The 272,702-nt window shown below is 48.1% G+C and overlaps 2 protein-coding genes across 3 annotated transcripts; one reads left to right on the top strand and one right to left on the bottom strand.

Annotated features, from left to right (window-relative positions):
- Positions 1-64,401: 64,401 nt before the first annotated feature.
- On the top strand, positions 64,402-248,555 carry DRD2 (dopamine receptor D2). Of its 2 annotated transcripts, XM_047071723.1 has the most exons (8): positions 64,402-64,562; positions 236,572-236,887; positions 241,048-241,157; positions 242,148-242,284; positions 243,506-243,696; positions 244,610-244,696; positions 246,243-246,570; positions 248,362-248,555. In XM_047071723.1, exons 1-8 carry the CDS (start codon positions 64,402-64,404, stop codon positions 248,553-248,555), a joined length of 1,524 nt encoding a protein of 507 aa, XP_046927679.1. The 2 variants fall into 2 exon arrangements, with proteins under 2 accessions (XP_046927679.1, XP_046927680.1); XM_047071724.1 differs by lacking the exons at positions 64,402-64,562; positions 244,610-244,696 and having other exon boundaries at positions 236,603-236,887.
- An 8,410-nt stretch (positions 248,556-256,965) lies between these two features.
- On the bottom strand, positions 256,966-268,907 carry ANKK1 (ankyrin repeat and kinase domain containing 1). Its single transcript, XM_047070191.1, has 8 exons — positions 268,726-268,907; positions 263,161-263,455; positions 261,844-261,995; positions 261,578-261,627; positions 260,811-260,966; positions 260,001-260,119; positions 259,402-259,438; positions 256,966-258,269 (listed from the first exon to the last, which is right to left on the bottom strand). Exons 1-8 carry the CDS (start codon positions 268,905-268,907, stop codon positions 256,966-256,968), a joined length of 2,295 nt encoding a protein of 764 aa, XP_046926147.1.
- Positions 268,908-272,702: the final 3,795 nt, after the last annotated feature.

The following is a 272,702-nucleotide window of genomic DNA, read 5'->3' as shown; positions in this document are numbered from 1 at the left end:
GCACTGCCAATGAGGACCCCAAAAGAAAGGGCCCCAGGCTGCGCTCATTTGTATTCATGGCCCTGGTAATGGGCACAATCAAGAAGTGACATTAGTCGTGGCCTAGCCTGGCCTGGGGCTGGGACCTGGAACCTTTCAGCTGAGAGTGACCTTGGACGGGGTCCAGTGTCACCTCTGCATGCACGTCCAAGACAGTACAGCATCGTAGTGTCCTGGGGCCAACAAAAGACGGACCACTTTTTGTACACTCAATCCTAATGGGTCAAAGCTGGTGGTGGGAGGTAGCAGAAAAGAGGAGAGTCTGAGGGACTGGTAGCGGCTTCTGGGAAGTGATAGGATCCATACTGTGTGTGTGTCTATGTATCTGTGTGTCTGCCTGTGTATGTGTATCTTTGTGTGTCTGTGTCTGCATATGTCTGTGTGTGTGTGTGTGTGTGTGTGTGTGTGTGTGTGTGTGTGTGGTCTCTGTGTGTTTTTGGGCGCATGTCTGTGTGTATACTGGTATGTATATTCTATGAAACTTGAAGGTCTGGAGGGAAGAGGAGACATAAAGGGAGTCTGGGATAAGGCTCTACAGAATTTCTCCCCTAACCTTGAAGAGGCAGATTGAACTCTGGCCAGTTTCCATGTACAGGGCTCCCCCCACCTTTAGCTTCTCCCTCCCCATGACACACACACACACACACACACACACACACACACACACACCACCTCAACACTTTACCCTGGCAGATGTGATCATAAATAATTAGGAAGAATCACAGTGGTCACATATAAGAAACACAGACCTCTGGTACTAGCTTGTTTGTATATATGCGCATGTGCACGTGTGCATATGTGTGTGTGTGCACGTATGTGTGGTCATGTCCCCATGGGAGCTTCTGAATCTTAAGTCAGCCTCTCAAGACTGCTTCCCCCAGGTCCACTTGAACATTTGTGGGGCTTGGGCAGGAGCATGGATGGAATATACCATATGTCTAAAGAGTTAAAAGTAACACATCAAACTAGCAGATCATTCAATTGAAAATGTCTTGCCATGACAAATATACCTCCTTAAAGATGTGGAATACCAGGTTCAAATTTAGAATCCTAGAATCCTTGGATTCTTTCCTGGGGCATGGCAGGATGGGGAGAACTGGTGTGTGGCTACCTTTTCTTCCCACCTCCTGATCCCTGCCCTCCTGCACAGGGCCTCGTAGGCAGCCAGGAGGGCATTCCTCCTGCCTAGGGCTGTGCCCACCAGTGGGGTCTGCCCTCAGGGAAAGAGGCGAATGCAGCCTCGGGGCCACTTGAATTCCAGGGTCTAGAAGGGGGCACATGGGCTCTGGGTGGGCATGTGACCTCAGCCCTGCGAGCTTCTCCTTTGAGGGAGGGTACGATCAAAAAGGTCCAGGCCAGCAGGGTCAGGCCTAGGGTGAGGTTAAGTGAGGCATGGCTCTCAGGATCTCACAGGGTGGGCTGGCTCCTGCCTCATCCTGGTCCTGGCCCTATTGGACAGGGTCTTATTAAGTAAGAAGCCCAGAACGAGGCTGGCTTCTCTTTCTGGTCTCTGTGGGGGCTGATATTTACTGCAGCCCATCATGTGAGACAGAGGTGAGATGACAAAAGTAGACCCCCACCCCCTCTTCCAGATGCTATAAGGTGCCTCTGGCTGCATTTCAGGGGGCTCCACTTTACATCAGCCACCCTCCCCCCCCCCCCGCCCCTCATGGCAGTCCCCAGACTCATGCTCAGTGGAAAAATAGAGTGATTCATGATTCCCACTCACTGGCCCTCAGAAATTAACTGAGATAAACACAGGGACAAAACTCTAGTGAACAAATGAACTATATTCCAGAACTCTCTCACAGACAGAATTCGCTAAAACAAAGGCAAGCCAAAGCTAATTAGAAAAATGGATGTGTAGGGTCAGGGGAGGTCTGTGGGAGAGGAGCCAGGATACAATCTGTATGCATTTTGGAGAAATCTGGATTGAACTTGTTATGGACAGAATTATGTCTTCCCCAAATGCATGTGTCGAAACCCCAACCCCCAATGTGACTGTATCTGGAGATAGGACCTTTGGGAGGTAATTAAGATTGAATGAGGTCTTCACTGGTGTCCTTATAAGAAAAGGAAGAGACACCAGCACTCTCTCTTTCCTCACAAGCACAGAGAAGAGGCTATATAGGAGGACACAGTCAGAAGGTGGTCATCAGCAAGCCAAGAGGGGAATTCTCACGAGAACCTGACCGTGATGGCATCTTGATCTTGGACTTCCAGGCTCCAGAACTGTGAGAAATAGATTCCTGTTCTTTAAACCATGCAGTCTGTAGTATTCTGTTAGGGCAGCCCACAGCAATTAATATAAAATTAAATCACTGTAGGGATGCCTGGGTGGCTCAGTCGGTTAAGCCTCTGACTCTTGATTTCGGCTCAGGTCACGATCTCATTGTGAGATCGAGCCCCAAGACGGGCTCTGCACTAGCAGTGTGGAGCCTGCTTGGGATTCTCTCTCTCTCCCTCTCTCTCTGCCCCTTCCCGTCCTTGCACACATGTACATGTGTGCTGTCCCTCACTCTCAAAATAAACAAACTTAAAAAAATAAAAGAGAATCACTGTAGAAGATGCTCATAAAACAGGAGAATAAATAGAAGAGGACGTCCAGGGTGTTGCAGCCTGATGCTGGAGCCCGTGGTTTGGGTTTCCATCACATGATGCATGGGAGGCATTTAGGGGAGGCCAGGTCCAGGACCCCTGGAGCTTGGGTTCCGAACTGGCCTTCATCCCTTGTGATTGAGCCCAGCTGTCTCTGGACTTTGCCAAGTTCCTATTTTCTCCTCTATGTAACGGGACTAATAACATATGTTCTACATGACTCACAGAGTAGATGGGGAGACCAAGTCAAATGAAATAACCAGAAGGCCTCGGAGATTGTGTGGAGCTAGGCAAAAGTAACAAGGTTATTGCTTCTAGTCTGTATTGGTACATCTGCCACTTGTCACATTTATTGTCACCATTTATTGAATGTCTCCTTGCTATCATGCCCCATCTTGAGCCTGGAATACCCAGAACTGAATAGAAGAATAGCACTGTCTTCGAGGGGTTCATGGGCTAGTTGCAGGCAAACACTAAAACACGGCTATTATTATTTGCTGAAAGAGCACAAATATGAAATATTTTGAAAGAGTTTGCTACAATTACTGTACAACCATTTACAGATAGTTGCTTGTTGCCAAGAAAGAACTGATGTGGCAAATGTAGAAATTTCCCACCTACTATCAGCATGTAAGGTTTTAAGAAAACCAATGGAGGCAAATGGTGTTTCGATCATAACCTCAGAAATGTGGTTTCCATACCAACGTATTTGTGCAGAATAAAAAGCCCAAAACAAAATGCTGCCTCTGATTCACAATAAGGCGAGCCTTAGTTGAATCATGTTTTTAGTAGAAAAGACTAAGCCCCCAGCCCCCACAGTGCCTTGCCAAATTGTCTGTGCTCCCGTACACATACGTGCAAGCACACAATGGGAGGTAAACTGGGGCCCTTAGAGGGATCAGATCAGGCTCTCTGTGGAATCCTGGGTTCTAACCCTGGCCTATCACTTTACATGTCTGGGTCTCAGTTTCCTTGTCTGTATAGGAGGAGTGATTCTGTCTCATTACTTTTATTGTCATGGAACTGAAATTACACCAAAGGTACTAGTATCTTGAAAGAGCAAGTAACAGAGTAGTCACATAGGTAGTCCAGCCATAGCTTAATCTGGAAGGTCTTTTATGTTCCTAGGAGGTGAGCAGTGTGGCATGAGAAGCCGTGTTTAGTTTTGTGAGGATGATCACTGTGGAGGATCGGGTCCTCCCCAATCTGTCCTGCTAACCTCTGACCATCCCTTCCTCCCTCCCTCTGTCCTCCCTTTTCCTGTCTCCTCTTTCCTCCTTCCCTCCCTTTCCCCTCCATACTCATTCCCTTCATTTTTATTGAATGCTTGTCATGTACCAGAATGTGGAGATAAGTATCTCACTATTGCAGCAGAAACTCATAATCACGTGGGGGAGATTAGAGATGTGCACCAATCATTTCAATAAGGGCCAGGTGCAAGGTGCTTCATTCTGGAGCATGGATAAGGTGTGTGGCTGGGTAAGGAGACTGCTTGAACTGGGCCTTGACTGATGAATGTCAGCAATGAGCTGGGGCAGGGGCGTGGATATGGCCAGGAGGGGAAGAGAGAACAAGGCCATTTGGGACCAAGGGAACAGCATGAAACACCTGATATTTCCTGGGAAGCAAGTAGTTTTGTGATTGTGGACCTAGAACAGGGTCTGACATCTGTGAATAAGTGGCAGCCAAGCCAAGAAGTCCTCCTTTGTCTGATGAGAAGTGTGGGGGGAGCTTCTGAGACCGTTAAAGCAGGAGAGAGTCACAGTCGTGTGTAATGGAGAGATTACCCTGGAGGAGATATGCAGGTGGGCTTTGAGGGGAACTGCGGCATACTAATATAACCGTTAGTGTAGGGTCTCAAACTCCTTTTAAAGATAAAATCTTTATTTGGAGCCCTTAAATATTTGAGACAAAGCAGTGTTTTATTAGCATGCGTTCATTTTATAATTCCACATTGCCGATACCTATGTAGGATAAAATCAGTCAGTGTGAACAGTGATGCCATTTTGATGAGCATCAGAAGTTGAAGTCAGGAACCATGCATCAAATTACAGAGTTATATTCATTTCACGACCCAGCTTAATTCCAGATTTTGGTTTCAGTTGCATAGCACCAAGGAATCCTGACTTAACACAGTTAAGTCGTTGCTAATAGCAATGGGGTTTGCACAGCTTGACTTTTAGTCTCAGGGCATGCTTTAATTAAAAGAGGAAAACTTCATTCAGAGGTCTGTATAAAAATGAGTTAATCTCGTATCCTAAGTTAATGGGGTGGTGGTCTCCAAGTACCAAAATTGGGCATGTTACACATTTTCGTAATGGTCTAGATGGCTAAAATATGTTTTAAACGAAATGTAAATCAAATATTTGAGAACCCCCATGCCACTTGCAGAAGGTGAAGACATGAGTGAAGGGTATTATGTGGTTTGTTTGTGTTGATCCTGCCATGGCCGAAGTTGGGCAATTAGGGTTACGTTAATACATGCTTCTTCAGTTGGATGTTGATGGGGACTTCTCTCAAAACTGGCAGGAGCAGTGCAGTGGGGTAGCTACATTGGGTTCATCTTCCCTATAGAGAGCGTGTGGCCCTTCTATAATCTTGGTACCTTTGTGACCTATGATTTGTGGGAGTTGGGAGAACCCAAGCAAAACATCAGGATATTGAGAGACCTTATATTCATTTGCAAACTTCTACCTGTGTATGCTCAGGGAACTCACCAAGTACAAAAGCACCCCCCTCTACCCTCCAAGAGGAGACTGATAACAAATCCTTTTACTGAACACCTGCTATGTGCTGTGCACTGTTTTATGCAGTTTATATGTACCAACACTGTTAACCTTTGCAGCAGTCCTATGAGATGATTGCTCTTATTTTCTCCATTTTAAAGACGAGGCAATTGAGGCACAAAGAGGTTAAGCGTCTTGCCCAAGATCACACAGCTAGGAAGTGACAGAGCTGGGATTTCAATCCATAGACTGGAGCCTGCGTACCTAATCACTATGCTGTCTTGTGCCTCTTCAAGGTAAGAATTTACATTAGACCTCTGAGGTCACATATCTTTTCATTGGAATGAGCATTGCATTTGTCCCTTAATTTTCCCCAGGAATATCCTCAGTGCCGGTCATAGCACGTAGGTTCTTCTGCTGATGTTGAGGATGGGCTTTCAGTGGAAATTGTGCAATGGGCAGTGTAGGTGGGGAAAGGGACTTCACACACATGTGAACTTTTTGGAAAAGTATTCTTTGGAGGTGGGCTTGGGCCCTCCATGGTCTGGATTCATGATGCTAATATGAAGCATCAGGTATCGTGAAGTCAGGAAATAATGCTAGGGGGTCTGTGAGTCACACAGCCTCTGTTTCTCTGTCAACTGCAGGATCCAAGGTACCAAGAGGGTGGGACAGACCCAGTACAGAGAGGGTGGTGGGAAGCTGAGGCTTGGGGTGACCTGTGTTCCCGGCTCCCAGGTCTGCCTCAGATCCACCCTTTTCTGGCATTGGTCCTTCCAAGTGAAGAGAAGCAGCCGGTTAAGCCTGCACTGAATGTAGGAGGTTGAAAAGCTTAAGAGGAGACTGTAATGAGAGTAAGTTGGCAAAGCAGCTAAACTGATAGGAAACAGCAGGGTGGGATCAGCCATTGCAAAACCAGTCTATTAAGAGAAGGTCCCAAGAGGCCAGGATGGCTTTTTCTCCAGAATAAATGCCGAGCTGAGCAGACTGAATAAATGAAGGCACATCAGTCAGGGCTGCACGGATGGGCAGGAGCAGCACCCTCTAGAGTCAGGTCATGGTCAGGGTGGCCTCTGACCTGTTTGCCGGATCTCAAAGTTGAAGTTGGAAAGAGTTTATTTCAGCATCAACAAAAGGAATCTCCTGTTGGGAGAGCTTGTAATCTGTGGTGTGAGCACCAGGGAATGGATATACCATCAAGGAAGGATCTAATGAGTTCTTGGAGTGTGCAGAGCAGAAGGCCTGGGGAGGGGTATAGAGAGGTTCAGGGAAGCTGCTTGACCTTGTGGAATGGCCACCGGGAAGTTCAGCCTCCCCGGGCTCCTGGTGGCACTGTGCAGCCAAGTGAACACAGGCCATGATTGCCACCTGACCTTCGAGGGCCTCTGCTCAGGTATCCGTGGGCTGTCCCCACCCCCGGGTTAGTCTGAGCACCGTGCTCAGAGATCTCACAGCCCTGCTCACAGCCCACAAACCTCAGGGTGTCAACTCCTGGGGATCACACCGAGCTCAGGTCTCTCCGTGAGCAGGGAGCTGGTTCCAACGCAACCACAGCTCTGAGAATGAGCGTGTGGTCTCTTTCCATGTGGCCAAACCACTGCTCCTGGCTGAAAAGAGCAGGGAGGGAACCGTTGCTTGTGGGACACCGCCTTTGTATCAAGTACTGAGCCATGCTAAGTACCTTGGTTCACAGAATCTGTACAAAACTGCTTCGAGGAGGTAGCCTGTTCTTTGTGTAAACAAAACTGAGGCTCAGCTATGTTAACACACACAAGTTCACACACCTGGAGAAGGTGGGGATGGGGTTCAACTACACATTTTTTTGGGTTCCAAAAATCTGTGGTCTTTGCACTAGCCCTGCCTCCTGAGCAAAAGACAAGAAACTCACCGCTTTCAGTGACGCCCAGGAGTGGCCGCCATGGTGTCTCCCGGCAGGGCTTGAGCCAAAATGTTCCCCATGGGACTCACAGGCTCTCAGCTTTTGCCCTTGGGCAAGTTATTTGACTTTTTTGAGCCTCAGTGTCCAACTCGGGTACGACAGAAATAATATGCTCCCCTTCCCCTTGGAGGGTTGTGAAATAGATGAAAGCAAGTATGCAGAAGCCATCGTCACGGTCAAGGACACATTTGGTGACAGAACAATCAGCACTGAAGTGTCCAGTGAGTTCACTCTCCTCTTCCCCATTATGTGCCCCTGGGGATCTCTGGCACAGCACTGATCTCCAAACATTCTGGGCTTGAACGGATGAAGATCTCACTGTTCAGCCAAGAAGTCATTTATAATTCCTCTCGGGGTCTGGTCACTGTGGGGCAGAATGGGGGGAAAATCCATCTAAAGGCAAAACTTTCTTTTGTGCTGGCACCAGAAAGGAAGTAAGTCATCTTTTGATTCGAGGCCTGGGTAGCCAGCCAAGTCCAGGGAAGGGTGGAAGATGCCCAGGACGGAGGGGAGGGCAGGCCCGGAGTCGTTACCTGGGATGAGGATGGTGGCCCCTGCCAGAACCCCAGGCGCTTCAGGTCCTTTAAGACTTGGGTGGGAGCAGAAGGGCAGTGCTGGTAAATGCAAGAGGGCACTTCCGGGAAGGCCTGCGGGGCTCGGCTTAGCCCTGCAATGGAGGCCGGGTGGTTTTGGGGCCCTGGCTCCCCAGCTGTCCCATTTCTGTCCTCCTCGCAGGACCCCGCTGACATTGCCCCTCTCTTCAAACACTTCCTGCTCTGAAGAGCCCTCATGCATCCTTAGAACATCCCTCTCCTGCCACCTGTCTCTCAGGCCTGTTCCTCACTGCCTGTCAGGGATAGGACACCATCCGATCAGGCCCTCCCACACCCACCTTGGGTGCCTTCAGAGACAGAAATGCTTCTCCTATGCTGCTTGTCTCTTCCGTGAGCATCCACTGAACATCTGCTGTGTGCCAGGCACATGGGAGCGGGCTACATGAATTGGCACTTGTGCTAATCATACCTTTTTATTTTCTGATGCTTTGATGCCTTAGGCCTCAGTGACTCTGGAGGGACTGGCCCTCCCAGGGCTTGCTAATTCTTATGGAGAGTAAAGGACTCCCCTGCAAGGGCACCTTCCGTATGCAGACCAACCAATCCAGAGCCCAGACTCCCAGCCACCTGCTTTATTGGGCTCTCAGGGGGCCACTAATCACCCCTGGGTGGGGCACCAGGCAGCTAGGGCAGCCCCTATACCCAGCTCAGTGAATGGAATCATCCTGCAGCCAGCGCCTAAGCCAGAAACCCAGGGTTATCCCTGGTCCTCCCTCATCAATCCGCACAGAGTTCTGTGAACCCGGCCTCCTCCACATCGTCTTCCTCTTCCTCCTCCTCCATGGCCCCTTCCTTCACACTCTCAGCATCTCCCCTCAGGCTTTCGGCTCCAGTCCTCCACACCTGGTCCTCCCACTGCATCACCACCACACTGTGACTTTTCCAGACGTACACGGTGCCATATCAGGTCTGTCTGCGGCTGTCCAGCGTCCTTAGGATGGTGTCGGAACCCCTGGGTCGTGCACACACACCCTCTAACAGAATGCAGGTCCACCTTCTTCCCTCACTCCATCTCTTGACCCTTTGAGATTCCCAGCACCCCAGGGTGCTCCTTCTATGGGGCAGGAGGATGGAATTCACAAGGAAACTGCAGTCATCACTGGTTCTCCACACTGGATGTGTGTTAGAGTTGCCGTGGCAATCACCCTAAAAATAACAACCCATTCCAGAAATTCTGATTCAGTTGCTCCCAGGCTCAGGGTCAGACTTAAAAAAAATTTTTTTGAAAGTTCTCTCATTGATTCTAATGTTGAGGACCAATAAACTCTGTGGTCAAATTTGCTGAAGGCTGAGGAATGAGCTGGCTTTGCACCAAGGCATACCATTGAGGTAGGAGTACAGGTAGAACCATCTCAGAATTGACCAAGTCAGTCCTGAACATTCTAGTCCCAGATTAAGGGGATAAGAGACATAACCTGGGGGAGGACGATCACTCTTCTACTTCTACAATATTGAGTTTATGTTGAAGTCAGCACAGTGTAGCTCTAATCAGCTGGAAAACTAAAGTGGGAACCTAAAATAATGCTAAGATAAGTCTGGATCTAGGATATTGTGGATTCCTCCAGTCACTGAAGTGGCTCAAGTTTACTGCCCTTAGCACATGCAATACTCCCCTCTGTCTCCTTCCTCCACACTTCCACCCCAAACCAGTGATGGGGATGCAGATTCCTGTGACCAGAAGTGAGGCCTCCTCAGTCCTGGCCACATGCAGGGCTCATGAAACGTGAATGTTTCTCTTCTTCAAGTTCTGTGTACATGTGTTTCTCTAATTCTACTTGGGCTTCTCCTTCCTGGGTCCATAGACCTCTCTCAGCTCACAGACCTGTAGTTCTTTAGCATGTATCCGAATCACCTGGAGGGATTGTTAAATGCAGACTGTTAGGCCCCACCACCACAGTTTCTGATTCTGTAGGATTAGGGTGGGGCTTGAGAACTTGTATTTCTAGAAAATTCCTGCGTGGTGCTGGTGCTGCTGGTCCTGGCAGCACGTTTTGAGAATTTCTGCTTGAAAAGACAGGCCCTTTTTGGTCTGGATTCTCTGGGTGTTAACCCAACTTAGGGAGAACCAAACCCTGGAATACTCCTGGAAATCCAAGATATAAAGCTGTGCACTGCCCTCTCCTCATGGAAACTCTAGCAGACATTTTCCAGGTTCCTTTAGCATCAACTTTAACCACCACAAAATGCAATCCTTGTCCTCCTGACTGTTTCTTTTCTCCTGCTTCTCAGCCTTTTCCTCTTTTCTGGCTCTCATTTTCATCTTTTCAAACATTCCAGGCTGTTTTATGACTTGGCTGTGCCATCACATATGCTGAGTTCTGAGCCCGGAATTTCCTTCCTTTCTCTCTGTCTGCCTGTTTTATTTGCCTCTTTTGGTTCGAAGGAACAGGTACTCTCTCGAATTACTTCATTTTATAGGAACTTTATTTTAAAGATCCCAAGAGAGGCAGACCAGATCTCAGAAAGAGCAGGAACAGATGGGCGGTTCTGATTTCAAGGTGTCTGAAGGGATATCAACCACAGAAATTTGTGTGCATTTCCTCTAATGTTTGGCCACTAAGTGACTCAGCAACTCTGGGCATCTGCTCTTCACTCTGCTCTCTTCTAACTAATATATGCTTCCCCAATATGTTTTGGCTTTTTTTCCATCCAGTTTATAGCTTCTGCTTGCTCTTCCTCATCTTATGTAGTTTCTGTTTCCTTATAACTTTGGCTTGAGCCATGGCTCAAATTCTGCCTCATTGACAATCTTTCACACAGGGCTACTGGGAGGGTGTTCAGGGCCCTTGTGTATGTAAACAATTTAAAGCACTTATAACAATGGTGGAAGAGGGTCCTCCAAAAATCTTCTTCATTAAAGCAATGAAAACACTGGCAAAAATAGTCAAAATCAACTTTCCTAGAATGCTGGAATTTGACCACAATATACAACAACTTGAGGATCATTCACTCAAGAAATGGCCAAATGTCAGCAAGAACATCATGTTCTCATAGTATTTTAGCTTGCCCTATTCCCATTCCCTCTCCCTTGCTCCACAGCAACCTTGGAAATGAGCAGCCTCACAACTATGGTTTAGGTGAAAATTAGCAGCTTAATAGCTGCCAGAAAGGGAAGAATGGCCTTGGACTCTCCAAAAAAACCGTATACTCAGAGAAGAGCTTTATTTGAGTTGTATGGATGCTCCCTGGAAGAGAGCCATTCTCAAGGCTTGCCTTTGTTTGACCCAACTCAGAGCTCAGACATGTAGGACACCATCAAGTTACCAACATATAAATAATGGGAGTCCCAGAAGGAAAGGAGTTAGAGAAAAGGACAGAGAGAAAATCTGAAGGAATAATGGCTAAAAACTTAACAAATTTGATTAAAAACACTAATCTATACATATAAAAGCTTGACAAACTCCAAGGAAGACAAACTCAAAGAGATTCACTCCAAGACACATTATAGTCAAAATAACAAAAGCCAAAGGCAGAGAATTTTGAAAGCAGCAAGAGAGAAGTAACTCATCATTTACAAAGGATCCTCCAATAAAAAAAAGAATAAATAAATAAAAATACAAAGGATCCTCCACGAGGTTAACAGCTGACTTCTCATGAGAACCCATGGAGGCCAGGAGGAAGTGGGATTACATGTTCAAAGTTCTGATAGAAAGACTGTCAACCAAGAAGTTTATATCCAGCAAAAGTATCCTTAAAAAAAAATGAAGGTGAATTTAAGACATTCCTAATTAAGTCTTGTTTTGACATTTTCGGACACTTTAGAATATGATTTCTTTCAATGTTGACTCCACTGTAGTACTCTATACACTGCCATCTGCAGGGAGGATAGATGAAGGACACACAGGTGGAGGAAGAAGGAAAGTCCCTTGTTTTAGACAGTTAAAGACTAACCTGGAAGAATATGATGTCATCACATCTATCAGAATCAAGAGAAGACATTGATCATAAGGGCCTATTGGCATTGTGGAACCATGATCTCTAAAGCCCTTGGAGGAGATGGCCTGACCATCCCCAGAGGATCATCTGACATGTGGCATGGAGCCCACAGAAAGCAGAAGTACTACAGATGGTGAGGGAGCGTGGGTGTCTCCACTGTCCTTGGGTGCTGTAGACTGAAGGGAGCACCATGGATGAACACCTGATACATGAGCCCAAAGATTGATAGTGAACCTTTGGTAGCCCAAAGTCCTGAATTCATCTTGTGTCTGACATGAGTGAGTGTCACCAAAAGAAATGTGATAATACCATCCTGGTTTCCTGACCTTGTGTAATCCCTTGAAAGAAATACTTTGCATTGGCCAGCAGAAGCAATCCTCTTGCCAAGCTGCCCTCCTAGAATCAGGACCCACCTATGAGGGCCTGTGACAACCACATTGCTGTGAGCCCCAGGGCTCTCAGGGAATCTGGTTAATCCCACATATGAGGTAGAGGGTCTGTGAGCTCCCCAAAGGAAAGAAATAAAACAGGGCCTTTGCAGGTCCTCATCCAGGCTTGGGGTGCCCCTTCTAGATGATACTGATAGTCTCCTTCGTCTGATGCTACTAGGCATCAGAGAGAAAGTACTAGCCTCCCCTGAGGTGGGAGGCCAATCCAGGACAGGGGCCCTGCTGGTTCTGATCTAAGGGTGCTACCTTCTCAAGTTCACTTTTCCCTACTAGCCACCTTGTTGGATGTTTCTTGGTTTAGAAAATTTCTGAGAGGGAATCTGATTCCCTAGCTGATCAGTTTTGCTCTAGGCCAGTAGTACTCAGGGTATTGTCTGAGGACCCCTGGGGTCTGAGACTCCTTCAGGATATCTGTATGGTTAAAACTCTTTTCATGATAATACTAAGATTTCATTTGCCCCTTTCTTAGTGTTGACACTTCGAAAACGATGGTGGGCAAAACTGCTGGTGCCTTGGCACAGATGAAGGCAATGCCACCAAACTGTTCTAGTGGTTTTCCACCATATTTTTCACTACCACACACATTTAAAATAATCCAGTTTCACTAAAGAGTATATTTGATGAAGCAATAGAGTACTAGTTTTATTAAATCTTGGCTTTTGATACAAGACATGCATGTTTTTTTTTTAAGTCTGTGTGGAGCCCCCCTACAGCCCTTCTGCTGCATACTGAAATACAGAGGATGTCTTTAGGAAAAGCACTCATATGACCGAGTTGCAAGCTGAACTAGCCGCTTTTTCCCTAGAATGTCATTTTACTTGTGAGATATATTGATAGAAAAACTATGATTATTCAGATTTGATATTTTGCAGACATTTAAAAATGAACAGAGGGAGTCTGCCAGTTCAAGGAAAACAACTGATGGGTTGACAACGATGGCATTTGAAGTTTCAAGTGAACAGTAGGGTTTTGGAAAGCTTGTACCCACCAGGATCTGGACAGCTTCCCACTTTTTCAAGACTTTCTGATACTGGTGGTGATATTAATGAATGTGTGCAGATAGAGGGGAAGATCAAACATTCTGATTCCGGCTTGCTAGGTATGAGGTGCTTTCATTATAGAAAGCAGCCTCAGGGAAGGGGCTGGAAGTCAGACTCTGAGAGCCCCAATAGGTAGGGCTCTGGGGTGGACATTGCCTGAGTTGACACTGGTGGTCTGTATCCTTTGTGGGAGCATGTGGCCCACTTCCTCATGTGGACTGAGAGTTTCTCTAGAAGTTTACTTGCATCATCGAACAACTCTAGAGCTCCTATGGCAAAGGCTTAGGAGAGGGTGGCACTTGAGGCTGGGCTCAACTCCCTCCCTTAAGCTTACTACGCTTGTCTTGAAGGCTCTAGGCATCCTGGGAAGTGACCTCTGAGACCCAAAGGGGAGAAGGGGGTTTGGATGGGCCCACTTAACCCTGACCATAACAATGCTAAAAATAAATGGCTCAGTATCTCAAGCTCTGCCTAGAAGTGGGCTAGACAGCCCCAGTCTTCTATAGCATATCAGATACTGTGTTTTTCAGAAATCCCAACTGAATCCTGAGTATTGCTGCACAAACACTTTGAGCCAAAATGCAAGGGAAGACAAACAAGTCTGAAGCCCTTGCAGAGTGACTGAAACCAATGGAGCAAGAGGGAGAGAGCTGGAAAAACATCAAAGCAAAGCCAGTTTTCTTCCAGAGACTCCAGGCTAGTTACAAATGCAGTAATCAAATATCTGGAGGAGCAGAGGATTTGTCCTGGGCTAGGGTTGTGGTGAAAGTTCCCCTCTGATAGAGATGCTCATGTTTAGCACTTTTCTACATGTTTCTGCCACTAAGGAGGTGATGCATAGCGTAGGCTGGTGGTCACAACCCCCATACCCACACTAGTCCCACAGAGGTGGCTGTGGTGTATGTGGAGGCGGGTGGGGAGATTGGAGTTTGGCATGGAGGGATTTTAGCTGAAACAGAGATGCTGGTCCTGGGTGCTCTGAAATCTTTCATGAAAATCTTTCACTTGTAAATAGGTTTTATTTGTCTCTGTATATTCAGTCTAGTGCTGGCCAGCACAGACAGCTGGTGCTTGGTAAATACTTGGGGCATTGTACTGTGAATTGCTTTGTAGGAATAATGTACATGGGATAAAACAGTCATCAGGGGGCCAGCAGCAGAGGAGGCTGGAATTTCCCCAGTGGGCTTATAGAGGAAGGTGAAGCTGTTGGAGGAAAAAAGGTGGGGGCTGGCAGAATGGGAGCATGAGGGCTGACAAAGGAGAGCAGGGAGAGGGCTGGAAGATCCCTGATGGAGGTAAAAATGCAGGGGTGGATGGATGTCTTGGCAAATCTTCTGTTGGCTGGAAGGAGAAGTAGAGAGACCAGTTTCCAGGCCTAGGCTCCCTTGCCTGCTAAGCCCCTGGTCAGAGGCATTAGAAACTAGAGTGGAGATTGCACACTAAGATGGCAATTTTGCCAGCAGGGCCCTTCGGCAAACCACGGTTCTACAGACCTTTCTCAGCAAACATCCCCAGATATTTCCCATGTCCTAACATTCACCAACCGTATGGCCCCCCAGTACTCATAGCTGTAGTTCTCTCACCTTTATCCATTCATATGATACTTACTGATTAATTAATCAATTAAAAAAATATTTATTGGGGCACCTGGATGGATCAGTCATTTGAACATTGGACTGGCTCAGGTTATGATCTCACAGTTCGTGAGTTTGCACCCTGCATTGGGCTCATTGCTGTTGGCACAGAGCCCCTTTGGATCCTCTGTTCCCCCCACCCCACCCCACCCTGTATCCTACTTGCATTCTCTCTCTTGCTCAAAAATAAACATAAAAAAAAACCACATTTATTAAGTGCATCCTGTGTGCCAGGCACATGCTAGGTACAAAGGTTAAAATAGCACAGCCATTCTCTAAGTGTGGTCTCTGGGCCAGCCGCATCCGCACCATCTGGTGTGTTAGTTACCTATGGATGCCTAACAAATGTTTCCAAAACTTAGTGGCCTAAACCAATAATAACCATCTCTTATCCCTCCTAGTTTCTGGAGCTTCTGGCTTAGGATCTATCATGGAGCTGCTGGGAGTGCAGTCAGGAGGCTTGAAGTAGGACTGGAGGACCTGCCTCCGAGGTGGCCCATTCACATCGCTGGCACGTTGGTGTTGGTTGCTGGCTGGAGGCTTCAGTTCCAACCCCTGTGCACCTCTCCTCAGCGTTGCTTGAGTGTCCTCACAACATGGTGGCTGGAGCAGCCTAAGAGAAAAAGCGACAAGCTGCAATTTCTTTTGTAATCTCATCTCAGAAGCCACACACCTTCACTCCCACAATAGCCCATTGGTCCCACAAATCAGATCTACTCAGTGTGGGAGGAAAGCCCACAGGGGACTGACCAGGAAGCAAGCATCAGGAGGGCCATTTGTGAGACTGGGAACTTGTTTGAATAACCCCTTCCGGTGCCTCAGATGCATGCTACAGTCTGGGAACCACTGCAGTGAGATACGAAACCTTCTCTGCTCTTAAGCTGCTCATGGCTTAGCTGATGTTACTGAACAATCATGACGCGGTGTTGTAACAAGGCCATGGGGAAGTCAGGGATGTGTTCCCAGCCCAGCATGCCAGGTCCTCCTTAACCTGAGCTCCTTTGCCCCCACCTCTCATTCCTTATTCATTCCCCTCCTACTTGGGCCCTCTGCTGTAGTCTGGTCTCTTCCCATCCCCGTTCCCTCATGTTGTGCTTACTCTCTCTTCTGTGGAATGAGCTGTTAATGGATGTGATGGCATCTGGCATGGTGCCAGACACATAACAATCGCTCCATAAATGCATCCTTGCTTTCCTTTCCCTGTTCTGGATTTCACATTGGGAAGACCCAGCTCCTGTACCCTTCACTTAAGCAGATTCTAAGCTTTCTTAAGGCCCTCCACTTCCATGAAGCGTCTCAGACGCTGTTTACCCTAGTTTCTCCCTTCCCTGAGTCTCTGAGCACTTAGCATGTGACTCATACAGCCCAGTCCTTGAGTCCACTGATGCATTTGGTCCTGTATTTTTCCCCTAAAATTCCCCATTTGTGACCATCTTTGCAGCTCTTGTGACTATCTGAGATTGCTTTATTATTCTGTGTTCTTGCCCCTTCCTATCATCACCACCTATGTGGCAGCGCCTACCTCCACCACTAGGCTTAGGTCACCTCCCCCCTCCCCCCCACCCCCCCAAGCAGGCTCCTGTGAGAGAATAGCCTCCAAGTTTGGTTTGTCTTAGCTAATGAGCTCTGGCAACGTGCATGGCCCCAAGGTAGGTCCTGGGCTGGGGGCGCGGGGGGGGGGGGGTTGTCTTTTAAATGCTAATACCTGTGGAACAACTCTGGGCAGACAAGGCTCCTCACGTGGCAGAAAGAGTACAGGGCGCAAGGCCTACTGGCTTCCCGGCTTCTCTGGCTACCTGGTAATCCTGGGCAGGTCCTCCTCACTCGCTCAAACTCCAGTTTTCCATCTGTGAAATGGTGCTCATAGCCACCTACATCTGAAAGGTAATAAACACCTAAGTGAAGGACGGATATGATAGAATGAAACTATAATGTTGTGAGGAAATGAATGCTGACGCTTGAAGGTTATCGGTTATTTAACACTTATTTAATACGTGCTTACTGCACACCAGGACCTGTATCAGGCTCTGGATATAAAATGATGAGGGTCCCTCACTTGTCACTTGAGACTTTGCAGTGGTTATCAGGGAGAACGAGGCAGAGTGAAGAAGGAGTGGACTGTGTGTGAGGGCAGGGGAGGGAACGGGACCCTGAGTGGGTGGGCAGGCAGGGGCTGGGTCCACAGGTAGCTCCCAGGCCCTTCAACGTCCTTTTCTCCATGGCCCCCACCCTGTCCACTTCCACTGATGCTCATTGCTCTCCTGTGTCTTCCTGGTGGACCAGGGCTGGGAAGAGAGGGCAGATGGGGTCTCCGAGGATTTTCCTGAGTTTGGTTTCATGTGGAAGAGGGCCTTTGAAGAGCCTGGCCCAGCAGCCATTATCCCTACCTTAGGGCCATCCCTCAGGCTCATCCTGCTTTTTCTCCCCCCCAAATGTGACAACTGAACTGTGACTAACTTAAATATCCTCAGATTGTTTTCGTTATTAAAAGCAGGTGTCCGTTAAGGGGCGCCTGGGTGGCGCAGTCGGTTAAGCGTCCGACTTCAGCCAGGTCACGATCTCGCGGTCCGGAAGTTCGAGCCCCGTGTCAGGCTCTGGGCTGATGGCTCAGAGCCTGGAGCCTGTTTCCCTCTGTGTCTCCCTCTCTCTCTGCCCCTCCCCCGTTCATGCTCTGTCTCTCTCTGTCCCAAAAATAAATAAACGTTGAAAAAAAAAAATTTAAAAGCAGGTGTCCGTTCTAATTGTGTCTAGGATGAAGTCCCCTGAACAGCTGGCTTAGTAGCAGATGTAAACTTGCTTACCAACATCCGTCTCTTCAAAAGCAGGGTAGAGGGTGGTCGTTGGGGGGCAAAGAAGAACCGGGATCCGTTTGAGCATGGCTACATCACCACATTGCCTTCTTTCTTATCAAGAACTGTGTTTGGCTCTCTTGCTAAGTGATGCTCTTGTGGTCCCTCTGGCCTGCTTGGGAAGGAAAGCAGTCATCTGCTTGTCTCTGATGATTTCTTGTTCAGGGAACATGACAGACAGGTGTAGTGGGAAGATCATCGAAGTGGAGTCAGGAGACTACACTTTGTCCCAGCCCTGTCACTAGGTGGCCAGTGGCCTTGGCCAACTCTTGGAGCCACCTGGGACCATCTGTCAGATGAGCAGGAAGAATGAGGGTGATTTCTTAAGTTCCTTCTGCCCTCTTGGTCTTGTATTATGGGAGGAGTTTCCAGATTTGTGTCATGCCCTATGATTTTATGAATTCTGCCTGGACCCCCTCAAACCTCTCTCTCCCTCTTCACAAACTAAAATTGCTTTGCATATTAGCATCACTGATGGGAGGAAGGGTTAAATATTACACAAAACATAAGAGATGAATGTTGTAATGCTAATTCCTGGCAGCCTATATGTAATGTTTTATGTCCTATTTCTTTAAGAAAAATTCAAATGAAACATCATGAAGGCAAACTCTGGAGACTGTTCAGGCCTAGATTTCATGACTGGTCTAAATTTGGGTCTGTGTCATTGCCCCAACTTAAATGGCCACCTCTCCAGCCCAATGGTCCTATATGAGGTAATAATATTCTCTATGACAAGCCGCTGAAATGGTTCATCCTTGGTCATTAAGGAATTTAACTCCATTTATCAAATAGCTTCTGAATTCCTATTATGTGTAAAACCTTATCAGGCATGCAGTAGGCAATGAAAAGGACAGAATACTCTTTTCCTTAGGGATGTAATTTTATATAGTGTATTTTATGCACTGATTTTCCAAGGAGATAATCATGTGTTGAACATCTCAGGGCGTTAGCATATTGCCTTCATAATAACAGCAATGACTAATTTTTTTAGTTCACACAAAACTATGTGCCTGCCATCACGTTAAGCACTTTGTGGGTACTGCCTCATTAACCTTCACAACAATCCTGTTCTAGAGATGTAGGAACTGAGGCCCAGGGACTTCAGTAACTTACCAGTGTCTTAAAGCCAGTAACGACAGAACAGAGACTCAACCCAGGTCTGTCTGCCCCTAAAACCTGTGACATTATTCATATGAATAGTCTGCTCTGTGTAAAGTTGTCAGTCCAGAAATATTAGTTGAGTAATTGAGTAAGCAAAGAGTGAGAACTTGAAAGAATAAATAAATGGAAAGACTTTGGGGTAGACCCTGAGGGGCTTCAGGGAGTCACAGGCCACCTCCTTCACCTCACTGAATGGGCCCCAGATCCTGTAGTTGGGAACTGTCTTCTGGGGTTCCTTTCCATTCTAGTCTGTGCTCTCACCTCATAAATGCCCAGCACACATTCACCCGTATCTACTTTTTTGAGTGAAGCATCTGCTTTGAGTGAACCGGGTTTTTTTGTGTTTTTTTGTTTGTTTTTTTGGTTTCGTTTTGTCTTCACTCTACCTCTTCCCCAAGCCTACTTCCAGGTAGGCTACTATGCATCCATTTTCTGGACTCAGATTCTGAGATACCCTGGGATGCGTCCTCAGAGTTATTCACTTATCTCCTTTCCAGATGCCCAGAGTGGAGACCAGTCAGAGGAGCACGGGACAGCCTGATTTATTGCCCTCAGCCCCATCCTGGCACCCTCATCCACACTCAGAGGCTCTGCCAAGCTAAGGAGAGACCCAGGAACTGAGAGGCTCCAGCCAGGGACAGCTCTGCCATTGAGTCCTCCAAATTCATGAGGAAGGGAGAAGCCTGGCTAGATGCCTCCAGGCATCAGCCTCTGAAGATTCAATGAGGGGGGCATGCCTCTGAGGGCTGACCAGGAAGTCTGTGAACTCACCACAGACCATGCTAGAAAATCGAGGGCCTGGTCTTGGTCTTCACAGCCCTGCTTCAAGAAAGGCTGCCTTGTGCTACCTTTGTGTTCATATCAGGAGCCCAGTTTCTTCCACCCTCCTCAGCCTCTGCAATCTCAGCCCTGCCTCAAGAAAGGCTGAAAGACCCATTCCCCCTGAAATGCTGAGGCTGTCCTAGAGATGTTGATGGGTTTTGGAGTCGTGGGGGTCCAGAGCTGTCGGCCAAGAAAGAATTCTTGAGATGGTGATTTTATTGAAATGGTGATTTTATTGAAGCACAGCGATAGAATGCATGGGCAGAAAGAGCTGCACTGGGGTTGTGAAGAGTGACTGGTTATGTACTGTGGAGTTGGGGGAGGTAAAGGCAAAAGGGAGGCCTCCAGAAGGATTTTCATGTGCTAAAGAGGACTCATAAGATGCCTGGGGCCTTGCTATTGTCAAGCTAAGGCTGTTTTCCCTCTAGTAAGGCATTAATATTAGGACAGCAGGGGGTTCCTGGAGACCTGTTATACTCTGTATTTGCCTCAAGTATTTGTCAATGGGCTGCAGGTTATAAGGAAATTTAATTTTACTTGCCATTTCCTTCTCACCTTTGTTTCCCTTATCACTATTGAGGGATGATGTTGGGGCTCCAGGAAACTGAGTCTATGGGTTTCTGGAGATTAGGCTGTGGACAAGATTGCCTTTTTCTTATAATTTACTAAGATACTTGTAAACTGACAGAGACTCCTGTCCTGCAGGACTTTGATCTCTATCAGTTAACCATTTGTTTTCTTTTCCTTTCCTTTGTTCTTGTTCCCACAGGAGTGCCTGAGGGATGTCACACAAGTCCCACCTGGTGGGAGGCAGGGGGGCTGTATTTGCTGGCTATCAGCTTGCCCTATGCTCCCTCATCAATGGGAAGGGCAGGAATGGGCCCAGTGCAAGCTGGAGAGCAGTGAGGAATCAGGGCACCTCTCAGAGGGTGAGTGCCTCCTGGACCTCTATAATTGTGAGTTGACCCCGCAAGCCTGACCTTCATTGCCAACTGAGGGGAGAAGGGCAAGAGGGAATGTGATTTGTTGAGAGCTTGCTACCATGTCCAGGGCTGAACGGGGACCTCCATACATGGTTCCTTTGACTATTACAATTATCTTCTGAGTTGGGTTTGACTGCTCCCATCTTACAGATGAGGAAGCTGAGGCTCAGGAAGGTAAAATAATTCAACTATATTCTCACAGCAAGTGGTGGAGCTTGAATTTGAACCCAGATGTGTCTGATTTCAAAGCCCATGCTGCTCATCCCTGGGTGCTTCCCACCTGGCTCCATTCCTCATGTGGACTCCATGGTTTCCCTCCTGCTTCCTGGCAGCTTCCTGCAGCTGGCTCAGACTGGTGCTTCTAGGGTTAGAAGGTGAATCCTATGCTGTGTGTGCGCTTGTGTATGTGTGTGCTCATGTACAGCATACATGTACATTGTAGGAAGTATGGACAGGAGGAGGAAGGTCTGGGGTCTGCAGAGATGCTTCCTCCCCACCACACCTGCCCCACTTCAGGCTGTCCCCAGGCTGCCCTGGGGCTTTGGGGTGGGGGTTTGTTATTGTGTTGTAGGCTCTTGTATCTTTCCCCAAGGTGGGTAATTGCAGATGACTCACCTGTGGAACAGGATCAAAACCAACTTTATTTTACTGAATTCCCCCTTCCTCTATGTGCTAAGAAGCCTTAGGGGTGGGGGTGCGAAGGCTTTCCCAGAAAATTACACCCTGCATTTCCCTTTCTGCTGCTTCTAGGACGTCATTTAAGATGGAAATTAGAGCCCATTATTGCACATTTAATTACCCACCAAATGAATGGCATATTTAATGGAAATGGCAAAATCTTCCAACTTGTGTAAGATTTCTAGTTCATGCATCTCCAGACGTGTTGCAAAATAATTCATTAACTAGAGATGTGAGCTGTTGGGGCTGCCTCAGGGGAAAAGCAGGGCCAAGGAATGGGGCAAAGGATGTGTGAACTAATTAGCTGACATCCCTGCCCTCGGGAACTGAGGTAATGGAGAATTTGCTTCTACTGTGCTTGAAGGTGCAGCCCCCACCCCTTACTAGGGGTGGGGCAGGGAGGCCAGCACTGGGGCCTCTGGGGCTGAGTGGGGAGAAGGTTGGGGTGGCCCATCTCTTGTCATCTCCCCAGCCCCAGGTTCCCATAGCAACACACTGCAGCCCTAGGCAATATATACAAGTAGCTGTGGGACGGGGGAGAGCTTCAGGGATGGCAGGCACAAGGGAACAATCTCTGAGGCAGTTAGCGGGGGGCAGCCTCTATCACCCCTCTCCCCCTCCAATGTTCTAGCTGTGGCCTCTCTGGCTTTGGCTCGAGGCTGTTGTTATATTTTAGGGATATTTGTTCATTCACTCAACCAGCCAACATTTATGGAACATCTGCTATTTGTGGAAAATCTGTTTGTTAATTCAACCATGCAAACAGCCAACCTTCTTATTAAATACCTATTATTCATTCATTTCCTTGTTCATTCATTTGTTTTAAGCAGTGAACTAACCAGCCAACATGTATTGAATAGCTACTGATTTACTTACTCATGCAACCAATCAGTAACAAAGTGCCTACTCTTTGACCACCCATCCCTCCATCCATCCATCCATCCATCCATCCATCCATCCATCCAATCAACCAACCAACCAACCCACCAACTAACCAACAACCAACCAGCAATCAATAAATTAATTCAGTATTTATTGAATAGTAAAGGCGTATTCATTCATGCAGCTCACAAACATATTGAGCACCCACTATATACCAGGCATTGTGTAGACACTAGGGAAACAAAGATCAAGACACAAGTCCTGTGTTCAAGGGGCTCAGAGTGAAGTAATGATATTAAGCTAAAATTTATTCAGCACTGAATATATATGTCCAGCAATGTGCTAAATCAGCGCTTTACATATATTAACTCATTTGCTATGAAAGCTGCCGTGAAGAAACAGGCATAGAGAGGTTAAATAAATTCCTCAGTGTTACACAGTTTTTGAGTTGATAGAGTTTTGGGGTTTGAACTCAGATTTGAAAGTGTGTGCTCCTAACTATGGTGTTGTCTCCCTAGGTGGGGTAGGGGGCCAAGTCTACAGTGCACAGAGGATATGTGGGGTTAGCATTTAATGGTACCTTAAAGAAGGCATAGGGGCCTGTGAGCTAGGGGAAGGAAGGAGAGACACCTTGAGCAGGACAATGTTGAGAACGAGGGAATGTAGACATACAAGATATGGTTTCTACCCTCCAGGAGCTTTTAATCAAACAGGGGAAGTGGTAGACACAGATAACTTCACTACAAGGAATAGTGAGGATGGATGACAGGTGTAGGTGTAGGATGTGCTGAATCATACAAAAGGCACAAATGAAATTCGTAGTAATAGAAGGAAAGAAGAATCCTTTCAGCTGGAGGTGATCAGAGATATCATGATGGAAGGGACAGAGCTCAAGACCCACTCTAAATTAAGGCTGAGTGGAATCTCCTAAAACAGAGGGGGCTGGGCAGAACATTCCAGCAGGTGGACTAGCTTGAGAAGATGGGCTAGAAAACAAGTGGTGCTGGCTGATTTTCATTTCAGACTCAAGTATGTGAGCGGTGAGTGGAAGAAGAGTCTTTCCAGACTCTTTCTGTAGGTATGAAGGGACTGGGGTGTTCAGTTAGGGAGATGAGGCTTAGTTTAGTAGGGAGTAGGCAGCCACTGAAGGTTTTGAGAAGGGGAGAGTGTGAATTATTCTGTGTTTGTACCCTTGTTTGTATGTGCTAGGAGAAAGACTCCCACAAGCTGCCTTACCCACCCCCCATGATGGCCAGCTTCTGGCAAGATTCAGTCAACAAGAGCCCTGGAAGTACCTCCAACCTGTCAAGAAACATGTTCCCTGCTCTGCCCTTGCTAGTCAGAGCTGTGTCCCTCCAGAAACTGTATTTTTAGCCTTTATTGTAGGTAATTTTAGTACTCAGGTAGGCCTGGGAATCATTGACCTGTATGCTGTTTACCAATCGCTTTTTCCGTTAATCTTAGAATCCAAACCAATATTCTTAAACATATTTTACAGTTGAGAAAACTATGGTTCAGGAAGGTTGTGATGTGTCCAATGTCACCAACTTTTAAGCAGAGTAGCTGGGCTTAAAATCCACATTTCTGAGTCCAATTTAAGCTTCTTGGGAGAACCAGAACCAAGATAGAAGATCTTCGCAATAACTGAGTCCTCATATATTTTCCTCAAACTTGTTTCCTCCAGTCTTTGCATTGCTAAATATTGCCCATCTGAACTAGTATTTGCTACACAAAGTCCTCTATGGTCCCCCAGCTGATAATAACCTCATAATCTTGTGGCTGCACCTGGTTTGTATTTGCATGTCTTCTTTCTCCAGTTGTCTCTAAACTTTTAAAGACAGGTGGTATGAAATAGCATGGCTTTTGGAATCTTTGATCTCTTGTACTCCATAATCTCACTCACCCCATCACTCAACCCTTGTATCTCATTCTCTATGAGATGATGAATGGCTTCATTTATGAAATTCTAGGACAGCATTCCCTGATCACTCCCCCCATCCTTCCAGGTTTATCACTCACCATTTATGGATTCTTTGTTAGTAATTGCTCAATAAATACTAGCCATTTTCTTATTAGGGTGAGTAGGAGGGAGATGAGCTAGCCAGCTAGACAGAGATAATTTCTAGGGCAAGGAAGGAGCCCCGAGGGCAGGGTATATTATATTTTATGTCACAGGGAGCCCAGGAAAGACCATTATTGCATACCTATTCTGTGCCAGGTACTTAAAGACACTATCTGATTTAATCTTCCCAATAGTCTTATGCTTTGTGCATCTATTTTTATTTTACTGAAATAAACTAAAGTTCAGGGAGATGAAGTTAAATTCTCTATTTCCCTCTACTTTCAGTGGCAAAGCCAGGACTTGAATTCACACACATCTGTGTGACTCAGGAGTCCAAGCCCTATCTGCCACGGCCATGGCCTCTGAATTAGGGGTGCTGAGATGAATAACCCAGGCAGAGGACCACAACTAGATGACAGGGTCTCAGGCCACAAGCTATGTCCAAGGATCTCAGCTCTGTTTTCAGGTTGCTTGTGATTCCCTCTGTCCCATCGGCTCCTACCCCCCACCCTACCCCACCCCCCCACCCCCCTACCAATTTCACCAGAGAGGCCCTGGGTATTGACTCAGCTGGGAGCTGTCCAGCTTCATCTTCCAGACCTATTGGGAAAGACTTCTGAAGTCGATAATGGCTTTCAAAATGTAATTTAACTTAATACACTGCTGTATTGTTACTAATGTAAGTCCCAATGTGTGTGTCTCTGAGGCAGCCAATTATAGAAACTTTGATAAAGAATATGTCTAAGCCAAGGCAACTGTTACTTTTCTGAACAAATGGGATGAGATTTAAGCCATCTGTCTAGGACTGGCATTTGAGGCCTCACTATAGTTGGGATTCCAGGCTTCCAAGAAAATGTAAGCAAGAAGGTCCTTATTATCCCCTCAAGAGTAGCACTGGAATCTGTGCTGGGCGATCCCTCTGTTCTCATGTTTTATCCCCAGCCTTTCAGCACAGCATGGTGGAAGAAGGCCACCAACATCAGCTTGGGGATTTCTGTGTGCCCATGGGCTGAATTCTTCATGTTAATAAAAAGACATCTCAGAAGACAGAAAAAAAGGACTTGTAAGAAGTATTCTTCAGTTTCAGTGATTAGAGTGGGTCTTATAACAGATTGCTGGCATCTGGGGACACTGAGTCAAGTCACAATTCAACCCTCATCTGACTGGTATACGGAGAAAGTGCTTAAAATACACACAAGTAGGGGCTCCACTTACCTTCTTTCCAGTTTCTGACATTAATCTCCCCTCCTCTTCCCTCCTACACCAAAGCTGTCACCAAGGGGTTCCACTAGGTTCCCTGCAGAGAGCCACCCTCCCTCCTCCTCTCTGTCACTCAAGCCACACTTCAACAGGCCCTGCACTCTGGAGACGAGTGTGTGATCCACTTCCTAGGAAAGTGTCCGCCTTGTCCATCTGGCTGTAGAGCCAGGCACCTCTGAGATTTCTGAGGATCATCCACTGAACCTCATAGCAACTTGCTTGAAATTCTCATTTTTTTAATATGATGACAAAAAAAAAATCAATCTGTGTATCTGGTATTAAATTCTCTGTTTAAGAATGTCGGCTCAGGGGCACCTGGATGGCTCAGTCGGTCATGCGTCCGACTTCGGCTCGGGTCATGATCTCACAGCTTGTGAGTTTGAGCCCCGCATCGAGCTCTGTGCTGACAGCTCAGAGCCTGGAGCCTGCTTTGGATTCTCTGTCTCCCTCTCTCTCTGCCCCTAACCCATTCATATTCTGTCTCTGTCTCTCTCAAAAATAAACAAACATTAAAAAAAAAAAAAAAAAGAATGTCGGCTCGGAGGGGTCCTTCCTCTGGGACTTGGAGGTCAAGGGACTTTAGTGCTGTTGGGTGGGGGCACTTGGGGTGTGTGTGTGTGTGTGTGTGTGTGTGTGTGTGTGTGTTTACATGAAGTGACTAGAGTAGGTGAGGAGTATTGGGTGGATGACACAACCTTCTCTATGTCGTCAAGATGAGCACACAGAGGGGAGAGAGCACTGGGCCTAATGGTGTAGCCTTTGCTTTGCCACTGGCCTTGTAGGATTAGGCGACCAGAAGAAGAATGAAACACCTCAGCCTTGATGGAGCCCAGCTGTGCTTTAGGCTTGGCTGTGATATCCAAGATCTTCCCATCTGCCATCACTCCATCAGTCCATCCATTTGTCCATCTTTTCATCCTTGAGGCCAAATTAGTCAGAAACATTATCTTCAGGAGGGTCCAAACTTTAATGAAGGTTCCAAGGCTCTTCAGCCCAGCCTGTCTCCTCTCCAGCCTTTCTCTCTTGACCCTCTCCTTCATGCTCTACACCCCGTTGAAATGGCCACACTCTCACCTCCCAGCTGTGGTGCAGGTTGTCTCCCCTACATCACACCCTGTCTACTCTGACTCCTCTACCGGGTTCATCTTCCACTCAGCCTTCAGGCTTGAACTGAGATGTCATTTCCTCCAGGAAGCCTGTTCTCACATCCTCCCCATTGCCTGTTGGTGCTCCTTATCTGTGCTTCTTTAGCTTTTGAATTTACTCCATGAAGACATCTGTCACCCTATAGGGGAAGACATGAGTGTCATCTCGCATTGGCTGGGTTGTTCATGGTCTGTGCCCCTGGTGGCTGTGGCTCAAGCTGGTTCTCTGCCTCCCTCTTGGGGCCATCCAGGTGGCTGAAATCTCTCCCAGTCATCCTGGTTAGTGGACCTCCCTAAAGGGGCAGTTTCTACCCATGAATGAAATCTCACATAATTGATCTGTGGTTGGTTTGGGGCATCACAGGGGTTAGGAGGTCAGGGGTTAGGGGATGTGTGATGATTGATTTTATATGGCAACTTGACTGGGCTAAGGAATGCCCAGACAGCTGGTTAAACATTTTTTTCTGGGTGTGTCTGTGAGGATGCCTACCGAAGAGATTAGCATTTGAATTGGTAGACTGAGCGAGGAAAATTACCCTCACCGATGTGGGTGGACATCATCCCATCTGTTGAGGGCTCGAATAGAACATAAAAGGTGGAGGAAGGGTAGATTCACTCTCTTTACTTGAACTAAGACGTGAATCTTCTCCTGCCCTTGGGCATCAAGGCTCCTGGTTCTCAGGCTTTCAGACTCAGACCAGGACTTTAACTTTCAGCTCCTGATGCACAGGCCCTCAGATCTGCCCTGAATGACACCATTGGCTTTCCTACTTCTCCAGGTTGTAGGAGACTGTGGGACTTCAGGGTCTCCGTAACCACATTAACTAATTCCTAGAATAAACCTCCTCTTAAATATGTCTCTGTAGATCCTACTGGTACTGTTCCTCTGGGGAACACTGACTAATATGGGGGAGGGGGGATATATATTCTAACTTTTGTGCATTTCTAGGGACTGGTATCATGGCCAGTCTAGCCCTCTCTGAGCTCTGCATTCAGCCAGGGGAGGGAGAGTTGTCAGAGAGCGCATATTTAGATGTTCTGAAAGTCTAGTCTTCCCTGCTGGGGAAGAGTGTGAAAATGGGAAATCCCAGAGAGGAATTTGGGGTATTTATGATTGTGTGGAGGGAGGCAACCTCACTGCTCAATGGCCCATGTTTGTTGGTAAATGTACTGTCTCATTACGTGTTTCCTGGGTCCTGGAGCTTATCTCTCCCGTCCAGGTGGAATTTCAAAGCCCATTGCAACAGAGACTCCTGGGAAAGAAGCAGCACCATGTACAGGTTTTTATGGCAGAGTCATCCCTGGAATTTTAATTACCTATCTTCACACTATTATGTATTTACATATCCTAATGACGAGATTACACATTTCAATTAGCATGTAATTATGAGTTCTATTACTTAAAGAAAAAATACTTGGGGATAATCACACAATTACGAAGTACAATTAGAAAATGACATATAATTAAATTTAGAAAAGCTTTTGAAACACTCCTCCTACCCTCCCATCCCGCCGCCTGTACAAGAGGTTTCTTGTATTTATTCTTTCTCTCTTTTTCTTCTTCTAGTACAAGCGCAGTCCAGTCTAGTGTGAACAAAGGGTCCAGGGACACTGTAACTTGGGGATGTAAGCCCTCATGACCTCTTGGGGGTTTCGAGGCATCTCTTGACTTTGGAAGCTCTACCTGAGGTTTTGGAATCATGCGGGCATTTTTTTGGGGGGCCGTAGGGAGTAGTTGTCCAAACCTTCCTGGCTATTCCATCTGCTGGGAGTGCAGAAAGTCAGGGAGCAGGGTGGGACTGCTGGGAATGTTGCAGACCGGCTGGGCTCCTGATGGTGGTAGGAAACCGATAGGGTATCCGAAGTGACATCTTCCATGGCTGCCACAGCTCACCATTTTCTTTTTCTTTTTAATTTTTTTTAACGTTTATTTATTTTTGAGACAGAGAGAGACAGAGCATGAACGGGGGAGGGTCAGAGAGAGGGAGACACAGAATCTGAAACAGGCTCCAGGCTCTGAGCTGTCAGCACAGAGCCCGACGCAGGGCTCGAACTCACGGACTGCGAGATCATGACCTGAGCCGAAGCCGGCTGCTCGACCGACTGCACAACTCACCATTTTCAACGCACTTCATTTCCCCAGCTCATTCAACCCTCCACACCATCTGATGAGGAAAAAAGACAGGTTAAGTGTTCTCATTTCCCTTGTTGGGATGCCTTTCTTTGAGCTCAGTGTGTCCACATTTCTGGTTTTTGTCTTCAGTCCTTGGATTTCCATTCTTAGTTTTCTTCATTTGCTTCTTTTTCTACTTGGCTCACAGATGACATGTTCTTTTCCTCCAGTGTTCTGTCCCATCTTCTGTTCCTTTCTGTCTCTTTGGCAATTGCAATGGGGTGAGGGGAGCAGCTGGGGGAAGGTTGGATGGAAGCAGGGAACGTAGCCAGGGAATGCTAAGAACCTCTGTGGCACAGACTGGCTACTGTTTACACACGCATTTCCCCTCTCTCTGGGGCGTGTGGTTGGAACATCTTCCCCAGACTTCCCTGAAGTTATGTTGTGTGTGTGTGGCATGTAACCGTGGATGGGGGTAAGGTACCTCACTTCCAGGCGTGGCCCATAGAACTTCCCTCTTGATCCTTTACTTCTCTTCCACCGTTTTCTGGCTGAATGCAGATGTCCAGGATTACCTTCGAAGCCCCTTTGAAGGAGGCAGGGACCCCGCCATCTCTAGAGCAGAGCACTCCTATCATTGTTGCCACTAATTAGAGTTTGGACAAGAAAAACTTTTACTTGGATGCCTGGGTAGCTCAGTCAGTTAAGTATCTGACTTCAGCTCAGGTCATGATCTCACCATTTGTGAGTTTGAGCCTCATGTCGGGCTCTGTGCTGACAGCTCAGAGCCTGGAGCCTGCTTCAGATTCTGTGTCTCCCTCTCTCTCTGCCCCTCCTCTGTTCATGCTCTGTCTGTCTCTCAAAAATAAATAAACATTAAAAAAATTTTTAAAAAGGAAGAGAAACTTTTACTATATGGAACCATTGAGATCTCTGGGTTTATCTGTTGAAAGCGAAATGGCTTGAAAATGAAAACAACCTTACTAATATGAAATACAGCTTGGGCCCGGATATTTGCATGGGCAGTGTCTTTTTTCTCTCCTCAGGTAGGTCTGAATGGGAAGCCAGCTTGTATTCAGTGTTGGTGAAGTTGGTTAGTCTAGCGGATGTCTCAGGCCCCTCCCTGAAACCCATTTCCCTTACCTGTGGCAGCTGTCTCAGTTTTGTTCAGGTCCCCTGCCCTTGTCTGCCCCCACCCTCAGCTCCAAGGTTTGGCCTGTTGGGCTTAAGAATAACTACGTTTTCTTGGCATTAGGGATCCAGGCCGCTGTGAATCAGTCATGGCCTCAGGATTCTTTCAGGGAAGGTTGTGACCCACTTGGTCCAGTGAGACGGGGGGCCAGGTTTACTGGGGTCTGTTTGGAAAGATCCTTCTTCACTCTTTTTTTTTTTTAATTAGAAAACCATATAGAGAATACTTTATTACCTTGGTGTAAAAAGTAGTTTTTAGACAAAATACAAAAAAATCACAAAGGAAAATATTGGCAATTTAAAATTGGTAATTAAAGTTGTGAACTTTTTTTTTGCTTCATCACTGCAAACCCATATAAACTCCTTTTTTAAATTTCTAGTAGGTCCTAGTTTTCTTTTTTTTCTTTTTTTTAAATTTTTTTTATTTTTAAAAATTTGCATCCAAATTAGTATGTAGTGCAACAATGATTTCAAGAGTAGATTCCTTAGTGCCCCTCACTCATTTAGGCCATCCCCCCTCCCACAACCCTTCTAGTAACCTTCTGTTTGTTCTCCATATTTATGAGTCTCTTCTGTTTTGTCCTCCTCCCTGTTTTTATATTATTTTTATTTCCTTTCCCTTAGGTTCATCTGTTTTGTCTCTTAAAGTCCTCACATGAGTGAAGTCATATGATATTTGTCTTTCTCTGACTAATTTCACTTAGCATAATACCCTGTAGTTCCATCCATGTAGTTGCAAATGGCAAGATTTCATTCTTTTTGATTGCCGAGTAATACTCCATTGTATCTATATATCACATCTTCTGTATCCATTCATCCATCGATGGACATTTGGGCTCTTTCCATACTTTGGCTATTGTCGATAGTGCTGCTATAAACATGGGGGTGCATGTGTCCCTTCAAAACAGCACACCTGTATCCCTTGGATAAATGCCTCGTAGTGCAGTTGCTGGGTCATAGGGTAGTACTATTTTTAGTTTTTTGAGGAACCTCCATCCTGTTTTCCAGAGTGGCTGCACCAGCTTGCATTCCCAGATGCTTCTTCACTCTTAAGAGCCACAGAGGGCCGCCTGGGTGGCTCAGTCGGCTGAGCATCTGACTTCAGGTCGGGACATGATCTTGTGGTCTGTGAGTTTGAGCCCTGCGTCAGGCTCTGTGCCGACAGTTCGGTGCCTAGAGCCTGCTTCGGATTCTGTGTCTCTCTTTCTCTCTCTTCCCCTCCCCTGCTTGTGCTCTGTCTCTCTCTGTCTCAAAAATAAATAAGCGTTAAACAAATTTTGTTTTAAGAAAGAGCCACAGAAATTGTATCCCTGATGACTTTGGAGTTCTGAAAACAGGGAGCCAGGATCCAGACCCCATGCAAGCAGTGATCCTGGGAAGCGTGGTCCGTCCCTTAGACTTGAGTCCCCTGGTTCCCAGACAGCTGTGTCCTACTGGGACTCATTCATTACCTCCTCTTGCCATGCTTCCAGGCTCACTGGGGATACCAGCTTGGGATGCTTTTTTTTTTTTTTTTTTAAATTTATTTTTGAGAGAGAGAGAGAGAGGGCAGGGGAGGGGCAGAGAGAGGTGGGGACAGAAGATCTGAAGCAGGCTCTGTGCAGACCGCAGAGAGCCTGACTCAGTACTCAAACTCATGAACTGTGAAATCATGACCTGAGCCGAAGTCAGACACTTAACTGACTGAGTCACCCAGGCGCCCCCAGGTTAGGATGCTTTTAACCGAAAGTATCAGGAAACACAATTCAAATAAGCCAAAAGCGGTAAAAGAGATTGGTTGTATCATGTAACTGAAAAAGGCCAGGCATGGAGCATGGTTCAAACATGGCTCATGCTCGCTTTCTTTGAGATGCTCTTGGCACACTGAGCTTTCTTCAGGCACCAAGCCCAGGCCTCACAGCTATAAACGAGGTCCAAGCAAAGGAGGTTACACCAGGTTGTTCTGATTGGTGTTTTAGGCCTTTTCAATTCATGGGACCCTTGGCTACAGACACCTTGGTTGACTCCCACCGTTAGCTCCTCACATCCGCTGTTTATTACTGTTTCATTCTTAGAAGAGTGTCTGTATTTCCTCATCTCCAAGTTCTTAGGCAGAACGAGCGTGTGGCCGTGGCTCCCAGGCATGGCCAGTGCAGGTTACCTCCTGTCCCATGGCTGAGCCGTTGCCTGTCCACTGACAACCCCAAGCCTACAGCTCCAGGGTGGACTTCCCTGCAGACTCTTCACAGACTCTTCTGGTTCTGGGCACCCACTGCACAGCTCTGTACACACTGGGCGAGCATGTAGATGGGAAACCCTCCTGTGCTCTCAGGCCGGTGTCCTCTAACTCAGTGAGTGGTGCCTCGATTTACTCAGTCACTCAAGTTTGAGACATCACCACCATCGCTGCCTCCTTCTTCCCTGGTGCATCCAAGGGATCCAACCTGATGTTGGGATCCAACCTTAGTTGAGACCCTTCTTCTCTTTTTCCTGGAGTGTGAAGGGAGTTTTCCTGACTAGTCCCCTCTGCTTCTGGTCTCACGCCTTTCAAGTCCATCCTGCCTACGATCCCTAGAGCAGCCTTTCTGTAATACAAACATTCACTTATTGGCTTCAAAGAGGAGCCTTCACTGGCTCTCCGTGATTGCTCGACAACAAGATCCAAATTCCTTAGCCTGGCATTCGAAGCTCTTCGTGTCTGGCTCTGATCCTCGGCTCTACCAACATCTTCTACCATGATTTCCCTCACACTCTACCTTCCAGTCGTACTGAATTGTTTGTTCTTCTCCCTCTTCCTTGAAACCCTACCTTGTGGGTCACCTCCTCAGGGCACCATCCCTCACCCTTCTGCCCACAGCCAGCAGCTCCGTCTCGCACTCCCCGCCACCACACGCTCATCATGCCTTCCATGGCACTCATCAGTGCATTTGCCATCGTGTGTATATATGTCTGTCTCCTTCACTGGACGATGAAGGCCTTTCAGTCATGCCCTCAGCCTTTATGGAGTGTTCGGCACGTGTCAGACCCTGTGCTGGGAGTTGGGGACAGAGAGATAAACGATAGCGGCTAACATACCTATACGAGTTGCTGCAGACCAGGCTCTCCTCAAAGCACTTGGCGCACATTAACTGAGAGAGCAGTAATCTATTGGGAGCCATGGAGAGAATGTGAGCTGTGTTGGCCATGCATTGCATGGGGGCAGCAGTGAGGTGCCCGTCCCCTCCCCAGGAACATGGAAATAAGAGAAATGCAGCCATTTTTGTAAGAGTTAATCCACAAACACAGTTATTATTGCAGCTTTTGTTGGTGGAGAGGCAGGGCTTGGATCCCGATTTTTCAGGCCCAGAGCTCACGTCCTTTCTGCCACGCCTGTTTCGCTTCACCTCCTTGCAGCGTCCTCATCTGTCAAGTGGTGAATATACCTTCCTTTTCTACTTCGTCTGATTTGTGAGAAAGATCCAATATGATGGTGGTAGAATTTTGCAAACTCTAAAGCTCTATTACAAATGTGAGTTCTCACTGCATCTATACGTGTGTCTCAGGGACTGTACTGAGCATCCATTGCACCTAAAATAAGGTATCTCTTAAAGCTGTCGTCTTCTAGCATCTCTGAGTTGCACAAGAAAACACTGTTGCCCTGATGGGGTCACGGATCTCTGGTCGCTTCTGGATCCTCCTTGGCACCTGACAACAGGTCGTTTCTAAGTAAGTGGCCCATCTGCCTTCGTTGGAAGAGTTTTAATCCACTCTACTCTTCCCTCACTACCGTATGCACCTCCAAACTCTTCTGTCTCTCCTTCAGGCTACACGATCCCAAACCCCCCACTTCCAGGTTCTCGCCTTGAGAGTGGGAAACCCTGCCAGAACTGAGAGCTGGTGCAGGTTGCCCAGAAGGTCCTGTCCTGGAGTGGCGTTCTCACAGTGTCCACTTATAGTCAGCCTCAGGGTAGAAACCCCTCTGGGTTCAGAGGCGGGACTCTGCCTTCCCCGGTTAGCAGAGCAAGCAGCAGGCAGGCCCCTCGGGAAAGGCATCCACTGCGCTGACAGCCGCTCAGTGTTCAGGCCACTTGCTCCCCAGGGATGTCCTAGAGCACCCCCAGCAGCCTCACTCGGGAAATGTGCTGACTGTGGGCAGGAGAGAGGGGCTGGTCTCTTGGGGTTGTGGTGATGGCCTCAGAAGCATCTGAGTGTGAGTGTGGAGGGGGTCTCTGGGCATCTTTTATAAACACAGACTCAGCCTGATGTGATGGGGCGCAGTTGGCTAAAAGGCAATGGAGAGCTTACCGAAGACCCCGTCTGTGTGCAGGGAAGGCTGGGGCACCTGTCCTGTCCCGGGCATTGGAGGGACCTGGGGCATTCCCTTCAGATGTGGGTTCAAGAGAGCCTTGGACCTTGCAGGCTTATGCTGGTTCTGTAAGGGGATTATTAAGGGACTCCTCCCATCTTCTGTCTCCTATCTTCTGCCTTTTTTTTTTAACTTTTATTTTTTTTTTTTTTACCAATTGCTGTGACACCAGTGCTGAGCATGTCAAAGATAACAAAGAGCCCAAGGTCAAGGTGCTGCTTCTAAGAGAAACGATTCTAAATTGCAGATCTAATTATGTCATTTGCTCCCCATCTGCGTGCTGTCCCTCTCCCCTACTCACTTAAGACTATCCAGATACGCTTAGGACAATGTCCAGAGTCCTTAAAGCGCCTATAATCCACTACCCAGGCTCGCCTCCCACCAACGAGCCTCCCCCTTCCTTTCTGCTCCAGCTACACTGATCTTTCTGAGGCATAGAACTTGGCTGCTCTCTCTGTCCGCAGCAACTTGTCTTCCCTTCCTCCTTGTAAAGTCCTCAGGTTAGACACGACTTCCTCTAGGACTCCCTCCTGCCTTGGGCTTTAGACTTTCCTCCTCTGTGCCCCTCAACACCTCAATTTGCATGCCTCCGAGAAAACAGATCAGATGTTTTATAATCACAAATACTATTTTCTCTTCCCATGGAAAGAATTCTTTTTTTTTTTTTAAGATTTAAAAAATATATTTATTTATTGGGCGAGCACAAGTGGGGGAGGGGAGAGAGAGGGGGACAGAGGATCTGAAGCGGGCTCTGCATTGACTTGCTGACAGCAGCAAGCCCGAACTCACAAACCGCGAGATCATGATGGGAGCTGAAGTTGCTGCTTAACCGACTGTACCACCTGGGCGCCCCGCTTGAAAACAGTTCTAGTAGGACAAGGACTGCTGTGACCCCTAACACTTGTTAGGTCCTTAGTGAATGAATGAACGAATGAATGAGTGGCAACCTGTCCAGTCTGGAGCTATCTGGGTTTTTGAGAGACACAAACAGTGATGTCTACTGACATCTGTCCTTCCCCTGGGGTGGTTCCTACATTTCACGTCCCTTGCTTCTGCCAGTGGCCTCAGACCTCTCCTCATGCACAGAACCACCGTGCGGCTGCAGGGGGCCCCGGCCTCATCAGGGGTTCCTCGAAGCTCTGAAACTGGGTGTTTTTGTCTGGCCTCTCAGTATCTGTGAGAGCAGGGCACCCCTGGGGAAGGCATTGCCTCTAGGCTTCAGAATAATGGCTTGTAGAGACTCCTCAGGGCAGGCTTATCACAGAATAACTCACTGGATTTTACCCCCCTTATTTGATATTTTTCTGCTTCCTACAGTTGGTGAAACCTTTTGAATCCTAGCTGCCAGCTCTTGCGGTAGAGTGGCCCGGGGCCTCCCCAGGGTTGCCCTGCTGGCCGGGTTTTGAGCAGGGAGGATGACTCTGGGCTGGCTCTGCAGCTCACAGGCCTGGATGAGAAGGGGTGGGTCACCCACTCCCCTGAGCAGGGCTGGAAGATAAAACTCTGTTGATGCTCTGGTGAAGGCTAAGGTGATAAAATTTCAAAGCCAGCCCAAGAGGGAGGTAGGGAAGGTAGTCATAGGATGACAGCTATTTAAAGCAATTGATCCCTGGAATCCACAGTGCTGGCCTTGCCCCTGGACTTGTTCTTGAGGGTATCACACTGGCTCTGTTTTGGCCCCAGGCCCCTGCAGGCAGTGGGATTACCGTGTGCTTGGTTTTGAACTAAACCCTCTAGTGTTTGAGCTTGATGTCTGCTGGAAAAAATACCGCACGCAGGTTTCTCTCTCTCTCTCTCTCTCTCTTTTGTTTTTTTCAAATCCATTATGGATTTTATTGTGGCATGATGTGATTTGAATGCACACGAGCCAGTGCCTTTGAATGAAAAATATAAGCTATAGTAGTGAAGGCTGTTGATTTGCGCTCTGACTCTGTTCTTTCGGTTTGGTGTGCACACTGTACGTATATATATATATTTTTAATCAAGCATGATTAAGTATTTATTTTTGGTTGGGAACAATCTGCCACCTCTAACAGGGAAGGCATAGAAACCCACAGAAAGTTCTTTCTCATCATACTCACTTTCTGGCTGGTAATGGGATGTGATGGGTAAATAACAACATTTGCAGGCTTTTGTGGGGCTTTGCTAAGAATACTGCAGTATTCTGTGTGCCTTCGTGAAACGATCAGAAGGTTACTTACTGGTGAGGAAGTAGGAGCTGGATTAAGGAGTTGAGAATTCTGCTCTGATTCCTTCAGAGGGGAGGGGAGAACTCAGGGGTGGACTCAAGCCTAGCCTTTCGAGGGTCCTTTCAGGGCAGGAGAACAGGACGAGCGGGCTTGGGGTGAGAGGAGAAGCTGAGATGTCCCTGAGCAGGACAGTGAGGCTGAATGGGGGTCTTGCAAGAGAGACGGTGGTTTCTGGGCTGAACAACTTCAACTCTGTGGTTCGAATGTAGAGACCTTCAAGATCAAACTGTCTGCCTTTGCCCCCTTCATACCGAGGAGAAAACGGGACTGGAGAGTGGAAGTGAGAAGCAGGAAGTCATGCAGCTATGTAGTGAAGGGCAACAGGAAGCTGACCGAATCTCTGCGTGGTTGTGAGAGGGGTGGATGAGGGGTGGTTTCAAGGAAGCCTCAAAGAGCAACATGGGTTTGGGGGAGAACAGCCAGGCAGGCGGAGGGGAGTAAAGCTTTCAGGATGAGGAAGTGTGTTGCTTCCTGTCAATATCTGAGCTTCTTAAGTTCTGAGATTCTCTAGAAACGATAAAGACGCCTTTCTGCTGGTGGTAACATGGAAAGTTAAGGAACTTTGCAGGGAAGAATAAAATGACTTCTCAAGATGGGCTCAAAGGGATACATTTAGAGCTAGGTTTATACAGATGACAGAAGGGGCGTCTCTTATTTTCATAATGTATGTCAGGAGGCTTAGGCAGTCGAATGGTGCCCCCCTCCCACCAAATACATCCATGTTCTAATCCCTGGAAACTGTCAGTTTGACCTTAGTTGGAAAAATGGCCTTTGCGGGTATGATTAAGTTGCCCCTGCTTTTCCACTGGTCTTTTTCTCTCCAAGAAGTGCTCAGAGAGCTCCGAGTGTGGGAAGGTAAGTACCTGTTGATGGCTCCTCCAGGCCCCAGATCCCTTTTCAAAATGAATGTAAAAAGACTCTGATAAATTTAACTTTAAGGTTTCATTTTAACATGCCAAAATTTTGATTCTGACAGGGAGTGACTCACTGAATTCTTCAAAGTGTTTGAGCCGTTTTCCATATTCAGTGGGTCCAGATGCTGGATGGCTGTTTCAGTAAAACGAGCTGACATCCTAAGAGCAAAGGCCCATGGGTCCCTACCTTCCTTGTCGAAGCCCCCTTACAACAACCGCTGGGAAATGCAGTGATTTTGCAAAATGGAGCTTATTCAACATGCTGAGAAAGGGGATTATCATTCAACATGCTGAGAAAGGGGATTATCATGTTGGCACCATCTCAGTAGTAGCTGAAAAGGGGGAAGTTCCTGAGCTCTTGTGATAGGGTGGTTTTAGGGGAGAAGTTAGTAAGTGAGGTCTGGACAAAGATTGGTCAGAATTTGCAAACGGGTGAACGGTCGGTGGTCTTGTCTCTAGAACCTGAGTTCATATGGAATTACTGTTAAATCATTTTCATCATGGAGCCCATGGGTGTGTAGGAGCTGGCGGTTACATTATTTTGATCTTAGGTTGTATAGCAAAGCGTGGTTTCATACAATTGATCTCTTTTGCAAATTCTAGTACAGTTTTGCTATTCATGGATTCAGTTTTATTTTTGCCCTCTGAAGACAGGAGAATATGATTTCTTAAGAGCTGCTACTTCTTTGATTCAGTCCAGGAGGAGATCCCTGATGGAGGCTAGAAGGGATACATGTTCCCAATGGAAGCTTCCCATTTTCTGCCTCCTCAGGCTCTACCTGAGATCGTCTGAATCTTCTTGCTGAATTAGGAACCTCCAAGGACCTGGCTCCCACCACTCACCAGCCACTGCCATCACTCCCCTCTTCCAGGGCCACCACCCACCCTCTCTCACCATCACCCATCACCCCCCCCACCCCCACTCCCCTCCCACCTACATCACCATCTCACCATCACAACCAGAGCCACTTTTTAAGCAAACACTGGATTCCAGGACCTGGGCTGCATGGGGTTGGTAACATCATTCTGTTCAATCGCCACTGCGGCTTTTATTATGGATTCGTGGTTCTTGAGCAGAAAGATATTGATGGATCCCAGCCTAGAAGTACTGAGACGGAAGCTCTTGGATGAGAGCTCAGGAATCTGTATTTTAAAAATATTCCATAGATGATTTTGTTGCATACACAGCATTCAAGAACCACAGTTGTAAACAATATTTTCCCTGGGCCGATGGACAGGGGATGAAGAAACGATTTCCCCTGTGATCCCAGGAATTGCTATATCTGAGATGAGTTTGGGAAGTAGTCTTACAGGTCAAAGAAAAAGAATGGCTTCTGTTTAGCCACCTATTGTTTATCTCATTTTATGGAGGAGGAAACTCAAGTCCAGAAAGGTTAAGTAAATTGCCTAAACTCACACAGCTCTCAAGGGCTGAGCTAGGATTCAGAGACCGATCTGCCTGATGCCAGGTGCTGGGCTCTTTCCTGAACACTTTCCATTTGTCTTCAGGAAGCTTCTCTCAGCCTGGCCTAGGCACTCGTCTAACAGACAAGCCCCTCACGTTCCCGCTTCTCCACCAGTGGAAACGTAGCTTCCCAACCCAAAACGACCTCTCTGCTGCCCTACCCTTTATGAACAAAGCATCTCACCATCGACACCTTGCTTCCTCTTCTGCGGCCCCTTGCAATACTCTGTCCTTCTCCCTGGAACCCAGGTTTGAGACTTTAATATTTTGTCTCCTTGTTTACCTCTCTCCAGCTATCACTTCCTGTCTATCTTTCTTCCAACATATTTCTTGCCTGTCTTTCTTTAATTCCACGGCTATTGTACTTGTCCTCATGCTGTCTGAAACCTTGTACATCTCTGAAAGTGGCCTTAGTGACACCTCTAGTTTCTTTTCCACGCCATCTACTGTAAGATCATAGAAAATATACATGTTCATCTCTGCCTCTGGTTCCTGATATAGAGCCCCCCAAACCATGTAAATTCCTATGTGATAAGAGAAATAGGAACATCTTTTGCTGTAATGAGGTGGCTTTGGGAGGCTGCTGGATGACTCCTGATCCTAAAATGCATCCAGCCCAAACTGCTCATCCCAGGCCCTCGTGAAGGGGGCTCGACTGAGTCTGCACGTTTATTAAAAAATCACAAATGATAACAAACCTGTTTTTGTTTTAAAATTACTGTACAAACAGGGGCGCCTGGGCGGCTCAGTTGGTTAAGCATCTGACTTCAGCCAGGTCACGATCTCGCGGTCCATGAGTTCGAGCCCCACGTCAGGCTCCGGGCTGATGGCTCGGAGCCTGGAGCCTGTCTCCGATTCTGTGTCTCCCTCTCTCTCTGCCCCTCCCCCGTTCATGCTCTGTCTCTCTCTGTCCCAAAAATAAATAAACATTGAAAAAAAAAATTAAAAAAAAAATAAAATTACTGTACAAACAGGGGCGCCTGGGCGGCTCAGTTGGTTAAGCATCTGACTTCGGCTCGGGTCATGATCTAGTGGTTTGTGAGTTTGAGCCCTGCATCAGCCCCTGTGCTGGCAGCTTGGAGCCTGGAGCCTGCTTCAGATTCTGTAACTCCCTCTCTCTCTGACCCTCCCCCACTCGTGCTCTCTCTCTCCCCCTCTCAAAACTAAATAAACATTAAAAAATTTTTTTAATTATTGTACAAACAGCTAAACAATTTTGACATCCACTTAATTTTACTCTTACTGAAACGTTAACAGATTGCCTTCAACATAATGCCAGTGTTGATAAAAATCAAGTGAATTTGGACGCAAACACTGGCTCTAATTTCATATAACATGAACATTTCTAATATTTATTTAGTTTCCTTTCTTAGAAATAAATTTCTTTCTACATAATTATGATTTTTGTAATGTTCAATATCCAACTCTCAAAAGTATCCTTTTATTTGCGCTTTCTGCAATTTCAAAAGTGGTTGCTTTTTACTTTATATTCCACCTGAGATAAGATTTCTAACTTAGCACAATCATCTCCAGTTAAGTATATAAAATAGGCCCATTAATTCTAGCAACAAATGTATAATCAGCTTTTAGGAAAAAAAGAATCTTTGGCTGTTTCAGGAAGCATATTACTACCCTCCCCCCAACCCTCGCAAATAATAACTTGTGTTACATTGACAATTCGGTAAATTTAGATGTGATTTTCATCTCCACTATAATTCAGAACTTTAATTTGCCAGTAGTGAAACTAGTTTATACACACAGTACGACTTTAAATACTATTTTCTGGCAAAAGGCCATTCTGTGTGTTAGAGTAACCCTGACTAACGTATAAGCAATTACTTTTACTTACTCTTGTCTCAGATGTTCGGAAAATCTCGCCTTTTTGGCTTCTTGGGCTGGATCCCAGATGGCGTGATAGGTTAGTAGCACTCTCTAGCCACCCTAAGTAACGCTAGCCATTATATCAACCCTCAAATATCAGTGGCCCATCAACATAAAATTTTATGTTGATGGGGTTGGGTTATGCTGTCGGATGTCTCCTTCCAAGTGGTGACTCAGGGGCCCAGCCAGGCTCCTTCTCTTTTGTGGTTCTGCCAGGCTCTCCGATGGAATTTGGTGTGGGATTTGCTGGGGGCCTGGAAGTGGCACACATCACTTTCTCCCACACCCTATTGACCAGAACTCCATCACTTGGCCAGTCTATGACAAGGGGTCTGGGAAATGGTGAGGCACACACAGATTTGGGTGAGGTCCACCAGCTTCTAAAATGGGGCTGCCACACACTATCAACAGTAGCTAAAGTATGGAAAGAACCCAAGTGTCCCATCAACTGATGATAAAGAAGATGTGGTACATATATACAGTGGAATATTACTCAGCAATTAAAAAGAAAGAAACCTTGCCCTTCTCTTATCGGAGAAAGACAAATATCACATGATTTCACTCATATGTGGAACTTAAGATACAAAACAGATGAGCATAGGGGAAGGGAAGCAAAAATAAGATGAAAACAGGGAGACAAACCATAAGAGACTGTTAAATACAGAGGTTGCTGGAGGAGTTATGGGTTGGGGGATGGGCTAAATGGGTGATGGGCATTAAGGAGGACGCTTGTTGGGATGAGCACTGGGTGTTATATTTAAGTGATGAATCACTAAATTCTATTCCTGAAATCATTATCACACTATATGTTAACTAACTTGGATATAAATTTTTAAAAACGTGAAAAAAATAAAAATGGGGCTGCTACATTCACCCTCATAGAATCTGGATGCCTTGGGAACTAGGGTGGGAAGGTTTCACTTTCTCAGTCTTCATTAGAATATAGAACTCCCTGGAGATTCAAATAGGAGTCAGGAACCCTGAATTGCCTCTCTGGTCTGCAGCCCATGGTCCCAGATGAGGTCTACCTATAGGTTTAAAACCTTAAAACCTTAGGTTACCTATAGGTTTAAAACCTTAAAACCTTAGCTACCTATAGGTTTAAAACCTTAAAAACATTTTAATTACCTAACGCAAAACTCATGAACAGAAAGAATGGGAAGAACCGTAGGGCAAACATTTATGCTAAGAGACTTGGATCAATTAATAAATTTACATTTAGTTGTTTACAGTTGACTGAATCAGTTATGTCATTTTGAACTCTTCAGGTTTAAACGCACTGAAGCTGTTCTCCAACTTCAGTGTGCGTAAGACTCACCTGTGTACCTTGTCCAAGTGTGGATCCCAGTTTAGTCGGGTTGAGATCCTGTGTTTTTAGCAAGCTTCTAGGTCGTGCCCATGGTGCTGGTCTGAGGGGAACCCTGAGCAGTGAGGCACCGAAGTAGCACATAAAACAGGGCATTATCCCGACTCACTTTTGTGTCATGTTCAATATTAGTCCGTATGTGTGTGCTAACAGATACAACATAACCTAACATAAAAATAAGTGCTCTGGAGTTAGTAAGACATGGGTGCGAATCATGCCACTGTCATCTGTTGGCTTTGTGAACTTGAGTGAATGATTGAAGGCTCCAAGTCTTTAATTCCTCCTCTATGAAGAGCCGTGAACAATACCTGCATCCAGTGATGCGAGGTTTAAAGGGAAGTCTTGGGTGAGTCTCTGGCACAGAGCTGGCAGTGAATGAGAGGAGGTTATTACTCTCCCCTCCCTTTTGGTATCAGCGAAGCAATCATGTGGCTGGCTTGCAGAAGAATTTCTGGTCCTGGCCCCAGATTAAAAAATAAAAACCCATCACGTTGCCGAGCCCGGTGTGGCCTGGTCCTTTCAGACTTAGGCAACTGACTCGACTTCTCCCATCACCAGAACCCAGGATTCTGTCTTGAGTTCTGGGACTGATTTCAGTTGAAGCATCCAGAACCTTTGTGCTTTGTCTCTTTCAGTCTGGGAGTCACATTTATCTTTCATGCACTGTATTTGATTGACCTCTGTGTCTCTGGGCACAGTCACTGGAGTCCCCAGTCTCTGGGACCACGTGAAATAAGCTTACTGCTTTGTTTGCCAGATTCCACATGCTAACCCTGTGGGTTTATAATCTACTTGTCCAACTTTTTAAAAAGTCATTTTAAAATTTTTATTTATTTCATTTTTTATTAAAATATTTTTTTAGTGTTTATTTTTGAGACAGAGACAGAGTGTGAGCAGGGGAGGGGCAGAGAGAGAGGGAGACACAGAATCTGAAGCAGGCTCCAGGCTCTGAGCTGTCAGCACAGAGCCTGACGTGGGGCTCCAGCCCACGAACCACAAGACCATGACCTGAGCTGAAGTCGGACACTTAACTGACTGAGCTGTCCAGGTGCCCCTATTTAATTTTTTTTAGCTTACTTATTTATTTTTAGAGCATGAGCAGGGGAAGGGTAGAGAGAGGGGGGAGAGAGAGAATCCCAAGTAGGCTCCACTCTGTCAGCATAGAAGCCAATGCAGAGCTTGTTCTCATGAAGTGAGATCGTGACCTGAACTGAAATCAAGTGTTGGACACTTAACTAACTGAGCCACCCAGGTGCCCGTGATTTTCCACTTTTAATAATGAATACTATTACACATAACGCATTCCATTTATATTTACTATGGGAAATTTCAAACACGTACAAAAGTGCAAGAGTGTAACAAGTAGCCACGTCCTCATCATCCTGCTTTACCAACAATTTACTTACAGCCCATCTCGTTTCATACCATCCCCACTCTTATCTCTCCATCCCTACGTTGTTTCCATGCAAATCCTAGAGATCCTACCATGTTATTCATAAATATTCTGTTTGCATCTTTAAATGATGAGCGACCTATAAAAATAACTGTAATACCATTACCTAAATTATGAATAATTCCTTAATATGACCAGGTATCCAGTTAGTGTTCAAATCAATCCTATTGTATCCTAATTTATTTATTTATTTTTATGGTTCTTTCAAATCAAGATCCAAATAAGGTCCATACCTCACAACTAGTTGATGTTTTTAAATCTCTCTTCATTGCTAGCTTTCTTCTTCCTGTTTTTCCCTTCTTTGCAATTTATCTGTTGTACTAGCAGGGTGATTTGTTTGTGGAATTAGTTTCCTATTTTCAAGATTTTGCTCATTGTGTGCTCATGGTATCATTTACCTTATCTCTTCCACCTGTATCTACTGAATTTAGTAGCTAAATATAAAGTATCAGATTTTATATATGTGTATACACACACACACACACACACACACACACACACACACACATATTTTAAAGTAGGTTCCACACCCACTGTGGGGCTTGAACTCATGACCCTGAGGTCAAGAGTCCCATGATCTACTGACTGAGCCAGCCATGTGCCCCCAGTGTCGATATTTTAAGAAAAAATCCATCCTAGGCAATGTTGTATACTTTTATCGAGAGGCATATAACATTTGTTAGCTGTTGTCTTGTATTGTTAGTGCTTATTGTCTTGGTGGGTATTGCTTCGATCTGTCCTACAAAATAGAAGCATAATTCAAGCCATATAAGTAATTTAAAATTTTCTAGTAGTTATATTTAGAAAAAGTAAAAAGAAACAGGTAATATTAATCTTAATAATATATTTTATTTAGTCTAATATGTTTCAAATATTATCATTTCAACATGAAATCAACAGAAACATTACTAATGGATTATTTTACATTCTTTTTTTTTATATGAAGTCTTTGAAATTCAGTGTGGATCTTACACTTAAAGCACATCTCAATTCGAACTTGCCACATTTCAAGTGTTCGGTAGCCACATGTGGCTACTGGCTACCATACTGGACAGAACTACTATGGGCTGGATCCGTTCTCCACTGGAGGATGCATATTCATGATATTCTAATTCTAGCATGCTGCCTTCATTTTTTAGCTGCCAGACAGCTGAAAAAGAAAGTTACTCTCATCAATTATTTGCTTTTCTTGAGATAGTTCACAAAAAAAGGGGCAAGATAGATCTTGATTTTTTTGTTGTCATTATTTGCCAGTTTTCAGGTAATGGTTCCCTAGAATTCTCCAAAGATAACCATCCAATGAAGTTTTTAAAAAAATGTAACATTACAAACTCATGGATTTAAACATAATTTGATGTGTTTAAATAATTGTATTTATTCTTACTGATGCTCAAAGTGTTCCATCTTTCACCCATAGGAGCCTCTTCAAGTTGGCTCCTGCATGTCCTAGACATGGCCTTGGTTGTCTTTGATAGGTCTCTGGTAAGATAAGATCTTCTAAGCTCCTATTGCAAATTTCCTGTCTAAGACCTAGAATCAGCCATTTCTCCTTAGAGCCCTGGTTCATTTTAGGGGGAAATGACTATAAAGGTCATAGTCTAGTGCTAGGATTTGCTCTTTGCTCTAGGTTTAGCCATTGCTTTTGGTCTTTTCAATGGTCAAAGCTAGAAAATACATATAAAAAAATATCATTAGTTAATACTGATACTTCCATTACAAATTCAGGACTGCAGGGGTTTTAATCTTTTTAAGACTTCGTGTTGTTTTTTTTTTTTAGAGCAGTTTTAGGTTCACAGCAAAATCGAGGGCAAGGTGTAGAGATTTCCCATATACCACTTACCCCACACATGCATAGCCTCCCCCGTTATCAATATCCCTGACCAGAGAGTCACTTTGTTATAGTTGATTAACCTACAGTGATATATCAAAATTGGTGTTGTACCTTCTGTGGATTTGGACAAATGTATAATGGCATATATCCATTATTATAGTATCATGTGGAGCATTTTCACTGCCCTGAAAAGTCTTCTGTACTCTGTCCCCGTCCCAACTTCTGGGTACCAGTGATTTTTTTTTTTAACCATATCCATAGTTTTGTCTTTTCCAGAACGTCCTATAGTTGGAATCACACAGTATGTAACCTTGAGAATGGAGACTCCATCTGATTTTTGAACTTCTTTTCTAGACTTCTTTCCTTTCCCTACACTGTTGCCAGTTTCTGGACTAAGAAACAAGAGCCAGCTTTCTGGTATAGAGCTAATGTCTCTGTTTATTCCTGCTACTCTAATTTTACTGTGAGGATCCTGGCTTTGGAAGCATCTTGCTTTGGCCCCTGGCCATTATCTGCTGAGGTCACCTGAGAGGCCAGTGCTGTCATCACGGCCACCAGTCTATAAGGGTCTATCCTGGGGCTCGTCCAAGCCTCAGCTCCAGGAGGCAAACTGCAGATGGTTCTTCTATTTTTAGATCCTGGGATGTTGCCCATGAATGAGCCAGTGACCTGGAAGAGCCAATTCTCCCTCCAGTCTATGTTTCTGACTCCCTCATTTCCCTTATTGTTTTACTAGAATTTCCTTCTGTCTGTGGGACTGGGATGAAATGACCCAGAGTTAACTGAGCTGCACCTTAGTGCGGGGACACACACCTTAAAATCCCAGGCACCTGCCAAGACTGTTCCTACCAAGACTGGTTTTAAGTATAACAGATCACACTTCTTGTTACATCAGGGATCCACGATTTTTGATCATGTTTTCCTTTGAGCACACACTCCAGTTTTTGCTTATGTATTTATTCATAAGTTCTCTACGTGTACATTTGTACTAATGTATATGTTATAAAGCCTATGGGAAATTTATAGGCTGAGAAAGTTGTGAAGCATGAGAAGGTCTCATATTCTTTTCTGATACTTCATAGATCTTCTGGCGTATCCCATGGTGGAAATCACTGCTGCATGGGGAAAGTCACCACATAGTGGAATGAGGGAATGTTCTAGGGAGACTTTGTTTTGAGCTGTAATGCCAGCTATTGTTGGCATTATGAGGAATAATGGAAACGTTTTTGCTGGCCAAAGTATTTTCTCTTCCCCAGTAGATAGCAATATCTTAAAACCCTCTATTAGAGAAGTGATAACCTTTGGGTTAAGCATTGCCTTCTCTCTGAGGGCTCTTAAAACACAAATCCTCATGAGAGAAGTTGGCAGAAGGAGCATTTTACATCTCCAGGTCTTTGGGTTGGTGCCTAAATCCTTGCTTTCCTCAGAGTCCTGGATGCCAGACATTGTGCCTGGCACATAGGAAGAGCTCAAGAAGTATTTGTTGTGCGAGTGAATGAGTGAGGAAAGGGCACAGCAAGGAAAGACCAAAAAGGGCAAGAAGGAAAAAGGGTACTGGGAGATAGAGCACAGTTGAGTTTCCTCCTCTTCCTAATTTTGCTCCGGCTGGAGCCGTCATTCAGCACAGAGTGGTTCCTCTCAGTACAGGGCTTCTCTTTCCCCAAGATTCTGTTTATCAGGGTGGCAGGGGAGCCTGGGTCCCTTCAGGTTTGAGAATGGACCCTCCACCGTACAGACATCTCTGGAAAGAGGTCCCTCCTGCCTTTCCAATAAGCTTAGCAAAGTCTCTGTTCCATTTCTTACCACTTCAGTCTGTTCTGAGAGCATCTGTCTGTCTACAGACTCAGGGGGTATCTGTGGAACCAAAGAGGGATCTGCCCACTTTGGTATCTCGAGAACATTTCTTTTGGGTAAAAGAAGGAGGCTTCTTTCTCCAGAGAAGAGATGCATGGTGAAATGACTTCTACTCATCTAGTTAGCCTTTTGTTTGTTTCTTTTTTCACTCCTTCCCCCCAAACCAGAAGAGGCTTTTGACAGATTGGATTAAGATGATAGAGGGGAGCCTGGGTGGCTCAGTCGGTTAAGTGTCCGACTTCAACTCAGGTCATGAGCTCACGGTCCGTGAGTTTGAGCCCCGGGTTGGACTCTGTGCTGACAGCTCTGAAGCAGGAGCCTGCTCCAGATTCTGTGTCTCCGTCTCTTTCTGCCCCTCCCTGCTCATGCTCATGCTCTGTCTCTCTCTCTCTCAAAAATAAACATTATAAAAAATTTAAAAAATGACAGACTGAGCCAGAGTATCTTTTCCCTTTGTTCTCTAGAGTTTCAGTGCACACCTAGTTTCAAAGGTGCATGTGATGTGTAAGTACAGGTATACATGAGTGCGTCTCCAGAAACAGCACAATTTTTGAACTTCGATAAATTTATAGATCTACTTGGCAAAAATGGACATATTTGCCATATCGAACTTCCACATTCAGGAAAATGGTATGGTCTTCTTTAACATCTTCCAGCCATGTTGTACACTTATCATCATGTAGACCAGCTGAATTTTTATTTGTCTAATCCTAGGGATTTTATATTTTCTTTTACTGTTGTGTATTGGTTATTTTTTCTGCTGTATTTTTTATGGTAGTAAAATATACATAATGTAAAATTTACCATTTTAACAATTTTTAAGTGTACAATTCGGTGGCATGAAGTCCATTCGTAAGGCTGTGTAATCATGGCCACTGTCCATTTCCAGAAACTTTTCATCATCCCAAACAGGCACTGTGTACCTGTTAAACAGTAATTCCCCAACCCCTCCTCCCCCTCACCCCTGATAACCTCTAGTCTACTTTCTCTCTCTCTCTGTTTGCCTATTTCAGGAACCTCCTATGAGTGGAATCATACAGTATTTGTCGTTTTGTGACTGACTTATTTAAGCATAATGCCTTCAGGATTCATCCATGCTGTAGCATGTTTCAGGATTTCCTTCCATTTTATGGCTGGGCAATATTCCATTGTATGTATGTATCATATTTATTTAGTCATTTGTGATATATGTTTGGGTTGTTTTACCTTTTTTTTTTTTTTAAAAAAAAAGCTTATTTATTTATTTTGAGATAGAAAGAGAACATAAGCAGGGGAGGGGCAGAGGGAGAGGGAGAGAGGGAGAATCCCAAGCAGGCTCTACACTGTCAGTAAAGATCCCAATGCAGGGCTCGAACCCACGAACTGTGAGATCATGACTTGAGCCAAAATCAAGAGTCAGACACTCGACCAACTGAACTACCCAGGAACATGTGATTGTTTCTACCTCTTGACTGTTGTGAATAATTCTGCAGTAAACATGGGTGTACAAGCATCTGTTCACTCAGTTCTCTTGGGTAAATACCTAGAAGTGGAATGGTTGGATCAGATGGTAATACTATATTTTACTTTTTTGAAGAAGTGCCAAAACGTTTTCCACAGTGGCTGCACCATTTTACATTTCCAACAGCAATGCATCAGGGCTCCAGTCCTCCACATTCCTGCCAACACACCTTGTTTTCTGGTGTTTCTATGATAGACATCCTAGTAGGTGACAAGTGACATCTCTTTGTGGTTTTGTTTGCTCTTCCCTAATGACCAGTGGTTTGGAGTACTGTATTTTTAAGTTGATTTTTGCTAGTTGACATCCTTATTTTTCCAAATAAATTGTAGAAGTATTTGTCAAGTTCCTCCAAAAATTCAGCTTACGTTCTAATTGGATTGCATTGATTTTATAGATTAATTTGGGGGGGAAAAAGAGCTCTCCATTTAGTTGTCTTCTTTATATCTTTTAAACAAGCTTTAAACACTAATAGTGTTTTAAATTTATGCCTTTAGAAGAATGTGCATTCTTTATTAGCTTATTTCCTGATTATGTTATCGATTTTGTCACTGTTGTGAATCATGTCTTTTTTTGTTTCTATTTCTAGATAGTTATTATAGATCCGCAGAAATGCTTCTGATCTTTGGAGACTGTTTTTGTATCCAGCCTCCTTGCTGAATTTTACAGTTTGGCATTCCTCATAGATGAGCATATAATTTGCAAATGATAGCAGTTTCATCACTTCCCATTGGGTTCTTACAACTTCTTTTTTTTTAATTAAAAAAATTTTTCATGTTTATTTATTTTTGAGAGAGGGAGAGAGGCAGAGAGGGAGGGAGACACAGAATCCGAAGCAGGCTCCAGTCTTTGAGCTGTCAGCACAGAGCCTGATGCAGCTCTCGAACTCACAAACTGTGAGATCATGACCTGAGCCAAAGTCAGACACTTAACCGACTGAGTCACTCAGGCACCCCTGAATTCTTACTACTTCTTGTTGTTGTGCTGTTGTTATTAGTATGACAAGTCTTGGCCAGGATACCCAGAAATGGTGATAATGAACACCATGTCTAATCTAATCTTCTCTATTCAGTATGATATGTGCTGTATATTTGGGGCATAATTCCTTTATTAAGTTAAGGGAATTCCCTTTTATTTATTCTGAGGGTTTCTATCATAAGTATATGTGGAATTCTAATAAAATTAAAAATTTTGAAGTCATTTAGTGTTTTTCCTTTAGTCTAGGATATGGATCATATCCAGTGATTTCTGGTGTCAAATGATCTTTACATTACTGGGATAAACCTAATTTAATTATGACTTACTACTTTTTTATATTTTGTTGACTTTGGTTGGCTTATATTATATTTAAGATCTGGGGGATCTGTAAGTGAAAAAGAGCCATTCTCTTTATTTCTTCCTTTTTTATTAGGGTTTGGAATTAATCTAATACTAATAGAACGAGCTGGGTAGCTTTTTCTTTTTCTCTACTTTCTGAAGCAAATTGTTCCAGATGTTTTTTGAGCTCTCATCTGTAAAACCAACTGCCTGAGGCCATGGGGTATGTGTCCCTTTTTTGTTGTTATTAATCATTTCAGTTTCTTTTCTTTTCTTTCTTTTTTTTTTTTTAATGTTTATTCAGTTTTGAGAGACAGAGAGCAAGCAGGTGTGGGGCAGAGAGAGAGAGGGAGACACACAATCCGAAGCAGGCCCCAGGCTCTGAGCTGTCAGCACAGAGCCTGACACGGGGCTCGAACTCATAAGCTGTGAGATCATGACCTGAGCCGAAGACACCTAACTGACTGAGCCACCCAGGCACCCCAATCATTTCAATTTCTTTATTGGTTGCCAATTTGTTCAAATTTCCTAATTTTTCTTGGGTCAGTTTTATATTTTATACTTTTTCTATAAATTTTAAATATTTTAATGTTTTAAATATATTTTATCTTTGCTTTTATTTTACTAGTGAATAGCTATCTGTAATGCTCTTTTATATGATTATTTTGATCTCTTTGGTTTCTATAAGTATTTTCCCTTTTTTGATTCTGAATTTTGTATATCTGCATCTTTTTTCACGTTTAGTTCTTGATGACGATTAGTACATCTTAGCAATCTTTCCAAAAGTCCAGATTCTGGCTTGGTTTTTACTTACTTTGTAGTTGCTGCTGCTTTGGTCCAGTTGTTTATTGAATTCTGCCCTTACTTTTTCTCTTTCTTCTTCTTTTTTTTTATATTTGTTCTATTGTTCATTCCCTAAATTCTTGAGTTAAAACCTTAGCTCCTTAGAGCGCTGGGTGTCATATGTAAGTGATTAATAACTAAATTTTACTCCTGAAACCAATACTACACCATATGTTAATTAATCTTGGAAGGAAAAAAGCCTACAACCTTAGCTCATTTTTAATTTTTATTTTTTTCTGATAAATACGTTCAGGGCCATAAATTTTATTCTTCAGGCTGTTTTAGCTGTCTCTTAAATTCTGTCATGTACTTTTCCCATTATCATTCATTTCCAAGTATTTTATAATTTCCTCTATATTTTCTTATTAACCCAAGGGTTATTGAGTATCATGCCATTTACTCTCCAGATGTAAAGGCCTTAAAGGTATTAAAGTGATAGCTTATCACTTTAATCCATTGTGCTCAGATAATAATGTGTATAATGTTGATTTTTGGTACCTGTGTTGAGTCTCTCTTTCTGATCTGCTAAATGGTAAATTGTTTAAATGTTCAGTGTGTGCTCAAAAAAATGTGTTTTTCCCACTTGTTAGTCAGTTTTGTTAAGTTATTCTCCCTTCCCATATAATTATTATTTCAAGTGTGTGAATCATGTCATTTGAATATCCTCTGTCATCCCTTATTATTTGTCTGCTCATTTTCTTAGTTTCTTAGATGGTTGTACAAAAGTTTCTAATACAGGGGTGCCCGAGTGACTCAGTAGGTTGAGCACCCGACTTTGGCTCAGGTCATGATCTCACAGTTTGTGAGTTCGAGCTGTGCACTGGGCTGGACACTGTCAGCATGGAGCCTGCTTGGGATCCTCTGTAGCTCTCTCTGCCCCTCCCCCACTGACGATCTCTGTCTTTCTCAAAAATAAATAAACATTTTTAAAAGTTTCTGAAATAATTTCTATATGTTTCTCTCTGTAGTTACACTATTGCGTCTTATATCTTGAAGCTGTTCTTTAAAGGCATGTATGTTCAAAATTGTTACAGCTTTCTGATTTTGTTTTCCTTAAAAAACATCCCTCTTTATGACTTATTTTTGCTTTGAATTCAGTTTTATTTGACACTCAATTCACTCTCCTGCTTTATTTGGCTCAAAATTACTGCATATCCCCTTTCCATCCTTTTATTTGTAGCTTTCCTGTCACCTTGTATTTTATGAATATTCCTTTGAGAAAACATTGCCGATTATTATTTTTCAAAAGAGAAAAACCTTCCAGTCTGTGAATCTCTGTCTTCTGATTGGCGAGTTTCATCCATTACAAATTGTATTCGTTTCCTAAGGTTGCCATTTACAAAGTACCACAAACTGGGTTCTTAAAACAACAGAAATCCGGGTGCGAGGGTGGCTCAGTCAGTTAAGCCTCGACTCTTGGTTTTGGCTCAGGTCATGATCTCTTGGTTTCCTGAGTTCAAGCCCCGCACCGGGCTCTGCTCTGAGACTGTGGAGACTGCTTGGGATTCTCTGTCTCCCTCTCTCTCTCTGCCCCTCCCCAACTCACACTCTCACTGTCTCTCTCAAAATAAATAAATAACCTTAAAAAAAAAAAACACTTTATAAAAAGAAATGTACTGTTTTGTGGTTCTGGTGGCCAGAGGCCTGGAATCAAGGTGTCAGGAGAGCCATGCTCCCTCTGAAAACTGCAGGAGAATCCTTTTCCATCTCTTCCTAGGCATTTCTTGACTTGCTGCTGGATAATTCCAATCTCTGCCTTTGTTGTCACATGGCCTTCTCCCTGCGTCTCTGTCTTCTTGTGGCCATCTTTTTCTTAGGACACCAGTTATATTGAGTTAGGGTCCCACCCTGCTCCAGTATGACCTCATCTTAATTTGGCTGATTACATCTGTGACAACCCTATTTCCAAATAAGGTTACATTCTGAGGTACTGGGGTTTAAAAGTCCAATGTGTCTTTTTTGTGGGGACACAATTCAATCCAGAACACAAATTATGTAGTTGATTTTATATTAGTGTTTATTTCACTCCTCTTATTTCTAATTTATACTTACTGTATTTTACTTTTCTTTGCTTTTTTTCCCTTTCATGTCTTTCCTCAGATATAGTTTTCTTCTGCCTGTTCGAAAACCTTGACTTCTATTTTTACTCATTTTGATGGTTATATTAAGCTTATTAAGAATCATATATGTGTTTATTTTTTCTCATAGGTTCTCTATCAGTGTTTATATGTTTCTCTATAACAAAATAAGTATATGCTCACTTTGCACTTGGCTCCCTTTGCAAAGAACTATTTTTCATCCACTGCTCATTTGTTGTGTTAGTGTTGCCCAGAGTTTATTTCTGGGTGGTTATGAATACTTTTGATATTCTCTCTTTCTCTCTCAGTCTCACTCTTTTTCTCTCTCCATCTCTTTATTTTTAGCTCTAGCTCTCCTTCTCCCTCTACTTTTTAATAAAGAATTAACTTTTTTAAGTTATTTATTGATTCTCATTTCATTTTTATCTCATAGTAGTGTCATGGATTCATTTCTTTTCCAATTAGAACACATTCGCTAAGAGAGAATTTTGTTTGAAAGAGACTTTCATGTATTAGCTTATTTGGGCCTTTTATGCCCGAGATTATTTTTATGGCATATTTAAATGTTTGTTTTTGTTCAAGGTAGATCCTTGGTTTGAGGTTCATTAACACTTTGAAAAGAATACATGTCTGTCTTTTGGCCTGTGTTGTAACTATTGAACAGAAATTGGATGTCTATCAGATTCTCATTCCTTCGTGAAGGACCATCTCCTTTTCTTTGGCAGCCTTTAGAGTTTTGCCTTTGTCTCCATGTTTTTAAATGTTCTTGTAATGTGTCTTGGCGTGAGTTTTCTCATGTCTTTCTGATTAGACACCCCATGAGCCCATGTAGCTTTTCATCTTTTTTTTAATCTTGGAAAATGCTTAGCTATTTTTTTTCTTTGACACATTCCTTTTTAAAATTTCTTTCTTTCTTTTCTTCAAGACTTCCTAGCATACAGGTGATAACACCTACATTTTATTAGCTTATTTTTCTATTTATTAGCTTCTAATTCTATATATTTCTTTTTTTAAAATTATTTTTAATGTTTATTCTTGACAGAGAGAGAACCAGAGCATGAGCAGGGGAGAGGCAGAGAGAGAGAGGGAGACACAGAATCCAAAGCAGGCTCCAGGCTCCAAGCTGTCAGCACAGAGCCCACCGCAGGGCTTGAACCCATGGACCGTGAGATCATGACCTGAGCCGAAGTCGGCTTAACCGAATCAGCCACCCAGGCGCCCCTCTGTTATATCTTTCTTATTCCCAGTGTTATTCTGGAGAAGACATCAACCTGATCACCTTGCTCACTTGTCTATGTTCCAGTGGAATCCATTTTTATTATTTATATCATCTATTGAATGCTTTGTTTCAATGATTAAATTTTTTGTATCTGGTGTTTCTATTTGATTCTTTTTAATAACTGCTTTGTTTTGCTTCATCTTACCATTGCCTTCTCTTATTTATTATACCTATTTTGCATTATTGATCAGTTTGTGCCATTGGTTCTAATTTATCCTGTATTGATTGTGCAGTTTGTTGTCTTTCTTTTTACAGTGATGCTTCTCAGGTGGCTGGTGGATTTTGCCTGTGAGTTCATTTTCCCCTGGGATGTCAGAATCTTGGCTTGAATTGTGACAGGGGAGGAGACCAAGACCCACACGTCACTGTGAGCTGCTCCATTCTGAGTGAAGAAGGGAGCCGGACAACGAGAGGCGCACACAGCCTGGGCTTGCTCTCCCCACATTTGCCTCTAGACATAGCAATCCTGCCTGAGTTTCTAGCTGGCCTGTCCTATGGTTTTGGGACTTGAGACTACAACATCACCTCTTAGCTGAATTTCCACCCTGCCAGCTTTTGGCTGCTCCAGAGTTTGGACTCACCCGCCCCCATAATTCCTTGAGCCAATTTACAAAAAATAAATCAATCTCTCTCTCTCTCTCTCTTTCTCTATTTCATTGTATAAAATATAATGTTATACATGTATATATTTGGTTCTGTTTCCCTGGAGAACCCTGACTGATACTGTGATCTTATTTGGAAATAGAGTTTTGCACATGTAACCAAGTTAAGACAAAGTCATTAATGTGCCTCCTAATCCAATATGCTTGGTGTCCTTATAAAAAGAGGAAACTGCCACAGCCTGTGAAGACAGAGACACACAGGGAGATGTCACACACAGTGACGGTGGAAGCAGAGAGTAGAGATATGGGGCTGCCGGCCAAGGACACCAAGGTGGCCATTCACCAACATAAGCTGGAAGAGGCAAGGAAGGATTCCACCCAGAGTCTCAGAGGGAGCTTGGCCTTGCTGACACCTTCATTTTGGACTTCTGTCTTCCAGAACTGTGAGAGAATGCATATTGGTTCTTTTAAGCCACCCAGTTTGTGGTACTCATCCCAGCGTCCTAAGGAAACGACCACCACCCCACACATAAACATTCATTCCAGAGGAATTAAACAGATAACCCATACACTTATTTTAACGACAGAGACTAATATCTAAAATGTAGATTACTGTCTAGATGCAGGCTAACTGGCTCACTTGGCAGATATCATCACTGTCTCTGTGTTGCATGGAGCCAGCCAGAGTCAGAGTCAAGATGTAAACCCATGAAGTCAACAGGAGAAAGAAAATGTTGGCAAAGGGAGGGGCTCTTCGCTGAAAGATACAAACCCAAGAGCCAAAAGCAAGAGAGGTCTGTTGCTTAACTACATGAAGACTCAACAGTTCAGTATGTCCAAGGCATCATAAACAAAGTTAGGACAAAGGACAGGTAAAAAGTACTTTCAGTATGTTTAATAGACAAAGCTGCTCTTTGTTTTGTTAACGAGGTGACTTTTGAAAGGCACCCAAAGCGGGGTATGGGGGTGTATGGGGGGGGGAGAGGGGGTAGGAGATGGAGGGGCTTGCTGCCAGGAGAACCAACCATGTGATTAGAGGGAAGGAACTTTAAATTCCACCTCCTGACCTCCGGGAGCGGAGGGAGGGGGGAGCAGCTGGAGGTTGACTCAGTTGCCAATGGCCAAAGATTTAACCAATTTTGCCTGTGTAATAAAGCCTCCATTGAAAACCTGAAAGGACAGGGTTCAGAGAGCTTCTGGATGGTGAAAAGGCAGAGATTCAGGGAGAAGAGTGCACTCAGAGAGCATGGAAGCTCCACCCCCTTTCCCCATGCCTTTCCCTAAGCATCTCTTCCGTCTGGCTGTTCCTGAGTTATACCCTTTTATAATAAACTGGTAATCTAGTAAGTAAACTGTTTCTCTCAGTTTGTGAGCTGCTCTAAAAGTTAATTGAATCCTAGAAGGGGGTCATGGGGACCTCTGATTTATAGCCGATTGATCAGAAGCACAGGCGACAGACAGCCTGCACTTGCAGATGATGTCTGAAGTTGGGGTGTGTGTGTGCAGCCTTGTAGGACTGAGCCCTTAGCCTATAAACCAAGAAGGGGGTTGTTAGAACCTCTGTTTTGTAGCCTGCTGATCACCTGCAGCAGAGGGCTGACCTGTGGGACCGAGCTCTTAACCTATGAGACCTGATGCCATCTCTGGGTAGATCGTATCAGAATTGAGTTGAAAGGTAGGGAGCCCCACTGGGGTCAGAGAAATTGCCAGGTGTCTGGGGTGCTCCTCAATTCAGAATTAATTAACAGAATTTACTGAATGCATATATTTTGTTTTCTGGAAAGCTGGTGTTAAAAAATTTGCCAGCACATTTTAGGACAGCATGCCTATCGATTTAATTATAATGTTAACTACCAACAGGGCATTACTATGAATGAATCTTTCTCAATATAAGTGAAAGACTTAAATCCCAAAAGATTAGATACAAGATGATAGTCTTTTTATAAAATTAAAAGTAACTTTAGGGGCGCCTGAGTGACTCAGTCAGTTGGGCGTGCGACTTCGGCTCAGGTCATGATCTCATGGTTCATGACTTTGAGACGCGCGACAGGCTCTGTGCTGACAGCTCAGAGCCTGGAGCCTGCTTCGAATTCTGGCTCTCCCTCTCTCTCTGCTTTTCCCTCACTCATGCTCTGTCTCTCTCTAAAAATAAATAAACATTAAAATTTTTTTTTAATTAAAAGTAATTTTCTTTTCTTTCTTTTTCTTTTAATTTAATTTAATTTTTAAAATTTACGTAAATATCCAAGTTAGTTAGCATATAGTGCAACAATGATTTCAGGAGTAGATTCCTTAACGCTGCTTACCCATTTAGCCCAACCCCCACCCACAACCCCTCCAGTAACCCTCTGTTTGTTCTCCATAGTTAAGAGTCTCTTATGTTTTGTCCCCCTTCCTGTTTTTATATTATTTTTGCTTCCCTTCCCTTGTGTTCATCTCTTCTGTGTCTTAAAGTCCTCATGAGTGAAGTCCTATGATATTTGTCTTTCTCTGACTAATTCTGCTTAGTATAATACCCTTCTGTTCCATCCATGTAGTTGCAAATGGCAAGATTTCATTCTTTTTGATTGCTGAGTAATACTCCATTGTATATATATACCACATCTTCCTTATCCGTTCATCCATCGATGGACATTTGGGCTCTTTCCATACTTTGGCTATTGTCTATAGTGCTGCTATAAACATTGGGGTACATGTGCCCCTTCGAAACAGCATACGTGCATACCTTGGATAAATACCTAGTAGTGCAATTGCTGGGTCATAGGGTAGTTCTATTTTTAATTTTTTCAAGAACCTCCATACTGTTTTCTAGAGTGGATGCACCAGTTTACATTCCCATCAACAGTGCAGAAGTGTTCCCCTTTCTCCACATCCTCATCAACATCTGTTGCCTGAGTTGTTAATGTTAGCCATTCTGACAGGTGTGAGGAGTTACCTAATTGTGATTGTGGTTTGTATTTCTCTGATGATGAGTGATGTTGAACATGTTTTCATGTGTTGGTTGGCCATCTGGATGTCTTCTTTGGAGAAGCGTCTATTCATGTCTTTTGCCCATTTCTTCACTGGATTATTTGTTTTTTGGGTGTTGAATTTGATAAGTTCCGTATAGATTTTGGATACTAACCCTTTATCTAATATGGTGTTTGCAAATATCTTCTCACATTGTGTTGGTTGCCTTTTAGTTTTGCTGATTGTTTCCTTCACTGTGCAGAAGCTCTTTATTTTGATGAGGTTCCAACAGTTCATTTCTGCTTTTGTTTCCCTTGCTTCTGGAGACATGTTGAGTAAGAAGTTGCTGCGGCCAAGGTCAAAGAGGATTTTGCCTGCTTTCTCCTCAAGGATTTTGATGGCTTCCTGTCTTACATTGAGGTCTTCCATCCATTTTGAGTTTATTTTTTGTGTATGGTGTAAGAAAGTGGTCCAGGTTCATTCTTCTGCATGTTGCTGTCCAGTTTTCCCAGCACAATTTGCTGAAGAGACTGTCTTTATTCCATTGAATATCCCTTCTTGCTTTGTCAAAGATAAGTTGGCCATACGTTTGTGGGTCCATTTCTGGGTTCTCTATTCTGTTCCATTGCTCTGAGTGTCTGTTCTTCTGCTAGTACCATACTGTCTTTATGATTATAGCTTTGGAATATAGCTTGAAGTCCAGGATTGTGATGCCTCCTGCTTTGGTTTTCTTTTTCAAGATTCCTTTGGCTATTTGGGGACTTTTCTGGTTCCATACAAATTGTAGGACTGTTTGTTCTAGCACTGTGGAGAATGCTGGTGTTATTTTGATAGGTATTGCATTGAATATGTGGATTACTTTGGGTAGTATTGACATTTTAACAATATTTGTTCTTCCTATCCAGGAGCATGGAATATTTTTCCAATTTTGTGTCTTCTTCAATTTCTTTCATAAGCTTTCTATAGTTTTCAGTGTATAGATTTTTCACCTCTTTGGTTAAATTTATTCCTGGGTATTTTATGGTTTTTGGTGCAATTGTAAATGGGATCACTTCCTTGATTTCTCTTTCTGTTGCTTCATTGTTGGTGTATAGGAATGCAACTGATTTAGGTGCTTTGATTTTATATCCTGCAACTTTGCTGAATTCATGAATCAGTTCTAGCAGTTTTGTGGTGGAATCTTTTGGGTTTTCCATATAGAGTATCATGTCATCTGTGAAGAGTGAAAGTTTGACCTCCTCCTGGCTGATTTGGATGCCTTTATTTCTTTGTGTTGTCTCATTGCTGAGGCTAAGACTTCCAATACTGTGTTGAATAACAGTGGCGAGAGTGGACATCCCTGTCTTGTTCTTGACCTTAGGGGGAAGCTCTCAGTTTTTCTCCATTGAGAATTATATTAGTGTTGGGTCTTTCATATATGGCTTTTATCATCTCAAGGTATGATCCTTCTGTCCCTACTTTCTTGAGGGTTTGTTATCAATAAAGGATGCTGTATTTTCTTAAATCCTTTCTCTGCATCTCTTGAGAAGATCATGTAGTTCTTGTCCTTTGTTTTGTTGATGTGATGGATCACATTGATTGTTTTGTGGATATTGAACCAGCCCTGCATCCCAGGTATAAATCCCACTTGGTCGTGGTGAATAATTTTTTTAATGTATTGTTGGATCCGGTTGGCTAATATCTTGTTGAGGATTTTTGCATACATGTTCATCAGGGAAATTGGCTATAGTTCTCCTTTTTAGTGGGGTCTCTGTTTTTGGAATCAAGGTAATGCTGCTTCATAGAAAAAGTGGGAGTTTTCCTTCTATTTCTCTTTTTTGGGACAGCTTCAAGAGAATAGGTGTTAACTCTTCCTTAAATGTTTGGTAGAATTCTCCTGGAATGCCATCTGGCCCTGGACTCTTGTTTTTTGGGAGATATTTAAAAAAATTTTTTTAAATGTTTATTTATTTTTGAGAGAGACAGAGACAGAGCTTGAGCGGGGGTTGGGGCAGAGAGAGAGGGAGACACAGAATCCGAAGCAGGCTCCAGGCTCTAAGCTGTCAGCACAGACGGGGCTCAACACGGAGCTCAAACCCACAGACCGTGAGATTGTGACCTGAGCCTAAGTTGGACGCCCAACCGACTGAGCCACCCTGGCACCCCTTTTTGGGAGATTTTTGATTTCTAATTCAATTTCTTTACTGGTTATGGGTTTGTTCAAATTTTCTGTTTCTTCATGCTTCAGTTTTGGTAGTGTATATGTTTCTAGGAATTTGTCCCTTTCTTCCAGATTGCCCATTTTGTTGGCATATAATTGCTCATAATATTCTCCTATTATTGTTTGTGTTTCTGCTGTGTTGGTTGTGATCTCTCCTCTTTCATTCTTGATTTTATTTATTTGGGTCCTTTCCTTTTTCTTTTTGATCCAACTGGCTAGTGGTTTATCAATTTTGTTAACTCTTTCAAAGAACCAGCTTCTGGTTTCATTGATCTGTTTTACTGTTTTTGTTTTTGTTTTTGGTTATAATAGCATTGATTTCTGCTCTAATCTTTATTATTTCCTGTCTTCTGCTGGTTTTGTGTTTTAGCTGCTGTTCTTTTTTTTTTTTTTTTCAACGTTTATTTATTTTTGGGACAGAGAGAGACAGAGCATGAACGGGGGAGGGGCAGAGAGAGAAGGAGACACAGAATCGGAAACAGGCTCCAGGCTCTGAGCCATCAGCCCAGAGCCTGACACGGGGCTCGAACTCACAGACCGCGAGATCGTGACCTGGCTGAAGTCGGACGCTTAACCGACTGCGCCACCCAGGCGCCCCTTTTTTTTTTTTTTTTTTTTTTTTTTGCTGCTGTTCTTTTTTCAGCTTTTAAAGGTGTAACATTAGGTTGTGTATCGGAGACGTTTCTTCCTTCTATAGGAAGACCTGGATGGCTGTGTCCAGCAGCAATGGACTACCTTTGCTGAGTCCCAGAGGTTTTAGACTGTGGTGTTATCATTTTCATTGGCTTCCAAGTACTTTTTAATTTCCTCTTTAACTTCTTGGTTAGCCCATTCATTCTTTACTAGGATGGTCTTTAGTCTCCAGGTATTTGTTACCTTTCCAAATTTTTTCTTGTGGTTGATTTTGAGTTTCATACTGTTGTGGTCTGAAAATATGCACGGTATGGTCTCGATCTTTTTGTACTTCTTGAGAGCTGATTTGTGTCCCAGCGTGTGGCCAATTCTGGAGAACGTTCCATGTGCACTGGAGAAGAATGTATATTCTGCTGCTTTAGGATGAAATGTTCTGAATATATCTGTTAAGTCAATCTGGTCTGGTGTGTCATTCAAAGCCATTGTTTCCTTGTTGATTTTCTGTTTAGATAATCTGTGCATTGTTGTAAGTGGGGTGTTGAAGTCCCCTACTAACATGGTATTATTATCAATGAGTTTCTTTATGTCTGTGATTAATTGACTTATATATTTGGGTGCTCTCACATTTGGAACATAAATGTTTACAATTGTTAGGTGTTCTTGGTGGATAGACCCCTTAATTATGATATAATGCCCTTCTTCATCTCTTGTTACAGACTTTATTTTAAAGTCTAGATTTTCTGATTTAAGTATGGCTACTCCAGCTTTCTTTTGGTGACCATTAGCATGACAGAAGGTTCTCCATCCCCTTACTTTCAGTCAGAAGGTGTCCTTAGGTCTAAAGTGGGTCTCTTGTAAACAGCATATAGATGGATCTTGTTTTCTTTTAATTTTTAAATATTTGTATTTATTTTTGAGACAGAGACAGACAGAGCATGAGCAGTGGAGGGGTAGAGAGAGAGAGAGACAAAGAATCTGAAGCAGGCTCCAGGCTCTGAGCTGTCAGCACAGAGCCCGACGTGGGGCTTGAACTCACGGACTGTGAGATCATGACCTGAGTGAAGTTGGATGCTTAACCGACTGAGCCACCCAGGCGCCCCAGATGGATCTTTTTTTCTTATCCATTCTGTTACCCTATGGCTTTTGATTAGAGTATTTAGTCCATTGACATTTAGAGTGAGTACTGAAAGATAATGAATTTATTGCCAACTCTGCTTGTAGAGTTGGAGTTTCTGGTGGTGTTCTCTGGTCCTTTCTAGTCTTTGCTGCTTTTGGAATTCATTCATTCATTCATTCATTCATTCATTCATTCATTCTTTTCTCCCCTTAGAGAGTCCCCCTTAAAATTTCTTGCAGGGCTGGTTTAGTTGGTCACAAACTCCTTTAATTTTTATCTGGGAAACATTTAATCTTTCCTTCTATTTTGAATGACACCTTGCTGGATAAAGAATTCTTGGCTGCATATTTTTCAGATTCAGCACATTGAATATATACTGCTCCTCCTTTCTGGCCTGCCAAGTTTCTGTGGATAGTTCTGCTGCAAGCCTGATCTGTCTTCCCTTGTAGGTTAAGGACTTTTTTTCCCTTGTTGCTTTCATGATTCTCTCATTGCCTGAGTATTTTGTGAATTTGACTATGATATGCCTTGTTGATGTCGGTTTTTGTTGAATCTAATGGGAGTCCTCTGTGCTTCCTGGATTTTGATGTCTGTGTCTTTGCTCAGGTTAGGGAAGTTTTCTGCTATGATATGTTGACATAACTGTTCTACCCCTTTTTCTCTCTTCATCTTCTGGGACCCCATGATTCTGATGTTCCTTTTTAATGAGTCACTGATTTCTCCAATTGTTAAATTGTACTCTTTTGCCTTAGTCTCCCTCTTTTTTTTCTGCTTCATTATTCTCCAGAAGTCTGTCCTCTGTATCACTGTTTCTCTGCTCTGCCTCATCCTTCCTTGCTGCCATGGCATGCATTTGAGATTGCAGCTCAGTTATGGCATTTTTTAATTTCATCCTGTCTAGATTGTATTTCTTTTATCTCCACATGGAGGGATTTTAATCCATTTTCAACTCCAGCTATTATTCTTATTATCTTGATTCTAAAGTCTGGTTCAGACATCTTGCTTGTATCTATGTTGGTTAAGTCTCTAGCTGTCATTTCTTTTTTTTTTTTTTTTTTTTTTATTTTTTTAAAAATTTTTTTTTTCAACGTTTATTTATTTTTGGGACAGAGAGAGACAGAGCATGAACGGGGGAGGGGCAGAGAGAGAGGGAGACACAGAATCGGAAACAGGCTCCAGGCTCTGAGCCATCAGCCCAGAGCCTGACGCGGGGCTCGAACTCACGGACCGTGAGATCGTGACCTGGCTGAAGTCGGACGCTTAACCGACTGCGCCACCCAGTCGCCCCTCTAGCTGTCATTTCTTCCTGCTCTTTCTTTTGGGGTGAATTCCTTCGTTTCATCATTTTGAAGGGAGAAAAGGAATTAATAAGGTAAAAAAAAAAAAAGAAATTAAAGTGAAAAAAATTAAAATTAAAAAATTAAAAACAACATACACACACACAAATCAAATAAATGATGGTAGATTCTAGGTGTATTTTGGTCTGGGTGTTGAAAGGGTCTTGATTATAGAAAATAGGGGAAAGAAAAAAAAAGGAAATCATTTGAAAATTTGGAAAAATGAATACATTGAAATAAAATAAAGTGAAATGATGGAAGTAAAATAGAATTTGAAATAATTTACACAAAAGTAAAATATATACTAGAAAATGATTAAAAATATTTTTAATAAAAATAATTTTTTTATCTTTCTGTATTCAAGAAAAATGAAAAAGAGAGGAAAAAAATAAAATTGAATAGATGGGCCACTGAACAGACTGAAATAAGATTGAAATTTCTTCGTTTTCCCCTAGAAGTCAAAGTCTGTAAACTAAGCAGGCAGAGAGATTTATGTTCCTGAAGAGTGAGGTTGGCCCAGTTAGGCTGGGCTTTGTGTAATGGCTCCGTTCTCCACTAGATGGCGCTGCTTAGAGTACTGGGGCGGATTGTTGCTGCTCGCGTAGGTGCGTATGCGTATGCGCATGCGCCGGATCGGTGAAAATGGCGTCACCCAGCTACCCCTTTTTGAGTACCAGAATTCTGTTCTCTCTGATCAGCCATCGCACGCCCGTACTTTGTCTCCGGCTTCCGTCCACTCCCCACTTTTACAATGTCTGTGACCAAGCCGTCAGGTTGTCAGCTGGCACCTCCCTCCTGGGTTTTATCTCAGATGCGGCTGTGTGTCCCGACCTCTCACCTCTGAGGGACTGCGGCTTTGACCCGTTCTGTCCCTCTGCAGGAGGGTCTCACCGAGCAATGGCTGGGTGCCGCCTGCACCCAGGAGCCTTCGCGGACTGTGCTTCTGGTGATGCCCAGAGATTGGGGCCGGGTGCTAACCAGCCCCAGAAAGAGTTCACGTGATCGTGTAGCAGCAGCATTTCAGGGATTATGGAAAATCACAACACATACCTGGCACCAGGCTTCAGTCCCAACAACCTTGTTTCAGTGAATGTGGTTGTTCTCCCGGGTCCACTGGGGCCTTTGCCTGCGGGCACACAGCCTCTACCCGATGTCCTCCGAGCAGGGAAACCACCTTTCCCCATGTGGCCTGAAGACCCCGGACTTCACTCTGCTCCTGGGGATTCGCCCTTCTCACCAGAGCACCACCAGGTATGGAGCTTCCGAGGCTCACACTCTGCGCTCCTTATTTATAGCGTCTTCATGGAACTCAGACCCTCTCCTTTCTCTCTTTTTAGTTCAGTCCCTGCAGCTGTTTCCACGTTTCTACTTTCTCTCCAGCTGCTTTGAGGGGGAGGGGGGGCGCTGCTTTTCCCGTCCTCTCTCCGCAAGCAAAAACAGCTCCCTGCCCTCCGCCGCTTCTGTTTCCCCCAGCTCACCTCTTCAAGCCGCGTACTTGCTGAATTCTGTGGTTCACGTTGTGCAGATTGTTGTGTTCATCCTCAGGTCAGTTTTCTAGGTGTGCAGGATGGTTTAGTGTTGATCTGGCTGCATTTCATGGACGTGAGACACACAAAAAAACTTCCATGCTGTTCTACCATCTTGGCTCCTCCCCTAAATTAAAAGTAATTTTACAACACTTCTTAAATTTAAAAAACATTTTTAATAATGATTATTTATTTTTGAGAGAGACAGAGCAAGAGAGGGAGAGGGGCAGAGAGAGAGGGAGACACAGAATCTGAAACAATCTCCAGGCTCTGAGCTGTCAGCATAGAGTCTGATGTGGGGTTCGAACTCATAAACTATGAGATAATGACTGAGCCAAAGTCGGCCACTCAACTGACTGAGACTCCCAGGCACCCCTTATAACACTTTCTAAAGAAAACATGTACTAATGTCTATTTACATTCTTTCCTCATTAAAAAAAATTTTTTTTTTAATTGTTGAGTTGTAAGAGTTCTTTATATGTTCAGGATACTAACCTTTTAACAGATTCGCAAATATCTTCTCCCAACCGGGACCGCCTTTTTACTTTTTTGACTCCTTGACATTTTGTCTTGTCCTCTTTGAAGCTTTAACTAGGAGTCTCCCTGGGAGGAGATTTACTCTTTAGTCCTAGTTTCAGGGCTCAGGGGAAGCTAAGAGTCTCAGAAAGGGAAACAGTTAATCACTTGGTCTGAGGAAAGCAGTAGTTTTCAGATGAAGGATAATTAATTAAAAATTCTGAATTCAATCGGGAGCCACTTTGGGCATCTGCGGAGATTGGGTTAGCGACGCTTACAGCAAGAGACTGGAAATGTGGGGCCGTCAGGCACCTGTGCCCCCTACACATTAGGGCCCAAGTGCAGCGCCGGAGCACCTGATGTGGGCAGGGGCCTTTCCAGAAGTGGCACTGTCTGTCCCAGGAGCAGCAGACGCCCCAGTGCCACAGCAGGGATGCTGGAGGCTGTATTTCAACCCTGGAAAGGGGGCCCCTTTCCTCTGCCTAAGCCTAGATAAGTCTCTGAAAGATCTGTGGCCAAGGTCGTTTCTCCTGTTAAGAGGAGTCATTGTACTTCCCTTTGGCAGATGGGGCATTTCAGTGCCTGCCGGCTTCTGAACAGGCAGGAGTGTCTGCAGGGCCTCCTCCTACGGGATTATCTTGAAAACACCCGGAAAGGGCAGGGCCGAGCTGGAGGAGGGTGGAATGCTGGAGCCGACAGCCCTGAGCGGGGTGCCGGAGGGCCTTTTTCCTGGCTGTGCTTCTGTTTGTTAAACATGCATCAAGCATCACGTGCCCTGGAATCTCATAGAATAGACACACTTTGGTTAAACACAGGACCAACTCCTGGGGTGGACATCGGTATAGCCCCTGTTTTATACATGAGGATGCTGAGGCTCGGAAAGGTTAAAATCACATAAGCACTAAGCAGAGGAACTAGGACAGGGTGACTTTTGATCCCAAGCCTTTTCCATAAAAAAGTCTCAATTGAGAATAAGGTTAGTGAGTTTGTGAGGCTCAAATGGGAAGCACAAAACTGCTCGCCAAAAATTAGTCCCCTTCCCTCTTGCGTGCTCTCCCTGAGAGTCCAGTCCAGACTCAATCTTCTGTAAGTGAAGGCAACCTTCTCACTTAACCTGGAACAGTTTTTCTCCTTACCTCTTACCTGCTACCCATCAGCTCATCTCCCTCACCCTGCCCCCCTTCAAGGCTTTCAGGAGCACCTGGGTGACTCCTTCTGTTAAGCGTCAGACTCTTGATCTCTGCTCAGGACGTGATCTCACATCTAGTCCTCCATTGGGCTCAGCACTGACATTGTGGATCCTTCTTGAGATTTTGTCTCCCTCTCTCTCTGTCCCTCCCCTGTTCTCTCTCGAAATAAATAAATAAATAAACACGTAAACAAGCAAACAAAAAACAAGACTGTTAAATGCAGCTCAAAAGTTGCCTCTTCCAGGTAGTCTTCCAAGACTGAGCCTGCCAAACTCCCCTGTGCCCCAGCAGCTGTCAGTCCTACTGTTCCTGTGGCAGGGCTGGAATCTAGGCATTATGGTCTCTGTCGTATGTGCTCCTCTGTATACCAAAACTCGAATGTTCGTCGTGGTGTTATAGAATAGGCAAAAGGTGGGAATAACCCAAATATCCATTAGTTGGTGAATGGATAAACAAAATGTGGAATATCTATACAATGGGATGCTATTCAGCCCAAAATAAAAGGAATGAAATACTGATTCACGTGTGGGAATCTTGTGCTCTGTCCCTCCAGTGGGTGCCCCGAGAGCAGGGCCTGGCACCTCTTCATCTGGGTTTCCCTTCTGTTATCAGCTCTGCTGCCCTAGGGGTCTGGGGGACAAGAGCCAACCACCACGGAGGTCTTTCCTGATGCAGCCACCTGCAATGTTCACCACAACATGGTGGATAAACAAGAGAGGGCTTCCCCCTAAAACAGAACCTACATCCCCAAAGAGGTCTAGCATTTGTGCCCACAAAGTAAGTCGGCAAGGGGAAGCCCTGGACCAGCTTGTGTGGGAAAACTTCCCACCATTGCCTCGTCACAGATAAAAGTCAAGACAGCATGCGTTCACTTCATCCTCTTCCTGTCTTCCTACCTTTTGCCTCCTGGTCAACATCCAGTTCAGATGCAGCTCCTGAAACCTGGCCATCTAAAGAGGCAACTGTGTGGGGAGGGGATACCAGACAAGGCTCTGCTTCCCACTCTGTCGCTTCCCATCTGTGTGCCCTTGGGCAAGGGACTTCTGCTCCTTCATCTACAAAGTACTAGAGTGTCAGATCCTTCAGGGCCCATCTCACATCCCTCCCGAACCCCAACACGTAACACGGTGCCTGAACATAGCAGGCGGCCAGCATGTCGTCATGCGTTTCAGTGGTGCCTAAAACCTACCTCACCTATAACCAGCACACCAGGATTGTGTTGAATATCTAATGAGCTCATGCAGGTGAAAGACCTTAAGAAATTTAAAGCCTCAAACACACCATCCCTGCCCTGGCCAAACAGTAGTCAAAGATGGGCTTGCTTTTATACACTCTGGTGCATATTCGTAGCAGCGTGATGGTGGATTTTCAGAGTTGCCCCATGGTGAAAACAACCCAGATGGACATTGGTAGGTGAATGGATAAGCACATTGTGGTATATCCATACAGTGGAACGCTTCTCAGTGATACCGGGACCAAGCTACTGTTGCAGAGTATGGACTGTATCATCCCATTCCTATAAAATTCTAGGAAAAGCAAACTAATCTCTAGAGACAGAAAGTACATGAGTGGTTGCCTGAAGATGGGGTGAAGGGAAGGATGGATTACACAGGGGCACAAGGAAACCTTCGGGTGTGATGGAAGTGTTTGTTGTCTTGATAATGGGGTGTTGAAATGTATCCACTTGTGCACTTGATGTATGTGCAGGTTGTCATACTTCCACTGGACCCCAACAAAGCTGTTAAAAAGAAAGATTAGCCTGGGATGGTCGTCCTCTTAGACTCTTTCCCCTGCCTCTCTCTCGTTCCAGAGAAAAGGCTCTGGGAGGTGGGCATGTGATTATTCTTTGGTGTGGAAGGGGCGGGCAAAGTCGAGTTTGACTGTTTCTTCCTGAAGTTCTCCCCTTGTCTGACAGCAAGGAAACAAGCTTCTTCCTAGTTTCCTGTTCTCCCTGTGCCTTCTCCTTTCCAAAGGGTTTGCTTGATGGCCTTGGTGGATTTTTGGATGGAGAACAGAATTGTACGGTGCCTGCCTCTCAAGCTGGTCTCGGACCAGGCTTTAGGACCGTAAATTCTCCAACACCCAACACTCCACTCTTCCTGCACACCAGCCTGACATTACTCCATCACCTCTATCCCATCCAAAGGGGACATCACTGAGAACATGGTGTCTTGATGACAATTTTCCCTAAAAACACAGTGCCAAAATGATTGTTTTCACCAGAGACTAGTCCAGATAAAACCTCTGGCTTCGCCAAAAACTCTGGGCTGCTTGGAGATGGGAGCCAGGGAGGAGCAGATGGCTATAAAATCTCTTGGCTCTGTAGACCCCCTCCACCCACCCAGAGTCAGTCCCCAGGCCCTGGCCACCAACTTTAACTTCATTTAATGCCTGCCCAGTCTCTCTAGGCCACAAGTCCCTGCGTCCTTTCTCTGCTTGCTGCTTGGTTTTGCTATCGTTCTTCTGGTTTTCTGACCACGTATTCCTGCAGAGAGCGATAACAGTTTCCACAATCTTTAGCAACCCGGAGACCTTGGGAGCTCTCTGGATGCAATTGCAGAGATAAGATCATGCTTACCCTCACACCATGCTGAGAAGGCAGGGATGAGTACCTTATTTAGTAGATAAGAACAGAGGGTCAGGGGACTCCATCGTATCATATCATATAGAAGAGACCAGACAAGCATTCGGATCATCTGCCTTCCCAATGTGGAGGTTTTTGCTCTAGTCTCCCCACTTTTGTGGTGCATGGGGGCTGGGAGAGGAGGGAGCAGACAGTAATAAGACCTCTGCTCCGAGACCCTAGTTGGTCTGAGCAAGATAAGACAGGCTGGAGGCCACCCTTCTCTGATCAGCCTCATTGGATGTCTGGTGCCTCAGGATGGACAACCCGTCTGCTGCAGTACTGTTTCAGTTCCTAGGAGCTGACCCTGCACGTCCCTTATCTATGAGATGCCGATCGATCTCCTGTGTTCGGTTTTCCACAGTCGTCTCTCCACCCGATACAACTCCCTCAGGAGCCCTGGAGCTTTCTGTGTAAAGGGCAGGGCAAGATAAGTAAAGGGGGAGGGGGCTCATAATAGCAAGCGGGCTGGTGTCTCAACCACACCAGGCCTTCCACAAGTCATTCTCTTTACAAGCTCACTGCTCTTGTCTGCTGGGGCAGCTGTAACAAAGCACCACAGACTCCGGGGCTTAAACAACAGACGTTTATCTTACAGCTCTGGAGGCTGGAAGTCCAAAGTCAAGTTGTTGGCAGTGTTAGTTTCTCCTGGGGCCTCCCTCTTTGGCTTGCAGGTGGCTGCCTTCTCGCCGTGCCTTCACGTGGTGGACTCTATGTGCGTGCGCATGTCCGGTGGCTCTGTGTGCTAATCTCATAAGGACACCAGCCATGTTGGATTAAGGCCCACCCTTATGACCCCATCTTAACTTACTTGTCACTTTAGAGGACTATCTCCAAATATAGTCACATTCTGAGGTACCCAGGGTTAGGGTTTCTACATATGAGTTTGGGAGGGACACATTCCAGCCTGTGCCAGGCACAAAGTCCCAGCAGGGTGCATGAGGGTCTGGCTGCCTGCACTGGACTTCCTGCTGCCCTCAGTGAGATCACCGCCTCCAGACTGTGGCCCTAGGCTCAGTGGATGTGATGGTAGGCTGGTGAGCACAAGCCGGCTGTCCCATTGGGGCCACTCTTGCTCAGAGAGCTTCTGGTCCAGTGTTGCACATAGGCCCTACCTCTAAACACTTGCCCATTTTCCTCTTCTCTAAGATTGGCTCCCACATAATAAAATGATAATATAATTGCTAACATTTATTGAAGCTTACTATGTGTTAGATCCTATGGCTATACATATTATTGATGTGTATTATACCCATTACACAGATGAAGAAACTGGACTTGGAGAGTCACTTGTCCACAGCTGGGGGAAGGGACCTTAGAAATCATGTCCTTCACTGTACAGATGAGGACATGTGGGGCTCAGAGGGCCTGTGCGGAGGATCCTGGATGCTGATGGAAGGGACTCCAGAGGAGTGTTGTACTTGAAGATCTGTGGTTTCTCAGCATGTCCGTCGAGCTTACCCACAGAGGGACTAGATCTAGGGCTCAGGGCTCCCAGGGGCAGAGAGCATGTGTGAGATTAATGGCCAGCTCTCCCAGACAGAGAGTCTAATTGGAATTCAGGCCACTGCATCCTAAAAAAGTATCCCAGAGATAGCAAGGAGGCAGAGGAAGACCTCCAAGATATTCAGAGATAGGAGGGTCTTATGTCAGAATGGAGCCTGAGACGGTAGAGATTTGATCAAAGGCCTTGAAGGCGCACTTTGAAGCTCAACGAAGAGACAGCAGAAAAAATGCTGTTTTACACAGAGGCTCAAAACAGGGGGGACTGGTCATTGTGCTTTTGTGCAGACTGAAAATAGTCAAAGCCTCACAATCTCAGGCCTGGATAGACCTTCTGGACTTAATAAGAGGTCAGGTGAATTGTTCTGGGGGAGCGATGTTATCAAAGGAAGAGAGGTCTGAATGGGGTGGCAGGGGAGTGACCCCATTTATTCAAAAAAAAATGGCCAGATCCAGGTACCAAATCCTGCTCCAGCTTTAACCAACTGTGTGATCTTGGATAAGTAGCCTAAACCTCTCTGAGCCTCTGTTTTATTCTACGCAAACTGAGGATGTTAACTGCATAATGTGTAAGGGCTGCCCCAGCTCTCACACTCCCAGATTCTGTGGTCCGTGGACTTGAAGAGATCGGAATGGCTGATGAGTGGTGGGTGGAGCCACAATGGCCTCCATGCATTTTACTTAGAGAATACCTTTCCTGAGAGTACTTTCCCCAGAGAATAGCCATTGGGGTGGTCATCAGAGACCTGAAACCATTTGGGAAGGACCTGGGAGCAACCCATTATGTTATTCTGCCATAGGCCTATTTAGTGGTACAGATTAGAAGGCAAAATGGAGTAAATGAACTTGGAATGAGGCAAACCTGGGTTTGAAGCCACCTCTGCCATTTACTCATGATGTATCTTTGGGAAAATTATGTAATCTTTCTGTGCTCAGATTCCTCACCAGTAAAATTGGGATAATAACACATTCCTCCCAGAGTTGATGCAAGAAATAAATTAAATCATGTATATAAAGCACTCAGCATAGCTCCTGGTAAGTTGTGAACCCTCATTACATGGTTATTTTATATTATGATTGCTATTTGTTCATAGCAGGTATGGTGGAAAGAGGAGACAGTCCAGTTCAGCCGGGACAGGATTGTAATGCTCTGTCTCTGGGCCTGGCCTGTCTTCCCAGAAGTTGAAAGTTTCCTTGAAACTAGAATTTGAAGCCTGTCAAGTATTAAGATGGTTATTTGGCTAATTAATGGTCTAAGAAAGAGCTGAGAAGCTGAGCATAGGAGAACTTCCTGACTCATGCAAATACATCCACAGAGCAGTTGAAGTATAATTACATTTTTTACTGCAATATTTATGGAGATCTTTTATTCTTCAATGGAGTCACATTTGAGCTCAAATGACTTCAAAGGAACAGTTGGAGGAATATTCAGTGTTCTAATTGATTAATTAATGCAGCCAATTCTAATTATGCATTTGACATCCACTGAGCTACAGAAGACGTGGCTTGCAGAAAAAAAAAACACAGCCCAACAATTAATGTGGTTAAGTGCTGATGCTGTTTTTGATTTCCTTAATAGAGCTGGACCATTTGTAAAAAGTAAGTGAATGTCAATAATAAATGATCTTGTCTGAGTGAAAGCTAGCTCTGAAAAATGTTGAAAGATACTGCATTTGTACATCCTGAAGGTTTTGTTTGTGTCTCTGGAAAGAAGAGTTTCATTGCTAAGCCACTACATAAGAATTTAACACTCACCTGTGCCAGCGGGCCCCTGACCCCTCCCAGTTCTCCTGGCTCCTGGTCTCCCTTTCTGCCTCAGGCTGTCCTTTTGTTATCTTTTAAACTCTCTGAGCTGATTTTGGAAATCTTTTTTTTTTTTCCAAAAAATTTTAAACGTTTATTCGTTTTTGAGAGATAGGGAGAGACAGAGCGTGAGGGAGGGAGGGGCAGAGAGAAAGGGAGACACAGAGTCCGATGCAGGCTCCAGGCTCTGAGCTGTCAGCACAGAGCCCGACACGGGGCTTGAACCCACAGACTGCAAGATCATGACCTGAGCCACCTGGGTGCCCCTGACTTTGCAAATCTTTTAAGCTTTGGGAGATAGAAGGACGGGAGTAGACATGAGGTCAGGTAGTGCCCACTTTCCCACACAGGCATCCCTTTCTGCACAAAGCATGCATCTGGTGAGACTGAGTGACCCTTGGCTCCAGGAGCCTGCAGTGCAGGAATTCCCCTACTCCCCGGGAGGGGGGCTGTGATCTGGAATTGACTTCCAGTAAACCCCGATGACCTGTATGTCTAGAGGGGCAGAAGAAAGCCTCCAGGAGGCTGCAGTCATCAGCAGCCCGCCAACCTGAGATTTTTGGAGGCTGTGACCTGTAACTCGTATATTGGTGATCTGCCGTATGGATAAGAACACAGGTTTGGTTCACATTCTACCTGAGTTTGAATCCTGCTGGTCAAATGACTTAAATTCTCTAAGGCTCTGTGTCTTCATGTGTAAGACGGAGATAGCACCTCCTTCCAGGATTGTGGGAGGAGGTAATGGGATGATCTGTATGCAGGGCCTGGCTCCTAAGAAGCGCTCTGCATCTGGTACCGATCGCTACTAGCATTCATCCAACCTGCCTGCACAGTACTTTGCATGGGGATCCAGAGTGGATCATGGCCAGAAGGACGGTGGGGGAGGGGTGGGCTCCCTCTGAACCGTTAAAGGGTTCATCCCTGCCCGCAGCTGTTGGCTACATGGAGCTAGCAGTCCTAATGGATCTGGATGGAACCTTCACTGAGAAAAGAGAACATCATAGCTGGAAGGGAGTTTGTCAGTATCCTCATTTTGCAATTGACAAAATGAAGGCTCTGGGAGGTCCCTTAGTGGGGACACATAGCAAGTAAATGATGATTTCAGATCCAGGTTCCCGCTCAGCCCAGGGCCCACAGTGATGTGCCTCATTAAGACGTCCAGCAGCCCTTGAACCTGACTGAGGTCTGATGGCTCCAGTCTGGACAAGCCACGTCCCTAATCTGGACAAGCCAGATTGAGGCTGGCTGTGATTGAGCCATGTGAGGCTGGCTGCCTTCGTCCCGAAGGCGTCCGGAGAAGGGCTCTCTGGCAATTCTTCCCAGCATCATTCCAGAACTTGCCAAACCCTGTGAGTGAGGCACATGGCCTTCCTTAGCTCTGACAGAACCTTTCATGCTACAGTAGACCCCACAGGAGTACCCGTCTACCCTGGGCCCTGTGTATGCCTTCCTGGGATGTGCTCGCTTGCCCTTCCTCAGCCCCCCCGGTTTGGGCTGTTCCGGCATGTCTGGCTCAGAGTATGAGGCGCCGCTGAGGCTTCGATGCGAGTTCTTTAAAGTTCACTTTTGAAACAAGGACAAAAAGTTGCCTGGAACTTGGGCTCCCAGCTTGCTGAGCTCTGCAGCTCTCTGGGGGACTGCCTGCTGCCATCAAAAAGAATAGAGCCGTCATTCTGCGGGAGGTTTTATATGATAATAGGCTTTTTGCCTCCCAGTAATTGGAAAGGTGCTAATCTAGTGACTCATGAGCTACATATAAGAAAAAAAAAAAAAGAAAGAAAGAAAGAAAACCCACCCTGGAAATGAAACTGTGTCTGTCTGTTGAGCACTTTATCTCATTTCAGAGGGGAGGGCGAATTGGGGGTTTGCAGTTTGGGGCAGAGCTCTGTCGTCCTGGCAACGCTGCCAGAGTGACCACATCCCCTGCCCCGCCTCTAAGTGGCCAGTGATACAGAAAGCAGGGAAGGATGGACATCAGCCATGTTTGGGGAAGCAAACCCAGTCCCAGGCCATTGGAAAGAGGGGCTGGCGTGTGGATGGGTTTGCAAAGGAGATGGTTATCACCGAGTTAGTGTTAGAACCTCCCACGGTCGGGTGAGAGCCCAAGTGTGAGTGCACATGCATGCGTCTGTGCATTTGGGTCTGTGTCACATGTGGGTTGGTGACCATGTGAGCTTACAGTGCGCATGTGTGAGGTCGTGCCCCCACCTGAATGCCCGTTCTCTTTCTGTTGGCTTGGGCTGTACTTATTTTTCATTTTCTCCATCCGTGTTGTGACTTCTGACCTTAGGGACTGGAACTGAGTCCCCAGACCTCACCCTCTGTGGATATGGACCTGGGCAGACCAATGACTGGGTCTCGCTACTAGGGAGCAGGTGGAGATTTAGTCGGTCCCCCTTTGGAGAAACACAGCCCTCTCTCTACCCCTACAGGAGCGGACAACTGGGCTTTGACTCTGCCTGGAGGGCGCCTGGGGCTGCTCAGTACATGGACCCCTCGTCCCTGAGCTCAGGGGTGAAGCACGGCCATACCCACGCTTGCATCCCTGCTGTCTCTCTGCTGTGCTCCCTTTGCTTGGCGAAAACCCTCCCCCCTGTCCCAACTCCTGTCTTCTCATAGGATCCTGCTTCCCACAGAACCCCCAACCTTGGTGCAACCCCAGGACCCTGGAGCCCGGACAAGCAGAGTTTTACTGCCTCCCCAGCCTGGTCCTGCCGCAGCACCCAGGTTGAGTCACTGTCCCCCTGAGGCCCTCCCCTCTTCCCTCCTCCCCTACTCCTTTCATTAACTTCATTGAAGCTAATAATCCTGTGGCAATTCCATTGTCTCCTCTTAATTCCAATTTCCTTTTGTCTCCAGGGGCAAATCAGCAGAGTACCCTGTGAAGTGGCAGGCTGGCAGGCTCGCGCATTAATGGGGGGGAGGGGAGCATTGGTGAGGTGGTTCAGACGCACCTGCAGCATCAGGGTGCCGCTTCAGCCGCCCTCTCCTTTACCTTCGCCCTTCTTCTTCCTTTCCCAAGTTCCAGCCACACCTGGGAGATGCCCCAGGGCTGGAAACCTGCCATTTGTCCCACCTCCACTCACTACAAATCAGTCACCGAGTCACATAATTCACCTCCTGAGTGTGCCTAACATCCTTCCACAGGCCTTCTCTCCCCTAGGTCACTACCTTGGGGCACACCACCATCGGCTTCCACCCAGGTGGTGGCGGCAGCCTCCTAGCTGGCCTCTCTGCCTCCAGATTGCCCTTGTCAGATCCTTTCTCCATCCTACAGCCAGACGCAGCACATGCCGCTCTTTCCAGGTACCCTTCCTGAGTGGGTACTGCACAGCCATCCCATGTCCCAGGCACATCCTCATTATCATGGGCTGCACTCCTGCTCCCACTCTGGTTTTTTGGGCATCTTTTCCTCCAGGAAGCCTTCCCTGGCCTGCAGGACTGGGCTGGGTGAGCCTTCTGATGATTCCCAAGCAGTGCATGCATGCATAGATACGTGCAGGCTGGTCCCTAACATCGCACTGACCATGCTGGATGATATCACCATGGCTGGTCTGGCTTTCCCACCAGCCTGGGTTCCTGGAGAATGAAGGCTTTGCGACATGGGGGTGGGGGAGGGAGGAGGGACTGGAAAGGGAGTGCCAACAATTCCTGCCCTCTAGCTGTGAGTTTTGAATTAGGAAATAAGCACAAGAGTCAGATGGGCTCTTTATTATTATTAGTCTTTTCATGATTGCTAATAAAGCTGGATTGCAGAGAGTGACTTGGCCGGAAGACAAAACAAGTTCCCTATGCCTTCCTTCAAAGGCTGAGTTTGCCCCCCACTCCCAGCAGCACGACAGGCCGCCACTGATGTCAAGGGCAAGGGGGTGGCTGCAGAGATCTTACTCAGTGCAAGGAGGGGTGGTCACACATCCACTTGGCCCTTAGCCCAATCTCAACACATAGTCACTGTTTCTTCCGAGAGCAAGTGGGAGGGAAGCAGCTGTTTCTGCCCGGTATTAAAAGATAAACTGAGGCATATTAAACATTGTAAGAGTTTATATGAACCATAATTGATTGGAATTGGGTGGCACCCAGTGGGAAGTGGTTAGGAGGGCTCCTGAGCTGGGGCAAGACTTTTATAAAGAAGAGGCAGAAGCCGAGCAAGGACATTGTTTGACTGGCTGTAGCTTCAGTGGCTGCATTATTTGGGGAAGTCTAGGTGGCTGTTTGCGGCTGACTGTCCATGGGTTTCCATTCCTCACCCTTGAGGCATACGTTTGGGTTTGCTTGTGTAGGCCACTAAGGCATTAAAGCCACATCACTCGAATGGCTTTCTCGTTTAAGTAATTTAACACCAGTACCAGAAGTGTGGGTACATTTTTCTGGGGAGAGGTAAAGGATGTTTCTCCCCCATTGAACAGTCTGGTTTGCTATCCAATCCCAGCACCCAGTCCACACGACATATGATCAATGATAATTTGTCAGGTGGAGGAAGGGTCTTCTACTGATTGGTTTCAGCAAAACTTAGAGCTTGAAAGCATCTTATTATGAGGAAACAGAGTCCCAAGGGCCAGGGTGACTCACCGAAGGTCAAGGTTCAGCCTTCTTGCTGTGTGTCACGTCTCCTGACCCCCCAGCTTTCCCCAAGGGTGGAGGTCCCTAGGCGGGTTGGCCATGGAAGTTTGTACACAGAGGGAACTAGGACTGTAGCAGGTGACTTCTCGGGATGATGAGGCACGAACAGCCCGTTGCCAACTTGTGAGCCTCCCAAGCACAAAGAGGACAGCTCTGGAGATGACCTTTGCTGCTCTCCTCTCTTAAAACCCAGTTGTAGCCCACTTGGTGTGCCAACATCCTAATAATGTTTTCCTGACAGTTTGAATCCTGCCTTCTTCCATCTGATCTCCTCTTGCTCTCTAAATTCTCTGATGGTCCATTTCTGTCTTCATGACCCTGCTCTGTTCTGATCTTCTCTCGTGAGGGATTGCCATCCAAGACCCATTCTTCTCTGGGGACCAGGAAGCCAGAAGCTAGCATACCCGCCTCTGAGATTCTGGAATTCAGAGAGAAAAAGGGTGCTCTTGCCTTCCAGATACCAAAGGCCAGGAGCCTTGATGACAGACCTGCCCCATCCCCCGCTGACCTGGCCTGCCCTGGCCCTAACCCACACACCCACCCAGACTGAATACCTTCTTGAATTCCCTGGGCTACACTATCACTGACCTCCAATCCTTTGCTGAGATGGATGAAAAGAAGCACACTATAATTGCCACCCATTGGTGGTATTCTGTAGTTAATATGCTTTCAAATGCATTTTTCCCTAGTGATTTTTTTTTGTAGGTTTTCCTTCCTTTCCTTTTTTTATTAAAAAAATTTTTTTAATGTTTATTTGTTTTTGAGAGAGAAACAGAGCAAGAGCTGGGGAGGGGCAGAGAGAGAGAGAGAGAGAGAATCTGAAGTCAACTCCAGGCTCTGAGCTGTCAGCACAGAGCCCAATGTGAGGCTCGAACTCATGAGCCGTGAGATCATGACCTGATCTGAAGCCAGACACTTAACTGACTGAGCCACCCAGGTGCCCCTATTTCTTTTCCTTTTTAAAAAAAGTTTATTTATTTTGAGAGAGAGAGAGAGAGAGCGAGTGAGCAAGCATAAGCCGGGGAGGGGCAAAGAGAGAGGAAGATACAGAATCCCAAACAGGCTCTCTGCTGTCAACGCAGAGCCTGACATGGGGCTCGATCCCACAAACCGTGAGATCATGATCTGAACCGAAACAAAGAGAGGGATGCTTACCCGACTGAGCCACCCAGGCGCCCCTTCCCCCAGTGATTTTAACAACTTCTAAGTAAGAAAAGGAAGTTCTATTTTTCCCTTTTACAGACGAATAAACTGAGGCTCCTTGAGTTTCTTGACTGAGAAGCCACTCAGACACTTAAATCCAGATCTGAATGCTTCAAGGAAAGTTTCAGTCTAATTCAACCATTTTAAACTCTACAGTTTATATTTTAGTCCCTTGCCTTATTTTTTTTAGAGTATCAGCTAATTTATATAGCTGTTCTAGAAGGGCCCATTTGAGAAGATCCCAGGTTTGGTGGTTAAAAGAAATGACCACACAAAAACCCACATGTGGATGTTTATAGCATCTTTATTCATAATTGCTCAAACTTGGAAGCAACCAAGATACCCTTCAGTAGGTGAATGGATAACTAAACTGTAGTCCGTCCAGACAATGAAATATTTATTTTTCAGTGCTAAATAGAAATGAGCTACCAAGCCATGAAAAGATAGGAAGGAACCCTAATTGCATATTACTATGTGCAAGAAGCCAATCTGAAAAGGCCACATACCGTGTGATTCCAATTATACGACATTCTGGAAAAAGCATAGCTGTGGAGATAGTAGAAAGATCAGTGGTTGCCAGGGGAGAGGGGCAGGGGTGGGATGAATAGGTGGAGCATGGGGGAAAAACACTCTGTATGATACTGTCATGGTGGGTGCATGTCATTGTACGTCTGCACAGACCCAGGGTATATACAACACCCAGTGAGCCCTTGTAAACTACGGACTTTGGTGATTATGGTGTGTCTGTGCAGGTTCATCCTTGGTCACGGATGCGCCATCCTGGTGGGGGATGTTTTTAATGGGGAGACTAAGCATGTGAGGGGCAGAGTATATATGGGAAATCTCTGAATCTTCCAACGGTGATGTCTCTGTCCCCTCCCCTTGAATCTGTGTGGGGTTGTGACTGCTTGGGCCCATTGAATACAGAGGGAGAGATCCTCTGAGGCTTCTGAGACTAGGTCACAAGAGGGCACACAGCTTCTGCCTGGTTCTCTTGGAACATTCAGTCTCTGGATACTCCCATAGGGACATCCCTCTTGGATCCCAGCTAGCACGCTGTGGGAAGCCTGTGTCAGATGAAGGAGCCCCACACGGGCACCCGGTTGGTAATCCTAGCTCAGCCCAGGTACCAGACACGAAAGTGAAGAAGCCTCCAGTGATTTCCCCTCCAGCTGTTCCTGTCAACCATACCTGGCTGAGTTTCTTCCACACGGCCCCCTGTCCAGATTCTTCACCCATGGAATCTGTGAGGGGAATGAAATAGTGTTTGCTTTACGCCACTTAGTTTGGACTGGTTTGTTATGTGGCAACAGATAACTGGGACATCGTGCCAGACCCAGATGCTACAGGAACTCACTTTCTCAGACCCCCAGTGTTAGGTTTCTCGTCACTCACAGGCAGGCGCGATGTGGGCTGCTGGGGAATGGGCACAGATTTGTGCATGGGATCGATTGCCAGGCCTGGATGTGATGGCTGGGCCACTTTACCTTTCCTACCGACCAGTCGCTTCGCTCAAAGGGGAAGCGAATGGTGACGTTAATCACCTGTTACCCTCCTTCCATCTGCAGGGGGCTGCTCACAGGCTTCAGAGCTCAGCCCTGGAGCCGCAGGGGGGAGGGCCCTGGCCCCAGGGGTCTAATCAATATCTGCCTCTGAGCCGGCTCTTAGGGGCTGTTAGTGCGTCATTTACAAAATGACTATTGACCACAGGAGCGGATAATTGCAAGTGACAAATGCCCACTTTGACACACAGCTTTCTCTACGGCTCCGGCAGGGCCTGACTGAGCCTCCCATGGGGTGTGTTTGGTGTGGGGTGCGGCCAGTAAAACCATAGTCTGAGACTGGTCGAGGGCAGAGGGTGGGATGTTCAGAGGGGTGGGTGTGTGTGTGAGTGAGTGAAAGAGAGAGAGAGAGAGAGAGAGAGAGAGAGACAGAGGATGGGTTTGGAAAGGGCTCTGACCTATCTGGCCATCCCACCTCTGAGTCCTACATGGGTGTCAGACAAGCTTGTGAAAAATGGACAAGGTCAGGGCTGGTTTGGGCTGCTGTTTCTTTTTTAAAAATTTGTTGTGTTGCTTTTTCCCACGGGGCCTAGGGATGATGGAGAAACTGCCTTCCAGTTCCTGTCTTTAACCATCTCCTCCAGGAGCTGAGTAAGATGAAAATGAATGGTCATTGCTGACCATGATCGCCAGGGATTGAGAAGGAGGAAAAATACTGACCTAACTGGGACAAGAGGAGACTCCGGGTGACCAATTAGGTCACCATTTAGGTTGTAGCTGCACAATACATTTTAAAATAATTTTTCCCATACAAATGGTAGCATAGAACACTGCTTTTCTGTCCCATGTACCACCGCCCCCCCACCATTTTACAGTGTATGTTATAGACTGCTCTCTCTCAGCACTTCGTAAGAGAGGTCCCATATTTTCAAACAATTGTGTATAAAATTTCATTTTATGGATGTGCTATATAGTTTATCCAATCAGCTTCCTGTTGACGGATGTTCAGACAAGTGTTTCTCAAACTTTAAATTGTCTGGTGATCTTGTTGAAATGCAGATTCTGACTCAGTAGTTCTGGGTTGAGACCTGACATTCTGCGTTAAAAATAGATATATTTATTTATTTTTGAGGGAGAGAGAGAGACGACAAGCTGGGAAGTGGCAGAGAGCGAGAGGGAGACACAGAATCCAAAGCAGGCTCCAGGCTCTGAGCTGTCAGCACAGAGCCCGACGCAGGGCTCGAACTCAGAAACCGTGAGATTATGACCTGAGCTGAAGTCGGACGTTTAACCGACTGAGCCACCCAGGCGCCCCGAGATTCTACATTTTTGACAAGCTCCCAGGTAATACTGATACTTCTCGTCCATTGACCACCATTTGAGCCGACAGGATTCAGATTATTTTCAGTATTTTGTCATTATAAACAGGCTCCCCTAGATTAAAAAAATTTTTTTAACGTTTATTCATTTTTTTTTTTAAATTTTTTTTTTCAACATTTATTTATTTTTGGGACAGAGAGAGACAGAGCATGAACGGGGGAGGGGCAGAGAGAGAGGGAGACACAGAATCGGAAACAGGCTCCAGGCTCTGAGCCATCAGCCCAGAGCCCGACGCGGGGCTCGAACTCACGGACCGCGAGATCGTGACCTGGCTGAAGTCGGACGCTTAACCGACTGCGCCACCCAGGCGCCCCAGACGTTTATTCATTTTTAAGAGACAGAGTGCAAGTGGGGGTGGGGCAGAGAGAGAGGGAGACACAGATTCTGAAGCAGGCTCCAGGCTCTGAGCTGTCAGCACAGAGCCTGACACGGGGCTCGGACCCACAAACCGTGAGATCATAACCTGAGCCGAAGTTGGACGCTTAACCGACTGAGCCACCCAGATGCCCCTGCCATAGATGTTTTTAAAGGTGCCTCTCATAATGTGCAATTCTATCTGTAGGGTAAATTTATAGAAATAGCATTCCTGGACCAAAGATACGTCGGTGCCCTGGTAACCTGATACATTTTGCGGATCTTCACAGATGTCCACTCTATCAGTGCTGTGTCACACCCTTGCCTATTAATAGGGGGTATTATTAAACAGACGTGTTTCCATTTCTCCTTCATATTTTTAGTTTTTATTTTATGAATTTAGACATCCTATTGTCGGGGTGCAGATATTCAGGGCTGTTAGACCTCTGTGGTGAATTGTACTCTTTTTGTAAGAGACCTTGTTTTGTTTTAGCACTTTTTCCCCCTGCATTTCACTTCAAATATACGTTTGCCTCAAAAGCCTTTGCCCATGCTTTTCTTCATATTCTTGTACATTTTCATTTAGGATTTTTCAAACTTAATTTATCAGTTAGTTCGCTTGCATATGCGTGTTTACTCATATATTTAAAAAATTGTAAGTTTATTTAGTTTTGAGAGAGACAGAGATAGAGCACAAGTAGGGGAGGAACAGAGAGAGAGGGAGACACGGAATCCAAAGTAGGCCCCAGGCTTTGAGCTGTCAGCACAGAGCCCGTTTTGGGGCTCGAACTCACAAAGTGTGGGGATCATGACCTGGGCCGAAGTCAGCCGCCCAACTGACTGAGCCACCCAGGTGCCCCTAAACTCATATATTAAATTAAATTTTAATTTAGAAATGCAGTTTCCAGGGCATCTGGGTGACTTTGTCAGTTGAGCGTCTGACTCTTGATTTTAGCTCAGGTCATGATCCCAGGTTGTGGGATCAAGCCCCATATCGGGCTTGGTGCTGAGTGTGGAGCCTGCTTAAGATCCTCTGTCTCTCTCTCTCTCTCTCTCTCTCTCTGCCCCTCTCCCTCACTAGCACTCTGTCTCTCTCTCTCTCTCTCTGAAAAAAAAAAAAATTCAGTTTCCTCCACCTTCATTATTTTATGAAATCATTTCGTTCAAACCCTTTGCATGCGTTTTCAGGATTACGGTTTTCTTCTCCATCATTAGAGATAATGTTCTGATTCATTTATCCCAATTTTTCCAGAGCACATCATCTTTATCTCCTTCTAAAAGCTGAGAGGCCACAATTTTTGTATCCATGTGTACTAATACCACTGCCAAAGCTATCCCAAGCTACAAATACTTTAACATTCTTGAACATTCTGTTGTTTGGTCCATTTGTAGGTGTCTATTTAGGAGATGCTCAATGAAGCTACTTATTGTATTGCTTTTTCCCTTTCATTTAATTTGTGTTTTTTATAAGGAACACATGGGAATACATAGGAATCTAAAGACATAAATGGCAAACATTCATGGGTCTTATATTTGAAAATATGTATTTACAAAACTCCCCAGTACTTTTCATCCACAGCTTCTGTACTCAGGCAAGGCAATCACTTTGAATCCTTTTAGTTTTTCCAGCATTTTCTCTATATTTCTGAATAACACGGTTATGTTGCCCCCCCCCCTTTTAACTTCTTTAAGTTTTAGCTACAATCTATTGACTTCCCACAATGGAAAATGTGGATTAGTTTCTTTCATTCTGTTCTTCCCCACTTCCCCTCTTAATTCTCCTAATACAGCTATATTACAACTTTAGGGACTAAATATATCAGTAAATGTGTATGTTATTGTGATTGTATGAATATTAGCTAGAGTTGAGCCATGCATTGAATCATAGCTACATATCCTTTCTTGTACAACCTTGTGTTTTCCCCCCCACAGTTACTATTGACTTTCTTTTTGCGTAGTTTTCTCCGTATTTGTCATTAGTTTACTCCATACTCTGTGACAGGAGTATAATTCTTGTCTCAGTGTGTTCAAAACTCCAGTAGTATCTTCCTGGAGGCCCTGGCCTCTTGTTCCAATCAAGAATAATCACCCTCTTAGCCTGCTGCCCAGACTGTCATTTTGAGGGCTCTGTCCACCACCCTCCGGGGATCCCCTTCATTCTCTTCTCTGTTGGATCACCTGTCTGCTGGCTTTGTCTTTGGTTATTCTCATTTTGGTAGAGCCATTTTTCAGTGGTGCTCTGAGAAGATTTTTATCTCTGAAAATGTTCTTATTCTGTCTCCATGGTTGATTAATAGTTTGGCTAGATAGAGAATCCTACCTTCGATACAATTTTCCCTTAGAATTTGAAGGGCCATTATATTCTAGCTTCCAGTATTATTGAGAAGTTTTTCTGATTCTGGATCCTTTGGGTGTGACCCCAACTTCCCCACCTCCCTTCCTGTCAACACGTCACCTCTCTGGATGCCTCTAGATCACCTCTTCACACCTGGGAGTCTGAGGTTTTATGATAACATGCTTGGATATCCATTTTCTTGCAATGTGCTGGGTTCTTTATTTTTATTGTTTTATTTTTATTTTTTATTTTAATTCCAGTATAGTTACCAGACAGAATTATATTCATTTCAGGTGTACAATATAGTAATTCAACACTTCTATACATCACCCAGTGCTCATCATGACAATTTGTGCTGCGTTCTTGATGATTGGACCTTCCTATGTGGAAACACCTCCTTCAGGTCTAAGAGATTAATTTGCACAATATTGTATTTTTGAACAGCTTCCTTCCTTTTGTTCTCTCTTCTCTCTTTCCAAAACTCATATTATCAGATACTTGACCTCCAGGACAAATCCTCTAACTTTTCTCTCTTTCCTATTCTCAATCTCTTTATCTCATTACTCTATCTAAAAAAAGTTTTTACCTTTATCTTCTAATCCTTCTATTAATTTTTAAACTCAGGCTATTATATATATTCTTGTTTCCTGAGTCTCCTCGTCACAACACTTTTTATTTAAGTTTATTTATTTTGAGAGAGAGCATGCGAGCATGGGAGGGGCAGAGAGAGAGAGAGAGAGAGAGAGAGAGAGAGAGAGAATGAATGCCAAGCAGACTCTGTGCTGTCAGCACAGAGACCAACACAGGGCTTGAACTCATGAACCATAAGATCGTGACCTGAGCCAAGATCAAGCATTGGACACTTAACTAACTGAGCCACCCAGGTGCGTCTCCACCCCTCCCCCCCAACACTTAAATAAAATTTTTTTCTGCATCCTGTTCTAATTTCCATGGATGCCACAACTTCCTTTTATCTTTCTGAGGATATTAACTACAATATTGAGGGAGTTTTCTCTGCTTCCTACCTCGATTCACTTTCTTTTAAGCTGTTTTTCTATTGGTTTGGTGTTTGTGTTTTATATTAGAGACTTTCTTAAATCTGTTGGTCTTTGTCTAGTTGCTAAGAGTGAGGCATTACAATGCAGACTGGAAGTTCAGGCGCGTGGGGCAGATACTCCAGTGGTGGGTTTTACCACGAGATCACTGGGCAGGGGGCACGTGGCTTCCTGAGGACACCCCATCCCTCTGCCATGACACTATCTTTTCTCTTGACCAGTTAGTTTCTGCAGAGGGGAATGTGTCCATCTCCTGTCCTCTGCCCTGGGTGGTGGGGTGGGGGGTGGGGAAATATATATAGATGCCCACTTCTGGGAGCTCGGTGGGGAAGGAGGGCCAGGGAAGGAGGGGGGAGTCTCATCACTAAACATGAAGACCTCGTTTACCCTCAAGGTCTCTCTGGGTCTCCCTCTCCTAAACCTCCTTTCTGCCTGGCGATGGCAGGGCTGGGGGCCTGACTGCTGGTTCCACAGACTTTGGGCCAATGCTATGGTTTTCAGTCCCAGCCACATCCTGCCTCGGAGCTCCTGGGTGCCTCCCCTTCCTGAGCCTTTCTGGGATCCTGTGCACGAAAGCGGCTTTGCATCCACCTCCCCGTCTGTGGCCCTCCGTGCTGGAAGTTAGACCAGGCTCCTTTTCATCAGCTAAGTTTCTCTGTGCTGCTTCCAATTCCCCTCCATCCAAAGTCCAAATTCTGTTTACATCTCTTACCTGCTTTCATCTTTCTGTTCTCTTCCTTGTGGTTTTATGCCTGTTTTCATCTGTTTACTGTCACCTTTTTAGTCACATCAGGGAAGAAACAGAAAAATGTTCAGGGCCCCACATTTCACTTTCATTTCCATCCTCTCTGAACTGTTCTGTTTGAGGTGTTTCAGAGTGATCTTTTCAAACAGTGAGCCTGGCCTTCTCTGTCTTTGGCTTAGAATCAGGGTTCCTGATGTTTTCTGAGGGTATGAGCCCCAAATCTTCAGCCTGGCTTACAGGCCTGCGTGACCTGCCTTCTGCCTCCCCTCCCCTCTTCACTTACTCTCTTCCAGCTGTGCTGGACTTTTGGAACATGCCGTTCCTTCTGCCCGACCTCTCTTCCCTCGCCTGTCCTTCACCTGGTTGATTTTTATCACCCTTCAGTGTTCACCTCTAATCTTCCTTATTCAAGGGAACCTCGTCTACTTCCAGACCAGGTCAGGTCCCTGGTTGCATGCTCCCACAGCCCCCTGTGTGTACATTGAAATACCTAAGGAGTCACCCAATGTCTGTGTCCTTCACGAGGTACAGCTTTTGGCTTTAGTAGTGAGTTCAGCTTAGGGGTAGGGGGTTGAGCTGGGTTCTGTGAGGCCAGAGACCACATCTGTCTTCATCAGTTTTGTGTCCCCGTGCCCAGTACGGTGATTGGATGGAAAGACTGCTCAAAGCATAGATTTTGGATGGATGGATGAATGGATGGATGGATGAATAGATGGGTTTGCACCTGGCTCAATATCTACTTGTTACAACTGAAGGCACTGAGGCTCTACTGACATAAGGGGACATGCCTCCAAACCCACATGCACACATTTTTCACATGTAATGCTAATAACAGTCCTCTGAGAGGGTTTCTGCCAGTCTCATTTTACAGAGGAAGAAGTTGAGGTTCAGAGAGTCAGAGTCATTTGGTTAACATCATACAGCTAAGCGACAGAGCCAGAATTTGCACTCAGGTCTGTCTGCTTTCAAAGCCCATCAGTTTCTCCACTTTATGATGCCCTGAATAATGCCATTCAGGTCACATTTGGATGGGAGCTCCCAAGAATCAGGGAAGTGACTTGATGCATCAGCTTTTGCTCTTATAACAACCTTTAAACCTCAAGGCTTACAACCATGAACATTTTGTTCACACTTATGGGTCCACAGTTCAGCTGTGGCTCTGCTGGCCCTGGCTGGGCTTGGCTCTGGGCTGAAGGCCACATTCAAGTCTGTTCCATGTAGTATTTCCTCATTCCAGGACTAGGCTCAAGGAGTCTCCAAACTGTGGGGAATTTTATTCTCATGGTTGAGAATAGAAGCTCAAAAAGGCTGCCATAAATGCACAGTCTTCCTAGAAGCTTTGGACCTAGATGCCACATCCATTCAGATTCCATTGACCACGGCAAGTCGCGTGGCCAAGCCCAACAGCCAAGGTGTGGGTGGTGTCAGGACGTCTGGAAGGAACATTTGCTGGACAATAATACAGTCTAGCACAGTGGGACACGTAATAACCTCCATGGACAGTGACAACATTGGAACCCATTTTCTAGGGCCTTGCCAGCCTGTGACTTCTGAGAAGATCCGTCGTTGTAGTGCACATATTAAACACCTACTCTGTCTACATGCATGCTTGTTGTTCCAGATACCCAGATCTCACTGGTGAGAAGGTATTGAATGCTAGAGGGGGCATCTGATTGGTTTGGTGCCCATGCAGGTGTTAAGTATTTTCAGCACCAACCCTGAATATATGTAAATGCAAGTTACATATTTAACCCTTTTTCCAACATGACACCTCATCCCTTCTCCAGGACTTAGGTCAGTAACCAGGGTCTGCAATATCCACTGATAACTAAGGAGAATGTGTTGAAATAAAAGTGTAGAGCTCAGTTAGACACACAGAAGTTTCAGTCTGCCCAGGTCACAGATTTAAAAAGGGAAGTTCCGGGGCGCCTGGGTGGTGCAGTCGGTTAAGCGTCCGACTTCAGCCAGGTCACGATCTCGCACTCCGTGAGTTCGAGCCCCGCGTCAGGCTCTGGGCTGATGGCTCGGAGCCTGGAGCCTGCTTCCGATTCTGTGTCTCCCTCTCTCTCTGCCCCTCCCCCGTTCATGCTCTGTCTCTCTCTGTCCCAAAAATAAATAAACGTTGAAAAAAAAATAAAATAAAATAAAAAGGGAAGTTCCTTTATTTATTAATTTAACACACGTTGGTAAGATGCCTTTAAATGCTGGGCACTCTGTAGGTACCTGGCAGGGAGGGGGCAGGGAACATGACATTGCAGAGCCCATGGCAGCGTTTGAGAGAAGCCTGCTTCCCGTCTGAGGCAATGTCACAGCTGGATCAGCCCTCAGGAGCCTCACAGACCCACACTTTGAGAGGGAGCAAGCATCATTTCACCCATTTGGTGGAATGTCAGAGCTGGGACCGGGTTCCTGGTGAGGTGTTTCTTTCCTGTCTTCAGAGAATACAGAAAATCTATTTAGAGAGGACCCCTGGGCTGTGAGGACACAGGGTCGGTGGCTGCTCTGGAGGGTGGTGTGATGGATCCCTCGTCAAGCGTGTGTGAGCTGGGCCCCCCAGGGGCTCAGAGGTGGCCCAGGATCCAAGCCCCTGTGCAGAGGCTGGCCCCCTTCCAGCCCCACGGATGGCTCGAGCCTGGGAGCCCAGGGGCGGGGTGGTGAGGCCGGCCCCTTTGTGGCTGAGTTAATCACACCAAAGTGTGTGTGGGAGCCCGGGTTCCTTCTCTGCTTAATCCAAACCATATTAAAAACAAGCCTCTCTAGGGGCCTCTGTTCATAATAAGTGGTTTATGCTGCTGCTTCCAGTGGGGGGATTTGTTCGCCTTTCATTCATTCCTCCTCATCCTTCTCCCTCATTCCCTCCCCCTGCGCCTGTGGAGGGCAGGAGGAAGAAATGGAAAAATGGTTACCATGCATGCAAATGGATGATTAAAACAAGGATTTCGTTTCTAAGAGGTCATTGCTTGAGTTTCTCTCTCTGACCCTCAACCTGGCCTCTCAGCCCCCCTGGCCTGCCAGGCTTCCCGTGGGTGGGAGCGGGGGCAGGAGGGCTTGCAGGCCTGGGCAGCCGTTAGGGGTGTGAAGCTGAGACTGCCTGGGTGGGAGAGTCCAGTGTGCTGGGGCCCCGGGGCCTGGGTGGCCAATCCTCCCACCGCATGGCATAGCTCTGGAGGCTTGGTCCAAAGAGCCCTGGAGAAGGACTCCCATCACTGTCGGTTTCTGCTGTTTGAGCTTAGGCAAGTCACATCACCACCGGGCCCCATTTTCTTAGCTTCACAGCAGGCATGTGGATCTGTCCTCACAGGGCAGTAATGACAATTAGCAGTGGTAAGGGCTCGGAAAAAGCAGGGAACTTGTGTTGGGGATGGGGGTTATTATTATTATTGCAAGCCCTGCTCCACTACAGATGGGGGTGGGACAGAGGACAGGGAAGGGGCCCCCTCCTCATCCCCACATGGTGGTGGGGGTAATGTGGAGACCAGGGGATGGACTGGAAGAGAGCAGGACCCCAGCGCCCTGTGTCCCACAGGAGGGGATGTTCTGCCACTCACTGTATCTGGGAGCCAAGGGGCTCCACACGGGGCTGGAGCCCTGAGTCCCCTGTCTGCTGGCCTCTCTAGCCAGAGCACATTAGCAAAACCTCCAGGTGGCCTTGGCTGCCCCTGCAGGGCCTTTGATTAGGGACCGGAATGCAAAAGGGTAACACTAAGAGCTGAGTGTTGGCTCTTGGCCCAGTGAGGCTAGCCTCCCCCCACACACGTGCCACAGTCAGATAGGTCCCCACCTGTGCCTCAGCCTTGCTGGGCCCCCGGGCCCTCCGCTCCAAATCCCCTTCTTCACATGGAATGTAAGACATGTCCCCTCCCACCTCCACCCCTACAAATGGGTCCTTCCACTCTGGCCCCTTCTTGGGTCTGCTCTGGACATGAGGAAGAAGACTCAGATGCTGAGTGGCTTTCCTCAGCTTCTTGGGTCCCTGCCCTGCTCTGCACGTTTGGTTTTGAATTCCAGGGGAGGAGGTGGACTCACCAGGTCGGCCAGCCCAGCCCAGCCCAGCCGGGTCCGGTCCCGCCCTCACCGTGCCCCCAGCTCCCCTTGTAAAGCTTTTCAACCAGGCTGAGTGCTTGGGAAGGAGAAGCTCAAGGACTCCGGAACAGAAACACAGATTCAAGTGGGTTAAACTCCAGCCCTGACATTTAATTAGCATCTTCTTCAGCTCCCACACTTGAAGAGTACCTGTTATTTCTTTTCTTTTACTCACAATACACCGTGAGCCAGGAGCGTTTTCCTGAGCTGTCGCACCTCTCCGTAGAAGTCAATCACTTTGGAGCATGAGAAACACTTCTGCAAGCTCGCCTGCTGCGGATGCGGGGCTTGGGAAGCGGGGGGCTGCCTGGGGGGCAGCGAGGCATCTGCGGGGAGGGCAGGTATCCCCCACACGCTCCCAGCTTTTAGTCTGCCTGCCCTCCCCACCACCTCCCCCCAAGACACGGCACTTCTCAGAGTGGTACGGGTGTCCAGTGAACCCCAAACCACTTGCCTCTGAAAGCAGCAAGGGGGGAACCCCAACAGAACTTTGGTGTCACAGCCCCAGGGGAGCCCACTGCCTGCCTGGCTGGGGGTGGCTGGGCACAGGTCATGGCTGGAGGGATGGCCCCACTTACACAGCCTCACCCATAAGTAGCAAACAAAGTAAAAGGAAGGTGTGAAGTGGGGGCCTGGACTGGTCTTGGAGGTTTGGGGAACCACTTAGAGGCAGAGATCCTGATGGGTGGGACAAGGAATGGTGAGGCATGCATGGAAGGTTCCAAGCAGAGAAAAATGTCTGTGCTGATTGATACTCTAAGGCAGGAGGGAGCTGGGAACCTCGCAGGAATGGAACAGGTATCTGTCACATCCATTCCTTTTTCTGTGTGTTGCTGCCACCTCAGGTCTGGCCACTTCATAAGCCTCTTATCGAGCCTCTGGGCTCCTTCCCTTCCAACCCAACCTATTGGTTGCCACCAGGTTGATCTCTAGAAAATATAGCTTTGATCGTCACACCCGCTTATCCAGAAGCAGCTAGGGTCTCCCATGGCCTACTGAGATAAGGCCTTGAGCACTGTGGCCCCCACTGTTCCCTAATTTTCCTCTCGTGGCCTTAATTTAGCTGCATGGGGCCACTTACCCTCCTGTATATATGCCCGTGCATGCCCTTGCCTGAAATTGTCTCCTTGCATTTCCATCAAGGCCTGTAAACATCCTACCTAAGCTTCGGGATCCTCCCCAGATGCTTCTGCTCTATGAAACCCCCAACTCTATCAGCGTGTGGACCCACCTGAGGCACTGGCCAATGTGTAGCTGTAACCAATGTACTGAAGCCAAAAATCACTTGGGCTGGAGGCCAGGGGAATCTAGATGAAGTCCAAGGGCAGGCCCCTTCCAGGGAGGTCTAAGGAGACTAGTGTATTTACTTTGCCCTTGCCTCTCACTGTGCCAGTCCTGGAGATCTTCCCTCTACCCCATCCTGACCCGCGTCCCTTGCCCCTGAGTGAGGTCTAAGGATTTCTCTCGCTTTGCTGAGCTGAGCATCTGCGGTGTCTTAGTGCCCAGCCTGCTGCCACGTTTACCTCTTTATCCCTGAACTGCCTGAAAGGTGGGGCCACATGTGCAATGTGAAATTAGGGGATGACCGTGGACTTGGGTTCAGAGACACCTGAGTTTGAATCCAGCTCTGCAATCCATTACTGTCTTATTGTTAGGCATATTATTTAACCTTCCTGACCTTCTATTTCCAGAGAGACAATAAGACCTCCCTTTTAGGGATGTTGTAAAGGCTGAGTGAGATAAATGAGATCATGTAATGGGCTAGAAACATAGTAATTACTTTAGAAGCTGCCAAGATAGTGGTGACTTTCCTATCTGGAATAAACCTTAATTTGATTCTTTTAATCACACTGGGGCAGAGGCTTGGGATCCTGAGACAGAAGCCCTTGCATTTAAAATCTTCTCCTCCCCTTCTTCTTCTTCTTTTTTTTTTTAATGTTTTTATTTATTTTTGAGACAGAGAGAGACAGAGCATGAACAGGGGAGGGGCAGAGAGAGAGGGAGACACAGAATCCGAAACAGGCTCCAGGCTCTGAGCTGTCAGCACAGAGCCCGACGCGGGGCTCGAACTCACGGACCGCGAGATCATGACCTGAGCTGAAGTCGGACTCTCAACCAACTGAGCCACCCAGGCGCCCCTCCTCCCCTACTTCTTGATCCCTCATCCAACACAGCTGAACCATGTTTAGACATTACACTGTTATTCCTCTGGTGAAGGTGGGGTTCTACCATGTTTGACCCACCCCTGGACCATGATGTAGCTCACCTATTGAAGGGATAGACCCAAAGGGCCACGTCCACCCACAGTCAGCCTCCTCAGACACACCTTGGAGAGGAGAGACCCTCGGTCCCTTTAATTATGCACCTGGGGCAAAGCTGTGGGCACTGGGTCACATCCCTCACCAAGGTGTGTGAAATTTCTGAGGAAGGTCTCATTCTGTTCAGGAATTATGTTTGCTATTTGATGTTCTGGAGTTAAACAGGCCTATATGCAAATTCTGACCCTATGACTTATTAAATGTGAAACCCTCGGCCAGCTACTTAATTTCTGAGTCTCAGTGTTCTCTTCAAGAAAACAGGGACGGTTATTAAATACAAAAATGTACCTAAAACACTTAGGACGTTCCTCGCCCACTGAAATACCTGTTGACTCACCCAGCATATATGTTGTGGGGCCCCCTGCGTTGGAAGGATGCTTCTCTGTGCACAGAAGTGTGGACCACAATTTCTGCCCGTGGAGCTTATGTTCCAGTGTGAGTGGGAGACAGACTCCAGCAACGGTGGAGGAGGGTGTGCTGGCAGGGGTGAGGGCTGCTATTGAAATGGAGCAAAAAGAAGGTGACATTTAAGCAAGGGGAGTGGAGAGGGAGTGGAGAGCTTGGGCCCGGTTCATGCAGGGCAGAGCCTTCCCGGCAGAGGGACCAGCACCAGTGCAAAGTCTCTGAGGCAGGAGCATGAATCTGAGGGACGACAAGGAACCTGTAGGGCGGGAACTGAGTGGGAAAATGGCAGAAAAGCGGGAGGTTGGGACAACAGGAAATAGAAGGTGGGTACAGACTGGGTGGGGCCCTGGAGGCCATTGTGAAGAATCAGCCCCTTCTAAAATAGGGGCCATTTGGAAGGCTTTGAGCAGAAGGGTGAAAGAGTCTGACTGACATTTAAGAGGACTGCTCCAGGTGCTCTGCTGAGAATATTCTCTACAGGAGTATGGGGGGGAACAGTGACACCCATTGGAAGCATCTGCAATAATCCAAGTGAGAGGTGATGGGGGTGTGGGCCAGGTACCAGCAATGGAATTGGTGACGAGTGGTTGCATTCTGGATACATTGTGCAGCCAGAATTTAAAGGATTTCCTGACAGGTTGGGGAGTGGAAGAATGAGGGTCAGGGTGGTACCAAAGTTTTTGGCCTGAGTAATTGGAAGACTAAGATATGGAAGACTGTGGGCCCAGTGTAGGTTTGTGGGGTGAGAGCAGAATTCCTGTTTTGGATGTGTTACCCTCGAAGGTCTGCTAGACACTCAAGTGGAGGTGTTGGAAGGTGGCTGGCTATGAGTCCGGAGCTCGGAAGAGTGGGCTGCACTGCACTGAGAGGGGGTTTAAAGTTGGGAGGACAGGAGAGATGGCCAGGGGATTCAGTGTGGATTGAGTTGAGATGGGAGTTCAAGCCAGAGCCCTGGATCCTCCAGCCGTAACTCAAGTAAATGTTAAATAACATAACAGATATTGATGTTTTTGTCTCTCAATGTCAAGCTCCCTCTTTATTCTTCTGAATGAATAGTAAGATCCTCTTTCTTTTCAAATCATTTGTCAATTTATCATCTATCTATCTAATCTATTATTGATTTATTAACTACCTGCCTCTTATCTACCTATTATCTATCTATTGACTATCATCTTATTTCTCTCTCTCTATCATCTATCTATCTACCAACCATCTATCCACCTCTGAATCTTCTTTCAGTCATATACTTTGTATGCTAAGATTCTGTCTCATCTCAAAAATGCTGATTTGAGTCTCTTTTCAAATACGTATGTTGCCTTGTTAGCCATCACACCAGATGTATCAAATGTATATTAGCACTCGCTTGGAGTTTGTTTACTTGGAGTGCCAAATACAGCTCCCCTGTTATTCCCAATTCCTGGAAAAGTGCACCTGTAGAGAATCTTAGGTGGTCCTTGTGGATGAAAGGGGACTCAGGCAATTGAGGGCTTAAGAACTGAGGCCTCTTCCCTGGCATCAGGCTGGTGGTCAGCCTCACTCATTTCTTTACACACGCAGATCTTGAGTAAATGTAAAAACACAAATACAGACAAACAAAAAACCATCAACGACAAAAGACACTCTGAGTTCTGAGTCAGATCAGCCAGGACTCTGGGGAACAACCCCCTCCCAGGTCCCAGAGCTCACCCACCGCTGTGCCCTCTTCCCACCACTCCCTGGGGACAGCCAGCAGAGAAGTCACTTGATTCCTCTGTATGCAAAAAAACCTTGTATTTGGGTAAAAATGTGTTTTAGGAAGCTAGTTCTGTGAAAGGGACATGTTCCTCTGAAGCGGCTATAGTCGTTATCAGAGACTGGGCTGTCAAGAGGTGCTGTGGCTTCTAGAGTTAATGAATAAATTTAAATGTTAGATGCAAATTAGACATACTATCAACTCTAGCTGCAAAGAGCAAAGAGCAAAAAAGGTAGTTAAATAGCCATGAGGCCTTCTTCAGAATAGACAAGCCGATTGCTGGTATGCAGACACAACGTGATGGCTTTTCCATGGCTTCTGCCAAGCCACAGCGAAAACACAGTGGCGTGACGAGAAAGGGGCTCTTCACACAGAATGTGTCTCTCCGAAAGCTCACCCGCTCTTTGCAGCCCTCCCCTGTCCTTAGGTTGGGCCAGACAGTGCATGGTTTAGGGGGCGGCCAGTGTGCAGTCCTGCAGGGCAGGTCAGGAGGGGCCGCTGGCGCTCAGCTCCCACCTGCCTGCAATAATGCCACCATCAGACGGCACTCAGCCTACTCTGGAGGTGCCAAATTCTATTAGCAGGAGAGAGTCCTATTTCCATACCTACCTCTCTAATCACCACCACCAGCAAGTGGATTAATTAAAATGCACATGCAAATACATCAGTTACAAACACAGCAACCCTCTTCACATGCAAATGCAATCAATAGGTACCAAGATGATTTGCATGATGGCAAAAGAAGAAGGAATTTTTTATAATGTGGCTTTTGGGGTGAAAATTTAAAAACTTCACGTGCGTCATATGTAATCTGAGCTTGTCTGGCGCAGAGTGTTCTTTGTTCTGCTCCTCTGCGACCCAGGGCGTTCCCTCCAGGAAGCCCTCCCTGGCAATACCACCCACACTCTCTGCTCCCTTAGCCCCTCCCCTCAGTACACACACCCCATATCAGGGTTGGGTCACCGCTCTGTGCTTGCCCACACTCTGCTTTGAGAGTGCTTTCCCTGTGGGCTTGAGACTGGAAAAGAACCCTGTCCTCCTCATGCCCACCCGTGCACAGCTGATGAGGAGCTCAACACGGTAAGGATGTCTGAAGCCGTGTAACGACACTTCCTCACCATGCAGTCGGGAGACTGAGACCCTGAGCAGAGAGATGAGCTGGGCAAGGTAACCCCGTTATTAGGTGGTGGCACAGCTGGACCCAGACGTAGGCCAGCCCTGAGAAGGTGTGCAGTGAGGCGGCAAGGTGGTCAGTGGGCGATGTTCCCTTCCCTCGGGCCATGTGATGTTACCCTATATCACTTGGCCTCCAGACGCTGTGAGTCTCTTGAGAGACTCTTGGTCTTAAACAACTCTCGGAACAAAACCCAGCTGCTATTTTCCAGGTGAAGGCTGGAGACTTCCAGAACCCAGAGAAGGCACGTCTCCTGCTTTCAAGGATTTGGAGATTGCTAATGTTTTTGCTTGTGAGAACTATTTTTACATTGGAAAAAAATATTTAGGGTATTCTCTTCACACAACAGAACTGGTGTGAAAGTATATGTTAATCGAGAAGGTAAAGGATAGCAGAGAGTACACTGAATCTAGCAGAGCACATATATTTCCAAAATAGCTTATCTATGTGATAACATCGTTTTTCAGCCCATGGGCAATGCTTGCTATGCCTTTGGATCTGTGGATGTGTCAGTGGCTTTTCTGTCCCCAGGGGAGTACAGCTTAGAGTTACTGGGGTGGAGAGATCTTCTTAGAGGCTATATATAGTTCCTGGAAAGGGACCCCCTGTCTGGTTTCTTCAGGAGGCTCCGACAGGTGGGAACCAGCCCTGATAGTCTCTCCTCCAATCATCCTGAAACAGACTTTCTATAGGTGAGCCTGGAGGGGGTTAGGGACTGGAGAGATGAGGGGATGGGAGATTTCCAGAATCTCGGGTCATTTCTCAGAAGGATGTGGATGTTGGGCCCAGAGCATATGGCCGGTGGCTAATAATAACAATTATACAATACCATTTACGAAGTAGCAGAAATTGCAGAAGGAGATGAGGTAGATACACAGGTGGACATGCCATGGATGTGGATGGGTCTCTCGTACATAAAACCCAGGGCTTCATGTTCTCCAGTCTCTGCATTGAGTCGTGCTGTCAGAAGCAAATTCTAGCAGACAGAAGTAATTAAGCAGGAATTCCAATCTTTGCTGGCATCTCTCAAAGAGCACTAAATGATGGAATTCGAGCCACAGCAAAATCTGTCAATGTTCCCTTTCCTTCTCCCACACTCTGTGGCCTCCCTCAGAAGCTCTCGTTTGGCAACTATTCCAGAATGTTCCCCGATACTTCAGTGTTTTTGCTGCTGCTTTCCCCTCCCTTGCCTCTCCTCGGCCTGAGATCTTTACCGGGCAGGTAGATTTAACCTCTCTCACATCAGGCCTATGGCTGACCCAACGGGCCAGAACCTGTCGCCCTGCCTTCTGCCTCTCTGGTACGGTCTCTCTCTCTCTCCCTCCATTCGTCCTAAGTGCTCTGCAAAAAGCCAGGCAATGGTTAGGCAGAACTCTTCTGAAAGACCAGGGCCGAGGAATAGCTGAGCAAAATTCCCCAAGGCAGGTGGGGTGGGATGGGGGCCAAGGAGATGAAGAAGGATGGAGCCTGGGAATGTTGGCACATTTCCACGCTGATACATCTTATCATTTAATCTTCACCAAACGCTATGGGGGAGGTGGAACTAACCTCATGTTACACAGGAGGAAATGAGGCTCAGGTCAACCAGGTGGTAAGACCTTATTAGGAAGCAAAAGTCCCGATGTGCTGCACTAATGCTCAGGGAAGCCCCCCCCCCCCCCGCCCCCGCCATGGTCCTCTCAAGCTTTGGCAGCAGTTTGACCCCCAGAGTCCTAATCCAAACAGTTGCATGGTTCCCCTGTATGGTCTCAGGTGCTTTAAGATCATCCCTTGACCATTTTCTTAGTTCAAGTTAAGCACATCAGGCGTTTGGTTTGCTTAGACAGGGATTTTCATACTATAGATCCGTGCTCTCCTATGGGCTGTTCTGAGAGAAAATACCATTTTTCTTCAGGTATTTTATATACACTCTGGCCACACCAGCCCACTCTCTCACTTCCAAACATGGCTTTGTCTTGCTGTCTTCTGCCTTTGAAAGGGCTTCACAGCCCAGCACCTGCCTTCCAGCCTGGCTCTGCTGGGCAGGCTACAGCCAGTTAAAGATAGCCATGTTACGGGTTCCACAGAGGAGGGAAGAGAAAAGCAGTGTCTATTAGAGGCTGGGTTTTACCACCAAATTCCTGTGTTGAAATCCCAACCCGCAGAATATGACTGTATTTGAAGATAGGGTCTTTAAAGAGGTAAGTAAATTAAGATGAGGTCACTAGTGTGGGCCCTCCTGCAATATAACTGGTGCCCTTATCTGAAGAGATCAGGACCCAGACAGGTACAAAGGGAAGACCACGTGAGGACACAGAAAACAGCCATCTGCAGGCCAAGGAGAGAGGCCTCAGAAGAAACCAGGCCTGCAGGCACTTTGATCCTGGACGAACAGCCTGCAGAACTGTAAGGAAATACATTTCTGTTGTTTAAGCCGCCCGGTCTGTGGTGCTCAGTTGCTGCAGCTCTAGCAAATGCATACAGCGCTCTTCTTTGGATTTGACAGAGGCCCTGTCCTAGAATTGACTCCACGGAGGTCTGGAATCGCTAAGCAGAGCCCTAGGGCCTGCCTATGCCCCTCAGAGTGGCATTATTCTCATTATTTGGGAGCACCTGGGTGGCTCAGTCGGTTAAGCATCTGGCTTTTGGTTTCGGCTCAGGTCATGATCTCTCATGAGTTAAAAGCCCGAGTCAGGCTCTGTGCTGGCGGTGTAGAGCCTGCGTGGGATTCTCTCCCCGCCACCCCTCCTCTGCCCTTCGCTGGCTCATGCTTGCTCTCTCTCTCTCTCAAATAAATAAAAATCTCATTATTTGGAGGTGGCTCTCCTGCAGATCACAACAGTTCCGTGAGAAAGTTGAGCTCCGAGGCGGCTGCCAAGCATCTGAAGAGTGTAAGGAAGGGGTCTCAGCAAGTTCCCATAGACCAGCTAATGTATGGTTCCCACACGGCAGCAGTGTCACCTGGGAGCATGTTAGAAATGCAGACTCCCAGGCCCTCCCCCCGTCGATTGAATCAGACTATTTTAACAAGAGCCTCAGGTGATTAGAATGCACATTAAGGTTTGAGAAGCACTGCCTCTGATCCATAGACCCTTGGATCTGATGACAACTCGTCATTACCTACCCGTGTACCTCCCCTGTGTCCTTCACACACCTGGAGAGTCCACCTGGCCTACATCCAGGTGGCCCAGGCCAGAGGAACTAGGGCAGTGATGCTCGAGCTGAGCCCCACATTGACGTTGCTTGGGGAGCATTTGAGACGCTTGATGCTGGGGTTAACTCTGAATGAGAAGCTCTGTGGGGAATAGTGGAAGATCCAGGCACTAGTATTTTTTAAAGCTCTTCAGATGATTCCAATTTGTGGACCTGTTTGAAATTGTATCAATTCTCTATTGCCTCGTAACGAACGGCCCCAAAATTCATGGCTGAAAGCAGTAATCATTTATTCAGTTGAGGCTTATATAGGTTAGCACTTTGGGCTGGGATCTGCTAGGCAGTTCCTCTGGTTGCCGCTGGGCCCACTCACGTGTCTCCAGGCAGCCAAGGACCAGGAGTGGGGCTCTGCCTCTGGGGGATGTCAGCAGGGGCAAGGAAGGAGGTGTGGGTGGGACTGCGCCTTATTTCTTTGGCCATCCATAAGTCCCCCCTAGGCTTGTTCACGTGGCATCTTGGTAGAGGAGAGAGAAAGGTCTAGCCTCCAAACTGGCATCATGTGGCTTCCATAGTTTTCTATTGGCTAAAGCCGGTCCCAAGGCCAGCCCAGATTCAAAGGAGAGGGCACCTGATACTATGACTTTAAGGAAATCACTGCAGAGTCCCATTACAAAAGGCCCAGACCCAAGAAGTGATGGAGAAGTGTGGCCATTTTTGCGAGATGCCACACTGGACTGACAAAGGCTTGCTCCTCAACCAAGCTTTAGCCAGGCTCTCCTGAGCCTCTTCTCAGCTAGGCCTTGGTTGGGGCTCTACCCTTGGCCTGCTGAGCACAGTTTTTAGTAAGAACACTGACAAGCCAGTTCAGGGAGAATCAGCACCCCCCCACCCCCCGACATGTGTCCAAGTTCCTCCCCACCACCTCCACCTTGGATACCTCACCAAGTTCCTGTTAGGAATTTCCCAGCCTTGCTCTCACCCTGCCCATAGGCCACAAGTCCCCAGCAGGTCCTGCTGTATTTGCAACTGAGTTCAGTCCCTCCCCTCTAGTGCAGGCATCTCATTAAAGTCTTTCTTGCCATGTTTGGAGAGTGTTCAATGTGATTTCTCTTTAACAGGACCCCCGAGGTCTTCCTCTTTGGTCCCTCACTTGGCTGCTTTGAACCAGCCTGAGCTCATCCCAGCTCTTACCAGTGCTTTGCAGGTTGAAGTTGTACTAAGACAGTGCTGCATGGAGCGTCATGGCGGCTTGTGTTGAAATCCCAGAAGTCCACTTATGATCTCAAACAAAGAGTGTTCCATGGACCTCTCTTGAGCTGAAATGTCTCCTCTTATAAAAGAGGATTATGATACCTGCCTAGCAGGCTTGTGAAGCTTGAGTAAAATAGCTGTCAAAGCTTCTGGCTTGCAGGTGGTAAGTCAGTTGGGTTTCTTTCCTTGTAGACAAATCTCACTAATTAGGATTCACTAGGGCAAAGGCTAGTGTAAATGAACATAAAGTCTAACTGTAGAATTTTCCCTCAATGGTAGTTGTATTCTCCCAACCATAGAGCAACTGACTAAATATTCTCTGCAAGACGGAGTTCCTTAGAGGTCCACAGAACAAATAGCATCACAACAATTGGTAGTAAATGGAGATTCTAATTGTCTGAAAATGGTCTCTTCTCCTTTCAATCCTACATGCATCTTATTGCCTATTGCCTCTACACACAGTAGGCTTTTAACACACGTTTGGTGAAATGGCCATATTGGTGCAATCCCTTTTCCTGTGGGTAATATTAATAACTGCAATAATACCAGTGAATAATGCCATTCACTGAGGGCTTACTAGATTGTAGGTAATGTATGTTTTAGGTATATTACTTCATTTAATACTCAACACAACCCCAAGAGATGGGGATTATCCAGCTGTAATGGATGAGGAAACTTGGACTCAGAAAGACTAAGTGACTTTCCGAGGCCTATAAAGGAAGCAGTAGAAGCTAGATGCCGATGCAGGCATCTGTCTGATTTCAGACACCTCTCCTGGGCAGTTCTGGGGGACCCTTCAGCAGGACCCCTCTCTGAACTCACAGTGTGGCTAACAGGAGGCTCCAAGTGAATGGGATTCACTGTGGTCGTGGCAAGAGATGGTAAGAGCCTGTCTTGAGCCCCTGTGTGTGGAAGGGACATGGACCTTACCGTTAAAAGTTGGGGAGGGAGGAGCACTGGCTCATGAACAGGGTTCCCAGACCAGCCCATTGGGGTCTTTGCAATTTTGTCAAGGGACCTGTAGTTGCGAGCTCCTGGATGTGTCCCTGCCAGCTTCAGTGTCTCCTGCCTCTGACTCAGCTTTGTCCCTTTGGTGCTATTAATGCCTCTTAACTGAGAAAGATTTCCTATAAACTGAGCCTGACAATTTGAAAGTCTGAGGTTGGTAATTGGGCCTTTGTTCTTCCAGACTCAGGCTGTGCTGAGGTACATTTCTCCTCTGCTTGATTATTTCTGCCCAAACCCCAGTCTCCTCCAGATCCCTGTGCTTGCCAAAAACTTGTATTTGAAGTCACTCCAGGGTGGCAGGCCCCTTTCAGAAACCAGAGTCTACCAGAAAGGGTTGTTTCTGGGGGAACTGCCCACAAGTTTGTTGAGGGGCGGGCAGTAAGGGAATTCTCAAACCTGAGGTTTCCAGCTGCGGCCCATGAACTTTCTGGGGGGCATGCGGATGGGCTTCAAAAGTTTCCTGAATTTCTTGAAATTGTGGCAAATTTTTGGTGGAGAGGGTCTGAAATTTTTATGAGATTGTCAATAACGCTAAGAACCATAAAGAGCTTAAGAATCACTCGTTCGAAAGACAGGGATTAGAGAACTGGGAACAGTGACAGGCATCAGGGGAGTGGATTCCAGAGAAGAACAAGCGAATAAAGTGGATTTTAGTAACTCTGAAGTTTTGTTTTAGTAATAAAACTATTTCTTAACAATACCATTTCTTGAGACCTACCATATGCCCTGTGCTTTCCATGCACAGATTCACTTAGCCATTGTAATGGCCCTTTGAGGAAGCTATCACATCCTCATTTTACAGATAAGGAAGTGGGTGCTCAGAGACATTAGATGACTTATCTAAGGTCACACAGCTCCTGATGGTGGCACCAGGATTTGAATATGTTTTTTTCTGCTTCCAGAAGACAAATAAGAGGCACTAATTAGGACTAAGGATAAACATTCTCCTCATGGTTGGCTATATGTTGACATAATAATGAAGGGAGTCTAAGGGTTTACTACTCCTAGAGATGTTCACTTGTTTCATTTTGTGACGTTCAAGACTTTTTAAAAATTACTGGTGTGTAGAATGGGAAAAGATATTTGCAAATGACATATTGGATAAAGGGCTAGTATCTAAAATCTATAAAGAACTCACCAAACTCTACACCCGAAAAACAAATAATCCAGTGAAGAAATGGGCAGAAGACGTGAATAGACACTTTTCCAAAGATTAGACATCCAGATGGCCAACTGACACATGAAAAGATGCTCAATGTCACTCCTCATCAGGGGAATACAAATCAAAACCACACTGAGACACCACCTCACGCCAGTCAGAGTGGCTAAAATGAACAAATCAGGAGACTATAGATGCTGGAGAGGATGTGAAGAAAAGGGAACCCTCTTGCACTGTTGGTGGGAACGCAAACTGGTGCGGCCGCTCTGGAAAACAATGTGGAGGTGGCTCAAAAAATTAAAAATAGAGCTACCTTATGACCCAGCAATAGCACTGCTAGGAATTTACCCAAGGGATACAGGAGTGCCGATGCATAGGGGCACTTGTACCCCAATGTTTATAGCAGCACTTTCAACAATAGCCAAATTATGGAAAGAGTCTAAATGTCCATCAACTGAAGAATGGATAAAGAAGATATGGTTTATATATACAATGGAATACTACTTGGCAGTGAGGAAGAATGAAATCTGGCCATTTGCAGCAATGTGGATGGACCTGGAGGGTATTATGCTAAGTGAAATAAGTCAGGCAGAGAAAGACAGATACCATATGTTTTCACTCATATGTGGATCTTGAGAAACTTAACAGAAGACCCTGGGGGAGGAGAAGGGGAAAAAAAAAGTTACAGAGAGAGAGGAAGGCAAACCATAAGAGAGTCTTCAGGACTGAGAACCAACTAAGGATAGATGGGGGCAGTGGGGCAGAAGGGGAAGTGGGTGATGGGCAGGGAGGAGGGCACTTGTTGGGATGAGCACTGGATGCTGTATGGAAACCAATTTGATGATAAATTATATTAAAAAATAAATTTTTTCCAAATAAAAAAAATTACTTTGTAAATCACTTTTTTTAAGTCTTCCCAGCCTGTAAAGTACACAGGGTAGATATTAGTTCCTGCATGTTAGGGTGGCACAGACTTGCCCATATTGTGCGATGAGTGAGCAGCGGCCCTGGGCCGTCTGGCTCTGTCTGCCAGGCTTCTTTTGCTCAGCCTGGGGATGGCACTCTGCGGTCATGACTGGCTGGAGGCTGGCGGCTGGACTAGGGGACCCCTGGGAATCTCTCCTGGATTAAGAGCTCCATAACTAAAAAACTGGCTACAGCCATTGAGGGGGAACCGTTTTCAGCAACCAGAGATGTCTGTTGTTTTTTGTTTTCCTCTGAAAGTTCTTTTCTTTCTGACAGAAGAATGAAAAAGAGACCATTTCATGAAAAAGAAAAAAAAGAGAGAAAACAGTTTTGTTATAACCCAAGGTATCGTAAAAACTGGTACATGAGGGGCGTCTGGGTGGCTCAGTCGGTTAAGCGTCTGACTTCCGCTCAGGTTGTGATCTCGTGGTTTGTGAGTCCGAGCCCCGCCTTGGGCTCTGTGCTGACAGCTCAGAGCCTGGATCCTGCTTTGGATTCTGTGTCTCCCTCTTTCTGACGCTCCCCCATTCATGCTCTGTCTCTCTCTGTCTCAAAAATAAATAAAGGTTAAAAAAAACAAAACAAAACAGGCACATGAGACCCAACATCAGAGACGCAGATGGGTGTGACCAGCAGGAGCAGACACAAGTCGAGCAGCGCACTGCCCGTTGACACAAACCACTGTTGCAGGTCCCGCAAGTTCAGTTCAGGCCTGGTTTGGGGGGTTCTAGAAGCTAGTAGATGACATGCAGTGTTTCCTAACAGCTGACTTATGGCAAGGTTGAGTTGTTGTGGGTGTGTGCATGGACGTGTGTATATGTGTGTACATGTGCGTGGGTATGTGTGTGTGCACATGTGAACACGCGCTCTCATGCAGTGTGATGAAAGCTACGAGGCAGGTAGATGCAAAATGGAAGGGGGCCCCTACCTCTAGGATCGTGCATGTGCCTGGTGGACCCCGTGGGTGGGGGCCTCCTTCCCTCACTTGCCTCTCCCTGGGCCTCCACCTGGACCTGTGCAAGGGAGCCGGGCACGCTCATTAAAGGCATTGAAGGCCCCGGTGTCCATTTCTGACTCATAACAGTCAACGAACAGAATGATTATTTAAACATCCTTTTCCTTCCAGAAGGAACAGTTGGAGCACAGGGTGCATATGGAGTGAACATATGCAGCAGTCTGTCCTTGAGCTAAACACCGCTCACTGCTCGGGTGGGCGCGAGTGCTCCCCACGTCCCTGCCGGTGGAGCCATTCCCACCATTAGTGATGTCTCGTTAGGTTGACTCCAGTAGGGCCCCTGGCATCCCCATGACGGGATGCATGAGGAACGCTCGAGTAGGAATTCAAGAAGACAGTGAGAATTCCTTGCCTCACGACCATTTGATCAAATCAGCAAGCTGCATATAGCTGATCAAAATTACGCTTGAGGGCTTTCAGCGTCCCTAGTACTTCGGGAACCAATATGAAGAAGACACACATTTTGTTCTGGATTTTCATTGGTTGGGAATAAATATTATTCATGAAGGTTTTGTTTGCAGAGCTTGAGAGTAGCAGCCTGAAACCGTGTCTCCTACCTCGTGGAGAGACACAATGTGAAACATTTTAGAAATAAGCCAGCTTAATTTTTTTAAAGCAAATCGTCATTTCAAGCACCAGGTGATCAAAGAAGGTTGGGGTGCTGTATCACCTAGTTCACATTTAATCTGCATTTTGGTACACAGTCGGGCCCCAAACTGAACATGTGATGGATGTTTTCAGGAATCGGGGGGGGGGGGGGGAGGCGCCTGGGTGGCTCAGTCAGTTAACCATCTGACTTCGGCTCAGGTCACGATCTCGTGGTTCATGCGTTCGAGCACCGTGTCGGGCTCTGTGCTGGCAGCTCAGAGCCTGGAGCCTGCTTTGGATTCTGTGTCTCCCTCTCTCTGTCCCTCCCCCACTAGTGCTCTCTCTCTCCTAAAAATAAACATTAAAAAATATTTTTAAAAAATTCCTGAGGGGATGAGCCTCCCGGCTGGCTCAGTCAGAAAAGCATGTGACTCTTGATCCTAGGGTTGTGATTTCGAGCCCCATGTTGGGTGTAGAGGTTACTTAAATAAATAAAATGTAAAAAAATAACAAAAATTTCTGAGGGGACTCCTAAGTCATCTGATGTGAAAGAAAGAGTCCGATCTTTAGTGCCAGACAGGTCTGGCTTGGAAATCCTTCCAGGATACTTGGTGAGCAGGCATCTTGGCTCTGTTAGCCTCGATTTGCCCATCTGTAGTGACAGGGCTATGAGAAGTACAAGAGTATAGATATAAGGTGGGTGCTTAAAGGATGGGGGTCTTCCCAGGGTGGCATTTTTTTTAGGTTTGGGCTCAGCTGCCTTCCTTGAAACCAATGTCTCCTTTCCTTCACATACCCCCATGACCCAAGCAGCCCCATGACATATTATGCTGTTTTTATTGCATTCATACACTCATCGTGGGCTAACATAATCTCATCCACGTAATTTACTGTCTGCTGCGTGTACTCGAATGTGAGGCCTGGGGAGGCAGGTCTCTCTTCTTTTTTCTTTACCATTTCTTCTTCTACATTTAAAATAGCCTAATATGTGATACATGCTTGATAAATATTTGTTGAATGGATGTGGAATGACTTTTTAACTCTTTTCCTTCTTTCATAACCGGCTGTGACAGTCACCTCATCTCTCCATATCTTAGTTTTTTCATTTGTCACAGAAGCACATTGGTCTAAATGTTTATATATTTTTGAGAGAGGGGGAGAAAGAGCATGAGTGAGGGAGGGGCAGAGAGAGGGAGACACAGAATCCGAAGCAGGCTCCAGGCTCTGAGCTGTCAGCACAGAGCCCGACGCCGGGCTCGAACTCACGGACCTCGAGAATGTGACCTGAGCGGAAGCCAGACACTTAACCAACTGAAACACCCAGGAGTCCCAATGTGAGCAAAGTTTTATTGGAACACAGCCATGCTTATGTATTTACATATTGTCTGTGACTGCTTTTTTAAAAGTTTATTTATTTTGAGAGAGAGAGAGAGGGAGGGAGGGAATGGGGGAGGGGCAGAGAGAGGGAGAGAGAATCCCAAGCAAGCTCTTGACTGTCAGTGCATAGCCTGCTGTGGGGCTCAAACTCACAAACCATAACAAGAGTCAGATGCTTAACCGACTGAGCCGCCCAGGTGCCCCCATGTCCGTGACTACTTTTTGGGCGACAACAGCAGAGGTGAGTAGTTGCAGAGACAGGACAGGTGGCAAGTGTGAAACAGTTACTGTCTGCCCCTTTATAGAAAAAGTTTGTTCATTTCTGATTTAGCTGAACTCTGAGAGATGTACCCTCCTGATACTCTTAATTTTCTGTCAAACATCCACACTGTGTTCACTGTCCTGTTTAATAACTAGTAGCTGATTGATTTCTGGAACTTGTCTCAAGTCTCAAAAGGCCATGAAGTGACTTTGGTTGTGGAATTTATGCTAACGGTTTGTTCATTTCTCCGTGACTTTCCAGCGTTCTCCCCAGAAGGACTTAAGCCCTGAATGGTATAATTGCTGTCACCCTGAGATCTGCTGTAACTTTTCCTTGTCACCACTCTGATTCTAGGATGAAGTTGCCTTAATAACATAGTGCCCTTAGGGCACACGTAGCTTTGGCATCCATAAATGTTTCTAACTGGTGTTGCCCCAGCCTCAGTGTCCTAAAACATCAGCTGAGAACTGGGGGTGGAGAAAGAAGGAGGCAGGTTCCTTATTTCTCTGAGGAGTCTCTCTTTTTAAATTCCCTGCCCACACAGTTCCACAAAGGACTGCGTTTCAGAGGTGGTGTAATTGAAAGCACACAGGGTTGGCTTTAGAGAGATTGTGGTTGTGTTCCATACCTGCCACTTACTAGTAACGTGACTGTAGACTAATCACATCATCCTTCTCCAGCTCAGTTTCCTCATCTGGGAAGTGAAGGTAGATTCATTAGAATTTCATAAAGGAGAGTAACAGTGGTCATTTGATAAATGTTACTTGAGCACCTGCCGTATTATTCTGGGTCCTGGGGTTATAGCAGTAAACATGAAACTGACAGTGGCCCTGCCCTCGTAGACCTCAGTTCTTTCAGAGGGAGGTAGTCAAATAACCAAACCAATATCCAATGTAATGATGAACGCAATGAAGAAAAATAAAGCAGGAGAAAGTGATAGAGTGTAACAGATGGGTACTATTTTATTTCATAGGATGGTCAGAGAAGCCCTCTTTAAGGAGATGACAATGGAGTAAAACCTAAAGGGAATGAGGCAGACAGACACGGACATATCTGGGAGAACAATATTCTGAGTCAGAAAGGCAGCATGTGCAAAGGCCCTGAGGCAACAGCTTGCTTTTTGAAGAAGAGCCTGTGGGCCAGGGTGTCTGGGGTGGAAGGAGGGAGGGAATGTGCTCAGACATGAAGTTAGAGGGACAGTCAGAGCTTGGATCATTCAGGGCCTTGCAGGGCCATGGAGAGGACTTGAGGGTCTATTCTAAAGGTGGTGGGAATGGAGCGCCTGGGTGGCTCAGTTGGTTGAGTGTCCAACTTCAGCTCAGGTCATGATCTCACGGTCCATGAGTTCGAGCCCCACATCAGGCTTTGTGCTGACAGCTTGGAGCCTGGAGCCTGCTTCGGATTCTGTCTCCCTCTCTCTGCCCCTCCCCTGCTCTCTCTCTTTCTCTCTCTCTCTCTCTTTCTCTCTCAAAAATACATAAACATTAAAAAAATTTTTTTTAAATAATGGTTATGGAATCCCAAGGAAGGTTTTGAGCAAGGCTGTGACAGTCACTGACTTACGTTTTAAAACGGTTCTGGCTGTTGTGTGTGCAGAGGAAACTGTGGACTCTTTTTTAAGTGCCTGTTACAACTGCCTTCTCATGGAAGACCCACAGTAAGTGATGTCTACACCCTGTGGTCGCAGAGCCTATCCAGAGGGAATCACCTGTAGTCGTGGCAAGACCGTGTGAGGTTAGCTGGGAAGAGGGTCTGATTGCTGAAGGGTGACAGGAGGCCCTCTCCCCTGGGAAAAGTGATTCCCATCCTGGCGGGCTCAGGCTCATGCTCAAGTCAGTCCTGCCTGGAAGCAGGGTGGGGGGCCTCCTGACCTCTGGCCTGTGCTCTGTCTCCCAGCGGAGACTATCCAGTCATCCTCCTTATCAGCCCTCAGCCACAATTAGAGGCACTCAGACTGGGCTGGACTATTTGCCACGTTTGAAATTGGGCCGTAAAATGGGAGATGATTACAAGTGCTGTAGAAAGACCAAACATCATTAAGCCTCCCAGATCTGCTGTCTGGAAAGCCTTCCACCCAGGCTGCTTAGCTGAGCCACGTGAAAGTGTAGAGCTGTGTCGGTGGCACTGGAGACATTTGGGGTGGGAGGGGAGTTCTAGAAGGAAGGGCTGAGGGGACAACAGAACCGATCGTGAGATTAAAGTCGTTCTGTGAGCTTACAAAAAATCAGGACCCAGAGTAGGGACCAGCTTCCCTGTGCCCTCAGCTAACAACATCTCCCAAGGGAGAACGGGGCTGGGGTGACATGGTGTTTACTCTCTGGCCACAGACGCCCTTTAAATGACTGGTATCCTATGGGTTCAGCTCTGTCAGCCCAGGCCCGGGAGGAGTCACCCTCCCACCCCACCCCTGCTCAGGATTACCTGTCTTTGCAGGACCGGGACTGGCTGGTGGGGGCTTTGCCCCTGTCTCCTGCCAGTGCAATCCCCATGGGGGGCGGGGAGGGGGAGTTCGAGTAGGGTGACCTATTATCCGGGTTTGTCTGGGACTGAGGGGTTTCCTGGGGCATGAGACTGTCAGTGCTAAAACTGGGCAAGTCACAGGCCAAGCAGGGCAAGTTGGTCACTCCAGAGGTCTCGCGGAGAGCAGAGGTTGGGTTTTATTGTTTTCAGAACCATTTTATTGAGATGTAGTTACATGCCATCCGTTGACCGTTTAAGGTGTATAATTCAGTGGTTTTGAATCCATTCACGGTTGTGGGACCAATATTACAATCGATTTTCGACCCACGACCCCAACCTTGGGCCACTATGAATCTACCTTCTGTTTCTTTAAATTTAAATGTGTCCATTCTAGACATTTCATATACATGCATACAGCATGCATCCTTTGGGTCTGGCTTCTTTCACTTAGCGTCATGTTCTCAAGGTTCGTTCATGTTGTAACATGTATCAATACTTCGCTCCTCTTTATTGCTGAATAACATTCCATCATGTGGATAGACCACCTCTATCTGTCTTTTCATTGGTGGTTGGGCATTTGGGTTGTTTCTAGTGTTCAGTTATTAGGAATCAGCCGCTATGAACACCAACACGCAAACGTTTATGCGGACATGTGTTTTCATTTTCCTTCGGTAGATGTCTGGAAGCAGGATTGCTGGGTCTGTGTAATTATTTGCGGAATTGTCAGACTGTTTTCCAAAGCAGCGGCTCCCTCGTATACCCTCTCGGGGGTACATGAAGGTTCTGATTCTTCCACATCCTCACCAACGCTTATTATCTTTGTTATTATAGCCCTCCCACTGGGTGTGAAGAGTAGTCCATTGTTTTCATTTGTATTTCCCTGATAGCTAATAATGGGGTGCCGTGCTCTATTTCTGCTCATTTCTGAGCACTTGGCACATCAGCTGGGTCAAAACAGACTCTTAACACATGGTAGTTGAATTCTAAGTGCTCGAATTCCAGTACCATCAGACTCTCATTGCTAGGGGAGCTTGTATATATAGCCACAGTGGCTGGGGCAGTGGGGGGGGGGGGGTGCGGTTCTTCAGTGGGTTTAAGAAAGCACCTAAGAAGCGTCTATTGAGGGGCGCCTGGGTGGCTCAGTCCGGTAAGTGTCCAACTTCGGCTCGGGTCATGATCTCGACGTTCATGGGTTCAAGGCCCATGTTGGGCTCTGTGCTGGACCACAGAGCCTGGAGCCTGCTTCGGATTCTGTGTCTCCCCCCCCTCTCTCTGTCCCTCCCCTGCTCATGCTCTTTCTCTCTCTCTCTCTCTCTCTCTCTCTCTCAAAAATAAATAAACATTAAAAAAATTTTTTTAAGTGTCTATTGAGGGTCAGAACAGAGATGAAGGGGCCTTCCTCAATGATGTGGGATGCTGTTTGGTCATCCAGAGACAGTGCTTTGATGGCCAAATCAAAGGGTTCAAATCCCCCTGCTGAGGCCCCAGTCTGCAGCTGTGGGTGGGAAAAGCAGCCAAACAGTGAGTTTTGAGACTAGAGAGCCAGATTATGGAGGGCTTCGTGGGATACACTGCGGTCCTACAGGCAGGCCAGCCATGTGGGTACGTTTGCATTTTAGAGCGAACACTCTGGCAGACCCAGAGGCAGCACAACACAGGAGGTTGTTGCAGGAATGCAGGTTATATGTGATGGAGGCTGAATAGAAGGTGAGAGAGGAGAGGGTCACCCCTGGGGTGGTGGGCACTTAGACATTCAACACTCTGAAGGTCATGGACCTCTGTGTAAATATGACAAGACTGAAAGAACTTTTCCCCAGGAATAAAGTGTGCAAAATTGAACATGCAATTTTCTTTTTTTAAATATGTATTTAAGTTTATTTATTTTGAGAGAAAGCATGAATCTAAGAGGGACAACAGAGAGACAGAGAGAGTGAGAAAGAATTCCAAGCATGCTTTGTGCTGTCAGTGCAGAGCCCCATGCAGGGCTCAGTCCCCTGGATTGTGAGATCATGACCTGAGCTGAAGTCAAGAGTCGGACGCTTAACCGACTGAGCCACCCGGGCACCCGGAGCATGCGGCTTTCAAGGTGGCAAGAGCCCAAGTCTATGCTCAGCTTAGCTTTGCCCTGTCTTGCTGGTGGCTGTTGGCAAATCACTTTCCCTCTCTGAGCTTCGCTTTTCTTACCTGTAAATTACCCAGACTGGGCCAGATGGTCCGCCACTTCCTCTCCTGTCCTGAGGGTCTCTGAGGAGTCCTGGGGCATATTCCCTGTGGTGGTCAGGCCTGGACGACGGCTTCCCCCGGGGCGGAGGACTCAGGGATGTGAGGTGTGGGTGTGGGGGCGTGAGGGCTCCCTGATGGTGTAGGGAGACCAAGTGGCAAGAACTGCTCTGTTTGCCTTGTGGCTTTTATTGAAGAAAAGCCATTTCTTTTCTGTGAAGAAAAAGAAATGCACAAAATACATTTCCCACCTTGTAAATAATGCATCCGACAGAGGTGGCTTGGAGAATTATCGCCTGCTGTCTGGCTTCATGTTTGTTTATAACTATCTGAAGAGTTAGAATTATTTCAGAACCCGCATCCAAGCATTTGGCTGAAAATTTTGGTTTGGTTTAGAGTCCTCATTCATAGCCCTCCCCAAGTAATTATTCTCAACATGCTTCCCTGGTTGTCCCTGCTCCACAAGCTGGGGCAAGATTCATTTCTGCCAAGGGCGACGTGGAATCCTAGGGAGGTCAAGAGGGAAGGTGGAGGCAGACTCTCTGGGTCCCAGCTTTTGTCTGAGACTAACCAGGTGACCAAAAGCACGTTAGGCAAAGCGCTTTACTTTTTGGAGGTTTTACCCACTGCAAAATGTAAGAGCTGACCAGCTCTTTAGAAATCCTTTAGCACCCACATTTTATAATATAAGGGGGCTTTACTACCAGATTGTCTTTACCACTTAAAGACAATATCAGCCTGTGCAAGGCTGGCTGGATAAGAATCATCTGGGAGCGTATGAAAAATACAAATTTCAGGCTTTTAGGACCAGACCAGAGAGATTCTAATTTAGGGGGTATGGGATGGGACGTGGGAAAATATAGCCTTTTTAAAATTCATTTACTAGTTAAAAAAATATGTTAAGAATATATGTGTGTGTGTGTATTTTTTTTTTTTTTTTTTTGCTCTCCCCCCACTAATTTTCTAAGGTGATTCTAATGTACATCCAGGTTTGGAAGCCACACCTTTAAGTAAACCTTACTGTATTTCAGTTTAATTTAATAAACATTTGTGAAGTATCTACCATGCGTGAGGTGTTTTGGTCAATAGGATGAAAAACACATAATTTCTCCTTTCGTTCACAGTCTGGTCATGGAGAAAGGCAGGTGGGAAGGGATCCTGCTCTAGTGTGAGAGATACCACAGTAAATCTGTACCAGATGCAGAGGAGGGGATGATCAAAGAGGGTTGGAAATGACAAGGCAGGAGACAGGGTTAGGGTGTGCTCAGATCCCGGCTTAGAAAGAGGACCCTACCTGGCCACAGAACTTGCTCTCTGTGTTTCGAAGCCTGGTTCCAGATGGCAGCCGATTTACCATTGCAACAAGGGCTCAAGACCAGTCATTGCAATGAGAGTCAGAAGCGATGGAAGAGTCGCAAACAGGGTTTGCCACTGTTCTGTGAATTGTTGCTAACACGCTTTGCAGGGGTTAGGATTAGGTGATGTAAATGTCAAAAGTAGGAAGTAAAATTGTGACGATGTATTGATGATCTGTTTGTGTACTAGAAACCTCTATAGAATAAGTTGAAAAACTATGAAAAGTAATATGACATTTTAGCAGCTGAAAATACAATAAAAAAATGGATAGTGACAGCTAGCAGACCATTGTTGCCTGGTGATGGGCGGATGGGTTGGGAGGGATTGGAAAAAGACTTGAGGAAATTTGGGGACTAATAGATATGTTCATTATCTTAATTATGGCGATCGTTTCATGGGTGTATACGTTATTCAAACATATTAAAGTCTCACCTTAAATATGTGCAGTTTATTGGATCTCAATTATCTGTCAACAAAGCTGGAAAAACATGAAGTTCCTATATATTAGTAATAACCAGGTAAGAAATATAAAGGAAAATCCTGTTTCTTACAGCAACAAAGCCCGTAAAATATATGGAATAGCCATAACAAAAGAGTGAGGGTTTACATAAAGAAAAGTATAAAACTTTACTGAGAGTTTATTAAAAAAAAAAAAAGTGGGGCACCTAGGTGGCTCACTCAGTTAAGCATCTGACTCTTGATTTCGGCTCAGGTCATGATCTCACAGTTCATGAAACTGAGCCCTGCATCAGGCTCTGCACTGGGATGGGTTGCACTGGTTGGGATTCTCTCTCTCCCTCTCTCTGCCCCTCTCCCATGCTCTCTCTCTCTCTCAAAAGAAATAAATAAACTTAAAAAAAAAACTTGAATGAATAGAGAGGTATACTATGTTCCTGGATAGGAAGACTGTCATAAAGATGACATTCTTCCTAAATTGCCATGCAAATTTAAAACGATGTGAATCAGAAGAACAAATTGTTTTATTCTGGGGGGGGGGGGGGAGGTCATGGGAGGTGAGGAAAGGACTTGAGCTTGACCAAATGGGGCATCTGTGTGCATTCATCATGTCTTATCTTTTCTGTGTTCTGATGCTTTGACATCTGGGGCCTCACTGAGCCCAGAGAGACTGCCTCTCCCAGGGTTACCAATTCCTAGAGATTGCCTGTGGGTCTGTCTTCCAAATGCAAACCAGCCAGTCCAGAGCCCACAGTCCCAGTCAGGTCCTTTATCACATCTGAGCCTCTATCTCCCTGCCCTAATCATCCTATGTACCAAACACCTAGACCCAGACCAGCACCTGCTGAAATTATTCAAACCAGCCAATGCTAAGCCTGGTTACTTTCTAGGGAAGTCACACTAAAGTCTCCTGCTCTGAGGTCCCCCATCCTGCCTCACCCCTGCTTCCTGAATGACCCCAGAGCTTCCCTGTGTGACCCTCTGTGGTGTGGCATGCCCCTTCAACTTGGGATCTCTGATTATAACAAAGATATTTTCAGTGGGAGTTGTTTTGTGATTTGTCGGGCTTAATTGTACCTAATTAATAACTAAACACAATTAAAAGACTGGTAGGCAGAATTCTTAAGATGGGTCCCCCACAATCCTGCCCTGGTTAGTTAATAAAACACTAACCTAGCTACTGCTGTGAAGGGATTTTGCAAGATGTAAATAAAGTTCCAAGAGAGTTGACCTTAAGACACAGATTATCTGGGTGACCTGGCTCAATCAGGGGAGCCCTTTAAAAGCAGAGTTTTCTCTGGCCAGTGGCAGGAGATGAAGTTATAGAAAGAGGTGCTCCTGGGACGCCTGGGTGGCTCAGTTGGTTTAGTGACTGACTCTTGATTTCGGCTCAGGTCATGATCTCATGGTTAGTGAGTTCGAGCCCTGAGTCGGGCTCTGCCCTGTCAGTGCAGAGCCTGCTTGGGATTCTCTCTCCCTTTCTCTGCTCCTCTCCTGCTTGAGCGCGCACTCTCTCTCTCTCTCTCTCTCTCTCTCTCTCTCTCTCTCTCTCAAAATAAATAAATAAATAAACATTTTAAAAAATTTAAAGAAAGAAGAGAAAGAGGCACTCCTGCTGGCTTCAAGAAGAAGCAAGGTGCTATTTTGTAAGCTGCTGTGGGGGCCACATGCACAGAACCAGTGGGCCTGGAAGAGGATCGCAGCCTCAGAGGAGAATTGCAGCTCCACGGACACCATGATTTCAGCCTGTGATACCTGAGCCAAGGACCCAGCTACGCTGCACCCCAGACTCCCAGTCCATGGCCCTGTGAGCTAACAAGTGTGTGTGGCTTTATGGCCACTGAGTTTGTGGAAGTTCACTGTGGTGGCACAGAATGTTCAGAGGATGGCCTCTGGAGGCATCCTGGGTTCAAACATCAGTTCTGCTGACCCCAAAGTAGTTACATATGCCTCAGTTCACTCATCTGGAAAGTGGGGATAAATATATTACCTGCCTCATGGCTTAGTTGGTTGGAGCTTTCCAACCTTGATCAGGTCACCTGCACCTGCCACAGACCCTCCTCCTGCCTAGACACTCAAGCCCGATATTTAAGTGACTTCTTACTCATTTATCAAGAGGAGTATAGCTGGCACAGAGTAAGTGCTCTCTCTATAATTGTTTGCCATTTTTATGCCTCTAAATTTAGACAGAAGAATAATCAGTTGAAAATGACCAAGGATAAAATAAGGTTAATGAGTGGGCTGGCTCTATCAGATATTAAAAACGAGAACCAAAACCAAAACAACAACAACAACAAAAAACTTTTGAAGCTACAATAATTACATCAGCACAGTAATGGTTCAAGAATAGACCATTGTTCAATAGAATAGAATCGATAACCAGATACACACATGTATACACATATATCCATCCACTTAACACATATTTATTGAGCGGGTGTTGTTCTACACACTGGGGTATGGGAGTAAAACAAAAGAAAAGCCAACAAAACAGATGAAGCCCTTGCTCTCTGGGATCTTTCACTTAATAGATGGAACCAGACAGTAAACATATATATGATGTTATGTGAGGGATAAACACTAGGAAGAAAACCAGTCAGGATAAGAGGAGGGGGAGAGATAGAGATGGGATGGGAGAGATAGATGGATGGGAGGCCCCTTGGCCAGTGAGTAAGAAGTCACTCAAACATGGGGCGTGAGTGTCTGGTCAGAAGGAGACTGTGTGGCAGGTGCAGGTGACCTGTTCAAGGTTGGTATGTTCCAAGCAGAAGGAGGGAAGGAGGCTAATGGCAAAAATGAGGCCTCTCCCCCAAAAGCCTGTGTGAATTTTAAACCATGGTGTTGCCAGATAGAGTACAGAACAGCAGTTAAATTTTAATTTTAGAAACACAGTGAATAATTGTTTAATGTAAGCATGTCCTATGCCATACTGGGGACATACTTATACTAAAACTTTATTTGTTATGTCTCCAGTCCAATTTTAACTGAATGTCCTGATTTTTTGTTTTCTAAATTTGGCAGTCCTAATAGAAAAAAAAAATGGTCATGACATGTTATGTTTAACAATCACTATAATGGGCACGCCTGGGTGGCTCAGTCAGTTAAGTGTCCAACTTTGACTCAGGTTATGATCTCACAATTCTTGAGTTCGAGTCCCGCATCAGGTTCTGTGCTGATAGCTCAGAGCCTGGAGCCTGCTTCCAGATTCTGTGTCTCCCTCTCTCTCTGCCTCTCCCCCACTTGTGCTTGTGTGTGCCTCTCTCTCTGAAAAATAAATAAACATTAAAAAAAATTTTTAAATCACTATGATGGACTGAATGTCTATGTCTCCCTCCCGCCAAATTCATTTGTTGAAATCCTACCACCCAACATGATGCTATTAGGAGGTGGGGACTTTGAGATGATTGGGTTATGAGGGAGGAGGCCTCAGGAATGGGATTAGCGTCCTTGTTCCTCAGAGAGCTCTTTTTCCCCTCCTGCCATGTGCCAACACACCAGGAAGAGCAGGGAGCAGGTTCTCAGTGGACACTGAGTCTCCCAGCACCTTGCTCTTGGATGTCCAGCCTCCAGAAGTGTGTTTGGGGTGCCCACTCTATGGTATTTTTGTTATATCAGCCCAAATGGACTGAGAAAATCATGACACCAGATTAGGTGTGCACTACAATCTCAACCATATTCAAAACAGATAGGAAATGTCTGGAAAAGAATACACTAAAAATGTTAACCCCATCGTTCCTTCATAATTGCTGAATGGATTACATTTTAATTTTTTTCTTCTTTGCAAGTTTCAGTAATTTCCACATGCTCTACATCTTGTCCGATTTGTTCAAATCAGTCTGAGGACATAGAAGAATGCCTTTGGTAGACACAGAATGAATAACTGTTGGTTGTTGAAGGACTGGACTTATTGTATATGTGTGAGTCTTATTAATTTTTTTTATTTTCTGGGAGAGAATGCCTCTGTGAGTGGGGGAGGGGGAGAGAGAGAGAGAGAGAGAGAGAGAAGGAGGGAGAGAGGGAGAGAGAGGGGGGAGAGAGGGAGAATCCTAAGCAGGCTCTACATCTAGCTTGGAGCCCCATGAGGGGCTCAATCCCACGACCCTGGGATCATGACTGGAGCCAAAATCAAGAGTTGGACACTCAACCGAGTCACCCAAGGGCCCTGCATGTGTGACTTTTAAATCAGGAAATCTTCAGTTCAAGTGCAGGAAGCAGAGCTCCAGTTGGGTTCACCGACTATGGGACCCAGAAAGGGGAGGGAGGAGAGAGTTTCAAGAGGGAGCCCTGGGTGCTCACTGCCATGGTCATCCCGGGAAGGGGAGGCTGGACGATTCTTCAGGAGGCTTCCACGTGATGGAGTGCGGGGTGGGGGCAGGTTTGTGAGGTTTGGTTGGGGGGTGGTGCTATTCTGAGACCATGGACTGTAAGGGACCATGAGAGGCAGGAATAGGTGATTGAGGCCCCTCAGAGGTGAACGAAGTTCCCAAAAGCTGGGTGGGTCTCCTTGAGTTTGCAAGAGTCTGTTGAAGCTGCATGAGGGGCTCCACCGTGGTTGAAGACAGGCTGGGCAAACTGTACTCTCCCACCCCGCTGCATTAAGTCTTTGGGGAAAATGGGCCATTCCCCTTCTTCCAAAAGCATCCTAATGGATGCTGGGTCGGTCCCCGAAAAGCATTTGGCTTGAACAGACTGACCTCCTCGCGGCCCGTAGTCTTACAGGCACCAGAGATTTGGCATGTCCTGTTTTAACATGCATCATGCTGCACCAGTCCATCCTCCTGTTGGGAACCACAAGCTTCCACAATTCCAGACTGCAGTGTCTGTGTGTTCCGGCCATGGAAGAAAACATCACGAAAGGTCAAGAAGCAAGGCTGGGAGAGGAGGAGTGAAATGCTCACTCATGTCCCCTCTGCTGCTCTGTAGGAGAAAAGCCCCAGACGTTTATTGATCAGTTTGACCGTGTTGACGGGGCTTTTGTGCTCTGTTTATGTGGCTGTCTTCTGGTCTAGACTGCTCCTCATTCGGCCTCAAATCCCCGGCCAGTCCAGTGCCTGGCACCTAGCAGGCCAGGCCGTGTTTATCGATCCCAGTTGAACTCTCCAGTTCAGTCTGGCACCAGACAAATGGAAACAAAGCTTAAAAAGTCTACCTTTAAAAAGCAAAATCCTCTGCACTGCAGAACCAGCTAGCCCTAGTATCAGCAGTCCAGAAGCCTGGGTCCTTGGGGGTAAACTCATCGGGAGTTCCAGACAAAGACAGGGCTTGGGAGCCCCCGGGGCGCCAAATGCCTCTTTATGGGGAAGAAGGTCTGGTTGGTGGCTTAAATGGAAACTTCCCATGTTTCCATATACAGTTTGGCCTCGGCATCCCAGAGGCACATCTTTTCTGCAAAGAGGGACTGAAGTCAGCTCTAGGGTCTCCCAACTCAAAGACCTTCATTCTGGTCTGTTCCTGTCTACTTTAGTGATGGCTCCCTGCCAGGAGAACCATGTGGGGAGCCCACATGGACCTGGCCCATGTGGATCAGAGGAGGTCCACTATGGAAAAGCCACCGGCAATCGCGTCCCTCTGCCTTGCTCCGTTCGTCACTAACCTGGGCCTGCTCCTATGTGTTTGTTCATTCAGCAAGTGTTTATCAAGCACACATTCTGGGCCAAGAACTCAGCTGGGCACTGGCCCACGGCAAAGAGGCAAGGTCCCTCTGGGGTTCACCTTGCCAGCCTGTCTGCCTCTTTGCCCTCACCTCACCTCCTGGCCCTGCCCCCCTTGTTTATCAGGAGCAACCACACTCTCCTTCTGACTGCTTTTCCAGCTCGCCAAGCTTGGGCCTATTTTAGGACTTTTTTGTTTGCTGTTCCTTCTCCCTAGGGCTTTACAAGACCAGCTGCTTCTGCTCATGCAGTTCCAAGGTACCTCTTTCCCTCCTTAGAGAAGTGCCCACGGCCACCCTTGGACGCCCTTATTACTCTGAATCCACTTTATAATATTCATTTAGCACATATTGTTTGTTTCCTTCCTCCTGACTTTGGCCCCAAGAGAATAGGCCCTTTCTGCTTTGCTGATGGTTTCCCCTTCCTGTGTGGAACAGGGTTTGGCAAACAGTGGGTGCCCGGGGAAGTACTGACTGAACCCATCTCTGTGGCTGGGCTTTTGTGACCTCACTTGGCCTCTAAGGGTGCGTTGATCTCCCAGAGGGAGAAACATTTTATACTCGGCGTGGCCTACGTGGTTGATATGTTTGGAGAGAAAGATTATGAAGCAAAGATGAAAAACTCTACCTATTTCAAAAGTTGGTGAGTTAATCAGATATGTGTCTTGACTGACACCAATCCTAGTTGATCCTGCTTGGATGGGGTGTTAGGCTACCAGGCCCTGCTCACTGCCAGATCCACAAGGACTGCCAGGCTCTGTCAGAGCCAGCTGCCCAGCCCCCTTTCTGGATAAGGATGTGCTTCCTGGCCCTGGGCTGCCATGTGTACATCTGCGGCTGTCCTGGCCTCTCGGGTCGACCCAGGCTTTTGCTATGGGCATAGCAGCTTCACAGAAACAAGCCCTGGGCTCCCCGCTGTCCTGCCCTGAACAGCAGACATCTCCATTGCTTATTGTGGAGGAGTCTGTCACTCCAGTGCCTCTGTTCTCCCTGTCTACAGCATGTCTGCTCGTTGGGTTAATATGGATCACTTTTCCTTCTTTTCATTTGGATGAAGTCTGACTTCTTTCCCTACCTGGTCTAAGCTAGTGCCTGGCCCAGTGGCACCAGTCTCATGGCCTTGAATGAAAGAAGTCCATTCCTTATATGGTTTTCAAAGCTCCTGAGAAAGTGGATGTCTTTGGTCTTGTCTCTGGTGCACAGACAGCTATGGAATATCCTATGGGCATGCGCGAGAGAGGCCAGCTTGTCTGCTGGGATTGACCCAGGCTCTCTGGTGCCCCTCTGCCATCACGAGCAGTGAGCACACTTCTCTGGCTGGTCCACTTGACTGCCAGCATCCTCGGGAAGCAGAGTATAAGCAAGCGGGTTAAACCTCGGTTAAAGCAGGTGCTGTAGTTTGATGGGCTGGGGCACCATGGGAGGCATCTAACCCCCACACCCTACTCCCTTCTTCCCTCTGTGAGCTGGGGATAGGGGAGGTGTGTTCATCTTTGTCCTTCCAAAATGCGGGGCATCCATGAGATCAAGAAAGAGACTTCGTGGGGCGCCTGGGTGGCTCAGTCGGTTAAGCGTCCGACTTTGGCTCAGGTCAGGATCTCGTGGTTTGTGAGTTGGAGCCCCGTGTTGGGCTCTGTGCTGACAGCTCAGAGCCTGGAGCCTGCTTCAGATTCTGTGTCTCCTTCTCTCTCTGCCCCTCCCCTGCTCACCCTCTGTCTCTCTCTGTCTCTCAATAATAAATAAGCATTAAAAAAAAAGAAAGAAAGAAAGAAAGAGACTTCCTCCTTTGGAAGAAACAATGTGTACCTATTGGTATAGCTCTTGGCCAAACAGTGCCCACATGCATTGCCCGAAGAAGGGGCCCTGAGAGAATGACAGACTTACTCACTTCATTGGTTATTTATCATTATCAGGGCTCACATTCTAATTGCCCGCTCTCTCCCCTTAGACAGTGCGCACCCCACTTCCCCACCACATGCAGGTGAAAGGTTTGAGCCCCATCAGCATTCTCCTTGCAGTCCACTCTCCTAGATGTGCTGAGTATTTTATCTCACTCAGTTCTCATGAAGTCGCCCCCTGGGGTTGGTATTTTAAGCATCGTTTTGCAGGGGAGGGTGTGGAGGTTCCAAGATGTCTGTAATAGGCATGAAAAGTGTCGGGCACCGAGAGAGGACCTAGAGGTCTTCCCAGAAGGCAGACACCTGTCTGCATTTTCATGGATGAGTTGAAGGTTGCTGAATAGACAAGAGACAAAAGTATTCCGGGGAGAGGGAAATGATCTCTCAAAAGCTTCAAGGCAAGAAACAACCACCTGTGCAGGGGAACCAGGGGACAGTTATAGCTGCAGGTTGGAGAAGTCAGGAAGGCTGTATGTACCAGGCTAGGACAGTGTCCTGGGGCAGTGCTGAGTGTGTGTGTGTGTGTGTGTGTGTGTGTGTGACATGCACATCTGTGCCCGTGCGTGTGTGTGTGCACATGCGTGTAAGGGTGTTTACTCTGGGCAGAATCATCAATAGGTTCTGGATTTGACCACCCTTCTGATAAGAGGCAGGTGATGCAGGAAGGTGGGCCTGCAGGTGGATAGACCAGCTAGGAGGTCATCCCAACTGCCCAGTAATACTAACTGGTGTTTACTGAATGTTTAGCACTCTGCAAGTATCATCTCGGATATCTTGCAACAACCCTTGAGGTGGGTATTAGTATTATCCCCCCATGTTGCCTACAAGGAAGCCAAAATTTCAAACCATGAAAGAACTTGCCCGAGATCACATAGACTGGGATTTGAATATGGATCTCTCCGACCGGATTCCAAACCCTTGGCTGATAAGGGCTTACATTTGGGCAGGAATAGTGGGATTGAACATAGAGGGAAAGTCTGAGAATTATTTAGGAGTTAAAACTGGTGAATTTGGCAAGTGGAGGGATTCAGGGAATGAGCGAGGGGAGAAGCGAGGGGGAGAGCTCAGGTGAACTCTGGAGAGTGAAGAAAGGAAAGATTTTGTGGAAACGATAGTGGTTTTGTGACCACGATTCAGCTGGTGTGATGGAGCTGGATCCTTAGCAATACAAAGATTGGCCCTCTGTGTTTCCTTCACAGCTGACCCACCATCCATCTGTGCTCTCCCAGGACAGTGAAAAAAAGGTTGACTGGAATCGATCCAGAAGAGCGCCCTGCCTGAGGCTTCCAGGTTGGTACTGACTCAGCTAATCTGCTGTCTCTATACACGGTTGTCCCATCAGTTACTAAGCCCCATCTCCAGGTTGGTACCAAGGCAGTTAATCTGCTGTCTCTGCACATGGTGGTCCCGTCAGTTACTAAGCCCCTGACGGCATTGTTATCACATCCCACTTCTCCATCTGGAATCGTGAAACCAGAGATACTGCTCTTTTCTGCTCTTCATCTAACAACTCTATCAGAAAAGGAAACAAGAGATGTCAGGTGCAGCGGGTTCTTGATGGACCCATGCTGGAGACCATGGCAGCTCTTCCCGAAGGCTTGAAAGCTCCCTGTTCAATAAGCAGATCTGGAATTTATCCTGGGTTGGACTCAGGCACACCTTCTGTCCCTTTAGGAAGATTAAGGCATTTGCTTGTTTCTTGCCCCTTACAACAACATTCAACAAATTTTAATTGAGGGCTTGCTATGTAACAGGCATGCCTTTTGTCCCTTTCCTTATACTAGGGGACTCTTAGAGGGTTCCCAACAGCACAGGAGCACTCTGCGTGTCATCCTCCACCCATCGAATATAATTCTCCCGGGTCAAGAGGTATAACTTCATTTCAACAATCTGCATGCTGTGCGGATTGGTAAGTTCTCCTTATTGGTGTTCATTCTAGATGTTCTTTTTTTTTAATGTTTATTTATTTTTGAGAGTGAGAGAGACAGAGCGTGAGCAGGGGAGGAGCAGGTAGAGAGGGAGACACAGAATCCGAAGCAGGCTCCAGGGTCTGAGCTGTCAGCACAGAGCCTGGCGCGGGGCTTGAACTCACGAACCGAGAGAGCACGACCTGAGCCAAAGTCGGACGCTCAACTGACTGAGCCACCGGGCACCCCTAGATGTCCTAATCTGAAGATTTTGGTCCACGATAGGAAGATGGAGGCAATGCAGGAGCTCAAGAGGGCTGCTTTTGTTCATGTTAAACCACTAGTGCTAGGAGGATAGGAGGGACCAGACAGCAGATACTTTTTGAGAAAGTTCTAGGTTTTGTTTGTTTGTTTGCTTTGAATGCGTCATTCCATGTAATGCTGACAACACACCTGCAGTGTAAGAACTACTAGTCCCATCTTATGGATGGGGAAACTGAGGTTTGGAGAGGTTAGGGAAATCACCCATGGTCGTACACCCAGCCCTTGAGAGGTGGATCTGGCCCTTCTGTTCTCATTGCTCTGACTCTCCTCAGGAAGGTGCTTTATATCACCGTCCTTGGCTCGTTCCGGCCTCAGCCTTGCTAACATGATACTTAAAGGTTTGTGTCACTCCTTTGTAGTCATCCCGTGCAACCACGGTTCTCCCACATCGGAGTCATTTGCAATTGGATTGTCGGAATTTCAGTTTTGAAAGTCATCTCTCCAGAGCTGTCTTCCCGCATAAAGTCATGGGACCAGCCTCTTTCCTGCAGAGGTTTTTGTAATCTGCCTTCGTAATGTCCAAGGTACACGTGAGACCATGCCCAGCTTCTCCCCCTCGAATAGCGTGACCTGTGAGATGACCTGGCTACTATTCCTCAGGAGTTTTTTTCCCTTGTTCTTTCACCAAGCAATTCACCCTCGTTGGAGCAGAATTAGGTTCCAAATAGATGTTGTGCTCTGTCCCCAACCTCTGCTTTCCGAGAGGTTACATTGCTGAGGCAAGCCACGAATATATTGAATGTTTGCTGCTTTTTCCCTCAGTGATAGGTCCTGCAATGAAAAGTAGTTGTCAATAAGATTGATCAGGCAATTTAGACTGCGAAATATTTCCGTGGGTTTTATTTTTGTTAGGAATTTGGATTTGTCTCTGTGATGGCTTGCGAGGGACTTAACTTGGATCTCCACCTGAGTGTGTTTATCTAATACGAAACTGTACGGCTCTGAGAAGAATTGGACTGCCGTGTGTGTGCAGTTTTACGTGACGCAGCATTAGGAGACTTTGTATGAGGTAGACAATAGAGAGGAGTGGTTAAGACCATTTGTTTTTAGAGACAAACACGTGGATTCCAGTGTTTTCTCAACATTTCATTAGCTCTGAGATTTGGATAGACTCCTATCATCTTTACGCTGTATTTTTTCTCACCTGTAAAGAGGTTGGTGATACAGGTGGTGATATAGGCATATGGGCCTCTCATAGGGCATCCGGGGACTAAAGGGAATAATGTAGGTAAACGCTTAACGCAGTGCGTGGCACGTGGTAACATAATTAACTTGGGATACTATTATTTTTTTTTAATTTCTTTTTCAACGTTTATTCATTTTTGGGACAGAGAGAGACAGAGCATGAACGGGGGAGGGGCAGAGAGAGAGGGAGACACAGAATCGGAAACAGGCTCCAGGCTCTGAGCCATCAGCCCAGAGCCCGACGCGGGGCTCGAACTCGCGGACCGCGAGATCGTGACCTGGCTGAAGTCGGACGCCTAACCGACTGCGCCACCCAGGCGCCCCTAGGATACTATTATTATGAACAACGGCATCTGTTCTAATGGGGAACTGTTTCCGTTTGCATCTATGTGTGTGAATCTGAGTATGAAAATCTGAGTACATGCTTCTGGGATATTTTAGTCTCACTGCTGGCGTTTAACACAGACATTCATAGGTATCCCATAGTGTGCCCTGAGGGCAGGGTGGGGCTGAAGAGTGGAATCCTTCTACATCAAGCATCAGAAGAGCAGGGAGCATCTAAATTGGAGAGGAGAGGTGGCCTCGAAAATGTTGGGTCAGAGCATGAGAGTCCCTCAGAGATGAGAAGGGTCTCAGCAGGGAGGAAGGTGGAGGGAGAGTTCTTGTGCGGTTTCTACAAAGCACAGGACGGAGATCAAGAGGTGAAGGTAGTTTTCTTTCAGAGACAGAGAGAGAGGGAGGTGGAGATCTGACATGCCAGGTTGCACTGGGCTTTGGGAGGGGGCTCCTCCCCAGGGAAGTGCTCCTGGGCCTGCCGGGAGGTCAAACCAAAAATCTCCCAGGACTCATTTCCCTATCCGGGTTTCAGTGGAAAGAGCAGTGGCCTGCAGAAACTCCAACTTTGATTTCCAGGCAGTACAACATTTGTTTTTAGAAAAAGAAAAAAAAAAGAAAAAAAAAAAAAAACCAGCCCGCTCAGAGGTGACAAGGGTGACAGAGCTACAATTATCACCTGCTCCTCAGCACCTAGTGTATCGTGGGAAAGGGACTGACAGCTCTGAACTCTCTTTGTGTGGGGAGCTGAAGCCCCCAACCTCTGCCGAGAACATTTGACACAGACAGACAGCTGGGGCCGACGAGGGGGTGGGGTGGGGGTGGAGGGGGCTGTCACCTCCTCCCTTTGTCTTTATGCTGTGGGAGTGGGCTGAGAGGTCTTCCACGTATTTCCATTCTTGGGGGGATTTTTGTAATACTCAGCTCGGCGTCACTTTAGAGTCTTCTCAGGGTGTCAGACCTTACACACGAGAAAAGGAGAGAGCAACGGTGTTGAGAGGAGCTGACCTCGGAGAGGGGGCAGGATGGAGGAGTGACCTCCAGAGGGCGCCAGAGTGATTCTATGTTAAGGAGCTGCTGTAGGCGACCTTTGTTACTGGCGTAAGGAGGAAGGGCTTTTGGCACAAAGATCCAGGATAAAACCCGATTCTACCTGAAACTAATATAAAACTCTAAGTTAACAGTACTTGAATTTAAAAAATAATAAGTCATATATATGATATATATATTTTATATATTATATATATGATATTTTATATGATATGTATATTTTATATGATATATATATATGATATATCATATATATACATACATACATATATATATATATGATATTTTACTTGAATTTAAAAAATGAATATATACCCAAACTAGGGAGTAGTGCTTGGGGAGGACTTCCAGTTCATCAGAATAACGTTTGTCGTTTGGCCTCCTTCTGCAATTAGTGCTCTTCTCCACTGCCCTGTAGTGCTGGGGCAGGGAGAAGAGGCTCAGAGGCTTGTAGCTGGGAAAATGTGCAAACTCCCGGGGAGAAGGCTTCCTGGCTGGTTCTCACCACCACCACCAGGAAATGAAATGCTCCAGGCGTTCTCTGCAGTTCAGCTGTTTGGCCTCTAGAGGGGCGCCCTAGAGCCACTAGTGTTCGGTTCCACTACCCACCCACTAGCCAGGGGGGATGGGTTCACTAGAGCAGCCTCAACCACGGCCACCCCCAATGTCCACCGGCACTTCCTGTGACCACCCACCCTGGCTGCCCTATGGTCCTTTTGGTACTCATCTTGTAATTGGTGTCGTAGCCTCTTGCTCCTCAAAGAGTGCACTCTGTATCCTCAGCATCCTGTCATCTGAGTGCTTGTTAGAAATGCAAGATCTCAGTCCTCCTCCCTCAGCAGACATACTGAGTTAGAATCTGCATTTTGGGGGTTGAGTGTCAGACTCTGGATTTCAGCTTAGGTCATGATCCCAGGGTCGTGGGACGGAGCCCCCCATCAGGTTCCAGCGTCTGTGCTGAGTATGAGTAAGATTCTCTCTCTCCCTGGGGCATCTGGGTGGCTCAGTTGGTTAAGTGTCTGACTTCAGCTCAGGTTATGATCTCATAGTTTCTGGGTTCGAGCCCCATGCCGGGCTGTGTGCTGACACCTAGGAGCCTGGAGCCTGCTCGGGATTCTGTGTCTCCCTCTCTCTCTCCCTTCCTCTACTCATGCTCGCTCTCTCTCTCTCTCTGTCTCTCTCTCTGTCTCTCTCAAAAATAAATAACATTAAAAAAAGAATCACTCTCTCATTCTGTCTCTCTCCCTGTGTCCCTCTCCCCCACTCACACGCTCTCTCCTCTCTCAAATTAAAAAAAAAAAAAAAAAAAAGGATCTGCACTTTAACAAGATCCCCGGGAAATATGTATGCACATTCAAGTCTGAGAAACATAGCCCTGCTCCCCTATGGGCTCTCATGATAAGGGTGACTCTCAAGATAACTTCTGGCTTCTCAGCACCCGGGGCAGAGAACATGGCACAGAGAAATGGTCACAGGCATCTTGGCCAGAAGTCAGAGCCAAGTAGCACCCCTGAGATTTTGCATTTCCAATAAGCACTCAGATGACAGGATACCGCTGATCCAGGGAGCCCTCCTTGAGGAGCAAGAAGCTACAGCCCCAGTTATAGGATGAGCACAAAAAAACCCACGAGCCCTGAGTGTGCGCCAGGCATGTTTAGGCATCCTCTGATCTCAGCCTGTACTCTCTCCACAAGGGAGGGTGCTAGTCCCCATATACGAAGGAGCAAATTGAGGATCAGAGAGGCTTGGAACTAGCTCATGTCTCCAGAGCTAGCAAAGAGGCCAGATGGATGAGGAGAGAAGGGAGTTCCAGCCCAGAAACAGCCTGCACGGAAGCACAGAGGTGGGAGACTCCATCATCATCAGCATCAGGGTTAAGAAGCCCTATATGCATATGCATAATGTGTTCATTCATTCAGCCCAAGCTACTTACTGAGTACCCACTGTGTGCCATGCTGTGTGCTGGGCAAAGTAGTTACCACATGGAGTAGGGCAGATACAATCTCTGCTCTCGAGGAGCTTTCTACTGGGGGAGAGTCACTACAAACAATTTAATTACAATTGAGGTAAGAACCACAAAGCATCAAAAGGGAATCTAGCTTCATCTTGGAGGAGAGGATACTGTGTATAAACCCACAGGAGACATCCCTTCATTTAGGGCCCTCTGCTTTTCAGAGCTCCTAGATCTGCTGTTTTCTTTCTGGGTTGGTGGCTCATCTCCTTCTGCCCATAAGCTGAAATCCTGGCCCACAGGGATGCTGGACAAAGGGAGCAGGGGCCAGAGCTCAGGATATCCCCCTTGGGTCTCTGCATGGAGTGGGTGGTACAGAACACGACTTTGTTTTTTCTCACATCAAAAGCCCTGGAAGGCTGTAGTTAATGCATTTTCATGGCCAAGTGTCCTTGTGAGGAGGTTCCAGAGGAAGGCCACATCAAGCACGGCCCGATCTTTCGTGCTTCTCCCTGACAAACACCTCTCACACTCAGACACAGCTGGGGCTCTTCTCCATGTTTCTATTCTATGGCTGTGCTTTGATTTGGGGGCTCCAATTTTCTCACTTGGGTTCTGGCAGCCTGCAAATGACCCAGATGATGAATGGTTCCAGCAAATGACCTTGGCACATGGGGCAGCTGCAGTGACCAGCCAGGGCACCGGGGAGGCTGTATTGCCATGGTAGAAGTCATAGGCATGGTAGTTTCCATTGGCCTGTTTCAGTTGTCTGTTGCTGCTCAAAAAATCACCCCAAAACTATCAGAACAAATAGCCGAAATGAACAGTGACGCCTTATATCTAGTAGTTCTGTGTGTTGATTGGGCCCAGCTGGGAGGTTTTTATTTTACAAGATGCAGCTGAGATCACTCATGAGGCCCCGTTCACCTGGGGGCCAGATAGCGCTGGAGCATCTAAGATGACCTGTCCTCCCTCATCCACGTGGTCTCCCATCTTTCAGTAGTTTAAGCCTCTCTACAACATGGCAGGCAGCTTCCAAGAGGTGCGTTCCCAGAGGACAAGCCCCGGTGTACAAGCACTAATCCAGCTTCTGGTTGCATCATGCTTGCTAAAGTCCCACTGGCCGAAGCAAGTCACATGACCAAGTCTGGCATCACTGTGGGAGGGGACTGTACCAGGGGGTAACCCTCAGGAGTTGTGGCGCAGTGGGGACTTGAGGAAGCAAAGTCTAGAAAATAAGAGCAGTCCTGGGAGGTACATGTAGCTTTAACATATTTCAGTCAGTTATTCAATAAGTAGTAAGTCACTCCAGCCAGTACCAGGCACTGTGCAGACCGTGAGCAAACATACCAAGATGGCCAAGACACCAGCCCTGCTCTCAAGGAGCCCACGGATCACTGGCTACAGTCAGACAGGCAGATCATGCTATCGTGTGTGTGACCTGCACCTGGGCTGAGTGTTGCCTTGGATCCTCCAGGGTCAAAGAGGAGAGAAATTTGAGTCAGACTTGGGGGGCAAAGAAGGCTTCCCTGGGGAAGGAACACTGGAGCTGAGTTTTGGGGCAATAATGGCAGTTGACTGGGTGGATTTGCAGTTTAGGGATTCCAAACACAGGAGATAGAGTGTGGCAAGGCTCAGAGAGAAGAAATGTTTTGACACCACCCGAAAATGAGAGGTAATTCCTTGTTCCACATGTCTAGAAGGAAGAGATGACCAAAGAAAACCTAGAACCTGAAGGCTCGTCTGTCATGCCCTAATCCTTTGAGACCAAGGGAGAGCGTTAGAAAGACATCTTCTTTGTGCATAAATGCATTTAAAATTTTTGGTGATAAAACATGTTTACTTGTGTAGAAAATAATACAACGGGGAAAACATCATTCTGGCTGCTACCCACTGAATAAGGAGAATGTGCCAAAACATAGTTATGATTTGATGGCAGCCTGAAAGGATCCAAGGCAGTTGGAATGAGGACCAGGGGGAGACACGGGAGAGGCGCTTAGGAAGTCACCAATGTGAGATTTGGTGCAGGGGGAATAGGAGGGTGAAAGAGGAAGAGATAAGGATAATGCTGTCTCGTGCTGCCCCAGCCCCATTCATGCACCTGTCTACAGGGGGCGGAGAAAGTATAGCACCGACCAGAGGAATTGCTTTGGAGTTTGGGTGCCCGGATAGGAGGGACTTCTTGGAAAGGACAAGGTTGATCTGTATTAACACACCATCCACTTTGTAGGCATTCCACAAATAAATGTGGTCCAGACAGAATGTGTACCTCAGTGGCAAACAGCTGGGGCTTCTGAGTTTCTCTAGTAGAAATACTGGGGTTCTATCCTGGCTCAGGTGCTGGGTGCTTTCGAGCTCTGTGATGTTAGGTAAGCTATCTAAACTCTCTATGCCTTGGTCTCCTCATCTCTGGAAAGAAGGATACTTTATAAGGTTATTGTAAGGGTAATATGGGAATCAGGCTTGCAACATCTTCAAAGGGCACTGAACATAGAAAGCACTCAATAAATCCAAGTGGAAGAATTACTAACAGTTTTGGTCTGTTTATGGAATAGGTACAGCCTTCAAGTGGTTCAAAATTCAGAACATTTAAAATTATGTGCATAAATAAAAGTCTTTTTCTTTTTACCACTGTCCTCTAAGTAAGTAGGTATTCTCTCTGGCAGTGACAAATGTTACTGGTTTCTCAGGCATTCTTTTAAGACAGTTTATGTATGTCCAAGAAAACACCTGTACTCTCTGTCTTATTATTATACAAGTGGAGATAATACTTTCTAACACTATATTTCACTTCTACCCCCACTTTTTGGCTATAATTTTTCATTAGTGTAAAGGCACTTTCTTTAGTCTTTTCCTAATGTGCAGGCTTTTACTGTTACAGTGTTTGTAATGTTACAAGCATTATTTCACTCATGCTGGAGTATAGCTAAAGATAAATTTCTGGAAGTAGAATTTCTGGGTCAAAAGAGTTCATGTGTTTTTAATTTTGTTAGCTATTGCTAAGCTCCACAGAAGTTACACTAATTCACACTTCTACCAACACTGTGTGAGTCTGGTGAACATGTTCGGAAACGCGTCATTGGAGAGACTGTAAACTGGGATAAGGTCTAAGAGAGTAATTCAGTGATAGCTAGCATTTTGGTATTTGCCAATGTGATGGGCAGCAAATGGTAATTCTGCATAGTTTTATTTTTCAGTTCTTTTACTGCTGTGTAGTTAAGCACTTTTTTTCCCCTATGCCTAAAACCCATTAACATTTCCCTTTCAGCAAACTGTTCCAAATAATTCTGTTCATTTTCCTATTGTGTTCTTAGGGTTTTGTTTTTTTTTTTCTCATTGATTTGTGGACCTTCATTTACTAAAGGAGTTGTAGTATGACTTGCAAATATTTTTTCAATTCTTACTTTGTCTTTTTATCTCACGTGTGGAGGTTTTTGCTATGCCGGTCTCTAAAAATATTTGTTAATGAATTTTTTAGTTTTTCTTATATGGCTTTTGATATCTGCGTCATTTTTAGTTCATTCATACTCTGACACGATAAAGAAGTTCTATCATGTTTTCTTCTGGCATCACTAAGGTATCCGTTTTGCATTTATTTTTTATTTAATTATTTTTGAGAGAGAGAGTGGAGTGCAAGTAGGGGAGGGGCAGAGGGAGAAAAAGAGAATCTGAAGCAAGCTGCACGCCCAGCGGGGAGCTGGACATGGGGCTCGATTCAACCACCTCAAGATCACGACCTGAGCCAAAATCAAGAGTCAGACGCCCAAACCAAATGAACCACCCAGGTGCCCCTCAGTTTTGCATTTAAAACTGTTACTCATTTGGAAGCGCTTGGATAGCTCAGTCAGTTTGAGCCCAAGCCCTTACCTCGGCTCGGGTAATCTCATGGTTTGCGAGTTTGAACACTGCATGGGGCTTTCTGCTCTCAGCACAGAGCCCGCTTCAGATCCTTTGTCCCCTCTTTCTTTCTCTGCCCCTCTCCCTGCTCACTCACTCTCTCAAAAATAAATAAACATTAAAAAAATAAAACTGTTACTCATTTGGAATTTCTTCTTATGTAGGTACTGTATGAATACAATTGAATGTCTTTGGGGTGGTTTCCATCGTATTTTCCCAGCATCATTAAAAAAAAAAACATTTATCTTTTCTGACTTGAGATGCCTCCTTCATAATGTATTAATTCCCCAACTGATTTGGGTTTATTTCTGGTCTTTCTATACTATTCCAACAATCTGTCAGAATATCCATATACCATATCACAATGCTTTCATTTTTGTAGCTTTATAATGTATTTGAATATAAAGATTAGGGCCATCTCATTGCTATTTTTTTTCATAGTATCCTGGGTTTTTTGTTCATTTTCCCGCATGAACTTCATAACAGCTGGACAGTACTTTTTACATCAATTTTAATTCATAGATTGAGGAGAATTTACATTTTTATAATCTTGAATGTTGCCAAGACCATAGCATGCCTCGTCATTCGTTCAAGCCTTCTTTTGTGTTTTTTAGTTTTCTTCACACCAGTCTTGCACATCTTGGTATTTCATCTTTATCCATATGTGTATTTTTTGCTGTTGTAAATGGAGTCTTCTCTTCAGCCTTCAGATTGTTGTTTGCTTCTGTGAAAGCTCTGTATATGAGTTTTGTACACGCCAGCTTAGTGAGTTCTCTTACTGCTCATGATGGTTTATTTGGTGTTTTTATTCCCCATTAGATGGTTGGACCTTCCCATATGACAATAGTGAAAATTTTGCCTTCTCCTTTCCAATGTCTAAACACACACACACACACACACACACACACACACACACACAGAATCTGAAGCAGCCTCCTTCCTCTGAGCTGTCAGCACAGAGAACGACGCGGGGCTTGAACTCACAAACTGTGAGATCATGACCTGAGCCGAAGTCAGACGCTCAACCAACTGAGCCACCCAGGCGCCCCTGAAGTTTTTTTCTAATAAATACATTTAGCTCATTACTATGGATTTATATGACTATATGTTTGGTCTTAGTTCTAATGTTATTTTTACATTCTGCTTTCTAATTTTTTTCTTTATGAAACTTTATGTTTGGACCTTCCCATTTGACAATAGTGAAAATTTTGCCTTCTCCTTTCCAATGTCTACAAATCTGTTTCTTTCTAAGTCTAATTGCATTGGTGAGATTTCTTGAACGGAGTTATCACTGGAGATAGTGCGCATCTTTTCTGCATTCCTACCATTAATGGATATGCTTCTGATATTTCCGCATTAAACCCAGGTTCAGAAAGATGTATTTTTTTGCATTGAGGGAGTATTAATGTATTCTTGTTTTATTGGTCGGTTCGTTGTTTGTTAATGAGGGAGAGTGAGAGAGGGCAAGTGGGGGAGAGAGACACAGGGAGACAGAGAGACAGAAACAGAGATAGATAGAAACAGAGAGAGAGAGAGGCAGAGAGAGAGGGAGACACAGAATCGGAAGCAGGCTCCAGGCTCTGAGCTGTCAGCACAGAGCCTGACGTGTGGCTCAAATTCACAAACTGTGAGATCATGACCTGAGCCAAGGTCAGACACTTAGCTAAAGTCTGACACTTAACAGACTGAGCCATCCAGGTGCCCCTGGTAGAATTTCTTCCTCCTTTTTTCCTTCCTTCCTTCCTTCCTTCCTTCCTTCCTTCCTTCCTTCCTTCCTTCCTCTTTCTCTCTGTCTTCTTTCTTTCTTTCTTTCTTTCTTTCTAGAAATTTTAAGGAATCACTCTTTTTCTTTTTCTTCTTTTAATAATAGGCTTAAAAACTCACCTTATAAAAATTTCTGGCCCAGTAGTTTTATGAAAAAGTTTGCTAGCCTTTTCTATTTGCTCGTTCGTAATTAGTCTGTTTAAATTTCCTATCTTTTATAGAATCAATTCAGATTATTACATGACTTATGCAATCGTTCATTCCCTTGAAATTTTCAAACGTATTTACATAGAATTGGGTAAAGTACTGGTTTAATTTCCTTTATACACATAGTTCCCCCCTCCTCCACTCCATATGCCTTATTTGCTAGACTTTTGCTTTCTTTCTTTTTATTAATTAGATTACTTACTTACTTATTTATGCTTCTAAAGCCAGCTCTCAGATTTATTCTAACATTTTCCTTTTTAAATTAATATATTTATTTCTGCTCTCAGCTATTAAATCCTCCCTTCTGCTTTCCTAAAGGGTGTTTTATTATTTTTATAGCTTCTAGAATTGAATGTTTACTTGATTTATTTTCTATCACCTTGATTACTAATACTATTGAATGAAATAAGTTTCCCTGTTGATATTGCTTTAGCTGTATCCAGTAGGACTTAAATATATATCGCCTTAATTTTCATGTTCTAGATATTCTGTCATATTTATTTGAATTTCTTTGTTTACTGAAGAGTTCTTTTTTTTAATGTTTATTTGATTTTTGAGAGACAGAGCACCAGCGGGATAGGGGCAGAGAGAGAGCGAAGCAGAGGATACGTAGCAGACCCTGAGCTGTCAGCACAGAGCCTGACTCAGGGCTTGAACTCACAAACCGTGAGATTGTGACCCGAGCCCAAGTCAGAGACTTAACTGACTGAGCCACCCAGGCACCCCTTAAGAGTTGTTTTAAAAAGACTTAAATGTTTATTTTTCCAGAGGTGAGATTTTTTTTAGTTTGGTTTTATTATTCATTTCTGGTTTTAGTACAGTATGACCAGAGAATGAATTTTGTACTTTTTACTTTGGATGCATTTTGAGTGAAGATGTTGAGGATATGGAGTTGGAAATACATACATTTTTAATTTTTTAATTTTTTAATGTTTATTTATATTTTTGAGAGGGAGAGAGAAAGCACAAGCAGAGGAGGGGCACAAGCAGAGGAGGGGCAGAGAGAAGGTGACACAGAATCTGAAGCAGGCTCCAGTCTCTGAGCTGTCAGCATAGAGCCCAATGTGGGACTCAAACTCACAAACTGAGGGATCATGACCTGAGCTGAAGTCAGACGCTTAACCAGCTGAGCAACCCAGGTGCCCCTAGATCCTTTTGTTCTAAGTGTGGCTTTTATTTTTTATTTTTTTTAGAAGTTTTTATTTATTTATTTTTGAGAGAGAGAAAGAGCGCGCACACACACATGCCCACGCACATGAGTGGGGGAGGGGCAGACACACACACACACACACACACACACACACACACAGAATCCGAAGCAGCCTCCAGGCTCTGAGCTGTCAGCACAGAGCCCGACGAGGGGCTCGAACTCACGAACTGTGAGATCATGACCTGAGCCGAAGTCAGACGCTCAACCAACTGAGCCACCCAGGTGCCCCTGAAGTTTTTTCTAATAAATACATTTAGCTCATTGCTGTGGATTTATATGACTATATGTTTGGTCTTAGTTCTAATGTTATTTTTACATTCTGCTTTCTAATTTTTTTCTTTATGAAACTTTCTCTCTGCAGACTATGCACCCTATCCCCCACTTTGTGTAACTTAGAAAGTCTGTATTTTTCTGGTAGTTACCATTGTAACCATAACTTTATATAATATGCTTAATCCCCTGTTTCTTTCGACAATATCTATTAATTCTCTATATAATACATCAATCTTCTATTTCTTTAGATAATAGGTAGTCATTTCTTTCATATCTTTGTTCAATGCCTTGGGTTCACTGAGATAATTGCCTCATTACTTTCTTTTTAAAAAATCATGTGAAATACTTAGTCACGATTTATTTGGCTCGGTGAAAACATTTTCCCTGTTGATTCTTCTTCATCTATTTGTTTTCCCTCTTTCTTTCTTCCCTTTCTCTTGCATTTTTGGTATGGACCCTGTGCTGGTTCCTTTTCCAATACTGGCTTTGGAAGGTGGGAGTTTTTCCCTGAACCAGCTGTTGGTATGCGTGTGGGGCTGGCTGGACCGCATTTCCGGTCACCAGAATTTTTCCTTAGGACTCAGGGTTTTGTGCGTGAGTGGTGTGGGCTTTGCCTCAATGCAGCTGGGGAAGGCAGGCATTTATGCGGTAATTCATAGGGCAAAGTGTCTCTCCTCGCCACTGTCACTGAGATGGGCCGTTTCTCACATACGTGGCTTGTCTGTGTGACACCGGCCCATGTCCCACCTTCTCTGCTTCAGGGAATTGGGTCCAGAGACTCTCTTGGCACTGCCCCGGATACTCTGTTCCTGCTTTTGAAATTGTAGAGTTTAGGTTTCACATGTCACCTTTCGGAAATGTGTCTTGCAACTTTTTCTTCTGTAAAGAAGAGCAGTGAGCTCCATTGCTGAGGCTTCCCCTCTCCCCTTTTCCTGCTGGATTCTCACAATCAGGGTGACATTCCCGTGGTCTCTTCTGCTTCACGAAGGCTAAGTTTGTGTTCCTGCATCACATATGCCTTGTTGCGTGGAGGTGATTTCCTCAAGGAGAAGGAAGGAGTGCCAGCCTCTGGTCACCCTGGAAGTTGACCTGGCCGATATTATGATCATCACAGGTGTGTTGCTGGGGAGGGGGTCGCAGTCAGGGTGGCCCGACTGGAAACAGGGGAATGGCTTCCAGAAGCCCTGCCAGGTGTCAGAGAGGTCTGAGTCTTCCGGCTTATGGAGATGGGAGACCAGGGGAGGGTGAGAATACTCTCACTCACAAGCAGGCCCTCAGCTCCTGACAACCACTCACAGGGGCAGGAAGTAGGGAACCAGATGCAACCCTGCCTCCTGACAACCCAGATTCCTCTCTGTTCCTGGCAAGGACTCCATGACTTTCAACAAATTTGGCACAGAGGGGAGCAAGAGTGTGCATCTTGTGTTTACAGATGGAACAGCCAATGGTTGAACAGGAAGGGAACGTCCCAGCAAATGAGCCCCCTGGTTTCCAGCCACGAGCTCTCTCTCTTCTTGAACATTCTGCCTCACAAACCATCCTGCCCACAAACCAGCCTTTGGTCTGAAGCACGAGCTCCCAGGAAGAACCCTCGCAGTGCCCTGAATTGAATGGCTTTTCCCTGCAGGTGGACTTTTTCCAAACCAGCTCCATTCCCAGCCCCTGCCGGGCCTCGCCCTCTGATGCTTCCTTCAGAGTCCAGCCTTCCTTGACTTTTCTCCATTCTCTCCTGCCCTGACCTTGAACTTCCTTTGGATCTTCCACTTAGCCCCTCATTTTGAAAGATTCTGCATTTGTTCCTTTGCTCTTACTCTTTTCTAGGCTTAAAACTCTCTTTCCCCTTATTTTCCATTATTTGTTCCCTCACGTTACTTGGGTCTCTGCTTAAAAGTCATCTGCTCAGAGGGGTTGTCCCTGGTCACCCTATATAAAATAACACCCCCAGTTACCCTCTAACCAATTTACTTGTGTTCATAACAAGTTATTTTATAGATGTTTTTGTTTGTTAGTTGTCTGTCTTCCCCCCTAGCATGAGAGCAAAGACTTTATTTGTTATGTATGGCACTGTGTTCTTGGCAAGTGGATAAGATAGAAGCTACATAAATATTATAGGAAGGAAGGAAGGAAAGATTGCTATATTCACACATCACACTGAACTAGCACTTATATATTATATTTTACTTGCCTGTTTCTCTCTTTAAACTGTCGTGTCTTTGAGGATAGTTCATCCTAGTGTCTTAGACAATGGCTGCTTCTGCATAGTAGAGGCTCTATCTATGTTTGTTGAATTGAATCAACCACACCATGTCTGTCCCAAAGTGAAGAAAAGAAGTTTATCTGCAGAGACCTTGGGGAATAAGGTAATATCTGCTCTGACACCCCCCTATCATCTATCCCACCTCTTCTCCGGGGAGTTCTTTATATGCAAAAGCAACAGTTGGGATATAGACATTGTTTTTAGAAGCAGTAGATTGCATTTGATCAGGAACCACAAGTGTGTCTAAGAGGGCTGGCTGAAGCTCGCCACTCTCATGCCCCGGTCTGTGGGTGGAGGTGGGTGGGGCAGCTCTCCCCATCAGCCTGCCCTCTAATTGATTACTCCCCACTCTCCCACCACACACAGGCGCTTACTAGTGGAGTTAGGAGGAAAGAGAAGCAGCCAGTAATTTTGAGAGCTCTGGGAGTTCACTGCCACTCCTTACAGGAAATTGTTCGGTTCCCTTCCTGGACCCATCAGTCAGCCCCAGTTTCCCAAATTAAAATCAGCACTTGGAAGCCATGTTCTGGCAGTGATTCTATACAGAGGATCCAGCCGAGATCCCCTGTAGGATTGTTCAGGCTCAAATAATTAATGGAAGAATATTACACTGCCAAACACATCAAGCAATTTGCCAAGAGAGGAAGGGGAGCCCTCAGGACTGGGGAGCCAGGTCCCATACATAACTCCCCCGCCCCCTGTGTCTGTCTGCGCACTGGAGCTGGTGACATCGGATGTGCCCTCAGGGGCCATCTGGCCATGAAGTTCCCAACCAGGGGGCCAGGACATCTGATGTGTTGCCAGGACTTGGGGTCTGTGCTGCACACAGTTGGGGACAAACAACCAAGTAATAAAAACTGCAAATGATTTATTTCATAAAGAACGTAAACGATAGTGGATCTGAAGTTACGGTTGATAACTTAATTGAATTCTGTTAGCCTCCTTGGCTGAAAAAGAAAGAGCTGGGCATTGTACTAGCATGAGTAGCTCAGATTAATAGCATCACCATGGGGATCTCTGCAGGAAAAGGTTGAGAATCGTGGCCCCAGTCTGGGCTTCTTGTCAATGATGGAATCACATCCTTGGCATACTGTCCGGTCTCTGCTTGAAAACTGCCAGTGTGGTGGTCTCCGTATCCTCAGACGGCAGCTTGATTAGACAGAAAGCTCTTATCCCGATTGAATTGCTTCTGGTTTCCACACATTGCCCTGATTTTCCCACCTAGAGAGAGAGGATCTTTCCTACAAGCTCCCAGACACTGTGTTCATATCATCTGGGCTACCGTCACTATTTCTTTTTAATTCCAGCTCCTGCCTCTTAGTGGTAGGGCTGAGAAAATGTTTGGGAATATTCTCCCTAAAGGCAGTCCTTAATCACTGAGTGAAGGGCCCCCTTCCATTGGCTGGGGTAATTCTGAGGCATGTCTATGCACGGTGACCCAGATTTTTCCTGCAGGACGGGGCTCGAGTCACCTGTGGGGAAGCTGGTTTATTAACATACCATCTATCGGCTGCTTTTCTCCTTTGTATCACTCCTCTCTGTGTTTCTTGTACCTTCCAATAAACTGTTGATGCTTGAGCCCTTGGCTCAGAGGCTGCTTTCTGGGGGAACCCAAACCAGTAAACCTGACCAGAAAAATACAGGACCTTTTTGGAGAAAATTGTATTAAAACAAACCAATGGAGACATGGACCGTATTCGTGACTTCAAAGCACTGTAAAACTACCTTTTCTCCCCGATGAACCTTCATAACAATGCAATTTTAATCGCACTCCCAGTAGAATGTTTCAGAAATCTGAAAAACGGATTCTAAAAGTCACACAATAGATTCAAGGGCACAAACAACGAGAACAATTTTGAGAAAGAAGAGAGAGCAAAGAAAGGAGCCTTGCTTGCCCATAAATCAAGACTAATCCAAAGCTGTAGAAATAAAACCAGCACAGGACGGGCAAGTGAATCAGGGGGAACATGGCAGCCAGAGCCAGAGATGTGCGTGTGGTGATGGAGGCACCACCCGACAAGGGAGAAGGGCGAGGCCTTGGGAAAGTCAGCCATTGCCCGTTTCCATGGAGACAGGAACACAGGAAATGGGCCCCAAGAGTGGCAGAGGTGGCACAGTTTGGGTAAAAGGACCCGTCCATGGCACTTCTCATTGAGTAATTAGGAGCTCCCTAAGATGCCAGGGCTCTCCCAGCTCTCTGTTCCCTGTGATGTTTCTTGGTTTGACGAAAGTATACCACTCGCATCTCCGGACAGGGGGGGCCCCAATCGATGACCTGTCACCCTGGTGCCGAGTGCTTTGGGTCAGCCGCTCCCACTCAGCACTTCTGTGATCTTGCAAAGACAGCCCTGCACCTCAGGGTAACGGGAAAGCCTTTCTGGACAGCAATGTGTCATTAGCTCTGGGGAAGGGGCAGGCGGCATGGACATGAGGAACAGATAGATGCTCCCTTTTCCTGGCCGGGTTGAGAGAGCCATGTGCTATCTGTCACTGGGGGACGCATCCACCCCCCTCACCCCAGACCCAGTCGCAGTATGACACACACTTCCCACATGTTGGAGCCTCCACTGGGAGACACAAAGTGCCACACTGAGATGGGAACACACTCATAGTCACAGGCCTAAGCATGATCCTGCCAGGATTGCTCCGGGGACTTCTGGCCAAGACATGGTTTCTCACAACTAAGTGCCATGGCAGGGACTTTTCCTGATGCCAGGAGCTGGTGTGGGTGCAGGGGACACTATGCCCTTAACCCTTCCCCCAAGCACCATGCACACACACACACACACATACACAAACACACACACACGCTCTGTGATATGGTAAATTTTGCGCGTCAACTTGGCTTGGCCATGGGGTGCTCAAGATATTTACTTAAACATTATTTGGGGTGTTTCTGTGAAGGTATGTTTGGATGATATTGACATTTAAATCAGTGGGCTTTGAGTAAAGCAGATTGCCCTGTTTTACTGGGTGGGCCACATCCAATCAGTTGAAGGCCTGAATAGAACAAAAAGACCAGTGTCACATGAGTAAGAGAGAATTCTCCAGCAGACTGCCTTTGGGTTTCATTGCCAACATTGGCTCTTCCTGGTTCTACAGCAGACAGCTTTCAGATCTGAATTACAGCACCAGCTCTGCCAGGGCTCCAGCCTGCTGGCCCACCCTGCAGATTTTGGATTTGGTAACTTCCATCATTATGTGAGCTATTCCCTATAATAAATCTTTATATATATATATATATATATATATATATATATATATATATATATGTACATATATATGTATATATGTATATGTGTATATATTTATGTACACGTATATGTATATATGTATATGTGTATATATATGTACATATATATATGTATATGTATATATGTATATATGTGTGTGTGTGTATATATATATATACACACACACATACATCCTGTTAGTTCCTTTTCCCTGGAGAAGTCTCTCTCTCTCTCTCTCTCTCTCACACACACACACACACACACACACACACACACACACGCAGTTTGCCCCTGAGGCTATACGGTAGAATTGGTAGAATGAGATTTGACAACATAACTATTTCTACTCCCCTCTCTCCCTCCCCCTCCTGCTTCCATTCCTCTGCCTCCCACCTATCCACACAGTCCCTCTGGAGCCCAAGGATGGATAGAGGTAGAGGCAGACTCACCATCCCAGGAGCAGACCAGGATCCTGGGGCTGACCCTAGAAGACCCATCTGGAGGAGCTTCGTCCCCAGATCATTCCTGGACTTTCTTCCACCTCACTCAGACCTCCTGGAATGTTCCCGGAGGACACTGCTAAATTACCTCTGCTGCCTGGGGGACAATAGAGTCTTAACAAGCTCTGGTCCTCTTCTGTACTCTCTACCCCCTCCCTTCATCCCTCCCTCCCTTCTCACTTCCACTCCCCATATGCCTAGGCAATGTAATCATTGCTGTCCTCAGGTCCTTGGGAGCATACTGCTGGGCTTAGTGAGAGGAAGGAGTTATATAAGTCAGGAGCCCAGACTGGGTTGGAAACCAGGCCCTGAGGCCACTTCACCATTCTCAGTCCAGTGACCTTGTACCTGTCACCAAGCAGTGCACTTTTCCTAGCCTGTGAGGGGGGAGAGAGCATAAGATGGTCCCCAAGGATGGGTGTTTGGGGTGTAGAGGAGGGAACACTGGGTGTGCCCGGCATCTGGGGATGCACAACGTGCTGAATGTTCTTGAATGATGGGGGTCACAGAAGACTAGATCAGAGACCAGAAGTTTGACTTGTGCCGAATCACTACGTTTCCCTAAATCTCAATTTCAGCAGAAGTAAGTGTCTCAAAAATGACCATCCTGGGAGGCCATACCTGTGAAAAGGCTCATTGCCTCGCAAGGTGGTCTAATTGTCTACTTTAGATGCAGTCCTACAAGAACTTAGACATTCAGGGCCGTATTTTCCCAGTATTGCCTGAGTGTCAGGCCTTGTACTGGACTCAGAGCCACCACATTTCATCATCTTAGCAAGTTGTATGCAGGGCACCTTATAATCAGTGTTTTACAGAGATGGAAGGAGAGACTCAGATGGTGACGTGACCCTTGCAGAGTCACAGAGCTGGAAAATGACTGAGCTGAGATCCAAACATTCATTCATTCATTCATTCATTCACTCACAATTCCTCCAGACCTTGTGCTCAACACTGGGCACACAGTGGTGCATCAGAGTGACAGGGGCTTAGATCTTTCAGTGTTCCATGGCCCCAACCACGTGATCTCTGAGGTGCTGTAGCCCCAACACTAGGCCTTATGAGAGCTCTGATCCGAGGACCCGCCGTGGCTCTTGTTCTGGAACAGCTGGCCTCCCCCCTAGGCCAGAGGGAGTCTCAGCAGTCCTTTGGAGTCAGGTTGGGGAACAAAGTAAGCACGTGGTCCATGCAGTATATTCCTGTGGGGTGGGAGCCCAGGACAGGCAGGTTGAAGGAGAAGAGAGAGAAAGCCCCAAGACGAGGCAGGAGGCAGTCGGGGCTGCTGTCGTGGGGAGAGACAGAGCAGATCTGACCACATGCCTCTCCTTCTTGATCCTTTCAGTGGTTCCCCTTGCTGGAAAGTTAAAGAGCCAGTCCCTTACATGACTTACAAGGAGTCCCAGATAACTCCTGCCCATCCAAGTCACCCCCGGACTAGGTTAGGACCCCATGCTTTGGGTGAGTCTATTCCAGCAGATTTTATTCCAAGTATCTGATTGTGCATCTGTCTCCAACAGCCCCCAGTTTCTGGGGTCCCTCCAGGGCCCAGACCTTCAGGCCTTAGGTCCCTTGCACACAGTCGGTATTTGAGAAATATTTGCTGAACGAATGAACGAACACAGAGCTGAGTGAACATTCCTCAGGCGGCTGAGTGTGAGGCCTGGACGCTGGACCCAGAGTAACATGCACCTTACTCTGCATGGATGTTGCCCAGCTCAGGCTCCCAGTGGCCCCCCCACTCTTTTTCAGAGTCCATAATTAATGTGGCACCCTCAGTAATAAGCATGCACCTCGTAGGCTCCAATCTTTCTCATTAGGTGCTGAGGCAGATTGCTCATCTTCTCTTCCTGGTGCTAATGAATGAATCATGCCGCCCTGCAGATGGCCCTGTGCTGTGCGGGGTCGGGGACGAGGATGGGGGGGTGGGGGAGCACTCCCATTCTTTCAGGGTCTGGTACTAGTGGCCAACGCACAGCCCCCACAGTGAATGGATGTAGGCCCAGAGCTGGTGTCTTTTGGTGGAAGGCAGTCCAGGTGGTGCCCCAGCCCTAATGGGCTTTAGGATAAGACCTCAACCTTCAGTCTAACATTCAAGGCTCTCTCAGCCTTGATCCTGGGCTAGCCTGCTGGGTTGGATCTCTTGTGCTCTGAATCCTGCAGTGCCGGACTCTTGTTTCCTGCAGTGCAGGAATCCTTCCTTCTGCAGGATTTTTCTCTTGCTCTTCCACTTTATTGGTTCCTGTTCCTTGTATGCATCTCTGATGCTCATTTTGAAAAAGCCTATAAAAGCCGCGCCTCTTCCACAAAGCCTTCCCTGACCACCTTTCTTGCAGAATTCGCATGTCCTCCTTTTATTTTTTTAATATTTATTTATTTTTAAAATGTTTATTTATTTTTGAGCGAGAGAGCATGAGTGGGAGAGGGGCAGAGAAAGAGAGGGAGACACAGAATCCAAAGCAGCCTCCAGATTCTGAGCTATCAGCGCAGAGCCTGATGTGGGGCTCGAACTCACGAACTGTGACATCATGACCTGAGCCGGAGTCAGACGCTCAACCAACTGAGCCACCCAGGCGCCCCTCATGTCCTCCTTTTATACTCTGCATAGACTATCTTCTAGCCCCAGCTCTGTTGCTTTCCCTAACTGTGTCTCAGATTCCTTATCTTTAAAGGAAAGAAAATCCCCCCACAGACTTTTCATGAAATTTAAATGACCTTCCTTCACCGAACATTTACAAACACTCATTCTGTATTTAGCTCAAAATACACAGGACTAGGTGCAGAGGACAAAAAAAAAAAAAAAAAAAAAAAAAAAAAAAAAAAAAAAAAATACAGCTTCACTGTCCAGTAGCTTATAGTCCAGTAGAAAATAACCCAAATAATAATGATAATAATATGGACAATAGCTTCATGTTTATGCTTTCCAGAGCACGTGGCTAAATGCTTTTACATACAGACAAATATAAAGGAGGTTGTAATACCTAGTAATGAAGTGCTTTCAAATTAGGTAAAGTCACAAATAAATTGAAGATTATCTTGTTATCACTCCTCATCTTTTGATGTCTGTCTGTCCCGGCTCCCCATTTAGGCTGTGAGCTCCACGAATCGGAAGGGGAATCATCCCACTTCCAGGCACGTCAGCAAAGTATGTCTCAACCCCTGATGGTGGCTGGTTGGTTAATCTGCTCCCAGAACCGGGAGGATTAGAGGAAGTGTTGCCAGGTCAGAGGTAAACATTCTGGAGGCCCCGTCAAGAAGGCCTTACTGAGGTCACCTTGTGCAGCTCCTGAGATTGGCCATGCCCAGCAGGTGGGGAGCACTGGTCTACGGTCGAAGGGCTTCAGAGCAGGACCATCTGCTTTTCCTGGTAGGCCCTGAGCTCTGACTCTTGTTGCCTGAATATTCTCTCAGGCTTACTTTCTTCTCCCACGTCTTCTGTCCTAAACGTCCTTTGACTGTGAGATTTGTGGCCCATGAGTAAGGCCAAGTGGATTAAAGGGCGGTAGCCTTCCCCTCCTGATCAGTCGTACCTGCTCTCTCCCAACACAACCAGCTCCCTGGCTTTCAGCCGCTCTGTTCCACCTGGAACTCATCCACAGGGCGCTGTGGGAAAGGACTGAGCATCAGAAGACCTGAACCTGGTCTCGACTCTGGGGCTGCCCATCCTTCACACCCCAGTTCTGTCTCTGGATCTATGAAGAGCATCTCCTGTCCTTCCCACCTACAGGATCATTAGCGAATCAAACAAGACGATGTGTTAAGGGACTTTACACCTGCATCACGTGAAACCGGGCAGACAGGTTATTATTACCTGCATTTTAAAGAGAACTTTCAGGTTTTGAGTTTTAAAATGGTTTCATTAAGTCTAATGATGACCAAATGGCCCATGGGAAGGAAAGAAACATGGGGACACCAGGACTGTCCAGCCCCATCAAGTGGCACCATACGAATAGGCACAGGTCCTTAGTAAGTCTTTCCACCTTCTGTGTCCCTCTGGGTCAGCGCTGCAGAAGGTGGGAAAGGGCAAGACCAGACTTGTGCCGGGAAAGAGAGAGGCAGGTGGGGAGGTCGCCACAGTGTCTGGCTGGGGGCAGGATGCTCCTTGGGGCCCAGCCAGCCTCTGGGTCACTTCACAAAAGGTCACTGCACCTGCATGGAGAATTTTCCAGCTATTAACAAAGCCACCGAGGCAGTGCGTCGGTAAAGTTCAGCCTCTAATCCCCAATTAAGGCACCGGGTCTTAACTGCATCCGGCATCTGCCTGCCAATGGCTATGGTAATTGTTTCTCTCAGGCTCTCTCTCTCACTTTCCAGGACAGTTTCTAGTGGGAGGGGGTCCTTCCCTCAGGTTCCTGACAACCAGAAATCTCTCTCCAAGGTGATGTCTCAGAGTGTGAGTGGGGAAGCTTCTGGGTTCAGCCTACCTTCCAGTTTTCCCCACTCCCCTGACCCCTTGGCTCCCCATCCCTTCAGCATCCCCACCCTGTATCCCTTATGACCTTAGGCCCCTTATTTGGAATCTACTTTGGCCAGGCACATTGTAAATGTAATCATTTAATCCTCCAAACCAGCTTTGGAGGAAGAGTGAGCCCCACTTTCACCAGAGGGAGAGCCGGTGGTCTTAGAAGGCCTGACTTGCTCAGGCCCCACAGATGGAAAAGGGCGGTGCTCAGACCTACTCTGGGTCTGTGTGGCCCCAGGCCACCCCATTGTTGGCATGATGTGGGCCCTTCGGGGGCTGGGGCTCCTACAAGGAAGAGCGACCCGATGGCTGTCAAACAGCTCATTACCATAATGACAGCTACAATTTTTGGGCCAGTGGCCTGGCACTTAGTGGATGCTGGGTTTCAGGTTTTACATAAAAGGAGTGTGTTCTGGTACTGTGTGGGCACGGTTAGCTTCACAACAATCCCGCCAAGTAAGTAGCTCTGCCCCCATTTTACAGATGAACAAACTCAGGCATAATGAGGTTTAATTTATTTACAGGGTAAAATACATGATATTTCTGCTTCTGTAGGTAGAAAATGGAAAAATGTCACCAACTTCATTCGGCCCAGCTTAATTATAAAGTAGTCAACTCTTTCTTAATTGCAAAATTCCTGCCTTTCCTTACATACAGCATTGCCTTTCTTTTGCAATGTTAAAACTATACAACAAAACAGAAGGGAATTAGTTCCAGGCAGAACAGAACATGAGCCCTTCTAACCTCCTCCCTCAACTTTGAAAGGCCCTTTTCCTACTGTAAGAAGCACTGGCCTGATGTGACTTTCTGGAATAGGGGCCATTCCTAAAGGCTGCTAGGCAAAAGGACACTGGCTGGACTTTGGGCTCGGAACAATCACAGCCACATAGACAAACAAACAACTCCCTAAGTAGAAATGCATAGGCATGCCTGAGTAGAGGTTCTTGCATTGCATTGCTTTTGAGATGGGGCAGACTGGAGTCAGGGAGTCCTGAGGAGTGAAAGAGAATAGGCTGGGGTCTTGCCATGTGCCAGACTCTGCAGAATGCATATCCCTCATCAGAGCTCAGCTCCTACTTGTAGACATGTGATTGGGATTTGCTTTGATTTCCAGAAGTGGACGACAGTTGGGCCAGACTCATAACACCGCAAAAGTATATGCATTATTCACCAGCCACTCAAAAAATCAGCTTAGGAAGCAAAGAACATGTTCCCATTTTAACTCCTCATCAGAGTGTCATAGAAGCAAATGACGTTAGAGCTTTTGGAATGTCAGAGATTTCCCTCCATTATGCCCTCCATTATGGATAAAGAAACAGACCAAGTCTGTGCCCTGCCTGAGACAATGCACTCACTGAGGGTTGGGACCAGATCCTCACTGTCTGACGGAGTGCCTGACTCTTGGGAGGTGCTCAGAAACGTTGACAAAAAACATGGGCAAAACTGTTGACAAAGGAGTAAAAATAGTAGAATGAGATGAGAGATGTCTTTCCCTGGCCCTCCCCACGGCCATCCTCCCCAGCAATGGTGGCGTCTCCCCAAGCACAGATTATCTTGCTTCAGATCAGGTTTCATGTTGTTAATGGGACAAGTCCATTGCAAGTTCTAGTTTGTGGTCTGACCAACTCGAGGGGCTGCGGTAGGCTTCTTCTTTCTTTAGGACAGCGCCGAGACCTGTGTCCTTTGAATTCTGCCCTGGGTCAGCCCTGCCCATCTTCTTTGCCCTGGTCACTGTCTGATGAGGGATACTGGAGACGTTGAGCTGGCTAGCACGTATGCTGTCACTGTGTCCATCTACAGTGCAGCTTTGTTGACCCGTGCCCCCCCAACACGGCTAAGTGAGAACCCCCATCCTCCCCGACCCATGCTTTCTCTCTTTCACCCTAAGCCACCATACTGGAATTACCCGTAATACTTAACAAATGCCAACCTGTGTCCCTGCCCCAAGGGTGCACAGCCTGGGCGTCAGGAATGTCAAAAGTCCTCAGGTGTTTCTAAGGTGCAGCCAATCCTAAGTATCTCTGCATAAGCTCCATCATCTCCCCTTCACCTAACACAGTCCTTGGCATTCAAGGAATGTTTGTTGAATGAATAGAGGAAGGAATGATGAAGGAATGGATGACTGCAGGGCTTCCTACCCATGATCAAACAGTAGAATAACTTTAATCTTTTGCAAAACATATGAGCCCCCAGCCCAACACCCCTCCCAGGCTCCATGTCTCTCCATCCCCACCCTTCACGAACTCAGATGCAGCTTGCCTGCCCATCATTTGGGTTTGTGTGCTTTGTAAAAGGTCGGTGATTCTGACGTGCAGCTCTGGTTATGAAAAACGAGGGAGTGAATGAATCGGTGAATGAATGAATGAGATGTCTGAGCTAATAGGAAGAGTTTTAGTTCGGACAAAAAAAAAACCAAAGAAGGAAAGACAGATGAGCATTCTCTCTGGTTTAGGAAATTGATGGGTATCATCCTGTTTCCTTTCACTTGACTGGCAAAATAAACCCCACTTGCTGGGGAAGCAAGTAGTGCTTTCCTCCTTCCTGTGCCTCCTTCTCCTCTCTCTAGGAGAAGCCAACGATGGCTGGGGAGCAGGAATCTGGCCTTTTCTCTTTGGATTCCAATCACAGGGTGTCACGGTTGCTGCCTTATTGTTAGCACATATATTGGATTGGAAATCGAGGTCACGGTAAGGAAGGGGAAACGAGGAAGGCAGGCGGGAATGAGCCGATTCAGTCTGGCGATAAATTCTCTGTGCTCGGCTCAACTCAGCAGGACTTTGGAGCCTCCGTAGCCCTTGAAGGTGTTTAAGCTGCAATCACCAGGGACACTGGGGAGTGACAGAGAAAGTCAGGGATGGTGGAGAGGAAAGAGACCAGCAATGAGCCGGGGCAGGCAGTGTGAAGTCACCTGTTTCGCCTGGCCTGCTGCTCCAGAAGGGGGCACAGCGCCCTCTCTGCCTGCAGGGCCCTCAGCCGCCAGTGACGGATGCGAAGTGATACCATCTAGGTGCCCAGGGAGCTGCAAACTGCCAACGGCTAGGCTTACAGCAATTTAGAAGGATTAGTAGAAACAGAACAGCATACAAAAAACAACAAAACTATCTATAGCATCTAAAACTATCAGCGTCTGGTGATATTTTCTGCAATGATGGACACGTTCTATACTGTGCGTTCTAATAAGGCAGACACTGGCTTGCAGGTCACGCTTGAAATGTGACAGACGGAACTGAATCTTACGTTTTGTTTCACGTGAATGAATTTACTGATTTATTTTTAAATGCTCATTTATTTTATTTTGAGAGAGAGAGAGAGAGAGTGAGATTGTGAACGGGGAAGGGGCAGAGAGAGAAAGAGAGAGAGAATCCCAAGCAGGCTCCGTGCTGTCAGCGCAGAGCCTGATGCAGGGCTCAAACTCACACACTGTGAGATCATAACCTGAGCCTAAATCAAGAGTCTGACACTTAACTGAGCCACTCAGGTGCCCCTCATGTGGGTGAATTTAAATGCTAATAGCTGTGACAGCTGGTGGCTGCCTCGTTGGATGGCGCAGGTCTAAATGGCGGAGGAAGGCACGTGGATCTGTGGTAAGGCAGGGAAAGGAAACACGGTCACAGCTCCACATAGTGTGGGCACAGATGTCAAGTCCCTGTTGTGTGGGGTAGAATCCTTGAGAAAGCACTCTCCCTCACAGTGAGAGCCAGGCTCTGTGAGCTTCTTGGGCTCTTGGGCTAACGCGGTCCTTGTCCCCAGCACCGCAAGGGGAAGCTACCACGGAATCCCGCTACACTCAGGGGAGAGATGATCCTATTTTTCCATTACAACAGTTCTCAAAACCCTTTCTAGAGAGGAGACTCTAAAAGAAAAAGTCTCTCCTGCTGGGCCTGTAACTTAAGGCTGTCAGGCCCCAGACCCCCACCCCGACTCTCAGCCCTGTGAAGCCACCTCTCAGATCGGAAGTCCAGACTCCCCAGAGTCAGATTCTGCTCTTTACTCACCTAGTGGTGTTGAAAAAAAAAATCACATAATTTCTCTCAGACTTATCTGTAAAATGAGGGTGTCTAAAGCCTCAGTGACGCCCAAGTTTCTTTCCAGCTCACAAACACTTTTTCTGGGGCACCTGGGTGGCTCAGTCTGTGGTAAGGTCCCCTCCCTAAGGAAAAATAAAAGCCCTCAAGGCAACCTGGCTATACGTACGTGACAGCACTCCTCACGACCTTGTAACATGAGACCCCTTAATCAGACTGCATGTTTGTGCGTCACCGTACATAGGAGACAAAGAAGTAAAAAATATACAGAAAACTACTCCACGTGGCATTCGGGGCTCAGTTCTTCGGGTACGAGCCCAACGGACCGGTGCCGGCAGGAATAAGGTTGCTTCCTGGAAAGAAAAGCCTGGGTGTCACAACTCTCGGTGTGTGAGAATCCTGCTACAAGTCGGTTGAATGTCCAACTCTTGATTTTGGCTCAGGTCATGATCCCAGGGTCATGGGATCGAGCCCTGGATCGGGCTCCATGCTGAGTGTGGAGCCTGCTTAAGATTCTCTCTCTCTCTCTCTCTCTCTCTCTCTCTCTCTGTTTCTTGCTGCCTCCTCCCCCACTCATGCACTCCCCCCACCTCTAAAATGAATAAATAAAAAAACCCCAAAGACCCCCGCTTTTTCTAAGGCATTGAACATCCCTCCACTAGACACCAAGTGAAGTCAAGAGGACAATGGAATGGCTTCTCTCAGTGCAGCGAGATTTTCTTTCAACCCTAATTGCTCTCAACATTAGCTGTTTTATTTACTAGTGTTATCATCACTATTAGAACAGCTTCTGTTTTCTGCTGTTCAGGCTGGATCACCGGCAGGAAAACCATTGTCAGCCGGGTCTGAGTGAGCAGTGGGCCAGAATCTCACACTCTCTGGCTCTGCAATCAATGCGGTCCGTAGAGCAAGAGGCACTGGGTGTCCTCTCTCTGCCCTTCTCTATCATGTCCTTGCTTTATTAGTCCTCCCTCTCCTCTCTTTCCATTTCGCTCTTTCTCCCCCACTCTGTCCACTTCCTCTTTCTCACCTTCTTCCTCTCTCCCATCCCTCGCCCTGCCCCGGCCTCCACCTCCCCGCCACCCCTGCCTGCTCTTACCCAAGTCCTGGGAGCCCTGGTCGACCTGGTTTTGTGCTTTCCCCAAGCCACAGGACGGAACCGCACTTTGGTGGGTGGGAGGGGCAGAGGGTATCCGGAAAGGTCAGAGACATTGCCTCCAATGCTTTTCCGATGGGCTTCCCTCTCCACCTGCAACAAGAGACCTGCTATGAGAGTGACTCTTGCTTTCATAACCAAAAAGGAAAGGAAAACCTTCCAGCCTGTTATGGACTGAACATTTGTATCCTCACAAAATGTACATGTTGAAACTCTGTCACCCAGTGAGATGGAGGGAGGTGGGGCCTTTGGGAGGTAATTAGGATTAGATGAGGTCATGGGGTGGGGCCCTCATGAATGGGATTAGTGCTCTCTGTAAGAATCACAGAGAACTTGCTTCCCTCTCTCTCTGCCCTGTGAGGACACGGGGAGTCAGCCATCTGCAACCCAGAAGGGAGCTCTCGGCAGAGCGAGACCATACCGATACCCTGGTGTTGGACTCATAGCCTCCAGAACTGTGAGAAATAAGTTTCTGTTGGTGATGAGCCACCCTATAGGGCTGGGAGTCAAAGGCGGGGAGGGTATCCCCTGTCCTCCAGTTCCTCGAACTCAGGGAGCCTCACCTAACAGAGGGAGGCAGGGGCGGGATGCAAATCTGGAGACCTTCATCAAGGGAGCCCTGAAATTGTCTGCCTGAAATTCTGGGTTTCTCAGCCTGGCCGCCTCTCTGGATGACCTCGTTGGGGTGGCTGCGACTTGACCTAGAGACCTGAGAGTTTGCGTCTCACGTGTGCCCCTCGTCTCCTTCCCCTACACCGGGATGGCGAGAGGAAAGCCCTGGCTCACAGAGACTGTGCTCGCACCAAAGTTGGAGGATGTGCTAACTCAGCTCGGTCGTGCTCACTTGCCGCCCCAGCCCCTGCCACCCTCACTCTACAAGGAAGCTGCTTCACAGAGATGAGACTTGGGTCTCCAGTTGTCTTTGGGGCAAACGTTCCCCTTTCAAGTCCTATTCCACTTTGTCAGGCATAGCTGAGAAGCAGGGGAGGGGAAGAGGACCTTGAACTTGTTTCTCTAAGTCTGCAGGGCCAGTCTGGGGAGTGAAGCAAACCCTCAGTTCCTGACCAGTGCCACCACTTCCTAGCCTTGTATCCCCCCAAGGCTCACTGTTTTCATCTGTAAAATGGGAATGGAACACCTCCTTCACAGGGGGTCTTATGAGGGTTGAAGGGATAATGGATGCCCTTTTTTCTTGGACAGTGGACAGGTGGTCTGGTTAGCCTGGAAGCTGGAGGATGGGCTCGATGAGCTCTTGAATGACTGCCTTGCTTGGAAATCTCCAGAAAAACTTACGTGAGTCCAGACGTGACCGTGCAATTGGCCAAGGTTAGTGAGGTTTACCAGCTCATTACTGGCGTGGCTGAAAAAGCAACAGGGCCCTCAAGCAATTCTGAGACAGTCAAGGGAAGGTGCCAGTAATGGGCATCTCTTAGCATCCGGAGCAAGTTTCTCAGGCATCACGCATCAATTTCCAGCAGGCTTCTGCTGATTTGGTTTTCACGGTGGTGTGGTGTGGAGCCGCTGTCGCTGAGGCCCTGGGAGGAGGAGAACAAAGGGAGCATTGTCACATTTGAGTAATGTCACACTCAGCCAGGAACAAAGGCACTTGTTATGCAATAGACATAATGGGAAGGGCCAACCCAAGGCAGCAGCCTTGAATTGCAGAGCCAGGGAGCAATGATTTCGCCAAGGGAGATAAAACCAGACTAATTTCAGCTTCCAGCTTCAGGTAATGGGAGGGAAGTGGCCAAGCCTACAGAGACTGGCCAACCTTCCAGAAGACAGTTGTTCCCAATGACCGCCCACCGGGGTCACTGAGGCATTAACACAGAGCTGAAGGGGATAGACAAAGGAACACAGGACTGTGAAAGAAAGGTGGGTGACAGGCCAGAGTAGGGTGCTCAGGAAGCCAGTGACATTGAAGACCAGAGCTGATGTGGATGCCAGGAGAGTCCGAGCTCCCAGCACGAGTGACGGGAGGCACCCTCCAAACTCCATTCCTGCAGCAGAAGCTGTCTGTCCCTTCCTCTGTCATCTTTACGGTGTTGAAGGGTGATGGGAGACCGGGGACAAGGCACAGGCTGGCTCACGATTAGGGCAGAGTTGTTACAAGCCCCCTGAAATTGAGACATTTTTATGGAGGACAGGAAAGATGGTCCACAGTCCTGTGAGGAGTGGTTTCTTCAAAGAAGCGTGACTTCCTGTGTTCTGCTTCAATCGAGGAAAGCGTTTAGCAAAGCAGTAAAATTGCCACTGAGATTGCCACAGGGTGGTGAGCGGTAGGGGAGGGATGTCCAGGGGCTTCAAGGCACAGGAGGCTTGCTTTCTGTCTTGGAGGGCCAGGGGTAGCTCATCTAGTATAAGGGGATGCACAAATCACCTCTGAGTCACGGGTTCTCCAATCTTCTATCCGCTGGTGTGCCCTGTGCTGCCTCACCCACCCAGCCAGACTCAGCCTCTGCGGTAGAGGCAGGCGACTCAGCAGCCACCCGGCTTCTCAGAGCAGAGCACGTTGTATCTAAGTATCTCCGAGGCTGATCTGCATGCACACGAGGGTTATCACTTTCTGATTTTCAGAAGTAACATTTTGAATAGTATGATTTTGCCTGCTTCCTCACTCTGTGAAACAAGCCAGCCTTCTTTCCCTCTTTATGTCCTTGTCTGTTTCTCTCTCTCTCTCTCTCATGCACACACTACAATAAGAACCTATCCCTGGACCAGATACCTAAACTTGATCCTCAAATCCTGATGTCTTCATTGGCACAGTGTACCCACGAGCCATTTGCGTCAGGGAATCAAGACCAGTTATTACGGGGACACGGTTGTGATGTGTTCTTTCCCTGGCTTCCTGCCATCTGAGCTGTCTAAGGGCTGCATTCCTCAGCTGCTTGCAGAGGAACCAGAAGGAGCTTCCGGAGTCGTGGAGCAGAGATCAAGGTTGGCAGAAGCAAGTTTCTCCCTTTGTCTATTTCCAGAAAAGACTAGGGAAATACTGTAGGCATGACAACAGTGGTCACCACAACCGAGCATCTGCGATGATTGGGTGCGTACAGAGAGGTAATAATGACAGTGTCCTGAGCATCTATGGTATGTGTTTCATATATACCATTGCATTTACTCTTCTCATCAAACCTGATTTTACAAAAGACAAAATAGGACAAGGCATCTGCCCAGCCTCACAGGGAGTGGGACAGCCAGAATTTCCAAACTCAGACTATGCTGGTTCTAGAATCTTCCCTCTTGTTTACCCACCCACTGTTCCTTGTTCTGCTGGTCCCCTAAGATGTGGATTTTCAATGAACAAGCCCCAGTTTCTTCACCAGACCTGAACCCCAGCTCAGTTTCTACTCCTGTTTTCAGCTGTCAGGAGGAACTGATGAGCCCATTTCATTCCCTCGACTTACCTTTCTGGGCTGACTGTTGGGTGCTTCCTTGCTTCGACCATCCAACCTGAGGGTAAGCAGCCTCAGCCAGGCCTGGATGCCCACCCTCCCTCCCCTAAATGGCTAAAGGTGCAGGAACGTGCCTGGGGGATGAGGTGGCCTGTCCATAGTGAGACTCTCAGCAGAGGGATGACCTCTTTCATTAAAAACAGCAACAAAAACTATGTCTTTATTATAAAAGCAAAAATACTCTTCATAATATAGGTTTTGTTGAAGCACAACGCAGGGCAGAGGCTAAGAGTGGAGGTGGGGGAAAATAATATAGATTTACCTCATTCAAATAACAGCACCATGGATTCCACAGACAAACCACCACTGAGCCAACCATCCCCTACTGAGGGGCAGTCAGGCCATTTCCAGGTTCTTTGTCACTACAAACAGGAGTGAAATAAGCAAATACATACTGATGTGCTGGTGCTTTGTAAGAGAGAATCTCCAACATAGAATTTCCAAGCCCACATGTAGGGCTGTGGTGTGTGTGTGTGGTCTAAATGCCATTGTTACCCTGATGATTGCTTCATCTGAAGCTATGTGATCCTTTCTGTGGGATTACCTAGTCACGGAACTCCTAGGAATGGAGATACTATATGTAATGGAATTGACTGTTCTCTGTTCTAAGAGAACATTTTTGAAATGCTCTCCTTCCTTCCCAACGTTTGAAAAGTTTCAAGCATACAACCAAGTTGAAAGAACTTTACAGTGAACTTGGCATCTGGAGTCTTCCCCTCATTAATATTTGTACTGTATTTGTTTTACTACATTCCTGTCTATCCAAACTCCAACCGTCCATCAATCCAGCAGCATCAGCTTCCCAGGGTCTCTATAACAAGTATCACACACTGGGTGGCTTCAACAGATAAGAGTTTAGTGTCTCACTGTTCTGGAGCCTAGGAATCTATAGTCAAGGTGTGAGTGGTGATGGTTTCTCTCGGGGAAGAATCTGTTCCAGACCTCTCTCTTTGGCTTGCAGATGGCCGTCTTCTCTCTGTGTCTCTTCATACCATCTTCTCTCAATGCATGTCTGTCCCTGTGTCCAAATCTCCCTTTTTTTAATAGGACGTCAGTTATATTGGATCAGGGCCCATTCTGATGACCTCATTTTAACTTGATTATTTCTGTAAAGACTCTGTCTCCAGACAAAGTCACTTCTGAGGTACTGACGGTTAGGACTTTAACCTAAAAATGTTGGTGGGACACAATTCAACCCCTAGCACCAACTTATATTCTGATACATTTCAAAGTACATTTCAAACACCAGTATATATTCCCCTAAATTCTTCAGCGAGCATATCATAGAGTAGAATTCTATATATTTTATATTTTTAATACAAAATTTACATATAATAAAATGTTCAAATCTTTTAAAAATTTATTTATTTTGAGAGACACAGATGCATGTGGAGGAGGAAGGGAGGGAGGGAGGCAATGAGAGAGAGAGAGAGAGAGAGAGAGAGAGAGAGAGAATCCCAAGCAGGCTCCGTGCTGCCAGCATAGAGCTCAATGTGGGGCTTGAACCCATGAAGCCACAAGATCATGACCTGAGCTGAAACCTAGAGTCAGATGCTTAACCAACTGAGCCACCCAGGCACCACAAAATGCTCAAATCTTAAGTGTACATAGGGAGTTTTGACAAATGTAAACCCTAGTGTAACCCAAACTTCTACAAGATGTAGAACATTACCACCATTCCAGAAAGTTCCCTCATGCCCCTTTCCCTGCCTTCCCTACCCACATAAGTATATTTTAATTTTTAAATATATATTGCCAGTTGACTTTCTAAAATGCTGGCAGAAATTTACAGCCCCACCAGTAATGGATTAAATGCCCATCACTCCACTTCCTCAGTTGTTATATTAGTAATAACAAGAGCTAACAGTATGGGCTGCCTATTTTGTTCAAGACACCATTCCCAGCTTTCTTTTTCTAAATGCTCTTTTCTTTCTCACAACAATCGTGGGAAGCTGTGATTTTCACTCTCATTTTAAAAATGAAGAGACTTAGGCACAGAAAGGCTTAAGGTGATACAACTAGTAATTTGAGATTTGAGTCAGGTTATTTTTGAAAATCGATATTCTTTAATCTATATTTTGCCAATCTTTAACTTGAGTTCCCATTACCTAATGAGATTGAAAGTTCATTGGTCCTTTGGATTTTCCCTTCTGTAAATTACCAGTTTCTGTCATTTGCTCATTCTCCTATTGTGCTGTTGGTCTACTGCATCAGTTTGTAAGACCTCTCTGTATATTAAGGATATTAACTCTATAATATATCATCCTAAATATTATTGTATACTATTTCTTTTCATTTCTCTTATGGTGTCTTTGTCATAAACTAAAAAGAAAAAATTTATATAGCTAAATGGCCCATCTTTTTCTGTGTCCCTATATGACTATTGTGTTTTTAGTATTTTCTTCTAAGGGTTCTGTGTTCCTCTTATAAATCTTATTCCCCAATATTTTACAGTTTTTGCCCCTTTTGGGAATGGGTCTTTTGTTTTCATTTCTGTTTCTCACTGATTTTGTTGAGTACAAAGAAGAGAAAGTGATTTTTATGTATTTTTCTTAGTATCTTATATCTAGTCATCATAACAAGTTATCAGTTAAAGAAGTTTTTTTTATTTTTTAAAAATGGAGTCCCTTGGGCCTTTTAGCTATAAAAGCACTGCGATTTCAAACAAGTTGTGTCTCTTCTAATATTTATGTGGGTTATTTAATGGGGGGGGGCATTAGCTAATTCTCCCAAATAATATTTAATAATGTTGATCATAGCCTTGCCTTGTTCCTGAGTTTAATGGAAATAGCTTAGAATTTCAGTTTAGCATAAAGTTCACTATTGTTTTAGATATTCTTTTTATGTAGAAAACAATACATAAAATGTATGACATATATGCAAATAATAAAGCATTATAATAAAATGAATACCTGTGAACCCACCAACTACTTAAGAACTACAAAGTGGTTTTGGGGCGCCTGGGTGGCTCAGTCGGTTAAGCGTTTGACTTCGGCTCAGGTCATGATCTCACAGTTCGTGAGTTCGAGCCCCGCATCAGATTCTGTGCTGATAGCTCAGAGCCTAGAGCCTGCTTCACATTCTGTGTCTCCCTCTCTCTCTGCCCCTTCCCTGCTCATGCTCTGTTTCTCTCTGTCTCAAAAATAAATAAACATTTAAAAAAAAAACCTACAAAGTGGTTTTGATTTGTATTTCCCTGATGAGGAGTGACGTTGAGCATCTTTTCATGTGCCTGTTGGCCATCTGGATGTCTTCCTTAGAGAAGTATCTATTCATGTCTTCTGCCCATTTCTTCACTGGATTATTTGTTTTTCAGGTGTGGAGTTTGGTGAGTTCTTTATAGATTTTGGATACTAGCCCTTTGTCCAATATGTCATTTGCAAATACCTTTTCCCATTCCATCGGTTGCCTTTTAGTTTTGTTGATTGCTTCCTTTGCAGTGCAGAAGCTTTTTATCTTCATGAGGTCCCAATAGTTCATTTTTGCTTTTAATTCCCTTGCCTTTGGAGATGTGTCAAGTAAGAAATTGCTGCGGCTGAGGTCAGAGAGGTTTTTTCTTGCTTTCTCCTCTAGGGTTTTGATGGTTTCCTGTCTCACATCCAGGTCCTTTATCCATTTTGAATTTATTTTTGCGAATGGTGTAAGAAAGTGGTCTAGTTTCATTCTTCTGCATGTTGCTGTCCAGTTCTCCCAGCACCATTTGTGAAGTGCCAGGCAGAGTGGCTAAAATGGACAAATCAGGAGACTATAGATGCTGGAGAGGATGTAGAGAAATAGGAACCCTCTTGCACTGTTGGTGGGAATGCAAACTGGTATGGCCACTCTGGAAAACAGTATGGAGTTTCCTCAAAAAATTAAAAATAGATCTACCCTATGACCAAGCAATAGCACTGCTAGGAATTTACCCAAGGGATACAGGAGTGCTGATGCATAGGGGCACTTGTACCCCAATGTTTATAGCAGCACTTTCAACAATAGCCAAATTATGGAAAGAGCCTGAATGTCCATCAACTGATGAATGGATAAAGAAGTTGTGGTTTATATATACAATTGAATACTACTTGGCAATGAGAAAGAATGAAATATGGCCCTTTGTAGCAACGTGGATGGAACTGGAGAGTGTTATGCTAAGTGAAATAAGTCCTACAGAGAAAGACAGATACCATATGTTTTCACTCTTACGTGGATCCTGAGAAACTTAACAGGAGACCATGGGAGAGGGGAAGGGGAAAAAAAGTTACAGAGAGGGAAGGAAGCAAACCATAAGAGACTCTTAAAAACTGAGAATAAACTGAGGGTTGCTGGGGGTGGGAGGTAGGGGAAAGTGGGTGATGGGCATTGAGAAGGGCACCTGTTGGGATGAGCACTGGGTGTTGTATGGAAACCAATTTGACAATAAATTTCATATTAAAAAAAAAACTACAATGTGACCAATTTTATTTACTCTGTGTCTTCTCTCTTTGGTAGCCTATCCCCTCCTTCCCCAGCTCCAAAAGATAACTCCTAATTTGGTGTTGCTTTTAGGAAATTATTCATTTAACTATGATTGTATTTCTTTATTCCTTATTATCAATTTAATTAGGAATAGATGTAAATATCACATGTTTTTTCAGGATCTGTTGTCACAACCACTTGGTTTTTCTCTTCCGATTAATTGAATGTAAACATTAATAGATGTCTAGATGTCGAACCTGTGTTCATATTCCTGGAATAGTCCCTACTGAGGACTGTGATGTACTGAGTCTTTTTATACCAGTGAGTAGTTTTATTTGCTATTGTTGCATTTATAACTTTTATGTCTTTCTTTTTTTAATTTATTTTTAATTTTTTAAAATTTACATCCAAGATAGCATATAGTGCAACAATGATTTCAGGAATAGATTTCTTAATTCCCCTTACCCATTTAGCCCATCCCCCCTCCCACAGCCCCTGCAGTAACCTCCTGTCAGTTCTAGCAGTTTTTTGGTGGAATCTTTTTGGTTTTCCATATAGAGTATCATGTCATCTGTGAAGAGTGAAAGTTTGACCTCCTCCTGGCCAATTTGGATGCCTTTTATTTCTGTGTGCTGTCTGATTGCTGAGGCTAAGACTTCCAATACTATGTTGAATAACAGTGGCGAGAGTGGACATCCCTGTCTTGTTCCTGACCTTAGGGGGAAAGCTCTAAGTTTTTCCCCATTGAGGATGATATTAACGTTGGGTCTTTCATATATGGATAGCTTTTATGATCTCAAGGTATGATCCTTCTATCCCTACTTTCTTAAGAGTTTTTATCAAGAAAGGATGCTGTATTTTGTCAAATGCTTTCTCTACATCTCTTGAGAGGATCATGTGGTTCTTGTCCTTTCTTTTATTGATGTGATGAATCACATTGATTGTTTTGTGGATATTGAACCAGCCCTGCATCCCAGCTATAAATCCCACTTGCTCGTGGTGAATAATTGTTTTAACATATTGTTGGGTCCCGTTGGCTAATATCTTGTTGAGGATTTTTGCATCCATGTTCATCAGGAAAGTTGGTCTATAGTTCTCCTTTTTAGTTGGGTCTTTGGTTTTGGCATCAAGGTAATTCTGGCTTCGTAGAAAGAGTTTGGAAGTTTTCCTTCCATTTCTATTTCTTGGTACATCTTCAAGAGAATAGGTGTCAACTCTTCCTTAAATGTTTGGTAGAATTCCCTGGAAAGCCATCTGGCCCCAGACTCTTGTTTTTTAGGAGATTTTTGATCACAAATTTGATTTCTTTACTGGTATGGGTCTGTTCAAATTCCCTATTTCTTCCTGTTTTGGTCTTGGTAGTGTATATGTTTCTAGGAATTATTCCTTTACTTCCAGATTGCCCATTTTGTTGGCATATAATTGCTCATAATATTCTCTTATTATTGTTTGTGTTTCTGCTGTGTTGGTTGTGATGTCTCCTCTTTCATTCTTGATTTTATTTATTTGGGTATTTTACTTTTTCTTTTTGATCAAACTGGCTAGTGATTTATCAATTTTGTTAATTCTTTCAAAGACCCAGCTTCTGGTTTCATTGATCTGTTCTACTGGGTTTTTTTTTTTTTTTTGGTTAAAATAGCATTGATTTCTGCTCTAATCTTTATTATTTCCTGTCTTCTGCTGGTTTTGCATTTTATTTGCTGTTCTTTTTCCAGCTCTTTAAGGTTTAAGGTTAGGTTGTGTATCTGAGACTTTTCTTCCTTCTATAGGAAGACCTGGATTGCTGTTTACTTCCCTCTTATGACTACCTTTGCTGTGTCCTAGAGGTTTTGGACTGTGGTGTTATCATTTTCATTGGCTTCCATGTACTTTTTAATTTCCTCTTTAACTTCTTGGTTAGTCCATTCATTTCTTTACTAGGATGCTCTTTAGTCTCCAGGCGTTTGCTACCTTTCCAAATTTTTTCTTGTGGTTGATTTCGAGTTTCATGGTGTTGTGGTCTGAAAATATGCATGGTATGATCTTGATCTTTTTGTACTTGTTGAGGGCTGCCCCAGTATGTGATCTATTCTGGGGAACGTTCTATGTGCATTGGTAAAAAATGTATATCTGTTGCCTTAGGATGAAATGTTCTGAATATATCTGTTAAGTCCATCTGGTCCAGTGTGTTATTCAAAGCCGTTGTTTCCTTGTTGATTTTCTGTTTAGATGACCATTGCATTGCTGTAAGTGGGGAGTTGAAGTCTCCTACTATTATGGTATTATTATCAATGAGTTTCTTTATGTTTGTGATTAATTGATTTATATTTTAGGTGCTCTCACATTTGGAACATAGATGTTTACAATTGTTAGTTGTTCTTGGTGGATAGACCCCTTAATTATGATATAATGCCCTTCTTCATCTCTTGTTACAGACTTTATTTTAAAGGCTAGATTATCTGATATATGTATGGCTACTCCAGCTTTCTTTTGGTGACCATTAGCAAGATAGATGGTTCTCCATCCTTACTTTGAATCTGAAAGTGTCTTTAGGTCTAAATTGGGTCTCTTGTAAATAGCATATAGATGGATCTTGTTTTCTTATCCATTCTGTTACCCTATGTCTTTTGGTTGGAGCATTTAGTCCATTGATGTTTAGAGTGAGTACTTACAGATATGAGTTTATTGCCATTATGTTTCTTGTAGATTTGGAGATTCTGGTGGTGTTCTCTGGTCCTTTCTAGTCTTTTCTGCTTTTTCCTCCATCTTTTGTCCCCCTCAGAGAGTCCCCCTTAAGATTTCTTGCAGGTCTGGTTTAGTGGTCACAAACTCCTTTAATTTTTGTTTGTCTGGGAAACTTTTAATCTCTCCTTCTATTTTGAATGACAGCCCTGCTGGATAACAAATTCTTGGTTGCAGATTTTTCTGATTCAGCACTTGAATATGTCCTGCCACTTCTTTCTGGCCTGCCATGTTTCTGTGGATAGGTCTGCTGCAAACCTGATCTGTCTTCCCTTGTAGGTTAATTTCCCTTGCTGCTTTCATGATTCTTTCTTTGCCTGAATATTTTGTGAATTTGACTATGATATGCCTTGTTGATGGTCAGTGTTTGTTGAATCTTATGGGAATCCTCTGTGCTTCCTGGATTTTGAGGTCTGTGTCTTTCCCTAGGTTAGGAAAGTTTTCTGGTATGATTTGCTCACATAACCCTTCTACCCCTTTTTCTCTCTCTTCCTCTTCTGGGACCCCTATGATTCTGATATTCTTCCTTTTTAACAGGTCACTGGTTTCTCTAACTCTTAAATAGTGCTCTTTTGCCCTAGTCTCCCTCTTTTTTTCTGCTTCATTATTCTCCATAAGTTTGTCCTCTATATTGCAGATTCTCTGTTCTTCCTCATCCATCCTTGCCACCATGGCAGCCATTTGAGATTGCAACTCAGTTATAACATTTTTTATTTCATCCTGACTAGCTTTTACTTCTTTTATCTCTGCAGAGAGGGATTCTAATCTATTTTTGACCTCAACTAGTATTCTTATTATTGTGATTCTAAATTGTGGTTCAAACATCTTGTTTGTGTCTGTGTTAAGTCCCTGGCTGTTGTTTTCTCCTGCTCTTTCTTTTAGGGTGAATTCCTTCATTTCATCATTTTGAAGGAAGAAAAGGAATTAATAAGGAAAAAAAAGTTTCAATTTAAAAAATTAAAAACAACACACACATACACACACACACACACAAATCAAGTAAATGATGCTAGCTCCTAGGTGTGTTTTGGTCTGGTTATTGAAATGAGCTTGATAGATTAGAGAAAAAAGGGAAGAAAAAAAAGAAAAAGAAGAAAAAGAAAGGAAAACATTTGAAAATTTGTGAAATGTATACAATGAAATAGAATGATGGAAGTAAAATAGAATTTGAAAAGTTTACAAAAAAGAAAAAATATAGTAGAAAAAATACAGGAAAAATATATACATTTTTAAACATTTATTTATTTTTGAGACAGAGAGAGACAGAGCATGAACAGGGGAGGGTCAGAGAGAGGGAGACACAGAATCTGAAACAGGCTCCAGGCTCTGAGCTGTCAGCACAGAGCCCAACGTGGGGCTCAAACTCACGGACCGCGAGATCATGACCTGAGCTGAAGTCAGCCGCTTAACCGACTGAGCCACCCAGGCGCCCCTAAAGGAAAATATTTTTAATAAAAATTGAAAAGAAAAATAATTTTTTCTCTTTATTCAAGAAAAAGAAAAGAAAGAAAAGAGAAAAAAAGAAAATTGAATAGATGGACCAATGAACAGACTGAAATACAATTGAAATTACATAGTTTTCCGCTAGAAGTCAAACTGTGAAGAATTTTATAGTCCGTAAACTAAGCAGGTGGAGAGATCGATCTGTGGTGTTCCTGGAGAGTAAGGTTGCTCAGTTGGGCAGGGCTTAGTGTAATGGCTCTGTCCTCCACTAGATGGCGCTGCTTAGTATACTGGGGTGGATCATTGTGGTGCTTGTAGGTGTGTATGCGCATGCGCGGGAGGTGCAAAACATGGTGTCACCCAGCTACCCAGCCTCCAGTGTGGAAACTCTGTGCTCTCTTGACCAGCAATCACGCACCCGTCCTTGGTCTCCAGCTTTCTTCCACTGCCTGCTTTTACACTGTCCGTGACCAAGCCATCAGGTTGCCAGGCGGCCCATCCTTACTGAGTTTTATGTCAGATGCGACTGTGTGTCCCGACCCCTCACTTCTGAGGGACTGCGGCTTTGACCCGTTCTGCCGCTCTGCTGGAGGGTCTCAGTCAGCACTGGCCAGGTGCCGACCTCACCCAGGAACTTTCGCGGGACCATGCTGCTGCTGCTGCTGCCCAGAGACTGCAGTCGGGTGCCAGCCTGCCCCAGAAAAAGTTGACACGATTGTGTAGCAGCAGCATTTCAGGGATTATGGAAAATCACAACACACACCTGGCACCAGGCTTCAGTCCCGACAACCTTGTTTCAGCACCAGCAAATGTGGTTGTGCTCCCGGGGTCCACTGGGGCCTTTGCCTGCGGGCACACAGCCTCTACCCGATGTCCTCCGAGCAGGGAAACCAGCTTTCCCCATGTGGCCTGAAGACCCCGGACTTCACTCTGCTCCTGGGGATTCGCCCTTCTCACCAGAGCACCACCAGGTATGGAGCTGCGCCATTTCAGACTCTGCGTTTCCCCTGTTTATAGGGTCTTCATGGAATTCAAACCCTCTCCTTTCTCCCTTTTTGGCGGCTGTTTCCACTTTTTCACTTTCTCTCCAGCTGCTTTTGGGGGAAGGTGCTTTTCTCACACTATCTCAGCAAGCAAAGCGGCTCCCTGCCCTCCGTGGCTTCTGTCTCCCCCAGTTCACCTCTCCGCGCCACGTACCTGCTGGGTTCTGTGTTTCAGGTTGTGCAGATTGTTGTGTCAATCCTCAAGTCAGTTTTCTAGGTGTGCAGGATGGTTTAGTGTTGGTCTGGCTGTATTTTATGGACGCGAGATGCAAAAAAACTTCCATGCTGTTCCACCATCTTCGCTCCTTCCCCTATGTCTTTCTTTATAAGTGAGATTAGTCGCTATTTTAATGTCATACTTTGGTATGAAGTTCAACTAGCTTTATTGGTTCTAAAATCAGAAAATTTCCACTTTTTCAATGGTCTGGAATATTTAAAATAACATAGAAATGATCAGGTTTTAAATGTTAGAACTTGCCTGTAAACACATCTGGATCTGGAATTGTTTTTAATGGTACATCTTTAGTTGTTTTTCCAATTTGTTACACAATTATTGCCTGTTCAGATTTCCTTTCTCTCTTTGGGCCAGTTTTGGGGTTATTATTTGACTAGAAAAATCATCCACTTCCTTTAGGGTTTCAGCTATGTTGCACATAATATCAACTTACTGTATATATTGTATATCTGTGGTCACTTATATCCTTTTTTCCCTAGTATTGTGTACATTTACTTTTTCTGTTTTGTCCTTAATGAATGATGCAGCAATTATTTTATTTCATGATTTCCCCCCCCCTAAAAACCCCAGGGGCGCCTGGGTGGCTCAGTTAAGTGTCTGCCTCTTGAGCTGGCTCAGGTCATGATCTCATAGTTTGTGAGTATGAGCCCTGTGTTGGGCTCTGGGATGACAGCGCAGAGCCTGCTTGGATTCTCTCTCTCTCCTTCTCTCTCTGCCCCTCCCCTGCTTGCACACACTCTCTCTCAAAATAAAGAAACTTAAAAAAAAAAACCCAGCCTTTTGGCTTTGTTTACTCTTCTAATTTTTTTTTGCTGTTCTCTGTTTCATTAATTTAGACATGCATTGTTATTACTTTTTCTAACCTCTTTTGGTTTATTTGTTAAATCCAATTTTTTAAGTTGAATACTTACCTAATTTATTTCCGATTTCATTAATAGTAAAAGGGGAAACTTAAGACCGTTAAAATTTCTGTAAGTAGATTTAGCTATGCTGGATACATTTTGATACGTAGTATTTTCTTTTTGATTATTTCCCATTTATAATTTAAATGTAGTCATTATTTAAGAAACTAATGACTGTATCTGAAATTATAAACACATACTTTACTTTCAGTTAGTTGTTACTGCTATTAGGGTTTTATTTGGGAAGGAGGCTATTGTTTATTGTTGATTTTTGGATTTTTAAAGATTCTGGTCAGAGAATATATCCTATTACAAGCCTTATGTTTTGTAAGTTTTAAATTTTTAAAAATATTTATTTTTGAGAGAGACAGTGAGATCGAGAAAGAGAGAAAGAGAGAGAGGAAGAGAGATAGTGTGAACTGGGGAGGGGCAGAGAGAGGGGGACACAGAATCCAAAGCAGGCTCCAGGCTCTGAGCTGTCAGCACAGAGCTCAATGTCAGGCTTAAACTCACGAACCGTGAGATCATAACCTGAGCCGAAGTCAGATGCTCAACCACGGAGCCATCCAGGCACCCCATGTTTTGTAATTTATTAAGCTTTGCTCTGTCCCAGATGCATGATGAATTTTTGTGAATGATTTTTTGAAGGTTGAATCAGCCTTGTGTTTTTGCGTTAAACCCTACTTTTTCATGATATATATCTTTCTATAAATTGTTGAATTTGGTGTCTAAATTTTTTGCGAAATGTTTGCATCTGTGTTCAGGAGTGAAATTTGTTTATGATGCTCCTTTCTTTTAATATTTCTGTCAGGTTTGGATATCAAGATTATATGCGAGTTGAGAAGTGTTCATTTTTTTTTTTTTAATTCCTGGTGATTTTAAAAAGATTCAAGTGTTTCTTCCATAAATTGTTGGCCAACTAACTGATAAACCATCTGGAATGGGGGTTTTGCATGTCGAATTCTTCTACTAATTCAGTTTCTTTAATTCTTACTTAGAATTATTTAGCTTTTCTTCATAATTGATTTAATTCAATTCTATTGATGGAAATGTTAATTGCTTTCAGTTTTCACTATTACAAGGGATGCTGCAGTGAATACGTTTCTACAAGTATTTTGCAAAGATATGTATTTTTATAAGATACACTCTTATAAGAGGAATTGCTGGACCACAAAGTATGAACAGTTTTAGCTGTGTTTGGTTTGCTATCAGATCCTCTCCTGAAGAAGTAGCATTGGAGACAGAAATGCCCTCAGTGTTAGTTATTTATTGTGGGTAGCAAATTACCCTAAGACTTGATGGCTAAAAATAATTATAAACACTTATTATCCTCACAGTTTCTGTGTGTCAGAAATTTGGGAATGGCTTAGTTCGGTGGTCCTGACTTGGGATCTCTCAGGAGATGGTCATCAAGATGTTAGTCTGGGCTGTGCATCTGAAGGCTTGTTCTGAGTGTGAAGGATCCACTTCCAAGACGGTGCACTCATATGGCCAACAAGTTGGTGCCAGTGCTTGGTAGAAGACCTCAGTTTCTCCCCCCATTGTGGATTCACCACAGACTGCTTGAATATTGTCACAACATGGCAGCTGAGTTCCCCAGAATGAGCAACGAGAGAGAGACAGACAGACAGAGAAGGAAGCAGCAATGCATTTTGAACTGGCTTTAGAAATCACTCACCATCTGCCACAGTCTATTCTTTGGAAGCAGGTCACTGATTGATTCTGGCCCACACTGAAGAGAAAGGGAATTAGACTCCACCTCCTGAAGGAACAAGTGTCAAAGAAATTGTGGGCATATTTTAAAACCATTATAGCCTCTCTGTAAGCCTAATTTAAGTGGATTGATCTCCTTGGCATAAGCCTTCAAAAAAATGTTTTTAAGGAGAAGTTCTCAGCCCGTCGAAGGCATGGAGGCAAATGGAATCAGCGGGTGAGGGTGTGGAACTGGGGCTACAAACTGTCAAGCGCCTGCTGCCCTTAGTGTCCAGTGTCCTCAGTATCCTGGCTACTATCCAGGTTCAAGATGTATGTCTTAATTATGTAAATGGAGCGATTATGCCATCAGGGGCTCTGGTAAGCTAATTACTAAATAAAAAATCGATGCTGAGGTCAAGATTAATGAATCCCAAGGCTCCCAACACTCTGACTGTAATTGCAGTATTGAGGATCTTATTTCCACAGACCATGCCAGGAATCTTGGAGAGAAGAGGGCCCTTCTTGCTGTGACTGATTCATTGAAACCCTGCCCAAGCTTCCTCCTCTCATGTATGCCAGGGGCTGGAAACAATCTTTGGCACACCTCTCCCATCCCATGGCCACCTCTGCACTTACCCAGTCAGCCTGTAATAGCTCAGGCTCCCGGGAAGTGGCCATGTGGATTATTATGGCCAGTACCAGTGGGGCGGGAGGGGCTTCAGCCAGAGCATCAGTTCTATTGGATGTGACATTTGCATTTGGAGGACTGAGGCAGGACGAAAGGGTTTCACTGGGGCCCCTTTCTTTCCAACTCTCTTTTTTGCAGGAGATGTCTGATTGCCCCTGACAACAGACTAGACTGGACAGAGAGGTCCCCTGACCCGAAAGGCCCCTGGAGGCACAAGAGCGCCTAGTCTCCTCATTGTCCACCATTTGCCCTCCCCCACTCCCACATCACAGGGCTCTGGACTCTGTCTCTCTTGCTTTACATGGCTGTTTTCCCTTTAATTCCAAATTGTTTTGTCTTGCCCTCAGCTTTTATCTAGTGCTTGTAAAAGAAATAGCCATGTTTAATCTGGTTCTGCAATTATTATAAAAATACTGTTGAGGACCATGACTGGTACATCTGCAACAAGATGATGAGGGAGATTTGTCTGGTGTCCCAGAATTGTGGCTAAGGTCCAAACCAAAGCAGTGGACAAGAGGCACTGAGGAACCTCTTTGGAATTAAAGAGGGCTGTCCAGGAGCAGAGCCAATGCAATATGACAATGTGGTCAGCAATCAGAGGTTTAGGAAACAGCCTGATACCTTCAACCCACCCCTGTTCCTGAGCCCTGTTCCTGCACTCTTGTTTACACAGGGAGAGGACCAGGGAATGTAGAGGGGTGGCATCACAGCTGCCAACCTTCCAGTGTTCATGGTGACGGGCAATTCCCTTGTCTCCCCATTGGAAGACATGTTATCACAGAGACCATTGGTTACTCCTGGGCTAGAGATTTTTGTAAGAGGCCCGTGGAGGTGGTCCATGCCAGCAGAGGGAGAAGGGGGTGTAGAGGGACTACAGAAGGAGAAGGGTGTATAGAGGGGCCAGAGGAACCCCCTCCCACTTTCACTCAGCCCTTGGAGAATACGGAGGAAGTCCACGGTATTTCCTGTGGCTACACCTGAAGGAGCATAGAATGAGGAGGGTCAGGAGCTGTGGGCTGCCCAGATGATTGTCATAACAAGTGAGGAGAGCCTTGATCCAGAAAGAGTTGAGGGCTGTAGTCCCAACTGAAGGGGTACTTCCTCTCCAAGTGGGTCCTTGTATGAGAGGAGACTCAGCATTAATCCAAACCCCCACCCACCTTCCACATGGAGACCACAGCTTCAGTAGGTCTGCTAGCCTCACATGGGACCAGAACCAGGCCAAGATGGGAGATAGCTTCTCACCACTACCAGCCCTCGGCCATGCTGAGATGCCTCCTGCCTCCCCATGGCCCCTTCCTGCCCCTAAAGCCAAGAAAGATGGACCCAAAAGAGGGAGGAGAAGGAGCAGAGGTGAAGGAAGACTCTCACGCCATTCATTCCACCTTGGGGTCCCTAGAGCCACAGCCTGCCTGGGCGGGGGAGGAAGGGCTTTGAATGGCTTTAAACAGACGAGACTGAGTTTTTTAATAACTGAAAGTGACAGAACATTCACTTTATGCCCAAAATATCATTAAGTGATGGGGAAAAGGGATTCGACAGTACACAGCAGAAAGCAGTGACTGGAAAAAATTAACTTTCGTGTTTATACCCCACTGAGTTGAGACTCTTCAATAACCCACTGCACATCATTCCAGTCAGTGCTCCCTGAATTAAGCCCTGTGCAGGGAAATTATTCTCAGAACTTTTGTCAAGGCTGTCCAGGGCATGAGGAAATGCGCACACATAACCTATGAAGTCAAGGTAAAATGGGAAGGTCTTTTGAAGGGAAAGTTTGGCAATAGGTGTCATAAGCCTTGAAAAGAGCATACTTCTGGCCCAGCCATTTTATTCTTAGGGATATATTTACTTATTGTTCAGTAACCTTTTATGGATACCAGTAATGAGCGGGGTGCTGTTCCAGGTATGTTGAGCAAGACAGACTGGATCCCCTCCCTCACAGACATTACAACTTGGTGAAAGGGAGAGCTAGGAAACAGGTCTGGCTCCTGCTCTAGCAGAGGGAAGACAGTGGCAGTGGCCACCACAAGAGGGACAGCCAACCCAATCCGTGGTGGTGATGGGGATGGCGGGGTGTTGGGGGAAGTTCATCTGAAGAAGTGATGCCTGAAAGATGAACAGGGATTAGTGAGGCGAGGGCTTGCAGGTGGAGGAAAAATGTTCTAGGGAGTAAGAACATGCAAGAGGCAGAGAGAGCAGGGGTGCTGAAAACCCAAAGAAGTTCAGTTTGGCCAGAAGAGAAACAGGAACGAGGGGATGATGAGCCCGGGAGGCTGGAAAGGGAGGCGAGGGACTCTAAGGACATAATGCAGGGTGATGACACAGACTCGCTGAAGCACCAGCTACGATTATGAGATCTGAGATCTGAAGCTCGGATGTCAAACAATAGCGTCCCGGCGACACCAGTATCATAAAAACACTGCACAGCTATAAAAGGGGTGTGGAGGAATATTTATTGGCATGAAAAGATGTTTATATTGTCAAATAAAATCAGGATGGGGTATGTTGGTGGCTCAGTCAGTTAAGCATCTAACTCTTGGTTTCAGCTCAGGTCATGATCTCGAGGTTCATGAGTTTGAGCCCCGCATCAGGCTCTGCACTGACAGTGTGGAGCCTGCTTGGGATTTATCTCTCCCTCTCTCTCTGCCCTTCCCCCAGCTCTCGCTCTCTCTCTCTCTCTCTCTTTCCTTCTCTCTCTAAAAATAAGCAAACATAAAAAAAATAAGGATATAAGTTTTGTATAGTATGTGTAATATGGTCTTATTTTTATTTTAAAAATTATACAAAGATTCTGTGAAACATGTGTATTAACAGTTACTGGGATTGTAGGTGAATTTCATTCTTCTCTTTTTGCTCAATTGTAGTTCCTCCTGTAGTTTATCTGTGTGCAGGAACTGCTAGCGTGGTAAAGAAGTGAAAGTTATAAGACAGAATCACTTATATGTAAGCTGAAAACATTGAGTGCCAGGAAAATCCTAGTCTCCATGTTGAAAGCATGAAGAAATTATTCCCCAGCCATGCGGCCCCTCCGTCTAAAGTAGACCCTTTCCTTTCTGTCCCTTGAATGCAGCCTGCTGTCTCCTTTCCATTGCCTTGTTCAGGTTGGCCCTTTCACCAAGAATTTCTTCTCCATACCACTTGTGGTCTATCCAAATGCTTCAGATCTGTCACAGCGCAGCTCAGGTGTCCCCTTGGCACAGGGGAACATGTGTACAGACTTTATAACATGTATACGGACTTAAGGTACTGCCCATGGAAACCGTAGGGTCCAGTTGCTAGTTAAGTGATCTCAGAAAATTTACTTAACCTTTAAGAAATTAATTTTTTTTTCAGTGAGATGTTGTAAGGATTACAAAATATTATAATTCAAGTCCCTTAAATTACCAAGCACTACATGTATTCAACAAGCAGTTATGAAGAACCAAGCGTGCCGTTGACATTAAATTAGACATTACCCAAATGCTGGTTTTATTATAACACTCAATTATCAATAATAATCTTCCACGGAACTTAGCAAATAACATTCTGCTTTGTGCTTCTCATGTTTCACCTGTGAGTGTCTTGTTAATTCTTTTTTATTCTGTAAGTTAATTCTTTTGCGTTACCAAATATTTATCAAATTCCCACTACAAGCCTGGTGGCGATTAAAATGATGAGCAGGAACCTGACCTCCTACAGTTTGATGGATGCAACGGGGACCTTTTGAAGGCTTTAAGGAGGGCAGTGATTTGATGGGATTTGTGTCTTTAAACATACCATGTTTTTTCCAATTAGTTGAAACTTTCTTCCCTCCTTTACCTCACTGAGTTTTGCCATTCTTTATGTCTCGAATTGGATGTCACCTCCTCCAGGGACACTTTCCTGACCTCCAACTCTGGGTTTTGTGCCCTCAACATGCACCCTCTGTGCCCCAACCACTTTCATCACACTGGGTTGTAATTGTCTGGTTTCCGGTCCATATGCCCCTAGACTGTGAGCTTCATGAGGCCGACAGAGCCCATCCCCACCTTTTCATACTTATATCCACCATGTCCAGCCAGAGCACAGAGTAAGTGCTGAGTAAGGGTTCGAAACACGGCAACCCTGGAAGAGGGATTCAGGGAGGTCATGGGAACAAGCCAGACTACAGTAGGAACAATAGTACGAAGCAAGAACAAGGCATGCGTCCTGGAAACAGTAACGAGAGACACTTCCTTAGGGAATCTTACTCGAGAAGAGGAGAGCCTAGAAGGGCAATCACTAGAAGAGGATACAGGAGACTGAGGGTTTGTTTTGTTAGATGGGAGAGACTTAAGCGTGTTTCAACACTGATGGAAAGATCCGGAAGGAAGGAGATTAAGATACAGGAGATTGATTTAGTCAAGTATTGCTGCAATCATGCTGCATAATGAACAACCCCCACTCTCCATGGCTTATGGTGAGAATAAGCATTTGTTTGACTCACTCGTGTCTGCATCCCGTTGTAGGTCTGCATATTCGGGTCCACTCCATGTTCTTCCCATCCTCCTTGGGCCATGAGCCGGCCAGAGCACGTTCTCCTCCTGGTGCTGGCAGAGGCAGAGGTGGGGGGCGGGGTGAGGACACGCATGATCTCTTAAAGCCTTGGCTCAGAACAGGCATGTTATCACTTCTGCCCACAGTCCACTGTCCAAAGCCCACATGGCAACCTCGATCTCGCCATCAATAGGGCAGGTATAAACAGTCTATCCATAGTGCACAGTGCAGGCTAGATTGTGAAAGGTGACAAGAAAGTGGAGGCTGAGAGGGTGAGTGTGCTGGCAGCAAGAGGTGCTGATGGAGCCAAAGCTGGGAAGGGGCACAGGTGCAGAGATGAGAAGGCCAAGTCTGAGTGAATGTTTGCACGGTGGAGCCGTGCAAGCTGCTGACCAGCCCAGGCTGTGGCAGTGAAGGCTGTGGTTGAGAGGAGGTGACCGACACCAGCTATAGCTGAGCCATCCAAGCTCCGGGAGGCAGGTGATGAGAGCACCCAATGTCACAGGAAAACTAGAGACAGAAGCAACTGTGAGGCAGGATGTCTCAGGGTCCTGGAGAAGACAGGAGGACAATGGCGTGGGGACATGGGCTCCCAGATGACAGGCAGTGTCTGGGAGCATGGAGAATGCCATCCCCAGCTCCAGACAGAGACGTTTCTGGGTTGTGGAAGAAACAACAATTCCAAATGGAGGAGCCTGCAGGGAAAGCAGCATTTGGGGGAAAGAGCCAAGTTTCTGTTAAGTAGGAAAGAGAAGGGGCGCCTGGGTGGCTCAGTCGGTTAAGTAGGAAAGAGAAGAGCCATTTGGATGACAAGTCTGAGGGAACAGGAAAGTTTCTTTACCATGGTAGCTTCTACAGGAAACTATGGGGATGACTTTGCTGCAGAGGGAGCCCAAGGTAGGGGAGAGGGGAGACCCACCAAGGGCAAAGACAGCATGGAAGTGAGGCATGTCTTTCTATCTGTCTGCTGGGGAAAGAAGGTGCCACGTGTTTCTGAAAAGAGGGCATCCAAAGCCAAGAGAATTTGTTCCTAGGACTCTCATTGTGTGGGAAAAACAATAGATGTCCCTGGAGGATGAGCAGCCCTAACTCATTAGAAAAGCACAAGGCCCTTAAGAAACGTTTAATAGGGGTGTCTGGGGGACTCAGTCAGTTAAGCGTCTGACTTCAGCTCCGGTCATGATCTCACAGTTCGTGGGTTCGAGCCCCACGTCTGGCTCTGTGCTGGCAGGTTGGAGCCTAGAGCCTGCTTCGGATTCTGTGTCTCCCTCTCTCTGTGTCCCGCCCCCACTCATGCTCTTTCTCTCTCTGCCTCTGAAAAATAAATAGAACGTTAAAAAAATTAAAAACAAAGAGAAATGCTTAATAAAATGAATAAATGTCAAACAAACAAAGAAGCCAATAGTGGATTCATAAGACATCTTCTCCTCTATTAGAAAGGGCAATGGCTCTAATCTTCTGCTCCAAGCGAGGGAAAGGGTCCATAGCCTTCTGTGCCTCAGCAAACTGACCCCTGTTGCTCCCAAAGTTTGGAAATTCTCTGCCCAGAAATGCCAAAACTTTTGGCTATGGGTTTTGATTTCTCATTAACCTTTACAGGGCCTACCTTGATGATTAAATTACACATTTTCTTCACCAGGTCATCTCCAATTAAGACGATAATTAGCTTCCATGTTTTATCAAGTATTTACCAGCCTGTCTGTGAAAAGGCACTTAATGAAAACAATCAGGACATGTAATCACATTAACAAGGGGGAGCCCATGGGGAGGATTTGAAATATCTAACAGTAGACCAGAGAGGAATGGGACTTCACAGTAAACACAGACCCAGTACTGACTGCCACAGATCCAATGGCACTTGAAGGAGAGTATGGGCCAACTGGGAGTTTTCTAAGTCTTTGAGCAAACTGGGCGCTTCTTACCTTGGCCGGTGTGTGCACCAGTGTGAGCAGTAGGTCTTGAGAGCATCACGGCCAACAACAGTAACAACTTCCACAACTACTACTCTTTGTTGGGTGCTTATTGTGTGTAAGGCATTGTACCAGGGGCTCTGTATGCATTATGCTAATTCATACTTCCTGACCCCTTGGAGGTAAGCATAATGCTCAGCTATATTTTACTGATGAAGCAACTGGAGCTCAAAGAGGGGCAGTGACTTGCCTAAGGTCACGTGGCTGGTCAGGACCAAAGCTGAGACTTGGATCCCCAAGAAGAGGCGTGCTCCTTCACGTGGCAGAGAGGTTCTGGCTACAGTGGCACCTGCCACAAAAATGGCCTGGACCAAAGGCCACAGCTCCACAGCACATATACTGCCTGTCGCTCTCTCCAGTTCTCTCCATGCCAGACCTCTCTGATTTATCATGATACTCTCTCCCATGGAGTGCAGATGTGGCCTCATCGTCTTCCTTCTCCATAGCACTCCAGGTAGCCACTAAATCAATCCCAAGTGGTAGGTGAGATGGAGTTTCTTTGCCACCCTTGGCATAGATGCTCCGTGAAAACACGAGTGACAAAGCACTGGGCATGGGTTTTGAGGGACCCAGCTTTGAATCCTGGTTCTCTCTATTCCAGCAATTCCAGAGCCCATTTCACCATCTGTGAAATCTGAGGGTTGTGAAGATCAAATGAAACGTCAGCGTGTGAACTGCCATGTCTGTAGCGGGGCAAGGCCCCAGGGAAGAGTTTGCTTCCTTCTTTCACAAGTGGTGATTGACACATTTAGACTTGGATCAGGGGCAAAGGTGGATACTTAAAGCCTTAGAAAACTCCCTGGTGGAGAAAGACAATGACAGAGTAGCCTGGATCCCAGGGAACACATGAAGAATCTCAAGGTCTAGGGGCAAGGTAACAAGTGACAGATATGTGGAAGGGCAGCCCAGTCAAGTGTGGAGAGACCCCATGGGATTCAGAGGCAAAGAAGCCAATCCTGGAGGCGACTGAGAGCCCCTGGGCCAGGCCCAGCCTAGATCCTATCCAAACCTATACCAGCCAAGGTGGCCTGAGGTGAGGCTTCAATAACCCTGGGATGAAGCATGTGTGCTAGACAAACAGGATGTGTCTTGCTTGGCCTTTTCATTATTTTCCATTTGGGCTGTGTTTGGTTTTCTTCTAGTTTTTTTAAGTTGCAAAATATCAACTTACTCTGTATTGATCAGAGGAAAGAGGGGGCTCTCCATGCTGAAAAGGAAGGTAGTGGGCGTTGAGTGGCCTGGATGCCAAGAGTCCTGAGGGTGATGACCATCTGAGGGGAGATTAAGAGAAAGTCATGGAGTTGGAGAGGCCAGAGAAGGGGGTGCCTCAAGGGTGTGGAGGGGAGGTGATTGGGGAAACAGTGGTAGACTCCAAGGGCTTCTCCTGCCTTTAATTTCAGTTTCCTGTCAGATTTAAGTAGAGTGCTATATGTCCCTCTTGAGTCTCAGTGTCTTGGTATCTCCTTACCCCCTCCAGGTCAGACCTTGAGTTGATGAAGGTGGAAGAGGTCTAGAACCTCCAGAGGGAGCGGTTGGCAAGGCAAGGATCCCAGCCCAGAGCACCAGAAAGAAGGAAACCGTGGTTCAGAACTAGGTCCCAGTTTAGGGTGAGTGTGTGAGGCTCTTCTGATGGAAAGGATTGGAGGCTTTCTTGGGCCACCTCAAGTCAGGGTGTACATGTGTGTTTGGGTTGAGGGAAGGAGCGTTATAAAGAACATAGAAATAAAGCAATTAGAAATCTCAACCACATATCCAAGCCTCATGGATACCAAGGAGGGTGTAACAACCAGGCCTTGCATGAAGAGCAGCAGCTAAAGTCATGCTGGATTTTGCGGAGCCGAGAATTACAAGACTGGGCCAAACCCAAGCAACTCCAGGGTTTTGGATCCTGCACGTCTGCTTCTTTGTGTTTATCTGCTTCTCAGGCTGTGGACCAACCCCCTCACTCTACTCTTATCTTTGGCTTACTTATAATTTAGTTCACTCATAGATGTCACTTACGCACGGTTGCCCGTGGTCCTTGCCTCTCCCAGTCTCCCTCTGCATCAGTTTCTGCCTGCACTGCCAACTGAAAAAATTTCTCTAGACCATGTCCTAGTCTAAATTCCTAATAGAGACAATCTAATTTCTCTAGTGCATCTAATGGTCTCAGGTGAGAAAGAACTTTTTAAGTCAGGTGATCTCATGTATTGGCTGCCCTGAGTTGTCCCACTATGAGACGAATAGTTTCCCATTGAAGGCAGCCTGTGACGGTATAACTATGCATCTGGTCTGTGTCCTCTTTGTCCATACTGGAAACTCCCAAAGGGCAAGGCCTGGACACTGAGTAGTGTTCCATCTTGAGACTTTGCTCCTCTCTCCTATGTCAGTAAGGATGGTCCCTGAGGACTGGTGGTGGGAGCTGAGTCTAACAGTGGGCATCCAATGGCCCCATGTATGGAGAGCAAAGGGAGGTAAAGCCCTAAGGCCAGGAAGTCTCAGGCAGCGCTAGTCAGCTGAGGTCCACTCCAGTCTTTATTTGTATCTAGGTGTCTAGATAGGGAGACTGGGTACCACTGGATGGCATCTCACCAAATTTCACTTTGTACATTGGCAGAAGGAGACTGTCCCTCATATAAATAATATCCTAGAGCCTTTAGGGAGGCAGGAAGCTTCTTCCCTCCACATTGGGTTATACTGCCTTTCAACTGTGCAACTGGTCTGGATCTAATTTCTGTCCAGATTGCCACACTCTGGTCACCAAGCAGTGCTCAAGCTAAACCAGAATGGTTCCATGCCTCCAGTGTGCCCATCCAGTTCCCACAAAGTCTCTGTGAAGTCTGAGAGGGCTGGATAGCTGGTTATTGCAATGCTGTACCCTTGGCTTGGGAAGTTAATGCAACCAGAGAAAGTAACTAGGTGGAGACACTGGCATGAGCCAGAAGGTACAGTACCTTAGGCTGTGGATTATCTGGGGCTGGTGTTAGAACCTGCAGACCCCTTTTGAGGCCAACCTCACCACAGCTCAGGCCATCCCCTCTGAGGCCTTTTATGGGGCTCTAGGCCAGTTATGTGTCAGGGTCTTTAGTTGTGGACAACAGAAACAGATCCTGGCTAGTTTAAACAGATCCTGGCTAGTGACAAACTGAGTGGAGGAGAATGGGGGGCTCCCAGAACAAAGACTAAACTGAGAAGATGAGTGGTCACCAAGGCAGCTTCAGTGACAGAAAGGAGACACAAGTGTCTTTTAGCAGGAGCTGTCTGACCAAGGCACCCAAACAGCCACTGCAGGGCACACCAGTCACCCCATGAAGGACTCCTAGAGATCTTACACTGTGAAGTCACAGCCCCAGGGGCAATGTTGAGATGAGAGCGTCCTGGTCACATGCTCATGCCCTGCCTGCCAGGGGATGGGGAGAGGAAAGACCCCTCCTTCAGCCTAGGAGTGAGACCCACGGTTGGTTGGTGGTCACATGGGAGATTCTCTTAAAGGGGGAGCAGGATTAGATGGTGGATAGCCAAAAATGGAGCCAAATTCCTCCACTGCCTTGAAGCTATCCACTTGAATCAGTTTGAACTGCTTTTTCGTTTTCCGAGCGCTCCAACCCGCGTAGCGTTGTTTGGTCCTCTGGCGGGGCAGGGGGCGGAGGGGTCTGCCCTTGGTTCTCACTCCTAACTATGACTGGGTTCACCTGTCCCATCTTGCTCTCCACAGCCCCTGCCCTGAAACTTGGATTTGTACTTTGGGTGCTCCTCCAGGCTGAGTCTCAGCAGGAGACAGGCTACACACTCAAATGGGTTAATTTGAGAAGAGTTTAGGAAAGGAGACTGTTACAAAAATGGAGGTGGGGCTAGAGAAACCAGGGAGGATAATGCAGCCTCTCAGAACTAGTGATAATGGGACTCCATTACCACTTGGAGGGACTGAAGGTGCCAAGGGAGGGGGCAGTTACCAGGAGGGAGACAGAGCACAGAGACAGAGGCAGAGAAAGAGAGAGTTGGGTGACAGACCAGAACACAGATAGTTGAGCTGGGCCTGGAAAGAGTGGTGAGGGAGCAGCGCAGGTCTGTGGGTCAGGGAGCAGTGTGGTCATGGCCTTGGACATGAATGTGGAACGTGTGTCTAACGGGCAATTCCAATGTGTGAGGACGATGCCTCTGCTTGAAAGTAAGCAGCGAAAGGGGTTTCTTCAAATCCATCCCTCAGTTTGGTCCTGCAGCCGAAGGACTGAGGTCTACGGTTGCTTCTCTTCCCTCTTCCCGTGATGCCTCCTTCTCTGGAAGAAGGGGAAGGGGCCATTTCATCTTTCTCCAGCCTTATCTAAGGGCTTGCCTTGAATCGCTTCCCAGCAACCCAGCTCTCCCCTGGCTTCCCAAATCTTTGGGCAGATCCACCTGCCATCAGATCTGCCAGAGCCCAGGTGACAGACTTGGGGACCCTCTATGAGACCTCAGAGAGGCACCCCAGTCTTTCCCAATAGCCCCTTTCCCTCCCCCCAGGTGGGCCCCCAAATACTTGGTTTCTATAACTGTAATAATAGTCCTCCCTCTGAAAAACTTACCCACTATTTATGCCTAATTATCACGCGGCACAATAATGATATATATAACACTTAATGTGTCAGGTTAACTGTGTTCAAAGTCTTGTTCCATTACAACAGCAAACTTGCTTGCTATATCGTTAGTATTTAACCTCTCTGGGCCTCGGCTCCCACGTATGTAAAATGAGGGGTATTGATTAGATGAGTGCCTCGCCACCCAGCTGGTGCTCAGAACTACTGGTTTAGAAATACAGAACCCTAACCCCTGCCCCCTGCGTTCTGACCTGGTAGATCAAATCTATATTTTTCTGTTTCCCAGGTGTTTTCTATGGTATCCAATTCAAGGACTGACATCTGGGAAACTCTGAAGCAGATAATCTCTGTGACCCTCTCCAAAACTCATTTATTCATTCATTGCTCATAGACTTCAGAGGGGATGCTAGCAGAGATGAGGCTGGACAGAGGCAAGGGACAGATACGGCAGACTTCTAATCCACTCTAACAGAATTAGAATTCATCTCAGAGATGACGGGAAGGCTTTGAGGGGTCTTAAGCAGGAGTGACACCATCAGATCTATGTGTTAGAAACAGCAACTTTGTGCATTGTGAAAAATGGGCTGAAGGTGGGAGGCTGGGAAAAGGCTTTGGTCACAATCTGCCTGAGATGATGATGGTGACCTGGATCAGAATGGTGGCAGCAAGTGGACAGATTTGGGTGGCATTCAGAACGTGGGATGGACAGGACTCTGATTTCTTTTTTCCTTCACATCTGGGATGTGGGGATTATTGCCTTTTGGCTCTGCAAGGCTTTGCCCTTTCCTAAGCTAGAGAACTCTTCAACCACACACTCTCATTGTGTGGTTCTTGGTCAGCTCAATGACAAGCAGATGCCCCAGATTTTGACTCAAGAGCTGGTGACTCAGAGAAGCAGGGAGAGTGAGTGGAGCATCCATTCTAGAGGCTGCACAAGCTGCCACAACTTTCAGTTTCCAGAAGCAGTGTAACAGAGTGCCAGGGGGATGCCGGTGTCTGAGGCCCGTAGTGGTGGCTATGCCATCTGGTGCCCTGTGTTTACCTGCAATAACAGAGTTCTCACTGTACTGCTGTGTGGGCTTGATTTCAGCTAAAGACCTAACAGCATCTAGCTCTTTTGTTCCCACCTGCTTTACACGCCTGGTTCTCTCATCTCCCCCGTGATTCTGTGAGCTATTATAGTATTTTCGATGAACTCCTTTTCTGTTTAAACTGCCCGAGTTATTTGTTTCTTACATCCACACTCCCTGCCTGGTACCCTAACTGTATCAGGAGCAGGGAGGGCAGGAGCAGCTGGGTACAGTCCTCAGCCACAGCGAACATATGCAGAGGAGTGGGCTGTGAGCAAGAGAGTCCCAGATGCTGCTGGTTGGCTTAGAGACTAAAAATACCTCGGCTCCTGATTTGCTCACTCTCAACGCAGAAAGCTTGGATTGAGTTTTTCTTCACTGTCGAGAGCTTTCTCTGGACTGCACAACTCCACTCAAAACCCAAGCGGTAGCATGGCCCTTGCATTTGGAAACTACTGGAAAACTCTCATCCTGATTTCATTGTCTGCTCCCATCTTCTGGAAGGGAGGAGGCTTTAATGGCACTCTCTGGGGGCTCTCCAAAGTTAATGATATGCTCAACATCACAAGGTTATTGGAAGGTAAATGAGACTGCCAATGAGAAATACCTACAGAAAAGGCTGAAGAAATCGGAGGCAATACTGATCGTGTTACCCCTATACAACTTCAGAAGTGACACATAGATGGATTGTTTCCTAAGTTCTATCACTTTCCCACCAATCTACCTGGTAATTTCCAAGACATTTGATTTTGTTTTCACACGTATAGCAACTGCAGTAGCTACCGAAACACAAGGTTTCTAGATTTTTTATTGTAGTAAAATATACATCAAATAATTGACCATGTTAATCCTTATGTAGTGTAGTGTGTGTAGGTCAGTGACATTATGTGCATCCATTGTTGTGCAAGCATCCATCCCCAGAACTGTTTCACCTCCCCAGTCTGAAATTCTCTACTTCTTTTTTTTTTTTTCAACGTTTATTTATTTTCGGGACAGAGAGAGACAGAGCATGAACGGGGGAGGGGCAGAGAGAGAGGGAGACACAGAATCGGAAACAGGCTCCAGGCTCTGAGCCATCAGCCCAGAGCCTGACGCGGGGCTCCAACTCACGGACCGCGAGATCGTGACCTGGCTGAAGTCGGACGCTTAACCGACTGCGCCACCCAGGCGCCCCTGAAATTCTCTACTTCTTAAACACAAACTCCCTATTCACCTTTCCTTCCAGCCCCTGGCAACCACCTTTCCGCTCTGACCTCTTTAGGAACCTTATATAAGTGGACTGGGTTGTTTTACTTAGCCTAATGCCCTCAAGTTTCATGTTCTTGTAGCCTGTGCCAGGATTGTTCTTACTCCATTTGCAATGCCTCTGAGAACAATGAGGTGGCAATCCTCCTGAGTCAGAGGAGGGGTGGGGCAAAAAGAGAATCAACACACACTTTTTCCACCTTTTTCTCTCCAAGTGCTGAAAACCTACACTTTGTAGCCAGGCTCGTAAGTCCAGACCACGTTTTCGTTATCCACTTCCCCATTCAGTGGACACTTGGGTTGCTGTATCTTTTGCCCCCTGTGAATAATGCTATGATGAATATGGGTATACGAATAAGTGTGTATTTATGACCTCTTCCCATCAAGCAATTAAATACATTTAGAAGATGGATATTTACACTCTAATTTATCTGTTTTGTAATTCTGAAGAATTATACAATAGGCTTTCTTTTTTAAAAATTATTTTTTAATGTTTATTTACTTTTGAGATTGAGAGTGAGTGAGACGGAGACCCAGTGGGGGGACGGGCAGAGAGTGAGGGAGACACAGAATTTGAAGCAGGCCCCAGGTTCTGGGCTGTTAGCCCAGAGCCTGACATGGGGCTCGAACTCATGAACCATGAGATCATGACCCGAGCCAAAGTTAGCCACTTAACTGACTGAGCCACTTGGGTGCCTCATATATAATAGGCTTTCTTTCTTTTTTTTTTTTTTTATTAAATTTTTTTTTTCAATGTTTTTTATTTATTTTTGGGACAGAGAGAGACAGAGCATGAACGGGGGAGGGGCAGAGAGAGAGGGAGACACAGAATCGGAAACAGGCTCCAAGCTCTGAGCCATCAGCCCAGAGCCTGACGCGGGGCTCGAACTCACGGACCGCGAGATCGTGACCTGGCTGAAGTCGGACGCTTAACCGACTGCGCCACCCAGGCGCCCCTATAATAGGCTTTCTTAAAGAGGGTTGCACCTGTATTCTTTACTGCTCCAAAATAGGAGGAGGCAAAGAATATCTACGAGCGTCCATTTTACGTGGATGTGGAAAAGCCCCATACAGTCTTCGAGTGAGGAGATCATCCTCTGAGGGTGAATACACACACAGATGTCAACACTCTCGAGTAATTCCCTCTGCTCTCCTGCCATGGTCAGAGAGAGTACCCTGAACCCCTGTCTTTTTAAAAGGGTCATCTCCTGGGGTGCCTGGGTGGCTCAGTCAGTTAAGCATCTGGGTCTTGACTTCAGCTCAGGTCACCATCCCAGGGTCATGGGATCAAGCCCCATAGGATCAAGTTCCACACTGAGTGTGGAACCTGCTTAGGATTCTCTCTCTCTCTCTCTCTCTCTCTCTCTCTCTCTCTCTGTCTCTATTTCTCTCTCTACTCCTCCCTGCTTGTGCTTTGTCTCTCTGTCTCTCTCTCTCTCAATGAATGAATGAATGAATGAATGAATAAATAAAATTATAAAGAAAATAAAAGGATTGTCTCCTTCTTCACCCCTTCCTCAGATACCCTGACCTCCCTTCACTAGATCACGCTGATATGGGACTATGGCTGTCTCACCAATATCAGTGACCAAGACTTCTGCACCTCTCTAAGGCTTTCAGCACTTTGAGAGAAATAATAAAGTATAAAAAGGATGTGTTTATTTTCTTTTTGCCCCACACCCCCTCTGACCCAGAGGACTGCCACCTTATTGTCCTCAGAGTCATTTGCAAACGGACTAGGATCTACATGACCAAAGAGGGGAGGATGAGAGAAGAAAAAATTATAGGAACTTGAAACAGGGCTCAGTTTTCATCTGTGAAATAGGTTAAGAAATCTAGAATTGGAACACTGGGTGTCTGCATTTCCTCCGGTGCTTCTCTAGCTGAAGTTTTCTGTAAGAGGAGAAAATGGGAAAATGTATCAAGCCCCAGTGTGAATTGGTTGTTATTCCTACTTAAACTTCATGATAACCCTGCAATACAGATCTCTATCCCCATTTTACAGCTGAGGACCCTGAAGCTCAGAGATACACAGAACATTCCCAAGGTTTGGGTGTTTGGACATGAGCGAAGTCCCATGTGACTCCAAATCTGCTTTGCTCCTGACCCCCTTCCCCCCTCCCAGTCCCATGACGGCATTTCCTTTATTTTCTGTGCAATAGTTTTCAGAAGAGGGGCTGTGACAGTCTGTGGGTACATCAGAGTTTGACAGAGACCAGTAAGGGACTCTCCTTCTAAGTTCTAGCCATGCCTCATTCTCTACCTCAGAGGTAGCTCTTGGGGCATAGGAGAAAGTTCTAGATTTTCCTCATTCTCTGTCAGCTGGGTCCTTTGTTTCCTCGTTACGGTGGGCCAACAAAACCACCACCATCTTCTCCCCTAACACCCGTTAGTAACCATTTGCTTACCACTTTCAACAATAAAGAGGTACAAATAAAGGTTTAGGTAGCACATCAAAAAGAACTTCCTGACTCTGAGGCTCTGGGACATATAGATGGGAAAGTCAAAAAGGCTCTCGTGTCCCCCTTTCCAGGAAAGCTTTAAGGAAAAGGGCCACCCTGCCTGGCCTACTTGGGTGGGGTACAGTTCTGCCCGGAGGCAGGGGAGGCTCGCGATGACCTCCAGAGGGCCCTGGCAGCCTGGGAGGCAGGGGCCCACAGTAAGCTGCCTGCCGCTTGGCCGCAGATGTTCGCTGTCATAAATCACTCAGTGCATCTGTTTGCTGTGCCGCTTGTTTAAAGAGTGAGCCGTTTGCTAATTGAAAACTAAAAGATCCATCCGTGTCACTCACAGCCAGCATGAAATCCACTCAGCCATGCAAGATTGGGGTAAAAGTGGCAGCACAGCGCTACGGGGCCCTTGGGTTGGTGCTCCCCGTGGTGGTCGTGTTGCTCCCCTTCTGCCTCCTGAGTGAGCGAGGCTATCCTCCCCACCGCAGAACAGCCAGGGGGTATCCGTATTACAGTTTGTCTCATACTTCCTCATCTATTATCCTCACTGCTGCCCACAGAGAACAGTATTCGTAACCCCAATTTAAAGATGGAGAAACTGAGGCTCAGAGATAGCAAACTACATAGCCAAAGTCACACAACTGGTATGTGACAGAGGCAGGACACCAGTCTAGGTCCCCTGACTAGTCAGGAGAGGGGTGGCTATCCACTGGGCGGCTCTATCCCTGGACCAATAGAGGTACTGAGCTGGAAGGCACCAAGTCCTTCCTTAAGTGGATTAAACCTTGGAAAGAATGGCCTAGGGGTAGACCAGGGGGAACACTGAGATTTCAACAATATCTGCAATGTCTCGTTGCTTTAAAAGCAAATATAGCAAAATGTGGGGATTCCTGATGGCTAGACTATCTCCCTATGAAGACTGCAAAGGGATGGGGGCCAGACCAGATGCGCAAGGTAGTGCCAATGCCAAAGGCAGGGAGCAGGGGAGGAGGTGCCATGCGCCCACTTATAGCCTCTCCCCTTCCCCAGTTACCTCCAGAGATGGCTGTATTTGAGAAACATGCTGGTGTGCACCTCTCAGGTGGGGGACTGGCCCAGCCCTGGTTCTCTGTGGTGGAATCTGCAAGGGCACTCCAATTCACTGAGCCTCACTCAGTTCCTCCTAGAGCGATGTAGGTGGGGGTGGGGGGGGGGGGTTAGATGAGTGCTCAGGTCCTTCTGCGATCATGTGGGTCATTGGAGGAATACAGACTTAATATTTGTGTGCCCAGAGTGGCTTGGCTCCAGCAGCAATGGACTCTATGCTATGCACAGTCAGTTCTGTACCCATGCTGTTCCTCCTGTGGCGTGCTGTGTGGCCTTCTCCCTGGCTGGAACGGGTATTGCTTCTTCAGTGCCAGTCCCCATGAAGTCTCCCTTGTTTGTGCTCCACGCACCTGGTTAAGCCACCGGTGCTGTAGTGCTATGCTATGTTACAGGTGTTTCCTAGAGGTCTCCACTGCACTGGCAGGATGTGACAACAGGGGCCAGGTTTGATTACTCTTGGAGACCCTGGAATCTGACACAGAGCCTGGCAAACGGAGGACAGTCAAACACATAATTGCTGAAGACTCCACCTCTGTTTGTATTCAAGGGCAAGCGGAACCCGGAGGCCCCCTTTTGAATTTCCTCTTCAGGTCAACTCCAAGCAGGCTTTCCCCTGAAAGGGTCAAGCAACAGAACTGACTACAGGGCTTCCAAGACCAGAGGTCTGTAAACGGAACCTGGACGGCTTCTCCTTACGCGACTCCCTGGATGGGCTGTGCCTCCTCCAACCTTTATCCTCTGACTTCTCAGAGGGAAATAAGCAGACACTGAAGATGCCTGGTCACCGGCGGCCCTGAATGTACAGGGTATCATTCACTTTGGGGGTATGGGGAGACCGCAATGGGCAGTCGATCGCTCAGTTCCCGCCTCAGCAACCACCTGCACCAAAGCCAGGGCTGACTGCAACCTCTGCCGGCTCGCTGCTCACAGCAGGCTGGGTCGCGCTGAGTCCGCACACCGGCGCGCAGAGTGGCGGGGCGGGGCCTGGCCCAGGGGCGGGGCCCAGGGGCGCCCCGTGGGCCAGGGCGGCCCCGCCCCCCGCCTCCCTCCCGCGCTCCGGTGCTCCCGCGCCGTGAAGCTGTCCAGTCTCAGTGCCGGAACCGGCCGCCTCCCGCGCGCACCGCGCCGCCTCCGCGCCTTGTCCCTGTGCTGCACGCCCGCCCGCGCCCGGCCCCGCCCCGCCCCGCCGCGGCCGGTCCACTGCTCCCCGCGGGCCGGAGCCGGCCAAGCGGCTGCCCGCCGGGGCTCTGAACGGCGCGGCGGGGCCGGGAGCCAGGGACCCGCCGAGGAGAGCGGCGGCCCGGACGGCTGCCGGAGGGGCGGCCGCGCTTGGATGCGGCGGGAGCCGGAAGCCTCGAGCAGCCGGCGCCGTCTCTGCCCCCGGGCGCCCTATGGCTTGAAGGTAAGCGCGCGCACGCTGGAGCGACGGGCGGCCGGGGGCCGAGGCGGGTCGCAGGGAGAGGAAGGGCGAGCTCGGAGGGCGGCGCGACTGGGACTAGAAGTTTGTCAGGCCACTCTGGCGCCGTCTGCCTGGGACCGACCCGACTGCGGGCAGGCTCTCCACCGACTCTCCATCGGGCTGCTAGCCCAGGGGGGACAGGAACACAGCGGCTGTCATCCCCTCTGACTCCCTCTCGGCATCCCTTGCACGGCCCGGGCGGGAAACCTCGCTCCGGTCATTAGCGGGCGGTGCGGGGGCAGCCTCCCGCGGAGCGCGGTGAGCCACCCTTGTCGAGCCGGAGCTTCGCAGGGCGGCCGGCCCCCGACGATCTCGGGACGGCACTTTCTGCCCCGCACCCAAGTCCGGGACCCCAGGGCGCGCGGCCAGAGTTTCTGACCTCCAGGGAGAGAGAAGGGTTATTCTTGGCAAGTCTGGATTTGCGCGACCTGAGACTTTTCAGTTTCTAAGGACAGAAGCCAAGGCTGGTTCTGCCCCTCCTCTCCCACCACCGGTTGTGCCGCTGTCCTTGGTTCTGAATTTACGTTCTTCGCCATCTCTCCGTTTGAGATCCAGTCAAGGAGGGAGGCTGAGCTTTCAGAATCATCTCAACCTGGGAATGGGGGTGACGGTTGGGGCAGTAGTGGCGGGTGACTGTTCGACTCTGGAATGGACCAAGAACCTCGACAGAGCTGTGTGCGGAGACAAGAGGCAGCTCTAAGAGCCAGACAGAGCAGGTCCCCAACGCTGTCTGCGCGGGCAGCCTGTGAGTGGTTCCTCTTGAAGAGCAGAGGTAAGAGGGTGCCTGTGCGTCTACACAACAGGCTTTGCCATGGATGCAAGTCACAGCACCGCAGCTCCGTAGGGACAGGCCCTTGCTCTCAGCCACAGGGAAGCTGTTTGGGCGAGTGAAGTTTCCCCACCTGGCACCCCACTACTTTATGTGCTGGGGGCTCCCGAAGTTGGTGAGGTACAAGGCACTTTGTGGATCTCTCTCCAGTTCTTTCTGCAGATCCAATCATTTCTGGATTTTGACCAGGATGTAAACCTTTCAGATTAATCCTCACTCTTTCCCAGGAACTAGGTGATCAGTGATTCTTACCCTTCCCTCCCGCCCCCCACCATGCAAATATTCTGCTTATCCCTGATTCATCCTGCAGCATTAGGACCACTTGAAAAAGAAATCATTCTTCTCATGTTTCTCTCTGTTGGTGCTGTGTTTGATGAGGGTGGGCAGAGAAAGAGAGGCCTTGGTGAATGTGACCAATTGCAAGAGAACTAGTGGGCTGGTTTTCTGGGTCCCAGCCCCCTGCCTTTGACTTCTTTGCTTAGTGTTCAAGATTCCTGGCATATCTGAGGGGGGTGAGTGGAAAGGATGCCACCTCTGAAATCAGACATCAGGTAGGGAAGATATCTGAGAGGGTTACACATAGATCAGAGCCATGATAACCCCAGCCTTGGTCTCTTGGAGAACACTTTGAGTTCCTTCTACCTTCTTTGCACACCCTGGGGATGAAGGGTGCTTGGAAAATGGGAGATTCTGATTTGTTGTAGAGGTCTGGGGCAGCATTTCTCCAATGGTTGTTCTGTTTTAATGAACTCCCTGCCTCTGAATCACCTGGAAACCTAGTTAAAAATGGATTTTATTTTGTTCTTCTCTGAAGGGCTGCTGAATGAGAATCTCAAGCTGAGACCCAAGAATGTATATTTTAACAATATTTCTGGGTGATTCATATGTACGCAGGTTAATAAATCATCTCTCATAAAAGTTCATACTTCTTTGGCTAGAGGGAGCATGATTAGGTCTTTAATTGACCTCTCTGCCTTCTTCAGTTTATCATGTTAAATTCTTCATGGGTGACACTGCTGACGGAGGGTCCATCCCCCAGATTCAATCCTTTTGCTGAAATGAAGGATGCAGCCCAATCTCCTCTCTGCCAAATCCTCCGGGTTTTTCTTTCTAAAACAGATTTTTGGCCTCTAAAAATCACTGATATGGCTTTAGGTTGACCTGTGTAAATAGTAACTGCCCTCTTCTAAGGGCCAACTCATTATGTTGTTCTTACTCTCCCCTTCTGGAGGAATTATTGTCTTTCATTATGCATGTGCTGTGGTCTGCTAACCCAACTGCTCCTGAAATGCCAAGGAGTGATTAGTTCAGCTTAGTAGCACGTCATGTTCCCCAAGGCTGGTAGCCAGTCGTGCCCTGCTGGCAGTGACATATTGGCTCTATTGATTTGGTTCTTGTGCTCTATAAGCTAGCAGGCTTGTAGGGGTGAATAAGGCCAGTAGAGATGCTTGTGGGCTAGTCCGTTTTCTACCTTCACCTGAAGGGTTGGATTATTTCTGTCTAGAACATGCAATGATGTAGGGGAACTTGAACTTGAGAGGAACCCTCTGTTCCTCCTCCTACCAGGGGAAACAAAGGGAGCTCATAATCTCATAAAAAATTTTTTTTGGCCTCATATTCACCTGGGATTGATGAAGCTAGACTGGTCTGAGGTCCCTGTTCTGTGGGTAAACATGTGTAAGGGGAAAGTCATGTGGACTTGGCCTGGAAAGAGCTGTCTTCATCTTCCCTGCAAGTGAAAGTCAAATATTGGTGTCGAGGAAGTAGCATGGCTGTGAAAATAACACAGTTTGTGTGGGGTGGGGTGGGGTGGGGGTTAAGGATAATGAGACTTCCTTGAGCTAATGCTGCCCCTTCTACTGACTCATATTTTCTGACCTGCCAAATCCCATTTCTCCCTTCCTATGAATCTCCAGCAGTGAAGGTGTTTTAGCCACTGGTAAAGGAGGGGAGAATCAACACTGAGGTTTTATAATGTCAGAATCCCAAGCCATATCTCCCAGAGTCGGGTTGTCACAGTAACCTGAGATTTGAGGTCTTGAAAATATCTTAGCATGGCTGCCTACTCAGTCCGATTTCTGCAAGGACATAGTTACCAGGACTTTAAACCCTTAGGTTGTTTGGGCTCCTCAGAGGTCATCCTGGCTGCTCTTGACCCCTAAACAGGGTAGCTTTTCTCTTAGTCCAGAACCATGGTGGGCTGTCTCCAATTACCAAAGTGCTCCCAGAAGGAGTGGCATAAGCTTTCTAGTTCCAAGCCACCAGGACTGGGCTTGGTACCCAAACTTCTCCATTCTGCTAGGAGCCTTGCTTAGCAGGAGAGCATCCTGCATCTAGGAGATGCTTGGAAGCCACAGGCAGCAGGAGATGGCACAATGTGGTTCGGATCCTCGGTAGGTACCCTTCCGTGTATATAGCTTCTCTCTCAGCTGAATCCCAGCACCTCATTCCCCTCTCTCACCCCCAGTAGGGACTCTCATGACCCTGAGAGGACTCCAAGATTTGGCTCTGGGGTTCTGTACAAGCTCCAGCATCTCCAGCTCTCCAGGATACTACATGGAACCACCAAGGGTTTGCAGTTTGCTGATTTGCCAGCTCTGGGTGATATTATCTGCAGCCTTTTAAATTACTCTAATAGTGCTAGAATCCAACATGAATACATCCCTGCCTCTCAACTGTCCCTACCACCATTGTCATTGAAGATTTCTTTCTTATTTTTTTTAAACAATAGAATCATATTATTTAAATGCATAGGTGTGGAAAATAGCTTGATTATAGTGTCAGTGCATGTGGGTGGAGGAGTAAAACTACAAGATTCACCACTTGGTTTGTTCCCATTTGGGTCCAAAGAAAGGAGCACAACTTGCCCTTCTGGACTGTACATTTCCCCTCTTCTTGTCCTTTTCACCTCAATCTGATAAATGGGTTAAACCAACACCCTTGGCAGCTGGGATGCCCCCCGGGAGGGTGCAGCCTCCTCTCTGCCTAGGAGACATGGGAATGTTTCTCTGCAGAGGAGCAGAGGCTCTTGCTGGCTCTGGCTCCAGTGTACAGGGAGGAGCCAGAGATGACGCCCTGGGACCTGGGGACTCCCCCCTCCCCTGGGTGGAAGAGGCCATGGTGCTGCAATGTCCCAAATTCAGAGGCCTGGAGGCTGCAGGGGCATCTGAGAGAGTGTGGAGAGGTGTACAGGGATGGAAACCGAGCAGAAGTAAACTCTTCGGGGACCCCCAGAAAAGGCTGATGTTAAATACGTATGTATTAGACATCAGCTTAGTGTGGTTTGCCCAATTTGTTGTAATCTCATGGCACCTGCAGGGGTTTTCATGTTTTCCGGGAGGAGACAGGGGAATTCTTTGCTGTCTACAGTGATGGGTAGGGGAAGGGGGGAGGACCCCTGGCTTTCCCTGGAGGACTCTGAGTGATGTCAGCCTGTTCCCAGACAGAGAATGATAAGTGAATCCAGGCAGACTCAGCCCCCAGGGGTCCATCAATAGGCCCATAGCCAGCCTGGGCAGACGGGCCTTCCAGGGCGCTGTAGGTCGGCACAGAACAGCAGCCACAGCCCCAAGGACACGCCCCTGCAGATGTCTGGGAGTCAAAATGAGTCCTGGGGCCCATCCATTTGTCACCAGGCTCCTTCAAAACGTGCCTGCCCTTCTCATTTCCACCCCTGCCTTGTTGTCATTGTTTGGATTCTAAGTGGCTCAGCAGGGGAAAGGCATTAGAAATGAAATTATTTTTGTTACACGCTGTATAATTGCCTTCTCTCCTTCCTGTTACCCCAGGCAGCAGCATCACTAGCAATTCCCCGGGAACCCTTGGTCTGGGAAAGTGGCTTACTCACAAGCGTCCTTAAAAGGGCTGCTTTTGACCAGTGGTCCTGCTCGCCAATCCCTCCGTTGCTGGCCCAATCAGCCTAATGGCTAACGTTTATTGTGCACTTGCTGTGTGCAAGGTACTGTGCTGAGCATTTGACATGTGTTTTTTATTTCTTCTCTTCATCTTGCAACAACTCTGGCCACTGTTATGATCCCCCTTTTTATGGAGGAAGAAGCGTGGGCTTAGAGAGATAAGTTGCTTGCACAAGATCACAGGGCTAGTAATGTGCAGGGTGGAGATTCAAGGCCAGACTGTTTGATGCTAAAGTAATCGCCCTCTCTGACCTATGGTCATTGGCATACAGAATACGGAAGGGAAAATAGGTCTAAGAAGGCACTTTCTTTGATAAACTGAAGTGACAGCAAGCTTTGCATTGGAGACCAGGAAAAGAGGAGGTTGCAGAGGGAGAAGAGTGGATGGAATAAGTTCTTGGGATTTTTAAAGTTGAGGACTGTCCAAGAAGTTGTTCTATGCCTGGGTCTCGCTCCTTTGGGTCAGGTACACTGGGAATGAGTCTCAGCAAGCAATGGGAGCAGAGGAGAGGGGGCAGGAGCAGAAAAAGGGAGAGACACCAGAGCCTTCTCACTCAAGGGAGGGCAGGAGAAGGTGTGGACTCATGGAAGGCCTGGCTTCCCTGGAGAAGCTAGGCTGAAACTGGGATGCCATCATTGCTCATCTGTTTGAGGCTCACCAAACTGTTGCCAGAGGATACAACCCAGGCTGCTGCCTCCCTTTGGCCTTTGGTGTTGTTTTCTCACCATATGGGATGAAAACTTGTCACATCTCCAAGACTAAGCTTGAGTTTAGGGCGAGTGGGGAGGAGTGGGATGGCCTGGGGTCCTACACAGATGCGGGATTAACTCATGAGCGCTGTCATAAGGACTAACTGCTCGGTGCTCTTCTGCTGGACAGAGGCTGAAGAGGCCTGGGTCCTCCTGGGCAGGGCAGTTAGTCTGCACATTGGTTTCTTCCCGGACAAAACAAAGGAACTTTTACATGCTGCCTGCTACCGTGGAATTCCTAAGATTCAACAGCACTCCAGGCTCTACTGAAATGACCAGATAATGGGGATCACCTCCCAATAAGCTAGAAGACTTCTAGCCTGTATAGGTGAACCTCACCATGAATTTTATGAATGCCACTTAGCAGCATTTGGTCCCTTACTTAAGCCCTTAAAACACAGCATGGTTAAGCCTGTGGGCTCTGGAGCGAGATTGCCAGAATTTGGATTCCGACTGCAATACTTACTAGCTGTATTACCTTAGGCAAGTTGGCTGACTGCTGTCAGCTGGGGTTCTCATCTGTACGTGGGGATGTTCATGCTGAGATGCTTGCGTTGCTGTGATTACTTATGGCAGTAGATATAAGACATTGGGAAGAGTCCCTGGCAAAAGTAAGCACAGCGCTCCATAAACGTTAATTGTAATAAGTGTTATTGTAATTATTAAGGAACTGGAAGGGGAGAGTGGCACCTGGGTGGCTCAGTTGATGCAGCCTCCAACTTCCGTTCAGGTCATGATCTTGCAGTTCGTGGGTTCAAACCCCACATCAGGCTCTGTGCTGACAGCTCAGAGCCTGGACCCTGCTTCAGATTCTGTGTCTCCCTCTCTCTTTGCCCTTCCCCACTCATGCCCCCCCACCCTCTCAAAAATAAAATAAACATTAAAAGAAGTTTTTTAAATAAGAAAATTAAAAATTAAAAAAAGGAACTGGGGGGGGGCATTTTCAGCTGCTTTCCTTTTGCACTCACTGAGCACCTGGTTTTACATCTCTGAAATTAAGCATATTTCTAAAGCTTTCACAAAATTCAAGCCTATGTTTCTTTCTTACACTCTCCACTTACCTGCCCCACAATCACTGGCTCTCCTCTGCCAGAAGTTTTTACTCATCTTGAGCAAGAGGAGGTGCACTCACTGGTCCATATGTTATGCTGCACTCGCCACAAGTGCAGCTGTCACCTGTCTTCAGACAACACTGTTACAATACCACTGACCATATTGCCTGTGCTGTACCCTTTGTCCCCACAACTGATTTGTTCCATTACTGGAAGCCTGTGCCTCCCACTCCCCTTCACCCATTCTGCCCATCCCTCCACCCACCTCCCCTCTGGCACCCATCAGTTTATACTTGGTTGGAGCCTTCTTGATTGGTACTGTGACGTTGGATGGTGCACTCTGGCAAAGGCCACTTATTATAGAAAATCAAAAATAAGGAGAAAATACTGGTGCACAAGAACACGGAGACTTTTCTTTCTTCTACCCTTGGTTGAGAAGCCCAAAGAACCTCACATTAAGATCCTCAGAGCTATCACAAATACATGGTGTCCATCTTTTGGGGGTCATTAATGGCAGAGGCAGATGTCACCCACGTTTTGGATGAAGGATGGTCCTGCCTGAGAAAGGGATGTAACTCAATAGCTTCTGGCCCTAGGACTCTCTGATCCTGAAAGTTACTCCCTTTCTTTGGCTCTTTTCCTTTTCTGTCAATCCTTCACAGGAGAGGAGTCTTTCCTAATTGATGCATCTATTTCTGGCCAATTAAAAAGGCTTACTATTTAGGGCAGGTAGAGGATTTCAAGGACATCATGGGTGTTCCATTCCCTGGCCATCTTCCTCAGGTCATGGAGTCATTCCTTCTTGGACTCTGAGCTTCCTCAGCTCTTATGTTCATTTATGGCAGGAACAATATGAGAATTGTATTGACAAGCAGGAACTAGCATCTGGGGTCCCAAGCAGAGGATGTCAGGCCCCCTAAAGAAACAATGATATTTCCATACACGTCTTTCCTTGGGGAGTGTATATAACTGAAGGCCTGGATTGCTCTAGATGACTGATGGCACAAAGTCTGCCTTCTGGACAGTCTTCTTTGGTGAGCTAGAGGGAGGTGGTAGGAGGTGATGAATGCTTTCCATAGATTTGTGCGGTCCTCCATACATTCTGGATCCTTCCTTAGTTACATTCCATGGTGGTCAACCTCCAAGATGACCCTCAATACTCCCTGTTTTCTGGTATTCATGTTCTTATGTAATCTCCGTCTACATTAAATAGGGAAGACCTGTATACCAATAGGATAATGCCTAAATGGCAGATTGTGACTTCTGAGAATATGTCATAATAGGTATTATGACTTCTACCTTATTCTTTCTTGGATCACTCATCCTGGGGAAAACTATCTGCCATGTCATGAGGACACTCCAGTAGCCCTATGGAATGTTCTGCATGGCAAGGACCTGAGGCCTCCTACCAAGAGCCATGTGAATGAGCCATCTTGGAAGTAGATCTTTTCTCCCCAGATAAGCCTTCAAGTAACTGTGGCCACTTCCAAGGTCTTAATTGCAACCTTCTGAGAGATCTGAGCCAGAACCACTGAATAGAGCTGCCTGAATTCCTGACCCACAGAAACTCATTCAGATAATCAGTTTTTGTTGTGTTAGGTTGCCAAGTTTGGGGATGATTTATTATATAATAGTAGAAAGCTAATAACACACAATGAAATTATTCTCTGTGAAGTTATTCACAATTTTCTTCCGCAGTGACACAGGAGTCCCTTCACTATCCACGTATAAGATGAATTCTTGTATGGAAATCAAACGGCCTCTAGTGACCTTCAAGGAGCACCTCTGGTTTTGTTCTGAGATTTCAAAGTCCTCGTGGTTCACACAATACAGTCATGGGCCTCTCAGCCCTCGTCTTACCAGACCAAGCTGTCGATTTCTGTTTTGTCTTCCTGTACTCACTCTTTCCTGAATGTCTTCTGCTGTGGCTGCCATTCCACATGGATTTCAACTTTTCATTCTGTCACTGAACCAAAATTACTGAGCACCTACTGTGTACTAGGCACTCATCTTGGTTGCAAATACATTAATGAAAAAAAAATGAAAAAAGATCCCTGCACTCCTGGAACTTATATTCTAGTGTGAGGAGAAAAATGATACACACTAAATATAAAAAATAAATGAGTGAGTGTGTTAGAAGGCAATAAGTACTTGAGAAAAGAAAAATAAATTGATTAGGGCTCTGGTATATGGCGTGTTAAGGGTCTGGAGGAGAGGGAAGTTTGCATGGCCAAATAGGGTGATCAGGATGGATGTCACGGTGAATGTCATACTTGAGGGAAGACTTAAAGAATGTGGGGGAGTGCATTTTGCAGACACCAGAGGGATGAGCATTCAAGGCAGGGATTCATACAGTCTGCATGCATTTTAAAGCCCTTTTAATAGTTGTCTTGACCCCTATGGAGCAATGCTAATACTTTGCATTTGGAACTCCCTTTTAATTTTCAAAGCCCACGAGGCAATAGTAATCTCTTGTATTTGTAAATCACTTTCTCACACCCTATCCCTACTGATCCTTACAACAAGCTACTGAAGTAGCTGTTACAATCTCAATTTTGTAGATGTGGCTCCTGAGGCTCAGAGAGGCTAAGCAAAACATACTCAGGTTCACAGAGTTAGGAAATACTGGAGTTACTCCCTTCGGAAAACTCTTGTGCTCTGTTTTTATGTTGCCGTCCGAATGCTTAATGCTAATCGTTCCATTGTGCATTTCTTTTTTAAATTTCTTTTTTAAATTTCTTTTTATTATTTATTTTTTGAGGGACAGAGAGAGACAAAGCATGAGCAGGGGAGGGGCAGAGAGAGAGGGAGACACAATCCGAAGCAGGCTCCAGGCCCTGAGCTGTCAGCACAGAGCCCAACGCGGGGTTCCAACTCATGAACCGTGAAATGATGATCTGAGCTGAAGTCATACACTCAACTGACTGAGCCACCCAGGCGCCCCTTGATTGTGCATTTCTTGTCTTCCCCACTAGCCTGAGAGCTCCTTGAAGCAGCGTCTGCCTCCTGCTTCTCCAGAACCTGTTATAATCCAAAGGGATGCTGAGCCCTTGGTAGCCACTTACTTAAATCGTGGTATGAGTGAGAGGGTGAGAGATGGCCTACTTCCAGGGCTGCACTTACTGGGAGCCCAGCAAGAGTGTCTGGCAGTGTTAACGGGTCAGCAAGATGCTTCACACCTTCTCTCTTTCGTCCTGAACGTGCATTCTCTGATTACCTTCAGCCATGAGTACTTTATGCTCTGGCTGGAAATTGTTCAGAGTTGTAGCGGGGCACGGAAGTAGGGGGTTATTGACTGGCTGGAACCTGCTTCAGTCAGAAACACACACAGAGAAAAAGGTACTGGGCGAGCTGTCAAGGAAACATGACACATATGTTGGTCTAGGTCTGCCCAGAGACCTGAAGACAAACGGAATGGAATAGTTGTTGAGCTCTGTCTTTGGAGCTCTGGACGGTTTGCTTTGACGCTGAGATTTTGAGTTTGGGGACAAGGTTGGTCCTTAGTTTAATTACCTGAGACCCTTCAAAAGCAGTAATGGTTTGAACATACATTTCCCCAATTCATGTGTAAAACGTGAGATACCCATCGCCTGCTTGTCTAGCTATTCAGTATAATGAAGTGATTCAGAGGTTAAACTTCGAAACCAGAATGATACAGGCTCAGATCTGTGTTCTGCTGGTAACCAACTCTGTGACCTCAATCAAGTTACTATAACCCCTTTGAAATTCAGGTTTTTCTTCCATGAAATAGGGGTGACTATGGCACTTCATAGGGTTTGTGGGAAGTAAATAAATCACGCATATAAAGTGCTTAGCCTGGTACCTGACACGTGGTAAGCTCTCAATAAACATTCACTTCATTCTCATTATAATAAGTAGGAGGCATTGAAGTGTCCACAGGATCCTTTCCAGTCCGTGCTCCAAATTTCATCTTCTCTCTTCTGGAAGGAAGAAGGACATCATTGCAAGAAATCAGAGAAGCTGGGACCTGACTCCTGGAATGTTATTTTTGGAAGAACCCTCCGTATCATGTAACAAGGGAGAATGGCACAGAGCCCCAGGGCCCCTTCGGTCACACTCTGTGGTCACGGACTTCAAGTTAGAGCATGCAGTAGTCAAGGAACCCAAAGAAACTATGGCTAAAGAGCTGGAGTTTGAGCTGAGGACAGTACAGGGTGGATGCCAGAGGCATTGCAGAGACCAGACTGTGAACTCTGAAGCCTCATGAAGACTCTGTCCTGAGGGGATGAAGAAGCCATTGTGAAAGGTTGCCTTTAAGCTGGAGAATAACACAATTGATTCATTTACATTAAAAAAAAAAATCAGAGGTTGCATCCCGCCCCCTCCCCCTGCCGCTGATGCTACAGAAGCAAGATTGAAAGAAGGGTAACTGGGGTGCCTGGGTGGCTCAGTCAGCTCAGGTTATGACCTCACAGTTTGTGAGTTTGAGCCCTGCATCAAGCCCTGCTTGGGATTCTCTGTTTCTCTGCCCCTCCCCCACTTGTGCGCATGCGTGTGCCCTCTCTCTCTCTCTCTCTCTCTCTCTCTCAAAATAAATAAACTAAAAAAGAAGAAACAAAGAAAGAAATGAAGAAACAAAGAAATAAAGGTAGCTAGCAGAGGTTTTGGCTGTCCAGGACAGCAGTGCTGAAAACCAAGGTGGGGCAGTGGAGACAAAGACAGGAGTGGTTTGCAAAGTTATTTAAATTTTAACAGAACTTGGTGATTAACGGGCTATGGAGGATGAGGGGAAGGGAGTAGCCAAGGATGATTTAAAGACAATGAAGCAAGGCAGTTAAGGATATTGGTAAAATGTCTGAATATTGGGACAGAAATCTGAGCCAGGTGGAAAAGGAAGTGCAGACTGGAGGTGGATATGGGGGGGGGGAGGGGCAGGAGGGATTAGAATCAGCGAATTGGTGGTGTTGATGAGGTCAGAGAACTGGCATAGTTGGAGGAATTGAGTGCACGAGCTGGGTCACAGAGGGAGATAACTCAGTTTCTGATTAGAAAGAGGAACAGAGCAGTCCTGGGTGAGGAGAAAGACCAGGATGCAATCAGGGGAACGGGTGATTGAAGTGGTGGGTGTACTTGGGGATGCGGGCATCACGGAGCTGAGAGGCCAAGGTGCCAGAAGCTGATTCTACCCAGGTTAATGTCAGGACTGGGGCTGGAGTGCAGGATGGGGAGCTAGGTGCCAGAGTCTTCGTGAAGTAGGGAAGTGGCCAGAATTCCATCCATCCATGGATGGCCCTGACAGAGACAGGTGGAGGGGTTATAGGTGGCTGGCATGTACCTTAAAGGAGCAGGGTCTTCACAGCAGGGCAGAGGGGGGCTAAGGAGACAGGGAGGGGCCATGCTCTCCGTGGAGGCTGACACAGAACCATCTTTCCCGTATCATCACACTGGTATTCTCTTCTGTTACCTCACTAGCTCTGAACTCACTAGATGACATTCCTCTCCTCATCTTCAGAGAATGGAAGAGAAAGAGGAGAAGAAAGGAGAACAGAGGGTGACGAGTAGGTGTTAAGCTGTGGATAAGAGATGAAAAAGGTGGCGGTTAGGAGGAAGAGAAAAGAAAATGGATCTGTTGACATCTGTTCCTCTGTGCTCACTATACCCTATCCAGCCTTTGAGCATGTTTTCTCTGCCTGAATGCTCCAGCCCTTGACCTTAAATGCTAACTGCTAGTCAATCTTTAAAACTGAGTGCAGGCATCACTTCTTCCAGGGAGCCTTCCATGGTTTCCCCCCTAGAGTGTCCCATCAGCCTGAGCTAGGGACCCCTCTATATTTCCATAGCAGGAAGTGTAAGGTTTATTACACCATATTGTAATGTTTATAATTGTCTGTTTACTGATCTGTTTCCCCGTTAGATGGTAAATTCCTTGAAGGGGGCAGCGAAGTCCTTACCTCTCCAGGCTTAGGTACCAGCCCATTGAACATAGTGGGACTGTGATCAGGGGAATCTCCTGCCCCTCCACCTACACACAGTAATAAGGCAGGAGACACACTGTCTTCTGCTCATCTTTGAAATCCCCTGTATTATTAACTCAGGCTAGACAGTTTCTCCAGCAATTGACATGGACTGGAGAGATCCCAGCATGCCAAGGCTGTAAATGTAAAGAACATTAGGGACCCAGACTAACTCTTGGTGTGTGGAGGAGAAAACTGTGCCCAGAGAGGTAAGCAGTGCAATCAGAGTCTGATGGTTGCTTAGCAGCAGACCAAACCAGACCCCGGGTCTGCCAATGACCCAGCCGATTGCCTGCCATAGCAAGTCAGTGCCCTGCGCCGTGCCCAATAGCCAGAGATGATGTCTTCTGCTTTTTGTCCCTTGTCCTTTCCTCTCATTTCTGAGTCCCAAATGGCTGATTTGGTGGCCCTTAGTACTCAGCTCTACTCCATTGCCTGAGAAAAACAGATAAATGAATTGTAAAATGGGACTGAGTTGGTACTTATATATTTTGAGGGGCTCACAGCTTTGAGGGATGGGGCTGCAGATCCATTAATGTTCCCGTTTCTCATGGAGAAGCAGATTGTAGGCAGGTGGGTTCTCAGTGTATCAAATGACATGCAAAAGCTTTTTGAATGCTATGTTATTGTCATTAAAAATAACAGAATAGGGTGGACCGATGGCTCCTTTGTCATCAGCCAGATCTTAGACTGGGCAGCAAGGAGGGGCTGGAGAAGGGGTAGTGTCCGTGCTCCGCACTGAGCAGGTGCTTGGCAGGTGGTAAGCCGTCAGGAAATACAGGTTGCATGTGTGGGTGCACGCATGCATGAACGAACGAATACTGTCCTCTTGCAGAGCAAGCTGAGATTTGCTCACATCACATCCCGCAGAAACTGGATGAAAACCAGGCGGACAGCCTGGAGAAGCCAAATGTCCACAGCTTTTCTTTCTAAGCACTTTCGCTTGGCTCCCAAATGTGATAAGAAACGCATGTGGTGGACGATGGCTGTAAGCCTGTGTGGGTTCCCTGAGCCCCAGGGCATGGAGAAGGTCTCCAGAGGGTGGTGGAAGGTGGGGAGAGAGCTCACAGCCGTGTGCCTTAAACATCGTGGAGCCCAGGGGGGCCTGAAGAATGCATTCATTTCCTCAGTAACAAAGTACCACAAACTGGGTGTCCCAAACAACAGAGATTTATTCTTTCGTAGTCCTGGAGCCTGGAAGTCCCAGATCAAGATGCCAGCAGGGCCATGCTCCCTGTGAAGGCTCTTGGCTCTTCCTGGCCTCTTCCAGCTTCTAGTATTCCTGGTCTTTTGGCTTATGGAAGCAGAATTCCAATCCCTTCCTCTTGTCTTCACATCATTCTTGTCTCCCCGTGTCTCTCTGTGTCCTTGCCTCTTCTTGTAAGGACACAAGCTTTTGGATTTAGGGCCCACCTATTCTGATATAATTCCATCAAGATCCTTAATTAGTTACCTTTGCGAAGACCCTGTTTCCAAATTAGGTCAGATTCTGGAGCGCTGGGTGGATGTGGATTTGGGGGGACACTGTCCAGCTTGCTATGGGGAGCCTCCTGACCCGTGGGTCCATGGAGACATTCTTTGCCTCTTCTGGGCCAAGACCATTTTCCTTCCAGTCACCTGCTGTTGGAACAGCTGCCTAACTGAAGCCTCATCTCCTGAGTTAGAAGGCAAGTAAGGACAAGAAAGAAAGCAATTAGTATGACTGGGATTTCAGGATTAACTGGGATTCGCTGGCCTCCTGGCACCATGGGTAGTAAGGGGGAAGGTAAGGGGAGTTTGGAGGAAGAGAAGGGAGGAAGGGGGCCGCTTCAGGGTTCTAGAAAGGGGAGGCCTGCAGCCTTGGGCTCAGGCCACAGAAGGAGGTGGCTGGGTGCGAATACAAGGTGCCTCGTATAGGGGCACCTGGGTGGCTCAGTCAGTTAAGCATCTGACTCTTAATTTCAACTCAGGTCATGATCCCAGAGTTGTGAGATTGAACCCCATGTTGGGGCTGCGCTGGGCATGAAGCCTGCTTAAGATTCTTTCTCTCTCTCTCTGTCCTTCTGTCCCTCTCTCTTGTTTGTGCCCTCTCTCTCTAAAAAAAGGAAAAATAAATAATAAAATGAATAAAATAAAATAAGATAGAAACAACAAAGTGCCATGTATGGTCGTAAGGAGCTCAGGGATTTGGAGTTGTTCACTCAACATTCGTCCCTCGAGCATTTATTAAATGCCTCCTATGTGCTAATGCTCTCATTTCACAAGTGAGAATACAGAGACTCCAGAAGGCCAAGTGCTTTCTTCAAGGTTTCTTCGGGGCAGAGCAGGACCGAAATCCAAGTCTTCTCTCGCTCAGTGTACCTCCCACAAAATGGTGTTCTTTAGTCATTACATTCCCGTCCGCTATGGGGGTCCCATGTGAGTAGGAATAAAGTCAGCATCCTGTGTCTGGCCAGGACATCACCATGCACAGGGTGTGTCCCCAGAAGCTTCCTGATGGGTGGAGACAGAGCCCCTGAGTCCAGCTTTGCTGGGGGTGGAGGGAGGGAGGGAGCTCCCTGCAGAGAAGGAGAAGAGCTGGGGTCTCACAGAGCCTAGTGGAGACCTGCTCTGCATTACAAGCCAGAGCATTCCAGGGAACCCCATCACTGGATTTGCCCAGCTGGCCAGTCCTTAAGGACATGGAGATGATAATGGTGCTAGGGAACTTTCTGAGCCCTTCGTAAAGATTACAGGTCTGCAAATATGGAACCTAAGCCTTGAAGATTCACCTTCTTGTGGTGAACTCACCTTCCTTCCATAGAAGCCAGTGTGACAACGTCAGGAACTGCTTTACCATCTTCCAGTGGGACTGAGACACCTGAGCCTGCCCTTCTGGGCTTTCCAGTGTGGGTGTTGGTCTGTAATGATCTGATCCCCACTAGTCACTCAGCAATTATGTAAGCCCTGAGAGAAAAGTGAACCCCTGCACTGTGACAGGTTGGGGTGGGGGTCAGGGAAGGAAGTACAGAGGATTTCCAAGGATCTGCTCTCAGCCTAGCTTTGGAACTCAATGTAGGGTTTGGCTTGGGGCCTGCTCCAGCTCCTTGGGCGCCTCGCATGCCAGTGCTTCCCAGCTTGTCTGGCTTTTGTCCGCCCTCCAGGGCATGTCTGTCTCCATGGTGATGTCATAGCCCCAGGAGTCCATGGTCCTGGTGGGGGAGAGGGGACAAGGGGAAGGACAGGAACACACGTGGCCCGCCACACATGCCTCTTCTGAGAAGCAGATCTCTGAAAGGCTGGGGAGAGTGCTCCCACCAAAGGCTGACAGTGAGGAGGGGCCAGGGATGCAGGTCCCTAGACATTCTTTTGTTTGGAGAAGGAGCCAGGAGCTCTGGCCTTGGAATATCTGTCTTCAGGGGGCTACTGGAGGCTGGCAGCTTGGGGGTCTCCTTAGGTGGAAACCACAGACAGCCCAGCTCAGGGCAGAGCCCAGGTACTCCATGGCCTGGAGAATCCCACCCAGATGGATGTCCCCTCAGTGCTCTCCTTCCTGTTTCATTAGACAGCAGACAGAGGACCTCTCTCCTCCCACTCAGGTGGTGGGAGATCTGACTCAGCCTTGGGGGGTAGGGTGGGAGGGAGGCACCAGTGCCAGCTGGGTGTGGCAGGGTTCTCAGCAAATAGCACCAGCTGCTTCAGATGAGCCGGAATAATGGTCTGTCTTTGCACGCTCACAGTTGAGAGGATCTCTCTCCTCCGTTGGGATAGTCTATCACAACAATCCTGAATAAAGATGGTTAGTTTGAGCTGCCTGTGAGCAGAGTCTTTGAGTGTCGGTCCACCAGATACAGAGACCCAGGAAGACCAAGTAGAATGGACACAAAAAAGCCAAGAAATAAAAGGCTGAGCCAGAATCCCTTGTACTTTTGCCGGACCATGGCAACTGCTCCTTGGGCTTCTTGGAGATTTGGCTACCTGACAATTTTCTGGGCTTTTTTTTTTTCTTCCCCTTAGCAAACTAGACCCACACAGGCCTTTAGAAGGGCCGAGAGAGTCAGGAGTCCTAAGTTCTAGTCTCAGTACCATCACTCTGTGAAGGAAAAACATTATTTTGCCATTTGTTACAACAGTAAAGAAGACTTCGTTCAGGACTGTTGTGATAGACTATCCCAGTGGGGAAGAGAGATCTTCTCATCTCCGAGGGTGCAAAGACAGCTGGGGGTTTATAACCCATGAGCAGGATGAGGGGTCAGTGGATGGAAAATTACAAGAGGAGACATCAAGGATGGGGGGTTCTTGTTAAATCCACTTAATGGGATTCTTGCTGAGGGCAAACCACAGGATCAGGTGTCAAGGGCGGGTGATTCTTTATGACTCCGCAGAATTCCTCCTCAAACTGGGCAAGGCAGGTCCAAGACTGGCCCCAGGACGAGGTCTTATAGAAAGAACGACTCACAGGAGCCTGACTACAGTTTGGTCAAGCCTAATGGGAGGCCTGGGGATAAGTGACTTCTCCCGCCCTCTGGCTCCTATCTCTGGAATACGGGGTTGGGTTAGGGGCACCTGGGTGGCTCAGTTGATTAAGCATCTGACTCTAGATCTCCGCCTCAGGTCATGATCTCGTGGTTCTTGAGTTCGAGCCCTGTGTCGGGTTCTGAGCTGACAGTGCAGAGCCTGCTTGGGATCCTCTGTCTCCCTGTCTCTCTGCGCCTCCTCCATGTTCTCTCTCTCTGTCTCCCTCTCTCAAAACAAATAAATAAACTTAAAAAAATATATGGGGTTGGGTTGGATGAAACCCCTTCTAGTGTGGACAGACCACGACTACCAACTGCCTGTCTAATCTAACTCCTTCTCTCAGAACTTCTTTTGACAGTCACACGGGTTGCTTTCAAACACTCTACAATGAGATGCGTTCTTGTCTACAGCAGTAATCCATTTACTCAAGTGAATAATACCTACCATTTAAAACTACTGGCAACACCTAGGGCCTCACATATATCATCTTTAATGCTTGTGACAGCCATAAAAGGTAGGAATTATTTATTATTCGCATTTTACAGACGAGAAACTGAGGATCAGAGAGGTTAGGTAAATGCACGCAGGGCCACACAGGTGGTAAGAACAGAAGCTGATATTTGAGCCCAGATGTGTCTGGTAAAACTACCCCCTCGCTGCCTCTGAGCCTCGTGAAACTCTCCTCCAGGCCGGGTTTACCGTCTTCCCTTTCATCACAGGTGTTAGGAGACAAAGTTCAACTTAGTATATTTTAAAGATCTTATCGGCTTCATTCAGGGATTCATGAATGGGGCCGCGTCCCATCCAGCAGACGAAAGGGGCTGGCTTTAAGGAGCTGTACAAAAATGAAAGACTTCTACAGGCGGAGGGGGCTAGACAAGGACCTTCTACTAGCAAAGAGCAGATCGGTTGTGGCAAGGTCACTTGCCTGTAGGGATGGCAAGGGTCTATCAGGCAGATACCTCGCTAGTGCTAATGAGGACCTGGTACCTGATTGAGTGCTTTCAGAGTCTATTTCTGGGAGAAGACAAAACTGTAGTTGAGTCTAGATTTTATGACATGGGGCTTAGCATAAGTGACTCTTTTGGGACCTATTGTCTTTTAACACAGTGCCTGCCACAGTGTGTGCTAATGACTTCCTCTTTTTCTCCTCCCACCCCACCCCATCTGTGTCCCCAGCATGAGAGGTCAATTAGGGCATCTTCCTGTCTGAGGTGGTTAAGTACACAGGAGACCCTGGACATCTGTGGAGTGAATGTACAAATGAAGGGATACGTATATGCCAAAAATTTGGCACTTGGAAAAATTGGAGACTCTATATGTGGTCTCCTGTGCCATGTACAATAATGGGCTTTCAGTTAATGCTAATTCAGATGCACGTGGACATACACACACACACATACAGATCATCAGTGCTTGTTTGTGGGTGGTGTAAAACACAACACAGGTTGTGATGGACCAGCACTTTTTTTTTTTTTTTGCAGATCATAACTTATACATGTCCTTTCAAATTAGTGCGTTAATTTGGCTGGCACTTTTGTTTTTTTTTTTAAACTTTTTTTTTTTTTTAACGTGTATTTATTTTTGGGACAGAGAGAGACAGAGCATGAACGGGGGAGGGGCAGAGAGAGAGGGAGACACAGAATCGGAAACAGGCTCCAGGCTCCGAGCCATCAGCCCAGAGCCTGACGTGGGGCTCGAACTCACGGACCGCGAGATCGTGACCTGGCTGAAGTCGGACGCTTAACCGACTGCGCCACCCAGGCGCCCCTTGGCTGGCACTTTTGAAGGGAACCGTAAAGCTGCATGCCAGTGCAAGGGTGATCCCTGTGGCATCTCCATCAAAACCCACAAAGGGCCGTGTTTCCATATTAATGAACACCGAGAAACAGTAAACACAACCTTTTCCTCGTTTTTTTTCCTGGTGATATTCGGAGGCCTACACCTGGCATTCTGTGTCACCCGCGTGGGCCTGAGATTACACTTGATCTTAGCCAAAAGGCCGAGAAGCGATGGGCCTGAGATTACAGACTCGGGAAGGAGATCAAGATGTGGAATAAGGGAATTGGTGAGGGAAGCATATATCAAAATCGAAGGCCTGGAAAATCATTTTATAATGTAAGAAATAACACTCTGCGTGTGTTTCACAGGGATTTGTGTGTTTATGTACAAAGATTGCAAAATACTCAGGTTCAACACCATTTAACTAGCTGAGCCTTGGCTTCAAGCGCTTGTTTTTCTAATTGCGGGGCTGGGCTGTATCACCACCCAGACGGGAGTCCCAAGGGGAGCTAAGAAAGTCTTGCTCTGCCCTTTTGATCCCTGTTAGGCGGTCCTGCCTTCCTCACTACCAGCCACCGCTGCCACTACTGGGCGTAGGAGGGCTCTCGGCTTGGGCGTCCCTCCCCAGCCAAAGCTGGTTCTGGCCCGCACGCCCCAGTGAGCAGCGCCCAGAACGAGAGGCTGCTGTTGGGTTCGGCTTCCAGGGCTGGGCAGTAATTGGCGCTGGCTCTAATGAGCGGGACCAAGGTGACTAAGCCTATCAGCAGCTTGGAACTGCTACCTTCAGAGGGACCAGGAGCAGCCTCAAACCAGCAGCCTGGAAAGCTGCTGCAGGGCCAGCACATAATTCCCAAATTAGGTGTTTCCGAGGTTTGGCTTTTATAGTGCAGACTGAGCTCAGAGGGGGATCTGGCAGAGGCTGCAGAAAGCAGACAAAAATCCAAGACTTACAGGGTGATTTCATTCCTAGTCAACACCCCTAGCTTCCCTCTTCCCCCTTTTCATTAAGATGCAAATGGAGCTTTTGACTGGGGGAAGGCCCCCTGTTGTTGTGATCCCGGTTCTGCGGGTGGTGGTGAGGAGTTGGGGGGTGGGCCGAGCAGCCTTGAGGACCCGCTTACTGAGTCTGGAGAAGGGGCTGGAGGCCTTGGAGCCAGGGAAGCCACAGCCGGCGGAGGCAGGTAGGCTCTACTGTGTGCACGGGGCGACTCGGTAGAAGCAGAAATGCCATCAGTCCTGTAGATTAATCCTCAAGCCTCCTGCCTAGAAATATACAGAAACTCCCAGTCCACCGAGACCAGGGTCATTGTTTTTACTGCCGAGAACTCCCCTTCTTTCTGTTGCCCGGTAGCTTTTGATGATCAAATGAATGCTGATCGAATAAAGCAACCCACTGTGGCCGGCACACGTCCTTCAATCACCCAGACCCATGGGGGGAAGACACACCAGCTCCACTTCTCCGACGTGGTGGCCGAGCCTCACAGAGGTGGAGGGAGTGGGCCAAGCAAGTGGCACAGTCAGGACGCAGAAGCAGCTCTGTCTCTTCTTTCCACAGCCCCCTGTTGCTGCCTGCCTCTCCCACTCACATAGAAGCTTCTCAGGAGGGAGCGTGTCCTCCTCACATCACCCCGCAGGGCCTGGCAAAGTGCTGGGCACACAGTAGTTACAGGTGTGTATTTGTTCATTAAAACGAATGCATTCGGGGTAGTTGGGTGGCTCAGTCCGTCAAGCCTCTGACTTGGCTCAGGTCATGATCTCAGGGTTCATGAGTTCGAGCCCCGTGTCGGGCACCGTGCTGACAGCTCGGAGCCTGGAGGCTGCTTTGGATTCTGTGTCTCCCTCTCTCTCTCTGCCCCTCCCCTGCTCACACTCTCTCTCTCCTTCAAAAATAAATAAACATTAAAAAAAATTTTTTTTAACTGGAAACGTCTCTGAAACATTCAACAAGTTAAACTGTACCTCAACCCAAAAAATATGTTGGGGTGGTCAGGTATTGGGGGGGAACAATCCTATATCAAATTCACTGTTTTAATAAAATCTCACCTGGGGCGCCTGGGTGGCTCAGTGGGTTAGGTGTTGGACTTAGGCTCAGGTCATGATCTTGAGGTTCATGAGTTCAAGCCCTGTGTTGGGCACTGTGCTGACAGCTTGGAGCCTGGAGCCTGCTTCGGATTCTGTGTCTCCCTCTCTCTCTGCCCCTCCCCTGCTCACACTCTCTCCCTCTCTCTCTCTCTCTCTCTCTCTCTCTCTCAAAAATAAATAAACACTAAAAAAAATGAATGCATTCATTTTTAGAGTTCTTACAAAGCTAGTTACCTCCTGTCCTAATTAGCTATGGGTCTCAGTTTCCTCTTGAAAGAATCTTAGATGATGTTCACCTCCAGAGCTGGATGGATCACATGAGGTCATCCTCTGAGCCAGTGGCTGCTATGGAGGTGGCGGCCTCTTAGGTGATCCTCGTGAAGGTCCATGGTGAGCCCTGTTGCTGTTTCATTCTTTTGTTGAGAAGGGGAAGGTGAATTCCATTTGGAACTTCCATTAATTTCTTTTCCTTTTTTTTTTTTTTTATCGTGGTAAGAAACACATAACATAAAAGTTAGCATCTTAACCATTTTTAAGTGTACAGTTCAGTAATGTGAAGTATATTCACACTGCTGTGTAACACATTCCAGAACTTTCTCATTTTGCAACACTGAAGCTCCGTACTGATTACACACTGGTTCCCCATTTCCCCAGCGCCTGGCAAATTTCCGGTTCCACTTCCTGTTTCTATGAGTTTGACTACTTGTTATACCTCATGTAAGTGAATCATACAGTGCTTATTTCACTTAAGGTTCATCCACGTTGTAGCATGGGTCAGAACTTCCTGCCTTTTTGAGGCTGAGTAATATTCCATTGTAATTATAGGTCATGTTTAAAAAAATCCACTCATCTGCTGATGGACACCTCAGTTGCTTTCACCTCTTGGCTGTTGTGAATAATGTTGCTTATGAATATGAGCATGCAAATATCTCTGAGATCTGCTTTTTATTTTTATATTTTTAGAGAGAGAGAGAGAGAGAGAGCAAGGGAGGAGAGGGGCAGGGGAAGAGAGAGAGAATCTCAAGCAGGTTCCATGCTCAGTGCGGAGTCCAATGCAGGGCTCGATCCCACGGCCCTGGGATCATGACTTGAGTCGAAATCAAGAGTCAGATGTTCAAGTGACTGAGCCACCCAGGCGCCCCTCTGAGCTCTGCTTTTAATTCTTCTGGATATAGACCCAAAGTAGGAGTGCTGGATCATATGCTAGTTCTATTTTTAATTTTTTGAGGAACCTCCATACTGTTTTCCCACAGTGGTCCCCCCCGCCCAGTATTGGGGATGTGTCAGGTTCTCTGGTAATATTAGTTCCCTTCTTCTCCTCACCCCACCAAAGGGACTCGAGGTGATCTGGGTAATAAGAAAGTTTACTCAATTCTCCATGTTTATTGAACGAATATATATTGAAATTCTATTAGACACAAAACACTGACCTGGCAACAGAGTATAAGGGCATGGAAGAGGGGGGCGGATTCCATGGGAATCCAGGGAGGGGATTTTTTTTTTAAGTTTATTTATTTATTTAGAGAGAGAGAACATACTAGCAGGGGAGGGGCAGTGAGAGAGAGAGAGAGAGACAGAGAGAGGAGACACCCAAGCAGTCTCTACACTGTTAGCACAGAGCCAGCCCATCTACGGCCTTGAACTCATGAACTGTGAGATCATGACCTGAGCCAAAATCAAGAGCCAGACACTTAACTGACTGAGGCATCCAGGTGCCCCAGGGAGGGGATTTTTTTAGAGAGTGTGACCTAGCCTTGCCTCTAGAGACTCCAGCTTGGTTGGGTGACCCTCTCGTGTGCTGTTAATTCTAACGTGTGACATTTTAATCACCTTTGTACCTGTCTCTCCCACTGCGCTGTGATCTCCGTGAAGATAATGACTGTGTCTTACTTATTTTGGTATCCACGTGGCCTAACACTTGGAAGGTATTCAGTAAATATTTGTTAAATGATTTCAGGAGCTTGAAATCTATCTGAGGAGGCATAAGTAACGCACCTAAAATATTCAGAAAATAATATAATAATAGTCCGTCATAATTACAAAACTTCTCATTTGAGGAGAATCCTATAGCTGAAGACATGTTCAGTTACAAGTTAGCATTTATTGCGTGCTTCTGTTATGCCAGTTTCTGTTAATTTTTGCAACAACCCAGTAGGGTAGATGCTATTATTAGCATCATCCCCATTTCAAATGGGAGTAGAATGAGAATGGGTGTTAAGTAGGTTTCCGAATATGTTCTTTTTTTTTTTTTTTCAACGTTTATTTATTTTTGGGACAGAGAGAGACAGAGCATGAATGGGGGAGGGGCAGAGAGAGAGAGGGAGACACAGAATCGGAAACAGGCTCCAGGCTCTGAGCCATCAGCCCAGAGCCTGACGCGGGGCTCGAACTCACGGACCGCGAGATCGTGACCTGGCTGAAGTCAGACGTCCAACCGACTGCGCCACCCAGGCGCCCCTAATATGTTCTATTGATGATATAGTATGTGTGAGCCAGGACACAAACCTGAGACTTGATCCTCACTGTCCATAATATAGCTAAAGCAGTTATTATTCATATCTTATAGGTGAGAAAACTAGCTGAGAGAGAGGTGTGGGGGTTAAGTGATGCCCAAAGTCACATAGCTAACAGGATGCAAAGTCAGAATGAAGACCCAGGACTTCTAATTCCTAGTATAGTAACTAGCATTATAAGGTATATTGTGTGGTACTACGCACAGCAAAGGCTCGTTCAGAAAAGGGCAGGTCCTGGGATGCCATGTAGTGGTGAGGGAACCTTCCAGAAGAAGTGTGGCTTGAGTTGATCCCTTGGGGAACCAGGATTGACATGAATCAGCAGATGCCACACCCCCAATCTTGTCTTCCAACACACACACACACACACACACACACACACCAGTGGCTCTGCCCCCTGCTCCCCCACACGGACAGCAAGGGATGGCTTTTGGACAAACTCACCTCACCTCATGGAGACCACAGGAGAGACACCTGGCAGCAGCCCCTGTTTCTCCTATATATTTGTTAAGTTATTCACATAAAGGATCCACTGGCCCCTGGGCTGCCCGGAGGGCATCAGCGTTTCCTCTGGTCTCCCTCTCTGACTCCTAGAGGGGGTGTCATGCCTCCCATCACTTGGAAAGTGCTGATCTCCCACATAGAGTCTGGAGTCAGCTGCCTCGCACACTGAGGGCAGTGGTGCAGCCACAAGCAGCCAAGCCCGGAGCCGTGAATCACCATTAGAGGAGGAAGCACCTAGACTCTCCTCTAGGCAGGCTGGCCAGGAGCCAAGTGTGCTGGGCCGGCGGGGAGCTGGATGAGGGGAGAAGCAATGAGACGGCAGAGTTCACTCAGCCTCTTGACCCTTCCCCCCGCTGCTGAATTTTCCTGGGAGGGTTTATTTTTTGAGTCATGTACACCGTTAAGGTAATAATTTTCGAAAGGTTAAAAACATCGTTCTCAAACCATGACATGTCAAAGATTTATTTAAGTCATTAGTGAGGGAACCGGTGGGATGACAAAACCAGGTTCAAAAGAGAAAGGCGAGAAATAGGTAGATTATCGGTGGAAGGAAGAAAGCAGCTAGAATGATTGCTAAACTAGATACAAAGCTTATTCATGTCTTACAGGGCAATGAAGTCGTAAAGTTTGGGACTATCTTCCTTACTGGATGGAAGTCATTGTGTATTCTCAATTTTCTCCCCGTGACATCTCTCTCACAGATCTGGCTCCCTTACGGACAGTAAACAGTAAATAAAATACACTCCCCTAGAGACTCAGCTGAGCCTTAGATGGCTTTGTGCCTTATTTCCAGGTTTGGGGTATATTTTCTTAATAGCTCAAAGGAATCCAGCTCGTCCTGTGCTGTGGGGGTTTTGCCAGGTGCTGAGTATATCTACTCCAATTACACATTTCAGAGCTGGGGAATTAGTCACAGGAGGGGTTCGGGGGACCCATTGGACCCTTTATGAGAAGGACGTGAGCTCAAAACCCCATTGGTCATCTGACTTCCACAGGCCCCTGCTAGGCCTGGTGGGGGCCACAGTAATGTGATGGGGCCCCTGGAACTGTGTCAGGTCAGAGCCCACATCTGCTAATCCCTGAAAAATCTGATTATTTCTCTTACTTCAGTGAAGAGTCACCCTGGTAAAAGGCTCTAGATCCCTTTGGGGAAGGCTGGGAGAAAAGATTAACAGTATAAAATGTTGGCAGTGTAGCAAGGTTCTTCCCCAAGGGGATGCAGCCTCCCCTTCCTTCAAGGCATCTGGGTCTGTAAATTGACTCAAGCCTTAGAACTAAGTGAGGGGTTATGACTCCATTTTTAATTTTTTTTTTAATTTATTTTTGAGAGAGAGAGAGAGCGAGTCCATGAGCAGAAGCGCAGAGAGAGAGAGGGAGACAGAGAATCCCAAGCAGGCGCCAAGCCCAACATAGAGATCAAACTCATGAACTGTGAGATCATGACCTGAGCCGAAGTCAAGAGTCAGATGTTTAACTGATTGAGCCACCCAGGCGCCCCATGACTCTCCATTTTGGTGATTGAAGTTAGACTTCTGTTCACCTACCTAGAACAACTCTTCCATTTGTACAGATCAAGGAACAATCTGGTTGATGCCTGTCTATTTCTCTTCTAGGGGCACTGTAACCTGATGCCAAGGTCTGTGTGTCACATTATTCTGACTGCTCCTTTCACTCCGTTGCCCATTAGGGCCCGGAGACATTGTGGGGTTTGAGGAAAGAACCTGTGAGAAAGTGTTGAGACATGAGTTCTGATCCTTCCTTGGCTACTAACTAGCTGAGGGACCTTGGGAAAATTGATAAAGCTCTCTGGGCCTGGGGAGTAATAACCCCACCCCGCTTGGTCAGAGGGCTGTTGGGAGGCCTTTTGAAAACTCTTTGAACTGTGGCTGTTTGTTTCACTTGGTGTCTTAGATGATGTGAGTGCAGGACACCAGCGGGGGCTGACCCACTGATGTGTTTGGGCTCAAACAGTGATGAATTGATTGCCTGCATTTTAAAATAAAGGGACTTCAAGTGAAAATTCAGATTTTAGTCTTGTTTTCAAACACTGGAAGTTCTGGGACATTCTGCACTGGCAACAATAGACTGGGGGGCTCCCTTAAGTGGGGCACGTTCTCCCCAGTGTACCAGCCCCGGACACCCCATCGCCCATAAGCATTGCATTTATTGAGGGTGCCCCCGGGTGCTGGGGATACATGCATACATAGAAATGTGAACCATTCATTAACCACATAGTGTGAAGAGTGTACCCAGCAGGGCCAGTGACAGTCTAAGCCGTAGCTCCGGGAACACCTGGTTCTCCCCACACTGGGATGTGCCTCTGCTCGCTAACACCGACCCCAGATCCCTTCCTGGGCTCTCAGCCGTCTCCCTCTGACTGTGAGGTAACTTCACTTCTCTCTGGGTCTCTCCGGCTTCCGTGTTTGGAAGCTTCATGTGGCTTGTCTTAGTATATTCTCTTGCCAGATATTAAGGCTGGTCCTGCTTTCTTCAGCTACTCCTCCAGCTTAAAATCTCAACCTAACCTTCCCCTAGCTCACCCTGCAGACACCATCTTGGTGGGAACCATGCCATGTCCCAATGTCACTCTGCTAGCACAGTGTTTATTCATTCGGCCGGTGTTGCAGAGCACTGACTATGGATGTGCGTTCAGTGGGAGAAACATTATGCTTTTGAAACCCACCTTTGGCCCGCTGTGATCTGTTCCTCTTGGAGGGACACCTGCAGTGTCCAGCTTATTTGCACAGCATAGATGCCCACACCCAGTGAGTGCTGAAAACTTCTGGTCTCACCTGTCTGCCTTCCCCAGGGATCTCCGACACTCCCCGCTCTATAATAAAAATCAGTTACGGATGTCATCTTGTCAGACTCTGTGGGAGTGCCAAGGAAAGAGGGCCCACAAGCTCATGCAGTAAGGGACAGCCTCTTTTGGGAGGTAGACTGTGCCCCATGCAGGGTTGGTAGGATGTGGACAGCAGGAAATGAGGGCAGGTGGAGAAATGGCGACATTCAAAGATGAGGGAATAGGGGTGATAACATACGGTGGGAAGCTGGGGAAGTCCACAGGACAGATCAACTCCAGCTAGAGTGTAGCCTCCCCGTAGAAGAGTAGCAGGCGTGGTTTAAGAAGGTCAAAGGTAAAGGGCAAAGAGCCTAGGATTTATTCTTAAGGAAAGTCGTTGAAGGAATCCTGAGCAAGGCCATGACAGGAGCCTCAAGCCTGGCTTTGGGGGATGGGCTTGGAAAGCAGGTGCAGATTGGTTAGGAAGGGGAGGAGAGAAGCCTGGGTTCCAGTTTCCCCCGTCTCCTCCATCCAGGCTCTGGGCCCGTGGGCCTGTCTCTTCACACAGGGCGAGCTCAGCACAGTTCCTCTGTTGTGGCCAAAGGGAGCTACAGCCCCTGGTCAACGCTCCTCACTCAGGGACAACTCAAATGAAGTCCAAACCCAGGCATATCCAGGAAGCATGACTGGGCTTGAGAAAGGCACAGGACAGGCAGCTTTGCCTTTGCCCTTGGGTGGGGATATTTAGCAACACCAGGCCCCTCTGGTTCTGCCTGCCCACCCTGTTCCTTCTCTCTTGGCTGGGGCTGGTGCTGGAGGGGTGATTAATACTGCTGCAAGGGACATCACGTTACAATTACAGAGACACCAGTGCCTTCTGAGGGGAAGGTGTCGTGGCAGGGACTCCGGGGCTTATTAGACAAGGGAGCAGTGCTGAGGAGGTGCCAGGAGTCTCTGCATTTCCAAGAACAGCCAGGGAGCTCCCGCAGCATGTGGGGCACGGTTTCCAGCCCCAGCTCTTCTGAGCTGGGGTCGGGGCGGGAAACACAGTCACTAGCCAGTGGCCTCCAAGGCTGGGCTGCCCCAGGGTGAAGCTAGACCCCTTACCCATGGCTCTGGGCTACCCTCGGGGCCTGGGTGCACGACTGGTCTCATTAGGGCTTGGGAAGGGTGTCAGAAGACATCTGAGTGTTCCTGCCTCAAAGCTCGTTATCCCTGGTGACTCACCCACAACTGTGTCTCTGGGCTCCATCTCAGAGCAACGACGTCTTCCCAGCCTGGAGGTCCTTGGAGCATGTTCTCTGTCTCTAGGCTCCACCTCCAGAGACCCCTCGGGATCCTTCTGGGAGGTCTTACCATCATCTCAACCATAGACATCTGCTTCAACATGCAGTAGCCATAGCAGATGATTGTCCCCAGCCTGACGCGGGGAGGACTCCCTGCGCTGTCCAAGCAAACTCCTTCCACAACTGGCCCCTCAGCATGGGTAGATCTGGAGATCACAGCATCCGGGGGGGAGGGCAAAGCCTTGGTGGTCCTCTAGGGCGGCCATACGTATTTATTAGGAAAGGAAACCAAGGCCCAGAGGTGGGAAGTGACTTGCTTGAGGTTACACAGCTGTGAATGCAGGCAGAGCTGGGGACAGAGCTCCTTCCCTACAGGTCCTTGTGTGGTGGGTCACACTCAACCCCAGAGCTCTGCTTCATCCCTGTTGCCCACGGAGCCCGGAGCCCACGTGCTGGAAAGCAAGGTGGACAGTGAGGTCCCTGGCTGACTGGCTCGCATGCTCTGAGTGCTGGGAACAGGCAACGCTGTCTTTGCTTTGCTTTAATTCTTAGAGGATGGAATGGAAGCATGGAAAAGCAGTAAAGTTTTCTCCCTCTTGTTCTCACAGCTGCTTCCATCCCCCCATGCCGGGCACTCTGTGCAATGGGGATGTGCCAGAAATCGCGAAGTCAATAGGGAACCTGGGGGCACAGGGATGGGAAGGGATTTCATGATTAAAAAACAAAAAACAAAAAACAAAAAAAAAACACCCCAGCATCACAGTGCCTGTGGGATTGCCAGCGAGGCAGTGGTGGGGACCGTGGGGAGCAGAACAGGGAGGGGCAAGGTGGTGGGTCCCTTACCCTCAGCCTGAGCCTTGGCCCAGGCACAGGTGGGCGGGGCCTGCTATCTTTGGAGGGTGGAGCACAGTTGGGAGGGTTTGGACTTCCTTGGGCTGTGGAATACGGCAGGGTGTCCTGGGGGCTCCTCCACAGATCTGTATTTGCTCAGCATTTGCACCTCGGTTTCTTGGGCCAGACCCAGCCCTGCTCCAGTCAAGGCTCCAGTCGAGAGTGGAGGTGGCCACTTAGGGCTTCTGTGATGCCAGCTGGTCTGCAAGTAGCAGGCAGGCAGGCAGATGGGGACATGCGGATGGTTCCCTGCGAACCCCTTCTACTCTGGAAACACAGAGAAAATGCCTTCCTTCTGGTGACAGTGCCATTGTCATTGCCACAGACACCTGGTTCCTGAAGGGTGCAAGTGTGACTCCATATCCCAGTAGGGCTTCCTCCAGACTGTGCATTACCAGTGGGTGAGGCCAGCAGCACCTGCCTTTGGGGATGGCAGAAAGAGCGAGGGCTTTGGAAAGCCAGAGAGGCCTGGGTTCGAACCCCAGATCCTCCATTGACTAGCTGTGTGGTCATGGGGTTTTCCAGCAGAATTACAGGAATTACAGGAACAGGCGGCCCTTTGTTCCAGGAGACGCAGCACAATGTCCGCACGCATTTGCATGATAGGCGCTAGGATTCTTCCTGTGTTCACAACTACCCGCATCTGCCTGCATCGTAAGTGGGGTCACTGTGCCGTCACAAGGCTCGGCAGTGATGTGGGCAGTGGTGTGGGTCAAACGTCTAAGGGTGTCGTGCACGCGGGGGCCTCACAGCCCCGTGGGGAAGAGTGGCTCCGTGAGTAGACACAGCCAGGCTCGTGCCCGCTGTGCCACAGCCCCACTGGGTAATGAACCGCCCTCAGCCTCACCCGTTCCATCTGCAGTGCAAGCATTAGTAATATTCACCGTTCACGGTTGTTCTAAGAATTAGAAGAAAGGTGTGTGAAGTGCACAACAGTATCTGGTACGCAGCGAACGGTCAATAAACAGCAATACCATCACTGTGACTGACGTTGTCATTGCTGTGGCTGTGAATGAGAGCAGTTCTCTCTGGCACTGGAAGGGGAGGACACAGGGGTGGGATCCAGGGCCCTTCAGCTCAGGAAGCCCCTCTGGGGTCTGCAGTCGGATCTGTCATCAGGGACCCCTGGAAAGGGGCGAGTGGGCGGGTGGAGCCCAAGACCCCGCACTTGCTGCCCACGCATGAAACGGAGTCTGTGTGTCCCAGCAGGACTCATGCAGACCCCTGTGGAGAGTGGGTCGGACACAGAGGAAAACTTGCTGGACCCGGAGAGTGGGCAGCTCACTGGAACTCACAGACTCAGGCCTCTGGAGGTGCCTCCATGGCTGGCTTTTGCAGCACCTCCGTATCCAGCGCTGGCTCTGGGGAAGGGCTGCCCTTGGTTGGAGTCCTGCTTCGCCACCTACTAGCTGGGCCCCTTTCTGGGCCTCAGAGGAATGGGGATGGTATGCAAATTAAGGAACACAGTGGGTGACTAGGATACCAGAAGTAAACACTAATCGCTGGGCAGATATTAACCTGCCTGTCTTTCTCTGGTGCCTCCTGCCCCTTGCACCAGAAGCTTGAAACATACCTGATGCTCTATCACGCTCCATCCCTGGGTGAGTGGCCAGGGGAGCCTCCTCTTCGCCTGGGAGGAGTTCCAGCATCCTTGCTTGCAGAGGGGAGCCGTGGCCCAGCCCCTTCACACAGACACCTGGGTGCCCTAGGGGCCTCCCACCTGACCGTACGGGATGCCTATTTCCCTGGAGATCATTTTCAACTTACAGAAGATGTGCTAAATTAGCTCAGAGAGTCCTGTCTGCCCTTTGCCTGGCTTCCCCTGATGTTAACATCTCAGCTAACCAGAGTACAACTGTCAACACTCAGGAAGTAACATTGCTCCAATACTATTAATTAAATAATAAGATTGATTTGCATTTTGCCAGTTCTCTTACTGATGTCCTTCATTTTGGGTCCAGGATCTAATCCAGGATTCCATGTTGCATTTAGTTATCCTGTGTCCTTAGTCCCTTCCATTCTGAGGTACTTCCTTGCCTTTCTTGGCCTGGAGATTTTTGAAGGCTACTGGTCAGGTATTTGTGGAATGCGTGACCCCTGTTTTAAACATTTGTGACAGAGTGGGAGCACAGGGTTCTACAGCTTTGCCTTCAAATGTTTCCACTTTCTTATGTTTCTCCAGACTGCCAGAGCCTTGCTTTTGCCAAAAATTCTGCTGAATTCAATGAAAGATCCCATTCAGCTACAAAAGTGGGAGGCAGTTAACTTGTTTCGTGTGTCACATTAGCCATGTCACCTCCCCTCTGCAAAAGTATGTCCTCTTTCTGACTCCCACTGTCCAGCTTGTGCTCGCCTCTGAGCCTCAGTTGTCGAGCCAGGTGCTTGATGGAGCTGGTCAACTGCACGAGAACTAGGGGCTTACCCAGTGCCTGTCCCCAGGAACATGTCCTCAGTTCCTGATGGGCGCTGTGTATAAAAGGAGCTCAGCAAACATGCTAATAAGGGAGCAATCCCCATGAGCCCCCATTTGCAGGTGGCCCGTGGAGTGCAAAGGGTAGCCGAGCACTTTACGGAAGGCCAAGGTGGGGCCATATAACCCTCCTGGTAGGCTGACTAAAAACAGACAGGGGCACCTGGGTGGCTTCGTTGGTTAAGCATCCGACTTTGGCTTAGGTCACGATCTCACAGTTTGTGAGTTCCAGCCCTACGTCAGGCGCTGTGCTGACAGCTCGGAACCTGGAGCCTGCTTAGGATTCTGTGTCTTCCTCTCTCTCTCTGTCCCTCCCCCGCTCGTGCTCTGTCTCTCTCTCTTTCTCAAAAATAAATAAACATTAAAAAAATTAAAAAATAAAAACAGGCAGACAGAGCTAAGGTACTCACCAGACAATACAGTGGAGACCCTCTTGTCCGGTAGGGGTTGGGTGACCAGTTGAAGAAATCCATTAAAGACAAGATTCATTTTAACAGTGATACTTCGAACGTTTCATTTCTTTAGAACATTCATATGCATAAATTTACCAAACGTTTGTGTGTATCTTGGGTCTTTTCTCTGCGTAGAATCCACCGATTAGAGTCTGGCTGCTTCTTATTTGTCTAAGTATTGCCTTAACGTTTTATCCACAACTTCTAGTATTTTCACATTTGCTTTTGAACGCAAAGATTTAACCTGTGAAACAATACAAATGTAGACTTCTAGATTTTCAGAATTTTTAGAGTTATCTCATGCACATAGAACTAGTGAGGATTTTTTTTTTTTTCTAGTGATTTGTCTTTAGCAAAAAATTTCCCCAGTGCATTCCACTTAGTATGGAATCACTACTTTGGTTTTGTATTCATAGTTGTTGTTTGTGAAATGGTGAGCCAGATGAACGGCAATGAGAAGAGGTAGCACGAGCAGGTTTGGGAACAGATCTAACTGCCTGGTGGGCATGTGGCTCCCCAGGTGTGCCGGGAGGATAGGCAGAGCCCAGCTCCTTGGACTGAGTGTGCTGTGTGCCATGGGCATCGGCAACATCCCTTCCTGAGAAGAGGATTAGACAGTGATGACTACTTCAGCGTCCCCCAGAGTGGGGGACATTGGAGAGCCTTTAGAGTGTGTGATCTTTCATTCCCTCCTACTTACCACTGGTTGAGCTCCTACTCATCCTACTTGCTCCTACTAGCTGCTGGAGGAGCAAAAGAGGAGTAAGACACACACCTTGCCCTAAAAGAGCACAGGGGAGGGGAAGAGACAGACACACCACAAGCACCAAGAAGAACAAATAGTGTGCTGTGAGATTGAAGAGGGATAAACAAGCAAGTCTCCCTGGAGGAAATCATGGGAGACTTCTTGGAGGACGTGGCCTCAGAGATCATAAGCAAGAAAGGAATTTGGAAGAAGCAGAGACCACTGAGCATCATTCTCTTAAAGAAATCAAGATGTTGTTCTCTGAAATGGGAGCTGAAGTTACCAGAGGCAGCGGGGTCCACCTGTCTCCTGTCATCTCCATCCACTGTGGATGGGACAGGATCCTTGGGCCTCCCCTCCATCAATTCCAGTAAATCCTGGAATGTTGTTAGAATCATAGATAAGGAAGGAGGGTGGGGATCTGGTCTTCCCCAGGGAGTCTGTCATCTGAAGAGTAAGGAAGGCAGCCAAGACCAGCAGGGCACCTCTCCCAGATCCTCAGCAGCCCTGCCTACCAGGTTGGTGCATGCAGAAAATTCCAGACCTCGCTTTTTATGGGATGTTTTGTTTCAACCTGTGTTGTGCACTATGGTTGCTGAAGAGATTAGCACTTCCTGGACCACAAATATAATTAGGAGATCAGTCATAGAAAGGCTGGAGCAAAGGCAACCTTTGGGGAGAGAGATTTGTTTTTATTTTGTCACTTTAAACATCAGCTGGCAGAAAGGACCCCAAGGGAGGCTGTGCTTCAGAAACAGTAGGACAGGAGCCTCCATAGAGAGGGCTGAAGTCTCCAGGCAGGGCTGGCAAGGGTTAGGAAAGAACTCTGCTTTGCTCAAAAGTTACCTGTGTCTCCAGAAGCCTCCCCAACCTTGATAGTGCCCATCTTCCCGCCACCACCAGCCTGGATGGTGAGAATCAAGTAAGAGGACACTGGAGCATCTTTCAGACACAGCCTTTGTAGTTCAGCAATATATAAGCAGCTTTGTTACCCTGGGAACTGTTATAAAACAGGTGACTCAAACTTAAATATATTCTGAGGCTTGGCAGGTAAATATAAATGGACTGAAACTAGCTGAGTGTGGGGCTATAAGGATTGGCGGGGACTGGGGCAAACTTGAGGGCACTGTGCCCCAGCTGGCTGAGGATAGACACAGTGATAGGAGGCAGGGGCCTCTGCCAGTGACTTGGGGCTTTGCCCCGTTCGTGCTGGGGCACTTGGGGTGCCCTCGGGTGTGGGAAAGCACAGGGTGGAGATGTAGCTTCCGTTCTTGGAGTACAGACACAGCCCCTTCCCTGTGAGCTGAGCTCTCCTCTGATTGGGGAGGGCCTCTGCCTTCTTCAATCAGTGTGTGCCCCATGTAAAGAGAACTGCCTCTACTTGACCCCAGGCTTTTATTGCCTTGCAAGAATGCTAACCCAGTATTTCCAAAATCTTGTGATTCTTTTTTAAAGAGAAGCTAGAGACCTATTTTATTATAAAATCTCCAAATTTTAAATACTGGCAGTAGACTACAGTTTTTCAATAATGCTCTCTCCACGAGCCCAATGAAACCTATTTGCAGGCTAAATGTGGCCCATAGGCTGCCAGTTTGCAACTTCTGGTATGGAAGGGATTAGCTAACTAGTGCTGAGTCTTTGTTGCTGGGCCAGTGGGGACTTTAGCTAAGTAGCAGGCAGCCTTGCAAATGAGGATTTGCACCAGCCTGCCTTTCCCCCATGCAACAAAATGGATTGATTGCATGTTCTGACCCACCCCAAGCTGTTAACTGGCTTGGGGCTTATGGTATGTGGCTCCTTGTAGGAAGGTAGCGAACTCTGTTTCTCAGACACACACTGGCTTACACTTCTTGGATGGTGACTCTGTGTGTGAGAACACACGATGTGCGGGGGAAAGCCGAGGTGCCTTGGCATCGGCGGGTTATTTGCACGAACCTGGCAGCTCGAGCTGATCCTTGAGAAGAGCTCCCCCCCCCCCCCCCCCCCGCCCTCCTGCCTCAGTCATCAAAGCTCCCCGTCAGCCTGTGCCTCGGGAGCTGTCACAGCCTCATTACTGCTAATTCATCTTCACTTAGTGCATCAAAAGGCTGATTTATCAAATTGGGTGGGCGCACAGGAAGTTTGATTAGCGACATTATGTTGTTTGCCATGACGGGCTCAGAAAACTTAGCTCATCTGTGTCCCAGGAGTCCCAAGATAAGACTGAAGTGTTTATGTTCTGCCTCAGAAATTCTCAGGATTGGAAGCCAGGGTGGCGGCTGCAGCCAGAGGTATTTCCTTCGTTCCCAACGGCAATTCCTCCTTCCACAGGTGGGTGTCTGGGTCAGAGTTATCCAGAGACCATCTGGGGTGAGCAGGTGCCAGGCTCACCCATCAGTCCTCTGGCTGAGCAGCCCCCTCTGCCGTCTTCGGGATGGGGGGAGCACTACTGAATTAGGGCCACTTGCCTCTGCCGTTGTCTCCATCGCTGCCCCCGTCAGGCTGCTGAGGCACAAATCCAGAGGATCAGACCTTTCCCCACATTCTTGGAGAAGAATGGGACAGGAAGCCTCCCGAAAACATTGTTTCAGGAAGCAGCAGCCCCATAAAGAAAACTAACGGGTGCTTGGCTGCCTCCTGCACATCACGCACCATCCGTGAGCACCTAGGTAACACGCGGTGCGCATGGCCTCACCCATATCCAGAGGACAGCAGGTGTCGGGCTGTGAAGGCAGCCCCTAGAAGGACAGGTTGAGAGAGAAGGGTTGAGTGGAGATTGCACGCGTATGTCTCTGCTGAGGACACAGACGGGAGAGATGTGTGCACATAAGTTGGGTGACTTCAGGTGAGATGCACATAAGTTGGGTGACTTCAGGTGAGACTCAGGGGAGATACCCTCAGGGCCCCTAGAATCACTCTCCTCCTCCGGCTGACTTCCTATCTTTGAAGATGCAGCTGCAGGTGATGGGGGAAGCTAGTACCTGCCCTTGTTGAGCAGGTTCCACGAAACAGACGGAGAGCCGCGTAAAGCAGGGGGCCTGTCTAGTGACCTTGAGGGTCTTGGCCATCTTGGTGAACTGGCGAACTAGCCCTGTGAACTTGCATGGGTCTTTTCACTTTTCTTACTTTTTTATTCTGTGAAATAGATTAGATTTAAGGTTCCTTACACGAGTAAAATTCAATTCTGTACATTTTTCCAGGTTGGCCAGCAAGAGAATAGGAACAACAGAGTGCCTCCTCTGGGCCAGAGGGTATGCTTGATGTATCTCACTTAACGTTCAAATAAGCCCACGGGGAAGGTAGTGTCGCCCTGTTTAGAGCCGTTCACTGCTGCTCTCGGTGCCCACCTGTACCACAGACACTCCTTAACACCGATCAGGCCGGTAAGCTTCCCAGTAGAGGCTAAGGACATACTCAGGACTAAGACAACTTCTTCCCAGCAGGCCTCACGGACACATCAGAGAGATGGGGCAGACACAGAGCAAAGTAAGTACCAAGAACGCCTGCGAATAACAATCAAATGGTACCAACCACCATGGCTTTTTAATGAGACTGTAGGTGTGATCCATTTACAGATGGCCAGGGAAAGGTCTCCACTGATGTGATAATAACACACTAACATTTCTGTAGGACTCTAGAGTTTGCAAGATGCTTTGAAACATATCATTTTATTTGGTTCTTCCACCACTGGCTGAAATCTGCTACGACTGCCCTCGTGATTAAATTATCGCTGGTGATTAAATTGAGGATCAGAGAAGTGACTCATCGGAGGGAACTAGATTATCCTTCCGAATGCCAGATTAGACGCGATGGTGCAGTGCTGATGGTTGCTCTCCAGTCTACCAGTCCTTATTGCAGGCTGGCCGACCCCCGCCTGCGAGAACAGAGGCGTCTGGTAGCTCTTGTAGCCTTAGAATTTACCAGGAAGGTCAAGTAGGCACTGTCTTCTCAGAGGTTCAGAGGGGAGGGTCAAAGTTGCTGTAAATCCACATGGCACATGCTGAGAAGACTTTACCCAAAGTTGCCTGCCAGGCACCCCCGACATTTTATCTCAGGGCTGGTGGGTGGGAGCTTCATGTTGGGTATGGCTGGAGTCTCCAGATTTTCAGAGTGTCGGGGGCCACAGAGAAATTGGGGTCTTTTCCCCCTGGGGCCCCTCATCACTGCCCCGGTGTGTGGTCTGGGCCTTCACATAGCTCAGCCCTCCCTCTTTGGCAACTGCAGCTGAATCCTACTGTTGCAGTCTATTAAAAAAAAAAAAAAAATTTTTTTTTAATGTTTAATTATTTTTGAGAGAGAGAGAGAGAGTGAGTGGGGTAGAGGCAGAGAGAGAGGGAGACACAGAATATAAAGCAGGCTCCCGGCTCTGAGCTGTCAGCACAGGGCCCAATGCAGGGCTCAAACTCACGAGCCGTGAGATCGTGACCTGGGCTGAAGTCGGATGCTTAACCAACTGAGCCACCGAAGCGCCCCGCCTAAGGCTGCAGTCTTAATGATATTAGCTGCCATTTATTAAGCATCTACCACTTACTGGCCCCTTCATTTGCATTTTCTTAATTAATTTCCCAGCCACTCTAGTGAGGCAGCAGTCATTGCATCCATTTTGCAGGTGAGAAGACAAAGGTTCAGAGTGATTGCATTATCAAGGCCACACTGCTAGCAAGTATTGGGGGGGTCAGACTGAAAGCCAGATTTGTCTGCCTGTCTGATTAAAAAAAAAAATAGCAGGCTGCATTGGCTCCTTTTCTTTAATCCTGGGAGAGAAGGAAGCTATTCCTCCTTGTATTCTGGTCATTGCTGCTTGGAAAAGCCTCCAATGTGGGGATGGGGATGGGATGGGGGAAGGGTAGGCAGAGCCCACTGCTGTGGCTGTCCTTCCCGCCTACTTCCGTCGTGTGGGAGAGAAAGTTAGGGCCTCTGTCTGGGACAGCAGCCTGTCACTGTGGCAGGGAAGGTGCCTCTCTGCTCCTTTCTGTGGCTCTGCCCATGGTGCCCTTCCTCTGAGTGAGACGCCAGGAGTCCAAGGAGGGCAGGATGCTGTCCCCGTTGGTGGCTCCACACCCCATTGAATGAAAGGAAACACAAGGGAGGAGCCGGAGGAGGTGGAGTTGGACTGGCCTGAAGGTGTGAACCCAGAGGCAGCCCCTGAGCTGACCCCTGTTCTCGGCCACACTGCTCTGCTCTACCTGGAGTTTAGCACGTCCTGTCCCCCTCAGGGCTCACTTCACTGAGCAGGCTGATGCCCTGGAGACTCACTCCCAGAGTGTCATTTTCTGGACGACGTCATTGACTGAGGGCACTCAGGACTCTGAGGAAACTTGCGTGTGGCCTGGACCTCCACCTCCCTGTTTATCAGGCTGTGAGTGGTTCGTGTGGGGCCCTGCAGATGCCAGTCTGAGACCTGACAGCCGGCTGGGGTGCGACCCTGGACATGCCCTTGAAGGAACCCTGTGTGCAGCTAAGATGAAGGTCCCCGTCCTATAGGTGCATCCGGGATCTCGAGCTGAAGATCTCCCCCCTCCCACTCTCAGGGCCACGTTGCCCCAGACTCAACTCACAGAAGGAAGAGTCTGGGTTCTGGAGTCTGTGTTCATGACCCACTTGGGTGAACTTGGGTCAGTTACTCACCCTCTCTGTGCCTGTTTCTTCATCCGAGACACGGAAATAATATCGAATCTCATAGGCTGTTGTGCAGATGAAGTGAAATGATAACGTGCACAGCGCTTCACACAGCGACTAGCATAGAATAATAGCTGTTCCATTTGTCATTCCCTCTTCTTTTCACATCAATCGCGGACATCATACACTTTCATCAGCGAATGTTTCAGTGTGTATCCCTACAGGATAAGGAGTCTACAAAAACTAAGCAGAATGCTACTGCCACGCCTAGAAAGTGTTAGCAGTAATTCCCGAATAGCGTCCACATCTACTCTTCAAATTTTCAATTGTCTCCTGAATGTCAAGGATCTTTAACAATTGGTTTCTTTGAATCAGGATGCACCTAAGTTCCCCACATTATAATTGGCCAATCCGGCTTTCGAGTTTCTTTTATCACATTTTCCACAAGCTGGATTTTGCTAATTGCATCCCTTCAATTTGCCTTTGAGGTACAGACACGAAGTAGGTATTTGTGCAAGTGAAATCTTGCTGCCCCCGCTCCTTCGCCCCCCATTTAGGAAAGGGCTCCTTTCTCCTTTGTGGAAAAGAAGTGTCCCCACCGTCCCCAGGGCCAGCCAGCTGTGGAAGGATGGGGGACATGGGGAGAGGGGCTTCCCCAGGCTTCCCAGCAGCGTGATGGTGGAGGTCAGCTGCTATTTGGATGCACCCACTCTTTGTTTTCGTGAACAGGGGTGTCTTTTCATAAAGCAAAGCAATTTTCTGCCAAAGAGCAAGGACTGTTTTTCCTTCTTCCAGAGCAATAAGGGCCAGGATTTGTCTCCCTCTTGGCTTTCAAGAGCATGTTTTCTCAATTCTTTCCTGAAATTAAAGTAAAGGTCAAGAAGGCTGGTCTGAGACCTGCCCTCCCTCCTCTCAGGCTCCTGCTGGTGAGTCTGGCTAAGCGCATACCTGCCCCCTGGGCTCTGTGACCCAGCCCTCAGGGCAAGCTCAACTTCCCAATTCGTGTCGTCTGGTGTTGGGGGCGGGGGCGGGAGGACTTGCAAAGGGAGGAAGAGAGAAAGAAGGGAGAAAAAAAAAAAAAGACACAGTGCCAGCCTGTGGGCTCCCTTCTGAATTTAGATTTGAACAATTTCTAGAGGCTTCGTTCTCCACACTGTGTTCCCTCCCTCGGGGAGGGGGCCCCCGGGCCCCACGCCCTCCGCCCTGCTTCCCACCTGCCAGTTTTCTGCTCGGCACGTGCGCGGCCCCAGTGATCCGCCCCGGCCCTGGCGCAGCGTTGAGCTGCGAGGATTTTTAATCAAAAGGCAGGACACGCACGCACGCAGAGAACAGTACCACCACCACCCGCTTAGCATTACTGGAGTGTTCTCTCCCCACCCCCTCCCCACACTGAGTCACTCCCAGCTAACAGTTAATTAATTTGTGACACTTTGACAGTTTTTGAGGAGACATTTTTACGGAGCCTTCAAAATGCACAGGGATGGGACTGTCAGGCAGAAGCCCTTCCTGCATGCACTGGGTCTTTCCAGACCTTTGCCTGCCTCACCCTACCATAGACCTCGGGGCCCTGGGCCCAGCCCTGAGTGAACCTGGGAGAGGTCTCAAAGCCCTGATGTCCTCCTCTGTCCCAGCCTCTCAGGGCATTCCACACTCCCAGTGACCCCTGGGCAGACCCGGGGCACCTGGCCACCTTGGGAAGAAGAAGAAATGCAGAGTGGACATCCAGGATGAGAGCATGAGGGGTAGGGAGGCCCCAGTCACGCTCAGCGCTGGTCTCTTTCTACTGTTGGAGAAGGTTCCCACGCAGGGGCCCCTTCCCACAGCTGAGGAGCTGTGTGTGCTCCAGCCTCTCCCCGGGACCCCCCTACAGCTCCTTGGGTGAGCTGTGAATCTCAGCTACATGCAACGTGCTCCCTAGGGATGTTTTACGGCCTCTGGTTAGTGCTGTGTGAGAAATGGCTCCGGTCACCTTGGCCTGCTGGGACTTCACCCCCACCGTGGGGTGCTAATATAGACACTGCAAACCCCTGCCCCGCCTCCCACCAGGCCTTCTGGGAGCCCAGAAGTCACCCCACCAGCTGTGTGTATCCCTTCCCACAGAATTCGCGTTATCTCCCCACCTCCCCACACACCTACACTTGCCTTTACACACGTGCATTCTCTTTTTCTTTCAATGGCTTGTAACCCTGTGTGCCCCGGTGATGGCACACCCTGAACGGACCCCAGCCAGCTGGGCAACCCATGCCAGCTGCCGCCGTGACCCAGACCCAAAGGGCCAGAGAAGGAGTCTAGGGGAGGCTACTGGTACTCCTCGAGAAGGATCCAGGGGAGAAGCAACCATCAGGGACTAGAAAAAACCAGCTCCTTCACACTGGGGTGAGGTACCAGATCCCACGGATGCCTCTCAAACATTTACCGAGTGCTCAGTATGGCTGCCACCATGCTGGAAAGTGAGAAGACCGTGAAGAGACAAGATAAGTGTGATCCTTACACTGGTGGAGCTCACAGGCTGGCAAGAACAGACATTAAACAAATAATTAGATAAGTGACTTAATTATACGGTGATGAGTGCCACCAAGGAACACGTGTGCTGTGAGCGTCGTACGAGAGAGGATGGCTCTGAGCTGGAGCCTCAGAGACGATTCCCTGGAGAAGGGATTGTCCAGAATGGGGAGGGGGAGGAGGGGGTCGGCTGGGACTCTGGGGTCTTGAGCCTCTGTGGAAGGACTGGGCCTGGTTAGGGGTTGGGACACTGAAAGCCAGGAACGGGGAACAGGTGGTACCTATGCTGCTGGTGGCTTTGTGGCCTTGGTGACGGAAAGTTGAGTGAGCACCGGAGGCCAGCTTCTCTTTGCTGTGAGGTAGGAGGCAACAGGCTGCCTGGCCAGGTTCAGCTCTAGGGAGCAGTGGGGAGGTTCCTGGGTGCTGCTGGGACTTGACTCCCACTGATGATTCTTAGGACTGTGCCCCCCGCCTGGCTCCTGTGAGGCAGTTCCAGACACAGCCAGAGAACAAGAATGAAGAGATTCCTCCAAGCTGTTGCACACTTTCTAAGGAGACCTGGGAAATTTTTTTCCACAGATCAACAGATCGAAGCCCTATTGCCAAGTGGCTGCTTAGCCCATGCTTTGCTCCCTCACTGTCCCTGCAGAATTCTGGGTTGGACTAGGGAAGTTTCCAGATCTGGAGGGGGAACAGAGTGGGTGGTGTCAGTGTGTGGCCTACTCACCCTCTCAGGCCCCTGGAGGGCTGGTTTCCCAGATAATCTAGGTCACTTTGTCCAAACCTGGTCCCCTACAGCTGCCCCCAGGTCCTGAGCAGTGGAGGGAGTCCAGGAGGGAATAGGTACTCCGCCTCAGGCCTGAACCCTAGGAATTTATAGGTACAGGACCTTACCTGGGCCCAGGAGGGGAGGATGGGGCAAAACAATGGACATTTCTTCCCTCGAGAATGACTCTTGGCAGCTGAGCCAGACCCAGCTCTCCCTTCAGATCTGGGCCTGCCTGGAGATGACAGCATCCATCACTTTGCTGGCCCTCCCTCCTCATGCCTGGCCATGGAAGACCAGGGCCCAGAAGGCTCTCCTTGGGGCTGCCTGGCCTAGGGCCCTGGGAATCCAAGGCCCTGGTTCCTCTGCCGCCTGCTGAGACTGCCCTCCTGGGCCCAGTAAGTGAGGGCATTAGTTAAAGACTGTTCTGGTTTCCCTTTGGAGTAGGAGGAGATGCAGGAGGCCCAGGGGACGTGCCCACCCCCAAGTCTTGGTCTGGACCTTCCTGCAGAGGAGCAGGGGGTGGCTGGAACTGCATCTGGAGGAGGAGGAACCCCTTACCCACTCACTCCCAATTCCCCTCCAGTTCCAGTCGCTCAGGCAAGCTGCTTTTGAAATGCAAATGCAAAGCACCCCCCCCACCCCTCCTTTTTCATTGAAATGCTTCAAGTTTCAGAAAAGAGGGAAAATGATGTGTTTAAGACAGCAGTGTCTCACCCGCCATCGAGCCTGATAAGGGATTGTTAAATTTTAATTAGACAATTTGACTCCTTCAAATGCCAAACTTTCTGGGGAGGCAGCGCCCTGGAACCGGGTTGCTTGAGTTTATTCTGCACCAAAGTTTCCTTAGGCCTCATTTCTGGGCCCAGAGCCCCCAGGTTTTGCTGGTGAAAGGACTCAATCTAGAGAGAGGACAGAACCCTCTCCTCTCTCCTCCCAGACCAATCAACTTGCCCCCAGGGTCCCGGGTTACCCCACCAGGCTGGGGACCAAGGGCAACTGTAAGCCCCCAAGTTCTTCCTCAGACGAAAGGTCAGTTTGGGGGGGTCAGCCTTGAACTGTGGAATTTTAAAGCAGTTTTCTTCTTCCAAAACGTACTTGCGAGAAGCAGTTTGTATCTGCAGGCTGTGGAGCCTCCCTTCCACAGCCTTCACCCTCTACTCTACTCCCCTGCCCCAGTGCAGCAGGTGGTGGGAGTCCGTGGACTGCCAGGGGCAGACTCTTGGGCCAGCTCGGCCCCAGCTATCTGGGCTCTAACTACATTCCTCAACCAGACAGCTAGCTAATTTTCAAATGAAGGCACAAACAGACAGTGGTAACATATGTAAAGCCCAAAGGGTAAGTGGCGGAGCCCTGGAGGCTGGAAATGACCGCTTCATGGTCCTCTTGCCCTGATAACCCCATACACCTCGATTCACTCCAGATATCTCGTTAGGAAGGTCTGCTATATAGGCTCTGAAGACAGTAACCATCACAGCAGTCTGGATGCTAAGGAGAACTGACCACCAGGGTGGGCGAATCTGGAAGATCTTCCAGTAGACCGTTGCCCTTCTGAGCTGAGGCAGGGCAATGGGGGCTAGAGACAGATGTGGGTCAGGCTTGGCCCGAGGCCTGCGGGCCGCCCACACTGTGGACTCCCCCATGCTCCGGGCTCCCTCCTCTTTCCCACACACCAGGGCAGCTGAGAACAGAAAGCCTAGGAGGCCCCAGAGCACACAGGCGCCTCGTCTGTCAGCATCTGCTGGGGAGGGCAGGGAGCTGCGGTCGTCCCCCCTTGCCACACAGGGAAGATGAGGGTGACGCTCTGGGGGAGTGGCAGCCTCTCCTTCTGCAGGTGTCTTTGTCAGCTCAGGCTGCCTTAGCAAAGTACCGAAGACTGGGGGGGTTAAACAGCAGAAATTAATTTTCTCATAGTTCTGGACCCTGGGAGTCTGAGATCAAGATGCCAGCTTGGGTTGGGTTCTGGTGAGAGCTCTCTTCCCGGCTTTACAGATGGCTGCCTTCTCGCTGAGTGTTCACACGGCATGAGGAGGGGCAGCCTGGGGTGTCTCTTCCGATATGGACCCTGTCCTCATGGTATCTAGACCCCATCTCCAAATACCAAGGCCCCATCTGCAAATACCATCACCTTGGGGGTTATGGCGTCCACATAGGCATCTGAGAGGCACACAACTCAGTCCGTAGCAGTAGGGTTAAGTCATCCATCCCTGCTCCAGGAGACAGGACTAAGTAGCTAAGTATTGACAGTGACCATGTATGTATTTGGTGCTCACTAAATGCTCCTTGACTGGGGACTGTTTTGGAGATCTTACACATGAGGCGGGAGCCTCCCAGAGGAGGATGGAGGCGGCGTATGGAGGTTGGTGAGCGAGGCGATCATATTTTCATGACTCCAAATCGATATTCTTGTTCTGACAACAGAAAGTTTTAAACATAATATGGAACTTATTTACCTGAAAAGTCTTATAAGAATAATTTTCCTGGGGTTATACCTTTAGCCATCCCCTTTTTATTATTTTATTTTGTTTTATTTATTTTTTTATTAAAATTTTTTTCTTGTTTATTTATTTTTGAGAGAGAGAGACAGAACACAAGTTGGGGAGGGGCAGACACACACACACACACACACACACATACACACACACACACAGAATCCAAAGCAGGCTCCAGGCTGTGAGCTGTCAGGACAGAGCCCAACATGGGGCTCAAACTCACAAACTGTGAGATCATGACCTGAGCTGAAGTCCTATGTTCAACCGACTGAGCCACCCAGGCGCTCCTATTTTATTTTTATTTTTATTTTTATTTTTATTTTTATTTTATTTTATTTTATTTTATTTTATTTTATTTTATTTTATTTTTTTTATTTTGAGAGAGAGAGAGCATGAATGGGGGAGAAGGGCAAAGAGAGAGAGAGAGAAAAAGAGAATCTTAAGCACATTCAGTGCAGAGCTAATGCATGGGGCTTGATCTTACAACCCCAGGATCATGACCTGAGCTGAAATTAAGAGTTGGACACTTGGGGCACCTGGATGGCTCAGTAGGTTAAGCACCTGACTTCACTCAGGACATGATCTCACAGTGTGTGATTTCGAGCTCTGCATCGGGCTCCATGCTGACAGCTCGGAGCCTGGAACCTGCTTCAGATTCTGTGTCTCCCTGTCTCTCTGCCCCTCACCCACTCACACACATTCTCTCTCTCTCTCTCTCAAAGATAAATAGATATTAAAAAATTATATATATATATATATATACATATATATATATATATATATATATATATATATATAAAGAGTTGGACATTCAACCGACTAAGCCACCCAGGCATCCCCATCCCCTTTTTAAAGAAGAACAAGACATTTGGACCACCCTGGAAAATCCTAGGTGCCAATTGATATTGAGCTTGGCATTTCCCACCTCCGGGAGCCACAGAGTGGGCACTGACCTCACCTGGCTTCTCTGGAGCCAGGACCAGGCCGGAATACCTGGAGCCTCTTCTCCCCACAAAAGCAAAAACTCTGACTTGGATGGAGAGGCTTGAGCACAGGGCAAGGGCAGGCATTTGAGGTGCCCTCTGGGGGCCCCTGGAGTGAGAAAGACCACAGTCTGGCCCTTTGTGCCTTCCTCTGGGACACCACTTGGAGCCCTGGGCAGAAGGAAAAGGAGAAGGGAAGGGATGGGGCTGGCGCTGCTGCAGGCAGGCTGCCTGGGGACTGACGGGTTTCCGCAGGCATCCTGAGAATGTGCCAGCAGAGAAATGCCAGGAGGACCCTGTATTTTAACCTTGCTAAGATGCACACCTCCCACCTTCGCTTACACACATTTTAATGTTTCTGAACTCAGCATGCATTTTGCAGTTGGCCCTGTCTTAGAGCTGTATTGGAGTTTGATGGCATTTTTTTTCTTTCCTAGTGGTACGTAAAACAATGGCGCATGTTACATTCAATTCTATCTTAGAGCCTAGGAAATACGGCAGTTGGAATCACGGGCGATAGCAGGTGGGCTGGGAGACCTGGATCTTCCAGGCCAGCTGCTATGTCATCCCAAGGCTTGCTCAGATTTGTCCTGCAACCGTGGCTCAGGAATACTTTGACTTTATTTTCCTTCACTCCCTTCCAGGGGTTGTTTGCTGCACCTTGGAACCCCTCTCCCTTCATCTCCATCCCCCACTTTGCAAGGAGGAGCCATAGGAGGCAGCACTGTGTAACAGCTGGAGCCCAGGGCATCCCCTGACCCTAATGGGCTGCATTTGGACAGTACGGTTGCTTCACCCCCAGGAGCCTCAGGCTCGTTGTCTGAGTGCTTGTTTCTTTTAATTCCTTTGGTTGGTTTGATTTATTTTTAATTATTGTTAATTTTTAATTTATTTGTTTTTAATTTACATCCAAGTTAGTTAGCATATAGTGCAGCAATGATTTCAGGAGTAGATTCCTCAATGCCCCTTACCCATTTAGCCCATCCCTCCTCCCACGACCCCTCCAGCAACCCTCAGTTTGTTCTCTATATTTAAGAGTCTCTTGTATTTTGTCCTCCTCCCTGCTTTCATATTATTTTTGCTTCCCTTCCGTTGTGTTCATCTGTTTTGCATCTTAAATTTCTCATATGATTCAAGTCATATGATATTCGTCTTTCTCTGACTGATGAATTTCACTTAGCATAAGACCCTCCAGTTCCATCCACGTAGTTGCAAATGGCAAGATTTCATTCTTTTTGATTGTCAAGTAATACTCCATTGTGTGTGTGTGTGTGTGTGTGTGTGTACATACCATATCTTCTTTATCCATTCATCCATCAATGGACATTTTGGGCTCTTTCCATACTTTGGCTATTGTCTATAGTGCTGCTATAAACATGGGGGTGCACAAGCCCCTTAAAAACAGCATACCTGTATCCCTTGGATAAACACCTAGTAGTGCAATTGCTGGGTCATAGGGTAGTTCTATTTTCAATTTTTTGAGGAACCTCCATACTGTTTTCCAGAGAGGCTGTACCAGTTTGCATTCCCACCAGCAGTGCCAGAGAGATCCTCTTTCTCCACATCCTCGCCAACATCTGTTGTTGCCTGAGTTGTTGATGTTAGCCATTCTGACAGGTGTGAGGTGGTATCTCATTGTGGTTTTGATTTGTACTTCCCTGATGATGGGAGCATTTTTTCATGTGTCGGTTGGCCATCTGGATGTCTTCTTTGGAGAAGTGTCTATTCATGTCTTTTTGCCCATTTCTTCACTGGATTATTTGTTTTTTGGGTGTTGAGTTTGATAAATTCTTTATGGATTTTGGATACTAACCCTTTATCTGATATGTCATTTGCAAATATCTTCTCCCACTCTGTTGGTTGCCTTTTAGTTTTGCTCATTGTTTCCTTCACTGTGCAGAAGCTTTTTATTTTGATGATGTCCTAATAGTTCATTTTGCTTTTGTTTCCCTTGCCTCCGGAGATGTGTTGAATAAGAAGTTGCTGTGGCCAAGGTCAAAGAGTTTTTTCCTGCTTTCTCCTTGAGGATTTTGATGGCTTCCTGTCTCACATTTAGGTCTTTCATCCATTTTGAGTCTACTTTTGTGAATGGTGTAAGAAAGTGGTCCAGGTTCATTCTTCTGCACGTCGTTGTCGAGTTTTCCCAGCACCACTTGCTGAAGACACTGTCTTTATTCCATCGGATATTCTTTCCAGCTTTTGTCAAAGATTAGTTGGCCATATATTTGTGGGTCCATTATTGCGTTCTCTATCCTGTACCATTGATCTGAGTGTTTTTGTGCCAGTACCATACTGTTTGATGATTACAGCTTTGTAATATGTCTTGAAGTCCAGGATTGTGATGCCTCCAGCTTAGTTTTCTTTTTCAAGACTGCTTTGGCTATTTGGGGTCTTTTCTGGTTCCATACAATTTTAGGATTGTTTGTTCTAGCTCTGTGAAGAATGTTGGTGTTATTCTGATAGGGATTGCTCTTGGTTTGATTTTTAAAGCTCACATTCCTTGAGAGTTTACCTGTGCAGGCCACTCATGTATCATTGTACTTAATCCTCACAACAGTAATTGCTAATCCCCAGTTTGCAGATGGGAAAACCGAGGCTCAGGAAAGCCACGTAATCTGGCCGAGACCTTGGAGCAAATAAAGGTGGAGTTGGGATTTGAACCCAGGTGTTTTGGTCCTCAGCCCTATCTTCTACTAGTATCTCTCATGGTAGAGTGCGTCATCAAAAGGGCTAGATTTGCTGATGTCTGAATTTCTGCTCTGCTTGGTGTGGTGTGAGAGTGATTCAGACAGCCCCTGCTTGTGACAGATGTCGGTCCCAGGCAGGAAGGGTGCTGAGGACACGGTAGGGATGGAACTGGCTCCAGGGGTTGGAAGAAAATCCTGCTCCAAGATATTAATAGGGTCTACAGGCATCTAGGCATTTTCCAGGCTTTCCCATTCTTTCTGTAATGCATTTGTTTCAGCAAAAAACCAAGATATAGAATAAATGCTTGATTAGAAAATTAAATGCATGAAGCCTTCCCCGCTGTAGGTGAAGGGACTCACTCCTGTCCTGCAGAGTAACCAGCACACAGAGGAATGAGTGCTCACCTCTGACCCTGTCCTGACTGGAAATGCTCACGTTTGCCATCTTACTTGTTCTCATGATTTTAAGTCCTGAATGAAAGTCTTCCCCTTCCAGGAAGCCCTCCAGGAGCACCCCAGCCAGGCCCATGTACATATCCTCTGTGATTTCTGAGCATCCACTGCAGCGCCTGGTGGTAGAGTGGGCCCCAGCACCTGTGCACGACCAACTCACTCCCCCAACTACTGGGCCTGCTGACAACGGACAGTTCCAGCTGGGTCCGCCCTCTTAGCAGATGCTCACTTGAAGAGAGATGTCTCTCTCCAGGTCACACCTTCTCCCTGGGACAGTCCACGCCCTAGGACATTATGAGAGAGACAGCTCTGCAGGCTCCCTGAGGGCTCTCTGAGGTCACCTGAGACCTTTGATGTGACTGCCAGGCAGCCCAACTTCTCCCCAGTCCAGCCCTCCCTCCTCCCTTCTCTGCAAGCCTCCATTCTGAGAACATCCCCCTGTAAATTCCCTGCAGGCCAATGTCCTCCTCAGGGTCTTATTTCTGGGGATCCAACATGCAACGCCCGTGGTCCTCTTGGGTTGCCTCTCTCTTTTGTCACTTGTTAATGTGGTGGCCTCTCTTTATAGCTACATCTCAAGGGTGGAGGGCTTTTCTTCCCGGCCGGACTCACAGAGCCTTTGATTGAGTTCAGCAACGCAACATACGACCTGCAGATCCCAGAGAACAAGAGAGTATGCTCTTTTATTTGTTTATTCCACGAAGATGAGGCATGACCAAGATGTGATGTAATGCTTAAGATGCTTACACTCCAGTGGGGGGTGTTGGGGGGGAACAGATACACAGAGAGGGTGCGTTCCAGAATAGAACTCAGGAATGATGCTGTGGAACCCCCAAGGGAAAGCGGTCCAGCAGAGAGCAGGAAGCGGGAAGATTCTGAGCTAGCCTTTCTTTGGAGGCCGTGTCAGGTCTGGGCAAGCAGCGGGAGGGGAAGGGAAGTTTTCCAAAGACTTTTCTCATTTGTCGAGGGGGGATAATAGCTGCAGGCCTCGGAGGTTGTTTTGAGGACAAAACTATCAAACAAAACTATCAAATCCTCTACAAGCATATGAAGCCACATCACAGGCAGGCGCAGGATTGTACAGAAACAGAAGTCTGGTTGGGTATAGAGAAGGGGTGGGGTGGGGTAGAAGGGAAGCCGTACAGTCTTCATCAGAGGCCACTGGCCCTACAGAGAGGGACCAGGGAAGTAAGAGGTGGGGCAGAGAGAACCTTCAGGAGCCCTGGGGGAAGTGAGTGGATCTCCACATCTCCAGGCCCCCGAAAGTGCTTGGCACGTTGCTTTATGCCTGACAAGCTCAACAGACTCCCAATCTTGTGTGAAAACAAGAGGCAGGAGCAGCTGCCGTTCCTGATGGATACGTGCATATAGCTGTCCCGGGGTGTGCTCCAAATGGGAAGAGGGGCCGATGCCTTTGCAGAGGGCAGCGTCAGTGTGACACAGGGCCTCGGTGCCTCCGAGTTGGAAGATTTTTGCACTGGTGTCATGTCATGTCACCCTACATGGAGTTAGGCATTTTGGCTTCCCCAGAGACTCCAGGCTGGTGTAGTGGTGCTGGGGTGGGGGGTGGGGTGGGTGGTGGGGACATCATCCACACTCCTCTGCTGGGGGCCGGCAGAGCAAATGTGTCAGATAAGGTTGAGGGGGTAGAGGGGGGCAGACCCTTCTCCACAGTCCCTTCTGACCTGTTGTGGCTGGCGTGCCCTCCTCCCTGATCTGGACGTGGTACCACCATCCCAAGTGGCATAAACTAGTAGACTTCAAATCCCTTTGGGTAGCCCAGCAACTGGATGTCGTGGCACCTTGGGCAGAGTGCTTTGAGGTACTGATAAGCTTGATTCCATCGTGTAAAATAGGAACACTTTTGTTATCAGGAGAGTCAGCTATATTATATGTGCATTATGTTCTAATCACAACCAAAACACAGGCTGTCAAGCTCGTCAATGCCTGATGCGTCTCAAGTCTGCCTCTCAGGCTCTCTGCTTCCTGCTCTCAGTGAGCAGCTCCTCAGCCTCCCCAAGCCCAAGGCAGAAATGCTGTTCCCTCTACCCCTATTCTCTCTGCTTGCCCCGGCACCTCTCCCATCCCACATCTATCCATTGGATACCGAAGCACAGGTCAGCCACTGATTCTGAACACTTCTCTTCTCATCCCTGCCACCTTCATTCGGACAACCACCCTCCCTTTTCCAAATGACAGCCATAGCCTGGCCTCCTCCAAGGCCTCCCTATGCTGCAGCAGCCACTTTACTAAAACACCAGCCCCGTGGTCCTTCCTCTGCACCCAAGCCCTCAGGGGCTCCCAGTCTTATGAGACAGAATCTGGCCCATGACTGGCCCCCCGGTTTCTTTTGCCCCCACTTCACACCCTACATTTTTAGCCAAACAGAACTGTTTGTTGTCTGGCACTGTGTTGTATTCTCTCTAGCTGCAAGGTCTCCCAAACTCTGTTGCCTGGCTATTTCCTCCTTTGGTCGCATCTCAGATGACACCTCTTTCAGGAAGTTCTCAGGCTCTCAGGGCAGGAATGCAGAAACTCCTCATCTCCTCCTCGGGTTCCTACAGCCTCCCAGCTGGTGTGCCGCCACCTGCTTGGCCACACACTTCCATCCTCTGAACAGCGGTTGGAACCTTCCGCCTCTGATCACGTGGTTCCCACTGCCCTTAGGCTCAAATGTAGCGTGACTTGGAAGGCCTTCTAGGATCTTGCACTGGCACCCTCCCCAGTTCAGCTCACGGGCTTCAGCTGCCCCGAATGAATCTCTTCCAGCCCTCCACCGGTGTCTGCTGTCTCGCTCTGTCGTTTGCTTCTGCTGTTTCTTGTGTCTAGACCCTTCCCTGGGCTCCCAGCTCTTCACCTAATGACTTAGGGTTGTCTGTCAAAAGCCACTTCCTCTGGAAAGTCTTATTTCAATGCTTAAACTAGCTTTTGTGGTCCTCCTGCATTCCATTTCCTAGTGCCCGCTGCTTATAGATTCAAGTGCTTGATTCATGGGCTGTTGTTTCTTTTAGAATGTGAGCTGGGTAAGGGCGCCCGGGTGGCTCAGTCGGTTAAGCTTCTGACTTCGGCTCAGGTCATGATCTCACGGTTCTTGAGTTCGAGCCCTGTGTCGGGCTTTGTACTGACAGCCCGGAGCCTGGAGCAAGGGCTTTAGATTCTGTGTCTCCCTTTCTCTCTCTGCTGCTCCCCGACTCATGCTCTGACTCTCTCTCTCTCTCTCTCAAAAACAAACATTAAATTTTTTTAAATTTAGAATGTGAGCTGGAGAACCATGTATATTTCGTTCCAGCCCATATTTCTAGCACCACATAGAACAGTGCTCAATAAATATTTATAGAATCAAGAAGGAATGAATGTGTATTCCTGTTCCTGCCCCTAGAAGCTGGAACTCCTCACTAACTTGTCTCCAGGAGGTGGTGCATGGGATGTGCTTCCTAAGTGTTTGTTGAATAAATAGATGAATGAATGATCAGCTCTTTTCAAGTTCATTTATTTTATTATACTTTTTTAAAAAAAATTATAATTGCTCATTTGTCTTGCCATCTGCAAGAACTTGCCAGCAGAAGAGTGGCAGCAGGCCCCAGCGTTTTAAGAAAATTGTTAAAATACAGAACTGAAAATCCCGAGGCTGGAGAAGTCTACTAACTGCCAGTGGTTGGCTGTAGCTCCGGAGCTTTCCGTGGGAGGCAGCACGCTCTGGGAGGTCCTCCTGCTCACCCGCCGTGTCCGTTTTTCCTGGCCAGAGCCCGGCCACCCAGTGGCCCCGTTGCCCCGATGGATCCACTGAACCTGTCCTGGTACGATGATGATCTGGAGAGCCAGAACTGGAGCCGGCCCTTCAACGGGTCCGAAGGAAGGACCGGAAAGCCTCACTACAACTACTACGCCACGCTTCTCACCTTGCTCATCTTCGTCATCGTCTTCGGCAACGTGCTGGTCTGCATGGCCGTGTCCCGCGAGAAGGCGCTGCAGACCACCACCAACTACCTGATCGTCAGCCTCGCCGTGGCCGACCTCCTGGTGGCCACGCTCGTCATGCCCTGGGTTGTCTACCTGGAGGTAGGTCTGCCCTCCCCTCCGCTGCAGGGGAGCCTGGAGTCCAGGCACTTCCCGACGAATTGCCTGGTGCCTTCTCAGCAGGCCTGGCCTCTCCCTCCACTCCGGGCTCAGTTTTTCCCCTTATGAAATGGGCTTAATGCCTCTTTCACAGTCCCAACTGCCAGTTGGAGAGTGCTTACTAAGGGTCGAGTCCTCTATCCCTGGCGTTTTCCCGTGTAGCCCTCAGGCCAGCCCTGCGAGGTCACCCCACGACTACCACCATCTCACAGGTGGTGAGCCAGGTGGTCAGAGAAATTCGGTGACTTCTCCGGCATCATGCAGCTGGCGGGTCCCAGCTGGAACTCGGCTTGGCCCCAGGTTGGTTGGTTAGATCATGCTGCAAATGGGAGTGATGGAGGAAGATCCTCAAGGAAGGGAGATGTTCATGCATCCAGACCCGAAGCTTCCCATTCTGTCTTGTCACTTCGAAAGTGGGAGCTGCTACTCCGTGTGCTCCTTATGCCTCCCCTCTTCCCGGTTCGGTCTAGCACCAATGTCTGGGACCTCCAGGCAGGGTCCGCTGTGGGCTGGGCCACAGCCCCTTGGCTCGGGAAGGACCACATGGTCACCCAGGGCTCGGCCCAGGATGGGGCCCAGCTCTGCACTTCCGAATAGAGAGTGGGCGGCCCCTGCCGTGGTCCAGGCACCTCGCCAGGCATTTCGCAGACACAGACTCAGCAAACAGTCATGCTAATCCTGGGAGTTGATACTTTTCTTCTCAGTTTACAGAAGAGGAAACAGAAGCTTTGAGAAGCTGTCTGTCCTCAGATCGCACAGCAAGGGGAGTAACCGGGGAGCCACTTCCAACAGGCAGACGTGGGAGGGTCTAGGGTCTTGCGTCCTGGATCCTGCCCCTCTCTCGGCCTAGGATTCTGGGGTGGAGTCTGGGAAGTGACCAGCCAGTCAGGAAAGAGCCAGCACTAAGGTCACTGCGATCATTGGGCACTTACCTTCCCGTCCTGGGCAAGATAGGGGGGATACACCTGTGCTATGGAGGCAAGTCCCTGGCTGGGAGGGTACGGCTTCCACTTTTAAAGGAAAACATGCCATTTTGTAGGCTTGAGCCGAGGCGACACCCAGAAGAGGGAGCTGAGGTGGGGGAGAGGAGGCTGGCCCAGCGTGGCCCCTCTCCTGGTCTCCGCACCCGGGGGCTCCCCGGGCTTTCTCATCATGCTCACAGGATCACACACCCCTGGTTTTCTGTAGCACAGCCCCAACAGGCTGGGATGTCCAAAATGAATGTGAAGGAAAAACCCCGAAGGAAACAAGCAAAATAACATGAAATCTACAGGTGCCACAGGCCAGGGGTCCACTTCCTCCACGACTCACACGTCCGTGAGTCTGTCCAAGCACGTCTTGTCTGAGGGCCTCTCCCTGAGGAACCCTTCTCAATCCTAAGGCCTCTACCCTTCCTGCTCCCTCTCAAAGGAGGGTCCCAGGCCTCAGACCATCAGGGGAGAATGAGGGGCGAGTGGCAGAGCAAAGAACCTCTCTGTGCCTCACTTTCTTTATCCATATAAAGGAGATAATCACAGTATGTATCTCGTGGCATTGCTTTAGAATCTAATGAGTTAGTTAATATATGCAAAGGGCTCAGAATGGTACCGCACACTGTAGTGAGCAAGATGTAGAAATCAGCTGTGACAGTGGTGCTGAAGACGAACGTGACGGTGGTAGACATCCAGCACCTGTCCTCATAGCGAGGGCCCTCCCCGTGCCCAGGCAGCAAGGCGCCCTCTACCCATAGTGAAGCATGCTCTGCCCACAAGGCTTCTGGGCTTCCAGATCTGCAGCTTCTCCCCCGACACTCTAGGATAGAGCCACATCTGTACACAGGCTGTACTGGGGGTTTCTGAGAATCTGTAAGTCCTGTGAACAGATACTTTCAACATAACCAGTTCACCGTTATTTTAAGGGGGAAGCGCAGTGGTTTGGGGGGCAGGGTGGAGAACAGTATCATGGAGGGTAGTGCTCTAACTTTCTCATTATTTCCCTTTAAAACAAGAGCTGGACAGTGAGCTCGACTTACAGGTTATTGTCCCAGCCATTTTTTGTCCTTAGAGCCTGTCCCGAGGGGAGTCTCAGCCTATCCCAACATCCTGTCAGAGTGTTCTTGCAGCCCATATACTCTTTCCTTTCTAAGAGATGCTCTTGTTGTCCAGAATTTTCCACCCTGTTCCCTTCCCAGCAATACTAGTGCCTCTCATAGCCTGCCATGTCAGCACGTGTCTAGCGTGCTAGATTGGATTGGATGTGCTTTACTCTTTTTCTTTTTTTTAATTTTTTTTAATGTTTATTTATTTTTGGGAGAGACAGAGACAGAATGCGAGTGGGTTAGGGGCAGAGAAAGAGGGAGACACAGAAGCAGAAGCAGAAGCAGGCTCCAGGTTCTGAGCTGTCAGCACAGAGCTCCACACGGGGCTCAAACTCACGAGCTGTGAGATCATGACCTGAGCTGAAGTTGGACGCCCAACCGACTGAGCCACCCAGTCACCCCCCGTCAATGTACATGGCTGCCAAAAATTTCTCTCGAGTCTTTGAGTCAGCTACCCCCAGGCCTGTGGAGGAAAGCCCTCCCTTCTGTGCTCCAGACAGGCCTTTAGGGGTAGGGATTGAGAGTTCCCTAAAGGCAAGGACTATGCCAATACTGTTTACCACTGTACCCCAGAGTCTAGGACAGAGTCTGGTCCATAGTAAGTTGCTCATAAGTGTCTGTAGGAAAGATGGAAGGCAGGGGAGAGGGAAGGAGAGAGAGGAAGAGGCCCTGGTAGCTCAGACCTGGATCCCTAGGGACATAGAAACAGCTCTGAAGTACTCGTCTGGGGGGGGCGGGCCTCAAGGTGGAGGGTGGACCAGGTGGGTCTGGGACCCTCCTAGCAGTGCCCTACAGGTAGACTCTATTTATACCCGGAGCTCCTCACCCCCCAATCCAGACCTGACCTGCCATCTTGGGGAGTCCTGTGCTGTGATGTGGGCTCACGTGAGCCTCTAGGCTCACGTGAGCCTAGAGCAGCTTCCTTCCTGTCTTCTGGGACCAGCTGCTGTTTCTTCACGTCCAACATCAGTGGCTATAGCTCCTGTCACCGAGCTTAGGTGCCAGCATTTGGTTTCACGCCTCAGAGCAGAAAAAAGGGGCAGCTCTGGGAATGAGCATGTTCCAATTAGCCTGACGACTGACAGTGCTATGACAGCAGGATGGGAACTACCCTGCCCCAGGCCCTGGGAGGGGGGCTTTCCTGCTCCTTTTTCTCCTATTGGTAGAGGCCTAGGATGTGTCTCAGGGTCAGGGTCAGGGTGTTCCACACTTCCAAATTTGCCTGGGCCAGCTCGCTGCGTGAGTGTGTGTGCCTGTGCGTTTAAATGGGTGGTATGGATGTGCATGGGTGTACGGGAAAGTGAGTGTGTGTGCGTGTGTGTCTGTGTGTGTAAGGGGGAGAGGGGTGCAGGAGCGGGCCTCCTCAGTTCCATCATACAAGGATCTATGGGTACAGCCACCCCTCCCCACCCCCTCCTGGTGTTTCCAGAGCTTGAGCCCAGGTTTTCCGTCCTGAATTCTCCAGGTGCGACAAAGAGCAGAACTGTCTTCTTTGTCTCAGAGCCATGGTCCTCACCGTTGTCCTTAACGGACACTCGCTGGGCCCCGACTGGGCCACACACCATGCTGGTCCCAAAGGAGCTGCCTGGCTTCCCCAGAAACCTGGGATCAGGGCAGGATCAGAAGCTGAGCGGAATGGCCTTGGGCAAGTCACTTGCCCATTTCTGAGGCTCAGTTTCTCCATTGGCAGAATGGGATGCAAGTAGATCACACGGATGTTTTACAGACGAAGGCTCAGAGTTGAGGCACGAGGTGTAAATTGGTCATCATTCTTCCTGTCCGGTTTTTGGCACAAAATGGCCCTATGTGGCTAGCAGGGGAGGGGAGCAGGGACAAGTGCCTCAGACAGCCAGGGGCATGGCTTCCCTTTGCTGCCCCACTTCTCTCCCGGGCCCCAACTGGAGACCCGCAAGACCCCCACAGCTGCCCTCTGGGCCTGTGGCCCAGTCTGCCCCAGGAGAGCCAAACTATGCGGCCTGAGCTCATCGTCCCTCTTCCGTCCCCCCTTATGGTGCTTTGTCCCCAGGTGGTGGGTGAGTGGAAATTCAGCAGGATTCACTGTGACATCTTTGTCACTCTGGACGTCATGATGTGCACAGCAAGCATCCTGAACCTATGTGCCATCAGCATCGACAGGTGAGCCCAGCCAAGGTGGGAGAGGGGACCCAAGCCATTGGCCTTTCGGGCTGAAGAGGCAGGCTGTGTGCCTGTGAGTCCATGTGTGTGTGCACATGTGTATGTGCACATGCATATAGGTGCATGTGGATCTGGCTGGGAGAGTCCAGACCACCTCATAAGAGGCCATGGTACAGATGGAGATGCTACCAAGGATACCCAGCAGAGACTGGTAAAGAGGAGAAAGTTCCCAATGTTGACGGCAGCCCTAGGTCTATCGCTTCCTACTTAAGTGACCTTGGGCAGAATGTGCACATTCTCAGAACCCTACCTTGTCTAGAAATCAAGGATGATGACCCCTGTCCAGGTGGGGCCACAGTGTCCGGTTGTGCATTTCCTGTCCAGCACAGGGCAGGCACACGGCCAAGGGGGTCCGGGTTGTGCTCACTTTGTTAAACTATACCCTTGGAGCCTTTCACTGATTTGCACACGCAGGCCACGCGGGCTCCCCTGGCTGGGCTCCCCTGGCAGGATTCTTGGAAGATGAAATGAGCTACTATATGGGAAGTGCTGGATCAAGGAGGCGAATGATTTCCACCGTTATTATTTTCTGCTGAATGGGGCTGAATTCTTTCTCCGAGGAGCCTGGCTACCAATCCGTCAACAAACGCTTCCACTTTCTGTGAGCACAGCATGGGTGCAGTTTCAAAGGTGCAAAGACCCAGACCCTGGTCCCTCAAAAACCTTAAAATCCAAGTAGGGACACTGGAGTAATAGATATGGCCCAGGATTACATGGTAGCCGGTCAGTCACTAAAGTATCACCAACTACCCTTGCTGTCTGAGCTGGGGCAGGAGAAAGGAGTGATTTAGGGTAGACAGGCAGCCTTCAGGGAATTTCAGACAACTGGAACTCCCCAACGTGTGGGGTGTCTCTGGTGTGTGCCTGCTGTGGAATGAGTTCCTGGGCCTGCACCCCAGACTCAGGGTCCCCTGCCCTGTGACCTTGCAGGTACACAGCCGTGGCCATGCCCATGCTCTACAACACCCGCTACAGCTCCAAGCGCCGAGTCACTGTCATGATCGCCATCGTCTGGGTCCTGTCCTTTACCATCTCCTGCCCACTGCTCTTCGGACTCAACAACACAGGTGAGTCCTGTCTCTGTCTGCCTGGGGTTCCGCTGCCCCCCTTCGCTGCATGGGACCCCGAGAGAGCTGAGCCCCTGGCGCAGACTTAGGGGGATGACCTGTTTGCCAGCCTAGGCTGAGACCAGGCTGGGTCTCCCCGGCCAAGCCTGACTCTCAGTTGTACCTGGATGGGCCGGACAGGAACAGTAGCTTGAGGCATAATGGGGTTGCGTGAGGAGTGGGGGTAATGATTCAGGAGGATGTCTGGCCATTTTCAACTTTGTTTATTCAACCGAAACAGGCCAGACAGCCCCACCAACTGCATGTGTTTGCGTGTGTGTGTGTGTGTGCGTGCATGTGCACACATTGGGGGGGGTGACTACGGGGTCCCATCCCCACCCCACGGTGATGCTGTTTGTGGTAATGAGGCTGCAGTCCAAGCTGGCCCAGCTCTGCACAGACCTGAGTCCTCTGGAGCAGGAGAGGTAGAAATAATAGAAGCTAGCCCACTGCACCTGTCCTGTGTGTCTGACGTAGAGGAAATAGGTGTTGGCCTGCCTGCCTGCCGGCGTGGGCAGAGAGCTTTCTCTCATCAGGCAGGCTCCAGTGAGGCAGGTGCACCTCTGGAGACCCTTACAGGGCAGGACACCAAGAAGCCTTGCAAAGTACCTCTTGTAGGAATTCCAAGACGTGGGGAATAGGCTTATTCCCTGAGCATATGCTCAGATCAATCTGGAAAGGCCCTGAGATAGAAGTCAGACATCTTCTAGACCAGGAAGGGAACTTGGAAACACATCAGAACACAGGGTTGAGCAAATAGGACCAAGTCACCTTGTCCCTAAAATTGAAAGGTGGTAGACCGCCCCCATGTATACAGCAAGGGTTAAAATAAGGGTTTACTCTTTGACAATAATTTCCTTCTGTTATTTTTTCCAAGCACACTGGCCCCACTCATGTGTTCACGGGCAATAAAACTAATAATGAAATAAGGAGGGAATGTTAATGGGAAAACTCAGAAGTAGTCCATGAGAGCTTAGCTTTTTGCTCACAGTTGTGATTTGAAATCTCTGGTTTACTGTGCACGTTCATTTACATCTAGCATTTCCGGGTGGCCTTAGACACCTAGGCGTACTCTCTGTGACCTCGCTGCTGGAGTCTGGCGGAGGAGGGAAAGGTCTCTTGTGGCGCTGTGGCCCCGTGGGATGCTGACGTCCCCTCTGGGCTCTCCTTCCCCCCCCCCAGACCAGAACGAGTGCATAATCGCCAACCCCGCGTTCGTGGTGTACTCCTCCATCGTCTCCTTCTACGTGCCCTTCATCGTCACCCTGCTGGTCTACATCAAGATCTACATCGTCCTCCGCAGGCGCCGCAAACGGGTCAACACGAAGCGCAGCAGCCGGGCTTTTAGGGCCAACCTGAAGGCCCCGCTCAAGGTCCCCAGATCCCCCACCCCCTCCAACGCCCACACCTCACCATTATCAAGGGAGCTTGCCCAGGCGCAGGTGGAGGCCCAGGGCAGTGCAGTGGGGCGGGGCTTAGGCTGGAGGGGGCTCCACGGACCTGGACCTGGGCAGGGCACAGTCTGAAGGCGTGGACCTCCGTGGGATGACCGAATCTCCAGGAGCCGGATGGAGGCAGGGCAGGTGGTGGACACCATCTGGGAGAAGTCTTTGCTTGGAGATCCTTGTCTGAATGCACCCTCTCCTCTCCTTCCTTTCCCATCACTTGTCCTTCCTTGCTGTGGCCCCTCTCTCTGCCTTTCCTCCCTCTGTGCTTTCCTCCCTCCCCTTTACCTTCCATGCTCCCTGTGCTCCCCTCTGTGTGCACCTCCTCCTTCCTCCCCGCTCTTTCCTCCTCCTCTCCTCCACCTTGCTTGCATTCCCTCCCCCTTATGTCTTGTGAATTCTCCCCTCTGCTCAGCCCTCCCTGTATGGGAAGACAGTATGTGGGCCTGGAAGGAACCAGGATCTTGGGGTTAGACACATCAGGCTCAAGGCCTGGCACTGCCACCTCTTTTGCTGAGTGACCTTGGGCAGGTTGCTTAACTTCTCTGAGCCTCGGTTTCCTCATCTGTTAAATGGGAGTCATAATGCCAGCCTCTCAGCGTGGTCTTGAGGATTCAATGTGAGAGGGATATGAATATGTCTAGCATGTGCCAGACCCTTAACAGGTACCCCATTAAAGTCAGGGCCCGTTTGTCCCTCGTCCTGCCCACCTTTTCCCCTCACAGGACCAACTCCTCCTCTGCCCTTCTCTGAGCCCCGGTGCCCAGCCTGACCACCCCACATTGGGTGTCTGTCCCCAGCCGCCTGCCTGTCATGACCAGTGTACTGGCTCACTCCACAGGGCACCTGCACTCACCCCGAGGATATGAAACTCTGCACCGTTATCATCAAGTCCAATGGGAGTTTCCCAGTGAACAGGAGGAGAGTGGTAAGTGCTCAGGTCAGGGACCCAGAGCCAGGTCCTTCCGCCCCTAGGGAAACCCAGCTGCCGTGATTCTCAGAAACCCCACCGGCAGCGCACATCCCAGGCTCCCCCACTTTGCCTCTGAGGCCAGACTCACCATGCACACCTCACAAGCAGGCATGCAGCAAGACGGCTCGATTCTGCAAGGCACAGATAGGCACCCCTAGCGCAAGAAAATGGTTGGGAGAGAGGACTTGGCCGTAATAACATAATTCAAATAAGAAGAGTGGCTGTTACCATTCACTGAACACCCACCGTGTTCCTACTGTCTCATCAAATCCTCACAGCGACCCTGAGAGGTAAGTCTTATTGAGCTTATTGATTTTAACTTTGTGGAAGAGGAAACAGAGGCTCAGAGAGGGTAGGTAACTCACCCGAGGCGAAACAGTGAGATAGCACATATTTGAGCCCAAACCCACATGACTCCGAAGTCCACGCCTCTGCTGCTCTTCCCTCTTGCATGTGCTTCCTTACTACAGGCAGGTTCTGGGGCTGGAGGCTGGGCGTGGAGGGGGTGAGTAGGGGAGCGAGCAGAGCAGCCTTGGGGCTGGTGGGGCAGTGCAGCCCGAAAGTAGAGCCTGGAGACGTGGAAGCACAGCAGACCCCAGGCTCTGCCCAGAGGAAGTAGCAGCAGGGTCCCAGCAGCAGGTGCCGCAGCCCCAGCTGGACCAGGGAACCCACCCAGGGCCGCACACGAAGTTCAGGTCAGGTGTCCACAGGAAGCAGGGTCCCCACCGTTCACTTGCACGGCAAGGGTAGGACTCCCTTTATGAGATGGGTGCCAGACGGGTACTCAGGACTGGGACGGGGGCAGCAGCTGAGTTATATCACCACCCACCCCCACCCCCACCCCCCTCCCCGCCACTGGGTGCAGAGCAAGGCTATATTTGAGAAGTTCAAGCTGACACTCCATGGTCTGGGGAACCTGGGAGGCCGTGAGTGGATCCCCACCAAGGCCGCCAGGTCAGCTTGGCAGGGAGGATTGGGGGGAGCCCTGGGGTTAGCCCTTTGGCACGGGGATCAGTCTACAAGGAGAATGTGGTGGGGTGTCTCAGGTCTGCCTGGCGGCCCCTCGATTCAGCCCAGCAGGAAGAACAGGGGTACCCTCTATGCAGTTAGAACATGAGCTCCTGCAGGCAGGCACTGAATGCCAAACCAGTAATGTATTCCCAGCAGCCAGCTCGGTGCCTGGCGCTCACTGGTGTCAGTAAGTGTTGCTCAGTCAATAAGAGAGAAATGCTGGGGGTAATAAGCCCTCACAGATGGTTGTGGGGTTATTGAGGCTGCATAAGTATTGCTCGGGGCCAAGTGCTGGGGATGACCCCGTAGGCAGGGACTGCCCTGGGGCCCAGACCGTCCCCACCTCCCCGTGTTCGGCAGAGTGACCCTGTGGTGTTTGCGGGAGTCTCTAAAGGAGGAGAGGGCAGGGCCGGGTGGGGCCAGGTGAGGCTGCGTGGCTAATGCCTGTGAACTGGCCTGGCTTTACCCAGAGTTCTCTGCCCCTGTGCAGGAGGCTGCCCGCCGAGCCCAGGAACTAGAGATGGAGATGCTGTCCAGCACCAGCCCCCCCGAGAGGACCCGGTACAGCCCCATACCGCCCAGCCACCACCAGCTGACCCTCCCCGACCCATCCCACCACGGCCTCCACAGCACGGCCGACAGCCCCGCCAAACCAGAGAAGAATGGGCATGCCAAAGACCACCCCAAGATTGCCAAGATCTTTGAGATCCAGTCCATGCCCAATGGCAAAACCCGGACCTCTCTCAAGACCATGAGCCGCAGGAAGCTCTCCCAGCAGAAGGAGAAGAAAGCCACCCAGATGCTCGCCATTGTTCTCGGTGAGTCAGGCTGGCCGACGGCCGCAGCCCGGCTCTGTCCAGCCATCACCGAGGAAAGGACCCATCACCATCACCATGGGTCCACCCACCAAGATGGGTCCTGTTACCTGCCATCCCCTTCCTAACCATGGCTGGCGGGCCAGGGGACCAGCACTTTCTCAGGTGCAGGCCACTCCCACTGACGTACCCCACTAGGTAGATTCTATAATTATGCTCCTTTTACACATGGGGAAACTGAGGTCTGGAGTGGGTATATAACATGCCCAAGGAAGACCTATGATTTAAACTCAGGGCGTCTGACTTCAGAGTCAGTGAGCTTGGCCAGTCAACCATGGTGACCTCCAGAGCATCATGGTCCTGGGCTAGTCACCCTTTCTCTCTGGAGTCCCCTCAGCAGGAGATTGCTTCTTGGGGCTGTTGTGGTGGTCAGATGGTACACAAAGGTGAAAGCATTTTGTAAAGTGCAAAGCAGTATACACAGGGATGTGTTATCAGTATGGTTTGGGTAGTGTTGCTATTGTTGAGGAACTGGAAATTCAGTTCACTTCAGCTCAACCAAGACCCTGTGGGACCAGAGCTGTGAACAAGGAAAGGGGGCTGGAGGGGGGAGCCATCTGAATGAGGGCATGGCTCTGTCAGCCAGGCAAGGCTTTCAAATAAAAGTTTCCTAGAAAACCCCAGATGGCGAGTCAAAACACAAGACTGGACGTGATGTGATGTGGCTGGTTGGGAACAGGAGGGGCCAATGTGACTGTGCCTTCCCTGCAGCACCCAGGCTATCACGGGGCACCCTTCCAGACCCACCATCCCCTCTGACCTCCGGCCAGTCCTGTGGCGTGAGCGGGACCAGAGTTACTACCCTGCTTTTATGAACGCACGCACAGGGTCACCGCAGGTTAAGGGACAGAGCCTTGATCATGCGGCTGGGGGTGACAGAGGAGGGTTGTAGCTGTGCCCTCTGCTCTGGCCCGTGGGGTCTCTCTTCAGTCCTGGGGACTCCTGGGGTGCTTGTGGGGCATTCTGGGCTCATGATGCCACCATGCCGAGAGTCCCGCCAGAGCACGAGGTCCTGAGTCAGATGGACAAAGCAGGCGGGAGGGAGGTTAGTCTAGGTCAGAGCGTCCCGAAGCAGCAATTAGGAAGAGGTACCCCCCAAGGGCTGGGGAAGGCATAGGGAGAGCCTGGCCACTGGTGGGACAGACCTCAATAGACTGGAACTCAGCGGGTCTTGGCTTCATCCCTCATGAACGGGGTGGCCTTGTGTACATCACAGGGCCTGTGGGAGCCTCGGTTTCCCGTCCACCTCACAGGGATGCCAGGAGCCTAAGTGAGATGGGTATCTAGCTCTCCCTTTTGTCCCTCGGGCCCAAAAGGTGCATCCCCAACCTGCAGTGACCAAATGTTCCACTTCCGGCCGCTGAGGAAGATGTGTTTCTCAGAGATGACCAGAAAGTAGAGTACATATCTCCGTCTCTACTGACTTGTGTCAGAATGTTAACCTCGTGGATTTGTCTTCAAGCCCACTATCCTTCCCTGTGGGGTAGCTGTTATTATACCCATTTGACAGGTGAGGAAAATGAGGCCGAGGGAAGGAAAGTGGCCTTCATTGCAAACGGGTGTCAGAGACAGCTCTAGAATCTGAGGCTGAGACTCCTCCTGCCTCCCCTGACTCCCCTGCCTCCCCTGCCCCCTCCTCCTGCCTCCCCCGCAGGGCTCCTGGGCCGGGGTCTGTCTTCGTGCGGGCCTTCCCAGCCCAGCCTCTCCCTGCCTGACTGCCGCCCTCTCCCCCAGGCGTGTTCATCATCTGCTGGCTGCCCTTCTTCATCACCCACATCCTGAATATACACTGTGATTGCAACATCCCGCCCGTCCTGTACAGCGCCTTCACGTGGCTGGGCTATGTCAACAGTGCCGTGAACCCCATCATCTACACGACCTTCAACATTGAGTTCCGCAAGGCCTTCATGAAGATCCTGCATTGCTGACCCGCTTCCCGCCTCCCTGCCCAGGCCAGCCGGGTCTCCGTTCCTGGGAGCCGTGGATGGGGGTGGTGCAGGGCGGACTCGGCCTTCTCTTTGTCCCCGGCAGGCTCTAGCTTGACTCCACGCCCCTCAGAGCTCGCACACCCTCACTCCGCCAGGGTAGTGCTGGGGAGCCAGGCATGGTGCCAGCCCAAGGGCTGGACCCCTGGCTCAGGGGCGGCTCACAGAGCCCCCCCCTCCCACCTCTAGGCCCTCTCCCCTTGGCACCAAAGACACAGCCGCCTTCTCTGACCTTTCTCTGGGCTTCTGGGGTCACCAGGAACAGGGGCAGGGCTCAGAGGCCGTGCTTTCTGTGGGGTTTGGCCTGGTCTTCGTAGGCCTGTGCTGGAGCGGGCAGTGTGGAGGGATGGACGGTTCCCACCCCACAAGGCCCGTGCCTGGGAAGCCAGAGCTCTTGCCAAGGCCCCAGGAAACTCAGTCCTGGGAGACCCATGTAAATACCAGACCACAGGGTGAGCCCCAGAGAAGCCCAAGCCAAAAATCTTCATTCACTCCCTTTCCTGCCCGATGGGAGCCTCTGTTTCCACAGCAGTGGCTCCCACCCCACCCCACCCCACCCCACTGTCCCTCCAGCAACCCATGTGATTTCCACACCTGCTGAGGGCAGGAACCCTGGGCTTGAAAGGCCCCAGGAAGGTCTGCGGGGAGCGGAACGTCCCCCAAGCCCATGCTGCTGCCTCCTAACTGACTCGGTGCGTCCCTTCTCTAGCAACTGTTGGGCCAACCTGTGAGAGGGCAGGGAAGGTGGGCTTGTGGCCGCATCCGGGGTCCGGGGTGGATGTTGGTTCTCTGGGGAACTGCCTCCTGCCACACTCTGCCGCAAAACCACTCTCCTTTGCCTTTTGCCTCTCCTCTCTCCTGCCCCCTTCCCCTTCCACTTTCTCCGCCTTAGAGGAGCCCATGGTGAGGGGGCTGCTGAATACCACTTAGCCTGGGCTGGCCCTGCCCTGAGGGAGGAGGGAGGTTGCAGTTTGTGGGCGGGGCCCTGGGTCCCAGACTCTGTAACATCACTACACATGCTCCAAACTAATAAAACTTTGACAAGAGTCATATGCGAGGCCCCTCGGGTGGAAGGGAACCGGTACCGAACTTTGTCCTCCGCAGCAGGTGTCTGTGCTGGGATCAGAGTTGGGGGAGCCTTCCGCAGCCCCCTCCCACAAAGGGATGACCCTGGCCACAGCCACCAGGGTGGACGCCGGAGGTGGGGGTGTGGGGGGGAAAGGAGGAGCTCCAGGAGGACTGGGGAGAGGATATGTGCGCCTGTGTTTTCCCCTTCCCCGTCCCTTGAGCCCAGGAGACCTGAACGCTCTCAGCCCTGCTACTGGCTGGCCCTGAGCCTCAACTGTCAACCAAGATGGGACGGGAGAAAGTTCCCAGTGGGAATCCCAGAGCACACCCAGGGCTCCCCTGATCCCTCCTGTAGGAAGGCCAGGCTGTCCCCACTTCCCACCTCCTCCTCTCCAGGTCCTGGCACCTCTGAAGGACCTCAGCTCTTATGACCCACCACGCAGAGAAGGCTCCATGGAAAAGGTGCCCTTTGAGCTGCTGGCTGTGTCCGTATCTGTGTCAGCCACTTGCCCTGACTTCTGGCTCACATCAGGACTCCCTTCTTCTGCAGCGGGTTGGGGAGGCAGGGAGGGCCTGTGTGACATGACCTAGGTGGTCCCCCTCCTCTTGGCCTCCAGATCAGTCACAGCTCCAAGATCTCTGGGGCCACAAATTGGCATTGCCCTGAAAACAGAAATTTGGCTTTAAGAAATGAAATATAAATCAACCTGGCAAAGGAGGAATATTCTTACTACCTTGAGAATAACAGCGATGATGACAAACAAGGTGCCGGCTCCCACGGGCTCAGGCTCCGGGGAGCTGTCAGGGCATAATTTGCATGCTAAATACAATATTTTTAGCACCAAACTTTGGAGCACTTAACTTGCCCTGAACATTTAATTATGGACTTTGATCTCTTCCCTGAACCTGCTAAGCCCCAGGGGAGGCTCCTGTACCCGGGAGCACCCAGGTCCCAGAAGCTGGGCAAAATGGGCCCCTAGTCCAGCTCAGAGGGTGTCAGTAACCCAGTGACCACCTCCTGGGGAAGGCGTCGGACCCTCAGTGGGGTTAGAGACCCTAGAGACTTCTCTGCTGCCGATGCACACACAGGTATGCACACAGACACAGTGCACACTCAGCCTATGAAAGATCTTGCCCTGGACGGAAGCTTCAAATCTCATTGCATCATTAGAAACTGTAAGGTCACACAGGTTTCTCAGCTGTGGGAATTGGAAGAGATGACAGAGGAGAGAGTAAAAGAGGGTGGAAGGAGGGAGACAGGGAAGGAAGGAAGGAAGGCAGGGAGGGATGGAGGGAGGAAGGAAGGAGAGAAAGGAAGGAAGGAGGGAGAGAGGGGGGCAGAAGGGAAGGAAGGGAGGGAGGGAGGAAGGGAGGAAGGGAGGAAGAGAGGACAGCAGGTAGCTAGAGAGGGAGGGGAGCCAGGCTCCCAGCAGTCTGGAAAGGGCGCTGATGGGAGGAGAGGGCAAGAGGGCAGGCAGGGGCGGGAGGCGGGGCAGAGGAAAGTTGCCCACAGTTGTCATGAAGCTTCAAGTCTTTCTTCCAGACAGCAGATTGACAGCTGGAGTGGGCAGGGGGAGGGCCGGCTCCGCCCCCTCCCCCCTCAACTCTTCGGGGACAGAGGAATGGGCGTGGGGACCCGAGAGAACTCTGAGGTGGAAGGGGGCGGCCCAGGCTCTGCTTCTCTCCCAGGAGGCCCTGACTACTGCTGCAGTGCTCTGATTTCTCTCCTCCGCCTTCCCTGGGCTTCTGTCTCTATGACTGTCTTTCTCCGAAGCATGACTTTCAACCAAGGGGTCATTTATCTGCCTTCACAGCAGGTGGAGTCTGACCGCCCCCACCACCCAGCACCGGGTCAGGCACAGCCGGGCACTTTGCGTGCATGTTCCCTCAGATGTCCCCGTGTGACTGCAAGTTTTCAAAGTTTCGGGCCCTCTCCCCTTACTCTTCCCCTAGTGGGTTCCGGAGGAGTCCCAGGTGGCCCCTGGCTGGGGAGATGGAAACTGGGAAGGCCAGTAGTGCAAGAGAAACTGCATTTCATCCATCCATCCATCCATCCACCCAGCCGGTGACTTCCTCAATGGATCTTTCTCGAGCAACCATTGTGCTCCAGGCCCTGAGCAAGATGCTAGGTGTGCAACAGGAAAAAGGTGGATGTGACCCCTGTTCTTGCAGAGTCTGTGGTCCACAATCACGCAACAGCTGTTAAGGCTGTGTGTCACCCATGACAGAGCCCTGGCTGGGTGTGGAGGCACAGGTCCCATAGATGACAATGATGTGGGGCGCAGCAGCCCTGGTGAGAGTAGGAGGGCTGAGGGCATAGAGCACTGCCTGAATGGTGGGGCAAGAGGTCCTCGAAAGAAGTGACCGTCTGTCCTGCTTCCCTGGTGGGCTCAGAACACGGGCAGTCAGTCATCTGCAATCAGGGACACTGACGACCAGCCCGCTTTGGGGGCAGTATGTCCACCTGCCCAGGATCCCTTCCCTGGCCTAGCCCTGTGCCCCACTGCCTCCCTGCCCTCCTGGGCCCCAGGACCCAGGCTATGTTTGTGGCCATTAGCCCCCATCCTATGCAGGGGCCGTGTGGGCTTTGCCCCACGTGCTCCTGTCTTCCTAACCCTGGGCCCCCATCCGTGGGATCCCCTGTTAGGCTGCCTCTCTTAAGGAGACTCATTGCCTTGATGACAGGCTGACCTTTGAATTCAGGTTCCAAATTTACGTCTGACACTGTCCATTCTGCCTGTTTCCTGACCAGCCCTGAGCAAAGCTGGAGGAAGCTAGTGTGGGACGATTAAAAAAAAAAAAAATTTAATGTTTATTTATTTTTGAAGGAGAGAGAGACAGAGTGTGAGTGGGGTGGGGCAGAGAGAGAGGGAGACACAGAATCAGAAGCAGGCTCCAGGCTCAGAGCTGTCAGCACAGAGCCCGACGTGGGGCTCAAACTCACAAACCCGTGAGATCATGACCTGAGCTGAAGTCGGATGCTCAACCTACTAAGCCACCCAGGCGCCCCGAGATGATTTTTAAAAAGGTGGGGAGAGAGGGAAAGAAAAAGCATCTGGGCCCCTGTCTTTTAGGAGGTTGCCCTCCAGTGCCTGTGAACAGCCTGGTAGCCTTTTGGGCTGCAGAGCTAATGAGTGGGGCGGGTGTGTGTGTGTGTGTGTGTGTGTGCAGGGCAGGGGAGTAGTTTTTATTTATTTCTTAAAATCTTTATTTTTTTAATGTTTATTTATTTATTTTGAGGGAGGAAGAGAATCCCATGCGAGCTCCACACTTAACCCAGAACCCAATGTGGGGCTCAATCTCATGACAGTGAGATAATGACCTGAGGTGAAATCGAGAGTCAGACGCTTAACCACGTAACGGACTAAACCACCCAGGCACCCCAGGGAAGTAGTTTTCAGGGGGGCTGCAGGTCAGAGTCTTGTCATGCATGTGCCTGAGGGTCCTCTCCTGCCAACCCAGTGCCCCTGGCCCTGGGTCTGGAGAGTCCAGGGGAGCGGGAAGCTGGCGGGGACAGAGCAGACCATCTCCGGAAGAGGTGGCTTCCACCCTGGCTTTGTGGGGTTATGCGGCGCAGGGAGAAGAGGTACCTGGTAAGGACAGCTTCCCACCCCCTCTCCCACCCCAGCTCTGCTACTTGCCAAATAAAGCAGGGCTGCTGGGGGGAATCCCCATGTGGAGGCATCTGGAGAGGCCTTTCACTCCTGGTTGGAGCTATGGCAGCTCCAGATCCACAGAAGTGCCACACGGCCACTGCACTTGCTTGTGGCTTTCTTGCCTCCACCCCTGACTTCTGTCCTGAGACCCAGAGCCTCCCTGCTGCCTTGGATGCGCGGTGGAAGTCAGATGCTGCAGGTGAATGAAGGATAGAGGTCAGGCAGGGAGGGAGGTAGACCACTCTGGGCATGGGGAGGGGTGGGGGACTTTGCAGGAGCAAAGCGCATGCACACCTCCCAGATTTTCCTGAGCAGGCCTGACAAAAAACACTGTCCTCTTGGTCCCTTGAGAGCAGTTTTCCCCCACCAGAGTGTCCCTTCCCCAACCCTATGCACAGCTAAAGGGTCTTTGGAATGCACAGTTCATTGTGATTTTATTCTTCTGCTCAGAAAAGGAGAGCCTCTCCCAGCTGCCCCAAGGTCCAAGCTCCGGAATCAGGGTGGGCGTCAGGGTCTCACCACCCCATCTGCTCTTGGGCTGTCTGCACCCCTAGCTTGTTTGCTCGTTCACATTCCCCAGCCTCTGGCGCCCCGGCTCCTTCCACCTCATCTAGGCACTGCCCTGTCTCTGCTGTGTCCTCCCACATATGTGTCTTCTGGAAAGTCCTCCCTGATTGACCCACTTGGCTTGGTAACTGACTGGATGAGGGACGGGGCCAGATTATAGACTGTGTTGTCTATTAGGCACATGTGGAGCTACTTAAGTTTATTGAACTCAAATGTTTGGTCCCTCGGCTGCACTGGCCACATTTCAAGCGCTCAGTAGCACAGAGGGGAAGGACCTATCCTAACAACCGGTTGCAGATGCGGGTTTCCCACCTCCCAGGGCGTGCTGTTGGACAGCACCAGTCTAGAAGGACTCCCAGGTTAAAAGTTCAGGCAAAAACTGACATGGGAAGAGAGTGAAGAACGGACTCGTGGAGGGGAGGGAACGTCCCAGTTTGGGACTTGAAGGGGTCTGTAGGACCTCCAAGTAGAGATGCCCAGTAGGAAACTAGGGAGTTCCTATCCTTGGCCACCCCCCAAACTCCCCCAAACAGGATTTGAAATCCAGCTGGAGACTCTCTCCTCGGAAATTTCAAGGGCCTCACTAAAATCCAATTCTAAACATCCCACGAAAACCTCTAGAAGGCAGCTGTGTGGCAGTGGGACTCACCATAGACACTGTGTGATGTGTCTGGCTTGGGTTGACTTGAAAAGCAAGCAGGTGCCGGTAGGCAATGTGAGGGCTGTGGGCCAGAGCTGGCCTGAACCCACTACGTCTGTTACCTCCTGGAGGCAGGTTGTAGACCAAGCAGGGGTCTGAGAATCTCAGCCTGGACCCCGGGACCATCAGGTTGGTGAGATGCAATGACTCCCAGGGGTAGTCCTGACCGCATGTCCACAGAATCCCTGCCATTATAGGACAGCAGATCCAAAGGCATCAATTTTCTGTTCTAACTCTTTCTTCAGGATCTTTCAAGTTCTTTCCAACAGGAGAGCCCCAACACTGCTGTCCCCCTGTGCCTCACTCCTGGGCATTCCCAGGGACTGATCTGAGCTCACCTGGCTTTGAACAGGTAGCCCCCCCTCCCCCCCCCCCCCCCGCCTTCTCTGGCTCATGCAGAATCCTAGCATGGGAGCCAGACAGACCTCAGTGCACAGGGAAGGCAAACAGCATAGAGTCCTCTCCCCTTCCCCCTTCCTGCTCTAGCATGTTCTGGAAAGACAGAACTCCCAGGGGGCATTTTCAGCTACAAGTCTTGCCTAAGGCTCAACCTGAGGAAGAACAAGGAGAATGGACCAGGTGGCTGAGCAGGGAGGAGAAAGATGAACGTTCGAGTGATGCCTACGGCAGTCCTCAGGAGTCCCCACTCCTCCAACTAGCCCAGAAAAGCCCACCACCAGGGGGCTGCCGGCGGATTACTGTCATCATGGTGGTGCTAAGGAGAGGGCACAGGGAGAAATGAGACACCCCCTGGTGTTTGTTCTCAGCCCTGGCTGTTCTCCAGCTTAACCCAGGAGATTCCTGTTTAACCGGGTAGGGCCAGTGTTTAAATAGCTCTTCTACCCCCACACACCTCACCCAGGAGGTTCTAATGCGTAGGTTTGATTTATAGCTACTGTTCTGGGGCACATCCCAGCTCGGTGCTACTCTCAGGGCTCTCTGTGGCGGCCACGGGCTGTGACGTGATGGGGTGAAGCATCTAGGGCCCAGGAGGTGGGCACCACAGCCCAGAGACACAACACTGCCAGCAGGTATGTGGGGTAAGAGGTCTCCTCTGCTCTGCCTCTCACCCTATGCTGACAGCAGGCTGCTGACTGATGGCCCCGCATGCACCCGGCCCCGCACAGAGGTGAGCCTGCCCGCACAGAGGCTGGGGGTTGGAGCTGGCCAGTGGTTGGGGCAGAAGATTCCTTTTCTCTGACAATTACAAAACATCCTTAAATCAAAATTGGAGGGACTGCTCCAGCAGTGCGGAGAGGTGGAGAGGAGTGGGATAGGACTTTAGGGCACCCATTCTTACCCACTCAAGTCCCCCCACCTTTCTGAGGCCGGCCATTCCCGGCAGAGCCAGAGAGGAAGCAGAGGCTGGGCCCAGTCAACACAAGGGTAGTGTGAACAGCCCCCGCTCTGCCCCGAAACCTGCCCCACAATGTGTAGGGCAGGCCAGGCCAGCACATGGGCGGCCAGGGTACGGTCACAGGGGACAGTTGTCTGAGCTGCTGTGGCTGGGAGGGAAGTCCCTGCCCCAGTAACCCACTCCTCACCATCACCACCTCCTCCAACTCCACACTTCTGGCCCCTCCCTCCTCCCACGGGGTGAGCTTATACACACACCACGCCCCATACGCACGCTACTGGCCCCACGGGTCAGCCCGTCTCCGAAGGGGAGACTCAGATCCCCAGCTCTATCGACTTCAGGGTTTGCAATCTGGCCATATAACTAGACAGGGCAAAGGGGAGATAGGGGGGGCCAGGGACCCACAGAGGATCACACTCATGGGCAGCTGGAGCTGCCCTTCTTCATCCCCGAGACCACGTGGGAGACCCAGGAGCCAGAAGCAGGGCCACCAGGAAGGTGTGGTCTGTGTGGCAACAGGGGGCTGGCCGGGGCTGTAAAGGGCAGGCAGAGATTTCCTCCCGGCTTTTAGCTACAGCCCCTTTTGAAAAGCACGTGCCTGGCTCTCCTGGTCTTGCCGGAGACAGGGGCCAAGTAGACAGAAACTAGCGAGGAGGGAGCACGCCCCTCTTCTCTTGCGTCCCTTCACCGTCAGAGCGGGTTCCCAGGATGCAGGGGCCCCTGGGAGCTCAGGAGCAAGTGGCAAAAGATGGCAGGAGTCTGGGGAAGGAAGAGGGAATTCACTTTGGGGGCTTGAGTCCAGGTTCAGGAGGAGGAAGAGGTGGCCAGGGCCAACTCCCAGCTACAGCCCCAGTGTACTTCCCTTCCCTCCGGGGGGAGACCGGCCTCCTGTTTCCTCGCAAGGCCCCAGGGGCAGGTGGCAAGGACAGGGAAGGGGCCGTGCCAGAAGCCCAGCTTCACCTCCACCAACCCTTCTTCCTCACGGGTAAGGAGGCCCCGCGTTGTCTACATTTCTGACTGGGCTCCAGGCTCAGCACCGCCCAGGACGGCCAGTGAGGGCTCCTTGCCCTCCAGGAAGGCAACGATGTTCTGCTTTTGGTTCCGGAGGGCCAGCTGCAGGGGCGTGCAGCCCACCCCGTCCTGGACGTCCAGCTGGGCGCCGGCTTTGACCAGTACTTTGAGGATGGCCACGTTGCCCTTGAGGGCGGCCAGGTGGGCGGGAGTCCAGCCCACCTCGTTGCGGGCATGGACGTTGGCGTTGTGCTCCAGGAGGTTGACGACGCTCAGGAAGGAGCCCCGCTGGACAGCCAGGTGGAGGGGTGTCCAGCCCGACTGCTCGGGGGCATTGGGGTCAGCCCCGCACCGCAGCAGTGCTAACACCACCCCCTCCTCCCCGTGGCGGGCGGCCAGGTGCAGGGGCGTCCACTTCATGGCCCCAGGAGCCCCCAGGTCTGCGTGGCTCTCAGCCAGCAGGTGGATGACCTCCAAGTGGCCCTTGTAGGCTGCTAGATGGAGGGGCGTCCAGCCCTGCTGGGTGGGCAGCTGGAGGCTGGCCCCGTACCTGAGCAGCATCTTGCAGATAAGGTACTTCCCCCTGGCGGCCGCCGTGTGCAGTGGGCTGTAGCCACTCCGGTCAAGGGCATCGGGAGCCGCCCCGCTCTTCAGCAGGTGCTGGATGGCCCTCACTTTGCCTCGCTCCACCGCCAGGTGCAGCGGCGTCCTCAGGTTTCTCTGCTGAGCATCCAGTTCAGCCCCCTGGCCTGCCAGCAGCTTGACCAGGCTGACGTGGCCGAAGTAGGCGGCCACGTGGAGAGGGGTCTTGCCCTCGGCCTCATGCAGGTTGGGGTCGGCCCGACGGGAGACCAGAAGCCGTGCCACATTTTCAAAGTTGCTCTGTGCGGCCAGGTGGAGCGGGGTCCAGCCCTCGTGCTCCTGGGCGTCCACGTGGGCCCCGTGGTCCAGGAGCAGGCGGGCGGTGCGGTCGTCTCCATTCTGGGCTGCGAAGTGCAGGGGGGCCCAGCCGTCTTCATCCGCCAGGTTGGCATCGGCCCCGTGCTCCAGGAGCAGGGTGCAGAGATCGGGCTGCTGGTCCTGGGTGGCGATGAGGAGGGGCGTGTGGCCGCAGGCCGTCTGGCAGTCCACGTCGACCTCGTGGGCCAGCAGCAGCCTCACCTGCTCCACGCTGCCCTGCACCACCAGGAAGTGGAGGGGGGAGACTTTGTTCTCGTATGTGCACAGCTCCTCACCGCTTGGGACGGGGTTCTCGCCGTCCGAGAGCCGCGGGACCCGCTTCAGGTAGTCTCCCCAGTCTGCCGGGAGGAAGATAGGGTTGAAAAATGGGCCTCTGACCTGTCCAGAGGTCATCTCATGCAGCCCCCTGCCTCCTGCAGGTGCCATCCAGGCGCAGAGACTCCGGGAGGGAGGGCAGTCTTCCCTGCTATCACAGATCTCTACGCAGCGTCCTTGTCCCAGCGAACAGACTCTGGCTGGCCTTCCTGTGAGGACGGGGCAGAGGGAGGCCTGGGGGCAAACCTCGGGTCCACCCTTAGCACCGCCTGACTTTTGCCAATTCCCTGCCACCTCGGGTCTCCAGATCCGGATCCATAAAGGGGACACAAACTGCCATCGTGGGGACAACATGGGTGGGTAAGAACCTTCAGAGGAGGGCTTGGCACAAAGTAAGTCAATGCAAGTTGAAAACAGGCTCTATGATCTGGTCTCCTCCTGAAGCCACTAAGGCTTCCTCCTGCTCCACCCAGAATGTGTTAGGATTAAAAGCAACAATTTTGGGGGCACCCGGGTGGCTCAGTTGGTTAAGCATCCGACTCCTGATTTCAACTTAGGTCATGATGTCACGGTTCAAGGGACTGAGCCCCAAGTGGGGCTGTGTGCTGACAGTGCAGAGCCTGCTTGGGATTCTCTCTCCCTCTCTCTCTACCCCTCCCCTCTTATTCTCTCTCTCTCCCTCTCTCTGCCCCTGTCTCTCTCTCTCTCAAAATAAATAAAGAAAAAACTTTAAGAAAAGCAACAATTTCCCAAACAAGCAAACAACAATAACAGTAACAAAAATCCCTTCCCACAGCCCCCACACCCGAGGTTCTGATTTAATCAGTCTAGGTGGCCCAGGCATCAGGGTTTCATGCCCCAGCTAATTCTAACACGCAGTCAGGAGTGAAAACCGATGTTCTACCTCCAAGCCAGGAAGGGAGGAGTCTGGCTTTGTAAGAACACAGACCTGAAGGGAAGCATAGCCTAAGTCCTGGGGGCAAGTGCATTTCTGGAACACGGAGCCGGGTGCCAAGAAAGGGACACACCAACTCCTGATTTGTGACAATCGGGGTGGAGGAGCAGGGGCAGGCGGGATGGGGAAAGGCTGTAGTGAGATTCCACTTTCCTCTCCGCTGTGAATTCTCTGGGTCCAGTGTGGTACTCTGGACTCACCGTTGTCCGTTAGCTCCTGGCTGACCTCTTTGCTGACCTGGAGACAGGGAATCAGAAGACAGGGGGGCAGACGAGATGAGTGGGGCGGTGCTGGTCTGTACCCTCCTCCACCCCTCCCCTCTCTCTGACCCTCTCCAGCACCCGTGGGGACTCCCATCCCACTCTGTCCTAGGAAGTCCCCCTATGCCATTCCTACCAACAGCTGGACGAACGTCCTGAGCAGGGGAGACCCTCCCAGAAAGAGACCCTGGTCCAGGGTCTTGACTTCCTCTTGGGCCACACGGAGTGCAGGGTGGCTGGCCCTGTGGTTCGGCCAGGAGCCCCCTGCTAGCTCCTGGCTGGTCCCCATGGTAGGGAAGGCACAGGAGAACAGAGTGAGGACACTGAGGCTGTCCGGGCAGGGCTCGGATGAACCCACACACGCGAGAGACTGTATGTCCTTCCCAGGGGTTCAGAGCTACAGCCACCACCGTGCAAAGTAGGAAAATCTGTCCCCAGGTGGGCTGCCTGGAGTGGCCAGCAGTGTGGGCTGTATCTCAGTCCCCATTTGCTCCCACGCACGCATCCCAGGACCTGCCAGAGACACGCCCAGCACTCACGTCCCCGGGCCGGTGCAGAGACAGCTTGCCCGACACCTTCCTGGCCAGGGCCTCACTCTCCGGGTCTGCCACGGGACTCTGCAGCAGGAACAGCAGCATGTCTGTCTCAACTGTGATTTCTGCTCCATGAAGGAGAGAGACAAAAAAAGCAGCGGGCTGGCCAGCCGTCCCTTCTCCATTTTAGACACCCTAACATTCCCAGTGCCCACCCCGCCGTCCATTCCTGGACTCATGCAAATTCACACGTGCGCACCGGGAGGCAGGAAAGCTGGGTCCCGGCGGAGGCTCCGTGGGGCCACATTTAGCACGTCACATCACTGACCCTCTGAGGGTCGGTCCTTTTCCATAAAACAAGCGGGCGGGACTCGGTGATGTCTAAGGTGCTCACAGTTACACACGCGTGTGTTTGCACAGTCGCTAAAGGGCTGGGTATCCTCACAGGTCATCCGGGCCCGTGATCTCACGGTCTGGAACATTTTACAAATGGGGATGCTGTACCCTGGAAGGACCAGGCTAACCGGGAAACTCAGAAGCAGCACAGTGAGGCCCAGACCCTCCAGCATGGGTTTTCTAGTCTACCTCCCACGGGGGTGCACGGTCACCCTGAGGCTCAGGGCGGCCATCCTCAGCTGCCCTCCTCCTTCCCGGCTCTGTGAGAAAGACTGTGCCCTAGGGCCAAGCACAGCCCTCAGGAGTGGCCCAGGCTCCAGCCATCTCCTCTCCTGCCCCTCCAGCCTCAGCCCTGGCCCCCTCAAGCTCCAGCCCTGCCCGGCTCCCTAGTCCCTTGAGCAGTTTGGGCTGGATGAGAACCTGAAAAGGAGGGCCTCTTCTTGGGGTCCTGATCCCAACAGCGCCTCATCAGGTTCACCATCTGCCGGGCCTCGCTCGGCCATGTATCAGAGACAGACTGCAGGGAGGGCCGCATGCCTGCGGCCACTTGGACAACAATGGTCACCAGGTGGAAGCCTGTGAGAGGAAGCCCAGGCTGTGTGCAGGCCGGGAGGTGGGGCTGGAGTGGCTGGGCAGGGGACGGGGGTGGGGGAGCTCCCAGGATCCCCACAGAATAGTGCACACAGCAAGGGCAACATAAATGCACTGTGAGTCAACAGCTAGGTTGCAGGCCAACTTGAGGTTCCAGTTTGAGCTACTGGGTCTCCGGTCCAGCTGTGGCCACCTCCCAGGCCAAGACGGGATAGGCCTCTGATACCCAGAGGCCTCTGATGTCCAGAGGCCTGGTTACAGGCTTTGACTTTTCATTCTGTGAGTTTGCTTGGGTTTCCTGACAGTCTATGTACCTGGCATTAGGTGGCAGCGGTGGGGGCAGGAAAGACAGGAAAGAATACTTGGGAAGCGAAGGAATTAGAGCCAGAAGCGTGGTCTGGGCTGACGTATGCCCTCTTTGTACTGTTACGTGAGCTCTGGAAAGTAGGGCAGGAAGGTAGGAGGGTAAGAGCGAGAATCCGTAAAGAGCACGTGGTTCCCCAACACCAAGCTGCCACCTGCCCTCCCCTGTGAGCCCTCGGCCTCTCCCAGCCCCTTCCAGGACCCCACCCGAGGGTGCCGGCACCGCCTGCTACCTGAATACGGCTTCTTCTGAGTGAGGAGCTCCCAGACGACAATCCCGAAGCTGCAGACAGGGCAAAGCGTGCCCTCAGTGACTTTCTCAGACACCCGTGGTCGCCCTACATGGTGGGCCCCACACGCTCCCATCCAGAGTGCCCCTCCATCCTTCCTCCCCCTTGCCCCGTCATTGTGCCCTTGGGACTGGGGGGACGGGTCAGGCAGGGTGGTGATAAGCAGTTACCCACCCCCCACCCCCAGAGTGAGCCCAGCCCCCTCTCACCTGTACACATCGTACTTGGGCCCTGGGGCCTTATTACTTTCCAAGAACATCTCAGGGGGGATGTAGCTGAGGGTGCCCCGCAGAGCTGACCTCTCGATGTACTGCATCCGGGTCGACTGTTCCATCCACTTGGATAGGCCGAAGTCCGAAATCTGGGGGCGAACCATAGGCAGGGATAACGGAGCCACAGCCTCGCCTCCAGAAAACTGCCTTGATCTCTCCCCCTCCTGCAGCCTGCCCTTTCCAGGACGGGGCAGTGGTCAAGAGCCTGGGCACCTCTCCCACCTATGACCTGGATGGCCTCAGACAGGTTCCTTACCTTCTCAGAGCCTCAGTTTCCTCATCTATGAACCGGAAATGGCAAGGACACTTAAGTGACAGTGCTCTGACAAGCATTAGATGGACAAATATGCCAAGAGCACTTAGAACAGTATCTGGCACACAGCAAGTACTTAGTAGGTGTGGCTGTGATCCAGACGGACTGTGGAGAAAGCTGCCGTCTTTGGTAAGCTTCCGTTCGTCCACTTCCAAGGGCCCGGAAGTATATACACCACGTATGTTTATCCCCAGCATGGATTCTATCCACTGGTCCATTCGTATGCCAACTGACCACTCACTGACCACTCAGCCTGCGAACTAAGGATCAGGCAGCAGATAAGAAAGCTGAGACCCCCACGCCTATTACTCCTCTGAGTCCTTACTCAAATAGGGAGGTATAGTCACTAATGAAACAGTTTCACAAATGACTATATACGTACCATTGGGGTTAGCACTATGAAGAGACAGAGGTACCAGGAGGGTATATAGTAACAGGGGCCTGTTGGGATCCATCAGGGAAAACTTGAGGAGGTAATGTTTAAGCAGAAGGCTGAAAGATGAGCACGGCCTGCTAAATAAAGAAGGGAGGAGGGGAACGCTGGTCCTGGCAATAGGGACAGAATGTGCAAAGGTCCTGGGGCAGAAGAGGGTGGCACATTTCAGGAAGTGAAGGCCATCACAACCTTTCTTAGGAATCATCTCATTTACATACATCCCCACCCAAAGCAAAGAATGGGAGGGACAGGGAACATTCTACCACAGTAGAAACAGAAGACTGAGGTCCAAAGAGGGTTATTGTAGGCATCCTGATACGCAGATCCATGCACCAAACTCTACTGCTCATCCGTCGTTTTAGGTGTCATCCCTGCCTTCAGTATTTGTGCGTGAATGGAGCCACTCGAAACTCTCGGCAGGCTAGTCAAGCTGGTAGATAATCTTGCTCACCTGCGGGAGACTCTGGAGTGAAAAGGGGGCAGGGAGGTTGACTGGGGCCTTTACCTTGACATGCATGTTGCTGTCCAGGAGGATGTTGCCTGGTTTGAGGTCCAGGTGGAGCAGAGGTGGCTTAAGGCTGTGGAGAAAGTTCATGGCCAGACTGGTCTCATGGATGATGCGGAACTTGAGCAGCCAGGAGAGGCTGTGCGTGGGCACCATCTTCTCCAGGGAGCCGTTGGCCATGAACTCCATCACGATGCCCAGGGGCTGCCTGCACACCCCATAGATGGACACGATATGCTGAAACTTGATCTTCTCCATTTTGGCTGCTTCTTCAACGAGGCAGTCCACATCGGGGCTGCGGACACGCGGGGCGTGAGGGATGCAAGGAGATGACCCGTTAATTCCAAGAGCAACGAGTAGAGCAACAAACTAGGCTTAGTGCCAGGCTCTGGAGACCCGGAAAAGCCTCGGGAGTTTGCAAGGTAGTGCAGGAGGAAGGTGAGTTCTGGAAGGATGCCTAGCGAGATGCACAGAGTGGGGTCCAGATGGCCGGCAGCAACGGGGCAGGAAAGCGAAGGAGTCTGCAAGCTTAGGGGCAAGTCCGTTCTACAGGGGCGGCCACAAAAAGCCGGCCGGTTACTCTGCCACTTGTCTAGATGTTTGTCTCCCCCCGGTAGGTCACAAGCCCCTGGAGGACCAACATCACGCCTCATGCTTCTGTTTCAAAATATCATTTGCTGCCATTTTGATTATGAAAATAACATACATCCTCGCAGGAAATCAAGGGAATACAGAGAACTGGGAAGAAGAAAATTAAATCATCAGTAATCCAAGCTTGCAGAGTTGGCCTCTGTTCGTATCGTAACATATACATGTTCAAGGTGTCTCTCTCCTCTCCTCCCTCCCTTTCGCTCCTTCCCTCCCTCCCCTGTCCGCCTCTCCATCACACCATGTGGGGTGCTTTGTGATCCGCTTTTCCAGCTAGCACGCACGCACAGTGCCTCCTCCCATAGCCATCCTCCTGAAGCGGGGTCTGCACTGGCTGCTCTGGACTCCATCTAACGGGTGAACTGCAATTATTCATCTTGCTTCCCCCCCACAGCACATTGCCACGCATCGCACAATACGTCTTTGTCGAACTGGTAGTCAAGACTTAAGGGAAAGGCCTTACAAAACAAGCATTTGCCGGACCCTCTCGCTCCTTTCGCCCACAGAGTGGTAACTATGCAAATTGTTGGGGATTGTCTGGGGATTGCAGGGATGAGGCTTAGGGAGAAATGACATTTTTAAAAGCCCAGTATTTGCAAAGCCGCGTGGGCACTGCAGGCGGAGGCTGCTGGGAATGTGCGTGCAGGGCGGCCCCGGGAAGCCAGCCAGAGACTGCTGCCCTCCAGGAGACCTACCTGCTCCTCCTCACATCTGGACAGGGTGGCTGGTCCAGGTTTCCTCTGTTCTCGCCTCCACCTCTGCTCTGTTCCAGAGACCTCCCCTCCACCTCTGCGGTACTTATCATCTGTCTCCTCTCGTCCTTTTGAGTTCCCAGAAACTGAGATACTGGTCGTGGAAAGGAGCAAGCAAGGGATCCGGGGATCTCGCTGCACTGGTTTCAAGTCCCAGCTTTACTGCTTATTCTCTGCATGACCCTGAGCGAGTAAACTCTCTGGGCCTCAGTTTCTTAACTATGGAATGGGAACAACAGCTTGCACAATTGCCCCGACAGCCCAGACACACAGTCCACGTGTGCTGTGTCTGCGGTTCATCCCCCACCAGCCCCTGTCGCTGGGCGTCTGGTCTCGATTCTTCTTTTTTGAAGCAGGGCTTGAACTCACAACCCTGGGATCAAGACCTGAGCTCAGAACGAGAGTCGGATGCTTAACCAGCAGAGTCACCCAGGCGACCCGGGTCTTGATACTTCTCTGAGCAGCTGATGCCAAGGTGTCTGAGCCCAACCTCTGCCCAGTGCTACAGCCTGTGCAGAGTTTCGGGTCTCGGTTTACCAGCCAGGTCTCTCCCTCTTTTTTTCTCGAAGTATTCACTTCCTTGGCCGTGTGCCAGCATTGTCCCAGATCCCTCCCCCTGCCCCCATCCGGTCTCCGACCTTCACTTCTCACTCCACACTGTGTCTCCCAGCCTCGGGATCTCCTGTGGTAGAGGACACAGGGTGTCTGAAGCAGAACCCTGGTTCTCCCGGGCCACCCACCTCTCCCTCTGCCCTCCCCTCAGTGAACGGGGCCTCCAGCCTCCCACCCTCAAAGATCCGACCTCCTCCTCTACCCCTCTTCATCCCTTCCCATGACCAGCCCCTCAGCACATCCTGTCAGCTCTACCCTCAAAACAGAGCAACATTCTGACTACTTCTCACCACCTCTACCCAGTGACATCTTGGCCCAAGCCTCCTAATTGGCCTCCCTGGTTCTTTCTTTTTCTCTGTCATCCGCTCTCAACCCAGCAGCCAGAGCAATACTCATAAAATGTCAGTCAGAGCATGTCACCGCTATGCTCAAGACCCTCCATTGGCTTTCTTCTCATTCACAGGAAAGCCAAAGTTCTCACGACGGTCTAGGAAGCTTTGCAAGATCTCCCCCGGGGCATAGCTTGCTGACTCTCCCCACTTCTGTTTCTGCCATCAGGGCCTCTTGCTCCTCCTCCACCATGTAAGCGTGTTCCCACCTCAGGACCTTTGCACTTCCTATTCCCTCTGCTCTAAGACAGCCACATGGCTTGCTACTTCTTTGCTTCAAATCTCTAATCAAATGATACCTAATGAATAAGGATTTCAAGTCTATATTAAATAGCAATCCACGGGCGCCTGGGTGGGCCCAGTCAGATAAGCAACTGACTCCTGGTTTCAGCTCAGGGCATGGTCTCACAGTCTGTGAGTTCAAGCCCCGCGACCAGCTCTGCATTGGCATGGAGCCTGTTTGGGATTCTCTCCCTCTCTCTCTCTGCCCCTCCCCTGCTTGCTCTCTCTCTCTCTCTCTCTCAAAATAAATAAATAAAAATTAATCTATTAAGTAATTAATAGCAATACTACTCCAACTCGGGCAATCCTCATGCCTCCACCTCCATACACAACCCACAAATTCATATTTTTAGATCAAATGTTTTCTTGGGAGATCAGATTATTCAAGTCTCTTTAGGCATTTTAATCAAGAAAATATCAGGTGGTTGTAAGTGCTATAGAAAAAAATTATTTGTTTATGTATTATTTACTTATTTTCCATCTTCCCCTAGTTTCCTTGCTTCCTTAGTTTATAAACTCCATGAGGGCAGGGACGTTGTTTTGCTCACTTAGTGCTTAGAGCGAATGAATATCATTCATGCCCCAGCTTCAGTTACAACCTATCATAATGAATGACGCACAAAGTTTCATATTGTTAGGTCAGCCCTTCACTCTGAAGTCCACTTGACAATTCTTTCTGGCTGTTTAAAGGCACCTGAAACTCAACCTGTACAAAACTGAACTCACGAATTTTTTCTGCAAACCTGGGCCTCTTTTCATGTTCCTTTTATTAATTGTCAACCTCATTCAACAGACACCAGCCATGTACCAGGCTCTGGGGATAGAGCAGTGAGCAGACACAGACTCAGCTCTCAGGGACCAGACATCTACTGGACCCTTTGTTCCTCTGGGCAAGCCAGACATCAGATTAGCCTTGACATTCCTCTTCCCCATCCTGCCTCCCATACACAACCCAGCACCAAGTCAAGTGGATGTTTACTACCTAAATACTGCGTAATCCATGCCTGTCTTTCCCTCTGTCACTATGCACAGGGCTGGTCTCCAGTCGCCTCTTGCTTGAATGGTGACAACTAACTGGACCAGCATCCACTCTACTCCTCCAATCCATTCTCCATACTGCAAATTTTATTAGCTCCCTTCTGTCACACACCCCCGACCTGGCGGCAAACCCTTCAGTGGCTTTCCACTGCTCCCTCTCTCTCAACTCCAGCCACAACAGCCCTTCCCCCCACCTTCACTTGCTAAGCCCCGCCTGCCACAGGCCCTTTGCACATTCTGCTGCCTCTTCCTGGAAAGTTTTTTCCTCTTCAACTACTTAACTCACACTCATCCCTCACTCTTCCATTCAACTGTAATTTCCTCAGGGAAGCCTTTTCTGATCCCAAACTCTTCTAATAAGCTCTCACAGAACAATAAATCTTTGTTGCTTTTCTCACAACAGCACACTTACATCTACCTATAGAGTTATTTGGTTAATGTCTCTGTCCCCCCAGGCTCTAAGCTCCAGGAGAACAAGGCCCTATCTGCTGCACTCATCATTTTATCTCAGGGTCTGGCACAGTGCCTGACACATAGTAGGAGAGCAAGAAGCATTTGTCAGGGGAAGGAATGAATGAAGTGGTGTAAAAAGTATCCAGTGACTCCACATGAATCTCCTAGGACAGTACTCCACACACAGCAGGCATGAATCGTCATTAAATCCCTTAGCCCTTTCCCCCAGAGAGTTCCCAGAACTTGGAAAGGGAAAGTTATTGACCATGCCTAACAACGCAGTCTTAGGAATGCCATCTCTCTCCTTTTGCCCTTCACTTCAAAGCCCGTAGATGATGTGGACACACCCTAGAAAACTCTGACTGTGCTCCAAAGCCAGCAAGAGGGTGTTGAAGGAGGAAGAGGGTCGAGTTGTGGGCTGTCTCACTTGGCCCACATTCGCGAAGCAGGTGGAAAGCCCAGGAATTAGAGAAGGGGCTGGCTTGAGTGGGTGCAACCTGAGGATGTGTCTTGGGGGCTTGCCTGGTGACCACAGAGAACACAACATCCAAATTAGGAGACGCCCCTCCCCAGGCCTTCTAACTGGTGGCCCAGGAGCCTTGGGAGGACAACAGGATTCTCACACTCAGACCTCACATCCTAAGCGTCTCCTTCATGGCTGCACAGGGGACCAGCACACAGCCAGTCCAAGCAAATGTGGTGGGCAGGAGACTGGGATGGGTGGAAGCAGAGACAAAGAGGAAGGAGAAAAAGGAGGCACGTGCAGGTGTGGCCACAGTGCACACAATGAGTCAAGGAGAAGCCAGAAACAAAAGCAAGGTCAGAGACTGCCGCCTTCCCTGCCTGACTCGCCAACAAGTGGCCTGGACAGGCTCTCAGGCCAGAAGGCTGGGCCGTGTCCAGTCCCCACGCCTCCTTGCCTGCACTGGCTGGGCAGAGGCCACACTGACGGCCAGCGGAAGGGAGGGCGTGCATCTCCACGGGTCACTGAGCATCGATCCCTGGGCCAAGTGCCACGGACTGACTGTCAGCAGGCCCAGCCCTGCCTGCTGGGAGAATTCGGGGGTAGATCCACGCATGACAGAGGGCCATCAAGAGTCGTCATCCCCACCCTGACACCCAGGAGGAAGGAGGCCCACCAGTTTGGGAGGTCTGAGGGGACAAAGGTGTCTTTGGAGGGCAGTTGTGGCTCACCTTTGACCTCTGTGGATTCCAGGCGCGGTTCAGGTATGGAAACAAAGTGGCTGTGCCTGGGTGGCTCAGGCCACTGGGCAGAGTTTAGAAACGCAGAGGGCGGCGAGCCTCAGCCCCAAGCCCCGCCACCCCTCCCTGGGGAGCCCGCGGGGCCTCCGTTGACCCCCTTTAAGAAGAGGGGCGGGGCCGGCAGGTACCTGGAGGCCTCGGGCTGGAGGCAGGGGGCACACTTGACGGCGAACTCCGTCCTCCAGCGCCTGTGCCGCACCCGGAACACCTGGCCGAAGCCGCCGCTGGCCACCCGGCGCCAGTCGCCCTCGAAGTCGTCGCGGGTGAAGACGGCGAGGCTGCCCAGACGCTGCTCCACGCCCGCGGCCATGGGGTCTGCGGCCGCCGGACCCCCCCCCCCCCCCAGGCCGCGCGCTCTCCGCACCGAGGAGGCTCAGCGCCCGACCTCCCGCCGCTCGGCCGGGGGGTGGGAACGGATGGGGAGGCGCCGGCGCCAGGAGGGGCCGGTCCGGCCCTGCGAGGGCGGGGACACCCTAACCCGAGCCCTGAGGCCCCAGGCGGCGACGGGCCTGGGCCTGGGCCTGGGAAGAGGGTCCCTCCCCGGGGGACACCCCGCCCCCCGCCAGCCCCTCCCCACCCCAGCACCGTTCCTCAGCCTCAGCCTTCCGTTTGGACCCCAGCTCCCGCATCGGGCTGGGGGGAGGTGCCGGGGGAGGAAGGTGTCGGGGAAGCCAGGGAAGAGGGCCCCACTTGATTTCTACCCAGCCCTAAGTGGGAGGTGATTTACTTACTCTGGCTCAGCCGTGCCAAGGATTTATGAAGGGTTGAAAACTGTGCCAGGGGTCTCTGCGGATGGGTGTGGGGGCCTGGAACCCACCCCTCCACAGCAAGAATGGAGAAAAAAAGTCGTAGTGGGGATTTTTCTGGTCTGAGGCTTTCGGCTTGACTGGCTTCATGCAGCCTTTATTGTTGGGTTTTGTTTTCTTTTGTTTTGTCTGTCAACCAGTCACGGTGTGCTAAACGTCACCAAAGAGGGGTCCGCAGGAACAGTGGGGTGAGAGGGCGGGTGTCTGTCTGCAGGGAGCTCCCCTTCCTGGCACTGTATTCCGCACCCGCCTTCAGAGGGATTGGCATTTGATTTAGGGTTGACCATGGGGAGGTGGACGCGTTGGCCGAGCTACTGGGGTGGCTTGTCGCCAGGGACCAGGGGTGAGGCTCAGGGAACAGCTGGAGCATGACCCCGGCCCCATCCCTGAGGTGGGACCAGCTCAGAGCAGTGTCAGGGCTGTGGAGAAATCTGGCCCCAGGGCTCAGTGCAGAGACCAGAGGAAGGAGGGGAGAAAATGCACCCGCAGAGGCAAACCTGGCTGGATGGGAAGATGGGGAGCTTTCCCTGTGGGCAGAGTTACCTTGGTCCGTGTTTAGGGGACACAAGTGAAGAGGCAGGCCAGCTTCCCGGGACTGAGCCTGGCGGTTCCTCTGGGTCCTCTGTCCATGGAGTTGTCCCCTCACTTGAGAGACCCACAGAGCAGGGAACATTATAAGTGCTTGAACAGACAAGCAGGTGCATTCCAGGGGCATCCCAGGGCACGTGCTTCTGGGGGAACTGTCATGGGACAGTGCAGGGTAGGTCACTTCTCCCCTGCAGCTGGGCCACAGGGAACCCCCTGAGTGACCAACCTCAAGTTCAAGGAACCCACCTACCACGGAGGAAATGCTTTCCTTCTGGCCCAAACCTGTAGAGCCTCTCTCCCACGACCACTATGAGACTCCCAGGGAACAGTGGGGATGTGATGGGTGAGTAGAGACACTAGAGGAAGCTTTGCATAACAGTTTCTGTGCAAACCCCACACTGAGTTCTGGCAAGCAGGGTAAGGACAGGAGATGGGCCCAGGGACAGCTGTCAAACAGACCAATGATAGCCACTATTGAGCATTAACTTTGTTCCAGGATCAGCATCAATTTTGCCTACTGTTCATACTTCATAGGTATGATCTTGTTTGAGCCCACAACGTTTGGAGAGGATAATCCACATAACCCACAAGGTTATGAGAGCAATGTCTTCCTGCTTACAGATGGAGAAACTATGCTTGAAGACAGTAAGTAGTCAATGGCCATGTAGCTACTAAGTGGAAGTTGACATTCAGAGCCAGGTCCGCTAGGAGAAGCAGTGGGCACAGGAGGAGTAGGAGGGTAGCCCTTTAAGAATACAGGGGGACACAGGGGAATAGAATTGTGGTCTGGGAGAGTGTGCATGGGATGGAATCTGCATCCTGATTAGGACATGGACCCCAAAGATGTCACAGGAAGGCTTGTGACTTGCTTTGGCTGGAGCAGGGCAGGACACAACTGAACTTACTGCCTCTTGGGCAGCTCTGCCTGCCCCTGACAAGACTCGGAATGTCCCACGGGGAAGCTTGGAGGGTGATGGAGGACATTATTGTCAGGGAGGTCGGGAGATCTTCTGGGTGGGTGAGAATGGAGATTGGGAGGGTGAAAAGCCCGCTGGCCTTGAGAAAGGTCGACTCGGCCCCACATTTCTGCCCTTCAACACCATCTGCTGAGGCCACCGGAGGAAGTACCAGGGTCAAATGGCCTGAACCAGTCGGGGAAACTCCCCCTGGCCCAGGGAGAGCAAGAAACCAGAAGCTGCCAAGCTGTGGGTTCAAGCAACCCTGGGACTTCTGAAGAATCTGGCAAAATAAATATATGCACCTACTCATAGCAACTGGAGTCATTAGACTGGCTTGTGCCTCTCCCTTCATCTTGCTCACAAGGGCCGGGACGAAAGCCCAACACAAAGTCATAAGGGGAGAGGACTTTCCTGAGACTAAGGTCATAGAAGCAAAGAACTTCTAGATCCCTCATTAAGTGGGTTGATGCTTAGGGAGTTGGAAAGGGGCAAAGGAGATCTGGAAGCTGCTTATTTCTTTCTAGAGGTCTGAGTGCAGAAATCCCTGGGGCCAGCCTGGCTGGGAAGTCTGCAACCAGCAGGTAGAGAGGAGAGAGCTGGAGGGAGAGCGCCACCTTCAACTGCCTGCTCCTACCGTGAATGGGAATGAACAAGATGGGTATGGTCCGACCATGACACGAACCCCCCAGAAGGAGCAGGAAGTATGCTCTAGCCACAAGAATTTTGCCCCCAGATGTTGAGAGTCCTTGCTATTGCCTTCTATCAATGTATTTTATTTTGGCAGATGGGGGACAGAAATTCTCTGGACTTGGAGTTATTATATGAAAAGTGTGTATGAGTGTGTGTGTTTGTGTGTGTGTGTGTGTGTGTGTGTGTGTGTGTGTGTTAGGGGGCCTAAAAATTTTCAGCCTACCACCCCCACACCAGCGAGCTGATCGAGCAGTTCTGCAATCCTCTGGAAGATGCTGAAATCCAACGTGAGCCTTTCCCCAAACCAGAATGACAAGCTCTTTGCATACAGGGAAGTTCCCCAGTCTGTCCCCATTCTCCACCCTGCAAACATGTCACAGGACACCTGGACAGGTTCTGGCAGGCTCTGAACTCTGTGAGCCTATGTACTGAGGTGAGGGCCAGGCTGGTCAAGATGAAGGAATGTATGTCGGAAGCTGGAACACCCAGCCCAGGAAGCTAGGCTGTCCCAGAAAGGAAGGGATAGAATCCAGCAGTGGGGGCAGGGGTTAAATGCAAGAACTCGTGAGTCACTTAGACCTGCGTTCAAAACCTGCCTTTTTCCCCATCGCTTACCGGCCACTGGCCGTTGGTCAACATTACCAACTCTCTGTGGGTTTCTCCGTCTGTGAAATAGGATGATAATACCTACTTCAAAAGGTCACAGTAAGGATTAACCTTTAAAAACACACCTAAGTGAACACCTGTAGGCAAAAAACAATAATAACAAAACAACAAAACAAAAAAACAAAAAAAATCAAACCCAACGCCAAATCCCAAACCTCACACATTATCCAAAAATTAACTTAGAGTGAATCGTGGACTTAACTCTAAAATGTATAACTATAACATTTTCAGAAAAAAAAATAGATGAAAATCTTCTGGACCTAGGGCTAGGCAGAGAGTTATTAGCCTGAACACCAAAAGCACAATCCATGAAGGAAATGTTGATAAATTGGATTTACACAAAATTAAACACTTTCACTCTGTGAAAGATCCTGTGAAGAGGGTGAAAAGTCAAGG

The sequence above is a fragment of the Lynx rufus genome, unplaced genomic scaffold (genome assembly GCF_022079265.1).
Source record: "Lynx rufus isolate CCGP_SWC_20201006 ecotype Redwood Valley unplaced genomic scaffold, mLynRuf1.p SCAF_9, whole genome shotgun sequence".
Classification (NCBI taxonomy): Eukaryota; Metazoa; Chordata; class Mammalia; order Carnivora; family Felidae; genus Lynx; species Lynx rufus.
The sequence above is the reverse complement of the archived record's forward strand: the minus strand, read 5'-3'. Positions and strand labels throughout refer to the sequence as shown.

What these genes read in the sequence shown, in the direction of transcription:
- DRD2 (XM_047071723.1), top strand. Translation starts at nt 64,402, where the DNA reads ATGTGGTTGTTCTCCCGGGTCCACTGGGGCCTTTGCCTGCGGGCACAC. An exon ending in TGTGCCATCAGCATCGACAG is followed by an intron (nt 241,158 to 242,147) that starts GTGAGCCCAGCC and finishes GTGACCTTGCAG; the next exon opens with GTACACAGCCGTGGCCATGC. An exon ending in GATGCTCGCCATTGTTCTCG is followed by an intron (nt 246,571 to 248,361) that starts GTGAGTCAGGCT and finishes CCTCTCCCCCAG; the next exon opens with GCGTGTTCATCATCTGCTGG.
- ANKK1 (XM_047070191.1), bottom strand. Translation starts at nt 268,907, where the DNA reads ATGGCCGCGGGCGTGGAGCAGCGTCTGGGCAGCCTCGCCGTCTTCACC. An exon ending in ACAGCAACATGCATGTCAAG is followed by an intron (nt 261,996 to 263,160) that starts GTAAAGGCCCCA and finishes GTTCGCCCCCAG; the next exon opens with ATTTCGGACTTCGGCCTATC. An exon ending in TCAGAAGAAGCCGTATTCAG is followed by an intron (nt 260,967 to 261,577) that starts GTAGCAGGCGGT and finishes TTCCTCTCACAG; the next exon opens with GCTTCCACCTGGTGACCATT.